The 259,847-nt window shown below is 41.4% G+C and overlaps 11 protein-coding genes and 2 long non-coding RNA genes across 15 annotated transcripts; 7 read left to right on the forward strand and 6 right to left on the reverse strand.

Annotated features, from left to right (window-relative positions):
• Positions 1–372: 372 nt before the first annotated feature.
• On the reverse strand, positions 373–37,185 carry LOC124255792 (voltage-gated hydrogen channel 1-like; the record flags this gene model as incomplete). Its single annotated transcript, XM_046689717.1, is given in 8 exon segments — positions 373–485; positions 805–856; positions 858–941; positions 3,670–3,723; positions 3,945–4,264; positions 9,746–9,870; positions 14,976–15,998; positions 37,133–37,185. Coding segments are annotated over 7 exon segments (903 nt in total), but the record flags the coding sequence as incomplete, so codon positions are not given.
• A 26,810-nt stretch (positions 37,186–63,995) lies between these two features.
• On the reverse strand, positions 63,996–80,005 carry LOC124255866 (MAM and LDL-receptor class A domain-containing protein 1-like). Its single transcript, XM_046689809.1, has 13 exons — positions 79,858–80,005; positions 79,179–79,319; positions 76,600–76,856; positions 74,736–74,817; positions 74,112–74,201; positions 73,862–74,002; positions 73,179–73,435; positions 71,526–71,604; positions 71,071–71,130; positions 69,994–70,134; positions 68,333–68,589; positions 67,930–67,998; positions 63,996–64,132 (listed from the first exon to the last, which is right to left on the reverse strand). The coding sequence occupies exons 1-13, from the start codon at positions 79,907–79,909 to the stop codon at positions 64,100–64,102; spliced, it is 1,659 nt and encodes a 552-aa protein (XP_046545765.1). The 5' UTR covers positions 79,910–80,005; the 3' UTR covers positions 63,996–64,099.
• Positions 80,006–85,070: 5,065 nt separating this feature from the next.
• Positions 85,071–90,568, forward strand: LOC124255844 (MAM and LDL-receptor class A domain-containing protein 1-like). Its single transcript, XM_046689788.1, has 7 exons — positions 85,071–85,310; positions 85,389–85,651; positions 86,059–86,140; positions 86,306–86,557; positions 87,623–87,882; positions 88,125–88,200; positions 88,845–90,568. The coding sequence occupies exons 1-7, from the start codon at positions 85,157–85,159 to the stop codon at positions 89,684–89,686; spliced, it is 1,929 nt and encodes a 642-aa protein (XP_046545744.1). The 5' UTR covers positions 85,071–85,156; the 3' UTR covers positions 89,687–90,568.
• A 989-nt stretch (positions 90,569–91,557) lies between these two features.
• On the forward strand, positions 91,558–97,521 carry LOC124255789 (ankyrin repeat family A protein 2-like). 2 transcript variants are annotated; one of them, XM_046689711.1, is made up of 8 exons: positions 91,558–91,674; positions 92,874–93,089; positions 93,821–93,913; positions 94,478–94,544; positions 95,356–95,421; positions 95,712–95,935; positions 96,222–96,369; positions 96,870–97,521. In XM_046689711.1, the coding sequence occupies exons 2-8, from the start codon at positions 93,057–93,059 to the stop codon at positions 96,920–96,922; spliced, it is 684 nt and encodes a 227-aa protein (XP_046545667.1). In that variant the 5' UTR covers positions 91,558–91,674; positions 92,874–93,056; the 3' UTR covers positions 96,923–97,521. The 2 variants fall into 2 exon arrangements, with proteins under 2 accessions (XP_046545667.1, XP_046545666.1); XM_046689710.1 differs by having other exon boundaries at positions 91,564–91,674; positions 92,884–93,089.
• LOC124255790 (katanin p60 ATPase-containing subunit A-like 2) lies at positions 97,169–137,781 on the reverse strand. The gene is made up of 16 exons (XM_046689712.1): positions 137,657–137,781; positions 135,165–135,235; positions 134,489–134,655; positions 133,470–133,478; positions 130,305–130,341; positions 129,677–129,971; positions 119,282–119,359; positions 118,290–118,367; positions 105,136–105,234; positions 104,599–104,662; positions 104,063–104,181; positions 103,089–103,186; positions 102,722–102,829; positions 101,618–101,789; positions 101,064–101,166; positions 97,169–99,481 (listed from the first exon to the last, which is right to left on the reverse strand). The coding sequence occupies exons 1-16, from the start codon at positions 137,708–137,710 to the stop codon at positions 99,348–99,350; spliced, it is 1,686 nt and encodes a 561-aa protein (XP_046545668.1). The 5' UTR covers positions 137,711–137,781; the 3' UTR covers positions 97,169–99,347.
• A 191-nt stretch (positions 137,782–137,972) lies between these two features.
• On the forward strand, positions 137,973–153,456 carry LOC124255832. Its single transcript, XM_046689770.1, has 2 exons — positions 137,973–138,058; positions 151,203–153,456. Exon 2 carries the CDS (start codon positions 151,254–151,256, stop codon positions 153,015–153,017), a length of 1,764 nt encoding a protein of 587 aa, XP_046545726.1. The 5' UTR covers positions 137,973–138,058; positions 151,203–151,253; the 3' UTR covers positions 153,018–153,456.
• A 2,346-nt stretch (positions 153,457–155,802) lies between these two features.
• LOC124255788 (somatostatin receptor type 2-like) lies at positions 155,803–157,826 on the forward strand. Its single transcript, XM_046689709.1, is given in 2 exon segments — positions 155,803–156,151; positions 156,466–157,826. A coding segment is annotated over 1 exon segment (1,014 nt). The 5' UTR covers positions 155,803–156,151; positions 156,466–156,488; the 3' UTR covers positions 157,503–157,826.
• A 6,419-nt stretch (positions 157,827–164,245) lies between these two features.
• Positions 164,246–166,463, forward strand: LOC124255780 (mas-related G-protein coupled receptor member B4-like). The gene is made up of 2 exons (XM_046689699.1): positions 164,246–164,498; positions 165,329–166,463. Exon 2 carries the CDS (start codon positions 165,401–165,403, stop codon positions 166,331–166,333), a length of 933 nt encoding a protein of 310 aa, XP_046545655.1. The 5' UTR covers positions 164,246–164,498; positions 165,329–165,400; the 3' UTR covers positions 166,334–166,463.
• Positions 166,464–167,168: 705 nt separating this feature from the next.
• Positions 167,169–198,241, reverse strand: LOC124255779 (calcium/calmodulin-dependent protein kinase type IV-like). Of its 2 annotated transcripts, none has more exons than XM_046689697.1 (12): positions 198,106–198,241; positions 192,556–192,634; positions 190,470–190,532; positions 187,425–187,507; positions 184,603–184,675; positions 181,051–181,089; positions 176,238–176,289; positions 174,182–174,256; positions 173,985–174,060; positions 173,574–173,691; positions 171,398–171,556; positions 167,169–168,858 (listed from the first exon to the last, which is right to left on the reverse strand). In XM_046689697.1, exons 1-12 carry the CDS (start codon positions 198,213–198,215, stop codon positions 168,688–168,690), a joined length of 1,098 nt encoding a protein of 365 aa, XP_046545653.1. In that variant the 5' UTR covers positions 198,216–198,241; the 3' UTR covers positions 167,169–168,687. The 2 variants fall into 2 exon arrangements, with proteins under 2 accessions (XP_046545653.1, XP_046545654.1); XM_046689698.1 differs by lacking the exon at positions 198,106–198,241 and adding an exon at positions 194,690–194,943.
• On the forward strand, positions 197,014–203,156 carry LOC124255778. Its single transcript, XM_046689696.1, has 2 exons — positions 197,014–197,532; positions 199,497–203,156. Exon 2 carries the CDS (start codon positions 199,607–199,609, stop codon positions 201,014–201,016), a length of 1,410 nt encoding a protein of 469 aa, XP_046545652.1. The 5' UTR covers positions 197,014–197,532; positions 199,497–199,606; the 3' UTR covers positions 201,017–203,156.
• A 7,630-nt stretch (positions 203,157–210,786) lies between these two features.
• On the forward strand, positions 210,787–217,006 carry LOC124255782. The gene is made up of 2 exons (XR_006892758.1): positions 210,787–211,183; positions 216,506–217,006. It is a non-coding gene; the product is annotated as an uncharacterized LOC124255782 (long non-coding RNA).
• Positions 217,007–222,960: 5,954 nt separating this feature from the next.
• Positions 222,961–243,148, reverse strand: LOC124255781. Its single transcript, XM_046689700.1, is given in 12 exon segments — positions 222,961–225,319; positions 226,378–226,648; positions 226,651–226,908; positions 227,083–227,211; positions 227,560–227,684; positions 227,982–228,698; positions 229,186–229,389; positions 231,070–231,176; positions 231,523–232,213; positions 232,468–232,588; positions 233,634–233,727; positions 243,041–243,148. Coding segments are annotated over 11 exon segments (4,455 nt in total). The 5' UTR covers positions 233,706–233,727; positions 243,041–243,148; the 3' UTR covers positions 222,961–223,559.
• Positions 243,149–251,557: 8,409 nt separating this feature from the next.
• LOC124255831 lies at positions 251,558–253,920 on the reverse strand. Its single transcript, XR_006892774.1, has 2 exons — positions 253,267–253,920; positions 251,558–252,030 (listed from the first exon to the last, which is right to left on the reverse strand). It is a non-coding gene; the product is annotated as an uncharacterized LOC124255831 (long non-coding RNA).
• Positions 253,921–259,847: the final 5,927 nt, after the last annotated feature.

Consider the following 259,847-nt stretch of genomic DNA (forward strand, 5'->3'; position numbering starts at 1 on the left):
ATAATCATCTAATTGGTTTTAATTTCATCTTGGGTGTCTGAGTCAAATTCAGTTTTTTAAGCAAGCTATGAAAGAGAAACTCCTGGTGAATCAGTTGACTAAATGCACTAATCAAGAAGCTGTTATCCTTGGGATCCTGTATAAATGGCACTGTTAATATTGTCATGCGAATATATTACCAAATATAGTCTAGCAAAGGGAACTCTCTTTTCCGCAATGTTCCTCCGACCTAGTTCATAGTGACCCCAATAGCTACTACTAATGACTTAAGTTACATTGTATGTCAAATATCCAATCTTCATTCATGTCTGGAGTCTTACGGCTAAGCCATCACGACAAGTCCCCAAAAGGCAAATCAATGAGTGAACTTACTTGTAGCGTATCGACCTGACGTCTCAGTTTCCCCACCTCCTCCTCCCTTGGCCTAGCTATCTTCTGTTCATTGATCTTCTTGTCTGCGTCCAGCTTCACAGACATTATAACACCTGTTGTCCAAATAGTTTATGTTTTATAATTCACAGCAAATCTCAAGGCAAGGGAATACAATCAGCGTGTGGATCATTGCGATACGTACGTGTCAAGGCTTCTTCTAGAGACATCCACGTATAGCAGTTATAGGCTTGACTTGGTGGTTATTACCCATTATTGGCCTAGTTGGCATTATTCTCAGCAGGAATCCCCTACACACAAGTGTAGTATTTGTCTGACAGGTCTCCTTAATATTCACATTTACTATGTCAACAATCACATTTGCCAATCTAGTTCAATCTACTGGAACACACGCCAAGAAGTATAACTGAATACCATTTATTATTCTTATTTATTCTCCGCTAACCTGAGGCAAAACCATGAGCCCCTGCCGCGTCTCGTGCTGCTGACGTCAGACACGAAGGAGAAAGCGTGTCCATCGAAAGGACTAGAACGATGATGGCATCGAACACCTGAAATTAACAAGCACATGTAGAGTTACTTGACTGTTGCGGCAAAATCCACATGCATTGGGACATCCGTTACGGCAACAACACACATTAGGACAGAGGTGGTTACATGTTACATGTTACGTGCGATGTCTATCATATAACTGATGAAGACAAGGCATGTACATTGGATGTGAACCGAGTTGGACAAAGGTTGTGGTTCAATAAGCTCGTATTTGTTTTAGATGAGAGCAGAAGTGATTTTACATTCTCGATATAATGTTTAAAGAAGATAACTGAACGAAATGATGTGTATAATAAGGTTTTGCTTTCAACACCGCTGTTTATAAAGTACACCCGTCTCTCCCTGACATGTGCCATTGTCCTGCTGGGGCGGAGCAATGGAAACGATACCTCCTTACCATAGAATCCAAAATGCAGCAGAGACATTCAAAGGTGTTTCTAAAGTACAGATATTTGACATGTCAACTATATTCTGGAAAATATTTTAAGAACGATGTAATGATCGTTACAGGCTCTGACCGACGGCGCATCAAAATTTTACCTTTTCATATATCATATATATCACAGAATGGCCATGAGTTGTACCACTAGACACTGACACTTTCCCAAAGCATAAACACTAAAACATTGGCATTCAAATGCCCACGACTCTATTCTGCAGGAATTCTGCAATATTTGACGACCAACGCTCTTGTAGTTGTATTGAGATTACGCGTGTACACCACGGACATGCTTCTCTCAACACAAAGAGATGTTCTAGTGTTGACAAAAGGGAAGAAGATACCCACTGTGCATGGTCCAATGGCTACTAGGTCAGCGTGACCCGCTGTTGCCAGGTTATGTCAAATAAGGACATATTACTGCATTTTGCCAAGAGACTGTCTCGTAATTTTAATGTCAAGTCCGCTTTCAATCGATACCATGCATCATGATGGTCGACCACCGCAACTCCAGTTTAATAGGTAGGAAAACCAGGTTCCTGTCTACCCGCTGCTGACATGATCAGGCCGAGACTACACTGAGTTTATGGCTTCAGGAAATCTGTGTTAATATGCGATAGAGAAAATGTCGACATGGCACGCGTGATCACTCGAGGTGTTGCTATCAAATCAGTGCTGATGGGGGAGATTCTGGAACAGACGCTGAGAACATGAAAGGCAAACTCCACACAGCTCTTGTTTCAGAAGCATAAACAATGAACCAAATAATTCAGATTTACAAGTGGGTAGGGTATCAAAATGTTGTTGCTATGCAGCATTGGTATTTCTTAAAGACCACCGTTAACTGCGCCCGTTTCAAATGCCTCATTGGTCAAGGTAACACAGGGGTTGAAGAACGTCCCTGGATATTTTGCCACATGTGGTATGTCGGTGCGGAGAACGAGAACAAAGTTGTCTTTGCATCTGCCTTGTGCAGCTGGTGCTAGCATGATAATAACTTAGGGCTACGAGGAATTATGGTTTATCTTTCCAAAGGAAGTAATGTGATGTCATCTGGCGAGCCCGACAGTAAGTCCCAAAGGAAAGATAAACTGTGATTCCTATTCGTCGGTTATTCTCATCCTTGCCAATCATCAAATTTACAACAGATGTCTCCATATCCAATCCTAAACACCTTGAAGATTTCTTTGTGTCTGTAAGCCCAAAACAAATACGTCCCCACACACCTGTCTCCACGACTGGATTGTGTAAGATAACTCGCTAATAGTAGCTTCCACGTTAGTACCTTAGTGTCACATACATTACAAATATAACAGCACGCTTAATTCAAGAAACATGTTGCATTTCACTCGTTACCTTTTAACAAATACATGTAAATATGTTGGTACGTGTCAACATCGGTGAGTGAGAGAACGTCGGTTGAAATGGGTCTCACGGGTTTGCATAAACTTACAACGTAAGCCAATTTTCGTTTTCATCAACAAGTCGAAACAAGACATGCTTCCCACAGGGTAATGGATGGATACGGACTATTTGTCGGTATTTATTCAGAATCCAGAGTTATGACATCTCTCATTCCATATAGGCGAGTAGATGAAACAACGAACGAATGAAAGGAGCAAAGAAAATAAAGACCGAGTTAGAAAGCCTGTAATTCCGGGAAGCATTACAGAATATTTACTACCTCTATCCTGCTTTCCTTATGGGTAAGAATATGTAAACATGCCTGTGTGTTAAACCGTCACCCTGTTACAGGAACATGTATGTAGTGCTAGTTCTGTCTGTACACTACACAAACTAACACTGTTGTGTTGCAAGGAAGATGGATCAGCCAGTCACCCATGGGAAAATCCACTTAATGTCTCTGAGACATTTTGTAAATAAATAGTTTGTTCAAAAATATGTCCGAAGTGAATAGTTTGTTGTCAGTGCTGAAAATATGAATAGTTTGAATTTTCCATATTAGTTTTTAATTTCAATATTTTCTTGAAATCAAACTATCAGAACAAATGAAACTACGATACAAATATATTGTTCTCACAAACTATTCACGCCCCTCCCTTACAAATCAAAATGATGCTACCTAATTTGCTGTGCAGAGTTTTGTCCCGTATACCCGTGATCATGGGCTCGAATCCCGGTTCGCCTGTCTCTGTTTCTTTGTCTGTCAACACAGAGCTGGCCTCTCCACATCAATCTCACAGCCCGTGGCATAAATGTTACACTGTTCAAACACACCAATTCATTCACTCACTACAAGTCATGCAAAGTAAGCTAGGAATACCTACCTCAGCTTTATGTTTCAATAAATGTGTTCCCTCAGCTATTATTTTACATATAACCTGAAAGTATAACCGCATTGTATTAGATCTGTCACTGAACATGGGAGGAAATGTTTCATATCTTCATTTAGAATAAAAAAGTAGGAGAAACCATGCTCCCATAAATAGAATTACATTTGTGACATCAGAAAAAGATAAAATGTTAAAATATAATCCGTTCGAAACGAGATGATGCCTTCAGTAACTGAAGCCACGTTGTCAAGACATGTAGATGCACCTACCTCCACTACAAATATAGCTAATATTGTCAAGCTAGCGTAATGGAGCGAATGTTCGACAATTTCTTTGTTACTGTGATGATGATGTTGATGGTGTACATGATGCTGAGTATCGTTGCTATTGATATAAAAATGATTGTCTGTTGCATTCGTGTCCTTTATGTGCACGTATTTGTCTCCAGAATGATGTTCAGTTGATCTTGTCATTCTCCGGGAAAGTCCGTGGTGTTCCGTCTCATTGTAGACGCCCATTTCGTACCAGGCTGCCGTGTGATTGGTATGTGTTGCATTGATATGAGTCTCAACTGGGCCATTGTCCGGAACTGAAAATATATGATATGATATTACTAAAGATACAATGTTTAGATATTGCTTTGGTAGAACTGGCAAAATGAGGAAGGGAGTTATGTCCTGGCTCCGTGCAGCTCACTCAATTAATAACTCAAATCAAATTTAAGTTCCCCCAGAATATCTCCACCATTTAGTCAACTTTCCTCGACCACGGACCTAAATATCTCTTACTCCTCATATTACACCACAAATTCTCCTCTCACTCCTGATCCATGCAAACAAACCACCTCTCACTCCTGATCCATGCAAACAAACCAACTCTCTCATCTGATCCATGCAAAACAAACCACCTCTGACTCCTAATATTGCCACTAAAACCACCTCATCCCTGATCCATGCAAACAAACCACCTCTCACTCCTGATCCATGCAAACAAACAACCTCTGACTCCTAATATTGCCACCAAACCACCTCTCACCCCTGATCCGTGCAAACAAACCACCTCTCACTCCTGATCCATGCAAACAAACCACCTCTGACTCCTGACTCCTAACCATTGCCTGATCCGTGCAAACAAACCAACTCTCACACCTGATCCGTGCAAACAAACCACCTCTCACACCTGATCCATGCAAACAAACCACCTCTCACTCCTGATCCATGAAAACAAACCACCTCTCACTCCTAATATTGCCACCAAACCACCTCTCACCCCTGATCCATGCAAACAAACCACCTCTGACTCAAAATATTGCCACCAAACCAACTCTCACACCTGATCCATGCAAACAAACCACCTCTCACTCCTAATATTGCCACCAAACCACCTCTCACCCCTGATCCATGCAAACAAACCACCTCTGACTCCTAATATTGCCACCAAACCACCTCTCAATTATGATCCATGCTACCAAACCACCTCTCACCCCTGATCCATGCAAACAAACCACCTCTCACTCCTGATCCATGCAAACAAAACACCTCTGACTCCTAATATTGCCACCAAACCAACTCTCACACCAGATCAATGCAAACAAACCACCTCTCACTCCTGATCCATGCAAACAAACCACCTCTCACTCCTAATATTGCCACCAAACCACCTCTCAATTATGATCCATTCTACCAAACCACCTCTCACTCCTGATCCATGTCACCAAACCACCTCTCACTCCTGATCCATGTCAGCAAACCACCTCTCACTCCTGATCCATGTCACCAAACCACCTCTCACACCTGATCCATGCAAACAAACCACCTCTCACACCTGATCCATGCAAACAAACCACCTCTCACTCCTGATCCATGCAAACAAACCACCTCTCACACCTGATCCATGCAAACAAACCACCTCTCACTCCTGATCCATGCAAACAAACCACCTCTCACTCCTGATCCATGCTACCAAACCACCTCTCACTCCTGATCCATGCAAACAAACGACCTCTCACTCCTGATGCATGCAAACAAACCACCTCTCACACCTATCCATGCAAACAAACCACCTCTCACTCCTGATCCATGCAAACAAACCACCTCTCACACCTGATCCATGCTACCAAACCACCTCTCACTCCTGATCCATGCAAACAAACGACCTCTCACTCCTGAGTGCATGCAAACAAACCACCTCTCACACCCTATCCATGCAAACAAACCACCTCTCACTCCTGATCCATGCAAGAGCAAATCCACCTCTCACACTCCTATCCATGCAAACAAACCACCTCTCACTCCTGATCCATGCTACCAAACCACCTCTCACTCCTGATCCATGCAAACAAACGACCTCTCACTCCTGATGCATGCTACCAAACCACCTCTCACTCCTGATCCATGCAAACAAACCACCTCTCACTCCTGATCCATGCAAACAAACCACCTCTCACTCCTGATCCATGCTACCAAACCACCTCTCACTCCTGATCCATGCAAACAAACGACCTCTCACTCCTGATGCATGCTACCAAACCACCTCTCACTCCTGATCCATGCAAACAAACCACCTCTCACACCTGATCCATGCAAACAAACCACCTCTCACCTCTCACACCCTATCCATGCAAACAAACCACCTCTCACACCTCATCCATTAAAGCAAACAAACCACCTCTCACACCTGATCCATGCTACCAAATCACCTCTCACTCCTGATGCATGCAAACAAACCACCTCTCACTCCTGATCCATGCAAACAAACCACCTCTCACTCCTAATATTGCCACCAAACCACCTCTCACCCCTGATCCATGCAAACAAACCACCTCTGACTCCTAATATTGCCACCAAACCACCTCTCAATTATGATCCATGCTACCAAACCACCTCTCACTCCTGATCCATGCAAACAAACCACCCCTGACTCCTAATATTGCCACCAAACCAACTCTCACACCTGATCAATGCAAACAAACCACCTCTCACTCCTGATCCATGCAAACAAACCACCTCTCACTCCTAATATTGCCACCAAACCAACTCTCACTCCTGATCCATGCAAACAAACCACCTCTCACTCCTGATCCATGCAAACAAACCAACTCTCACTCCTGATCCATGGAAACAAACCACCTCTGACTCCTAATATTGCCACTAAACCACCTCTCACCCCTGATCCATGCAAACAAACCACCTCTCACTCCTGATCCATGCAAACAAACCACCTCTCACACCTGATCCATGCTACCAAACCACCTCTCACTCCTGATCCATGTCACCAAACCACCTCTCACTCCTGATCCATGTCACCAAACCAACTCTCACACCTGATCCATGCAAACAAACCACCTCTCACTCCTGATCCATGCAAACAAACCACCTCTCACACCTGATCCATGCTACCAAACCAACTCTCACTCCTGATCCATGCAAACAAACGACCTCTCACTCCTGATGCATGCTACCAAACCACCTCTCAGTTATGATCCATGCACATCACGCTCCACTGATTACAAGCCATCCAACCACATCACCCTCCACTACAAGCCATCCAACCACCTCACGCTCCACTACAAGCCATCCAACCACCTCACGCTCCACTACAAGCCATCCAACCACATCACGCTCCACTACAAGCCATCCAACCACATCACGCTCCACTGATTACAAGCCATCCAACCACATCACGCTCCACTGATTACAAGCCATCCAACCACATCACGCTCCACTACAAGCCATCCAACCACATCACGCTCCACTGATTACAAGCCATCCAACCACATCACGCTCCACTGATTACAAGCCATCCAACCACCTCACGCTCCACTACAAGCCATCCAACCACATCACGCCCACTGATTACAAGCCATCCAACCACATCACGCTCCACTACAAGCCATCCAACCACCTCACGCTCCACTACAAGCCATCCAACCACATCACGCTCCACTGATTACAAGCCATCCAACCACATCACGCTCCACTACAAGCCATCCAACCACCTCACGCTCCACTACAAGCCATCCAACCACATCACGCTCCACTACAAGCCATCCAACCACATCACGCTCCACTGATTACAAGCCATCCAACCACATCACGCTCCACCACAAGCCATCCAACCACATCACGCTCCACTACAAGCCATCCAACCACCTCACGCTCCACTACAAGCCATCCAACCACATCACGCTCCACTACAAGCCATCCAACCACATCACGCTCCACTACAAGCCATCCAACCACATCACGCTCCACTACAAGCCATCCAACCACCTCACGCTCCACCACAAGCCATCCCACTTCTCATACCACCACAATGCTATCAAACCACCACATGCAATCAAAACAACTTCTCTCCTGTACTCCTTGTAAGTAATTAAGGATGTTGATGTGTATAGTCTTTGTAATAAGATATTCTTTAAGAGGCCCGAGACTATAGGGCTTTGTTTTGGGAGGGGCATGAAAGTCGATCGGTTTCACCCGCGGCAGGCAGTCTTGCAAAATACGTCTTGAGTGATGTGCGCCTGCCGTCTTTTATCACAAACAACAATTCTATCTACCCCTGTGTTCTGATGCTTCAGTCGAAGTTCAAAGAGGTTGTCAATGCGACAACAGTTTAATAACAAAGCATAGCTTCACAGTTATTCCAGAAATACATGTACTTTATTTACAAGATGTGTGCAGCTTGCAAGAATCAAATAGAGCTGTATTTTGATTAGTATTTTACGTAATCTGTTACCATGACAACGGTGTAACAGTAGCCGGCGTCAAGACTTCTTAGTCTATTTGATATAATTCTCCAGCTAGCTGAAGCGAAATCCTCCTCTCAGAGAGAAGGAGGTAAAATCCTTGGGGGTTAGTTTTGGTACCGTCTCAAGTCTTCTTTCGCTTTTGGTTCTAATAACAAACCAATCAAAAAACGTCGCATTTCCGATCTCTGCCAATTAGATTGCTCGTAGCTAAAAGCGACAGCAGAAATAACAGCACACTGTGACCTTGGTACATACAGTGGTCTAAGAGCAGTTTAGGAAATAAAGGTTTAGATAAGTTGGGATAATTTAGACAGAGAGAGAGAGAGAGAGAGAGAGTTATTGTTTTTGGTTTTGTTGTTCTAAAGGCCGTCAGCAACTGATATTCCGGTATTCGTAACATCAAACTTAGAAAGAGTTACATAATTAACTGAAATGTTGGTTTTCTGGAGAACCGATGCCAGCGTGTTTGTGTTCAACATCAAGTAGCTGCTAAGAGTATTCTTGTGAACGCCAACAAGTAATGTCTTTGACTGTCAGCACTGATCGGTTCTGCACGAGTCCAACATATGCTCATGCCAAGCAGTGCCCCATATCTTAGTGAAACTTACTGACGATGATCACAAGGTCTATCTTAGTGATTTGGGAAGCTTACTGACGATGATCACAAGGTCTATCTTAGTGATTTGGGAAACTAACTGACGATGATCACAAGGTCTATCTTAGTGATTTGGGAAACTTACTGACGAGGATCACAAGGTCTATCTTAGTGATTTGGGAAACTTACTGACGAGGATCACAAGGTCTATCTTAGTGATTTGGGAAATTTTACGGTGATCACAAGGTCTGTAGCAAGGATTGGGGCTGACGAAGAGGAGGTTGGGAAATTTGGGAAACTGACGAATGATCACAAGGTCTATTTTAGCAAGGATTTGGGAAATTTGACGATGATCACAAAGTCTGTAGAGAGGATTGGGAAATTTACTGACTATGATCACAATTTTACTAGCAAGGATTGGGAAACTTACTGACGATGATCACAAGGTTTCTAGCAAGGATTGGGAAACTTACTGACGATGATCACAAAGTTTCTAGCAAGGATTGGGCACTTACTGACGATGATCACAAAGTTTCTAGCAAGGATTGGAAAACTTACTGACGATGATCACAAGGTCTGTAGCAAGGATAAGGGAACTAAATGATTGTCAGGTACATTTCAATGCTTAGAGGAACGTAAAGCTATGATCTCTTGTCTATGCCAATGATTATGAGAAGTTACACAAATTGATCTCGAGATTTATGCCAATGACGAGGGGAACTTACTGACGATGATTTCGAGGTCTATAAGCATCTCGAAGACGACGATGAGGCTGTCCAGTACCACCAGGGCGATGATCACGTACTGCACTTTGTTCGTCTTCAGAAACTCGGCCAGTCTCTCTCGCCATCTGCAATTACATGGATTACTAGGAAGGAGCCACGATTACCCATTTGTTGTTACAGTGTATGGTAATTGTACACGGCTGGTCAATCAACACGATTACAACTCACGCCTAAAAAAAATTAAATAAATTTAACAGATGTTTGGAATACCATTACCAGCCTTTACTATAACCGATTTGGGTAAAGCAGACTTTTGTTATTCTGAATACTCCCGTGAAAATTATGATACAACAAAAGGGTTTAGAAGGAAAAATGGATACTATCGATAGCAGTTAAAACTAGCAAAACAGTATAAAGCACACAGAAATCGGACGTAATAAAGGCGTTCGATATATCTTGTTTTCCGACATCACAAGATAGATCTTGCATATAGACTTGTTGTTGATGGATATTTCACATCCACACATAAATTGTCCACAGCCTGTTGTGTACATAGGTCGCGGCTCGTACAGGCGCTATATTGTAAGGATGTCACAAATATCCTATTCACAAACATGCCATTCTCCACATCACTAAAACCACACATCATAAATAATTGTATCTGTAGGAAGTATTCACACAAATCCCTAAATCTACTGTGTACGTCGCATGCAAATCTAGTGGATATAAATTCATCACGGCGTAATGAAGGATTGAAGGATACTGTCTTTGACAGGTCATCGATTCCCTGGTCATCAGAGATTCCTGATGTTGAGTCGCAGCTTAAACCCCTCCTTTTCTGAAATAACATCTTGTCAGAGAGAATCAGCAGCAACAGGCATCCATCAGCTTCAGACGCGATATGATGGACAGCTGAGATCATCTTGCACAAGTGTGTTTGGCAAAGAGAAGCGCTGAAGATCAGTTACTGACGAAAGGCCAAATCACCTCAAAAGACTTACAAATACTTTCGTATGTTGTTGTGTTTCGGATTTAATAAAGGTCACACAGTGACCTCCCGTCCTACAGCCTCCTCTAATCTAACAGGCGGTATCCTTATCTTTTACAAAGAATGACCACCCGTCATACAGCGTCCACTAATCTAACATGCGGTTTCTTTATCTTCTACATAGAATGTTCTTCCGTCCTACTGCGTCCTCTAATCCAACAGGCAGATTCCTTATGTGCTACAAAGAATGTCGTCCGTATTACAGCGTCCTCTAATCCAACAGGCAGATTCCTTATGAGCTACAAAGAATGTCGTCCGTATTACAGCGTCCTCTAATCCAACAGGCAGATTCCTTATGTGCTACAAAGAATGTCGTCCGTATTACAGCGTCCTCTAATCCAACAGGCAGATTCCTTATGTGCTACAAAGAATGCCTTCCCGTCCTACAAGGTACAGACACTCACCTACCGCTCATCTCGGCTTTTCAGGACTCATGCAACATGTTTTCAAGGCCCATTCAAATTGTAGGGCAGTGCTGTACCACTGAATACGGTTGGGGTCAAAGGATGTCATGTAAGTGCTGCAGAGGTGAGACAAACCTTGCAAATGTTGACAAATTTACGGACATTCTGCGCTCGCTAACTAAGTGCACATACCTCTTGATAGCATTAAAAACACCACGTCAATTATGTACACGAGTTAATCGGGATCTTACTTATACTTTTCTATCTGTCAACGTAAAGTTCCAATCTGCAAACCTGTTTCACGTTGGCACCACCAGCTCAGAAGAAGTCTTACTCTGTTGACCTATACATTTTTCTTGTCACATGTTTAGATAAGTGTGTATATTGTTCTTTGAACGGTATCGATGTAAGTATTTTGCTTGTTTACCAATCCATATTTCCTTTGGACATAAAATATGTATAAACGAGATTTCTTTGGGCACAAAATACTTAATAGCTATGAGAAGTATATGAATGGGTCACTGAAAATCAGTGATGTCATCACGTGTTCGCTAAAAGGGTAAGCGTTTCCTGCCCTAAACGGTAGCACCCCCATCAACAGTTGGCAAGCAGATAGGTAAGTATAGTCTGACACCGCATTAATGTACTGCTGCCATGTGAAAGTGTCTGAAACCAACCAAACAATCCAGTAATCGATGGACCCGAAAATCTACACTACACCAGATTTTAAAAAAAAAATCAGGAGGAAAGCGCCGCTTCTTGGTATGCAGAGGATTACAAAACAGGAACATAACGTAATGTGGGAGTAGATGACGAGGCATTGACTTGTAGGGATGTTCCATGAATGAAATCTGCAGTACGTTTTAGTCCGGTAAACCCGGTGTAAACTTTCTCAAGAAGCGTTTTTAAAGGAAGCTGCAGACTATTTATGGCTGACATATAACAAGAGTAATCATACGCGTTAGAAATAGGGTTTCACAAACGCTGGACAATAGTTAACATGCAACATGGATATCCAGACACATTCACAGTAGAGTTTAACAAACTATAGGTTACATTTAGTTGGCACAGAAAAAAAACATCATTTCAATTATGTATAAACAAGTCCAATAAACTATTGTTATTTTACAATTTGTGTTGGCACCATTGCTTCTACCGCTATCCAGTTAAGAAAATAAAAACACACATTAAAGCCAGACCTGCCTTGTCATCACTGTGTTCTATTATCTACTGTTCGTGGTCGCTACAATGACATGTCATTTAACGGTAACTAGTGCAATGACTGGTATGACAATATGATGACAAATTAGCTGGTATTGCCCGTTCCCAAATCTCTATATAAGAGATTGCGTATCACTCAAGCATGTATTGTTGTCAGTTTTATTCTTTTTCCCATGTCTACAGTGACAACCCTAATTTCCGAATTTCAAAACTGTTCCCGCTGGCCAGTACGGCAGGGACAAGATCGGTTTACGTCTGAGGCCTTGTTTTCAGCATTTGCAACATGTCTACAGGAAATGTGTGTCGGACGTGAGACAAGATGTCAAACAAATACACATCTCAATCAGACTTTCAGAATGGTGACGAGAAAAGGAAAACTTACAACACACTCTCCTGAACGTGAGTGGTATTGAAGCAGCACTCAGAGGTGCCATCATGTAGGAATTTACTTACGTTGTTAAACACACGAGACACAATTGAGTCACGCCATATGCACAGACAATGATCCATTGGGAACAAGCAAAAGAGCAATAAAGAAGACCACTGAAACTCTCTGATGACACCAAGTGTTCTCAAAAAGGGTAATACTATACTTCTCCACCAGGACCTGCCACTCACACAATTTGCATAAGAAAATAAATGTTAGTTTATTGCCATACGACGTCGGCTTGTAAACAATCGAGTATGGACAAGATAATCTGACGTGTCCATTGACGCGATCCCCGTTTACTAATTTCGTTAAAATAAAGACAAACACGAAAGTAAATTGTTTTATGAGCTGGTCTCGACCATCTGGACGTGATAGGCAACATAGTAATGCAAAACAACCAGAATGAATGGTGCCGACCAACGGAACAGATAGAAACCATGAAAGTAACACAAACTACAAATGCTTCGAGTATCAAGATGAAATATCATCTTCCTGCATATTCAAGGTGGCATGCCACTCACAGGACAACTGTACACATTACAATGAGTGGAAACAAATAGAGATTCCTGAATATACCCGCTCAAGCAAACACCATCTTCTATTTTCTTTCTCGGTCGATAAGTTAAGGCTATTCCCTTATAAACTCATATTTAAGAAAAGCAAGATTTATGGATGTCAACTTCTTTATTGCGAATAACACGAAGTTTCGGAGAGTATGCTTGCCCCTTCACCAGGTGAACGGTAGGGAGTAAGAGTGAGTGAGTTTAGTTTTACTCCGCACTCAGCAATATTCCAGCTATATGGCAGCGGTCTGTAAATAATCGAGTCTGGACCAGACAATTCAGTGATCCAGCAATTGGGAACCGATGACATGTGTCAACCAATTGCAAGCCAGCGAGCCTGACCACCCGATCCCGTTAGTCGCCTCTTACGACAATGAAAATCAGCTTGAATATCTCAATTTTTGCAAAAATCGTTTCTGTATCTATAGACTGCAATGTTTTCTACCTTAATATCAATTTATGACCATTTCGGGTGTTATTTGCAAGAACCCGACATCTCGGAATGTTGAGGTCTCGCCAGTATTTGAACATACTTTCTACATTTCCAGCGTTCGGTACGTTTTGGCCCTTCATACAAGGATGAAAAAAACCAGCTTGAATATCTCAATTTTTGTAAAATCGTGTATGTATCTATAGACTGCAATGTTTTCTAACTAAATATCAATTTATGACCATTTCGGGTAGTATTTGCAAAAACCAGACAGCTCGGAATGTAGGTGTCTCGCCAGTAATTTAAACATACTTTCTACATTACCAGCGTTTGGTACGTTTTGGCCCGGGATACGAGCTGGGTTACGGCAGATTTATTCTAACCCGGACCTTCACGGGTCGGTAGGGAGTAAGAGGGGGATATATATACGTACATTGGGGGACTACAAAGAAAACATATTTAACAATATTGAAGGAGCAAGCATATACCTGATGAAGGAGCAAGCATATACCTGATGAAGGAGCAAGCATATACCTGATGAAGGAGCAAGCATACACTCCGAAACGTCGTGTTATTCACAATAAGGAAGTTGACATCCATAAATCTTGCTTTTCTTATGCATTCCACTTCTAAATGCCCTTCAAAGAATTAAACTCATATTTGTTTCGAAAGCTGGGGCTTTTGTGTTTCTGACAAATGTAGCCCAAGTAAGAGGCAACAGTTCTCTCGTGTCATACATATATTTATGACTGAAACATTCACTAAAACAAGGATATATATAATTCTATCTACCATTCATGTTTTACCCAATGGCATTTAATGACCTCTATTGTGTGTGAATCCTTCACAAGGCGATGATTTATCACGATCAATCATATCTTCAAATCTACGTGAATAGAAAGCATGACTATGCTCCTACGTAGGACTCATCTATCAATAAACCTGAACTTCTTGTCGGAAATCAATACTCCCTTTAGTTGTGTTGTATTCTGACACGAACAATGTTGGGAAGACTAAACTACATGACACCGATGTGTCATTCTGTATTCAACACACTCCTCAAACAGACATAAGCAACTGATACGCAGATATATTTGTTTTCTATAACAATGTGTACTTTGTGAGTGTACTCACGGTATTTGAGGTTCGTGTGAGGCGTCCTCCGCCTCCTCTATTGTATGAAGTGAGATCTTCTCAGAGACATCCGCGTCTGCCATGTCTGAAGAAACAAACCTATGTCGTCTGCTCCGTGGTTTGAAAAGTCTGTCGATCAGAGAAAGGCCACACATTTGCAATTCAACTCAGGCAGGCGGCCAGAGACAAGAACTCGCCCCGCTCATGGAAATCACAGCAGAGGTGTAACATCGCACGGTCGCTGTCCGCTTCATCGAATACCCAATTTCTAGTTTTACACACAGGCTATTGCTAGAGCACGAAGTATAAGCTGCATATGACAATAAGTCGTTGGTTTTGTGTGGCTGACACAAATTGTTGTCAAGATTAGTGAGTACAGGCTTAATCCATCAACACATCTGGAATATCCACATTTCAATGAAACAGATTCTCAGCTTCATGCATCTTCAACTCATATCAGTTTTTGAATCCTCTAAGCATAGGATCATCTTATATTCCGACTTTTTTCCAATGGAAACAATGGCACGGAATTCCATAAAGCTTGAAACACAACTACACCCTGCGGATGACTGTAGAACAAAGTTCACATCGTACCGGAGAGCAATGCGCTTATCGTACAAATTTGGACACAATTCCAAGGAATATTTTATTTATGATATGTCATTTTAAAATTCTTTTCTCTCGGAGCGGCCACGTGTTTGATGCTGCACGTGCTGGAAGGAAACTGTCTGTTATATTTTAAAAGCTGTGACTCATGGATCTGAGGAGATTATTTCCAAATCGAATACATTTCTCATATGCCATTGTGAATTACAAGCTTAAGTTAGATGGCCTGCTGATATTGTCTGAAGACGTGACTTCGGTCGATGTCAGGCCCAACGAGTGACGTCTATTCTGTTACACCGTTCTTCATGTAATACAGACGCCTCAATCTCCAGTATGTTATCCACAGACTACATCATCATGTCCACAGAGGGGTCCTTGTCGGGTCTCCTCACACAGCTGATGTCTGGTTTCTTCAAACTAAAACAATAATAAACACATGAAGTAAATGTTTACACGTACATAAAAATTATGCAGGTGCATCATTCTATGATGCCATCAAGCAGTATGTGAATATGAGCGCCATCGTCGCTATTTTATTTCGCAAGCATGAGCTGCATCAGTACTAGAAAGGTAATACTTGACCAACAGGTATCGGTACTTGTGAAGTCGTTCCTGGTGATCGAACCATGAGTATGGTCCTACGGGGTTGGTAGTAATCAGTCATTAAGGGACTATACTTCAGTAGATATGTCGGATGCTTACGTGAAGGATTTTGTCGCTTATATTTATTCACTCAATCCCTCTACAAAACTGTGACATCATGTCACGATTTTGGATAGAATGTGACATTAAATGTGAATTTGGTTGCTGTCGGTTTTCTTGTTCCATTTCCATAGTAAGTACACCCGTACTGATTCTGGTGGATATTCTTGGCATTCAAGGTAATTCAAATATATACTGAACCTCAGAACTACCCCATCACATATCCGTCGGCAGTAGGTTAATGTCGGGTTCTTGAGTAGATCCACGCACTACAGCGAAAACCTCGTTTTTCAAATGTTAAGGCGTTAAAAATAATATGTTGCTCTGTGTCATAACAACAATTCACCTGATAGAGATATTGCATGATGAGGACTGATGTAATGCACTTCACCGAACATTAGTAAGTGAAGAGCTAGATGGAATATGTTTGTTTACACAGTGTAGCGCAAACCCTTGTCTGGTTACACTTGCTTTATAGTAGTGCTTACTTTTCCGGTCACATGGCCAAGTGGATAGAAAGTCTGCTACAGTCTGTTTGGCTCAAAATCGTACCGATGAATTGCAATCTAACTCGAAAACTACTAAACATATAGTACTCAATGAAACACTGATCATAATCAAAACATCAGACCAACTCTGTGGGGATTTATTCTCAGAATTTATGTCCTAAAAATAATAAAAGTTGGTTAACAAACTATCATTAAAATGTTGACCCAGTTCACTATTTGTTACGAGGGGGGGGGGATTTGCAAAGAGAGGAACAGCCAGGTGTGCTAAAAAGGATGGAGACGGCACAGCACAGGTTAATGAATCAATGACTTTGTCGGCACTTGTGCACGGGCCTCGCGTACACCTGGCTGTTCCTCCCTTTGCAGTCCTCCCTCGTAACAAATTGTTAACTGTGTCAAAATTTTAATGATAGTTCGATAAACAACTTTTGTATTTTTAGGTCATAAATTCTGCAAAAAAAATCACAGAGTTGGTCTGATGTTATGATTATGATTACTGTTTCAATGAGTATTCTATGTTTAGTTGTTTTCGAGTTAGATTGCAATTCATCGGTCCGATTTTGAGCCAAACGGACTATAGGAAAACGAAACTTAGGTAATTCGATTCCTTGGCTTCGTCATACAAAATGAGGTTAAAGATGTTGTACTTACCGTTTCTTTATACCTGCCGTTAACCATCAATGAAATAAAACAACGACCGGGCGGATCGTGATTAGTACAATGTGTCTGAATGGGATATTCATTCCTTATGGTATCTCACTGAGTCTGAAATATAATGCGCGGTCGATTTGGAAATAGCTGCATCATGGATACTATCTCTATATATCTTAGACAAAAACTAGCTGATAACAGAATCAGATGCTAATTGTGGTAAGAACCTGGGTATGTTATAGCTTGACCCGCCATACATGAAGGTGTCCAGTGGAAAATACGCAGCTTAATAACGGTGTAAGAATCTACAACGAAACGTCGCTCTATGCAATAAATCATTCATAAAGTTGTATGCTTCATTTTTGACCCAGCAACTTCTAGAATGCCGATCAAACAATTAGTCCCTGGTGATTACCACAACCCCATCGTACAGGTGTTGACAGTGTTGCTGGTATGTGCTGCATAGACACACAGAACTCCCCCTCGCTTCCTTAAGAGAAACTGTATTCATTACATGAGGTAGACAACAATAACACATTACAGTTATACCACGACTGTTATCGTGAGACACCAATATACCAGTAAGACATTACAGTTATACCACAACCGTTATCGTGAGACACCAACATACCAGTAAGACATTACAGTTATACCACGACTGTTATCGTGAGACACCAAGATACCAGTAAGACATTACAGTTATACCACAACCGTTATCGTGAGACACCAAGATACCAATAAGACATTACAGTTATACCACAACTGTTATCGTGAGACACCAAGATACCAAACAAGACATTACAGTTATACCACGACTGTTATCGTGAGACACCAAGATACCAATAAGACATTACAGTTATACCACGACTGTTATCGTGAGACACCAAGATACCAAAGTAAGACATTACAGTTATACCACGAGTGTTATCGTGAGACACCAAGATACCAAGTAAGACATTACAGTTATACCACAACCTGTTATCGTGAGACACCAAGATACCAATAAGACATTACGAGTTATACCACAACTGTTATCGTGAGACACCAAGATACCAAGTAAGACATTACGGTTATACCACAACTGTTATCGTGAGACTCCAAGATACAAATAAGACATTATAGTTATTATACACGACTGTTATTGTGAAACACCAAGAAACCAAGTAAGACATTATAGTTATACAACGACTGTTATCGTGAGACTCCAAGATACCAAACAAGACATTACAGTTATACAACGACTATTGTCGTGAAACACCAAGATACCGGTAAGACATTACAGTTATACAACGACTGTTATCGTGAGACATCAAGAAACCAAGTAAGACATTACAGTTATACCACAACTGTTATTGTGAGACACCAAGATACCAATAAGACATTACAGTTATACCACGACTGTTATTGTGAGACACCAAGATACCAGTAAGACATTACAGTTATACCACAACTGTTATCGTGAGACACCAAGATACCAATAAGATATTACAGTTATACCACAACTGTTATCGTGAGACACCAAGATACCAGTAAGACATTACAGTTATACCACGATTGTTATCGTGAGACACCAAGATACCAATAAGACATTACAGTTATACCACAGCTATTATCGTGAGACACCAAGATACCGGTAAGACATTACAGTTATACCACGAGTGTTATCGTGAGACACCAAGATACCAATAAGACATTACAGTTATACAACGACTGTTATCGTGAAACTCCAAGAAACCAAACAAGACATTATAGTTATACAACGACTGTTATTGTGAAACACCAAGAAACCAAACAAGACATTATGGTTATAGTTGAAACTACAAGACACGACTGTTATTGTGAAACACCAAGAAACCAAACAAGACATTACAGTTATACCACGACTGTTATTGTGAGACACCAAGAAACCAACAAGACATTACAGTTATACAACGACTGTTATCGTGAAACTCAAAGAAACCAAGATACCAACAACGACATTACAGTTATACAACGACTGTTATCGTGAAAGACCAAGAAACCAAGTAAGACATTACAGTTATACAACGACTGTTATTGTGAGACACCAAGATACCAAACAAGACATTACAGTTATACCACGACTGTTATCGTGAGACACCAAGATACCAATAAGACATTACAGTTATACCACAACTGTTATCGTGAGACACCAAGATACCAGTAAGACATTACAGTTATACCACGACTGTTATCGTGAGACACCAAGATACCAATAAGACATTACAGTTATACCACGACTGTTATCGTGAGACACCAAGATACCAGTAAAGACATTACAGTTATACCACGACCGTTATCGTGAGACACCAAGATACCAATAAGACATTACAGTTATACCACGACTGTTATCGTGAGACACCAAGATACCAGTAAGACATTACAGTTATACCACAGCTACTATTGTGACGCACCAAGATACCAATAAGACATAACAGTTATACCACGAGTGTTATCGTTAGACACCAAGATACCAATAAGGCATTACAGTTATACAACGACTGTTATTGTGAAACTCCAAGAAACCAAACAAGACTTTATAGTTATACAACGACTGTTATTGTGAAACTCCAAGAAACCAAAGAAGACATTATGGTTATACAACGACTGTTATCGTGAAACTCCAAGAAACCAAACAAGACATTATGGTTATACAACGACTGTTATCGTGAAACTCCAAGAAACCAAACAAGACATTATGGTTATATAACGACTGTTATTGTGAAACTCCAAGAAACCAAATAGGACAATATAGTTATACAACGACTGTTATTGTGAAACTCCAAGAAACCAAACAAGACATTATGGTTATACCACGACTGTTATTGTTATTGTGAAACACCAAGATTGTGAAAACCAACAAGACATTACAGTTATACAACGACTGTTATTGTGAAACTCAAGAAACCAAACAAGACATTATAGTTATACAACGACTGTTATTGTGAAACTCCAAGAAACCAAACAAGACATTACTGGTTATACCACGACTGTTATTGTGAAACTCCAAGAAACCAAACAAGGACATTACAGTTATACAACGACTGTTATTGTGAAACTCCAAGAAACCAAACAAGACATTATAGTTATACAACGACTGTTATTGTGAAACTCCAAGAAACCAAACAAGACATTACAGTTATACAACGACTGTTATTGTGAAACTCCAAGAAACCAACCACAAGACATTATGGTTATACAACGACTGTTATTGTGAAACTCCAAGAAACCAAACAAGACATTACAGTTATACAACGACTGTTATTGAGAGACTCCAAGAAACCAAACAAGACATTATAGTTATACAACGACTGTTATTGTGAAACTCCAAGAAACCAAACAAGACATTACAGTTATACAACGACTGTTATTGTGAAACTCCAAGAAACCAAACAAGACATTATAGTTATACAACGACTGTTATTGTGAAACTCCAAGAAACCAAACAAGACATTACAGTTATACAACGACTGTTATTGTGAAACTCCAAGAAACCAAATAAGACATTATAGTTATACATACGACTGTTATGTGAGACTCCAAGATACCAAACAAGACATTACAGTTATACCACGACTGTTATTGTGAGACTCCAAGAAACCAAACAAGACATTATGGTTATACAACGACTGTTATTGTGAAACTCCAAGAAACGTGAGGACAATATAGTTATACAACGACTGTTATTGTGAAACTCCAAGAAACCAAACAAGACATTATGGTTATACAACGACTGTTATTGTGAAACTCCAAGAAACCAAACAAGACATTACAGTTATACAACGACTGTTATTGTGAAAAACCAACAAATGGTTAAACAAGACATTATGGTTATACAACGACTGTTATTGTGAAACTCCAAGAAACCAAGTAAGACATTACAGTTTATACAACGACTGTTATCATGTGAAACTCCAAGATACCAAACAAGACATTACAGTTATACCACAACTGTTATTGTGAGACACCAAGATACCAAATAAGACATTACAGTTATACCACAACTGTTATTGTGAGACACCAAGATACCAATAAGACATTACATATTACAGTTATACCACGACTGTTATCGTGAGACACCAAGATACCAATAAGACATTACAGTTATACCACAGCTACTATTGTGAGGCACCAAGATACCAATAAGACATTACATATTACAGTTATACCACGACTGTTATCGTGAGACACCAAGATACCAGTAAGACATTACAGTTATACCACACTGTTATTGTGAAACCAAGAAACCAATAAGACATAACAGTTATACCAACGAGTGTTATCGTTAGAAACTCCAAGATACCAATAAGGCATTACAGTTATACAACGACTGTTATTGTGAAACTCCAAGAAACCAAACAAGACATTATAGTTATACAACGACTGTTATTGTGAAACTCCAAGAAACCAAACAAGACATTATGGTTATACAACGACTGTTATTGTGATAACTCCAAGAAACCAAGAAACCAAACAAGACATTACGAGTTATACAACGACTGTTATTCGTGAGAAACTCAAGAAACCAAACAAGACATTATAGTTATACAACGACTGTTATTGTGAAACTCCAAGAAACCAAATAAGACATTATAGTTATACAACGACTGTTATTGTGAAACTCCAAGAAACCAAACAAGACATTACAGTTATACAACGACTGTTATTGTGAAACTCCAAGAAACCAAACAAGACATTATAGTTATACAACGACTGTTATTGTGAAACTCCAAGAAACCAAACAAGACATTATGGTTATACAACGACTGTTATTGTGAAACTCCAAGAAACCAAAATAAGACATTACAGTTATACAACGACTGTTATCGTGAAACTCCAAGAAACCAAACAAGACATTATGGTTATACCACGACTGTTATTGTGAAACTCCAAGAAACCAAATAAGACATTATAGTTATACAACGACTGTTATTGTGAAACTCCAAGAAACCAAACAAGACATTATGGTTATACCACGACTGTTATTATTGTGAAACGACAAGAAACCAAACAAGACATTATGGTTATACAACGACTGTTATTGTGAAACTCCAAGAAACCAAACAAGACATTATAGTTATACCACGATGTTATTGAGAGACTCCAAGACACCAAACAAGACATTATGGTTATACAACGACTGTTATTGTGAAACTCCAAGAAACCAAACAAGACATTATGGTTATACAACGACTGTTATTGTGAAACTCCAAGAAACCAAACAAGACATTACAGTTATACAACGACTGTTATTGTGAAACTCCAAGAAACCAAACAAGACATTATAGTTATACAACGACTGTTATTGTGAAACTCCAAGAAACCAAACAAGACATTACAGTTATACAACGACTGTTATTGTGAAACTCCAAGAAACCAAACAAGACATTATAGTTATACAACGACTGTTATTGAAACTCCAAGAGACATTATAGTTATACAACGACAAGAAACCAAGAAACCAAACAAGACATTACAGTTATACAACGACTGTTATTGTGAAACTCCAAGAAACCAAACAAGACATTATATATACAACGACTGTTATTGTACTCCAAGAAACCAAACGACTGTTATCGTGATTGCATCAAGAAACCAAATAAGACATTACAGTTATACAACGACTGTTATTGTGAAACTCCAAGAAACCAAATAAGACATTACAGTTATACAACGACTGTTATTGTGAAACATCAAGAAACCAAACAAGACATTATAGTTATACAACGACTGTTATTGTGAAACTCCAAGAAACCAAACAAGACATTATGGTTATACAACGACTTTTATTGTGAAACTCCAAGAAACCAAACCAGACATTACAGTTATACAACGACTGTTATCGTGAAACTCCAAGAAACCAAACAAGACATTATAGTTATACAACGACTGTTATTGTGAAACTCCAAGAAACCAAACAAGACATTACAGTTATACAACGACTGTTATTGTGAAACTCCAAGAAACCAAAGAAGACATTATGGTTATACCACGATTGTTATTGTGAAACTCGAAGAAACCAAACAAGACATTATGGTTATACCAACGACTGTTATTGTGAAACTCCAAGAAACCAAACAGGACAATATAGTTATACAACGACTGTTATTGTGAAACTCCAAGAAACCAAACAAGACATTATGGTTATACAACGACTTTTATTGTGAAACTCCAAGAAACCAAACCAGACATTACAGTTATACAACGACTGTTTTTGTGAAACTCCAAGAAACCAAACAAGACTTTATAGTTATACAACGACTGTTATTGTGAAACTCCAAGAAACCAAATAAGACATTACAGTTATACCACAACTCTTATTGTGAGACACCAAGATACCAATAAAACATTACATATTACAGTTATACCACAACTGTTATCGTGAGGCACCAAGATACCAATAAGATATTACAGTTATTCCACAGCTACTATTGTGAGGCACGGAGATACCAATAAGACATTACATATTACAGTTATACCACGACAGTCATCGTGAGACACCAAGATACCAGTAAGACATTACAGTTATACCACAGCTACTATTGTGACGCACCAAGATACCAATAAGACATAACAGTTATACCACGAGTGTTATCGTTAGACACCAAGATACCAATAAGGCATTACAGTTATACAACGACTGTTATTGAGAAACTCCAAGAAACCAAACAAGACTTAATAGTTATACAACGACTGTTATTGTGAAACTCCAAGAAACCAAACAAGACATTATGGTTATACAACGACTGTTATTGTGAAACTCCAAGAAACCAAACAAGACATTATGGTTATACAACGACTGTTATCGTGAAACTCCAAGAAACCAAACAAGACATTATGGTTATACAACGACTGTTATCGTGAAACTCCAAGAAACCAAACAAGACATTACGGTTATATAACGACTGTTATTGTGAAACTCCAAGAAACCAAATAGGACAATATAGTTATACAACGACTGTTATTGTGAAACTCCAAGAAACCAAACAAGACATTATGGTTATACCACGATTGTTATTGTGAAACTCCAAGAAACCAAACAAGACATTATGGTTATCAAACGACTGTTATTGTGAAACTCCAAGAAACCAAACAGGACAATATAGTTATACAACGACTGTTATTGTGAAACTCCAAGAAACCAAACAAGACATTATGGTTATACAACGACTTTTATTGTGAAACTCCAAGAAACCAAACCAGACATTACAGTTATACAACGACTGTTTTTGTGAAACTCCAAGAAACCAAACAAGACATTATAGTTATACAACGACTGTTATTGTGAAACTCCAAGAAACCAAACAAGACATTACAGTTATACAACGACTGTTATCGTGAAACTCCAAGAAACCAAAGAAGACATTATGGTTATATAACGACTGTTATCGTGAAACTCCAAGAAACCAAACAAGACATTATGGTTATACAACGACTGTTATCGTGAAACTCCAAGAAACCAAACAAGACATTATAGTTATACAACGACTGTTATTGTGAAACTCCAAGAAACCAAACAAGACATTATAGTTATACAACGACTGTTATTGTGAAACTCCAAGAAACCAAACAGGACAATATAGTTATACAACGACTGTTATTGTGAAACTCCAAGAAACCAAACAAGACATTATGGTTATACAACGACTGTTATTGTGAAACTCCAAGAAACCAAACAAGACATTATGGTTATACAACGACTGTTATTGTGAAACTCCAAGAAACCAAACAAGACATTATAGTTATACAACGACTGTTATTGTGAAACTCCAAGAAACCAAACAAGACATTATGGTTATACCACGACTGTTATTGTGAGAGACACCAAGAAACCAAACAAGACATTACAGTTATACAACGACTGTTATTGTGAAACTCCAAGAAACCAAACAAGACATTATAGTTATACAACGACTGTTATTGTGAAACTCCAAGAAACCAAACAAGACATTATGGTTATACCACGACTGTTATTGTGAAACTCCAAGAAACCAAACAAGACATTATAGTTATACCACGATTGTTATTGTGAAACTCCAAGAAACCAAACAAGACATTATGGTTTTACAACGACTGTTATTGTGAAACTCCAAGAAACCAAACAAGACATTATGGTTATACCACGATTGTTATTGTGAAACTCAAAGAAACCAAACAAGACATTATGGTTATACAACGACTGTTATTGTGAAACTCCAAGAAACCAAACAGGACAATATACTTTAGACTAACAACTAGTCTCTGAAATGAACATATTTTACTGAAAAAAGTTCATAGTAAAAACAAAATATATATAATGAAAAGGAGCCCTGAGACTTTCTTCATTTTCAGAGACTAAACAAATCTGCAGAGGGATAATTTCTTGGAATTTCACAACATGTACAAAGATTCTTATCACCCACTACTGCTTTAATTGTGTGTGACAGGAATATTTACTGCCCCCACTGCCTCCCAGTCCTACTGCCAGTGGTGTGGGCCAATTTGGGGTAATGAGTATCAAGTGTCGCCAAATCTATTTTGAGAGCAAGCAGGGATACCAGCTAAGGGTAGCATCTCTTGATATTCCTATGGCTGGACAACTGGATCTCAAAAAAAAAAATCCAAAGTTATTTATATTCTCGAAAATCCAAAGGTTGTGTCTGCACTATATGTGGAAGTTTAATGGATGTTGCATATATATATATAGTGTAACAAGCAGAAAAAGTCATCAATATCCCCCGCAATGGCAAAATACTCTTCATGTATATATCAGTTAGTTATGACTATGTCAAATGTTTTGGTGTGTATATAGCAGTGAGTGAGTGAGTTTAGTTTTATGCCACACTCAGCAATATTCCAGCTGTCTGTAAATAATAGAATCTGGACAAGATAATCCAGTGATCAACAGCATGAGCATCAATCTACACGAATGGGATGCAATGATATGTGTCAACAAAGTCTGTGACTATATTACAAAGTGGAAGGAGAGTATTGAAAGGTTTTTAAGTTTTGCTCCGGAAAAGAGCACTACCACCAATTTCAATCTATGTCAAACTTGTTGCCATGGAAACACAAAATAGTTTTATTCAGAAATCCAAAACTACCAAAAGGCACCAGTATATCACCAGACCTATCTATGTGCCAAATCTGGGTCTAAACCCCAAAAGGCACATCTATGGATCATACTTGACATATGTTCCAAGTTTGATGAAGCTTGCATGTATAGTTTGGGAGATCTGCTCTGGACAAGATGACATCCTCATAGTCACAGCCTAAGTCATGTTTCCATGGAAACAGCAAAAAAATATAATTCATATCTGGGTCTAACCATCAAATGGCACATTTATGGATCATGTTTGATAGGTGTACCAAGTTTAGCATGTGTACCAAGTCCCGTTTCCATGGAACCGCAAAAAATAGAATTCATATCTGGGTCTAACCATCACATGGCACATTTATGGATCATGCTTGATATGTGTACCAAGTTTGATGAAGCTAGCATGTATAATTTAGGAGATTTGCTTCGGACAAGATGACATTCTCATAGACACAGCCTAAGTCATGTTTCCATGGAAACAACACATTCATATCTGGGTCTAACCCAGGGATCATGGTCGACATGTGTACCAAGTTTGGTTAAGCTATCACAAATAGTTTAGGAGATAAGCTTCGGACAAAGCGTGACGGACGCAGGGACGGACGGAACTCGTTTCTATATTGCGGGGGATAACAATATGTCATCAGATCCCCATGACAATGTCTTTTCAAAGTTTATGGGTAAAGTCACAAATGCCTACATCGTTGAGGTACACTGCTTTGAGCCTAATGATTTATATTTCTCTGTTTGTCTCTTCATCATGCAAATCAAGGATGACACAACAATAACAGTAGCATGGCTTGTATTTTCTACTGACTTGTCTGAATAGGGAGAATTTCGAAAGTCAGTGATTTTCCACTCCTGGGTGGAGAACGAAACAACACATCTTCACCACTTAAGTACTTTTCAATCATTGTATTCTGATTTGGATGAATGCTATGTATATTTAGTAATTTACTTTCATCCTCATAAAAGTTCCAATTCATTTTTACCCTGAGATGGAAAACTGTTCGAAATGATCCCCTCTCCTCGCCAGTGTAAAATGAAACAGTTAAAGAAAATACTCAGATTTTATAAGTCATCAGGTCTCATATGTAATCACACATGTTGTTTGTCTGGAGTGAGAGGACAGGCAGAAGCAGGAGGTCTTGGCTCAGTGTGGGGTCTTGGGGAGTGGTGGGGGAGGCTCCCCATGAGTTAATATTAAACACTAGTGACAGCTAGAGATCAACTGATAATTACAAGCCATATTCTGGCTTGTGAATTCAGCAGATTGGTACAGACCCTGAAGCTGAGGAAATCTAGACTTGCCACATTTTCTAGACTTGCGTGGGCTTTCTTGATATGTTTGCTTCAGGGTCTGTACGAGACAAGAAACCAAACAAGACATTATGGTTATACCACAACTGTTATTGTGAAACTCCAAGAAACAAAACAGGACAATATAGTTATACAACGACTGTTATTGTGAAACTCCAAGAAACCAAACAAGACATTATGGTTATACCACGATTGTTATTGTGAAACTCCAAGAAACCAAACAAGACATTATGGTTATACCACAACTGTTATTGTGAAACTCCAAGAAACAAAACAGGACAATATAGTTATACAACGACTGTTATTGTGAAACTCCAAGAAACCAAACAAGACATTATGGTTATACAACGACTTTTATTGTGAAACTCCAAGAAACCAAACCAGACATTACAGTTATACAACGACTGTTTTTGTGAAACTCCAAGAAACCAAACAAGACTTTATAGTTATACAACGACTGTTATTGTGAAACTCCAAGAAACAAAACAAGACATTACAGTTATACAACGACTGTTATCGTGAAACTCCAAGAAACCAAAGAAGACATTATGGTTATATAACGACTGTTATTGTGAAACTCCAAGAAACCAAACAGGACAATATAGTTATACAACGACTGTTATTGTGTGACTCCCAGAAACCAAACTAGACATTATGGATATACAACGACTGTTATTGAAAGACTCCAAGAAACCAAACAAGACATTATGGTTATACAACGACTGTTATCGTGAAACTCCAAGAAACCAAACAGGACAATATAGTTATACAACGACTGTTATTGTGAAACTCCAAGAAACCAAACAAGACATTTTGGTTATACCACGTCTGTTATTGAGAGACACCACCAACAACAAAGACGTTACTGCTATAAAACAACTGTTATTGTGAAACTCCAAGAAACCAAACTAGACATTATGGTTTTACAACGACTGTTATTGTGAAACTCCAAGAAACCAAACAAGACATTATGGTTATACCACGACTGTTATTGAGAGACTCCAAGAAATCAAACAAGACATTATAGTTATACCACGATTGTTATTGTGAAACTCCAAGAAACCAAACAAGACATTATGGTTTTACAACGACTGTTATTGTGAAACTCCAAGAAACCAAACAAGACATTATGGTTATGCAACGACTGTTATCGTGAAACTCCAAGACACCAAAGAAGACATTATGGTTATACCACGACTGTTATTGAGAGACACCAACAACAACAAAGACGTCACTGCTATAAAACGAGTGTCATTGAGAGACACTAACAAACCAAACAAGACGTTACTGCTATAAAACGAGTGTCATTGAGAGACACTAACAAACCAAACAAGACGTTACTGCTATAAAACGAGTGTCATTGAGAGACACTAACAAACCAAACAAGACGTTACTGCTATAAAACGATTGTCATTGAGAGACACTAACAAACCAAACAAGACGTTACTGCTATAAAACGATTGTCATTGAGAGACACTAACAAACCAAACAAGACGTTACTGCTATAAAACGAGTGTCATTGAGAGACACTAACAAACCAAACAAGACATTACTGCTATAAAACGAGTGTCATTGAGAGACACTAACAAACCAAACAAGACGTTACTGCTATAAAACGAGTGTCATTGAGAGACACTAACAAACCAAACAAGATGTTACTGCTAGACCACGAGGGTTATGCTCGACCTTCCAGTTGTAACCCATAGTTCCCTACCCACGTGTACCTGATATTTGATAGTATCCTCGTCCTGGCAGACACGTCGCTGTAGGACATCCATTACAGGAAACACGACAGCCCTTCCACAACACTCATGACCGTTTAACATTTCCATCAGACAAATCAATATGTTGTGACTATGTCTTCAATGTCTATGATATTGAGAGAGAGAGAGAGAGAGAGAGAGAGAGAGAGAGAGAGAGAGAGAGAGAGAGAGAGAGAGAGAGAGAGAGAGAGAGAGAGAGAGATGTTTATCTACGTACAACATAAACGTGAAGCAAAGCAAACAGTAACACGAACCAGAATCCTGTGATTTTATTTCCTAGTTTCCAAACCCCCTCCTCTCCCCCGCCCCTACGCATAGATGATAGCGGCATGAGAGGGTTCCATTATTTCTTCATTAGCTATAAACATCTTCCTACCTCGCATTTGTCGTGTCATTGTACCCCAGTTACGTTGATCGAGTCGCGTGATTGGGTTGTCCCGACTGTACTGACCGCCTTCATACAGCTGAAGAATTGCTGAGTGTGGCGTAAAACAACAAATAAACACAGCCCAAAAAAGATTTAGCAGAAATATTTGTGTAACGTTGCTTAATTGTTATGATAGATCAGCACGAATATTTCCATCGATTTTTCAGTGGTACGTCTAAAGCATTTGATAGCGTTTGACGTAAGGGTTTATTATACAATTTAAAATATAAGTAATATGTTATGAATTATTACCAAAAGGTAAGATATGGTTCAAACATAGATGAAACTTACGCATACGTAGATGATACTTAATTTTGCGCATTAAAGATTAATCATCTAGCATCTAGTATCGCACTGTCGACTTGGTAGCCATATTTCCTCCATATATTTAATCGATAATAGTTCCCGGTTAGTTTTATGTAACCTCTGGTTTAACTTATAATGGCCGATTTGGTTGACTTTCAGCCTTGATGTGTCTTTAGTGAAGCATATCAGGACATTCACTGAAGTCACTCTTCATTTCAATTTGTCGAATTTGTGTTGAATGAATTTCTTTGAGTATGTTTTTCATTTTAACGCTGATATATTGAAATGATTTTAGTTGTAAAAGTACAGAAAAGACCAGATGAAAAGAAACCATATGCATATAATATATTATTGTATAAACTCAATCCAGCGTTTGTTTAAAGATATCTAACTATACTAGGGTCCTGGCTTCTCAACACACTATCACGCTCCCGGTAACGATTTTGATTTGTTTATCTATGAAAGTGATGAAAGTCTTTTCTGCATGGATGCAAGTATAATCTACGTAGAATATAACTACAATTTCACTAAAAGAGATGGAGAGACTGAGGGGGAGAAAGTGAACAGTGCGGAAATATGTCTGCGCTTCGCCTGCGACAGCCGACATTAACCAGCAAAACATGTTTTCTTCTGCATGATGCAACATACTAAGTAACTATTGTTTGTCGTAGAAGTATTTCATAAGTTTAATTTTTACAATTTTTAATTAACAGTTTACTTTAATATTTGGTCTATTTGAATTAGTGTTCTGGAAAGTAAATGGGAGATATAGGTAATAGAATTCAAAGCATATACATTTCTGGGTTTGTTTGTTTGTTTTTAAAAAAACAAAACAAATTTGAAGCATGTCACTACGGAAGCGTAGTAGTGCCACGGTGAAAAAAAAATGTGTCACTATCCCTATAGTAAGACTAAATAGGACTGAATAACTCCTACGTAGGAGATAGTATCTCCTACGTAGGAGTTATTAAGTCCTATTTAGACTTACTATCTCCTACATTGTACTTAATATATCCTTTTTAAGGTTCGGATTATGAGGTATGGTTATTAAGTTGAGAATGTTTGGCTATGCAGGACGTTAGGTAGTAGAAATGTGAGTCAGTGAATATTCATGACACTAACACAGTGTTACTATACAGTGTTACTGTGCGTGTATTACGTTAGGGTGACGTGGACCCTGTTCTAATTGCAGTTATGGAGGTTTGGGAATGGTTATGTTGAATCTATCATACATACATCTATTCACACACACACACACACACACACAGAGAGAGAGGTAGGTGGGGATTGGGGTGAGGTTCTGATATGAAACTCGGGTTATAACACGACCTCCGCAAGTTGTTGCTTGTCTTCAGATGGGGCTAGGTAGGATCGGATGCAACGCTCGTTTGCGGCTCGTTTTTTTCGTAATCGTTTACAGGTTGACTTGACTGGGGTGGAAAAGTGTTGAGTGCGGCGTAACACAATACGAAATTAAAAAAGGCAAAGGATTGTCATTATAGTTATTTTTATAATTATAAGGGGATACGTACACATAGATTGCCACCGATAGTCTAAGACACGTCTGTACACGCAGATTATGATTCATGTGCAACGACCTCTGAAATATCCAACCCATAATAGTAAAGTGTAACAAAGTGCAACATACAACAGTGAACTAACTGCAACGCGTAATAGTAGAGCAAACTGAACGCAAGGCAGTAAAGTATATCAGTCGGTCCAACACACTCCTGTGCAACAATTAGTTGAACACATGACTCTAATAGTGAAGGAAACAGTAGACTCTAATAGTAAATGAAACACATGATAGTAGACTCTAACAGTAAATAAAACACATAACTGTAGATTCTAATAGTGAATGAAACGAATGACTATAGACTCTAACAATGACTGAAACAGTGAAACAGGAGATTGTGTGCGTGTCTGGGGATTTAAGTCGACCGTTTCAGGTTAATGTATATATGCGTATATCGATTATCTCCTACAGGAGATATTAAGTACTACGCATGGGATACTAAGTCCTACGTGGGAGATACTAAGTTCTACGTAGGAGATACTAAGTCCTACGTAGGAGATACTATGTCCTACGTAGGAGATACTAAGTCCTACATAGGAGATATTATGTCCTACCTAGGAGATAATAAGTCCTACGTAGAAGATACTAAGTCCTACTAGGAGATATAAAGTACTACGTAGGATATACCAAGTCCTACGTAGGAGAGAAAGTCCTACGTAAGTCCTACGTAGGAGATACTATGTCCTACCTAGGAGATAATAAGTCCTACGTAGAAGATACTAAGTCCTACGTAGGAGATATTAAGTACTACGTACGGATATACCAAGTCCTACGTAGGAGATGGTAAGTCCTACGTAGGAGATAATAAGTCCTACGTAGAAGATACTAAGTCCTACGTAGGAGATATTAAGTACTACGTAGGATATACCAAGTCCTACGTAGGAGATACTATGTCCTACGTAGGAGATAGGATGTTCTACGTAGGAGATACTAAGTCCTACATAGAAGATACTAAGTCCTACGTAGGAGATATTAAGTACTACATAGGATATACCAAGTCCTACGTAGGAGATGGTAAGTCCTACGTAGGAGATAATAAGTACTACGTAGGATATACCAAGTCCTACGTAGGAGATAGTATGTTCTACGTAGGAGATACTAAGTCCTACGTAGGAGATACTATGTCCTACGTAGGAGATAGGATGTTCTACGTAGGAGATACTAAGTCCTACGTAGGAGATACTATGTCCTACGTAGGAGATACTAAGTCCTACGTAGGAGATACTATGTCCTACGTAGGATATATTAAGTACTACGTAGGAGATAGTAAGGCCAAAAACATTTTTCACCGTGGCCCTACTGCGATATGTTAGTTGTTCCGTTATTATGTTAAAGCACTGACATATGTACTTTTTGTTAGAAGTTTACCGCAGTTATTGGAGGTGCCAACGACATGTGGTCTTAATAAGGTACTACGCGCGTTTTACTGTAGAGATGCCGTGTTTGTCCAATTGAGTTTACAAAACATGTAATCACTTGATAGTCAAACAAGGGGGCAGGTGTAAACGAGGCAATGTCGAGCAGCCATGTAGCTGAACAAATCTAGTTATGATAGAGTCCACCACCAACTGCTCACTAATAGATAGCTACGAATCCCACTATCAACAATGTCGTTCTACAGTCCGATGCTCATGCTGCACCTTCCGTTACAACCTCCGTCAAATTACAGATCTAAGATCTTCATTATGGTCATATTCCCCATAACTAGTTACACTAAACACAACCACATCTCAGATATAAGCTGTTGTGACCGAGACTGATAAACCCATATTGCCCAGTGCAGCGAAGTTTTTCTCTCGCGGGGTAGTATCTCTCCACCCCTTGATCTGTTTGATTCACGATTCAGCAGTTGCTGAGGAACAATGAAGACATACCTTTATGGAGGCGACGTTTCAGTATAGATACTTATACCGTGGTCAAGCAAGAGACTCCACCTCGATCTTCTCATCTGAAGATCCAGTTTTATGAACCTACTGCTGATTGCAGTGTCATAATTAATAAGGGGCTATTACGATCAATCATCCTGCATGAGATTTTAATCCAATGTATCATTGACGTCTTGAGCCCTGTGACGAACCTCTGATCCACTCAACATACTTCTAGGGAAATAGTGACGATGAAAATGTAAGAATGAAAGTGCCCACCCCAAAAGTGTATCGTTTATAACATGGCCAGTATGACGAAAACTAAATTTATTATCTGCCAAAAGGTCTGTATCAGTTTGGGATAAATTCGAATAAACTGGACTTGGACTTATATAACTGATTGCGGGCTCTGCATTGAAGCTTGAGAACGTTCTCTCAAAGGCGGACGGGGGAATGGTTGATATCCCCTGTAAATACTGTTCTTCACATTACAGGACAAAGTCGATGTATTATATGAAGCGTAACTCGTGAAGCTAAACGATGATGGGGAAACAGCACAAGAACGGACAGAAATAACGTTCCAGGATCAGTGACACTGAACATTAACAGCAGTGCCCCCTCTGGTTAGAGCAGTACTACCGTGGGTTAAATGAGATGACCTTGAACAACAGTACTACCGTCGGTTAAACAAGATGACCTCGAACAGCAGTACTACCGTTGGTTAAACAAGTTGACCTTGAACAGCAGTACTACCGTTGGTTAAACAAGTTGACCTCGAACAGCAGTACTACCGTTGGTTAAACAAGTTGACCATGAACAGCAGTACTACCGTTGGTTAAACAAGTTGACCTTGAACAGCAGTACTACCGTTGGTTAAACAAGTTGACCATGAACAGCAGTACTACCGTTGGTTAAACAAGTTGACCTTGAACAGCAGTACTACCGTTGGTTAAACAAGTTGACCATGAACAGCAGCACTACCGTTGGTTAAACAAGTTGACTTTGAACAGCAGTACTACCGTTGGTTAAACAAATTGACCTTGAACAGCAGTACTACCGTTGGTTAAACAAGTTGACCTTGAACAGCAGTACTACCGTTGGTTAAACAAGATGACTTTGAACAGCAGTACTACCGTTGGTTAAACAAGTTGACCATGAACAGCAGTACTGCCGTTGGTTAAACAAGTTGACCATGAACAGCAGTACTACCGTTGGTTAAACAAGTTGACCTTGAACAGCAGTACTACCGTTGGTTAAACAAGTTGACCTTGAACAGCAGTACTACCGTTGGTTAAACAAGTTGACTAACAGCAGCAGTACACAGTACAGCCGTTGGTTAAAGGTGATAAATGAAAATTCAGGTTGTGCAGCAGCAGCAGACAATATATCAAATCGCCATACAAAACGTATTCTAATGCTCAAAATCTGGCAAATTTGACAAGAAGTTAAACTTCAGCTTCCTTTATGATGGTTAATTTGATATTGTTCAATACTGGGCAAATTGGTAGTAACTTTCACTGATTTGCCCGCCGGAGCTGGAAGCAAAAGAGACCAATGAAAACGCCTCACACCTTTCATCTTAAGACCAATGGGCTAAGATTCAGTCCACATTCCAACTGACACCGTTCCCTGTCTGTCAGTCAGGTCCAGCCTTTAGTGTCTTCATTTCACAACTTCTGGGTTACGACTGAGCATGATCTGTCAACGAACATTTCAAGAACGGCATGCGACTTTTCTCCACTGTTGTTTGATCAGTGTTACAACATTAATGTCGTAATTAAGCTCAAAGTGTTTATATTGTGGTTGACATGTAGAAGGCATCTCCAAATGTCAATCCTCGGTGACTGTACAGTATCAGATGCCCTTCCCTATCTAGACATTTACCTCTGTTTTATGTGGACATTTGACTTACGTTAATGTGTGTTTGTGACGGGTCTACGGGAGGAACAGGATACGCCCCATCTGTTTCCCAGCACCTATTATTATGACTCTTTGACAGAGTTTCATTAAAAACATGCTTATGCTATAGTCGGAATCGTATTATGGATTCTCCAGCAGAAATTCCGTATATATTTTGAAAAAAGTTTTGCTGCATTTTCTATCCTACATCGAATAATAAACTGTACCCTCTTTAACTCATGTGTCATTTGTATCTGCCAGATGAGTTGACGGGCCCCACAGGCAGCCCTGGCAGCCCCATTATGCACACTATGACATTCCACTAGTTTGCTGAAAAGCAGTTCAACAGTTGCAATTCAGTTTCATTTCTTTTGTCAGCATTGAGAGAGTTACAACTCATAGATGCTGAATGTCACTGGTGTAATGTTGCACTGAGATTGGCAGATATGCATTACAGCTGACTGTGTAATGAACAAGATCGGCGTTACACTGGTTGTGTGTTTCATGTCGATTTCTCCTGGCAAATGACACGTTACACGACAGGTTTCTCAGATTGTTATGTGCACTGTGAAATTGACTCGACATTATGTCAGCACGATGAATGCTTTGTTTCACTTACAAACTGACATGTATCGACAGGACTGATTACAAGGAATTTTCAACTGCCGTCATTTGTATCATACGCTGATTTGCTCAGTGTCCAACATGATGAATTCATCAATCGAAAAAGAGACGTGTATACCGTGAGAATTTGAAGATATAATTCTTTATATCATGTACTAATATCTGAATTACCGTGAGAGTATGATATTATGCCTCTGCACAGCTTGTTCTAATGTTGAATTATCGTACCCGTATGATATATTGTATCTTTGTATAGCATATGCTAATGATTGAATTGTCGTTCTGGAATGCTAATTATACGCTGTGTAGTATCAGTTGTACATGTACTTTAATTGCTGTTCGCTTATGAAAGTTTAACTGACATAATAACACCATACTCTAACGATTGCTATTGACGTAAAGTTCACTACATGATAAACAAGTTATTCTATATTCGTTCAGTCTTCACAGGTTTCCACATTTCCCCGTCCAGTACAATTATCATGAAACAACCTACCTTGACCGTATGATGTTTTTATCGGGTAGTTTTAGAGCAGGTAAGTGAGTGTAGTTTTATACTATTACATGACGGCCTGTTGGCCAGGTAAACCAGGAAGTGCCAAACCACGTGAGCAGCGCACTGCAATTACTCCTACCCATTGCAGTTATGTAACATCATAATGAGTGACACTACATAGGGTTTAATTCCGGTGTTAACCTGCAGGACACATTTGGCTACAGTAACCAACATCATGGGTTGTTAGCAACATGTAAACTATGGAGTTGACGAGTAGGTGATTCAACACGTAGGTAGACATTCTATGCACTTTACTTACCTTGACGTAACAGTACTGTGCCTGATAGCTGTAAACCCGTATCTAATCTGTCTGGTCCGCCAGATGTCCCTAACCCACTGACACACCTGTACTGATATACCGACTCAACGCTCCGTCATAGGCGGGTGCAATCTCCTCAGACCACGTCTTCCTACACGGGCTAGGGTTGCCTGATGACGCTGGAATGGCGACCGCGCTGTTATCATGTGACAACTTGACGACGTCTTGTCGGGTGTAATGAAATGGGTAGTTTATCTTAAGGTGCGTTTGCACCGGTCGAATGTGTATCTTACTTTTTCTGACTCGCAGATTTCTAATGTAGTTCTATTCAACTCTTTTAAAAAATGAAAACTTTTTCTCATAATACACAACTACTGCTTGGTATCTCAGTAATCTTATCTTCAAAAATTAATACATTTGCTAAGTCAGTAAAGTTTGGCATAAATATACAACATTTCAAACATGAAGGGAACATGCGGTATCAAATTCATTTCTTTCTTCAGTGTACATGGAAACAATTCTTTTTTACACAAAAAACTCACATTGTTTACAAACTGTTGCAGGGTTGCAGGGTGATTTAAGACATGATCAAATTTAACAACCGTTCTGTTAATTTTAGATTACACAAAAAACACATTAAATGTTTTGCTCTTCAGTTTACATGTTCTTGAACTACCCGGGGAATGAAACTCATTGTTTATTGAACTGAACTATGTTAGCGTATGTGAATTGTACATAAAGGCCGCGAAAAGTGTATATATACTGTGCTTAACAAAACCTGGGACATATGGACTGGCGCACATTGACGGCCAGAAGGGCGCACATGCCCGCCAGCAGACTGCTGGTTCTGTAACCCGCCATGAGAACTCTGCTCGATAGACGTCATCATCAACTGCAGTTTCAGCAGCAATCATCTCCTCGGTCCTAGTTGATTACTGAGGAGTGCAACACTCCATGATGTGTCGAAAGCTTGGCAAATATAACACACTGAGCATGCTGTGTTGTAAAGACTAACATCTGTCTCAAATATAACACAGTCTCTGAGCATCTAGTCTCTGAAATGTGCTGACTAACATCTAGTCTCTGAAATGTGCTGACTAACATCTAGTCTCTGAAATGTGCTGACTAACATCTAGTCTCTGAAATGTGCTGACTAACATCTAGTCTCTGAAATGTGCTGACTAACATCTAGTCTCTGAAATGTGCTGACTAACATCTAGTCTCTGAAATGTGCTGACTAACATCTAGTCTCTGAAATGTGCTGACTGACATCTAGTCTCTGAAATGTGCTGACTAACATCTAGTCTAGTCTCTGAAATGTGCTGAAATGTGCTGACTAACATCTAGTCTCTGAAATGTGCTGACTAACATCTAGTCTCTGAAATGTGCTGACTAACATCTAGTCTCTGAAATGTGCTGACTAACATCTAGTCTCTGAAATGTGCTGACTAACATCTAGTCTCTGAAATGTGCTGACTAACATCTAGTCTCTGAAATGTGCTGACTAACATCTAGTCTCTGAAATGTGCTGACTAACATCTAGTCTCTGAAATGTGCTGACTAACATCTAGTCTCTGAAATGTGCTGACTAACATCTAGTCTCTGAAATGTGCTGACTAACATCTAGTCTCTGAAATGTGCTGACTAACATCTAGTCTCTGAAATGTGCTGACTAACAATGTGCTGACTAGTCTCTGAAATGTGCTGACTAACATCTAGTCTCTGAAATGTGCTGACTAACATCTACATCTAGTCTCTCTGAAATGTGCTGACTAACATCTAGTCTCTGAAATGTGCTGACTAACATCTAGTCTCTGAAATGTGCTGACTAACATCTAGTCTCTGAAATGTGCTGACTAACATCTAGTCTCTGAAATGTGCTGACTAACATCTAGTCTCTGAAATGTGCTGACTAACATCTAGTCTCTGAAATGTGCTGACTAACATCTAGTCTCTGAAATGTGCTGACTAACATCTAGTCTCTGAAATGTGCTGACTAACATCTAGTCTCTGAAATGTGCTGACTAACATCTAGTCTCTGAAATGTGCTGACTAACATCTAGTCTCTGAAATGTGCTGACTAACATCTAGTCTCTGAAATGTGCTGACTAACATCTAGTCTCTGAAATGTGCTGACTAACAACATCTAGTCTCTGAAATGTGCTGACTAACATCTAGTCTCTGAAATGTGCTGACTGACATCTAGTCTCTGAAATGTGCTGACATCTAGTCTCTGAAATGAACATATTTTACAGAAAGGAAATGTTCCTAAATAATAATTATAAAAAATAATGAAAAGGAGTAGACACTTTCTTCATTTTCAGACCTAAACTGTGGTAATTCAGACTTTCCACATAAGCAAGACTCGCATTGGCTCTCTTGGAGATATTTGTTTAAGGGTCTGTTTGACAGACTAGTACTGGTATGATAAGAAATGCAGTCGTCTGTTCGCTGTGTGAGATGGGGTTGTAGACATGCCATCTGTGTGAGATGGGGTTTAAGCCATGCCATCTGTGTGAGATGGGATTGAGGCCATGCCATCTGTGTGAGTTGGGGTTGTAGACATGCCATCTGTGTGAGATGGGATTGAGGCCATGACATCTGTGTGAGATGGGGTTGTAGACATGCCATCTGTGTGAGATGGGGTTGTAGCCATGACATTTGTGAGATGGGGTTGTAGCCATGACAGATGTGTGAGATGGGGTTGATGGGGTTGTAGACATGTCATCTGTGTGAGAAGGGGTTGTAGCCATGCCATCTGTGTGAGATGAGATGGGATTAAAGCCATGCCATCTGTGTGAGATGGGATTAAGCCAGCCATCCATGACATCTGTGTGAGATGGGGTTGTAGCCATGACATCTGTGTGAGATGGGATTGAGGCCATGTCATCTGTGTGTGAGATGTTGAGGCCATGACATCTGTGTGAGATGGGGTTGTAGACATGCCATCTGTGTGAGATGGGGTTGTAGCCATGTCATCTGTGTGAGATGGGGTTGTAGCCATGTCATCTGTGTGAGAAGGGCTTGTAGCCATGCCATCTGTGTGAGATGGGATTAAAGCCATGCCATCTGTGTGAGATGGGGTTTAAGCCATGCCATCTGTGTGAGATGGGGTTGTAGACATGCCATCTGTGTGAGATGGGATTGTAGCCATGACATCTGTGTGAGATGGGGTTGTAGCCATGACATCTGTGTGAGATGGGATTGAGGCCATGTCATCTGTGTGAGAAGGGGTTGTAGCCATGTCATCTGTGTGAGATGGGGTTTAAGCCATGCCATCTGTGTGAGATGGGGTTGTAGCCATGTCATCTGTGTGAGATGGGGTTGTAGCCATGTCATCTGTGTGAGATGGGGTTGTAGCCGTGACATCTGTGTGAGATGGGGTGGTAGCCATGCCATCTGTGTGAGATGGGGTTGTAGCCATGCCATCTGTGTGAGATTGGGTGGTAGCCATGCCATCTGTGTGAGATGGGGTTGTAGCCATGTCATCTGTGTGAGATGGCGTTGAGGCCATGCCATCTGTGTGAGATGGGGTTGTAGCCATGTCATCTGTGTGAGATGGGGTTGTAGCCATTTCATCTGTGTGAGATTGGGTGGTAGCCATGCCATCTGTGTGAGGTGGGGTTGTAGCCATGTCATCTGTGTGAGATGGGGTTGTAGCCATGCCATCTGTGTGAGATGGGGTTGTAGCCATGTCATCTGTGTGAGACTGGGTGGTAGCCATGCCATCTGTGTGAGATGGGGTTGTAGCCATGTCATCTGTGTGAGATGGGGTTGTAGCCATGTCATCTGTGTGAGATGGGGTTGTAGCCATGTCATCTGTGTGAGATGGGGTTGTAGCCATGTCATCTGTGTGAGATGGGGTTGTAGCCATGCCATCTGTGTGAGATGGGGTTGTAGCCATGTCATCTGTGTGAGATGGGGTTGTAGCCATGACATTTGTGTGAGATGGGGATGTAGCCATGCCATCTGTGTGAGATGGGGTTTAAGCCATGGCATCTGTGTGAGATGGGGTTGTAGCCATGACAACTGTGTGAGATGGGGTTGTGGCCATGAGATCTGTGTGAGATGGGATTGTGGCCATGCGATCTGTGCGAGATGGGATTGTAGCCATGACATCTGTGTGATATGGGGTTGTAGCCATGACATCTGTGTGAGATGGGGTTGTTGCCATGACATCAGTATCACCGACCCAGACTGGGTTTGCCTTACTCTGGTGGATAACCAAGGTCATCCATGGTTAGAGTTTGTTGGGGCTTACATGAGAAACAAAGTACAGTTATAATAGTGTCCCATCTTGCGTACTCTGCACACTGAAGATATGAAATCTGACAAAGTTCTAAAGAAAAACGCTTCCTGATTTGAAAAGCAAAGGTCAAATTGCATTCTACAAAAATGGTAACCTGATCACGAAACCAGGTAATCCTGACAACTCGAGACCGGACAGGACGCGCAGATATGCCCATGCTACTAGACAAGAGACTTCAGCGTCTGCGTCTGCGTCTGCGTCAGCGTCTACACCGGGTCCGGAGTCAGGACATCGGCCTGGAGACCCCCCCCCCCTTTCTCATCGTCTGCTGACTGCATCGTCCCCATGGATGGGAGCTTAGGAGTCGGGCCGGCCCAGAACGACGACCTACAGCATAGCATACAGCAGGTTACTACGTTACAGTTACAGTATTAACTTTAGAGTCTTAACGTGGAATATAGAGGGTTTTCTGTCAAATGTCGATAACCCAGATTTTATTGCTTATATACAAAACTCTGTCTGGTAGAAACATTTCTGGATAATTTAACAGCAATAACTCAGTTCTCTGCTTACGACATGTACATATCTAAAGCACATAGAATAGCAAAGGCTGGAGGTGATCGTTTTGGTGACACACTCTAGCTAGTAAATGCCAACAAATTCCCCTAGATATAGACAATGTTGTCTGTATCAAACCAGATAAAGTACAGTTGGCAACAATAAAGATGTCCTTGTATTTGCAACATATGTTCCACCTATCGGCTCGACGTCTTATGTCGCAACTGACGCCAAAGATACCGATAGACCACATGGATCATTGATGTGACGTCATCATCTGCGGAGATTTGAACGCTCGTGTAGGTGGGCGTAACAACCCACCAGAGACATTCGACCATCATGGTCTAGACGAGGCTTTGTTCCCAGAAAAACTGTCTGTGGCAGTAAATGAGAGACAACCATGCAACTGTTTTGTAAACACATTTGGTCGTAAACTGATTGACTCATGCGTTTGTTATAATTTGTATATTTTTAACGGCAGAACCCCTAGTGACAATACAGGAGAGTTTACCTATATATCGCAGCAAGGTTGTAGTGTAGTTGACTACTTTATTGGCACTGCTGATTTATTTTATATGCATCGTGATTTTATAGGAGATTCTAGAGTCGAATCTAAACATATGCCTGTGATTGTTTGTGTTGATGTCGTAGGAGCTCCTATCCATGAAGTCGCGGCTGATATATCTCCTAAGCCCATATCGCATAACGAAGGTAGCTTTACCTACAAGTGGAATGATATGGCTTCAGAATTGTATATATCCCTTAGTAACTGATGTTCCTCATTACAGGATATGATTAATGGAGTTGCCGATAACCTTAATAAGAGTTTAGATATGTTTGTGAAAGCTGTTCTTTCCGCATCTGAATGTATAAATAAATCCTTTAAAAGTGGGTCAGTTGGTATTAGTAGTGGGTTTTATTATTTGAAATGTAAAAAAGACGGTTAAGACGTCATAAATCACATGACAGTAAACGTGCCTACTGCAAGATGAGATACAATTATAAAAATGTTTATCGAATATCAAAGTATGATTACCAGAATAGAAAAAGAAAGAATCTTAAAGACACCGTTAATAATTCCTCTAGAGTTTGGAAGGAGTTGAGGAATATATCAAGCCCTGACAACAGAAGTTCTAACATCAAACTTGATAGTTGGCTGGAGCATTGTAAGGATGTATTCAAAAGCATAGACTTACCGGCTACTAAACTGATGCATCTGTCCAAGATGATATACTACTTGATGATCTTGATGCATATATTCTGGAATCACCTATAACTGACTTAGAAATTCATGTCGTAATCCAGCATGTAAAGGATGGTAACTATGAAATGTTAAGAATCAGTCATTATCCCGTTGTGGAGAATGTTATTTGACAGGTTGTTCAATGATGCTTTATCCCCCGACCAGTGGTCAAAGGCAACTATCACCCCTCTTCATAAAAAGGGTGATAAAAAGGAATATCTATACTTTGCATTTGTACAATTTACGTATACTTAACGTAAGACTGACGAATTGGGCTATTCTAAGAGACCAACCCAGGCTGTTTTTAGAAACGGGTATTCAGCAGTAGATCACATTTTCAACTTTTTTGAAGAAGAAAAAGAAGTTATATGCTGCATTTGTCGACTTCTGACAGGCCTGATTCGATCGACCGTAAAATATGTCTTTATGCATCTGGCTTAAAGGAGAATACGAGGGAATTGCAATAGTTTGCTGGGTGAAAGATAAAGTCATCAGAAACATATACCCAAATTTTCAATTAAAAATATGCATATTTATGTTTTAATCGCGAAAACAGTTTCTGTTATCTGAGCTTCGGCCATTATGCATATTCCGCTGGAACTCACGTGACCTCAAATGTGCCTAGAGTCCGCCATATTGCCAAAGACCAAGCGCTACAGTAATACAAATCGTGTTGTTTCTGTCGTTTTTGTAAATGGTACGATGGTGTATTCCGTTGCCTGGCCAGCTTCAAGCTAACCAATGGCGATATGACGGGTGGCTTCACTTAGACGTGGCATTTTGTTTTCGTCAATAATACTCCAAATACAGTGAATAATCGACAGACAGCGATCAACCTTTTATACCCATCATTGAGACTATCTGATCCCCAACTTTCACGTGCATTACATTGTGAATTGTGTATTCTGTGACACTACGCGCCGAAATTGAAAATCATGCTGTTAAATACGGGTAATTTACGGATGGTGCGTTTTGTTGTGATGTTTCAAAACATAAACACCATAGGACTCATAAACAGAGCAAAACCTTTTGAAAAATGAATCACGTTTAAATTCATTGCTACATGAAATTGCTTTTTTCATGATGCGTTTTTTGGGGGGAGAGTATATTACGTTAGTATTCTCCTTTAAGTGGAAAGATGCTTAGAGCACTGACAAGTATTCATAGCTCTGTTAAAGACTGAGTAAAATGTAATATTTTCACAGACGTTTTGAATGTCCAATAAGAATAAGGCAGGGATGTCCACTCCTTTTCTCGTTCTTTATAAATATATTATCATTTGAAATAACACAACACAGAAAAGTTTGGTTTCCAGATATGCTCGACATTTAATTATTGTTATTGCTGATGATGTGATTTTAGTTTCTGATGTTACTAGCAATTCTAGAATCAGATGCAGACACGTGGGGATTGACAGTTAATCTAGAGAAAACTCAGATTGTTGTATTTAGAAGACGTGGGTCCTTATATAGAAGAAGTGAGAAATGGGTTTTTTAAGGTGAACGTGTTTTCTGTTAATCAATCAAAACTTTATTTCATTACAAAGACTATCGAGCCCGTATACATACAGTTTCATACATACAATACAATTTACACACACACACACACACACACACACACACACACACACACACACACACACACAGAGGTTAATATGGATAAAGTAGATAAAAGGTATGATGTGATAGTACAAAAGTATAATAGTGTATAATATTATCATTCTTTTAATAGCTTACATCTTCGCTCATAAGAGTGCATTTTCAAACTATGTACGTTATTTGTCATAAGTAGTTTCTTAAAGTTAGACATATTCGTTTTGAAGTCACTTGGTAAATATTACGACGTAAATCATCATATCTAGGACAAATGAAAGTAAAATGGTATTCGTCTTCTACACCTCCGTAACAGATAGGACCTTAATAATGTAGCTATAAATTTAACTAAATAATTACGTAATTGATGTTCTGCAATTTCAGTATTTTTCAGGGTTTAATAAGCTTTTGAATTCTCCATACAAAACATAACGTGTGCTTTAGTCAAGATCAGATCTCCTGTTTTGTTTAAAACATTCATTAAACGCGTTTTAAAGATTCTGATAAACGTACACGATTTCCAACAGTTTGTGACAGCCAAACAAAATCAAAATCCATAAGAAAAGAGCAAAAAGCGAATTTTTCAAGCCAGTGTCTCATAGCCAAAGTTATCGAGATTAAGTAACATTTCATAAGCTTTCTTTGGAATGCGATCTTTATGCATTGTTGTTATCTTAATCCAGTAGTTAAGACAACGAACAGCTGCATTTACAAAAAATAGGGAAACGGCCAAATTCACCACACACTATAGCATTAGGTGTCTGAGATCCAAGCCAAGCCAAAGGATGGATTTTATCGATACATTCATATTTTTATATCCCCCTAATTCTGAAGGGTATAACAGGATAGATTATATTTGACTATCAAATAACGCACAGATTTTTCTAAGGTTACCATTTAATTCCATTAATGTTTTTTTTACCATGTAGGGAGAGATCGGATAATGATTTGCCCAGACTAACATTACACGTAAATAGAAAACCGAGATACTTATACATGTATATCTATTTACTATCTTTGAGTTATTACCTTTTTAAGTTCCTTGCATCAGTACTTTTAAGTCTACCTCCCCTCCTGAAACCAATATCAGATTTATTATTATGGGATATTTATATAGCACGCATATCCACGCAACTAGCACATGGTCAAGGCGTTGGAGTGTTCTCTTCATCAACGGATGTCTTTTTTCTGGCTTTCTTTTAACCAACTCAACTCCCTGGGGAGTATTCAACTCATGCCGCCTGTTAGGCGCAGCGAGTTATCACACAACCTCACTCTCACAAGGTACCGATTTGCAGCTAGGTGGACTGGTACACATAGTCACAGTATTTATCAAGGTTAACGTTTAAACCCTTCTTATCTGAATACAATGCTAAAATATTTTATTGGTTTTAAGACCACAGTTAGTATCTGAAGCTGAAATAACATCATCAGCGAAAAGAAGCATCAAAATTTCTATCATATCCAGAAATAACTGGATTCCATGTTTTCCATTTTGAGCAATTTCTATAGAAAGCTCATTTATGAACCAAGAGAAGAGTATTCGAGAGTTGGAGTAGTCTGATAAATGTTTTAGCAGTTGATTCATATAGATATCTAGGTATTACTTTTTCATCTTCTTGTAAATTCAATAAATGTATATTAGATTTATCATCTCGGGGTAAAAGTGCACTTCTAGAAGTATTACATCACTTATATATATTGAACAAAGTTGACTATCCTGTATTTTTCAAAACATTTGATACTCAAATTCAACCAATTCTTTTGAAGGTGTCGAAGTGTGGGGTAATAATATATTGTATATGATTGAAAATGTACATTTGCGCTACCTGCAATGACGACGGGTAGACGTGTTTAACGACATGGGAGTAAATATCGAACTCTGGAGAGTGCGTATTGGTTTGAATGTACAACCCAGAAAGGTAAAAGGACAATGCTTGCATGGTCTGAAACTTTCAAATGGATTCTGTGCAAGACAGCTACAAGTTCTACTATATATCGGAGTTTTATTGATCATGAGCGGCAATGTGGAAAGCAATCCGGGGCCACGAGGGACACGTCAGAGTCGACTCACACAGTCGAGCGCGGGTGTAACTGTGGAGACGACAGAGCAGAGCGAGCAGGACATCACCTCTATCCTACATGCTATACGTAATGACTTACAGCTGCTACACAGTAAGTTCGACAAATTTGAAAAATCACTGGAAGACATTAAATTTGACCAAAATGAGATGTGGAAAATAGTGGATAAACTTGAAGCAGAAAATAGATTAATGACTTCCAAACTTGAAAAATTAGAAGCCCAGTCCAGAAGGGATAATTTGATATTTTTTGGAATAAAGGACAATGTGGACGAAAAATGGAAAGAAAGTGAGGTGAAAATCAGAAACTTTCTTGCTGGTGAACTTAACATGTGTGACAGTGACGTGGCAAATGTGGGAATTGAAAGGGCACACCGGTTAAATACAAAACGTTCCCCCCGGCCTATCATAGTAAATTGTCTTCCTTTAAGTGTAGAGAAAACATTCTCGAGGCAGCTAGAACATGTCTTAAGGGAAACAAGACATTTCGTGTATCCCCTGACTTTACCGAGTCTGTGGGACAGGCGAGGAAAGTTTTAGGAGAGTATGTCAAAGACTATCGTAGTAGAGGAGATGATTGCTACATTTCATATGATAAACTGATCATTAATGGCTCTGTGTTTAAATACGACTGGTCTGAGAAGACTATAGTGGAAATCGGGAAAAGACACCACCCCTGTCCTCCGAGAGCCGGCTCCCACCCTACAGCTCCGATGCGAGTTCCCCCAGGACAGGGGACAGCACCGACATGAACAGACGACACAGAAACGCAGACCCGCCCCGAGATGCGCGTGAGAGACTCAGCTCACAGCGGGACTCAGACAGATAGGAGGATGGTCGAGGCCATACACATTTACAAGCTACGTACAATGATAATCTTAACATTGATGAACAAAGTAATGAAACTCATACCCTAATTCCTCTATCTTTCTTGTCTTGGAATATTAATGGGTTATATTCTAAAATCTATAGCCTCAATTTTCTAAATGATTATGATGTCTTTGCACTCATCGAAACGTGGGCAAAAAATGCTACCGATTTTGAACACATTTTTCCAGATCATATGTGCCATCAATGTGTACGGGAGCGGCTGCACCAAGTGGGTAGATACAGCGGAGGTATCGCTGTTTACATCAGGAAGTCAGTGTCAACACTATTCACCCGCATCCACAGTGAGTGGACAGACTGCGTGTTCTTCCTGACTGATGTACCCACCCAGTGTAACATCCTTGGCTTTGTGTACGTGCAAGATGCTACAACTACAGCAGCTAACTCTTGTGATTGTACGGGTATTGAACTTTTAGAGGACAAGTTACTTTGTCTTAATAGAGAATACTCTACAGCTATATTTACACTTCTCGGTGATATGAACTCTCGTATTGGTAGAGAGCAGTGCTTTATCGAAAATGATAATGTTTCTTATCTTCCAATTGATGCACAGGATTATGACTCTGACAGTTTTGATATATTAAGAAATTCACGACACAATGTTGTTAACACTCAGGGGGAACAACTTTTGGATATGTGTAGAAATATGAAAATACATGTTCTAAATGGGAGATCAGGTTTTGATAAACAAGGTGATTATACTTTCATAGGCAGCCAAGGAAATAGCGTGGTTGACTACTGTATTGTGCCTACAGAAATATATCATCATTTTATTAATTTCAAAATACTAACAAAAACGGACTCGGATCACCTCCCACTAGTTGTTGACATGACAAGACCACGTGACCCCACACGAGCGCGTGCAGCATGCGTTCAGTCTCACACCGTTCATCAGATACACAGGTACACGTGGCGAACAGAACATAGGGGTAAGTTCTCCGATATATTAAAGCAATCCCTTCCTTATTTCTCCCAACTATTTGATGATAGTATACATGTTAGTGTAGACTCTGCTCTAGAATCCATCCAGACTTTGTTTAGATATTGTTTTACACATGTAGACAAAAATGTTACTACACAGCATTTACAATCAACACCAAACAGAAGTAACAACCAGCCCAGATGGTTTGATGAAGACTGTGAGAGATCGAAACGACATAAATATGCACTCCTTGATACATTTAGAGTTACAAACGACCCAGCACATTGCAAGCAATACCTCGATGCTAAAAAGAATTTAAGCCCTATGTAAACAGAAAAAAACTACTTTTGAAAACAATATAGCGGAGGAAATTGTAAACGCAGCAAAAGGTAAATCATGCAAAGAGTTCTGGAAGTCAATCAAGAAGTATTGTAACGCTGCCAGCATACAAACAAACATCACTCCAGATAACTGGTACAAGCACTTTAGTAACCTCTTTGATCCTCGAACAGATTGCACACAGTTTGATATACATGTACCAACATTTCTTAAAAACCATGATGTTGTTAATTGTGAACAATGTAGAGACTGTGACGATATCTTGGGTGACGAGATCTCAAATGATGAAATCTTGAATGCAGTTAAGAATCTGAAAACTGGTAAATCTCCCGGGGCTGATGGTATTCCGACGGAGGCCATTAAGGAAACTTGTTTGATATTATTACCTTTCTATAAACGTCTTTTCAACGAGATTTTCAACACTGGTAATTTTCCAGATTCTTGGAACCTTGGTCTTATCGTTCCGTTAGATAAAGCTGGGGATAGAGAGGATCCCAATAACTACAGGGTATTGCTCTACTTGATATAATTAGCAAAGTATTCACAAGTATTCTAGATACACGTATAAAACTTTGGGCTTCAACACACGATATCATTTTCGAGTCGCAAGCAGGGTTTAGAGAAGACTACAGTACTATTGACCAAATATTTGTTCTAAATTCGATTATCCACAAGTACATAAGGAAAAAACGTGGACAATTTTACTGTATTTTTGTTGATTTTAAAAAAGCTTTCGATACCGTTGACAGATACAAGCTCCTATATATACTTCTCAACAATGGTCTACATGGTAAAATTAGCACTATTTTACGTTCAATGTATACTCATGCAAAAGCCGCTGTTAGATGTACGAAGTACAGTATGACTGAAATATTTAACCCAGTGACTGGAGTACGACAAGGTTGTATCTTATCTCCACTCCTATTTATTATGTACATTGATGAACTAGTTAACGACATCATAAACAGCGACTATAGTGGCGCTTTTATTGATGAGACTATAAATGCACTGTCAATTCTTCTGTTTGCGGATGATGTTGCTATATTTGGAGACAGCGTTGTGAACCTACAGGAAAAGATAGATATGTTAGAACAGTATTGTACGAAATGGGGATTGTCAATAAATACAAATAAGACAAAGGTCATAGTTTTTAAAAAAGGTGGTAGAATAGCAGAAAGAGAAAAATGGTCAATTGGAACAGAGAAACTAGAAACTGTCTCCTATTATAAGTATCTGGGATTAACGTTATCTTGTAGAAATGTATTCACAAAAGCTTGTGGTGTTTTGTGTAAGCAAGCAGAGAAAGCCTTATTTCCTATTAAGAAATTCATGTACAGATATAAAACAATTCCGTTCGACATATTTTTCAAAATCGTTGAGTGTAAAATCCAACCTATATTATTATATGGAGCAGAAATTTGGGGAACTGTTATCCGCCATGGAATAGAAAAAGTACATTCAAAATTTTGTAAAAACGTTCTAAACGTTGGCTATCGCACACCGAACAAGGCAGTTTTAGCAGAATGTGGGAGATACCCTTTACATGTAAATTATATGACACGAGTTGTTTCGTTCTGGATACGTCTGCTTCGGCAACCAGACACACGTTACCCACCTCGCTCGTATGATATGTTGAAACGTTTAGACGACAATGGAGATATTAACTGGGCTTCGGCAGTACGATCAATATTATTTCAACATGGCTTTGCTTATGTATGGATATATCAAAATGTTGGAAACTGGGAATTGTTTTTAAATCTTTTCAAACAACGCTGTAAAGACATGTACTATCAAGAATGGACACAAGATATGAGAAACTCAAAACCACTGCATATGTATTCTGCCTTTAAATCTGATCTTGTTCCGGAATTGTATTTGATCGCACTCTCTTACATCTGCGCAGATGCGGCTCCACCAATTTAAAAATAGTTTCGTATAGAAGATCTAAAGACAATGACATTAGTGTAGCTATGTGCGATTATTGTAAAAATGTACCAGAAGATGAGTATCATGTGTTAATGAAATGTCCTTTATATGCAGCGGTAAGAACTCACTACATACCAAGTATCTATATTATGAACCCAAATAAACAAAACTTTGTACATCTTCTAAATACTAAGAACCATAACATAATACTCCCTCTAGCAAATTTTGTAAACAAAATCATGTCCATGCGTTCTGTAAAAATTTAATCTAAGTTGTCATTTTGTACTATTGGCCTCATGGCCACATTTATGAAATAAACCTGTCTGTCTGTCTGTCTGAAAATGTACATTTAACTGCATGTAAGAAATGTTTAAATGTTGGTCCTCAAATACCAAATGTAATTGTTTTCATATGGTTTTGGTTATGTTTGGTTATTTCAAAGTGTCGGTAATGAATTCCAGTTTCTTCATATGTTTAAAAGAGTTGCAGTTGGCATTTATATACAGGCATGGAATAGTACAATTGAAAAAGGTTCCAGGTATAAGCTGTCCAGAAAATATAAAGCCGTTTAGAAACAGAAAAATATTTAACTTTATTAACAAAAAGAAAAGACATAGAAATATCCTTAGTAGGATCAGAGCTGGAATTTTAAAATTAAAGGTTAATGAGGAACGGTGGTTGGAAGTTGATTTTAATCAACATATTAGCCCCATATGTAATAAGGGAATTGAAGATGAACTTCATTTTATACTTATATGTGAATGCTATAATAATCTAAGAAACTGTTATTTACCACAAAGGACAAGGACAAACCGTCTATCTATAAATTTTATCAATTGTTATCTTCTACATCGACGGAATAATTAAATAATCATTGTAAATATTTATGTTTGAGCTTTGGGCTAAGGCAGCGGCGGGTTAATGGATAATATATTTCATCATGCCCCTTATGTTAAATAATATGTGTTTATAATGTACCTATGCTATATTCATCATTGTAATAATTATTTGCATCTTTGTATATGGGCCGAAGGCCTTCATACGAAATAAAAGACTTGACATTCTGACAACACATGGTTGTTTACTATCTTGTGCAGCTGTGTGATATGTGGCCAGGTTTGCTGCAAGTTACATCAGAAACCTGCCCTCATACTTGGCTGCAGTGAGTTTTCACGTTCAGAGCGCCATTCACCCGTGCTTGCAATTTACATCGGTACAACATGCCATTACACCGTGCATCGTCCTAGGCAGACACAGCTGTACGCATGGTATTTTAAGTAGATGAGACATGTAACACACCGAGTATCGTGTGGAGAATATCTTACATGAAGGCAGGCCATGCGTGGGTATTGCTTTGGTCCTTTGTTTGTACATGGTAACGACGGATAATATGCTCATGTTGCTTCGAGTGAGTGAGGGAGTTTAGTTTTACGCCGCACTCAGCAATATTCCAGCTATATGGTAGCGGTCCGTAAATAATCGAGTCTGTACCAGACAATCCAGTGATCAACAGCATGAGCATCGAACTACGCAATTGGGAACCGATAACATGTGTCAACCAAGCCAGCGAGCCTGACCACCCGATCCCGTTAGTCGCCTCTTGCGTCATGTGGCTTCGAACACAATGGATCTGGGAAAGCTATGGGAATCGCCTCAGCATATATAATTACCTCCCCTGAAACCACTAGATGTATGGCAGGATTTTTGACAGTGCAATGTTAAAAGGAACACCCAATATAGAAATAATATCCATGATGGAAACAGTAGGCGAATAATCATTAAGACTGACAATGAGACATATAGGGACGCTGCGTCAATGTGCTACTGTGCTGGGTGATTGTTTGACATTTGCAGACTACAAATAGCAACAGACAGGTAATGAAATCTGTATGGTGATATTAAACACTTTAGGCGATCTCCAAGCGATGCGGTGTTTAATTATAACCACTTGGAGGGTCGTCTCTTCACTGGACTTGGCTGTGATCTCATTGCAAGACCTGGGCCTGATGGATTTCGCCATCATCCCTCAATACATTTCAACAGCTCCACGAAACCTTCATATCAGTGTCATATCAGGAGGCCATGACATTTCTGAGTTAAATTGGGTCTACTCCGACAGAGTGAATGTAGACGGCTATTTTCCGTTTGATGCATCTTGCCATACTATCTGAATGACGATTGAAGAAAACCTTAAAGGCAATACCGAAAAACTGTCATTAATGTCATACGAAAGTAACGTGCATTTGTGTTTTTCTCTTTTGTTCATACCTTGTGTTCTAAAACTGTATGCTTATTGGTTCTTCTAATGATTCTTGAGCGACTGTGCAGGAAAATACGTCCTTCTTTCGTAATATAGAGTTTCTGTGAAGATCAGGACACGCTGACATTGATCACAATTGCGTACTTGTGCGAATCTGTGTCTACTGCAGAAGCATATTTTCTAAAGTACATATGGTATACATTGTACACTTCCGGTGATGCAACACAGTGCGAATGGCGACGAAAAAGGTTCACAACAGTTACTATGCTAGACAGATCACTTTTCCAGCATTGTACAGATTATTTTATATATTTCAGATATATTTCCTAGAAACTAAGTATACAGACTCAAACATCCATACCAGGGAATACTGTCAGTAATACGACGGCCACGATGTTAATTTTACCTTAATGCCAGTTTAAGTAGTCCCTGTAGAATAAAGTAAAGTTCATTTTTAATTTAAAAATAGACGCTTTGGCTCTTTCATTTAATTGTCCCGGTAACGAAATGTCCAAGAACAGCCGGTGAAAATATGGCATAACCATCAGAGCCAGCACTTCTTGAACCTTGTTCCGTAATTTGACCAAGAGATCAAGCACAACAAGCACCGAATCGGTACGTGACGGTCATAGCTCTCACTTCTCATATGATAAGAAACTCGGAAGGCTTAGTAAGTTAATCAACGAAATCTCTAACATCACTGGTCAATGTGCAATAAAACTGACGATAACTGGCTCTCTCTGGCACTAGTTCCTGCCTTGAATCCTGTGAACAAAATGGCAAGGACAAAATAAAACTGTTCGGGAAACATTATCGTAAACTGTTCACCGAGGTCAATAACAGCATCAATCACAAGGAGATTCAGCTGCTGCCGTATTGGGAGATTCAGGCACGACATGCCGCAATCCATGCACGTCTCTGCGTGACGCCATTTTCCTTATGAGCTACTTTGGCTATTTGCTGCTCTAAAGAGCGTTTTCTGAGAATTACCGACAAATATGAGTCATTAACATCCGTTTTGTTTTAACCAAGTACTGCCCATGGATTTCTTTGCCCACATATTAGGTAGGCCTACTACTTTTATAAAACTTTTATGATTATTTAACCTACGTGTTATTGATTCCATATTCACAATTGGTTCTTTTGACATGACCATTTTGTTGATAAGACATTCTCTCCATTTAAGTAGTTACAATAGGCTGTGATTGTTTGAACAATATTTTTAAAGTGAGGCCAACATTAAATAGTTATTAGCAATGTATGTGCAATAAATTGTACATCACCTCTGTACTAAGCCTGACCATCCAATCCACTGTTAAAATCACCGTCGTTCATATGGTGGATGATTTACTTCACAGTTTGTTTATTTGTAACCGTCACCAACTAACCTACAGTCGTAAGAGTAATCACACAGTCACCCACCCATGTCCCCACCCACTGCCCACGCACACCTCTTCCTCGTGAATATATCGAACAACACTCTATAATCATCTGGTAACATCCATGTCGAACATATAAAAACGTTGAAGTGAAATAAGGAATTATCCTTGCAGGTTCGTTCCACGTCACCATAGTTCACAAGATTTAATCACGCAAGTTGCCCAAGCTACTTATTTTTATCCGATGTTATACTGTATTATGCATGTAGCTGTGTTATATGCTTAAGTCGGTGGGCCTAATTTTGGTTGCTCAGTAATTCAGTACTGTTCTTTACAATCCAACCTCACAAATCAGCAAGTGTTCCTCTTCCCTTGCCACAGAAGCTGACGCATTTGAAATCGATACAGCTTTAATCTAATGAACAAAGTCGTGTTTAACAACGGATTTTGGAGTAATTACCTGAAGTTTCGGGGCCCATCGAGGTAGCTATGAATCAGACTTTGTGGTAATGTGATTGCGAGATCAGTCCCTTTCATGGGCACATGCATTAACTACCGGTAGAAGTCAGCCGTAAGATGTTTCGGCCTTTGTTCTGGTAATGAGCTAATTTATCTGCCTTAAGTGGTATATACTTCAAGAGGACGAAATGGAACCAATATGTATGTTCATGGTGATCTTTAATCTAACGCGTAATGGTCTGTAGTACGACTTTGTGAAACATTTCGAACACTTCTCATTCTCGTTGGATATGGTCTTGTAAACTAATATCTAGATGATATTACATATGCATGACCTAATGATGCGTGATAATATCAGCTGGATAAAGTCTCGTATGTGGTTGTGATGATATGGAAATATGATGATCCCAGTAATGTAAAATGCATTCCCTAAAAGATATCAACTGTGTTCCCACGTTTCGCTACATGTAGGATCTTATTGGAAAGGTATCGATAAATGTGCACATTTCGTCGTGTATTTCCAATATGGACAAATTCACTGTAACGAGTTTGCCCATGTGTCTATCTTTGACCGCTCTCTCTCGAGAGAGAGAGCGTCATTTTGATGAATTTGCTTATGTGCAATATCGGAAGTATGTTCTCGTGAAGAATGTACCAATATACGTTTGTCCAGTGTAAAGTGGGTCTCCTTGTGGAATATATGCTCAGGTACCTTTGGTGTCTATACCGGAAGTGTCTCCTCGTAAAAATATGCCTACGTTATTTTGTGTGTTTAGTATGAAATGTGTCCCCTCACAAAAAATGCAACCATCTGACTCTGTCATATCCAATATAGAGAAAGTCAATGTGAAAAAGTTCGCCACGTATCTGTGTCTGTATAATAGGAGGTGTGTCTCATTTTGGAAACTATTGTCATGAACCTTTTTATGTCCATCATCAGATGAGACTATTTGTGAAGAATGTGTCCATGTACATGTGTGTGTTCACAATTAGGCCTGTTTCTGTGTGAAGAATATGTCCATGTTCACAACTAGGCCTGTTTCTGTGATTGTCCATGTACTAGGCCTGTTTCTGTGTGAAGAATATGTCCATGTACGATTGTCTGTTCACAATTAGGCCTGTTTCTGTGTGAAGAATATGTTTCTGTGTAGGCCTGTTTCTGTGTGAAGAATATGTCCATGTACATTGTGTGTTCAATTAGGCCTGTTTCTGTAATTAGGCGATTGTCTGTTTCTGTTTCTGTGAAGAATATGTCCATGTACGATTGTCTGTTCACAATTAGGCCTGTTTTCTGTTTCTGTGTGAAGAATATGTCCATGTACATGTGTGTCTGTTCAATTAGGCCTGTTTCTGTGTGAAGAATATGTCCATTACGATTGTCTGCCTGTTTCTGTGTGAAGAATATGTCCATGTAGGCCTGTTTCTGTGTGAAGAATATGTCCATGTACGATTGTCTGTTCACAATTAGGCCTGTTTCTGTGTAAAGAATATGTGTGTACGAAGTTCAAGAATATGTCCATGTACGATTGTCTGTTCACAATTAGGCTTGTTTCTGGGTGAAGAATATGTCCATGTACATGTGTGTGTTCACAATTAGGCCTGTTTCTGTGTGAAGAATATGTCCATGTACGATTGTCTGTTCACAATTAGGCCTGTTTCTGTGTGAAGAATATGTCCATGTACGATTGTCTGTTCACAATTCTCACCACGATAGTTACAAATCTGTTAATGCGGCGTTAAGCAATATTCAGTCACTCACTGTTGGAAACATAGCTCCATATAGACTTCTCCGTCCTAGACCTGCGTGTCTAATATGCCTGATGGCATGTATATTTTGACTGGTATATGTGTGTCCTTGTGAAGAACATGCCCATACACATTTGTCCTTTGTACTGACATTTTGCTCGTCCTTTGTACTGACATTGTGCTCGTCCTTTGTACTGACATTGTGCTGGTCCTTTGTACTGACATTGTGCTCGTCCTTTGTACTGACATTGTGCTCGTCCTTTGTACTGACATTGTGAGCATTACAGCCACGTGCCTTCCTGCTGTCCAGTGTGAGTAACATTGTGACAGTCACGTACCTTCCTGCTGTCCAGTATGAGGAGTAACATTGTGACAGTCACGTACCTTGGTGCTGTCCAGTATGGTGAGTGACATTGTGACAGTCACGCACCTTCCTGCTGTCCAGTATGAGGAGTGACATTGTGACAGTCACGCACCTTGGTGCTGTCCAGTATGGTGAGTGACATTGTGACAGTCACGTACCTTCCTGCTGCCGAGTATGAGGAGTGACATTGTGACAGTCACGTACCTTCCTGCTGTCCAGTATGAGGAGTGACATTGTGACAGTCACGTACCTTCCTGCTGTCCAGTATGGGGAGTGACATTGTGACAGTCACGCACCTTCCTGCTGTCCAGTATGGGGAGTGACATTGTGACATTCACGTACCTTCCTGCTGTCCAGTATGAGGAGTGACATTGTGACAGTCACGTACCTTCCTGCTGTCCAGTATGAGGAGTGACATTGTGACAGTCACGCACCTTCCTGCTGTCCAGTATGGGGAGTGACATTGTGACATTCACGTACCTTCCTGCTGTCCGGTATGAGGAGTGACATTGTGACATTCACGTACCTTCCTGCTGTCCAGTATGAGGAGTGACATTGTGACATTCACGCACCTTCCTGCTGTCCATTTTGAGGAGTGACATTGTGACAGTCACGTACCTCCCTGCTGTCCAGTATGAGGAGTGACATTGTGACAGTCACGTACCTTCCTGCTCTCCAGTATGGGGAAGAGAAGAATGTCTTTATAGTTTGAATTATAGTTGGCATTTTTGCTTTTTGAACAATTTGGCCATGAACCTCTGTCTAGCATGAGGTGTGTCACATTTTGAACAGAGAGCTACTTATCCATGTATTCAGTGAGGGTATGTTTGGTGATGATACATATTAGGCAAAAATACTGACATTTTAACTCACACACTGATACATGTCCCCATGTTGATGCATTGATTTCAGGAATATATCGTTGTTGTGTTACTGTCGCTAGCCCTTACGTCAGGGGGCAAACCTGGCGAAGCGCGTGACGCTGTCGATAGTTCAACTGATTATGAGATGATGACGAAGGCCGAACATGATTTTAATCGTCTTTCCATTTCATTCCTCATATTCAGTATTTGTTTAAGATGAGATATCCAATTACACATAGCCACAGATGTCTATATTCTGCACGTAAAAGTCATTTATGCTATCTTTCTGGCTGAAATGAAACTATGACATTTTATAAATCCAGAGTCGGGCGCAAGAATTTAGCATTTCGATTTATGGCTGCGGGTTGCCATTTAGGAGCAATGCCCTATGTCAGTGGTACAACAGGTACCATATTTTAATATTTCATGTTGTGCATACTGTGTTATTATGCGAGAAGAATATCGATTGTATCAATTGTTCCCCCTCAATATCGAATAACGATAAAACGATGACACACTTACCTTGTCTCTGGTCGTTCTCGTAAGCCAATATATCTGTTATGAGCACGTTCCAACAATCTAATAAATTCCCAAACTATCACACGTCTTCACTCGTTGCCAGAATACGTCTCAATTTGTCTATCTCGTCCAACCAAATATTGTCGTCTGCTTCGAGAGCCCCCAAAGAAAACTGTCAAAGGAAGCAGACGACATCTGACGAAGGCAGGGCTGCACTATGCGATCGATCGTGGAATGAAAACACTACTTTCCGTGACATGACGTAAACAGCAGGCTATATTGCGCATGTAGTTCTTGGGGAATAACGAAATTTAACAAGGGCACCCGTGCAAGGGAAAATATTCTCCAACACGGAGAAGAGTATGGCCTAATAAGCATGTGACTGGACAACTTCCACTCAGGTAGGAAGGCCAGCGACAGGAAGCCTGTCTTGTCGTTTATTAACACCAGTTGATGAACGTGATCATCTGGATTGCGATCAGTGGCTATAAAGGAATTCTCCGATGTTCTCCGTCTATTGTTTACAAGGATAGCCCTTACGAAATGATTTCCATTAAAGGTGTCGCTTCCTAAACAGCTTTCATAGCACAAGTTGCAAACTAAACCCCAACAGTACGCCCTCAGCTATTAACCAATTATCACTATCCAAAGAGTGTCGTTAAGTTTCCCCAGTCAAGACTTCTTCCCAAGACAGCGCCATGATTGTTGTATATTAAATGACCACCAGTATTTTTAGATCTGCGCGCGTATAATTTCCATTAAATCAGTTAAATTTGTTCACGTATTCTGTTCACTCTCATATTTTGGATTGCAAGAAAGTATTCAGGTACAAAACGCTTGGATTTGATTTTATTTATATCTTGTTTAAGGCCGAAATAACCCAAGCTATATACCGATGGCATGTCAATAATCAGGTTTAGGCCAGGCATACCTCATAGTTTATAAGAAACGTCCATCGCCGGCCAACGAAGACACACAATCAACCTAAATAACTGCGCTTGACTTCCTGATTCATTTAGTTATATCATACTACATGGGCCTATTGGGAAATCACTCACCGTCTTAACACTTTTGTATAAAATGTATACAATGGGTGTTTATGCAGAAAACTCCAGAAATCCTCCATGTTAGTTTGCATATAGTACATATACAGTCATCAATACCAGGCCTGGTATTTTTCTCCATGGTATATTAATGAAATAAACATCCTCTGTTTTACATGCGGGGCTGGGTTTTCCGTAGATGTAACCCTTTTGAACTGAATTTGGAAACGAAAGTACCGGTAATGCAACCCTGCAGTGCAAACACAGTATGTTTACCTTCGTTCTGCCCTGACAACATTACTAGATAACTCTTTGAAGCTTGCATGTGTGTGTGTGTGTGTGTGTGAGAGAGAGAGAGAGAGAGAGAGAGAGAGAGAGAGAGAGAGAGAGAGAGAGAGAGAGAGAGAGAGAGAGAGAGAGAGAGAGAGAAATTGAGAAATGAAGTTCTATCATGAAGAACCTCTTTAGTATTCAATCAATCCCCCTACATCCCGAACTGATAGGCCTCTATTAACGATTAAGAGAGGTACGAGGGTGGAGGATGGCGGGCTGTGTTGTTAGACATGATCCTTCTAGTAAGGCAGTCACGATGCCTTGTCCACTAAACATCTAGTACTCCAGAATAGGAAAGGGCTGGGGCAGCAAAAGTATTTGTGGCTTAGATCTAGCACATGTCATTATCAATATCGTATAAATATTTTTCCTACAAGAAGTACCTTACGCGGTGACGAGGTCGTCAGATCAGCTGCTTCAATCAGGGGTGATCATCATGATTTGAAACCGCTGACTGACGTCTAAGAACCGATTAATCTGCAATGGCTATTTACCATACAAGGTATGCTAGTATTTGACAATGTTAAATGATTCGTGAACACTTCATCGCTTTTACAATTATAAAGGCGATGATATGTTGTGCAGACATTCGTTATTCATACGTCAGAGAATCCGTTGATAAAAGGTTCGAATCCCAGACTCAATACCCGTATGCATGCACCAAACCCGTGCCTGTCTCTAAAGTTATTGACGACTAAGACTTTACCACATTACCACGTGCAATCCTCCAACATTAAGCAGGCACTGTTACCGTCGGGTGTGGCGCAGAACGATGTATATGTATGGCTGAAGGTCGTCTTGACATTCTCCTTCCTAATCACTTCCGGTGTTTTACAGGGGATGAAGATGGGATAACGTTTTGAAACCTTTTGTCTTGCTTGCCATCAACCGTCACATGAAAGGATTGTTAATTTAGAATCTATTTCAGTTTTCGTAAAGTCTGAGTATGTGTTACACAGGACAATAAAGCCTGACCGCGGGGTCTGCTATTACAAGGTTCTCTGGTTTCTGATAAAAGCGGGATTCAGTTTCAAACAGAGTTGTTTTATGAAAGTTATACGTTGTCTACGCTTTTTTGCTGATTTCGTCTTTTGTTGTGAAATCTCATGCAAGAGATTATTACGTCTAGATTTATCGGGTTCTATCATAGAATGAGCAGGACAAATTGGACGCACACATACATAAATTCATACTTACACACACATGCGTACGTACTTATATACACACATACATACATACAATATAAAAACTGGTAGATATATAAAGAAACCAAAAAACTCAAGATTGTGTGAAATGTGTTCTGTAATTATGTAGAAAATGAGTACCACTTTTTACTGATTTGTACTGTCTATGATGATCTACGTAACGTTTTATCCCTGTCGATGTGTTCACCCATCCAACCTTGTGTAAATTTAATCGACTGATGAGTAATGCTACTCCTCTTGTTTTAAGAAATCTTGCCATGTTTATCTTCTATGCCTAATAATCGTTGTCGCTGCAGCTTGAAGGCTGCCAATGTATAACGTTGTACCATGGGCCGATGCAGGCCTACATTTACACAAATAAAGACTATACATACATACATACATACATACATACATACATACATACATACATACATACATACATACATACATACATACATACATACATACATACATACATACATACATACATACATACATACATACATACATACATACATACATACATACATACATACATACATACATACATACATACATACGCGGGCATGCAGAGTCATAACTGAGAAAGTATTCTAAAACATGTGTTTGTATCTCGCACACACAACGTGGACAAGAGTGCTGTCATACCAATAATGACATCTTTGCCAACAGGATTGCTTTACCTGTCTTTCTAAAAGTTATTACTAACACAAACGTTCACATTTGGCAACATGTTTGACCCAAGCCCAATCAGCACCCAAGTTTGGTCGTTCGCCACCTCTTTGTATGGGTAGCGTGGGCTCTGAAGTTTAACAAAGGCAGAAAGCGATGGAGTCTACCCAGCCCTCTGATGAGTTGGATGAGAACATATATTTGGAAATTAAAATGAAGTTTGGCCATTTCGACCAGCACATCTTTCAACAAGAGCTTTTGACTATTAACAGTGAGAATGCAAAAGACATCAACTATATACGAGAACGCCTGTACGACCATGGAAAGGACAATTCTCACTCGTTTCCTGTTGGTCAAGTAGTACGGAGAAGATTAAATAACGCAAACACAAAGTCTATCCAGAAAAAGTACTCGCAAGACGCATACTACACGTTTCACTTCATTATAGGAGAAATTCCTGAATATGTTCTACAGACTAAAGTGTTTAGCGAAACAAGCGCACGGCCAAGTGACAACTCCACATCCAGATTATGAGCAGATGACACGGCAAATGAGAGCGATGACAACACCGGGGATGAAGACAGCCAGGGCAGTAAAATTAACAGAAGAAGGTTGCAAGAAACAGAAGATGCAGTAAAAGATTCAGGTACTCCATATTTAGTCCTCAGTCACCTAATGCAGCTATCGCAATGCATATCTAAATAGCTGGCATTATGTCAGAGGTATTCTGAATCCTGGAAAAACAGCTTCCGTAAATCAAGGCACAGCGAACGTCTGAATGGAAGCACAGTGATTGGAAATCAACACCCTCAACGAACAACTTGTGGGATCGGAAAACACACGAGCGGAGGCAAGACGGAATTAAAGCTTCAAAATCAGGAAATCAGTTCGTGCAAAGATGAATAAATGAACTTGAACATGAACTCTTGCGATGAAACTACTCTATAAATTCTAATCTCAAGGCAGCAATAAATAAACTTGAGGACACATCCTGCAAAGTGAAGTCCTCTTATGCAGAGGCTGAAAACTCCACCACAGCATGCCCTGCACCTGACAATGTCACCAAATCCTGAAAACAGAAGGCATATGTGTGTCCATGGAAAACGAAAATGTTTCATCACGGATTCTTTGAAGCGACAGCGTGAATATCATGTGCACAGGGAATACATGTACCAGTACGTCACAGCAACAGCCACGACCGTCAAGTTTTAGAATCAAAGACTTAATTGTTTTTGCTTTTTGTTGTTTTTTTCTGGGTTTTTTTTGTTTGTTTGTTGTTGTTTTTTGTGTTTGTTTGTTTGTTGTTGTTGGGGGGGGGTTGTTTGGTTTTAATTTTTTGGGTGGTGGTGTTGGGGTCATTCACATTTTACATGCTTCTCCGTAAAAAAATCATCATCACCCCCCCTTACCAACTACTTCTGGCATATGCGAACTATGGGGCGATTACTACCCGACCTGTCGCAGCCATACTACTCTGAAAGTTTTGATGATCATTTCAAGTCACATAAGCAAAAGGCCCAAGACAACCAAAGATAATAAGGATGATCTAACTGTAACAGATGAAAAGCTGTACAAAACTATAGATCCTGGAGAAATCTCACTACAAATACGCAGTCTGTGTAAGAATAAAAGTCTAGGAACAGATAACGTTTGCAATGTAAATTTGTTGTCTGAAAGCAGTAGCCTTCTCGAGAAATTTACCATTCTGTAGAACATTATTCTCCAAACGGGATATCTCCCAAAGACCTATACACTTGGAATGGCAATCTCTATATATAAAGGAATAACAGACAATCAGATCCAAAATACTATACAGTGATTACTTTAACATCATTTAATTATGGGAAATTCCTGGAAAAAGTCATTTTTAATAGGTTTGAACAATGGTGAAAGATAAACTATCAATTCTTTCCAGACCCTCTACGATTTGGATTTCGTAAAGAACGTGGTGCTGTGATGTCTGTCTTGACAGACATTACATGAATATATTACACATTATATATCTAGAAAATCACCGTCTTCGTAGAAGAGCCACGAGGAGAGCACCCGTCCTTGTCCGACACCTTGTTCAACTTAAAGACTATGTGACAGTTCACCACGGTAGGTGACATACGTAGAGCTATTGCTGTAACTTTGAGAAGATTCCACATCTTCCGATCAAAGCCTAGGTCATATAGCTTTACAAAGAGGCCAAAATATTAATATGAATATTACATACAATTCAGCAATAACACTAGGTATATATATATTATATTTTATTTCTGTATAACAAAACATATATTCAAAACACAATCATAGCACAAAGTTCCAACATGTCCAGCTTCAGTGTTGTCTGAAATTTGTGTCACCCAACAATTGGGTCCGGGTTGTCATCTGTCTGAAACATGAAGACAAGTATAAGTACCACAATGAGTGACTAAGACTTAGTTAGTTAATATAAGTACCACAATGAGTGACTCTATGACTTAGTTAGTTAATATAAGTACCACAATGAGTGACTCTATGACTGAGTTAGTTAGTATAAGTTCCACAATGAGTGACTCTATGAATGAGTTAGTTAATATAAGTACCACAATGAGTGACTCTATGAACGAGTTAGTTAGTATAAGTTCCACAATGAGTGACTCTATGAATGAGTTAGTACGTTGTAGTTGAGTGTAAAACCACTTGGAAACACAGCAGTACTGATGTTTCACTGCATGCCAGCGTCATGCCTGACTGACCTAGGTAATATAATCGGGGATATTTAAAGCCCAAATCAACAGTTAATTGTGGCCCTTAGAGCACTCAGTATCCTAGTAGTACATATCAATTAGCCTTAACCAGTAACGACAGTGTAGCCGCTTCGTGTCAGGCTTGTGAAATGTCGTGTATAGCTGTGATGTAAAGTGATGTGTACGCATCAATGGATTACACTCATCATGGTTCCCAGTCTCAAGAGGACTAAAACAGGGCTGTTTACTCTCTCCCATTTTATTTAATCTACTTGTTAATGATCTGATTGTTCTCCTTAGTAACAGTGGACACGGCGTGACAGTTGATGACTACACCGTGCCATGCCTAGCTTACGGTGACGACTTATGTCTGATCGCGGAGACTGAAGAAAGGCTGAACCAACTGTTACATTTACTAGATGGATGGTGCATGTCAAACAGACTGAGTATAAACCTGCAGAACTCTATCCCACGTACAACAGCTACTTTCTTTTTGTCCAGTGGACCACTTGAAGCCGTCTCTGGTGACAGAGCACATGGACTATAACGCAAAGGCTAAGAATGCAGCGAAATTCGCCGGCAGAGAACTGGGTCTCCTCATAGCGAAATCGAAATCCATGGGAGGTATGCCATTCAAGACCTACATCAAGCTTTATGATAGTATGGTGTGGTCAACACTTGATTGTGGTAGTCCAATATGGGGGACACATAACGTGTCAGCTGTTGCTGCTGTTCATCATCGAGCTTAAAGATTCTTTCTCGGACTGGGTAAATATGCACCAAATGTTGCCGTTAATGGGGACACAGGTTGGATTCCGTCCATAGTAAGACAATGGACGAGTGTTACAATGGTGTAGACTTAAAAATATGCAAAATAGGCTGAATAGTATAATTTTTGTTTGGGCCGAACAAAATGCGCAATCTGCAAACAACTGGAACCGAAGAGTATCTAAGAAATTAACTTCCCTGGGTTTTCAAGAGGTATTGCTATGTAACAGTCATATACAGAAACGTAGCTTCTGTTCTATGGTCCAGGAACGTCTTACTAATGATTATATCAGTCAGTGGAAAGTTGATCTCACGTCAGAACGGCGACGTCAAGGGAGTAGCAAGCTAAGGCTCTATAACAAGTTCACGTCAGTGTATACTGCGAAAACATACCTACTGAGACAAATGCCTAAATCTTATAGATCTGCACTATCCAAGTTTCGCTGTGGCGTTGCCCCTATCAGGATTGAAACAGGGAGATATGAGAAGATTCCACGTGAAAACCGTACTTGTTTCCACTGTAAAGATGTTGTTGAAGACGAGGCACACGTCATTCTTCACTGTCCTTTATATAATGATATCAGATCTGACCTCCTGAATATATGTAATGGTAAATTTCCTGGCTCTATTAATATGCCGGATATAGATAAACTGGCCACCATTCTACACGTCAGTGATATTTGTTTTGTTGCAGCCAATACCTGCCAAGGAATTTTATTGAAGCGTCGTCAGACGATATATGTATAAACCTTTGATCTTTTTACTGTATTATTAAACCGTTTTATAGTCTCCCATAACTCCTTAGAGGAGTGGTGCTGTTTTTATGTGTGTATATTCCTTCCATGAAAAGATGTAAAAGTAGAGAGACTGAAATAAACTTTTGTCTGTCAGTCTGTGAGTGCCGGTCAGAAATAGGTGGGGATTTCTACACATAGCCGTAAGCATCAGGATACCTTTTCTTCACACTAGCTCCAGCGAGTAAATGTCTGTGGAAGATTACTTGCTGATGATTCGAATTGCTGCTGTACGTACGAGTTAATAAGTTGTGGATTAAATTTCCACTCAGATATTCCACGCTGACATTAGACTCACTTGAGGGTTCTGATGGGGGTTAAAAGTCCCTTGTCAGTACATTTTAGGGCCGTTATTCAGTAGTCATTATTCTAAGCGTTTAGTGAAACACTTAGACAGGGGGCACATTCTTATTTCTGGGATCTACTCACATACCAGCTTTAGGGCAGTAACAATAGTAAGTAGAGCTTGAATTAATGCTTAGTATTTCTAGTGACATTTCAAGTGATTATTTTGGATTAACACTGGACTCATCTTACATTTACTTTAGACATTTTACCTTTTGCGGTAAATAGTATCCCCATCAAGACCCTCTCAGTTGTTTCATTTTAGCGATGGCAGAATACCCGCTTTTGGTTTTCATTACTATTTTAGAAACAAACCTAACGTCAACACTACGGACATGGGTAGGGGGTGGACTCGATATTACCTGAAACCATCACCCAGGGTCTGGGACATGGAGTTTGGTCATTCGTTTCAAACTTTAGGGTTTTCTTTTACGTGTCAGTTGTTTTTTTAAAATGATTTTTTTCGCAAATTATTTTATCATTATGCCATGTTGTTGATATTGCCAACCAAACATTGACGTTGGTTTATAATATTGCATTTTGATTCGTACGTTGGGCTTAGTTGCCCAGCCAATAGAATAGGCAAACAGAAATCAAGGGTAGGTAATTTGAGATTGCGAGACGGTAATGGGTCGAGGACTTAGTGCAGGTACACCGCAGATATATATACCTGCCCTGGAGATACAGAGGTAGAGAGGATGCTTTACTTGCATCAACTGGCATGTTTCAAATAACGATGAAAACACTGTGGAATTCATTCCACTATCAGTATTTGTTTGAAAGTTCTGTGAGAAGTTGTTACACACGAAACAGTCGAAAGCTGCTAGTTTGGGTCAATATACCGTCAGTATCCCGCTATGGAATGTTATCATTCCACACCACAACAAGGAATTCAGTCTTGTATAGTCTTGGGATTTGATGATAGGTTTCAAAGGAAGTCTTTCCGCGTTCTGTATGTTCCATTGTAAGCCAGAGTTTGCAGAAATTGGTGTTCCTAGATTGGGTCAGGTGGGTCAGTCGTCTAAGGCGGATGCATTCGCTGTGCAGAATTGCGCCTGAAACCAACGACTGTGGATTCGAATCCCGGTTCTAGGTTTGTCAGCACCATACCTGTGTTTGTTGGTTTCACATTCAGTAAATGTCTAGAAACTGCACCTCTTTGAGATTTTGATTGGTATTAAAACTTAACTCGCAGTGACTGTAATGTCGTTAAGAGCGGAATTAAACCCAGCTGCCTAACTGACTATGTCAAGATTTGTTTTGACTAATAAAAATTATATTTAACAGAAAAACATAGAAAGTTCGGCAGTAGCAAGGGGTATAACTACAAAACATATCATTATACAAGTACTAGTTGGTCCACTGTGCCTCGCCACTGATTATAGAGTTTTGCCAGTCCCCACATCCACAGTTATTTCTGCAGACATATGATAGCTCACTGTCTAGCTAGTCGAAATTGTTGGGAGAAATACAATGCAAATCTCACGAATAGACTCGTATTCTATTGCCTTGTTTAATGTTCCGGCTGAAGAACACGATTAGAAATGACATACCTTTAGTGTGACGTCATCAATGGCGAGGTCGCTCCCGTAGTGATGAAGAGCCGTTGCCGATATTGTCAGCTAGAATGAGATAGAGGATCTCGTGTTTCAAATTTTCATTAAATGTCGACGCGGGTACATGATCCTCAGTTTCTACGTTTATGTAAAACGACGGCTAGGAAGTTCGGAGGAAATGGCAGTTACAGCAAGTTGGATTAAAACCATTCAGACACCACTCGTTTGTGTCATTACTCAAGTTATGTCTTACCTTTTTTAACAATCTTGACATGTCACTCACATTAGTCATCTTATCTTTTCTGGTGAGTCAAGGCAGTGGGTGATATTTTCGTAATCAGCCCAGAAGAGTGTAACACCCCATGCTATGCGTGCACATGCAGCTGCTCAGATGACTTACTCTGTATGTTCCCAGGGGCAGTGCTACTTGCCCCTCTAACCACTGTGGCCCCTGCCTCCCAGCTAGTCTCCACAGCGTGGTCACAGTGCCGTCAGCCGTCAGCTTCTGGACACGCAGAGATCCAATGTTGGCTCCATTCATGTAATACCAAAAGGTCAAGGACGACGTTGTTTTGATATCGAGGTCATGTGTTACGAGGACAGCAGTCGCAGTACTATTCTCGACGAGGCGACCGTCAAGGAACATGAAGTAGCCATCTACAATGTTAGAAGTCATCATCTCATCAACAGTTCAGTCTGTCGAGTTATTCTGTAACGCCAGTAATTTCCCACCTACATAACGGCGGTGAACGTCTGGACCAGAAAATCCAGTGATTTACATCATGAACTTCGATCTGCGCAGCTGAGATACGATGGCAGGCATCAACCGAGTGAGTGAACCTGACCACTCGATTCCGTTAGTCGCTATTTACGACAAGCACGGCATGCTGAAAAACAATTCTATGCCGGATCTTCACGGGTCCAGTAATACTATGTGGAAAAAGTGCTTGGTTGAGTAGATGTAGTCTGTTAGGATAATACTAAACAGAGACCGTTCTGTCACGTCAGTGCTGCAAAAAATGTTTCACTGCAGTGATATCACCATGAAAATGTGGTTTCATTTCAGAGTTGATGTATCGGATTATCTTGCATGTACGTTAGTACCGACATATCACAGTGGATTAATAAACACACCCTGTCGGGCTGATCAGTGTCTTTCCCATTAGCGATCAGAATCAGGCCCGACTGGTAACAACTTGGAGTTACCTCCCTTAGTGCTGGTTATGGGCGTCTGTTCGGCAGGCTTCCCCTGACAACGTCTCCCGAACAAGGAGAAGATGTACTGATGTTATGGGCGTCTGTTCGGCATGCTTCCCCCTGACAACGTCTCCCGAACAAGGAGAAGATGTACTGATTCTGATGTTATGGGCGTCTCCTGTTCGGCATGCTTCCCCTTACAACGTCTCCCGAACAAGGAGAAGATGTACTGATGTTATGGGCGTCTGTTCGGCATGCTTCCCCCTGACAACGTCTCCCGAACAAGGAGAAGATGTACTGATGTTATGGGCGTCTGTTCGGCATGCTTCCACCTGACAACGTCTCCCGAACAAGGAGAAGATGTACTGATGTTATGGGCGTCTGTTCGGCATGTTAACGTCTCCCGAACAAGGGAAGCGTCTGATGTTATGGGCGTCTGTTCGGCATGCTTCCACCTGACAACGTCTCCCGAACAAGGAGAAGATGTACTGATGTTATGGGCGTCTGTTCGGCATGCTTCCACCTGACAACGTCTCCCGAACAAGGAGAAGATGTACTGATGTTATGGGCGTCTGTTCGGTATGCTTCCACCTGACAACGTCTCCCGAACAAGGAGAAGATGTACTGAGTTATGCTTCCACCTGACAACGTCTCCCGAACAAGGAGAAGATGTACTGATGTTATGCCATATGATCAAAGGGTACGGCATTTCATAACAAAATCATCATATGGTAGTTTTCACATGATACCCGATATTAACTCACGACCCAAATTTCAGCCCTATGGGCTACGTCTCTCACTCTCAGGCTGATGGGTCGTATCAATCAAAACTGCCATACAGTAACTTCTAAATATTATACTCACGTGCAGTGGTATGATCGGTGGTTGGTCCAGAGACAAAGTCTGGGGTCGCACCCGTCCATCTAGTCCAATCCAGGTTGTCTCCCTTGTATTGCGACCATCCGCACATATCAGTCTCGAACGAGCACGTGATGGGCTTGGGTGCTGGAACATACATTGAGCCTGTCACACTGTCTTCGAATGATTCATCCGAAAAGTCGTAGTGGTACCAAAGAGTGTGGTAGTGAGGGGAAAAAATTCCAAACATTGGAACATGAACATAGACCCCAAGTTTGGGTACATCAATGTATACAATATATGTAGTAAAACGTTACACAACACGTCGTTTAACAATGTAATGGAACATATTCCGGTGGGATACCTGGTTCGACAACGATCATCCACATGAAGTGCGGGCTGTATTTTAGTGGTCTATTATGTAAGAGGTCACTCCCTTGTACGGCAGGTAGCGCAAACCGGTATAAAACTTTTGGGGTCGCGTAATCTAACAAGCACAACCACCAGTTCAGAACGTTCACAAATTAGAGAAATATATCACGATGAATGCCAGAAATGAAATAATGTTTGGTTCCGGGAATGAATTGGGTTGTATCTTAGAGTAACATTTGCTGTAAATTGGAGGGTGTAGACCAATATTTGGAGATGGTTTAAGTTAGTACAATCTTACTGACTGACTGACTGACTTTGGTTTTACGCCGCTTTTTGCAATATTCCAGCAATATCACGGCGGGGGACACCAGAAATGGGCTTCACTCATTGTACCCATGTGGGGATTCGAACCCGGGTCTTCGGCGTGACATGCCAACGCTTTAACCACTAGACTACCCCACCGCCCCTAGTACAATCTTAACATCGAAGAAGAAGAGGAAGTGTTACAAAACAAACCACTAACTCCAATGCCTTCATTATATTACCACATTAACCATAGTTTAGGAATGGTTGGATATACTTTGTTCAAAGCAGAATAACAACCTATGATTTGGGGGATGGTGCTTAACTCTTCTCGTGGTCTCTATAGTGAGATGTTTCATGCTTGAAGTGTCACCGTGGATAGGTTAATTACTAGTATTTCCAAGATACCTGTTGTTGGTGGTGTTGGAGTTGTTGTTGTCGGCGTTGGTGTTGTTGTCATGGGAAACACTGCAACACCCGAACAAAATGTTAGAACTCTTTCGTTTTCACATGGCAGAGAGGCGCTAATTCAACAACTACCACTTGCCATCTAGTGTAAATACCTTCAGACGATGCCGTTGTAATTATTTGGTTTAATAACCTATTCAGCTTTTTCTAAACTTTATCTGTTTAGGAGATCAGTCTTTTATTGAATATTTTGTTCAAGATATGTTTGTAATTAAACGATGTTGTCCTATCACACATGCCTTATAATACACACTTTGACCTCTGCATTTAATCTTATTACGTTGGCAACTGGGTCATATAAGTGCATAAATCATTATGCGTGTTTATTACCGGTTGTGAGTTATAGAATACAGCAGTTTAAGCCATGGCAATTTTGTATCTGTGTTGATTCTTACCTTCAAACACAGAGGCTACGATATCGTCGATTGCAATGTCGCTACCGTAGTGCAGCTTGGCCGTTGCCTCAATCACGATCTGGCACCAGAAACACACACGACCATATAGTAAAATACTTGCTGGCGAGAATGTAGGAAGACTTCGTTTCATACAGACACATGAATTACAAATAAACCAGACTGTGTACCATAAAAATATACTCAAAGGCAAAAGTTATTGTGATTAACTTAAAGTTAATATTGCAAGAAGATCATTCCAAAATAGGATTGGAAATTGCACATTAAAAACTTTTCTAGCGCACACATGCTCAATGAGGTCACAGTGAGAGAACGGTCAAATGGAATTCACACAGCCAATGTATGCATGTCCACCATGAGCACTGATGCATGTTGGACACCTGCACCTCATAGAACAAATCAAACTTCACAAGAAGTCCCATATCCATGGAAGCACCTGGCAGAGTTCCTGAAGCGTGACTGGGGGATTTGGCCAACGTCTCAACCTCCTCATTTCATCAAAGATGCGTTCGATAGGGAGAGATCTGGGGATTTAGCGGGCCAGGGAAGGACGTTAACATTGTGCTGCGCCAAGAACTGCTGAACCACCCTGGCGACATGAGGTCTGGCGTTGTCCTGCTGGAAGATCATTCCTGGAACATTCTTTTGGAGAAACAGTATGACGACTAGATTACCAATTTCGTCTCTGTACCTGAGACCCGTTAAATATCCATTAATGACAAGCAAAGGTGTACGTCCAGCACTCGTTATCCTACCCCATCCTAACCATCACACCGCCAAAACGGTCGGCCTCAAGGACACAGTTCCTAACATAACGCTCACCACGACGCCGGTAAACTCGGGTTCGGTAATCAGCGCGGTGCAATCTGGACTCGTCAGTGAAGGGAATATGTCTCCACTCACGCGCCCTCCGCCGCAGATGCTGTCTGCGTCACTGCAGTCGTAGACGTTGGTGACGTAATGTCAACATTTTGCGTCTGGCAGGACGTCTAGCACGTATCCCGTGTGCAGCAGAAGCCGGCGAATAGTCCTTGGGGATATTCTCTTGACAACAAGAACTGTTCAGGCTGTCAGTGCGGCTGGTTAGAATCTTTGGCGCAGATGGGTGGTTCGAATCCGACGGCGTGGTTACTAGTGGGCGGCCAGTCGGGGACGGTCTGCAATGACGGTGTTTTGTTGATAACGTCTCCACAAGCGGCATGTGTTTTCCTGTGCACGTTAAACTGTTGTGCAGCGTTGCACCGAAATGTTCCGGTTTCAAGCATTCCAGTGACTCGCCATCTTTCATTTTCAGTTAGCCGTGGTATAGAGATTCTTCAAAATTTGTGTTTTTCGGACCCGTCGACGTCTAAACAATGAAGTGAGTGACAATGATTCGAGGTCTAGAGCTACAATTTTTAAAAGGTACGTTTAATGCCTTTTTCCACGGACTTATTTAAAGCACGAAAAGCACATTCAAAACAGAAACTAGCGACAGGGCCCTGTTTGCGTTATGGATTAAGTGTATTATAAAGAATATTAAACTGCCTTATAAAGAAAAATATTATTTATATAAACAAATGTGTTGATCACACACCTTTTGCCTTTGAGTATATAATACATGATTGTGTTCTCACATAGACAATACGCACTCACCCTAAACCTGCCGGGCTGAATGTTGACATGCCCCTGATGCCAGTCGGGCCCCTGTCTGCCACTGACGGAAAACAGCTCTGACGTGAGGTGGTCAAGCCCTAGACGGAGAACCTTGAGTGTGCCAATGCCTGCGCCGTTCATGTGATACCAAAAGGTCATGTTGGAGGGGCTGTAGGCCTCTATGAAGGGCGTGGTCAGGCGAGTGTACTCCCCCGGGTGGCTGGAGTCTGCTCCACGCATGTACACGTAGTAGCCACCTGTGTGGAATGGGGGAGATCCGTGAATTCGTAGTTGAATATTCCAGCATAAAGATGTCAGTCTGCTATAGGAAATATGTCTGGACAGGGAAATCCAGTGTTTGAATTCATGAGCATTGACACATGCGATGCTGATAAATGACGACAAGCACAGCCGGGGACCTATACGGGGATTTCACAGTTAACATTGATCATAGCCTCACAGCATATCAACACAGGAAGGGAATCACTGATGCTAATGGTAACCAACACACCACGTATGCCCCAAATTATAGTTGATATACATATTGTACATGATAAAATAAGGTTTTCATTTCAGTGAGGCCCAAAGAATTACAATAGCATTTATACAAAATGTTCGACACAGCAAGACGGGGGGATAAGATTATCAGCAAAGGTATGTTATTACGTTCAATTAGTACTCACTTCCGGTGGTGTGGTCTCCTAAAGGTCCGGATGAACGGTCGTCAGACAAACCCTTGGTTCGCCTCCAATCAAAATTGTCCACGTTGTCTTGAGCCCAAACACACATGTCCTTCTCGAATGCACAAGAGAGTCCTATTTTTGCTTCAGAAAAAAATAACTATTTTGTAAGATTAGTTGTGAAGTATGTTTGTCTGTCTGTGCATTCAAAGTAATGGTTTCAGTATGACAAAACTTTATGTGCCCAACTTACGTCTTGGTGTTGTTGAAGGTGTGGGGGTAGGTGTAGTGGTCGTAGTAGTTGTTGTAGTGGTAGTGCTAGGCCTTGTGATACCTGTCACTTCTGAAATTCATTAATGCATTTATACAAAAATATCAATTGTTTCTTTCTTGTTTTCACAAGTAGAACTGCAACTTCTCAAAGTCGTAGTAAACGTTAAGACAAGGGCTCCATTGCACGAAGCCCTGTATTAAATACCTTAGAATTATCTACACTCTATTATTGCCTTGTGGAAGATAGATCTTATCTAAACATTCTTCTTTATTTGAAGTCCATGGCGACCAATTGGACGTGTATATACGATTTGCGACAGACCGACTTCCCCATTAAGGAAATACATGAGATCGATAACTGATGCCAATCATTGAAATATGTGGACTGTAGAGTATCCACAGAAGAGTACAGGCTGTCCACCAGATATCATCCATTATAATGGCATTTACATCTAAACAGAGGTGAATTGGCAAATATATCTGATACAAGACACTTTCTTGAAAACTATTTTAGCATATTATGTACAAGGAACAGAAGACAGTGTTCATGTTGTACAGAGGTGACACAACCTGATATAAACATATGAAGAGCTCAGCCACTCGCCTGGGGGTTCATGAGTGACGTGAATGTCGTCAACGGCGATGTCGCTGCCAATATGAAGCCGCGCTGATGCTTCCAACTCTACCTGAAAATAACAAATGCATATTATATTTCAAACTGTATGCTGATGTCAACAGTTTTACATTGCCCCATTAAGTATTGCGAAATAGTTATTTGTTACACTTCAGTCAACTATTATAAAGGTAGTTTACATTATTATATCACATTACCAAAAGCGTATAGTTTCATCTGTTCTGAATAATTTGTGTACTGCATATAAAGTATCATTAAATATGATATATACATATCCGGGACATATACAAACTAACATGTTTTCGCTACGAAACACACACACACACACACCACACCCCACCCACCCACCCCATACGTCCGCAAAATGGCCCATGGATCATACGATTTCCCGTGCACTTTGGTAGGGGTCATTCATGATGTTTCACACTTCCGTGAAAAGCTTTAGTATTGTTGATCTTCTTTATCCTCGGGGCGGTGGGGTAGCCCAGTGGTTAAAGCGTTCGCTCGTCCCGCCGAAGACCCGGGTTCGATTCCCCACGTGGGTACAATGTGTGAAGACCATGTCTTGTGTCCCCTGCCGTGATATTGCTGGAATATTGCAAAAAGCGGCGTAAAACCCAGCTCACTCACTCACTCACTCACTCTTTATCCGCAATAACAGGTAACCCTTCAATACAGTATTTATTATCAGTGGTAGAATTCAGCGAGAGGTAGCCACGTTGTTGAATGTCTCTCTCCCTGTGATTCGCCTACTTTGTAACGAGTTGTTGCAGACACAACATTTTAATGATCAGTACCGAAGTCCAGCATCACAAGTTCAGGAGCCAGTCATCGGAAACTAGGCTTAGCAATGGACGCCAATCACCTCGCTGTTCACTGACGCCAGGCCACCGAGGGTCAAGTTACTGAGCATTATCTCGGCGTGTTGTACCACGTGAACAAATTGACACGTTCTATTCAGTGGTGTTTAGATCGTAAAAAAATTACAACAGCCGATGGTGTCAGATGAGTAATGATTCACAATCGACATTCACAATTCACTATGTGTCGACGTGTCAAGCGGAAATCACGCTAACGTCAACGTAAGGCAATATGACAGACTTGGAGATGGTACTGTAATCATATCGGGAGGGATCACGATGAATGCCAGACCTCCACTGCATATTATCCATGGAAGTCCTTTGACGGTATTACCGAAACTTCGGAACGGTGCCATTAGTCGTGCACCGGGCTGCTTAACAGTTCGTCTGAACATCACCAGAATACAATGGTCCGTCATGAATCCTGAATTTCCCCCAACTGAGCACGTATTAGATATGATCGGAGACGTGTACGCCAACATCATAGGCTTTTTGTCATGTTAAGTGCAGCAGTGGGAATGGGCAAGACGTCCTCCACCTTGGGACATTGATTCCGACCATGCCACACCCTACGAACGACTGTCTGACCAGTGCCGGGACAAATTACTGCAAACATCATCTCAAACGTTCATATTGTGACCACAAATGTGTCGTTCTGTTGATTGTCAAGTTATAATTAGTCCTTCATGTTACTTACCACTCCTTTCCATCACTCGATACCTCTTTGTATATCTCTAACCACGTGATAATTTCGAATATCCCCCCAACTTATTTTGAGAGTATATATTATGAGTGATATTCAACACTCATTTGACGAGATTCCTGTAATATGACGGCGTCGGAGGGAAGGACATCTTGTTGTTGGTTATGGACGCATTCCACACATGGTGGACACTCGGACACTGGTTACTTGGCTGGCAATAGAATGGTCATTATGATGGTAATTTAGGATTAAGGTATCTTGTCATGCCTACCTCATACAGGCCAGGGGGAATTTTGACTTGGGCCTGCTTCCATTCGTTGCCTTGACGACCAGACAGCCGCCACAGAAGAAAGCGTCCGCCGCTTGCAGGCAGCATCGACATTGACAACGTCCCTATTCCGTTACCGTTCATGTGGTACCAGAACGTGAGGGTTATAACAGACGTTACTCTTAGGAAGGGGCTGACGAGAGTGGCATGTGCGTTGGCGTCACGGGCGTCCTCGCCTCGGATATACACATACTGTCCTCCTGTGGACGGGGATATATACATGAGACAGTCAAAGTCCGAGAAAGGCAAATATAGTGTGCATGAGTTAGTGAACCTAGTCAACTGTATCACATCATAATCTCTGTACAAATGGATAATTATTGTGCAATCAGAAAGTGCTGGAAAAAGTTTCCTTTTCAATTATACGATCAGACAAGCTGAGAGGGTAGAGCTGACCAACGGTCCGTTCAGTTAGTGTTGGATTACATAAGCAGCTTCAGCACTGCAATAGCTGGATGTGCACTTCAGTCAGCAACCAAACATCAACGACAGGCTAGGAACATGTAGCACTAGCATTACCAGTACTGGATTATGTAGGTACCTCTAATAACGGTAGACAGAGACAGACAGGTATATAATCATAGAAATAAAGATATACATGTATCAGCATTTATATCATGGTCTTGAACCTACTATACCAATGTCTTGAAAAAAACATACCATAACAGACGACTGACAAAAACCTACACATATGATCTTACTCAATTAAATGGAATGTAACGAAAACCAAGCATGAGAGTTCAGAGAAACAAATACATCCTGGCTTTGAGGACCAGCGACGAGTTTTGCTCAACTGCCCTGGCCCTAGGAATAAGTCTGTCAAAACTTTCTACAGGTTCCTATTGTTTCAGTGAAACTTCCATCGACAGTAGCTTCCAGTTTAATCATAGTTGCTTGCTTCTATGATTATTATTTCGTTTCACGTACATATTAAACAAGATATGCATTTCTTCTCTATGGTGTCATGCAAGCGCGATATAATCAGCTCAAACACTCATCGTGAACTTTGGCGTTATCTCTTTGTCCCGTATCGGCATGATCTCACAAACAGCAGCTCGCCACCGTTACATAAAGATGACTGTGGTCATTCGATACTGGTCACACTTTTTATCCGACCAATCAGAACGGCTCTTATGAGATCACGAAATTGAGTCCGAATGTGCGTTCGTTGAGGTTTGATATTTTGGAATCCTGCAACCTGAAAAAGGTTCACAAGTGGCATTCCGAACAGCGGTTACAATGTGTACAACTGATTCAAGTCCGACTTTCCATAGTCCGTGGTAGGTATAGCCATACTATCTCAGACATCTATGACATTTCAAAATTTTCTTTTGTACAATTTTATAATTTAGTTTTCAAGAAGTTGTAATTTGGAAATTAATGCAGTAACGCTCGAGAAAATCTGCTTTCTGACAGGCTAATGTTGAATCCCTGTTCGTCATTGCATTGATCGGTCGCCTAGCTTAAGGGGCATTAAGGGTTGCATCATGGCAAACGTTGCAGTCAATACGCAGTTCAGTCCTAATGGTAGAGATGTTCAGAACGTGTTGGACATGGGGTACAGGCTCAGCATTAGGTTTTGAAAGGGTCTGACTGTTCACTGGAAGTCCCGCGGACAGACATGTCGAGCTAACGTCAACACCAAATACGACATCGTCATAACGTGCAGAAATCAGCATAGCCGTAAAGCAGATCAGATTCAGATAAAGATCGAGATCGATGAATTCCTTGCAATCTGAGAACAGCAGTAAGACGATCCCAAGATTCTCTTAGATCCATCTATCGAACAGGTAATTGATATGTTTTGTCATGAATAGAAATGATAAACAGATCTGCAGTTGTTTCTGTATATTTCACAGTCGACATGTGTACATGTGCTCCAGACCTTCCCAACACCCAACCCTTCACTGTCACCACCTCCTGGGTTGATGGTTCCCAGGATCACAACATGTGGAACCACTACACCGCCAACACCCACGAATAGAAGTGGCATCGTATAGCCTGGTAATAGAGGGTTCGCACCCCAACATCTGCGAAATCATTGGCTTTCTGAAGACCGAGCAAAGCAACACTGCAACAATGATTGTCATCAGAACAGGCGGCAATTCTCGACCCAGAAAGAAGACATACAGGCAATTAGATAATGCCCTTGACAGGTATTAGCTTCAGTTTGAAGGTAGCAACAAAACTGCACCTAACTGGGTATTAATGTGAAGATATAAATGAAAATGTTTCAAAATACATGTTAAATGTAGAAATCATTGAATAAAAAGTGATAATAATTGAAATGGATTTCAACATTTTGTGTGACATAGTAACGCGGATATCAATAACAGTCTATACCCCGTATTGTTTTGTTTAGGGATCAATGCGCCCGTTCCAGTAACGACTCTCCTCACATCTTTGCGAAGCAGAAGCGAAAGCCAGCGTTACGATGTATTGAATGAGATTGGGGTTTGATCATATCTTGCCACGTGACAGCCTCCTCTGTATATGTCATGTCTGTGGCCCAAATCACTTACTGCCAGATGTGTGGTCTTGTTTTGGACCGGAAGTGGCATCTGAGGTGGCTCCTTTCCCAATCCTCCAATCTAGTTGGTCGCTCCAGCTCTGCTTCCAGCCACAGTAACCGTGATCAAAGTTGCAAGACAGAGCTGTGACATCTACAACATCAGCATGGCACTCTAGTATTGTCACAACAACATCGCCAAGTGTTGAACTAACACAACTGAGTAACGCCTACGTTTGTTGTTATGCCACAGTGCCGAGTGATGCTACAGTAAGACGCATGTGAGTTGGGTTAATGTATTCATGTTTATCTATTATCAAAGGACCTTTGCAAAGTCTATTTTGATTTGAATTAATAATTACCAAATTACGTCTACTGTGAACACTAACTGTCGGGTTTTCAAACGACATGTAATGGGGACCATTCTGGACCAATGATTGAAAGCATGAGCAAAGATGGAAGATATCCGATGATAGACAATGAACCATGTCACAGCCTCTGACCATCGGATCTCCTGTCGTCGGTTTATATGCATGCAAGTGGAACCACTTCTAGCCGGAAACTACACATGTCCATCTTGATTAACCCGAACTTAGTTGAATTAAGAGGTGAAGCAAAAGAGTTTAATTGTTACTCTAGAAGCCTACCTGATTATCCCGATAACAGGTGAGGTTACCAAGAAGTCAACCTACCTACTATGAACCATAATAGGAACAAAGAAACTGTGACACCGTACAAAGTCATGACTCTTGACAGAATATCCCAAGTAGCAGTAATATACACAAGGAGCAGACACTAACTGTGTACAAGTAGTATTCAGTCTGGATTAGACAAGATAGCCAGTTGTCGACCACTGTCGATCAAAGTTTACTAGATAAACTATAGTCCTGATACAAACCCCTACTGCCCCGTATGTTTAACATTGACTAGGCCCGTATATATACAGGACGCCTGTATTGTGATATAAAAGGGATGTTAAGTTGCTTGTGGTCAGAATGTTTTACTGCGATATGTTTACGTCACATATGGAAGTCTGATAAATGTTTACCACGTTTAAGATGAATGTAACATTGAGGATCAAGGTCAACCAATTTGAAGTATTTGAAGTCTTTGTCATTTACAACCCTTCACAGCTGACAATGACTTGCAACCTTTGACCCAATCAATACTGGATTAAATAACAAAGGAAGAATTTGGCATATTGTATAAGGCATTGGTGGCCCATCAAATTCAATTTCTCATCTTGAAATGCGTCCCCTGGCTGGCTGTTTGTCTCGAGAGTGACGTTCTTCCGTTTTCCGGTTGTTATTGAACTTGGGTGTCACGCGTGTTCCACAATTGCATTTTGTAGCAAATCCATCAATATTTCTGAAGAGTACCATCTCAATCCCACTCGAGGTATTTTGGAGGGCACGACACCTCACTAACGTGCTTACAACAATCATGTGGAGGCCTTGTTTGCACAACACCTCAATAACATACTTCAGATAGTCATGTAAGTACCTTACTTCCATACCATCACACTATCATACTTCAGATAGTCATGTATGTACCTTACTTCCATACCATCACACTATCATACTTCAGATAGTCATGTATGTACCTTCCTTCCATACCATCACACTATCATATTTCAGATAATCATGTATGTACCTTCCTTCCACAACATCACACAATCATACTTCGGATAATCATGTATGTACCTTCCTTCCACAACATCACACTATCATACTTCAGACAATCATGTATGTACCTTCCTTCCACAACATCACACTATCATACTTCAGACAATCATGTATGTACCGTACTTCCATACCATCACACTATCATACTTCAGACAGTCATGTATGTACCTTACTTCCATAACATCACACTATCATACTTCAGATAGTCATGTATGTACCTTCCTTCCATACCATCACACTATCAAACTTCAGACAGTCATGTATGTACCTTACTTCCATAACATCACACTATCATACTTCAGACAGTCATGTATGTACCTTCCCTCCATAAAATCACACTATCATACTTCAGACAGTCATGTATGTACCTTACTTCCATAACATCACACTATCATACTTCAGATAGTCGTGGCTCTACCTTACTTCCATAACATCACACTACCATACTTTAGATAATCATGTATGTACCTTCCTTCCATAACATCACACTATCCTACTTTAGACAATCATGTATGTACCTTACTTCCATAACATCACACTATCATACTTCAGATAGTCATGTATGTACCTTACTTCCATAACATTACACTATCATACGTCAGATAATCATGTATGTACCTTACTTCCATACCATCACACTATCATACTTCATATAGTCATGTATGTACCTTCTTTCCACAACATCACACTATCATACTTCATATAGGCATGTATGTACCTTACTTCCATAACATCACACTATCATACGTCAGATAACCATGTATGTACCTTACTTCCATACCATCACACTATCATACTTCATATAGTCATGTATGTACCTTCCTTCCACAACATCACACTATCATACTTCATATAGTCATGTATGTACCTTACTTCCATAACATCACACTATCATACCTCAGACAGCCATGTATGTACCTTCCTTCCATAACATCACACTATCATACTTCGGATAATCATGTATGTACCTTGCTTCCACAACATCACACTATCATACTTCAGACAATCATGTATGTACCTTCCTTCCATAACATCACACTATCATACTTCAGACAGTCATGTATGTTCCTTCCATAACATCACACTATCATACTTCAGATAGTCATGTATGTACCTTCCTTCCATAACATCACACTATCATACTTCAGACAGTCATGTATGTACCTTCCCTCCATAACATCACACTATCATACTTCAGATAATCATGTATGTACCTTCCTTCCATAACATCACACTAACATACTTCAGAAAAATCATGTATGTACCTTACTTCCATAACATCACACTATCATACTTCAGATAATCATGTATGTACCTTCCTTCCATAACATCACACTATCATACTTCAGACAGTCATGTATGTACCTTCCTTCCATAACATCACACTATCATACTTCAGATAATCATGTATGTACCTTACTTCCATAACATCACACTATCATACGTCAGATAATCATGTATGTACCTTCTTTCCATAACATCACGCTATCATACTTCAGACAGTCGTTGCTCTACCTTCCTTCCATAACATCACACTATCATACTTCAGACAGTCGTTGCTCTACCTTCCTTCCATAACATCACACTATCATACTTCAGAGAATCATGTATGTACCTTCCTTCCACAACATCACACTATCATACTTCAGACAGTCGTTGCTCTACCTTATTTCCATAACATCACACTGTCATACTTCAGACAGTCATGTATGTACCTTACTTCCATAACATCACACTATCATACTTTAGACAGTCGTGGCTCTACCTTATTTCCATAACATCACACTATCATACTTCAGACAGTCATGGCTGTTCCTTCCTTGCATGACATCTCACTAACATATGTCATGTGTCCATTGTGCCTTCACCATTGTTGACGTATGCATACATTGTGCCCTCACCATTGTTGATGTATGCATACATTGTGCCCTCACCATTGTTGATGTATGCATACATTGTGCCCTCACCATTGTTGATGTATGCATACATTGTGCCCTCACCATTGTTGATGTATGCATACATTGTGCCCTCACCATTGTTGATGTATGCATACATTGTGCCCTCACCATTGTTGATGTATGCATACATTGTGCCCTCACCATTGTTGATGTATGCATACATTGTGCCCTCACCATTGTTGATGTATGCATACATTGTGCCCTCACCATTGTTGATGTATGCATACATTGTGCCTTCACCATTGTTGATGTATGCATACATTGTGCCCTCACCATTGTTGATGTATGCATACATTGTGCCCTCACCATTGTTGATGTATGCATACATTGTGCCTTCACCATTGTTGATGTATGCATACATTGTGCCCTCACCATTGTTGATGTATGCATACATTGTGCCTTCACCATTGTTGATGTATGCATACATTGTGCCCTCACCATTGTTGATGTATGCATACATTGTGCCCTCACCATTGTTGATGTATGCATACATTGTGCCCCTCACCATTGTTGATGTATGCATACATTGTGCCTTCACCATTGTTGATGTATGCATACATTGTGCCCTCATCATTGTTGATGTATGCATACATTGTGCCTTCACCATTGTTGATGTATGCATACATTGTGCCTTCACCATTGTTGATGTATGCATACATTGTGCCCTCACCATTGTTGATGTATGCATACATTGTGCCCTCACCATTGTTGATGTATGCATACATTGTGCCCTCACCATTGTTGATGTATGCATACATTGTGCAGTCCTATGCCTCACTAGTTCTCCCGGCCCATTAACATGGGCCTCCTTTCACGAAGGTTACTAAGGTAACCTTAGTGCAATGTTAAAGAATGGGAGTAAAGGTTAACCTTAGTAAGGGTTGCTTCGTGAAAGGAGACCATGATCTCTGCACTGTACAGTGTGCAGCTTATCACAGCAGGGAGGGATGACATGACACATGCCGGTACTTCTGTGTGAACCTATCTTGAATGGTGACTTGAAGTACAAAGGAGTGCATCGCAGGTCATCCGACGATTGATAAGAGATAAAACAATCGTGACCCTGATATGGTGAGTTGCATGACCTGATAAGCGTGTTACGACCCACATGGGCAGTTATCACTGGTCATTCACTGGCATGATGACCCACGTGGTGCTAGTTCTGCTCGGCTTGTGGACGACGATTGTGGGTACGTCTTTAACATAACCGTACTTTGTATGGACGGTAATATTACGATTCCTACCTTTTCTGAAGAATTTAATTTGCATTACTTATTTATTCCTCCGCATATTGATTTCCTGTGTGGTGATTTAAATTAAAGTATTCTAAAAGAACTCTGTAAAGTGGACGAATAATTAATCATCAAATTCCAAATATGTTTCACGGTACATGCACACTTAATTACACTTCCCCATCACTTACAATAGGAGTGAACAATACGAGGAGACATATTACGGCAACCCTGCCGTATGTCCTGAATACCCTTCTGCACCACTCGCTGGTTCAGGTATCATGGGATTCAGTCTATTTATTCTCAGTACTACAACTTCGTATGTGACACGGCAGTTTTACCTATGGCCGCTTGTACGTTTACGTAACATACCAATTTACGTTTTGGCAGTTCCGGAGAAACATTTCTTCTTCCAACATTACTCACCGAATCTGACAAATCCAGTTTCGGTATATCAACTGATATCTTCATATCGACATGAAAATATCAATCCTTTCTGCAATTATTGATTACACAATTTCCAAAACAGCATCTATGTCAACAATATGACATTTCAATGAATTGTAAATACAGAATATTTGTATTATTCGTCAAATAGTGTTTACCTCATGGACTCGGGTGACAAAACTGATATTTAGATTAAATGCGTGCGATAATGTTATCTTTCTTAGATGATGAGATAAGATGCACATTCAGTTCGCAAAGAAAAGAGAAATGTTCTTAATATGATGTATTTTCTGAATAGTTTTCATAATTTTACTCGGACAACTATACTGGGATCTAACAACTAATGCCTCTCCATTAAAGTATCGAATATGTTTTTTGAATAAGTATTGTACTTCATCGCGAGAATTAAATACAAGACATACTGCATGCGTCAGATCTATACGTTATAAGTAGTATACACGTATTGCACAATGTCGTTTTAAGCAAAAACACCATGATATTATTCACAATACACTTTCTTAAATGGAAAATAATATTTATAGGGTTTTTTCCGTTTTGCATTGTATTCAGTTTGTATATTTATGTTAAACTCATACCAAACTATAATACCATAACTTTCGACAATCACCGGAAAGAAAGCAATTGTTCTAAAGACTGCACGTGTTTCTGATGACAGGTGCTGCGCAGTGCCTCATCAGTTGTGACTTTGAAGACGGTCTTTGCGGTTGGTCAGATTTGTCCAACTCGAGCTATGACTGGACGAGACACTCTGGTCCAACGGCAGATTTCACATCTGGACCTGGCAATGACCATACATTCAAAGGTAGGATATTACAACGCCACTTAAGGCTTCCGGGAACATAAGGCTAACAATGATGTTGCACCAGCCTTATACTTGCAGATGTGGCTGGCCACTACGTGTATACGAATGGCGACAGAGCAGCCAGGTCTTCAGTGGCACAACTAAGAAGTAATACAGTCACCCTTACATCCAGTGTGAACTTAACCTTTTGGTACCACATGAACGGTAACGGTATAGGCAATGTGTCATTAATCAGAGAGGACAACGATACTGACGACGGCATTGTTTTATGGTCACGTCATGGCCGCCAGGGTTTAAACTGGCTGGAGTCCCACGTCACTCTAGACCCAGGGACATTTCAGGTAAGACCCAGTATAGGCCACATTTTTATAGTGTCTTACATTCCTTTTCCTGATGAATTAATGCTGAGATTGTTATGGCTCACAATTGTCTCATAGTACAATGAACGTATGGATAACCAAAACATGTATTTGTTATATAGACGACAATTATATTCATTAGCATTTTTATGGTAATGGCCTACTTTACAAAACGACTTTGAAACAAAGATGGCATTAAAACAATAGTAAGGAGAATTAATTCAACCTGCCACTATAACTGTGATTAAAGGAAGCGATAAAGTGATATTTCATTGCAACTTTTTTCAATAACGGGAAATGGCTCAACTTAAGAACAGTACCTCTCTAGTGATTCAATAGGCGTTTCTTATGGCAGTGTATCTACACAAGTGAACTCTTTCACCTCGCAGTTGCAGTTTGAGTCGACTGTATCCCACCCCTACGGCAGCGATATAGCGCTGGACGATATCAGGCTTTGGTCAGAACCACATGGTAAGATTGATTTGGCCTCCATTCTTCCACTTATCTATTAGTCAAGACACCATTCAAATAAACTTCATTTATCTCACATTTCTTTGTCTACATAGTACACTCTTCTTGTCATAGCAAGGATGCAACACTGGATTATTCTATGTTGAACTGATTCACTGCCTCTAGTTACTAGGACAAGACCACCGCCAACGTCAACGATAGAAACTACACTGACGTCAGCGCAGGGAACGTCCACGACGACGGCGTGGAACTGCAACGTACAGAGCCCTGCTGGGGTGCTGATGTCGGGGTCGTGTGACTTCGAGACTAACGGGACATGCGGCTATACGTCCTCTGGGGGCCCGCTACAGTGGGGGCTAACACAGGGGAGGAAAGGTTACTTACATGTAATACCAGGCGACCATGGCACCGGAACAGGTACTGCAACTCACATGCAAAATATACCTGTTTAGTTTAGCCTCTCAAATCTCAGTACAAATGTCACGTCTGCTACGTCAGTGAACCTTACCGCCTACGGTGACGTAGTTCCAGCAGCGTCCTCAGCCGTGGCGGTCTCCACAGGTCTAGGTTCGAATCCCACCTTCAACCCGATAACGATCATTGGATATCACCATTCGTGATCCTGCCTTAAGCTGATATGCTATGATGCTACACGTTCAGAACGGCATTAAAAGTGGTCCTCTACCATGTCAGTATAGCACAGAGACAGAACCAGCATAGTGGACAGATTTGGGTGCACTTTCGTGTTGTCCTTTTTTTATAGGTTTCTTCATGCGGTAGCGTTAAAATGCAGGATGTAATATGTCTTTCAGCATATTCACCATTAGAGGCGTATTTGTTAAGTAGTTCGACATGCAATGGCCCAGTGCCATTGGAGACTTAACGGATTGGAGTGACCTCGACTGCACACGCATGCTACATTTAAGAAGGTCACCCTCCGTGTTTTATAGTTTGCGAGATTAGAATTAAGAGATAAGCCTACTGTCATTTGAAATTCGAGACAGTCTGACCGTAAATTACTTACGTCGTATTTCAATCAGCAGTTCCGATTTGGATCTGTGTTCACCATTAACATGAAGGTTTATTGGTAAAAGTAGACCGCCAGTTTAGCGAGTCGGCACTGCACAACACGTCTGAGAGACCACTCATTGTTTTGACCGATGATTGTGTCCCTGACACTGTTACTAGTATCTGACCTACATATTGTATGTGTTCAGAAGTAGATCATGTCGTATAAGCTGTTGTTGTGACATCGAACGTACACAAGTCTAATGGGTTATCGATAACCATTATTGTATGCCTCAATCTTTTCATACGCAATCTTTTTTGTTACTTTTTTTATTACTGAACTGAAGTAGATGCCTGATTTTAATCCCTTTTGTCCAATCAGAATCAAGTTTTAGTCGTTGCTATGGTAGAACGTTATCTATAACATATATATTACATGACTTAATTCAACAGACTCTATATTCTTCTCAAAAGGTCATTATATGTACCTTGCCACTGAAAACATCTCAAGCAGATCCGGGGATATGGCTAAGTTAACGTCGCCAGCCCTCGAGCTGAACACATCTGCCTGTCTTCAGTTCGCCTATATTATAACATCCGGGGACCCCATCACCCTCACCGTCTACGCAGAGACGTCAGGACAACAGCGTCTAGTAGCTTCGATCACAACTCATGGAATGACGTCTTGGAGAGTGAGAGAAAATGTCACTCTGTGTGCTGATACATCAACTAAGGTACTGAATAAAGCTAATTCATGAACACGAGATTGCACCGTAGCTATACATAAAACACGTAAATAATATTGAAATGAAAGCAACTTGTAGGTGTTGAGTTTAAAACATGATGTTTCCCACATTGTGAGATTGTAGCAAATTGGAAATAAGTGCTGTTACAGACATCTAATTTAGAATACTACACAAATAATGGCGCTGAAACCAAATCATGGATAAACGTTTCACGTGTGCTTCTGTTTCAGATTGTCTTCGAGAGTACAAAGAAAAGCTATGCATCTTTCATAGGTTTAGATGACATCAACGTTATAAGTGGTGATTGTGAGTTCATTTCAGAGTATGTCTTGAAAAATGACAAGCAAATTGACTTTGTACACCTCCTACTCCATTACCCAGTGCTTCGTTAGATTACAGTCCCGTTATAATACATACCAAGGATCCATTCGCCATGATAGTGACGTCAACAACACCATGATTTCGTTAACACTAATGTAGTGCATGATTACTCGCACTCTGCAACAATCAAAATGCCTCCACTTCAACACAGATCTGCTTCCTTAATCACGGCATATTATATGATTGCCGGTGTAGATAAACTTTCACCTGAAAAAGATGCTTTCTGAGTACTTTTGCGAGATGACTTTAAGGTTATATTTGAGAATATTCGCAAAACATCCTGCAAGAATAGTATAAATTGAATGTTTTAACAGGACTCCAAGCAAAGGTGTGGCGGCGAATTGGTGCAGGGAATTATCTTCATAGAATAGATAATAAATACCCTCGATTATCGAGGATGTATACAATGCTGTGCATTTTGCGTGATTAAGTTCGAATCTGTTTCCGCTAATAACCGAAGTTTGTTTTACCCTTTTGTTTCTCTTCACCTAAGCTAATATTCCTTGCATTCAATACGTTAAGTAGTTCTGTGACTATCCATCTAATTCCCACGTTGTATCTCTAAATAGGTAACGGCAGCTACAGCCATACTACCAGTCACCAGTCAACACTCGTAACATCCACACCTTCCTCAGACAGCACATCGAGCTCTCCCACGTCCACTGCCCACACAAACTTTACTCCAACAGAGGGTGGTCAAACAGTTGTCCCCACTTCTAGCTCGGTGTCCTCATCAACTGCCTCGACGAAGGGTCAAACAAGTGTCTCGCTAACAACTCCATCTTCATCTCCATTGCGCCAGTCGTCTTCCACCAAACTGACAGGACACAGTTTTCCATACACTGAAGAAACGTCCCCTGAGACAACCCACGCTTCTGCTCAACAATCAGAAAGGTCTTCTTCACCAGCAAGCTATTCAGTATCAGTGGAAGTAGCAGGGTCAGTGTCAGACAGTTCCTCCCTAGCAAACCCCTCCACAGAAGGAAACTCTGCAACAACGGAGGAAACTGTTATCTCTGACACCCATACGACGTCGTGTCAAGATAACAGCACTACTATTCCTGAGGCGAAATCAACAATAACTGTACTATCCGCTGCATCTGAAACCTCCAACAACAATAAAGGTTCTAGTGCTCAGACATCTCCATCAGTGACATCCAGGACACGTCTCCCCAGAACGACTACTCCTTTTCTCAAAAAGCACGGGCAGTCGTCCCAAGGTGGACTATCATACGATAACAAAGTTGTGGTCATCGTTGTGGCATGTGGTGCGCTCGTAATCGCTGCTGTTAGCATCACGGTGTGGAGACTGCGTGCAAGGCGAAAGTTGCATCTTTCTGACATTCCGAGTACTTTAGACAGCAACATTGAGCTGCAAGCAAAGGTATACATACACAATACACATATGTAGAACCAGTTGCTTCTTCTCTGAACGTGTTCTTGCTAATGGAAGATCACCCCTTCGGACTGCTTATAGTCAAGAGGACTATTGGTGATTAATGGATAAAGACATTTGTTTGTTGCCTTTTCACCAGTATTTTGGTTGTATCACAGCCACCTGTAAATAGCCGAGTCGGGACCAGGCAAACCAGTGGTTAATAGTATGAGCAACGCCCCACGTTGCAGGTGTACACTGAGAGGAGCAGGCAGCCAAGTCACCGAGCTGGACCTCTATTTGGTCGCCTCTTTCGGGAACTATATGTTACTGGGGACATTTCTAACATGGACCCCCAGGTTACCGGGGTTAGATATTCCCTGGGGTACTAATAACCTCTATGTGTGGGTGGTTCGCTTGGCACAGCTGCACCATTGAAAGCTGTGTGCGAAATAGTAACCAAAGTTTGCTAGCCAGTCGGGCTAGCTATGCCTGAAAGTTACTAGCCCACAAATAATTCACTAGCCCGAAATTTGAAAGTAGAAACTAAGTGAAAGATTACACAAATAGATGAGAATAAGATATTGTCGTCATGACACGGGTTTCATCATTAAGCTGCCAATATGATGAACATGTTTATCAGGCCATAATCCTGCATGATTTAAAAGTGTATTATGACTTAACAAGTCGGAGAGAGTGATATATTTACAAAATGACCCCATGAAAATCCACTAGCCAGTCGGGGCAGTGACTGTTGAGATTTGAGACTGGATGTTTTCTAGCCACGGGCTATTTCGCACAATGATTGAAAGTATTGTAATTTATATTATTTCATGTCAGTTAATCTCGACACAGCTGTTTTCTTTGTTTGCTGTGTGTTGTGTGAAGATCAATCAAATAAAGAGCACCTTAAGAATGTCACGTGTTTTGTGTACAAGTCGGATGTCAGATATACAATGTACATGCATCACTGAACCGCAATGGTTTCATTTCTAGGCTTTCTTTTTAATTCTCACTTTAATTCCGAATGAAACACCCGTGAAGATCCGGGTAAGAATATTGATCTTCAGTAACCCATGCTTGTCGTAAGAGGCAACTAACGGGATCGGGTGGTCAGGCTCGCTAACTTGGTTGACACATGTCATCGGTTCCCAATTGCATAGATCAAAGCTCATGCTATTGATCACTGGATTGTCTGGTCCAGACTCAATTATTTACAGACCGCCGCCATATAGCTGGAATATTGCTGAGTGCGGCGTAAAACTAAACTCACTCACTCATTCCGAATTAAACGGTTCACTCCCATTTATGAGTACTAAACGAAATGGGGTAGAACGGGTAAAATAATGGACTACTCCATCTTTTAGTCTGCCCATTCATACAGTCTTATGAGAGATGTTGTTACGTTCGATGTATTATTTGTTCTTACATTCTTTTTTCTTATTTCCACAACAATCACAGAGAATACCTTACCAATAAACATGTTTTGATATTCCCAACGCCAACTTTCACTGTTAAAGAAAGTCTGAAATGTTAGCTTGCCTCGAGAATCGTGATTGTGGGGTTATCACCATTTGATCCTATTTTAATGATGAGTGTTTGAAAATAAGAAAACTCATTACATTCCAAGCTAAAAAAACCCATGGCCTTACTTTGGCATAAAATTGAAAACAAATAAGGAAATCCCCAAATTATCAAACATTTTAAACTAGGTTATCAAACTTAGTGGACCCCATTTTCCTGGTGAACTCACAACATGTGCTTCGCTTTCGTTGATATCATTAAGCTCTCTCGTGTTCCAAAAGCACGAAAAAACTAAACGGTTACCGTCCGCACATTATCAGTACTGCGGCTAACGATGTTGTTTTTTAGCGGGCAGCAGTTTAAAACATGTATGAGTAGTCTCCCTTCGTTTATCGCTGCTAACTTACGAAAACAAGAGTCGAAACAAGTCACTTGTTATTTTCGTCACAGTGAGTGAAGACATGCGGCTGTGCATGTGCTGAAGCCTCTTATTGTAGCCTGTAGGTAACAATTTTGGTGCCCAAACGCATGTCAGTTAAGAATACGAATCTGCCTTCTATATATCATTTATATTGACATGTCGCACTTTGAAGTAAATAAACTCGTATTCCAGCCAAGGCCTACATCAAGCACACCTTGGTATAGTGCAAAGTCGTCTAGTTATATGCTGGACTAACTTCACGAGAATAACTTTTATGTAATGCTTATGACTAGATATTTATCCGATTTTTTACAATGAACGCGTTTGACACTTTCCAGTTGGGTCGCATATCACCATTCAAAAGGTAGTGCCGACTGTCTCTTGCGACCATTGCTACATTGTCCCATATTTAGGGCGTCCTATGTTCAGCGATGGCATTTTACATAACAAATGCACACTGCCCTGCTTCATGAAAAGTCAGAACTTCCATATGCTTGCTCACTGTGAGCAGAAGGAAAATGGGTATGAACAAATCTCAGTTTGGTTCAGAAACACTTTACAAGATGCACACAATATCCACATTTACTGACCTCTGTCCACTTCACAAATGTGATCGTGTCAGTGTACTGTAAAACATCAGGAGAGAATTTGCAGTGTGCACAACAAAAAATGTCATTGTCAATCACACTGTCAATGAAAGTGTCATAAGGCAGGAATGTAGGTGTAGGCGTGACTTTGGCAATGGTTGGATCTCATCTCGTTGGCTTTGTGGTTGTTGGATGAATTATCTTTTCCCATAGATGTGTCCACTGACTGATGTTACTGACTTGTTTTCTTTTAAGCTGATTCTGTTTGCCTACTATCTTCGGTTTGTCCTGAATCTCTGTGGTTTTGTCAGTTATGGTCTGGTCAGTTATTGCTTTCTCACCAATGATTTTACTTAATTGGTGCCTTGCTTTGAAAGTTTTCACATGCATTAAGACTTCCCCACCCCAAGATTCCAGAAAATCTTGTGCAGCAGAATCAGTGTTGTCAACAATCACATTTCCTGCCTATCAGTTGGGAACGCTTAATGTTACAGACTTTACAGCATATCAGTGCTGAAACATTAAGTGTATCTCATAGCAGTGACACAGTGATTGTGTAGTTCACTCCTGCAGTTGCTTAGCTCGTTGTAAGGGTATTCATTTATTTCAGTGCATTCCATACTTGTAAACGATGGACACTTTGTATTGGCTTTATATCGAATGATTTAAACACCTTTAAATCAATTCTTAGTCCTATCCAGGAGAATGGAATCAGAAACAGCCTCTACTTCAAAAGTTCAAGACTACAGTGAAAAGAAGCGTGAAAAAACGTCACCAGAGAGAAGTTGGAGAGTTATCTCCCCCTTGAAGAGACTGCCATCCCAGCCTGGCAACATGAGGTTATTTTCACCTGTTGATAGTGATCAGGAGCTCAATGACCTGGAAGTTGAAAATGCTTTTGGAGATGGTAAGTGTAACTAATCATTACCATTCTCGAATTTATGATTTTCCATGACACACTTTCAGTAACAACATTTACACACACATACAAATTGAGACATCTCTTAAGACATATCGGGGCGGTGGGGTAGCCTAGTGGTTAAAGCATTCGCTCCTCACGCCGAAGGCCCAGGTTCGATTCCCCACATTGGTACAACGTGCAAAGCCCATTTGTGGTGTCCAATTGCTGGAATATTGCTAAAACTAAAAGCGGCGTAAAACCCAACTCACTCACTCTTAAGACATATTTATTCATCAATATTTGGTATCAAGATATATTTGTGGTGTCAGAAATAACAAGATTTAAGCCTAGTGGGTTCCATCGAAGAACTTTGTTTTGGCTCATACATTGTTTTTTTTGCTTTCAAATAAGTATATATTTTGAGGTCCCTCTAATTTTGGAGATATATGTATTGTTTGGTTTCGAAATGTCACATGTGATTGCACACCCTCAGCATATGTACCAACATGTAGGATGGGTATGATGATACCAGTTACAAGATAATGGTAATTGAGTTTTAGTCCCCTTCAAATTCTGTTGAATTTAAATATGACAATGCTACTAACAAGGGGAGGTATGAATCAAGCATACTTTCCATTAACAGAAACTTCTATTATGTTTCTTCTATGGTCAGTCTGAAATAACTATGATTTTAAACATTTCTTCATGCTGATTGTTTTCCTGTATTTTGTTTGCAGGAGGGGGAACCTGACTCAAGCCAGTCACTCTTGTCACCATCCAAAGCAAGAAGATATGAGACTCCAGGCAAACTCAACCTATCACCTTTCAGGGTACGTCAATACAAGAAAGTATTTTAAAGTATACCTTATCACTGTTTACCTATGCTCCCAGCACATGTATATGTAGGTCAAACATGCAGGGCGGTGAGGTAGCCTAGTGGTTAAAGCCTTCACTCGTCACGCCGAAGGCTCAGATTCAATTCCCCATATGTGTACAATGTGTGAAGCCCATTTCTGGTGCCCCTGATGTTGCTGGAATATTGCTAAAAGCGGCATAAAACCATACTCACTCACTAAAAGTCAAGGATATCCTACTTGAAGTGTTTTATGAGGCAGACATTTTAAGCTTAGCATGATTGCTTCATGTTTGAGTGATACTGATCTTGCTGGTTGTGAGCTATTGTAAGGGTGGATCTTGGCTGTGGATGAGCCTCTAGCTAGCTACTTGTGCTCCCTACCAACTGAAAGTGTAGTTACTAGCTTGCAAAATGCTCCTGCAAGAGTCCTTTGTCAGTTGACTACTGGAGGAAATAACACAAAAGAGATAATTGGAGTTCCTTCAAGTGTAGATGACAGTACAGCCAATGATTAATGACTGTTTTTGACATTTTGCAGCCTTCAACAGTGATGACCAACCTCCATCGTGGCAATGTACAGACTATGACACCATCCATTGTTGAACGTAAACCCCAGTATATTTACCATCTAATTTAAACGAGAAATTCTGTAATCCCTTAGTATATCTCTAACGTTAGACAAACAGACAGGGATTAGAAGCTAGAGCCAAGTTGCATCATCTGGCAGTACATAGTAATAGTGAATTTGAATAAATAGAACGAAAAAAGTGACAATCTACGCTATGAAGTACTTAAGTAGTTGATCCAAACTGTAGCTTGAATACCTAGTATGAAGCTGTAAACAAGTCTCAGAGATGCCAACCCCAAAGTGTTGCAAGTGGCAAGGATTAAAATTAGTAGTTCGACCATAAAATTAGTAGTCATCTAAATACTTAAAATCAAGAGTGAAGCTTTAATTTCACATACCGGTTCGTATAATCGAACGGAAAGAACGGTCACGTGATTAAATCATTCTGATAGGATCATTTTCCACCGGTACACAATAAGTGGGTCAGATCGCAAAGGCATTGAAATCAGCTTCACATTTCTGATAAGACAATTTTCCAAAAAATTACGTTTGTTACTTGCAATGATTCCAGTTGAAATATATCATTAAATTTGATGAATGGAAGGTAAGTGAAATCCGAAAATGTATTTAATCGATGAAAATATATGTTTTTGTCTATATATCCGAATTTTAATTAATTTTCTTCAAATTTAGTAGAATTTCTAGTGCAATCGTATTGGCGTAGTTTGAGGCTACAATTCGTAGCGAGTACGATAAAACCGTAGAGGTTGGCATCTCTGCAAGTCTGTTGCCAACGACTAAAGCGAGGAGAAATGTATTGATTATCAAACAATACATGCATGTTCCAGACATGAGTATCCACCAGATGTCAGCCCAGGGGGAGCTGGTTATGCTGCAGCAGGAAATTCAGGAGGGTAAGTGAGGCTGACACATGAGTAAATATCCTGTATTAACCCATCGTTTTGGAAAGTCTGGCATATCAGTTGGAGGTTTGGAGTTCAATAATGTTTCAGATCATGTTTAAAGTCATTTTGAGGGCCAAAGCTAATGTCATTGGGAGAGAATGCTCTTATTTATGTTTGGTATCTGGTTTCTAATGATGATAATGGAAAGTACAATGTTGATTTGTTTGACCGTGATAATACTCCATGCCCACTTGGGTTGGTCTATGTTCCTTTGTGAGATTTTGCTGCTGGTACTGCAGGCTCGGACATCAACAAGCTGGATGAACAGGGACTGACCGCGCTACACTGGGCTTGTGCCAATGGTCAGATGCCAACCATGGAGTTTCTTGTACAGAGTGGAGCAGACATCAACCTGTCTGGCAACCATGGGGAGAATGCCCTTCTACTGTCTAGTTGCTATGGTTACAAGGAGATCGTGAAGTATTTACTTCAGCTTGGCATGGATGTCAACTGTACAGATGAGGTATGTCACTTGAAGGGAATCTGTGTTGGAAGAGGTGACATCATAATTGGGCATTTGGTATGATTCCCAAAGTGGGTGTCCTCCCATACCCTCTCAGTCACTGCCAGCCTTTTCACTAGGTTGTATGTTTGTTCAAATCTTGAAGTCATTAATTTCCATCTGCATTATGATAAAAAAAATTCTCTCGTAAATTTGAAGCATTTATGAGCCCTGGAACAAACTATGAATTGCTAGTGTGAGACCTCAGCTACCTGTTTCCCACCTGTGCTTGACGACTGTGTTTTAGAGTGGCAGCACTGCTCTGATGTATGCAGCCTACAACAACCATCCCGCCTGTATCACGGCCCTGCTGGAGTACGGGGCAGACATTACCGCCACCAATGAGGACATGTTGACAGCCTTCGATCTCACTATTGGACAGGATCACAAGCTAGGTTTGTGCAGTTCATTCAGCTGGGTTGTCAGATTTTCTTCATGTCTTGAGGTCTGTTCCTGCTGTATAACAATTGGTTGTATATAATCAAATCTAGACCAAAGAAATTAGTGATTGACATCAAGAACATCTCACACCATTTGGGTAAAGTGACACTCATTTAACCAAGCATCAAGTTTGACCATCTATTTAGTTGCCTCATACAACATTCATTGGATGCTGGGGACCAATGCTAACTCAGCATTCAGATGACTAGAGGCATTGAATGTACCATTCTATGGCATTAGTTGGACTACACAGTAGTAACCATGGAAACGATTGAGAGCACAGTTAAAGAAGGCCTGAGTAATCTATTCAGTTGAAAACTAAAAGACCCTTTTCATAAATATATGTAGTTTCTAATCAGTATTTATGACCAAGTTAGAGTGTAGAGGTAAATTCCAGCAGTACATGATGTTACACTGTGCTCTACCACCACTAGTTCTATCCTCTCTCCTTCAGCTCAACACGCCATAGAGAAGCACATGCTCTCAATGTTCGAAGGACTGACGTGACAACATATGAGGTGGATACTACACCCTAGCCCTTCCATGCATGTGACTGTGTCCTCCAGTGACTGGCTTGATGATGCCTGGCTTGACGATGCCCGGGCCTACCCCCAGGTACTGGGGCTGTTAGTGCTACACGTATCTTGGCAGAACACAAGAACTGTCTTCGTCATGTTTATTCATGACGGGACTCTGTCAGACAAGATGAAGTGTTAGAAGAGCAAGTTGAACACTAAAAATAACACACAACCGTTTCTGTGTCAAAATGATTTACTGAAATGAAGTCCTGTAAATGTAAACAGATGTATGTAACAATGGAATGTTTCACATGTAAAATTATGAAGGACACAGTGAGCTGACAACCTCCACACAGTAACCAGAAACTTTGTCTCAAAGAGAGTGGCAACATAATAGCTGACACATGAACAAATACTCTACATCTGTTATGCCAGCAGACCTTTTCAGAATGAAACGAAACTCCTTCAAACCAAAATTAATAGATTTTCAGTTTTCATACTTTGATGAAACTAGTAGCTTCAAAATCAACAATTTTTAATATATCCTGTATTTTAAGTATGCTTTAGATTAAAAATGTTTTGTTTTCAGTAAGCTGTCTTCCATACTTAGTTGCAAACACTGTGAAACAGTCTCATCCTACCGTAGCTATGGACACTGCATTAACTGTGAAATAAGAGCTTCTGTTTCAACTGGAATGGCTGCATCATGAAAACGCTGCTGTACCAGGTCGGACTCTGTACTTACCAACCAAAGAAAGAGGGGAACACACACAATTGTCTTTGTAAAACAAATTCCAACATAAACAGTTTATCTTTTAAGCATAAACACAACTGGAACAACACTGTCCACCACCTTGCACATATTGTAATGTCGGCACCAACTGCAGGGTTCAGTCGATGATATTGAGCACAGCAACATACCACACAAAATATCACATTTGGCTTATGCTTGCACACAATCCCTTCAACCAATGTAAATGCTTAAATTTTTAAATTTATACATATTTCAAAGCTAAACGTCAGACTTTAAATAAGACAACATGCTTTCCTTTTGTAATAGAAACATGAGGTGTACATCATATTTGTCAGGTTAGACATTGTATACCAGCAGCTATAATACAACCTCACGTTAAGAAATGCTAGATGACCCTGACCATATGATCCAAATTGAAGCACATCTGCAGGGCATGTGTGGTCTCTCCTTTTGTAAATCTTGCAATAACAGAAACAAGAAGAAGACATGGTCATCAGTATCCCCTACCACAGTGTTCTGTTCCTATTTTGACGACTATTCATTCTTCCTACAAATAGCGATACATAATGACTACTGACAGGATTACTGGTATGTCAGCAAAGAGAAGATCACAGGGTCATGCCCCGTTAAAAGTTGTAACACGGTTCCTGTTTTTTAACTCCACCATGATATTCATGTCCTGAAAACACATACCATTTGGTTTTCCTATCTATAAAGGTTACTGAGAAAATCCTGTTTGGGATAATGATAAAATTCCACTTGCAAAAATCAACCATGTTATGACTGCTTGCTGTAACAATCCCTATGACCTCCTCTTTCAGAGAACATACAGGTTTCAGTCCTCCAAACAAAAGATTCTGAAGGCTTATGTCTCACCATGTCACTATCAGACAGACAACTTGTGAAGAGTTTATTTGTAAACATAATGGTTTCATCCTCAAGAGTCACACAATAACATGAACTATGAAAATATATGACAAAAGTTCCACATGCTGAGATTTACAAATGATTTAGTGAACATGATCATTCCTCAAGGAACTTTGTAACACTGTGCTATAAGTTGGACGGTATACACACATTTCTTCAGGAGTAACACAATAGGAAATTAGAAATGTATTTTGCATTTCAGGACGGACATGTTCAGGACGGGTTATTTCGTATCAAGGACATATTCTTTCTTAAACTCAGGAAACTACAGTGAGACCCTGTTTGTCTGGACCATGTTCTGGAAAACCTTCCCTCCTCACATCTTCAACCATGATTCAATCATCGGAATGTTTGTTGAGCCTAACAATATTACTAGGACAGATACAATTGGTTCTAAAAGGGTTTCACTCATAGTTTGATTAAACTCTGTATTCCTTCACAGGTGGGAATATAATACATAAATCGCCTGCTCTTAGGGTTCTCAATCATGCACCATTTGCAAACAGTCTATTCAGTGGAATCACTTGGTGTGGTGTGAGGCAGCAGATATCTTGGTGTTAAAGTCCGACCATTGTTTGATGGACATCACAGATGTGGCGCTCCATGTATGACTAGCCAGCTCAACCACACACAAATAGTCTTTGTTACACAAAAATGTACTGAACATGTTATGTTGTCCATGTCATATCACAGTTGGATAGCCTAGAGGGAGCAAGTACTACGATCCACTTCATCATACAGATTCAAATTCCTTCTGCCATGAAAGGAACTTCCCCTTGAGATGTTTAGCGGAGGGCTTGGTGCGTTCTAGTGCAGTCAGGACGTCCCTGGTCAGGATCTTGTCGATATGGACATGTAGCTCCTGGCCTGAAACAATATTTATATACATTTACCATAAGCCATACATCAGAATATAAACAAAATGTGATTCTATATGTAATAGTGAGTGAGTGAGTGAGTTTGGTTTTACGCCGCTTTTAGCAATATTCCAGCAATATCACGGCGGGGGACACCAGAAATGGGCTTCACACATTTTGCCCATGTTCTATATGTAACAATACTCAATGACAGGGGCAACTGTACTGGGTGGATTATTATATTGCAATTTTCTCAGATATACCTTATATTATCATTATTATACTAAGATTTGGATAGCGTCAATATCCACCTCAGCTGCTCAAAGGCGCTTTGATTTTCTCTTGATCACTGGATATCAAACTCAAACGGCACATTGGATTATCAATCTCAACTCCCTGGGGATCATACAACTCAAGCAGCCACTCGGCGCACCGAGGTTATGTGGCTTTCCCATCCTTACGAGATACCCTTTCACAGCTGGGTGGACTGGGACACATAGTCACAGTACTTTGTCCAAGTTTTACTGCACATTGCTGTACCCGCAACTAGGTGTTTGCACGTATTCATGTATACAACATGCTTCTCATTAGTTGTTTTGTTCAATACAGTTAGGTATATTCAACATAGATACTGGATAAAAATAGGTCCCTGTAACCAGTAACTTCTTCAAGTGACATTTTCACTGACAAAATAGAAATGTCCTGACACCTTGTAATAATAATAATAATAGGCCATTTATATAGCGCGCCTTTCCACGTCGCAGGGATATGCTCAAAGCGCTTCCTGAGCTCAAGTTAAAACTATCTACAGTTGGCAGGTACGGATGATTGGAAGTCACTTGTAGCGGAGAAATAGATGAGTCTTTAGTCGTGTTTTGAATGTACTTAGGGAAGGAGATGATTTTAACTCGATAGGGAGAGAGTTCCACAGAGAAGTTGCTGCATATGAATAGGTTCTTGAGCCAAATGATTTGAGATTGTAGCTCGGGACAGCAAGTAACAGTTGTTGTGATGAGCGCAGAGTTCTTTCTGGAGAGTAATGTGTCAGAAGGTCTTGAAGGTAGGAAGGTCCTGAGTTGTAGAAAGACTGGTAGGTGAGGCAGAGAATCTTGAAGTCAATCCTTTCACGAATACGGAGCCAGTGTAGAGAGTTTAGAATGGGAGAGATGTGACAGCAAGTACTGGTGAGAGTGATGATGCGTGCAGCTTTGTTCTGGATTTTCTGAAGACGATGGAGTTGAGAGGAAGAGATGCCAAACAGTAAACTGTTGCAGTAATCCAGGCGGCATAAAATCAGTGTCCGCACAAGGGTGGCAGTGGCTTCTTTTGTTAGGACTTTGCGGATGCTGCCGATGTTCTTCAGATGGTAGTGGCAGGTCTTTACTAGATGAAAAGGCCACATAAAGTCTTATGTCACCAGCTGAATACACCCACTCTGACACAGACATACTGAAAGAGGCCCTGAATACACTATTCTCTCATTAGTCACTTGGCACTTATACAAGGAACAATTCTTTAAAAAGAATCAGTGAGAAAATAATAAACTTTAACCATAATGATCACCCTGATGGTGGTGAATCTAAAGACAGCACCTTCTGTGTGGTTGTCGAGAGCTGCAAATATCTTCCTGACAGGCCTCATAGCTGCCTCTTTACACAGCAGCTTGATATCTGACCCCGAATATCCTTCAGTCATCTGAAAACATTGGCAGTTCTCATATAACATTTACAAAACTACATGGATACATTGTTATATTTCCACTGAAAAAACACCAAACATTCAAGCCATGTTATCCAAAGAAGCTTCATCCTTATACTTCACACTGCTGCAAGGTACATTGTAAGCAATGACACATCATGGACTCCATCACTATATTCAGAACTGGGCCTTGATTATTTAAACGTTCATAGCCCTAAGAATGAACTTTTATTCATAGTCAATGTGTTAAGAATGGGCTTAAGAAGTTTGTAGGGCTACGAACATTTCGAATATCTAAGCCCTGGATTCAAGGTGCGATATGGATATGAAACCTAAAAGTTAAGAACTTCTTATTAAGGTTAACACATTCATATGCTCAAAGGAAAATTAAATTAGATTATAACATGGTTAAATTAGCAAGGAAATCATGAACAGCATGATGGCTCACGTTTGCTAATTGATCATAGTCTAGATCCGACAATATCTCCACTCCTGAACTATCCTTGGGTACAACTACAGGTGGGAGATGATGCTTGAACATGGCTCTCCTGGCTTCTGTTGTGGGTAGGTCCACTATGATCCGCTTCTCCAACCTCCGCAACATGGCATGATCCAACTCCCTACACACATAAATATCATTCTCAGTTTCAAACAATTAACCAAGTACACAAATGAAGTAAAGGAGACGGCTCAAAAATTGCACAGAACGTCAGCTGTAGTTTCATATAGTGTCAGCTTGAAGTGAGAGGGAAATCCATGTCAGATTTGCTTACTTACAAGTTTGGCGCTGACAAACTAAGAATCACAATCAGAACAAATGCTATTATCCAAAAGAACACCACTCTGGACAGCAAATTGATGTGCCTAAACACATTACCCATCCCTGCCTCAAGCAGCAGCGGATATATCCCCTCATAATTTCCTTTATCAGTTAAACTACTGCTGGATACAAATCAACATGCAAGAAACAATAATGGATTTACACTGAAGAATTTACAGTGACCATGTGAGTGCGTGAGTGAGTTTAGTTTTACGCCGCACTCAGCAATATTCCAGCTATAGTGTGGCGGTCAGTAAATAATCGAGTCTGGACCAGACAATCCAGTGATCAACAGCATGAGCATTGATCTGCGCAATTGGGAACCAATCAACCAAGTCAGCGAGCCTGACCACCCAATCCCGTTAGTCGCCTCTTACGACAAGCATGGGTTACTGAAGATCAAAATTCTAACCCAGACTTTCACGGGTCACAGTGACCATGACTAAATCACAGATTAGCTATAAATAAAAAAAACACTCCACCTGAATTACTTAACTCCTTATACATGTTATATTTGATCGCACCTCAATTTAAACTAAGGATTCCAGACTGAAAGTAGAAACCTGCGGTGTTTCCACGGTAGCACAATCTGGTATTCCAAATAATATACTGTTTTTAGTTTTTGATCTGATAATTCTGTATCCTATCTTTCAGACATACCCTACCACCCAGTAATGATACATTGAAAAACTTATATTAAATAACGACTGAGAAGAGGGATGCTGTTTGTACCATGGTAAGTTGGATGCAGCCAGAAGAAAGACAAGATCATCTGTCTTGGCCAGTCCATCCATCTGCACAAGTAGCTCTGTCTTCATCCTTCTGCTGCCCTCATGCTCACTGAAACACAGCAGCCTCATACAGCTGGAGAATACTGCAGCACTTACTGGCATATGCACGGGAAAGAACAACTTGGGCCTGATGACATACAATGCCAAGGTATGCTTAGTGATGTTATATCTCTAAGTATGGAACAGTATTTCTTACAACTAGGGTGGAACAGATACTTTCTAGTTTGTGGCCATTAATGACTGTATACAGAGTTCTAGTAGAAATGGGAATGGCAAGAGACCCTTTCTGTCTCCTCCCATCTACTCACCTTCCCCCGCCCTGTGATCCCCGCTGACTCATGAGTGACTCCAGTTCATCCAGGAATATTGTTGATGGTGCATGGAACCTGGCCAGCTCAAACAACACCTGCAACAGAGACCCAATACACAACAATATATCTCACAAAGTAACATTTGGATTCATGGTCAAATATACATACTGATTTTTGTACCAATAATAACAAGTGGCAATGTCCACAACCACTAAAGAAGTATGAAATGTTTATAACATATTTACTAGTTTTTACAAGATTCCTGAAATGACTGGTGTCTGCATAATCAACCAATGTCGACATAATTGAAGACATTGGGTGCAATGTCTTATGAGATATCGAGTTTACACAAGTTTGAAAAGTGGTCAAAGTGTCGTGGTGACCTTGAAAATAAGGTCAAGGTCACCTAAATCAATTGGTGTCTGCATAATCCCCCAATGTAGGCTGTCACCTAATTTGAAGACATTGGGTACAACAGTGCATAGGATATTCAGTTGACAAGAGTTTGAAAAGTGGTCAGTGTTGTGGTGACCTTGAAAATAAGGTCAAGCTCACCCAAATTGACTGGTGTCTGCATAATCCCGCAATGTAGGCTGTCACCAAATTTATAGACAGGAGACATCGCGTTAACAAAATCGGGACATACAGACGTACGGACGCCTGTCTCCCGTTCCACGCCACGGTGGGGGACAACAAAAGCTTCAGTGAGTGAGCTTAGAGTTACACTGCTCACAGCAATATTCTAGCTATATGGCAGTGGTCTGTAAATAATCGAGTCTGGACTAAACAATCCAGTGATCAACAGCATGAGCATCAACCTACGAAATTGGGATACGATGACATGTGTGAACCAAGTCAGAGAGCCTGACCACCCGATCCCGTTAGTCGCCTCTTACGACAAGCATGGGTTAGTGAAGATCAATTCTAACACGGATCTTCACAGCTAACAAAAGCTTGATATTACCACTAACCTTGACTAGCTTTTCTGAGTCTCCTCTCCACTTGCTGACTATGCTAGAGGCAGATATGTTAAAGAAGGTTGTGTTGCATTCTGTAGCTACAGCCTTGGCCAGCAGAGTCTTGCCTGTTCCTGCACAACACATGATACCTGCAGTTTCCACTATCACAATATACAGATTGTGTACAGATTTCAGCTTCATGGGTCAACATGCCAAGATAAAAAGTTTTAAAATTTACTCAAACATTTTGTGTATTGAACTGTATCCCTTCATGAAATCAATTCATTATTTGTGATCACCAGAAATCGAATATTTATGAATTTTCAAAACGGACTGTTTTTATTTTAATTTGGGTGTTATTTATCGAAGCAAGACGTGCAAAGTGGTATATATCCAATCCAGGCAGGATAATATTCACCACCCTTATTCATATGTTGAATCTAACAGTGATATGATCACTGCAACCCTAATAAAAATCATAAACGTAATGCATTTTGCTGGAGCCTACAAGGTAAGATAGTGTGTTATCTAGCAGGGTTAAAATGTACCTGGAGGCCCATACAGCAGTAGTCCCTTCCACGGAGACAGAATTCCTCGGAATAACTGGGGATACTGAAAGATACAGAAGATGATGTCAGATTACAGCTATGCACCACAGTACCATACGAAAACTGTATTCACTCAAAACTACTCAAACAACCAACTTGCTGTAAAATATTTTGTCACTTTCTTTTTACTAAACACATAACAGCAATCATGTATAAGAAAATACATTGTACAACAAGCCGTCTCTAACATACGGAGAAGACTTTGGCTTAGAATAAATCATATCTTTACTTTGGAGACCACACAGAGCCTAAAATCACCATATTACTTATGACAATGGTAACAATGGCTGCTAATGTTAAAGTAGAACACCATAATGCTAATAAACACTATAGACATTTAGAATAAATCATATCTTTATTTTGGAGACCACACAGCGCCTAAAATCACCATATTACTTATGACAGTCGTAACAATGGCTGCTAATGTTAAAGTAGAACATACCCATAATGCTAATAAACACTATAGACATTTCTTACCCTGATGGGATAAACAACGGCTTCTTTAACAAGTCGCTTTGCCTCATCTAAACCTATAATGTCATCCCACTTAACATTGGGATTCTGCAGGTATATGTCCTGCAAACAGATCGAAGAAAGTCATTAAAAGTATGGCAAACATTGATATTGATACTTAAGTATGAAGGCATCTAAAGCAATGTTCTCTGTATTTCATTTATTTAGTAAGAATAGATTTATCTCAGTATAAAATAAACTGTGATTGTGGACAAAGCTACATAGGTGAAACATTGCGACCCATCAACGCCCGAGTCAAAGAACATTGCACCTCTGTTACTAATTTCGACAGCAAATCATCCATCTCTGACCACATCAAAGCAAACCCCAATCATCAAACAGAGTGGTTTGACATCACCATTTTTGCCAACAACCAAACTGACTTCACTGAACGCAAGCTCACCGAAGCCATTCACATTAAACGCCATAAGCCCACCATCAACCGTGACAAAGGATACTTCATTCCATCCACTTATGATGCACTCCTCCACCAAGACCAATCTATTGCATAAACATCTCACCTATTGTATAAACATCTCCTTCATTGTAACTACTCCTGTATTTGTACATCTCTGGCTTCCATGCACTACCCTTTGTGTACTCACTGGCTTCATCAGATTACTGCTTAACCAGTTATGACAATTATGTTGTTTTCTTTGTCAAGTATGTTGTCTCATTGTTATATTTAGTATATATATATACATCTCCTTCACTTCATGTATCACTCTTGCTTGACAACGGTACAAGAATATGTATCAAAACGTCGCACTCACAAAATAAAGAAGTTGTTATCCGTAAAGATTTGTACATTGTACCCTACATAGCCTCCCAGAGGCTTCAGGGGTGTGTGTGGGGACGACTTCCCCTGCTTATAACCTGTGCTAGTTCTCTCATCTCACTGCTGTACCCAATATAGCCTCCCAGAGGCTTCAGGTGTGTGTGTGGAGATGACTTACCCTGCTTATAACCTGTGCTAGTTCTCTCATCTCACTGCTGTACCCAATATAGCCTCCCAGAGGCTTCAGGGGTGTGTGTGGGGACGACTTCCCCTGCTTATAACCTGTGCTAGTTCTCTCATCTCACTGCTGTACCCTACATAGCCTCCCAGAGGCTTCAGGTGTGTGTGTGGAGATGACTTACCCTGCTTATAACCTGTGCTAGTTCTCTCATCTCACTGCTGTACCCAATATAGCCTCCCAGAGGCTTCAGGTGTGTGTGTGGAGATGACTTACCCTGCTTATAACCTGTGCCAGTTCTCTCATCTCACTGCTGTACCCTACATTTCCTCCCAGAGGCTTCAGGGGTGTGTGTGGGGACGACTTACCCTGCTTATAACCTGTGCTAGTTCTCTCATCTCACTGCTGTACCCAATATAGCCTCCCAGAGGCTTCAGGTGTGTGTGTGGGGACGACTTACCCTGCTTATAACCTGTGCTAGTTCTCTCATCTCACTGCTGTACCCAATATAGCCTCCCAGAGGCTTCAGGTGTGAGTGTGGGGACGACTTACCCTGCTTATAACCTGTGCCAGTTCTCTCATCTCACTGCTGTACTACCCTACATAGCCTCCCAGAGGCTTCAGGGGTGTGTGTGGGGACGACTTACCCTGCTTATAACCTGTGCTAGTTCTCTCATCTCACTGCTGTACCCAATATAGCCTCCCAGAGGCTTCAGGGGTGTGTGTGGAGATGACTTACCCTGCTTATAACCTGTGCCAGTTCTCTCATCTCACTGCTGTACCCTACATAGCCTCCCAGAGGCTTCAGGGGTGTGTGTGGGGATGACTTACCCTGCTTATAACCTGTGCTAGTTCTCTCATCTCACTGCTGTACCCTACATAGCCTCCCAGAGGCTTCAGGTGTGTGTGTGTGGAGATGACTTACCCTGCTTATAACCTGTGCTAGTTCTCTCATCTCACTGCTGTACCCAATATAGCCTCCCAGAGGCTTCAGGGGTGTGTGTGGAGATGACTTACCCTGCTTATAACCTGTGCTAGTTCTCTCATCTCACTGCTGTACCCTACATAGCCTCCCAGAGGCTTCAGGGGTGTGTGTGGAGATGACTTACCCTGCTTATAACCTGTGCTAGTTCTCTCATCTCACTGCTGTACCCAATATAGCCTCCCAGAGGCTTCAGGTGTGTGTGTGGAGATGACTTACCCTGCTTATAACCTGTGCCAGTTCTCTCATCTCACTGCTGTACCCAATATAGCCTCCCAGAGGCTTCAGGGGTGTGTGTGGAGATGACTTACCCTGCTTATAACCTGTGCCAGTTCTCTCATCTCACTGCTGTACCCTACATTGCCTCCCAGAGGCTTCAGGGGTGTGTGTGGAGATGACTTACCCTGCTTATAACCTGTGCTAGTTCTCTCATCTCACTGCTGTACCCAACATAGCCTCCCAGAGGCTTCAGGTGTGTGTGGGGACGACTTACCCTGCTTATAACCTGTGCTAGTTCTCTCATCTCACTGCTGTACCCAATATAGCCTCCCAGAGGCTTCAGGGTGTGTGTGGGGATGACTTACCCTGCTTATAACCTGTGCTAGTTCTCTCATCTCACTGCTGTACCCAATATAGCCTCCCAGAGGCTTCAGGTGTGTGTGTGGAGATGACTTACCCTGCTTATAACCTGTGCTAGTTCTCTCATCTCACTGCTGTACCCAATATAGCCTCCCAGAGGCTTCAGGTGTGTGTGGGGACGACTTACCCTGCTTATAACCTGTGCTAGTTCTCTCATCTCACTGCTGTACCCTACATAGCCTCCCAGAGGCTTCAGGTGTGTGTGGGGACGACTTACCCTGCTTATAACCTGTGCTAGTTCTCTCATCTCACTGCTGTACTCCAATATAGCCTCCCAGAGGCTTCAGGGGTGTGTGTGGGGACGACTTACCCTGCTTATAACCTGTGCTAGTTCTCTCATCTCACTGCTGTACCCTACATAGCCTCCCAGAGGCTTCAGGGGTGTGTGTGGGGACGACTTACCCTGCTTATAACCTGTGCTAGTTCTCTCATCTCACTGCTGTACCCTACATAGCCTCCCAGAGGCTTCAGGGGTGTGTGTGTGGAGATGACTTACCCTGCTTATAACCTGTGCTAGTTCTCTCATCTCACTGCTGTACCCAACATAGCCTCCCAGAGGCTTCAGGGGGTGTGTGTGGAGATGACTTACCCTGCTTATAACCTGTGCTAGTTCTCTCATCTCACTGCTGTACCCTACATAGCCTCCCAGAGGCTTCAGGGGTGTGTGTGGAGATGACTTACCCTGCTTATAACCTGTGCCAGTTCTCTCATCTCACTGCTGTAGTTACATAGCCTCCCAGAGGCTTCAGGTGTGTGTGTGGAGATGACTTACCCTGCTTATAACCTGTGCTAGTTCTCTCATCTCACTGCTGTACCCAATATAGCCTCCCAGAGGCTTCAGGTGTGTGTGTGGAGATGACTTACCCTGCTTATAACCTGTGCCAGTTCTCTCATCTCACTGCTGTACTCCAATATAGCCTCCCAGAGGCTTCAGGGGTGTGTGTGGAGATGACTTACCCTGCTTATAACCTGTGCCAGTTCTCTCATCTCACTGCTGTACCCTACATTGCCTCCCAGAGGCTTCAGGGGTGTGTGTGGAGATGACTTACCCTGCTTATAACCTGTGCTAGTTCTCTCATCTCACTGCTGTACCCTACTACATAGCCTCCCAGAGGCTTCAGGTGTGTGTGTGGAGATGACTTACCCTGCTTATAACCTGTGCTAGTTCTCTCATCTCACTGCTGTACCCAACATAGCCTCCCAGAGGCTTCAGGGTGTGTGTGGGGATGACTTACCCTGCTTATAACCTGTGCTAGTTCTCTCATCTCACTGTTGTACCCAATATAGCCTCCCAGAGGCTTCAGGGGTGTGTGTGGAGATGACTTACCCTGCTTATAACCTGTGCCAGTTCTCTCATCTCACTGCTGTACCCAATATAGCCTCCCAGAGGCTTCAGGTGTGTGTGTGGGGACGACTTACCCTGCTTATAACCTGTGCTAGTTCTCTCATCTCACTGCTGTACCCTACATAGCCTCCCAGAGGCTTCAGTGTGTGTGGGACGACTTACCCTGCTTATAACCTGTGCTAGTTCTCTCATCTCACTGCTGTACCCAATATAGCCTCCCAGAGGCTTCAGGTGTGTGTGGGAGATGACTTACCCTGCTTATAACCTGTGCCAGTTCTCTCATCTCACTGCTGTACCCAATATAGCCTCCCAGAGGCTTCAGGTGTGTGTGGGGACGACTTACCCTGCTTATAACCTGTGCTAGTTCTCTCATCTCACTGCTGTACTCTCAATATAGCCTCCCAGAGGCTTCAGGTGTGTGTGTGGAGATGACTTACCCTGCTTATAACCTGTGCTAGTTCTCTCATCTCACTGCTGTACCCAATATAGCCTCCCAGAGGCTTCAGGTGTGTGTGTGGAGATGACTTACCCTGCTTATAACCTGTGCTAGTTCTCTCATCTCACTGCTGTACCCAATATAGCCTCCCAGAGGCTTCAGGGGTGTGTGTGGAGATGACTTACCCTGCTTATAACCTGTGCCAGTTCTCTCATCTCACTGCTGTACCCTACATAGCCTCCCAGAGGCTTCAGGTGTGTGTGGGGACGACTTACCCTGCTTATAACCTGTGCTAGTTCTCTCATCTCACTGCTGTACCCAATATAGCCTCCCAGAGGCTTCAGGGTGTGTGTGTGGAGATGACTTACCCTGCTTATAACCTGTGCCAGTTCTCTCATCTCACTGCTGTACCCAATATAGCCTCCCAGAGGCTTCAGGGGTGTGTGTGGAGATGACTTACCCTGCTTATAACCTGTGCTAGTTCTCTCATCTCACTGCTGTACCCAATATAGCCTCCCAGAGGCTTCAGGTGTGTGTGTGGGATGACTTACCCTGCTTATAACCTGTGCTAGTTCTCTCATCTCACTGCTGTACTCCAATATAGCCTCCCAGAGGCTTCAGTGTGTGTGGAGATGACTTACCCCTGCTTATAACCTGTGCTGGAGAGCTTCTATAACCTGTGCTAGTTCTCTCTCTCATCTCACTGCTGTACCCTACATAGCCTCCCAGAGGCTTCAGGTGTGTGTGGGGACGACTTACCCTGCTTATAACCTGTGCTAGTTCTCTCATCTCACTGCTGTACCCAATATAGCCTCCCAGAGGCTTCAGGGTGTGTGTGTGTGGAGATGACTTACCCTGCTTATAACCTGTGCCAGTTCTCTCATCTCACTGCTGTACCCAATATAGCCTCCCAGAGGCTTCAGGTGTGTGTGTGGAGATGACTTACCCTGCTTATAACCTGTGCTAGTTCTCTCATCTCACTGCTGTACCTAATATAGCCTCCCAGAGGCTTCAGGGTGTGTGTGGGAGATGACTTACCCTGCTTATAACCTGTGCTAGTTCTCTCATCTCACTGCTGTACCCTACATAGCCTCCCAGAGGCTTCAGGGGTGTGTGTGGAGATGACTTACCCTGCTTATAACCTGTGCCAGTTCTCTCATCTCACTGCTGTACCCTACATAGCCTCCCAGAGGCTTCAGGTGTGTGTGGGGACGACTTACCCTGCTTATAACCTGTGCTAGTTCTCTCATCTCACTGCTGTACCCAATATAGCCTCCCAGAGGCTTCAGGGTGTGTGTGGAGATGACTTACCCTGCTTATAACCTGTGCCAGTTCTCTCATCTCACTGCTGTACCCAATATAGCCTCCCAGAGGCTTCAGGTGTGTGTGTGGAGATGACTTACCCTGCTTATAACCTGTGCTAGTTCTCTCATCTCACTGCTGTACCCAATATAGCCTCCCAGAGGCTTCAGGGGTGTGTGTGTGTGGAGATGACTTACCCTGCTTATAACCTGTGCTAGTTCTCTCATCTCACTGCTGTACCCAATATAGCCTCCCAGAGGCTTCAGGTGTGTGTGTGGAGATGACTTACCCTGCTTATAACCTGTGCTAGTTCTCTCATCTCACTGCTGTACCCAATATAGCCTCCCAGAGGCTTCAGGGTGTGTGTGTGGAGATGACTTACCCTGCTTATAACCTGTGCTAGTTCTCTCATCTCACTGCTGTATGACCTTACATAGCCTCCCAGAGGCTTCAGGGTGTGTGTGGAGATGACTTACCCTGCTTATAACCTGTGCTAGTTCTCTCATCTCACTGCTGTACCCTACATAGCCTCCCAGAGGCTTCAGGTGTGTGTGTGGAGATGACTTACCCTGCTTATAACCTGTGCTAGTTCTCTCATCTCACTGCTGTACCCAATATAGCCTCCCAGAGGCTTCAGGTGTGTGTGTGGAGATGACTTACCCTGCTTATAACCTGTGCCAGTTCTCTCATCTCACTGCTGTACCCAATATAGCCTCCCAGAGGCTTCAGGTGTGTGTGTGGAGATGACTTACCCTGCTTATAACCTGTGCTAGTTCTCTCATCTCACTGCTGTACCCTACATAGCCTCCCAGAGGCTTCAGGTGTGTGTGTGGAGATGACTTACCCTGCTTATAACCTGTGCTAGTTCTCTCATCTCACTGCTGTACCCAATATAGCCTCCCAGAGGCTTCAGGGGTGTGTGTGGAGATGACTTACCCTGCTTATAACCTGTGCCAGTTCTCTCATCTCACTGCTGTACCCTACATAGCCTCCCAGAGGCTTCAGGTGTGTGTGGGGACGACTTACCCTGCTTATAACCTGTGCTAGTTCTCTCATCTCACTGCTGTACCCTACATACATAGCCTCCCAGAGGCTTCAGGGGTGTGTGTGTGGAGATGACTTACCCTGCTTATAACCTGTGCTAGTTCTCTCATCTCACTGCTGTACCCAATATAGCCTCCCAGAGGCTTCAGGTGTGTGTGGGGACGACTTACCCTGCTTATAACCTGTGCTAGTTCTCTCATCTCACTGCTGTACCCAACATAGCCTCCCAGAGGCTTCAGGGTGTGTGTGTGGAGATGACTTACCCTGCTTATAACCTGTGCTAGTTCTCTCATCTCACTGCTGTACCCAATATAGCCTCCCAGAGGCTTCAGGTGTGTGTGTGGAGATGACTTACCCTGCTTATAACCTGTGCTAGTTCTCTCATCTCACTGCTGTACCCTACATAGCCTCCCAGAGGCTTCAGGGGTGTGTGTGGAGATGACTTACCCTGCTTATAACCTGTGCCAGTTCTCTCATCTCACTGCTGTACCCTACATAGCCTCCCAGAGGCTTCAGGGTGTGTGTGGAGATGACTTACCCTGCTTATAACCTGTGCTAGTTCTCTCATCTCACTGCTGTACCCAATATAGCCTCCCAGAGGCTTCAGGTGTGTGTGTGGAGATGACTTACCCTGCTTATAACCTGTGCTAGTTCTCTCATCTCACTGCTGTACCCAATATAGCCTCCCAGAGGCTTCAGGGGTGTGTGTGTGGAGATGACTTACCCTGCTTATAACCTGTGCTAGTTCTCTCATCTCACTGCTGTACCCTACATTGCCTCCCAGAGGCTTCAGGGGTGTGTGTGGAGATGACTTACCCTGCTTATAACCTGTGCTAGTTCTCTCATCTCACTGCTGTACTCCCTACATAGCCTCCCAGAGGCTTCAGGGTGTGTGTGGGGATGACTTACCCTGCTTATAACCTGTGCTAGTTCTCTCATCTCACTGCTGTACCCAATATAGCCTCCCAGAGGCTTCAGGGTGTGTGTGGGGATGACTTACCCTGCTTATAACCTGTGCTAGTTCTCTCATCTCACTGCTGTACCCAATATAGCCTCCCAGAGGCTTCAGGGTGTGTGTGTGGAGATGACTTACCCTGCTTATAACCTGTGCCAGTTCTCTCATCTCACTGCTGTAACCCAATATAGCCTCCCAGAGGCTTCAGGTGTGTGTGTGGAGATGACTTACCCTGCTTATAACCTGTGCCAGTTCTCTCATCTCACTGCTGTACCCTACATAGCCTCCCAGAGGCTTCAGGGTGTGTGTGGGGACGACTTACCCTGCTTATAACCTGTGCTAGTTCTCTCATCTCACTGCTGTACCCAATATAGCCTCCCAGAGGCTTCAGGGGTGTGTGTGGAGATGACTTACCCTGCTTATAACCTGTGCTAGTTCTCTCATCTCACTGCTGTACCCTACATAGCCTCCCAGAGGCTTCAGGGTGTGTGTGTGGAGATGACTTACCCTGCTTATAACCTGTGCTAGTTCTCTCATCTCACTGCTGTACCCTACATAGCCTCCCAGAGGCTTCAGGTGTGTGTGGGGACGACTTACCCTGCTTATAACCTGTGCTAGTTCTCTCATCTCACTGCTGTACCCAATATAGCCTCCCAGAGGCTTCAGGGGTGTGTGTGGAGATGACTTACCCTGCTTATAACCTGTGCCAGTTCTCTCATCTCACTGCTGTAACCAATATAGCCTCCCAGAGGCTTCAGGTGTGTGTGTGGGGACGACTTACCCTGCTTATAACCTGTGCCAGTTCTCTCATCTCACTGCTGTACCCTACTACATAGCCTCCCAGAGGCTTCAGGGTGTGTGTGGGGACGACTTACCCTGCTTATAACCTGTGCTAGTTCTCTCATCTCACTGCTGTACCCAATATAGCCTCCCAGAGGCTTCAGGGGTGTGTGTGGAGATGACTTACCCTGCTTATAACCTGTGCCAGTTCTCTCATCTCACTGCTGTACCCAATATAGCCTCCCAGAGGCTTCAGGTGTGTGTGGGGACGACTTACCCTGCTTATAACCTGTGCTAGTTCTCTCATCTCACTGCTGTACCCAATATAGCCTCCCAGAGGCTTCAGGGTGTGTGTGTGGAGATGACTTACCCTGCTTATAACCTGTGCTAGTTCTCTCATCTCACTGCTGTACCCAATATAGCCTCCCAGAGGCTTCAGGTGTGTGTGTGGAGATGACTTACCCTGCTTATAACCTGTGCTAGTTCTCTCATCTCACTGCTGTACCCTACATAGCCTCCCAGAGGCTTCAGGTGTGTGTGTGGAGATGACTTACCCTGCTTATAACCTGTGCCAGTTCTCTCATCTCACTGCTGTACCCTACATAGCCTCCCAGAGGCTTCAGGTGTGTGTGGGGACGACTTACCCTGCTTATAACCTGTGCTAGTTCTCTCATCTCACTGCTGTACCCAATATAGCCTCCCAGAGGCTTCAGGGTGTGTGTGGAGATGACTTACCCTGCTTATAACCTGTGCCAGTTCTCTCATCTCACTGCTGTACCCTACATAGCCTCCCAGAGGCTTCAGGTGTGTGTGGGGACGACTTACCCTGCTTATAACCTGTGCTAGTTCTCTCATCTCACTGCTGTACCCTACATAGCCTCCCAGAGGCTTCAGGGTGTGTGTGGAGATGACTTACCCTGCTTATAACCTGTGCTAGTTCTCTCATCTCACTGCTGTACCCAATATAGCCTCCCAGAGGCTTCAGGTGTGTGTGTGGGGATGACTTACCCTGCTTATAACCTGTGCTAGTTCTCTCATCTCACTGCTGTACCCAATATAGCCTCCCAGAGGCTTCAGGTGTGTGTGTGGAGATGACTTACCCTGCTTATAACCTGTGCTAGTTCTCTCATCTCACTGCTGTACCCAATATAGCCTCCCAGAGGCTTCAGGTGTGTGTGTGGAGATGACTTACCCTGCTTATAACCTGTGCTAGTTCTCTCATCTCACTGCTGTACCCTACATAGCCTCCCAGAGGCTTCAGGGGTGTGTGTGGAGATGACTTACCCTGCTTATAACCTGTGCCAGTTCTCTCATCTCACTGCTGTACCCTACATAGCCTCCCAGAGGCTTCAGGGGTGTGTGTGGAGATGACTTACCCTGCTTATAACCTGTGCTAGTTCTCTCATCTCACTGCTGTACCCAATATAGCCTCCCAGAGGCTTCAGGTGTGTGTGTGGAGATGACTTACCCTGCTTATAACCTGTGCCAGTTCTCTCATCTCACTGCTGTACCCAATATAGCCTCCCAGAGGCTTCAGGGGTGTGTGTGGAGATGACTTACCCTGCTTATAACCTGTGCTAGTTCTCTCATCTCACTGCTGTACCCTACATAGCCTCCCAGAGGCTTCAGGGGTGTGTGTGTGGAGATGACTTACCCTGCTTATAACCTGTGCTAGTTCTCTCATCTCACTGCTGTACCCAATATAGCCTCCCAGAGGCTTCAGGTGTGTGTGGGGACGACTTACCCTGCTTATAACCGGTGCTAGTTCTCTCATCTCACTGCTGTACCCAATATAGCCTCCCAGAGGCTTCAGGTGTGTGTGGGGACGACTTACCCTGCTTATAACCTGTGCTAGTTCTCTCATCTCACTGCTGTACCCAATATAGCCTCCCAGAGGCTTCAGGGGTGTGTGTGGAGATGACTTACCCTGCTTATAACCTGTGCCAGTTCTCTCATCTCACTGCTGTAACCAATATAGCCTCCCAGAGGCTTCAGGTGTGTGTGTGGGGACGACTTACCCTGCTTATAACCTGTGCCAGTTCTCTCATCTCACTGCTGTACCCTACATAGCCTCCCAGAGGCTTCAGGGGTGTGTGGGGACGACTTACCCTGCTTATAACCTGTGCTAGTTCTCTCATCTCACTGCTGTACCCAATATAGCCTCCCAGAGGCTTCAGGGGTGTGTGTGGAGATGACTTACCCTGCTTATAACCTGTGCCAGTTCTCTCATCTCACTGCTGTACCCTACATAGCCTCCCAGAGGCTTCAGGTGTGTGTGGGGACGACTTACCCTGCTTATAACCTGTGCTAGTTCTCTCATCTCACTGCTGTACCCTACATAGCCTCCCAGAGGCTTCAGGGTGTGTGTGTGGAGATGACTTACCCTGCTTATAACCTGTGCTAGTTCTCTCATCTCACTGCTGTACCCTACATAGCCTCCCAGAGGCTTCAGGGGTGTGTGTGGAGATGACTTACCCTGCTTATAACCGGTGCTAGTTCTCTCATCTCACTGCTGTACCCAATATAGCCTCCCAGAGGCTTCAGGTGTGTGTGGGGACGACTTACCCTGCTTGTAACCTGTGCTAGTTCTCTCATCTCACTGCTGTACCCAATATAGCCTCCCAGAGGCTTCAGGTGTGTGTGTGGAGATGACTTACCCTGCTTATAACCTGTGCTAGTTCTCTCATCTCACTGCTGTACCCAATATAGCCTCCCAGAGGCTTCAGGTGTGTGTGTGGAGATGACTTACCCTGCTTATAACCTGTGCTAGTTCTCTCATCTCACTGCTGTACCCTACATTGCCTCCCAGAGGCTTCAGGTGTGTGTGGGGACGACTTACCCTGCTTATAACCTGTGCTAGTTCTCTCATCTCACTGCTGTACCCAATATAGCCTCCCAGAGGCTTCAGGGGTGTGTGGGGACGACTTACCCTGCTTATAACCTGTGCTAGTTCTCTCATCTCACTGCTGTACCCTACATAGCCTCCCAGAGGCTTCAGGGGTGTGTGGGGACGACTTACCCTGCTTATAACCTGTGCTAGTTCTCTCATCTCACTGCTGTACCCTACATAGCCTCCCAGAGGCTTCAGGTGTGTGTGTGTGGAGATGACTTACCCTGCTTATAACCTGTGCTAGTTCTCTCATTTCACTGCTGTACCCAATATAGCCTCCCAGAGGCTTCAGGGGTGTGTGTGGAGATGACTTACCCTGCTTATAACCTGTGCTAGTTCTCTCATCTCACTGCTGTGCTAGTTCCTACATAGCCTCCCAGAGGCTTCAGGGGTGTGTGTGTGGAGATGACTTACCCTGCTTATAACCTGTGCCAGTTCTCTCATCTCACTGCTGTACCCTACATAGCCTCCCAGAGGCTTCAGGGGTGTGTGTGGAGATGACTTACCCTGCTTATAACCTGTGCTAGTTCTCTCATCTCACTGCTGTACCCAATATAGCCTCCCAGAGGCTTCAGGGTGTGTGTGTGTGGAGATGACTTACCCTGCTTATAACCTGTGCCAGTTCTCTCATCTCACTGCTGTACCCAATATAGCCTCCCAGAGGCTTCAGGGGTGTGTGTGGAGATGACTTACCCTGCTTATAACCTGTGCCAGTTCTCTCATCTCACTGCTGTACCCTACATTGCCTCCCAGAGGCTTCAGGGGTGTGTGTGGAGATGACTTACCCTGCTTATAACCTGTGCTAGTTCTCTCATCTCACTGCTGTACCCTACATAGCCTCCCAGAGGCTTCAGGTGTGTGTGTGGGGACGACTTACCCTGCTTATAACCTGTGCTAGTTCTCTCATCTCACTGCTGTACCCAATATAGCCTCCCAGAGGCTTCAGGTGTGTGTGGGGACGACTTACCCTGCTTATAACCTGTGCTAGTTCTCTCATCTCACTGCTGTACCCAATATAGCCTCCCAGAGGCTTCAGGTGTGTGTGTGGAGATGACTTACCCTGCTTATAACCTGTGCTAGTTCTCTCATCTCACTGCTGTACCCAATATAGCCTCCCAGAGGCTTCAGGTGTGTGTGGGGACGACTTACCCTGCTTATAACCTGTGCTAGTTCTCTCATCTCACTGCTGTACCCTACATTGCCTCCCAGAGGCTTCAGGTGTGTGTGGGGACGACTTACCCTGCTTATAACCGGTGCTAGTTCTCTCATCTCACTGCTGTACCCAATATAGCCTCCCAGAGGCTTCAGGTGTGTGTGTGGGGACGACTTACCCTGCTTATAACCTGTGCTAGTTCTCTCATCTCACTGCTGTACCCTACATAGCCTCCCAGAGGCTTCAGGGGTGTGTGTGGAGATGACTTACCCTGCTTATAACCTGTGCTAGTTCTCTCATCTCACTGCTGTACCCTACATAGCCTCCCAGAGGCTTTAGGGGTGTGTGTGGAGACGACTTACCCTGCTTATAACCTGTGCTAGTTCTCTCATCTCACTGCTGTACCCAATATAGCCTCCCAGAGGCTTCAGGGGTGTGTGTGGAGATGACTTACCCTGCTTATAACCTGTGCCAGTTCTCTCATCACACTGCTGTACCCAATATAGCCTCCCAGAGGCTTCAGGGGTGTGTGGGGACGACTTACCCTGCTTATAACCTGTGCTAGTTCTCTCATCTCACTGCTGTACCCTACATAGCCTCCCAGAGGCTTCAGGGGTGTGTGTGGAGATGACTTACCCTGCTTATAACCTGTGCTAGTTCTCTCATCTCACTGCTGTACCCTACATAGCCTCCCAGAGGCTTCATCAGCCGGTCCTGGAAACAAAGATACAATTACAAACAATATCGATGTACTTTGGGTCAAATTATGAAAAATGCAGATGTGATAATCAAAGTAACTGTCAGCATCCATCTAACATAAACATATGAATTCTCCTCTCTTATATTGTAAACAAATCATTCTGCAACAAGAGGGGAAGGGTCAAGTCTGTTATATACAGTCAAATCCTGATGAGTCGAATGCCGGTGTCTCGAATATTATGCATAACTCGAAGTACCTGTCGGTCCCAACCATTCCCTTATATAGTTGTCATCATTTGAATACCGGTTACACGAATTCGTCTCATAAATACACACACTGACTCGAGAAGGAAATTTGGTCCCATGAGATTCAAACAGTAATCTTGTATACATAAGCCGAAGTCAGTCAATGAGAAGTTGATTGGTGTAGCAAACTGATCCAATTAACAAACCAGCGCGGCTCACACCTTTCCGCCATTGACGGCTGAGTTCAAAAGGCAGACTAGTGGTTTTACGGAAATCACTGTCTGTGCTAATCAGACTGGAACTGATAAGGTGTCCCTATTAGTGATAGGGAAATCATTAGATAAACAAATGCTTAGGCGAAAGAAATAGGACTGGATCATCTTTTTTTCTACCCTCATATACATACCTATGTCTCGAATACATCGATAAGTCGAATTTATTACTTGGTCCCCAGCGATTCGGCTCATCGGGATTTGACTGTATTTGGTTTTGAAATTGACATATTAAGAAAAGAGTCTTCATATACCATGTACCTAAAGTGAATTTTTAAGGTATTTGAGCATGAACCTTCATCAGTGTCACTGAATGCATTATCTCAGGGTCACCAAACCTGAACACAACAATGATTACAAAATAAATAATCAAGATAACATCGTATCATTTTAGTCTTATCGTGCACTTACATTTGAATCAATCCCCTCTTCAACATTGAGCTTTGTAGCATCATTTATCATAGATCGAATATCAATGATTTGTCCTCCCTGAATAAAAAGAACAATGATACACCGGAATAAAATTTAATACGACAAACTCGTCAAAATTTCAACTACATGAAATGGGTTGTAAATAAGTGAGTCTGGTCCAGACAATCCAGTGATAAATATTGTGAGAAACAATCCATGTCATTTGTGTACAATGTCAAGCAAACAAACACCTCATCTGTGTACAATGTCAAGCAAACAACCACATCATCTGTGTACAATGTCAAGAAAACAACCACGTCATCTGTGTACAATGTCAAGCAAACAACCACGTCATCTGTGTACAATGTCAAGCAAACAACCACGTCATCTGTGTACAATGTCAAGCAAACAACCACGTCATCTGTGTACAATGTCAAGCAAACAATCCATGTCATCTGTGTACAATGTCAAGCAAACAATCCATGTCATCTGTGTACAATGTCAAGCAAACAACCACGTCATCTGTGTACAATGTCAAGCAAACAATCCATGTCATTTGTGTACAATGTCAAGCAAACAACCACATCATCTGTGTACAATGTCAAGCAAACAATCCATGTCATCTGTGTACAATGTCAAGCAAACAATCCAGGTCATCTGTGTACAATGTCAAGCAAACAACCACGTCATTTGTGTACAATGTCAAGCAAACAACCACGTCATCTGTGTACAATGTCAAGCAAACAATCCATGTCATCTGTGTACAATGTCAAGCAAACAACCACGTCATCTGTGTACAATGTCAAGCAAACAATCCATGTCATTTGTGTACAATGTCAAGCAAACAACCACGTCATCTGTGTACAATGTCAAGCAAACAACCACGTCATCTGTGTACAATGTCAAGCAAACAACCACTTCATCTGTGTACAATGTCAAGCAAACAACCACGTCATCTGTGTACAATGTCAAGCAAACAACCACTTCATCTGTGTACAATGTCAAGCAAACAAACACGTCATCTGTGTACAATGTCAAGCAAACAACCACTTCATCTGTGTACAATGTCAAGCAAACAACCACGTCATCTGTGTACAATGTCAAGCAAACAACCACGTCATCTGTGTACAATGTCAAGCAAACAACCACTTCATCTGTGTACAATGTCAAGCAAACAACCACGTCATCTGTGTACAATGTCAAGCAAACAACCACTTCATCTGTGTACAATGTCAAGCAAACAATCCATGTCATTTACATGTGTACAAAGCCAAGTAATCTACCATGTCACTGTTCCTGATATCTGTCTTTAATTGATCAAATATGGACCAGACAATTCAATGACTGATATCACGAGCATCAACCTACACAATTGGGAAATCAATCAAGAAACCAAACCTGAAAGCTTGAATGTTGTATTAACCTATATACAGACGCATGCCAGTTATATTCAGACACTTTTCCAAGATGGTGACTTTGTTTACATTCCACTCAAATTTTGAACAGGAGATAAATACTTGATGCCTAGCTCTGATATTTTGTCAAATGGCCTTACACATTAAGTACTTCTCTGATCCTCCTTGGAATGTTCTCGCACAGACTTTGAATGTACTCTACAGACAGTGATTGCCAGGCACTGCAAAGTTCGTCAAAAAGTTCATCAGTTGAGATATCCTGATTGCAATTTTCTAGTGATCCACTTTCAGCCAAATATCCTCAATTTTATTTACATCAGGTGATTGTGCCGGCCAATCCAGCAACTTGATATCATATTCTTGCATGAAGGTTTTGGTAAGGAGAGCTGGATGAATGGGCACATTGACATCTTGGAAAATTTGTAAATTTTAACTATAAATTGTATATTTATATACTTATCCTATCTCACGACTTGCACCTCTCTCTCTTCATTCAACCATGAGTGGAAACGAATTAAAACTTTGCTCCAGGCCTACCTTGTCCCTGTCCCCGTGCTGTGCGTGCCTTCCTGCCTCAGTCATGCTCACTAGTCCGTGACAGCACGAGGCATGCGCAGTCCTCACCCACGTGATCACCTCACATACTCATTCTCGATCTTGGAGCCATAAAAGGACAAAACCGGAACGGTGGTAATCTAGGTAGTGGGGAGGTAGGGTGGGACTTTATCGCGTGAGATAGGATAAGTATATAAATATACAATTTATAGTTAAAATTTACAAATTTTTAAACTTATCCTATCTCACGACTTGCACTTATCCCACGGTAGGAAGGTGGGTCATAGATTACCCGAAGTTCAAGCAATAACAGCTAGGCGTTATGCTAAAACAACCGTAGGAAGCAACTACAAGGCAGGCCAATAACTACCAAAGTTACTACGTGTGAGGGTTAGTTCGAACCCATTGACTTACTAAGCACAAGTGCTCCCAGGGACAGGGATTCCCGAGCAATGTGGTGTTCAGTCACTACCTTCACAAAGTCAAAGGACGCAGCTTAGCAAGTGTAATCAGTCGCATCGCCATGATTTCCAAGGTACCCCCGTAATAAAAGTCTAACGACTAGTATCAGGCCAGCCCCTGCTTCGAAACAACCCTCACAGACACCGTCCCGAGGAGGGTGAAAGGGTAATTGAATCGGAAAACTCACAATTTTAACGTTCAGTACCACAACATCATCTTATGGCTTCCACTACTTACCACAGTAAGATCACATAGATGTGTATAGGTACTTAGGAGCAGGAACGCTACGAAGTGTAACACTTCGGGAATGACTCACTTCACTGACTTAATTACTCCGTGGAGCAGAGGACAGTAAGTGAGGTGGCGACTCTCCAGAGTCTCAAAACAAATGAGAGGAGAAATCTAAATCCCGGAAGAAACAAAGACGCAAATCAGAAATAAGTTTCAGATTTATTCAGATTGTACACAAGCAGAAAACGATCGCGACTTGGGATCAACTGCACAAATGGGATCCATATAGCATCGTAGCACCAGGAAGTTCATTATCTGCGATGTTGTGCCGCTGACAACTGCTGGGCAAGGATGAGTGGTCCAAACTGATGAAGGCCTTGAAAATCCGTCACCGACACATCTCTGAGGTAATGAGACGAAAATACAGTGTCAGATCGCCAAAACAACCCTCCATTATGGCAGTTAACGAGCAGTTGCTATGCAACGCCATAGTAGAAGCCAATGCCCTGGTTTCATGAGGGTTGGATGCCGTAGGTGGTGGCAAACCGGCAAAAGTGTAGGCTCGTAGTATTGTAGCTCGTAGCCAATATGAGAGTGCAGCGAGAGACTTCGCCTTGGAAGCAGTAGACAAGGGTATAAACAGTCTCTTACGCATGAAACAGCGGCGCCTGCGCGATGCTTTTAAGGAAAATGCGAAGTGCTCTAACTGGACAGAGAGACAGATCTTCGACATCTTCTGGACCCAATATAGTAGACAAAGGCGGGATTGTAAAAAGACGATCAGGTTGACCCGGCAACTGTTTTTTTGTGACAAAATCCCAGCGTAATCCCCAAAATACCTTGCCATGTCTACCCTGTTAAAAACGGACACGGTTGACATCTAGAGCATGAAGTTCTGATATTCGTGCCGCCGTGGCCAAGGCAATCAGAAAAAAGGTCTTGAACGAAACCTGTTCAAAATCCTTGTCCTGTAAGGGTTCATAATGCTCGGACGCTAAGTGGGCGAAGGACCACGGATAAGTCCCAAGCTGGTGGACGAAATTTCCTGGATTGGTCGGCTAGCTTAAAAGATCGAAGCAAGTACTGCAGTTCCAGTACCGTCGAAACCTTCGTACCAGAAGTCGTGGCTAAGACCGAATTAATAGCCGCCAAGTAGGTGGCTAAAGTGGAACCCTTGAGTTTCCTTGTAGCCCGTAAGTGTTGTAAATATTCCGCAACAACCTGGGGCGAAGCAGTAGTAGGGGAAGCGATCCCTCTGACCCGACAATAACATTCAAATTTCTTCCACTTATCATCATACAAAGAACGTGTAGACTGCAGTGATAGCAGTAATAGCTGAGGCCACTCTGTGAGAATAACCTTTGGCTATTAGTGCTTTCTGCAAATGTGCCATACGTGAAGATTGAACGTCTGTGCTGACTCGTGATAGTAGGTCGTCCCGCACGGGAAGAGGAATGCTGCTTCGACTGGCTAGACTTTTTAGGGCGACGAACCAGCTCCCGCCGGCCAAAAGGGCGCTACCAAAAGCAGTTGTACTTTGTTGGTTAACAGAACTTTCTGAATGACCTTGTGAAGTAGAGCCGGAGGCGGAAATGCATATGCGTTGAGACCTTCCCCTGGGAATGGCCAAGGCATCGTGATCCCAAGCTAGTGGATCTGGAATTGGAGACACAAATCTCGGCAGTTGGGAGTTGAACCGAGTGGCAAACAGGTCGACACTTGGTCGATGGAGCGGGTAAATTATCATCCGAAAAATCTTGGGCAGGAGTTGCCACTCTGTGGGCGACAGGCAACTGGAATGAGACAGAGCGTCGGCAATCACGTTCTTTGTTCCAGGGATGTGCCTGGCTCTTGCTACGATGTTGAGAGAATCTATCAGAAGATAAAATCGAAACGTCCACTGTAGAAGTGCTGCTGAACCCGTCGACCCTAGGTGATTGATGTACCACACTACCGTCGAGTTGTCGGACTGTATCAGCAAGTGAGACATCTTGAGAAGAGACGCCCAGTGCTGAATTGCCAGTAATACTGCTTTGAACTCCAGAATGTTTATGTGGAGTGACTTGTCTTCGGACGACCACTGCCCTGCCACTTGATGCTGAAAGAAGTGGGCGCCCCAACCTTCGAGAGAAGCGTCCACAAACAACTGATGGGTTGGACTGAAGGGCACCAAAGAAACGCCATCGCAAACATTCTGTACGTTGAGCCACCAACGCAGAATTGGACGTAGTTCCCTGGGTAACCGAATCAACTCCTGAGGGTTGTTGGTTTGAAGATGAGGTCGCAGAAATAACTGAAGCGGGCGAAGCTGCAGCTGACCTCTGTAAGTCAGAGCCTGAGCTGACGTTAAGACGCCCAGCAACTCCTGCCACTGGCGTAGAGTTCTGGGGTGATCCAAGGCTAGCGGAACCAGACGCTGAATTTTGGTCCACCTGTCCTGGGGAACAAACAACATGGCTTGTTCTGTATCGAAGACTGCTCCTATGAACTGAAGTCTGCGAGTCGGTGTTCACTCCGACTTCTCGTAATTGAAGAGCCACCCTAACTGTTTGAGCAGCTTGATGGTGAACTCCCGATGGATTTGAAGAACGATTGGATCCTGTTGTGCCTGGATACAATCGTCGATATAGCTTTCGAAGGTCACTCCCCGAGAGTGAAGGAAACTGCTGATGGGTTTGGTCACCCGAGTAAAAAGCCACAGGGCCGTAGAGATTCCAAATGGAAGGACTTTCCATTGGAAGTGATGGCCCTCGAAGGTGAACCTCAGATACTTCCGATGATCTGGGTGAATCGGAATGTGAAGGTATGCGTATTGAAGATCGAGGGATATGATGAAATCCCCTTTCTTCAGAATTGAGCGTAGAAGACTGACTGATATCATTCGAAAGTGAGGTGGCTGTTGAAGGAAACGAGCGTTGAATGTCTTCATATTGAAGATGAGATGCAACTTGCTGGAGTTTTTCTTTGGCACAAGAAAAATCGGGGAGTAAAACCCTGGAGTTATGCACACCGGATCGAGGCGTTCTATCGCATGTTTCTCCAGCAAAGTTGAGATTGTGGACGAAAGGACTGCAGCTTGATCCTGAGGATACATTCGCTGGAAAGGTTGAATGGTTCCCCGACAACAGGCATTCGATAGCCGTGAATGAGAGTCATTGTGACAAATGGATCTCCTAGAAACTCCCAGTTGGGAGCAAACAGACCTAACCTCCCGCCTACAGGGGAATCGAACACCGGAACCGCCGGAACCGGCAGAACCAATCCGAGCTCTGATTTCCGTGAGTCACTGTTTGGAATTTTTATTTCCAGTTGCAGCGTCGGGTCGAATGGGGCGACGTGAACCACGAAAAGGCTTCCTGCCCCTGCCTCGTGCTTGAGAAGACGCCTTGCCTTTCATACAGTCACGAAGGTCTGGGTTGGAAGGGGTAAAGTGTGGGGTTTGACGATGCCGCATAGAGTCTTGAAGTTGAATTTTTTGCAACTCCAACAAATCTACAGATACTTGAAATTGGTTAAGACGGTCCACCTTGGATGCGACTTCTGCAATAGACCCACTGAACACCGTATCCCCCGACCATGGTTGATGAAACAAATCAGCCTTGAATCTATCTTCCCATGAGGATAAATTCAAAGGGCTCCGACGTCGTATGGCAAGTAGATAGCCAAAGAAATGAGACAGTTGCCCCAAGACCACCTGGAATTGGTCCAAAATCAGAGCCATACTTCCCCTAATGTACGCGTCCTGGTCCATATAGGCATGATTGACAGCCGCCGCCACAGCGTCAACAGCCGAAATGATGCAGCTAATGGAAGGGATAGAATGCCGAACCGTAGTATCTAAGTGAGCCAATCCCCTGTCTTCCACAAAAAACGGCGAACTGGAACGCTTGCCACAGACCATGGAAATGTCATCATCAACTGACGGTGCCGCTGACCAAAGTTGAACACCATGAGTATGTGCCGTCGATGGTCGGAACCTTGGAGCAGACAAACCATCCTTCGTCCTTCTAAGCTTGTTGAAAGCCACATCACGAGAAGAAGGTAATTGTTGAAGACATGGACGCAAAGGAAGTGTGATACTGGAAATATCTCTATTAGTCACGGCATAAGACGTGGCCAAATCATCTGGAGATTTACTAAGAGGTAGCTGAAGTTTTTCAACTTTCCAGGCTAGCACGTGAGCCGGTTCAACAACATCAAAACTGCCATCAGGAGTGGACATGTCCGACTGCCCAGGTGAAGGTAAAGGAGTCTGAGACCGAGTCCGATCCCTCGAATCCACAGAACGATTATTGCTAGGTATGGCAGACGATTGTTGAACATGTGAGGACGAACGACACTGATTCCAAGCCGATGTAATGGCACGAAGCATGGTGTCTAAATCCGGCGCTGGAGAGGAATCAAGTGCAGGATTCCAAGCCTCAGCAATAACCTGTGACCGAGGCAAAGTAGAAGTGGTATGGCGTGAAGGTGAACGCTGATCCACTGAAGCATAACGCTGCCTAGCAGGTGAAACCACCCGCACAGAACGACGTTGATTAGGGGTACTATCATGTAAAGGCACTGACCGCAAGTGCTCACTAACCCTAGACTGACTAGACGGGATATTCTGATTCACCTGAGGTGAATGAGACCGACTTCTAGAATCCCTCTGACGAAAAGACACCATACGGCTAGGTGAACCGGATTGAAAAGGCGAACCACTTCGACTAGGTGAGCCTGCAGACTACGGGAATCAAAACGCTGTGGTGAATTGATTCAACTATGAGATGGTGAGTCGAACTGAGACACATGTTGAGGTGAATTGAGTCGGGAATGTGAACCTGTTCATCCTGGTGAACCCATTCGATTACGTGAATCACTTCGGTCAGGTGAACCCATTCGATTACATGAATCAGTTCGGTCAGGTGAACCCATTCGAGTAAGTGAAACAGTTCGGTCAGGTGAACCCATTCGATTATGTGAAGCAGTTCAGTCAGGTGAACCCATTCGATCACGTGAAGCAGTTCGGTCAGGTGAACCCATTCGAGTACGTGAATCAGTTCGGTCAGGTGAACCCATTCGATCACGTGAATCAGTTCGGTCAGGTGAACCCATTCGATCACGTGAATCAGTTCGGTCAGGTGAACCCATTCGATTACGGTCTGGTGAGCCGGCTCGGCAGGGTGAACCGGCTCGGCAAAGTGAGCCGGCTCGGGAATGTGAACCGGTTCTTCCTGGTGAACCCGTTGGATTACGTGAATCAGTTCGGTCAGGTGAGCTGGTTCGGCTGAGTGAACTCAATCGACCTTTGGCTGCACGGCTAGGTGGTGAAACGAATCGCGGTGGGTATCGGTTGGGACTGGTACATTGGAAGGACGACAAGAGCTCGAGCGTGAACGAGATCTAGAACGACTCCTCCCAGCAGTAGAAGAACGCATTCGAACCTTCGCACCAGATGGTGACTCAACTCATGTAGGTGAATTGTTTCGGTGGGATGAAACCGTAGGAATAGGAGAACGGTTACGTTCCAATGATGAATGCTTGAACTTAGAAGTTCTCGAAGTCTGTGAACGTTCCGAAGAAACGGATCTACGAGATAAGGTAGATCGCAGGTCTTGCGTAGAGGAAATATCAGTCATTACCACCCTTGCATGCCCATGAGAACTTAAACTAGGTGAGGGAAGCGCCCTAAAAAGCCTTTTAACGTTCTCAGACAAATAGGAATCCGACGAAGCGTCCATAAAATCCTCGTCAAGAGAGACGGGCGATTTAGAACGGTGAGCAGGGAGGGTGGGGCGATCTAAACATTGTTTCTTAGCGGGAGATGGACCAAACCCCGCAGAAGCATTCCTAGCCCTATCTGCCAAACGTCTGGCACAAACATGTTTGTAAGAATTAAAAGCCTCATTAGACAGTCCTGAACACTTAGGACAACGTGTGTCCCAATCACAACAACCCACACAATCAACACATGACGTGTGTGGGTCCCAAGCTGAAAAGACTTTATTACAACGGGCGCAAAACTTTCGTTTACTGGCTTGAACAGGCTTATCCATTTTGAGCAATTCTCAGACGAAAACATTTCCATGTCCACTCTGTGGAGCAACAAGAAAGAGAATGAGTATGTGAGGTGATCACTTGGGTGAGGACTTCACATGCCTCGTGCTTTCACGGACTAGTGACCATGGCTGAGGCAGGAAGGCAGGCACAGCACGGGGACAGGGACAAGGTAGGCCTGGAGCAAAGTTTTAAGTCGTTTCCACTCATGGACGAATGAAGAGAGAGAGGTGCAAGTCGTGAGATAGGATAAGTTTAAAAATAAAGTCATTTCCAGGAAAATGCCTGGCTACAATAGGCCACGAGTTGGAATTGACAATGTCAACATATTTAACTGCATTAATGTTACCATCCACAGCCACAAGCGTTCCTACACCGTAAAATGTAAACCCCAGATCATAACTTTGACCTTACGTCCAGTTGGTGGACATACACATTCTGGCCTATACTTTTTGTCATGCTTTTCTCCACAAATAAATTCTTTTATTTTCACCAATTGAGAAAATAACAGTTCGCCAAAAGTTCTCAACAGTTGTGTTTCTCATTTTACGACACCAAATTCTCTGTTTTTTCGATTTACGTCTTTCACCACCATTTTCTTTTTTGCAATGCATCTAAAATAACCATTTGTTTGCAAAACATGTTGTACAGTTCATGTGGACACAGACACTGCTTTACCAGTGTTAAATTCACTTGTAATGTCCTTCAAAGTCTTTCTACGATTCTTTTTTGTGATCTGCAAAATAGCGGCACAATCCCAGTCATCCAGTAATTTTTCTCTTTGGACAACCACGATGATTTATGACTGAGCCTGTCGTTTGAAACTTCTTCAAAATAGATTGAACAGTAGGCCTGGCTATGTCTAATAATTCACCAATTTTCCAAAAACACTTGATGCATTCTGATATAATTTTACAATACTTTCCTTCACGCCACTTGCTAATTCTTGCTTTTTTGCCCCATTGACTAAACGTGGATGTGTAGTCAATGTAAACAAGCAGACGACACTTCCACAGGATCACGTGACAAAGTTTGTGTCAAGGGAGATAATCTCAAAGAGGGTCATTTCTACTGGTGCTGTAACGCTTTTTTACGGGTGCCTCAATGATTACCAATACAACACGTCACGCTATGGAACCCAGAAGTGTCCGAATATACTTGGCACAAGTCTGTACATGTACAGATATGAAAATAGAATGTGACATAACTTTTTTAAGTTTCCAACATCTGAACTGCTCTGTAATCTTCAACAAGTTTAATTCATGTCCAAGATATTTTTATGGATTAAACTTCTTTATAATTTCCCTCGATGCGTTTGAGACCATTCCAGGTCCCTTCATCCAGATCACCTGATGAAGGGACCTGGAATGGTCTCGAAACGTGATGAAGGGACCTGGAATGGTCTCGAAACGTCGTGAGGAAAATTATGAAGAAGTTTAATCCATAAAAATATCTTGGACATCAATGTACAACTTCTAAATGCCACTGAAAGACATCAAGTTTAATTCAGGTGAGCTAAAAATTCAAATTAACTTTGCTGATAAATTTGAACTCTGTTGTTCTGTAAACCACACTACAATAACATTTAACTTCTTTCAGAGGCATTGTCCATATAATACTGGTTCTCTAGAAGACAGCATCCCTAACTTTTCACACACAAGAATCATAGCTTCAAGGAACAAAGTCACCTCACCTTCCCTCTCTGAAATGCCTTATGCGGACTCTCAACTGGTGTATTGTCATGGGAAGTCATGCCTGTCACTGTGAGCCCTTGTAAGGCCAACCCTGCTATGTCTCCATTAGCACATGCCCCATTACTGTGTGGATGGCCATTTTGTGCTATTGCAGCTGATGGTGGTTTCCGTGTACCAGACACAGTCCTCCTGGTCTTGGCTGACTGAGGACGGTTGGAGCCTGATGCTTGGGGTGGGCTGGGTTGACGCTGTCCCTGAGGGATCTTTGGTAAAGATGGGGTTGTGGATTTCACACTGAAACATACCACTCTGAAGTTGTAACATGTTTGACAATCTGATGATAATACATAATCTTTCAGCACATAGCATTCAGTTGTCTGAAATGTACATGGCCTCTAGTCAAAATCCCTTGTTAAATATATCTTGGTCTTGAAAACAAAGTTCATAACCATTCATATATTGGGACTAAAACCTACTGATAGGTATCTAAAGATGTGTTTGGCACAGAAAAAAACTTAAACTTGATAGGTCATATTAGCACAGAAGAAGCTATCTGTCTCAGACATGTTACATCCTGGATTCATGAAAAGGTCAGATGTTCTGGTTGAATAATGATGTGATTATTACCTGTTTGCACGATTAAGCTTTCCTCTTCTTTCTCCAGCTAGATGAAAGAAAAGCGCACACTTCAATGTCAATAGGTAAAGTGAACAGACATCAAGGAAAAACGGAATTTCTTCTGGGTCAATTTAGTTTTCAGTTAACCAGTTTATCTTTATATTTAATGTCCAAAACCATACCCATGTCAAACAGTTGTATCTGTCAGCATGGTGGGGCAACACTACTGACTGTAGTATTTAACTGTTTAACACTAGATGTGTACAAGCTTTAATGAACAAAATACCGGGATACACTGTGAAAGAGTAATAACAGACATTCTGCTCCAGAAATCCCATACAACCAGCTAGTGCTCCATCAAACACTGTCATTACACATGTTCCCTGAGTTACAAAGATGTATTTTATTGTGTAACATTTAGACCTATCTCGTATTCATGGAAAACTCTCCACATGGTAACTTAGAGATCAGGGTTGTACTGTCAGCAAGGATAAATATTCATACAAGCAAGGGAGTGAAATATACGTCAGCAGTGTTCCAACCATACCACAATGGCCTGTTAAACATGGGTTGAAATCATCTCTGTACCATGTAAACCAATGACTGACAGTACTGGCAACGATCCAAAACACTATTGCCACCGCATTAGTGTTCACACACAACCTGACCACCTGCTAACATACTTTTTGAAGGCTGTTATGACAAGAAGACTGACAAGCATGAGGTACGAGGGCCCTGTTCTGACTCTGGATCCTCATCAAAATCACATTCCCATGGGTTGTTGGTTGGTTGGGTTGTAGCTTAATGCCGCACTCAGCTTAATGCCGCATATTCCAGCTATATGGCAGTGGTCTGTAAATAATCGGGTCGGGACCTGACAATCCAATGATCAACAGCATGAGCATCAATCTACGCAATTGGTGCTCATGATGTTGATCACTGGATTGTCTGGTCATCCCGATTCCGTTTATCACCTGAGACTCTTATGACAAGCATGGCTGAAGACCAATTTTGAACCCAGATCTTCATGGATCCTATCTAATTTTATTTGTATATCTGTTGCTGTATGATGCAAGGCAGGGCCTGATGATCAACACCACAGTCTGTGAAAGATGTCTTTATTACAAGTATTTTTTAAGGTTTAAGGATTAAATATCTTCCAAAATGGGCATGTATTCATGGCCTAATGATAAATGCTGAAGCAATGTGTGCTGAATGCTCTTGAGTGTCAAGTGTAGAGTTGTGACGATATATCGTTGTATCAATTATTGTGATACTTTTTCTGACAATAAATATATCGATACTTTTTTCTGTATCGTGATATGTATCGTTGACCTTTAAATTGTGAATTTTCACCAGAAATTGACGGTTATGTCAAAATTTACACTGTTTCTTGTTATCAAGATACACTTTTTAAAGAAAATAACTAAAGATAGCATATCGTGATATGCATCGTATCAAATCATATCGTTCTATGATATCGCGATACGTATCGGATCGTAAAATTTCTGTATCGTCACACCTCTAGTCAAGTGCACTAAAACATGTGAAGGCCAATCTTTGTGATAGCATTGATAATGGGATATTGCATATGGGGATAAAAATATCTCTATATCGAGTATATTCCACATTGTCACCTCCATCATCTAGTATATCTTTTGTGTCTCCTCTATCATCGAGTATATTTCACATTGTCACCTCCATCATCTAGTATACTTCTTGTGTCTTCTCTATCATCGAGTATATTTCACATTGTCACCTCCATCATCTAGTATATTTCTTGTGTCTCCTCTATCATCTAGTATATTTCAGGTGTCACCTTCATCATGTATTTTAGCACGACATTGTGTGATACTTAATTCTCATTGGCTGAGAGCTCATGAAAACCGTACTTAAATGGCAGTTTAAGGACCGTTGATTAAAGTGACCGATTCACCGCGTATGAATACATTGAACTCGTTGACCCTTTTGTTTGTAAACAAACATGTCGGACATCGGCGATTTCTACCTCGGCAGCCTCTGTGATGTTTTTGAAGTAAAAAGCAAATGGTTTGAAGAAGAATTATACCATCAACTTGTATATTTCAGATGCCTCTTCTACCATCAAGCATATTTCAGATGCCTCCTTTATCATATAGTATATTTCTTGTGTTTTCTCTATCTTCTAGTATATTTCACGTGTCACCTTCATCATCTAGTATATGTATTGTGTCACATTCAACATCTGGTATATTTATGTGTCGATTCATCATAGCTTATATTTCAGGTGTCACTCTCATTATCTAGTATATTTCAAGTGCAACCTCCATCATCTGGTGTATTTCATGTGCAACCTCCATCATCTAGTGTATTTCAAGTGCAACCTCATCATCTGGTGTATTTCATGTGCAAACTTCATCATCTAGTGTATTTCAAGTGCAACCTCCATCATCTAGTGTATTTCATGTGCAACCTCCATCATCTGGTGTATTTCAAGTGCAACCTCCATCATCTAGTGTATTTCATGTGCAACCTCCATCATCTAGTGTATTTCATGTGCAACCTCCATCATCTAGTGTATTTCATGTGCAACCTCCATCATCTAGTGTATTTCAAGTGCAACCTCATCATCTAGTGTATTTCATGTGCAAACTTCATCATCTAGTGTATTTCATGTGCAACCTCCATCATCTGGTGTATTTCAAGTGCAACCTCATCATCTAGTGTATTTCATGTGCAACCTCCATCATCTGGTGTATTTCATGTGCAACCTCAATGATCTAGTGTATTTCATGTGCAACCTAAATGATCTAGTGTATTTCATGTGCAACCTCAATGATCTAAGTATATATCAGGCATCACCTCCATCTAGTATATTTCATGCCATCTCAGTTGTGTAGCATATTTTCTCTTTGTTTCCTGCATGTATCATATGTGTTAAGAACAATCAACAAAAACAACAAAATCACATGCCCAGTGAATCACATGCATCAACAGTGTTAGCTATTGTTCACCTCAAACTTTACCATGCTAGCTCCTTCACAACTCTTCCTTTACTGTATTAATACCATGCAAATTCCTGCAAGATTTTGTGAACAGTGAACAAGCTGATTATATCATGTTCTATGAGAAGCGGATCACAACAACCATGCTGGGTGAAATATACAAAAAGCAACGTGCAACTGACAACTCTACCTTGGTAGCCTGTGAGGAAGGAAGAAACAAACAAAGTGAGAACATGGGGAGACAAGCATGCAAATAATGATGTTGGGTCAACTATCACAGTACAGCAAACATGCACTGTAGTTCACCTCACAATATTGTATGGCTACTTGAACACTACATACTGATAATACTGAGAATTTTCTGATCTTAAACAATGTGTTTACTTTTGAACGTGAACGGAATCACTCAGAACATTATCTCTAACACATGTAGTGGAAAGCACAAAAACATCTGCTCTTAATCAACTTGAATACATGGTTGTTTGGTCCAAGTGAACAAACCTTAGTAAAAGATCAACATCTCATGGCAAGTGTTATTCAGTGTGTGCAGTAACATGTACTTATCAAACGATGTGCCAAGAGGGAGATACAATATGAAAGAGTGACTTTCTCCTCTAACTTCACTTCCTTCATTTGCGTTGATCATTTTTATACAGTTACATCTTGCAAAGGAAAAAATAATGTTGAACACATTTACTAGCCCAAATAATGACAAACCGAAAGGATACCCCTAAAAAAAAGGCTACATTAACAGATAAAGTCTGAAATTCTACCATGTCTACTAGCCCTCACATTAGTTTGACATAATATGAACAGACCGCAAGGTTCCATCCCTTTAACAGAGAATATGATTTGTATCGATTCCTGATAACGTATATTATTAAAACAGACATTCTGAATAACTGAACAAATTTTCTGTGTCCTTACATGATTAACTACACAATTTAACCATGTAACCAGCAAGGAAACTGTTCTAGCTTCCTTAAGTTCCTATGACAATATGAGTGTGGACATGGTCTAACTGACTGCTACCAATATAGGGCTTCAACGAGTCCATCCCTGAAGGATGATCATTAAGCTCAGTTGCTGCCAGTATCCACATGATGTAAGTTGTAACTGTCTATCAAGCAGTTCAAAGGATACATGACGTAGGGCAGTTAGCTAATGCTCAAAATGCAAAATCTCCACCATAGTCATTTTGTAACTTACCACTTTGGGTGAGCTTTTTTGTCACCTTGGGATATCTGGCAAACTTGACAAAGTAGTAGGACTCATACTCCATAAGTATAGTCTCCAGATCAATATTGTCACACACTTCATATCGGCTCAGATCAATGTTTGTTTCCTTCCCTAGTGACTGGGCAGACTCCAAATATCTGTAAATCAATGCTGGAGAATCCATATCAATAACACCTACCATCAAAGAAATCATTCCAACCAATCATATTGATATTGTCGTGTAATATTATGTATCAATACCACTACATCATTGTCAGAAAACATGCGTTTTGGCATAAGTTTTTAGTTTGATTTGTACCTGTAACCCTACAGACTAAAACAAGCTGATCTTACTACACCAAAGGAAATTTTACTTTACTTGGACCAGTGGCTAAAATCAGAAACAGTATCCATACAGTTTGCCTTCCTAGCTGCACTGAAAAAATGCAGGTTTGGGGACTCTTTTTATAATCCAGGGATTGACCTTTATCTTGTAATGAACATCTTCTATATTTAAATTTTGGAAAAAAGGAACCATGCATCAAACTTCATATTTCAGCTGAGAACAGCCTTCCTTTAACGGATGACAGGAAAATATACAGCATTATATAACATTCACTATGATCTAAGTTTTCAATCACAGTGGCATTTATCCAAGGTATCTTACCCTTCTTCAGACAGGTAATGCAGGACAAGGATGAGCAGATTCTTCTTCCTTGTATCAGTTTTTACTTCATCCTACAAATGAATATCATCAGTAATTAGAGCACGCATGCCATCAGCATCACTGGGATGATTAGGTCCTACAAGATTACCATTAACCAAATCAGAGCAGAAAATAAGAACTGAAAATGATACCATGTGTTATACACTACCCCTAACTAAAATCAAAACATGTAGAAGAATGTCGAAATGCTTAACATGTTTAACACAACTCCCTAACCTTAAAATACACATGTATCAATTTTGGGTTTCAAATAGGTTCATATTCTATAATGTTTTAAACAGTGATATACAGTGTGGCCTGCACAATCTCATCAAAAGAGACTTGAGAAAGAAAGCTGACAACATTAACTCCACCAAAGACCTTCAGCGCGATATCAGTGGTGATCTAGGAATCACTTCTCAAGCGTACATTCAGAACCTCTATAGGTAAATTCCACATTGGATTCTGATAGTCTATATCTCCAAAGGATATATTGCCAAGTATTAGGTTAGTGGATTTAATATTTGACCTTCAGCGAGCAAGTATGACAAGTGCAAATATACTTCCAGGTTCGTGACGTCACACAGATGTTTGCTAACTTATGGCACATCAATGTATATCCTATGGATATTTTTCAGATCTGGTGGAGTCATAGACAGAATGTGAAAACAAATAGGATACTGCTTCATAATTCAGTGACTATAAGTGCCTTCTGGCATCTAATATTCTGAATCCTTTGTTCATAAAAAGTTGGGGGAAAACTAAAATCATTGGTGGTTCAATTTGGGAAAGGAAAGGCCATTCTACATGTGTTAGATAGCTAAAGGTATCACAATTGTTTTGATAATAGCAAAGAAATTATGTTGGTCACACTGCATATAAATGCATACCCCATCCCTACGATAAACTGCAATCACATATTTGAATATATTTCTTGATTTCTTTCAACCATTAACTTAAAACAAAATACAAACAGATCTTGTCAAAAAATATAAACTCATGAATATCTGTTTTCCCCAAATACTTGAATGGTAGTCAGACATGTCAACAAAATTTTCCAGGAAAACTCACTGCCTAGTTTTGTGATGCTGATAGAAGTAGGTTCCACTCAGTCTCTACACAATCATACATTCCAATACAATATAAAACCAGAAACCCACTTCACATAAATGAAATAGTAAATAATGGAGACATAACACTTTTAAGGAAAACAACTTCATAACTGGAACTTGCTCTTTCATCAAGTGAACACTTTCATCAGGCTACCAATATGTAATGTCTCTATTACTTCATCCATTGTAACCACAGAAAAACACCCATCAATATGAGAGAATTTATAAACATTTGCAGTTGAAGGGTCTTAATTCGGGTTCATAATCAATTACAGATGAAGAAAGAAGGCATGACATAATATTGTGGTACACTTTGAACAACATGAAACAACATTGAAATAAAACTGTGAGACTATATTCAAGCCATTACCCATCACTAGTTTTATGTTAAAGTTATGAGAACCAGTTTACATACCAAACACCCATCAATATGAGAGAATTTATAAACATTTGCAGTTGAAGGGTCTTAATTCGGGTTCATAATCAATTACAGATGAAGAAAGAAGGCATGACATAATATTGTGGTACACTTTGAACAACATGAAACAACATTGAAATAAAACTGTGAGACTATATTCAAGCCATTACCCATCACTAGTTTTATGTTAAAGTTATGAGAACCAGTTTACATACCATAAGTGAGAGGGTTGTTTTTATATCTGAAAGCACAGACCATGCTCGTGGTCTGGCAGTCATGCGAATGAGTGACCCCCTCTCAGGCTATTCACTTCAGTAGTACTACTTCTTTAAACGTGAATCCAAAATGTGAAAGTGACAGAAAGCAGTATTCCTTTTGACCAAATATTTGATACACATTTCAACAGCTGCAGCTGATAAACAAATTAATTATAACAATAAAATAATAGTATCTTAACGCTACTAACAATGTAATATCTTCTTTGATGGGCATTTAGAAGCTGAGTTGATGAAGAATGATGGCAATTTTTATGGATATACAACTTCTTTTATTCTGTGAAGGGCGACGTTTCGACATAGATTCTAATGTCCTTGTCAAGTAAGTGACAATGTAATAGTGAAACTCCCACGGACGTTATTTACTGCATAGTTACTGCAATGTTTTACACGACGATGCCCATGTTTATATCGCTAAAACCTGGTCTTTTACAACAGATTTCGTAACCTTTTTTCTTAAAAATATAAGATGTAGATCATAAAAGATTACCATGACTATATCCTGAGTAATGTCACGGTGAAATATAACATAAATATCATTTGATTTTATTCGTGCATTTACTTTATCAGCTGATCGTGATTTTTTTCAAAACTAATGTATCATTAGACAACACCGACGAAAGAGCAGCATGAACATCAGACACTCACTGCTTCTCTAGCCTGATTAGCAGTCCGAATGGCTTGATAACTCAGCTCTGACATATCGCATTCCGGCAAACTATCAAAAATGTCTTATAGATGATGAGGGCTGCTCGTCGCGAAGCTATACAAACATGGCCGCCGGCGAGATCTCGCGAGTGCGTTTCGCGAGATTTGTGTTATACTTTATGTTATTTTTCTTAACAAGGGATGCATTAGAAATATTGATACACCGGTCTGCAATATGATGATAATTATACTCAAGGGGATATCGAATAAACTTATAAAGAAAATTATTACGGTTGATACTGAAACTGAGATTTGATGCGCACCTGCGAAGCGAAGCATCAGTACAACAGATATAAATATTGCTCGCTCAGTTACGATTAGCTTTTCTTTATTATTTTATGAGTAAGTATGTGTAGCTGTATTATTTGACGTTTTCATTACTTTCCAAAGTGTATTCTTCAAGTTTGTTCTATAAATCCTGATAAACTGACCAGAATACTGACAGAACGTGTGACAAGAAAATTGGTTTTCATGAAAATTTGAAATAGTATACCCATTTATGCGAACAGACGCGAAAATGTATATGAAGAACAAAAATAGTACCCTATTGATTGAACATACTTTCTGTATTTTACAAGAATGTAGTTTTTATTTAAATGACAAAAGCAGATGATGTTATTTTTTTTTAAGATTTAAGGGTCTGTCTTTGTTGGCTCTTGGATTCATATTAAAATATCCAACCTTTCTAGTGACATAATGGCCCAAGGATTATTATTGACTTTGCAAGTAACTGCTAGACATACTTTTTGAGAACTGTTCAAAATGTAGTCTGGGTTCTTTAATACTAGTACATCATGACTTGGTTGATAGCATGTCAGTGTAAACCAATAACATGGATTGTTGTTTATTATGTCAATCAGGGACAATGGGGTAGCATAGTGGTTAAAGCATTTTCTTGAATAGGTATGTTTTCTTGTATGTGTGAAGCCCATTTCTGGTGACCCCTGCTGTGATCTTGCCGAAATAATGCTAAAAGCAGCGTAAAACTGAACTCAGTCACTCATTATGTCAATCACAGGATTATCTGATCCAGATTCAATTTATAAACAAACCCCAGTTATTTGGCTGGAATATTGCCAAGAGCAGCTGTAACAATCATACCATCAAGCTTATCTCGAATATCGTGGATAAGGGTTTAACACAAGGGTGGGAAAAGTTTGGGTAGCTAATGGTACAATATAGAGCCATAGACAAATCACAACATAAAATATCAGTTTTTTGTCATTTTGATTAAACCTCTCTGATTAACACTGCAGATACTCTACAATAATCAAAATTAAATTCAAACATTTTTATCATGTACATTGTTAGAACTATATTATTAGCTTGAAAATGAAGGGGTGCTTGCCATAATCCCAATGTAATATTTTACAAATTCTGGGAATCACTAGATTGAAATACTAAAGCATCAAACCTCATGTACTGCTTGCTTTCAAACGGTTATAATTAATCCATTCAAGTTCAATGAAAAAGGCAGGGCACAACAGAAATGGAATATGTATGACCTCAATGCCCTCTAACCTCGCACCTAATTCCACTGAAATTATTTTAAAGCATGAATGTATTGGCCTTTACTGTACTGAAGTTGTGAATGTGTAAAAATTAACAAAATTAAATGTGAAAGTTACCGTTTCAGGTTAATAAAATGTTCTTTCATTGCAATTGCTGCTTATATTTCATCAGTAAAATGACTAAATCATGGGTGCACATGGGATGCAAAATACATAGCCTTTCCCTTAAATAAAAGATTTGGCTGTAGTGGACATAATATATTTTGGAAAAATGCAATAAGAAAAGATTCATGCAGATTTTTCTTTTCTGACAAATATTGACTTGCTTGCACTTAACATGTTTTGAGTTAGCTTTATGGTGTCTAATGTAGAGCATAGTTCCTTGTTTAGAAAAATTGTTTCAATGGTTCCAGGGTTATGGACCAACCTAAACATACATGGCTTGACATTCTGCATATCCAACTTATGAAATCTTAAATAGCTTGCATGTTGCTGGCATTTATTATTACATGTTTGTCTGTATGTCCGTACATATAACCAAGAGGATCCTCCACATCCCATTTGGCCATGCTCCCTTTCACCTGTTGGATCACAGACATTCACAGTGGTCTATAGTTTGACTGGTAGTTGTAGAATGTAAAGCTATGCCACATTTGCAGTTGAAGTTGAATTTGTTTTGTGGGTGAATCCATAACCCTGAGTCCATGTCAGTGTCCCTTATGTTAGAAGTGACATCAGCCCAAGGACAAACCTCATCTACCTTTGACTTTCCGCTGGTCAGTGCAGCAGCAGGGATATGTCTGCCCTTGTTTAATTACCTAAGGCTATCAGTGGGTGCTGGTTCATGGTTATGGTAAGCAGTTTGATATTCCATATATTTTATTGCTAGCATGATCATGTATTAACATTTTCATACCTTTCAGTATCCTGTCTCTCAAGGTAACTAAGTGTTGACACAAATTTAGGCAGTTAACTCATAAATGCACTGAGGCACAATGTCTGCCTAGTTCTTTGACAATACTATTGAAAACCATAAAGAAACTCCATTGTGAAGCAAACATATTTATTTCTTTACACATCTGTATGGACCACTGAATATCCTTTAGCATCATGTAAGATGTGTTAGACATTTACTGTCACAGTTTCACTCTATTGACCAGTGTCCAGACCAGTGTCATTGTCTTTTCCAGAACTATGCAGATATTGTCTTAAGGCTGGGTAGTGGTTTATCTGATTTGATCAGAAATTTAGTTAACTTGACCATAAGATCAATTGAGTTGAGCTTATATCATGATGTGTATAGACTGTACCCATGCTCTCATGTGTAACAATACAGCTGTAATATGTTCTTCATGTATGTGCCAGTCAAGCTGGTCTGTCTTAATATCTTTGAACCGCATTATTTTCCTTTCCACCCAACTCTGTCTCTAATGCAAAAGCCCTAAATGAACCATGTCTAGATTTTCCTCAGAATCTGCCAACTTTCAGTGGCTCCTTTGCAATTTCAGTAGAGTTAATTGTTTCTATGCAAGTTGTACTGCTGGATGAAATATACTGATGGATGATATGCTGAGAGTATTTTGGTGTTTCTATCCAAGTTGTACTGCTGGATGAAATATACTGATGGATGATATGCTGAGAGTATTTTGGTGTTTCTATCCAAGTTGTACTGCTGGATGAAATATACTGATGGATGATATGCTTAGAGTATTTTGGTGTTTCTATTCAAGTTGTACTGCTGGATGAAATATACTGATGGATGATATGCTAAGAGTATTTTGGTGTTTCTATCCAAGTTGTACTGATGGATGAAATATACTGATGGATGATATGCTTAGAGTATTTTGGTGTTTCTATCCAAGTTGTACTGCTGGATGAAATATACTGATGGATGATATGCTAAGAGTATTTTGGTGTTTCTATCCAAGTTGTACTGCTGGATGAAATATACTGATGGATGATATGCTTAGAGTATTTTGGTGTTTCTATCCAAGTTGTACTGCTGGATTAAATATACTGATGGATGATATGCTGAGAGTATTTTGGTGTTTCTATTCAAGTTGTACTGCTGGATGAAATATACTGATGGATGATATGCTTAGAGTATTTTGGTGTTTCTATCCAAGTTGTACTGCTGGATGAAATATACTGATGGATGATATGCTTAGAGTATTTTGGTGTTTCTATCCAAGTTGTACTGCTGGATGAAATATACTGATGGATGATATGCTTAGAGTATTTTGGTGTTTCTATCCAAGTTGTACTGCTGGATGAAATATACTGATGGATGATATGCTTGAGAGTATTTTGGTGTTTCTATCAAGTTGTACTGCTGGATGAAATATACTGATGGATGATATGCTTAGAGTATTTTGGTGTTTCTATCCAAGTTGTACTGCTGGATTAAATATACTGATGGATGATATGCTGAGAGTATTTTGGTGTTTGTGGTATTGTCAGCACCATACCAGTGCTCACAGATTTCACCATCACAACTTTGGCGTTCTTCCCACCATGCGAATCCCCACATGGGTACAATGTTTGAAGCCCATTTCTGGTGTCCCCGCCATGATGTTGCTGGAATATTGCTAAAAGCGGCGTAAAACCAAAACTCAGTCAGGCAGTCTTCCCACCATGCCCTGAAATGCTTTTCAAAATGGTGTTGAACTTATAATATGTAAGCTTATGTTTGTTACAGTAATTCTTTTGCTTCATCTTCATCCTTGTGTGACATTTTGAGTCATGGGGAACATTTTCAGAGCTTTGTTGCTATATATTTCCCAAAGGTAGTTACAGCTGATTTTTCTTGAATGCAGTCTCAATGAAATCAGATCTTTACTTCCATTTAATGCCTCTTTACATGAAGAGGCGGTGGGGTAGCCTAATGGTTAAAGCGTCAGACCAGGTTCGATTCCCCACATGGGTACAATGTGTGAAGCCCATTTCTGATATCCCCCGCCGTGATATTGCTGGAATATTGCTAAAAGCGACATAAAGCCATACTCACTCAATCACTCACTCACTCACTCTTCACGTGACAATCTCAAAAGCCATCCACCAAATCTAAATGAAGAATGTATGTGTGTTTTTAAAATTCAAATTCGGCTTATAAAAAGTCCTGTGAAAAGTTTCAGTGCAATACATACCTTGTGAGGAAACCTTGAAAAGAATAAAGGATCACTTTGAATTTCATGTGTTCCCGTATTCGTTTCCATGAGTATATAAATATTGAATTTGTGCGTTGTTTAACCAATCAAATGCTGTCTTTCTAAATAGTAGGGTTGTTATGATTCACTCAAATATTTGGTGAATTGAACTGTAACCATTTATGTTTTGAGTTTGTTATTCATGATCATTAGAATCAAATATTCAAGAATTTTTTTAAATGAGTGTTTTACATTAATTTGAGTGGGGTTTTTTTTTATCAAAAAAGACATATGCAAAAAATGAATGTATCCAAGCTAGGCAGGATAATAGCCAAGACTGTGTGTCTACTTTGAAAGTAATCTGGTTATTGATCATTGTCATGATATGTTAACACTCTCAACATGTTTTTACACGTCAAAGAGGTTTTTATCCCCCGCAACGCGTTTTGTGGGGGGTATTAAAATGGACTCCGTACATGGATCTGGTGGTGTACTGGTGCCTTTTAGTAGTTTTGGAATTCTGAATTAAATATTTTTGGCGTTTCCATGGCAACAAGTTCGACTTTGACTGAAATTAGTGGTAGTGCTCTTTTCCGGAGCAGAACTCTAAAACCGTTCAATGTTTCTTCACCAAACTTGGCACATAGATTGGTCTGGTGGTGTGCTGGTGCCTTTTGGTAGTTTTGGAATTCTGAATTAAATATTTTTGGCGTTTCCATGGCAACAAGTTCGACTTTGACTGAAATTAGTGGTAGTGCTCTTTTCCGGAGCAGAACTCTAAAACCGTTCAATGTTTCTTCACCAAACTTGGCACATAGATTGGTCTGGTGGTGTGCTGGTGCCTTTTGGTAGTTTTGAAATTCTGAATACAATAAGTTTGACTTAGCCTGAAATTGGTGATAGTGCTGCTTTCTGGATTAGAACTTTAAGAACCTTTCAATACTCTCCTTCCACTTTTCTATATACACACCTACATATTTGACATAATCATAACTCGTAGACATAATCATGAAAAGTATTTTGCCATTGCGGGGGATATTGATGACTTTGTCTTCTTGTTGGTTATTGTTTCACTTAAGCTATTGAATAATATATCAAGTGCTGATTTGTTATTGTCTTCATTACCCAACATTCATATTCATACCCAATATTCATCATATGTTTCAAATTCACCTCATATGCGATTCATTGTTGTCCAACTGAAGAGCTATATTTTTTATGGTTTCAAAATTTCACAGAACACAATGTTCCTTTGATGATATATTGTATAGGTGCAGATCCAGTTTTGCTAAGAAACATCAGTATGTATAAAATAATCACAGCATTGAAAGTTTCTGGAAATAGAAATCACACATGATGCTCTGAATGTTTCACTCATGTTTATTGAGAACAGTGGAGGCACTGTCAGATCTTCATCCTCAGAGCTATTATGTCAGAGAAGGGGAAAACAGATATGGTGTTAATGAGATTATATTAAATATATGGAACAACTTGTCAATAATCTCACTCACTTGCAAAATAATTAGGAGGGAATGAGATTATATTAAACATATGGAACGACTTGTTAATAATCTCACTTGCTTTCAAAATAATTTTGAGGGGCGATTCCCCACATGGGTACAATATGCAGTGTGCAAAATAGACACTGGCCCGCTAGCCCGTCACTAGTAATCGATTTGGGCCAATAACTATCCACAGTCACTGGCCCGACTGACTAGTGAATTTTCATGGGATCATTTTGTAAATATATCACTCTCTCAGACTTGTTAAGTTATAATACACTTTTAAATCATGCAAGATTATGACCTGATGAAAATGTTCATCATATTAGCAGCTTAGTGATGAAAACCTTGTTGACATTCAAATTTCCGGGCTAGTGAATTATTTTGTGGGTTAGTAACTTTCATGCATGGCTAGCCCGACTGGCTATCAAAATTTCAGAACTATTTCGCACACTGACAATATGTGAAGTCCATTTCTGGTGTCCCCAGGAGCGATATAGCTGGAATATTGCTAAAAGCGGCATAAAACCATACTCACTCACTTAAAACAACTACGTACCTTCCTACACAGTGTCATCACCAATCAACTCATTTGCAAGATGGGTGTTGCTATGAAGTTTGTTTTGACTATCATACACTGATTTCAATGAGGACTGACAGTATTTACCAAACCCTTATGTTATGTATTGAAGATCCTTAAGGCAAATGTTTTGATATTGTTGTGACTGATCTTCAATGTTAAGCCCAAGGTTGCAGTTGATATCTAAACTGCCTACTGAGTTTGATCCTCCACTGGCTGGTCATCCTGTCAAAGGAGATACAGTAGGACTGGTCGGCCAGGAGATTCATACATTGTCAAAGGAGATACAGTAGGGCTGGCCAGCTGGGAATTCATACATTGTCAAAGGAAATACAGTAGGACTGGTCGGCTAGGAGTTTCATACATTGTGAAAGGAGATACAGTAGGACTGGTCGGCTAGGAGTTTCATACATTGTCAAAGGAGATACAGTAGGACTGGTCAGATGGGAGTTTCATACATTGTCAAAGGAGATACAGTAGGACTGGTCGGCTGGGAGTTTCATACGTTATCAAAGGAGATACAGTAGGACTGGTCGGCTGGGAGTTTCATACATTGTCAAGGGAGATATAGTAGATCTGGTCGGCTGGGAGTTTCATACATTATCAAAGGAGATACAGTAGGACTGGTCGGCTGGGAGTTTCATACATTGTGAAAGGAGATATAGTAGGACTGGTCGGCTAGGAGTTTCATAAATTGTCAAAGGAGATACAGTAGGACTGGTCGGCTGGGAGTTTCATACATTGTGAAAGGAGATACAGTAGGACTGGTCGGCTAGGAGTTTCATACGTTATCAAAGGAGATATAGTAGGACTGGTCGGCTGGGAGTTTCATACATTGTCAAAGGAGATATAGTAGGACTGGTCGGCTGGGAGTTTCATACATTGTCAAAGGAGATACAGTAGGACTGGTCAGCTAGGAGTTTCATACGTTATCAAAGGAGATACAGTAGGACTGGTCGGCTGGGAGTTTCATACATTGTGAAAGGAGATACAGTAGGACTGGTCGGCTAGGAGTTTCATACATTATCAAAGGAGATATAGTAGGACTGGTCGGCTGGGAGTTTCATACATTGTCAAAGGAGATATAGTTGGACTGGTCGGCTGGGAGTTTCATACATTGTCAAAGGAGATACAGTAGGACTGGTCGGCTGGGAGTTTCATACATTGTCAAAGGAGATACAGTAGGACTGGTCGGCTAGGAGTTTCATACATTGTCAAAGGAGATACAGTAGGACTGGTTGGCTGGGAGTTTCATACATTGTCAAAGGAGATATAGTAGGACTGGTCGGCTGGGAGTTTCATACATTGTCAAAGGAGATACAGTAGGACTGGTTGGCTGGGAGTTTCATACATTGTGAAAGGAGATACAGTAGGACTGGTTGGCTGGGAGTTTCATACATTGTCAAAGGAGATACAGTAGGACTGGTCGGCTGGGAGTTTCATACATTGTCAAGGAGATATAGTAGGACTGGTCAGCTGGGAGTTTCATACATTGTGAAAGGAGATACAGTAGGACTGGTCGGCTGGGAGTTTCATACATTGTCAAAGGAGATACAGTAGGACTGGTCGGCTGGGAGTTTCATACATTGTCAAAGGAGATACAGTAGGACTGGTCGGCTGGGAGTTTCATACATTATCAAAGGAGATATAGTAGGACTGGTCGGCTGGGAGTTTCATACATTGTCAAAGGAGATATAGTAGGACTGGTCGGCTGGGAGTTTCATACATTGTCAAAGGAGATACAGTAGGACTGGTCGGCTGGGAGTTTCATACATTGTCAAAGGAGATACAGTAGGACTGGTTGGCTGGGAGTTTCATACATTGGACTGTGAAAGGAGACTGTAGATCAGTGGCTGGGAGTTTCATACATTGTCAAAGGAGATATAGTAGGACTGGTCGGCTGGGAGTTTCATACATTGTCAAAGGAGATACAGTAGGACTGGTCGGCTGGGAGTTTCATACATTGTCAAGGAGATATAGTTGGACTGGTCAGCTGGGAGTTTCATACATTGTGAAAGGAGATACAGTAGGACTGGTCGGCTGGGAGTTTCATACATTGTCAAAGGAGATATAGTTGGACTGGTCGGCTGGGAGTTTCATACATTGTCAAAGGAGATATAGTAGGACTGGTCGGCTGGGAGTTTCATACATTGTCAAAGGAGATATAGTAGGACTGGTCGGCTGGGAGTTTCATACATTGTCAAAGGAGATACAGTAGGACTGGTTGGCTGGGAGTTTCATACATTGTCAAAGGAGATACAGTAGGACTGGTTGGCTGGGAGTTTCATACATTGTGAAAGGAGATACAGTAGGACTGGTCGGCTGGGAGTTTCATACATTGTCAAAGGAGATATAGTTGGACTGGTCGGCTGGGAGTTTCATACATTGTCAAAGGAGATACAGTAGGACTGGTCAAAGGGCTGGGAGTTTCATACATTGTAGGAGATGTCAACTGAGATACAGTAGGACTGGTCGGCTAGAGGACTTCATAGGAGTTTCACATTATCAAAGGAGATACAGTAGGACTGGTTGGCTGGGAGTTTCATACATTGTGTACAGTAGGCTGGGAGTTTCATACATGTCAAAGGAGATATAGTAGGACTGGTCGGCTGGGAGTTTCATACATTGTCAAAGGAGATACAGTAGGACTGGATACAGTAGGACTGAGCTGGGAGTTTCATACATTGTGAAAGGAGATACAGTAGGACTGGTTGGCTGGGAGTTTCATACATTGTCAAAAGGATATAGTAGGACTGGTTGGCTGGGAGTTTCATACATTGTCAAAGGAGATATAGTTGGACTGGTCAGCTGGGAGTTTCATACATTGTCAAAGGAGATACAGTAGGACTGGTCGGCTGGGAGTTTCATACATTGTCAAAGGAGATACAGTAGGACTGGTCGGCTGGGAGTTTCATACATTGTCAAAGGAGATATAGTTGGACTGGTCGGCTGGGAGTTTCATACATTGTCAAAGGAGATACAGTAGGACTGGTTGGCTGGGAGTTTCATACATTGTCAAAGGAGATATAGTAGGACTGGTCGGCTGGGAGTTTCATCAAAGGACATTGTCAAAGGAGATACAGTAGGACTGGTTGGCTGGGAGTTTCATACATTGTCAAAGGAGATACAGTAGGACTGGTTGGCTGGGAGTTTCATACATTGTGAAAGGAGATATAGTAGGACTGGTCGGCTGGGAGTTTCATACATTGTCAAAGGAGATATAGTAGGACTGGTCGGCTGGGAGTTTCATACATTGTCAAAGGAGATACAGTAGGACTGGTCGGCTGGGAGTTTCATACATTGTCAAAGGAGATATAGTTGGACTGGTTGGCTGGGAGTTTCATACATTGTGAAAGGAGATACAGTAGGACTGGTCGGCTGGGAGTTTCATACATTGTCAAAGGAGATATAGTTGGACTGGTCGGCTGGGAGTTTCATACATTGTCAAAGGAGATACAGTAGGACTGGTCGGCTGGGAGTTTCATACATTGTCAAAGGAGATATAGTAGGACTGGTCGGCTGGGAGTTTCATACATTGTCAAAGGAGATACAGTAGGACTGGTTGGCTGGGAGTTTCATACATTGTCAAAGGAGATACAGTAGGACTGGTTGGCTGGGAGTTTCATACATTGTCAAAGGAGATATAGTAGGACTGGTCGGCTGGGAGTTTCATACATTGTCAAAGGAGATATAGTAGGACTGGTCGGCTGGGAGTTTCATACATTGTCAAAGGAGATACAGTAGGACTGGTTGGCTGGGAGTTTCATACATTGTCAAAGGAGATATAGTAGGACTGGTCATAGCTGGGAGTTTCATACATTGTCAAAGGAGATACAGTAGGACTGGTCGGCTGGGAGTTTCATACATTGTCAAAGGAGATACAGTAGGACTGGTCGGCTGGGAGTTTCATACATTGTCAAAGGAGATATAGTAGGACTGGTTGGCTGGGAGTTTCATACATTGTCAAAGGAGATACAGTAGGACTGGTTGGCTGGGAGTTTCATACATTGTCAAAGGAGATATAGTAGGACTGGTCGGCTGGGAGTTTCATACATTGTCAAAGGAGATACAGTAGGACTGGTTGGCTGGGAGTTTCATACATTGTGAAAGGAGATACAGTAGGACTGGTTGGCTGGGAGTTTCATACATTGTCAGAGGAGATACAGTAGGACTGGTCGGCTGGGAGTTTCATACATTGTCAAAGGAGATACAGTAGGACTGGTCGGCTGGGAGTTTCATACATTGTCAGAGGAGATACAGTAGGACTGGTTGGCTGGGAGTTTCATACATTGTCAAAGGAGATACAGTAGGACTGGTTGGCTGGGAGTTTTCATACATTGTCAAGGAGATATAGTTGGACTGGCCAGCTGGGAGTTTCATACATTGTGAAAGGAGATACAGTAGGACTGGTTGGCAGATGGGAGTTTCATACATTATCAAAGGAGATATAGTAGGACTAGGACTGTCGGCTGGGAGTTTCATACATTATCAAAGGAGATACAGTAGGACTGGTCGGCTGGGAGTTTCATACATTGTCAAAGGGAGAAGTTGGACTGGTCGGCTGGGAGTTTCATACATTATCAAAGGAGATACAGTAGGACTGGTCGGCTGGGAGTTTCATACATTGTCAAAGGAGATATAGTAGGACTGGTCGGGTTGGGGCTGGGAGTTTCATACATTGTCAAAGGAGATATAGTAGGACTGGTCGGCTAGGAGTTTCATACATTGTCAAAGGAGATACAGTAGGACTGGTCAGCTGGGAGTTTCATACATTGTCAAAGGAGATATAGTAGGACTGGTCGGCTGGGAGTTTCATACATTGTCAAAGGAGATACAGTAGGACTGGTCAGATGGGAGTTTCATACATTGTCAAAGGAGATATAGTAGGACTGGTCGGCTGGGAGTTTCATACATTGTCAAAGGAGATACAGTAGGACTGGTCGGCTAGGAGTTTCATACATTATCAAAGGAGATACAGTAGGACTGGTCGGCTGGGAGTTTCATACATTGTCAAAGGAGATACAGTAGCACTGGTTGGCTGGGAGTTTCATACATTGTCAAAGGAGATATAGTAGGACTGGTTGGCTGGGAGTTTCATACATTGTCAAAGGAGATATAGTAGGACTGGTCGGCTGGGAGTTTCATACATTGTGAAAGGAGATACAGCAGGACTGGTCGGCTAGGAGTTTCATACATTATCAAAGGAGATACAGTAGGACTGGTTGGCTGGGAGTTTCATACATTGTGAAAGGAGATACAGTAGGACTGGTTGGCTGGGAGTTTCATACATTGTGAAAGGAGATATAGTAGGACTGGTCGGCTGGGAGTTTCATACATTGTCAAAGGAGATACAGTAGGACTGGTCAGATGGGAGTTTCATACATTATCAAAGGAGATATAGTAGGACTGGTCGGCTGGGAGTTTCATACATTGTCAAAGGAGATATAGTAGGACTGGTCGGCTGGGAGTTTCATAAATTGTCAAAGGAGATATAGTAGGACTGGTCGGCTGGGAGTTTCATACATTGTCAAAGGAGATATAGTAGGACTGGTCGGCTGGGAGTTTCATACATTGTCAAAGGAGATATAGTTGGACTGGTCGGCTGGGAGTTTCATACATTGTCAAAGGAGATACAGTATGACTGGTCGGCTAGGAGTTTCATACGTTATCAAAGGAGATACAGTAGGACTGGTCGGCTAGGAGTTTCATACATTATCAAAGGAGATACAGTAGGACTGGTTGCTTCGGAGTTTCATACATTGTCAAAGGAGAGACAGTAGGACTGGTTGGCTGGGAGTTTCATACATTGTGAAAGGAGATATAGTAGGACTGGTCGGCTAGGAGTTTCATACATTGTCAAAGGAGATATAGTAGGACTGGTCGGCTAGGAGTTTCATACATTGTCAAAGGAGATACAGTAGGACTGGTCGGCTGGGAGTTTCATACATTGTCAGAGGAGATACAGTAGGACTGGTCAGATGGGAGTTTCATACATTGTCAAAGGAGATAGAGTAGGACTGGTCAGCTGGGAGTTTCATACATTGTCAAAGGAGATACAGTAGGACTGGTCGGCTGGGAGTTTCATACATTGTCAAAGGAGATACAGTAGGACTGGTCGGCTGGGAGTTTCATACATTGTCAAAGGAGATACAGTAGGACTGGTCGGCTAGGAGTTTCATACATTGTCAAAGGAGATACAGTAGGACTGGTCGGCTGGGAGTTTCATACATTGTCAAAGGAGATACAGTAGGACTGGTCAGATGGGAGTTTCATACATTGTCAAAGGAGATACAGTAGGACTGGTCGGCTGGGAGTTTCTTACATTGTCAAAGGAGATACAGTAGGACTGGTCGGCTGGGAGTTTCATACCTTGTCAAAGGAGATAGAGTAGGACTGGTTGGCTGGGAGTTTCATACATTGTCAAAGGAGGGTCTCCATGTTAAAACTTCACATGGTTTGTGGTGGACTAGCAATATGACTGTAAGATGTCTGGACCAACACAAGCAGTCATACACATACTTGCATGCACATTGATATGTAAGTGCAGTTATCTTGAACATGACACTAAAACCCATTTCACTTTACCTTTAATCATTGGTATGAAGTTTGGACTATCTTTGTTTTTCAGTGTATGATGATTTCTTTCAAGAGTCGCAACTTGCAAAATTAAAACACTCATGGCACCTTTGAATAATAGAGTTTTTCCACCAATGTGATAGAGAATTATTTTTATGAACTTTTTTGCAGGGGCAGTTACATGGAAGACGTAGGTGTTTCCTGTGCCCAAGTCTGAAGGGAATGATGGAAAATGTACCCACATCACAAGAAGGCACCTTAGCCCAGGATTTGCCCTATGTTGTGCAGTCCTGTTCAATGAGGCACTCCAAAGGCCAAGCCAGTGGCAGGCAGGAAGGCAGCACTGAAGCCAGTGGGGATGGAACTTCCTTGAATATGAATATTTCCGAAGCTGAACCCCCTTTGAAAAAGGCCAGATACTGTGACGTAATAGAGGGGTTTAACCGTGCCACTCATACTCAAGAAATGCCAAGTGGTGAGAAATTTCTAAGAGGGGGAGTCCGAGTCCCGAAAGCTGGTGTGGGTGGTGTAGAAAACTCTTCTGGCTCAAGATGTACTTTAGAGCCACTTAAACTTCAACATACAGAATCTGATGTGGTCATGGTAAACTGTACTAGTGATAAAACAGTAACTGCGGGTGATGATATGGGTAATCAAGAACTTGCAAGGACTCCTCTGTCAGGGCTCTGTCATAGTTCCTCAATGATTGCTCAACAATCTGACCATGGGGATTCTTCCATGTCATATCCTAATGGAAGTGGGAGCACTGATACCACTGATGTTTCAGATGATGACATTACAGATGCATCCAACCTGGTCTTGTCAGTTATCAAGACTAAGGTAGATATTCAAACAATGAAGTTGTGTTTGCAGCATAATGCAGAGTCACGTTCCAACCGCCTTTCAACAGCTGCTCCATCAGTTCAAGGGGCAGTAACTGATGCCTGCTCATCGGTAGATGGCAGTTTAAATTTAGGAAGTCTAGATATACAACCATCTACCTCTTCTGGATCTATCTCAGGACACTGTATCAATAGTATGGCAGATGTAGAGGAGCCTTCTGCTGGAGCATCCCAAGGTCAGTCAGGACAGAGTCTAGTACCTAGAAGAAGTCCACAGAGTAGAAACACCTGTATTTGTAACAATGTTCATTGTCGCATGTGTAATGTGCGGAGACAAGCCCAACTTTTCAATCCACCAAATGTTCCTGATAGTCCAGATCAAGGTGCAGGTCACCTTGAACATTGGCAAGACCAACACACAGCCAAGGCTATTGTTGATAATGCCATAAACAGAACTATTGAAGAAATGGTCATAGCTCCAGATCCACCAAATGTCCATCTGAGAAGAGCAGATTTTGAAAATGAAGGTGTTCTTCTAGCTATCAGAGATCAAGGTCTATCTGTCAGAAATCAGCAACCTATTCAGACTTTGCATGATCGACTAGAACCTGTTATCAATCAGCTAACTCAAGCCTCTGAACTTGTCTTTGCTAGGAATATTGAACAGTCTAGAACAACCCCAACAATCGAGCGACAATCAGAAGATACATCATACCAGAATTCTGTTGTGCACACTCACACAACACCAGAATCCTCTTCTCCACTTGGTTCTGCATTAGATACAGATGAAGACTGTCAGCATGATTATAATGGAAGCTGTAACTCAGATGTTGAGTTTAGAGCATCAGTTGAGGGAAAGCAGGAGTCTTCTGTTTCCAATCTAATCAATGCTGACACTGTGGCATATGGTCCCGGAGCTGAGAAGAACAACATTATCAGTGAGAAACATTCCCATGTTACATCTATAGCCAAGGATTCCAAAGAAGATGCTGGTTGTATTCAGATGGACCAAGTGAGTGTTGAGGCTGATGTCCCCTGTGAATTGTTTGGGGAGATGTCTTCAAATGGAACTGTCATTGATTTTGCTGTAGATGCTGCTATTGCCACATCTGGTTTGAAAGCGAAACAGAATGAAAGCATTTGATATGAAAATGTTTTGATTTACTACACATGTTTCCTGCATGACATGTACTCTGATTACAGCACTTGTTTGACTTAGATTCGATTCAGTCACTGCCTTCAACAAAACCAACTTGACCTTGGATTGCTTGATGTTTATTGAATAACTTCAGTTAGGAATTGTGTCTGAAGATGCCTCATGTGACTTTGTGTGTATATTTGATTCTAGAAATATTTTGATGCTATATTGATCTCTCATACTGTCAAAGTCTCAATACTTACACACTGGATATAGTGCCTTTAGTGATGTTACCAAAGTTTTGTAAGGTTGCTTTTGAGAGGTTTCAAGTTGCTGGTAGAAAGTATCTGTGCCTATGTCAACATATGCATGGTCTTAACGTCCAACTTTGTTATTTGTATGCTCACAAATTGTGTGTTTATTGACATTAAAATATGCAGGAAGATGTTGGTGTGATGTTTTATGTATGTGTCAGAGATGACACATAGGACATGTTCAAATCATTACCAGGAAGTAGATGGACTTCAAAATGGAAACTGCTGTTTCTAAAGGAGGTTGTGCGGTCAGTATGTCCCCTTCATCTTGTGCTGTTCTTTGCTGTTCTCATCTTTGAAGTTTTTACTGTCACAGTGATGTCGCCACATGCTAACACTGTCATGTTAGAAATTAATACACGTACTTTAATTGAAACGTGATAACTTTTTAGCTTGGAATGTACTACTAGAATAAGCATGTGCCTTATGGTAAATGTCCGATAACCCTTTTCACTACATATTTAGATGACTAAAGAGATTAATCTGATTAGCATGTATGAAATTTCAAATTTTACTTATTTTCTGAAAATAGAATCTTCAACATGGTGATGTCAGCATCAAATAAGTGTACAGCCCTAACCCTGCACAGCATGGCGTCAGGGGAGTGAGGAAGGGGTTATTTTCACAGCAAGCCTGAAATATGAAACCCTGAATGAAACTTTTAACCCATTCACATGCTTGTTTCTATGGAAACGCACCTGACTGATAAAGTGGAAAATTCAAATCTGGATTTTAAAAAGAGAAATATATTTTTAAAATGTATGTTTTGTAGACTGTCTGCATCCATACATTTTACCATGAGCCTCAATAACATACTTCTTTACACTATGGCTTAATTTCATCATGAACAGCAAGTCAATTGTGTAACATTTCATGGAATGTACTGGAATACTGCATTGCTTTGCATCGAATGACAGCTTTGACAAGGCAAGAAGGCCACACTCCATCTGTGTATAGGTTTGAACCCAGGCCTTTAAGCAATCAATAACAAATACACACTATGAAGACTATCCCTTTTTTGTCAAACCCCACGAACCATCGACTGAACCACCTCTGGATCTGAAGTCATGTTCCTAAAAGCAAACCAACTAAGGTAGTTGGGGAAACGCAAATAATGATAAATCATGTCTAAAAACAGAAATTTAAGAAAGATGTGTGATCACGCATGGGCGGATCGACTGTGTGTGTGTGCGTGTGCGTGTGCGCAGGGGTGCTACATGTCATTATTTTATCTTCATGGTTTGGTTACAATGTTTAATTATTGTTCTGCCACTATGGAACGAAGAAGGTTATCAGAGGGCAAGAGATGTCTACGTATTGGTATGCATAACTCCGACAATTGGTTGGTAAATGAATGTCCACTACACAGTTGTCAGTCGTTTGGTCAGAAAATACAGGGAAACCAATGAGATGAAGGATCGCCAACGTTCTGGACGGCCCAGGGTGACGTCAGATCGTGAAGACAATGCACTAGTGAGGCTCACAAGAAGACGGCAACCATTCGCCACAAACACTGTTGTGAAGAGCCACTGGCCAGTATTTCGCAGAGTCGCTACGAGTGATCACCAACAAGCACGTTTGGTCTAATGATAGCCGAGTAATTTTTCATGTAACAGGTGGATGCTTGAGAGCTTGGTGTTAGTGAAACACAGCATTTGCAGCAAAAATCATTAAATCAACGTTTGCCTTTGGTGAAGGTTCCGTTCTGGTGTTAGGATGTGTCTCCCCTGACTGTAAACTTGATATGGTAACAATGAGTGGGAATTTGACGGGTGTTTCAGTATCTCCAGGAAGTGCTGGATCCAGTTGTGCACCATTTTGATAATCATACTCTTGCTACAATTGTAGACCTGTAGCTATGGATAACAACGCTAGGCCAACCCCTTCTTGTGCAGTGACACCTTTCCTTCAGAATATAAACCATGCTTGCCACAAAAGACGACTATGCTTGTCGTAAGAGATCGGGTGGTCAGGCTCGCTGACTTGGTTGACACATGTCATCGGTTCCCAGTTGCGTAGATCGATGCTCATGCTGTTGATCACTGGATTGTCTGGTCCAGACTCGATTATTTACAGACCGCCGCCATATAGCTGGACTATTGCTGAGTGCGGCGTAAAACTAAACTCACTCACTCACTCCTTCAGAATAATGCAGTGACTCACCTTCCGTGGCCCGCCATGAGTCCAGACCTGAACCACCTTGAGCACATATTTGACTTTATTGGGCGACAGATACAAGCACGTGAACCACTTCTCTAGCTCAAACCTTGTAACATGTATCATTTTGAGCCAAAACAAATGATTTGTGTATTGTGCCATATCCATCATGAAAACGTTGAACGAAACTGTCCTTTTGGTTTTTCTTGTAGTCAAGACATGATCTTACAGCAATGTGAATGTAGTGGTGTTGGAACGACGGTGGTTTATTGACAGAGGTCGCCGACAGTGTGGATTGTTGCCTATACTCACTGGTTTGTCTGGTCCAGGTCCAATTATTACAGGTTACATATCAAACAACTGTGCTGGGAAGTTTATTTGAAAGTCTTTCTTCTGAATTCACCTGGTAACTACTATAACTATTATACACGTGCTGAATACAATGCCATTGAATATCCATATCCTGTTTGATTCATTTGCCATAGTCAAACATTGTTTCTTTTCCGGCAATTCACGATAAATGAGGAAGGAAAACAGTGCTTACTCGATAAACAGTCAGAAACTATAGAGAGGGTACTGTGAATTGTGCCACCGGACGAAGATCGAGGCGATTGCTTATACCTTTAACAACGGAGTTCAGTTGTGACCACAGACACGTCTGCCATACATGTAAGTACGCTGATGTGTCCAGCATTAAGAATACCAGATCAGAACAGGGCCGGGTCATCCCATGCTTGTTGAGAGTCTATGAACTATGTGGTTTTACTCGGCGCTTTGACTGATCCTTCTCCATTTCGTGATAACACAATGAAGTTATGATAAACTGGATAATAACGGATGGACACTGATTTGTTGCATTTTCTTGTTATATCGTTCGGATTGAAAGCTTACCACTAATAATGACAAGTGTCACTTTCAGGACTTGTGTCAGTGAAACATATTTATAGTGCATTTTTTCACTGATAGATGACACTGTTTTGCAGAGGTGTGGAGGAAAGCTGCTACCATGACCAACCACACTCCGCCCGATGTTCACCCTGAGCCCGTCGGTCACTACATCCACTGGCCAATACTGCTGTATTTCATTGTGATCTTCATTTGTGGCTTGTCCGGGAACACGCTGATACTCTACGCATATCGTTACCGAATGAAAGAAACTATATTTGGCTTCTTTGTTCAAATACTTGCAACTGTTGACATGACAACGGTTGTGATATCACTTCCTTGCTCGTTTGTGTTCCGATATTTCTCTGTAACTTTGGACTTAGCACCGATGTGCAAGTTTCTTATATTCATGAATCACTTGAACGCCCTCGTGTCAGGCCTTCTGTTGTCAGTCATCGCCTTCCAGCGCTACAGGAAAGTATGCCACCCACACGGTAAACAAATAACAAAGGCCCTGGCTTGGAAACTGTGCCTCGCTGGGATGTGTCTGGCATTTTGTCTAAGTCTTCCGATCATATTTATCGTTTGAGTGTCCAAGAGTCCTACTGTAGTTGGTAACGAAACCTACGGTGTGCCAACCTGTGACTACGAAGATCACCGAAAACAGAAAGGAGAGTCCATAGTATACGCTGTGCTTGTGGACGCGGAGTTTGCTGGAATTGCTGTCTTTCTCGTCGTAGTCTACTCCCTGATTGGAAAAGCCTTATACAAAAGGATGAGAGCAAACGACAATGGAATTAACTCTGAAAACACCTATCACGTAAAGAAAACTACCAAAGTGTTTTTCATGTTAACAGTCGTGTTTTTGGTGTCAGTGTTACCCCTAATGATGATATCCACGATCTTTAGTGTATTCCCTGACCCTCCAAACTTCTCGGAGATTACACTCACCTTGTTCGACTTCGGAGTGTACCTCCCTCATGTCAACTGTGTCGCCAACCCTGTGATTTACAGCTTCACATCCAAACAGTTTCGCGCTGAATGTCTGTCTCTGTGTCCTATGTGTCGGAAGCGCCATTCCAAGACCCAGGGTGGGGCTTCGTCCGATTCCAGAACAGCAACCACATCCTTGTAGCAACAGGACAACAGACACACCCTTGCAGTATCCAGGACAACAGCTACATCTTTGACAGTGTGGTTAGAATTGGTCTGTAGCACTCCATGCTTGTCGTAAGAGGCGACCAAGGTGGTCAAGTTTCGTTGATTTGGTTGGCACTTGTCATCGTACCTCAATTGGGTAAATCGTGATGTTGATCTTCATTGTTGATTCAGGCATCATTTGGATTGGGTTCTCAAGCACAGTGACGTGGTTGTTTGCTTGACATTGTACACAGATGACGTGTTTGTTTGCTTGACATTGTACACAGATGACGTGTTTGTTTGCTTGACATTGTACACAGATGACGTGTTTGTTTGCTTGACATTGTACACAGATGACGTGTTTGTTTGCTTGACATTGTACACAGATGACGTGGTTGTTTGCTTGACGACGTGGTTGTTTGATTGACATTGTACACAGATGACGTGGTTGACATTGTTTGCTTAACATTGTACACAGATGACGTGGTTGTTTGCTTGACATTGTACACAGATGACGTGTTTGTTTGCTTGACATTGTACACAGATGACGTGGTTGTTTGCTTGACCACGTGACGTGGTTGTTTGCTTGACATTGAACACAGATAACGTGTTTGTTTGCTTGACATTGTACAGAGATGACGTTGATTGTTTCTCACAATATCCATCACTGGATTGTCTGGACCAGACTCACGTATTTACACCCCATTTCATGTAGTTGAAAGTTTGACGAGTTTGTTGCGAACTATGAAGCAAACAAAATTTCTATTTTAATTTTTGTTCCAGTGTATTATTGTTTTGTTTATATTCAGGGAGGACACATAATGTATTTTCGATCTATGTTGAAAATTAAACCACATCCTTGTAGCATCCGGGACAGCATCCTTGTTGTGATGTGGTCTTGCAGATTGTATTCAGTGTGTTATCTCCAGTCCGCGAAAAAAACGATAACAGTTCTGTCATTCTGTTCATTCCAAGTAGTGTTCTCCTGCTTAACATTTCATCTTACTTCTAATATGCAATTTAGAGACTAGTTTTACTTACTTTTAAAACCGTTGTTTTCTTTAATGCTTACTGTATACATTTATATTCACTGCATAACATCCGTTATACAGACAGGGAGACTGTAGTTTTGTAGAGATGATCGTTATAGCTTGTGAAGTTTGTTGTGAATTTTCTCAACATCTGGGCGACTTGCGTGTCTCAAACACCGATGAAGCATCCTGCCGATTGACTGTATGATGTAGCCTTTTAGATGTGTTTCAATAAACTTAACTTCAATTATTGAAAGTATTTCGTTTTTAGATATTTGCATCGCTCAGGGCACGAGTTGTGTGCGCCAGCCACACCAGGATTCTATAATCCACATTCAGATGATGCACCATGATAGGACTGTGTTCACACAGTGCATCAGGGACACTCAAAATGAAGACTGCAATAACAATTAATATTTATTATCTAAAGTCTCCTTTGTTAATAACACCGACAGTTGTTGAAACATATTCGCCAGTGATCAACTGGGTATATTGAATTTATGCTTGATACAATCGAAATAGGAGAGACTTGAATTCATTATCAGCGAGGCATCATTACCACGCATATTTGTCATGGCTGTCACAGCTAGGTACATGTCAAGTAAAACATTCCATGAGATGCCATCAATCCCCCTATGTAGACAAATAAAAGAGCTAGTGTGATGTATGCCCTGTGTATACGGGGCTTCGTTCTCATGAGGTACCGCCATTCCAGTCGCGCGGGCAGAAAGAATAGCCAATAGCGGCGTGATTTGGGGAGTATTTTGTGCCAGCGGTCGATCTCAGTTGATTGTCGTCCAGGGGAATCTTGCTGCTATATACATCAGGTTTGACCATTCATGCAGCTATATGGTCCTGAACTGACATTGCAACATGACAACGCCACGCTCTTTACTGCAGTTCTGACGAGCATTATCTTAGTAGGGACGAGTATAGTACGGTGTTGTTGTCATGGATTGGCGTTCCCGAACGAAAACGTTTGGGATGAGCTGGGAGACGAATGCGACAGCAGATGAATCAACATTGCTGGCACTTGGACAATCACATGTTGACCAATGTCGTGTTGCCGAAACGGCTGCTGCAGGAGGTCATACTCGTTAGTGACAGTTGTATCTGTGTGAAGTTCGCGTTCGGGAGTCATGGAACGTCATGCAATATTTGTCCAATCAAATGATGCTGTGCAGCACAATTCACATATCACCGTGTGTATTGTTACCCGGATGATAGCAGTATGATACACATCTTTTTCTATTGTTGGATTCAATTTAACAAGTGTCAAGTTTATGATTAAGTTATATCCTTGATGACATTATATCGCGAACACTATATCGAAACCCAAAACGTCGTGTGCATGAGTATGACATTTATGTACAAGGAAATACAGAGCAAAACATCAACAACTGAAGGCAACAAGCTGGCCTATAGCTCACTTCCTTCTTGACGTACAAACATGGCACTTTCAATGGGATTTGATAAATTGAATTTGAAAGCTTGACAAAACAAAAAGAATTTCTATTGTTTGAGGACGAATTAGAAGGAAGTATCTCCTAGTGTAACATACAACAAAGGGGGATGTTATAAGGGGAACCTCATTTGACTTTGCCATTCTTGGTTGCGTTGAACTTTAACATGGATGATAAGTTTCAATTTATTTTGTGCACATGTTCATGATATGATCTTTTGTTCTAGTGATTGCATCAAATATGATTGTTTGCCTTGATGGCCTGGCGCCGACTGCTGGGTTGTTACGGATCGATGACAAGATGTCGACTGATAGCTTGTTACTGACCGATTGCTCGTTACCGACTGATGGCTAGTTGCCGACTGATGACTAGACGGTGACGGATTGCTTGTAACTGACTGATGGTTAGACACCGACTGATGGCTAGACGGTGACACATTGCTTGTAACTGACTGATGGCTAGTTGCCGACTGATGGCTAGACGGTGACGGATTGCTTGTAACTGACTGGTGGTTAGACAATGATTGATGGCTAAATGGTGACGGATTGCTTGTAACTGACTGGTGGTTAGACAATGATTGATGGCTAGATGGTGACACATTGCTTGTAACTGACTGATGGTTAGACACCGACTGATGGCTAGATGGTGACGGATTGCTTGTAACTGACTGATAGTTAGATGGTGACGGATTGCTTGTAACTGACTGATGGTTAGACACCGACTGATGGCTAGATGGTGACGGATTGCTTGTAACTGACTGATAGTTAGATGGTGACGGATTGCTTGTAACTGACTGATGGTTAGACACCGACTGATGGCTAGATGGTGACGGATTGCTTGTAACTGACTGATGGCTAGATGGTGACGGATTGCTTGTAACTGACTGATGGTTAGACACCGACTGATGGCTAGATGGTGACGGATTGCTTGTAACTGACTGGTGGTTAGACACCGACTGATGGCTAGATGGTGACGGATTGCTTGTAACTGACTGGTGGTTAGACAATGATTGATGGCTAAATGGTGACGGATTGCTTGTAACTGACTGATGGTTAGACACCGACTGATGGCTAGATGGTGACGGATTGCTTGTAACTGACTGATAGTTAGATGGTGACGGATTGCTTGTAACTGACTGATGGTTAGACACCGACTGATGGCTAGATGGTGACGGATTGCTGGTAACTGACTGATAGTTAGATGGTGACGGATTGCTTGTAACTGACTGATGGTTAGACACCGACTGATGGCTAGATGGTGACAGATTGCTTGTAACTGACTGATGGCTAGATGGTGACGGATTGCTTGTAACTGACTGATGGTTAGACACCGACTGATGGCTAGATGGTGACGGATTGCTTGTAACTGACTGATAGTTAGATGGTGACGGATTGCTTGTAACTGACTGATGGTTAGACACCGACTGATGGCTAGATGGTGACGGATTGCTTGTAACTGACTGATAGTTAGATGGTGACGGATTGCTTGTAACTGACTGATGGTTAGACACCGACTGATGGCTAGATGGTGACGGATTGCTTGTAACTGACTGATAGTTAGATGGTGACGGATTGCTTGTAACTGACTGATGGTTAGATGGTGACGGATTGCTTGTAACTGACTGATGGTTAGACACCGACTGATGGCTAAATGGTGACGGATTGCTTGTAACTGATTGATGGCTACGACTGATGGCTAGACGCCGACTGGTGAAGTGTTGCTGACTGATGGCTAGACGCCAACTGATGGATATTTGCTGACAGACGGCTAGACGCCAACTGATGGCTACACGCCGACTGGTGAATTGTTGCCGACTGATGGTTAGGCGCCGACTGTTGAGTTGTTGCCGACTGATGGCTAGATGGTGACGGATTGCTTGTAACTGACTGATTGCTTGCTACCGACTCATGGCTAGACGCGGATTGATGGATAGTTGCCTACTGGCGCCGACTGGTGAGTTGTTGGCGACTGATGGCTTGACGCCGACTGACAGCTTGCAGCTCGTCGCCAAGATAAGGACTTGTGCTGTAAGGAATTGTGTAATTTGTGATATAGCTGTACCATTTACGCTTACATTCGGTTATGTAGACTGCACTGTGGTTGCATTGCATATATACTGAACCACAAAAGAAACGTCGCGTTTCAAAACCAAATGCAAATTTTGTTCTTACAAGGTGGTGTTTATATTATAATTAACGGTTTTGTTAACATGTTTTTCAATTCAAATTGACAGTTATTACCAACATCAGTGTGTTTTCTGATGAAAAAGCATATCGACCAAACGCACCGAAAAAAGGCAGACATGTGAAAAGTTTCATGACATTCGTGAAAATGAAAATGCACGTGCATATTGTGACAACCATACCAATGAAAGCGAGTCCCAAACTCGCCTGAAATCATTTTTGTTTTGACACAATCACCATGCCACGACTTACGTGAGATCAGACTAATTAAGTCTTGGGACGACTGCAAGTTGGCCAGACTGCACGGAGGGTACACATATACTTGAACGTATTTTTTTACCACCAATTCCAGATTTTCACAGAAAATCTGAGCTTTCCAGACCTAGTCGTTACAGAGGACATGTGAAAAAAAAATATATACTGTAAGCCATTAAAAACGCAATTTGACATTCATACTTTCTTTACTCACACCAATTTCAACATATATAAACCTAACTGGCAGATATGTTTTAAGTGAACATCTGTGAATAATTTCATCTGAAAATGTCCAGTCAACAACAACACCAGTGACGCAACAACGACATCAAACAAAGGAGGGGTCACTTGCAGTCAATATCGTGTGTGTCCACCGTGCGCTGCAAGACATGCTCGCAGTCTTTGGGGCATTGAAAGACACACATTTCTCAGGAACAGCTGTTGGATGGTCTGCAGCCTCTGATGGTCTGTGGTCTGATCATGACACCACCCCCTCCAAAACGATCATGTTCAAGGACACAGTTTGGATTCATCTGACAAAATGACATCTGGCCATGTCCTGTTGCCAAGATTGGCCCCATTTGCTGCCCATCGCTGTCTGGCAAGTCTGTGGCGATGCAATAAGGTTGGACCACGGTACGGGTCACGACACCGGATGTTGAAGGCAGCGAGGCGTCCTTGCACCTTTTGGGCGCTGAAATGACGTTGACTTGTCCCAATTGTCGTCCTTGCCTAATCATCAGCTGTTTGGGACCGATTTCGAAAGTGTGAAACTCGGATATTGCGGTTTTGTCGAGCTGTTATCACAGGTGGTGCACCAGGTCGCGGACGATCAGCAACACTTCCGGTAGCCCGAAAACGTTGTCTGAGTCGACTTACAGTGGATGGATGCACATTAAAGTGCCTGGCAATCATCACATCTGAAGCACCTTGGCTGACCATACCGATAACCGGATTCCTTTCGTCTTGTGTCAAGTGTGGCATTTTCTCGAAGTGATTGAGTTCCACAATTCCTTGTGCTTTTACAGGGCCTGGGTGCAGGTAATGCATGTGCACAACGTGTTTCATGAATGTGGTTGTGTTTACGAGAAATGTCAAAGGTTCAGTTTTAAGTATCAAAGTTCATGTGAGAGGAATGCTCCGGGACTCGAACTCGAAATGAGCCAGAATAACAGCCTTTTATCCCTACATCCTCTGTATCGCAGGCAAAAATCTTCAATAGAACTTTTGTGAGTTTCAGGACAACAAATACCAATTGCGTTTTAATGGCTTACAGTATATAAACCTAAATGATGGACAGAAGACGGAAAACTCGTGTCACCACTTAGGCTCACTTGCCTGTCATTAAGGTATCGCAGATCGCTGACAACAGTAAGTGTGAGGCCACGTACCAGACGAGATGGACACGTCTGTTTGGGAAGATCAAGCTGTCTCTGCTGGCTTACGTCTCATTAGGTTAACTGACCGAGTTGGATTTTATGCTGCTTTCATAAATATTCTAGCAATAACCAGGGACACCAGAAATTGGCTTCACACTTTGCACCAGTGTATGGAATCGAACCCGGGCCTTCGGCGTGACGAGCGAACACTTTAACCACTGGGCTACCTCACCGCCCCCATTGGGTTAAAACGTGAATCCAACATGTTATTCCATGTACGTATTGTTTTGTACGGTTTCAGTGTCTTAATAAGGAAACCCTGCCAGTTTGGTTGTATTAACTGAGTGTATCTGTCACTTGTATATTAGTTCAACTCTTTGTTCGTTTATTCATCTAATCACAATAAATTCACTGGCACGTTGGGCCGAGCGGTCACTACAGCAGGCGCAGGTGTATAGTTGTCAACAACCAGCTTATGAAACTGTCAACTGACACGATATGGACCTATTGACATTTTCCACGCACGAAATAGGACAGGGAAATATTATCTACAAGGGTACAGCAGTGTCACTGTTTTCCTCTTCCAAACATAATTCGCTGCTGATAATCAGTTTGCAATCAGTAATACCGTCCTGCCAAGGGAAGAGATACCACTTGTCAGGGGAACCCTTCCCAAACAGGTAACTTCAAATATGCTCCTAAAATGAATTTACCGCGAGATAAAGTACTATCGGTTATGCGTTAATAGATGTTAATAGATCCATTTTATCGGTAACGATTGCCAAAGGTGATTCTTTTATTGTATATTTCCATGTAAGACAGACATTTATAAAATTCATATCTTAAATTCAATTCAGAGCTCCAGATTAGATTTAGCTCATGTGGGTACTGTACCCACTGTATTTTTTTAGGGTGGGTATTATGAATGTTGAGTGGGTATTTCATTTTCCGTTACCCACTGCTTTCAAATATGTGCGTATTTCAGTCATTTTACTCACCTAAGTATTACGTCATTGAGTAAGTTTACTAAGCAGGTATGTTCTGCTTTATGTCATACCTAATCAAAACCAATTTAAATAAAATGGAAATGATTTCATAAAAAATCACTCATCCTATACTGACAGTACAACACATGTCCTATACTAACAGTACAACTTGATAGCAATCGATGTCTTTTTCATTACGCAAGCGATTTTTATAAATATATTCCGTGCGCATTCGTTTTAAACTTTTTGCGTATCTAACATTTTAAATGCGTAATAAGTACGCAACAATTATTTTTCAATGCGTAATTGGAAATTTTCTATGCGTATTTTACCCGGATACGCAGCTTATCTGGGCCTCTGATTAACTCAATTTTGCAGAAAACGGGAACTGAAACCCACGCCACAGGTTTTTCTTCTTCCCTTACAATTACATCATGTGCTTCTCTGTATCTAGAGGGGTGGGGTGGGGTGGGGGGTAAGTGTCATCTGAAGATACATACAGTGCTCTTTACACTTCAATGCAGCATTCAAGACGACCTGGACCAGACAAGTCAGTATACTTGTACTGTCTCTAAATCGACAGACGGACCAGCAGTATGGGAAATGATACCGCCGTCTGCGACCTGCCAGCGTCCCGGCTAGGGATGGGGAGTCTTCACTGGCCAGTTCTCCTCTACACCCTGGTCCTCTTTGTTGTGGGCGTCACCGGAAACAGCTTGGTCTTCTTTATCTACCATTGTCATTTGAAGAAAAATGTATTTGGATCATTTGTCCAGATACTAGCCGTATTGGACATGGTCATTGTGTTTGTCTGTCTACCATGTACTTTCTTGCTGCGTTTTGCTTACGACATCGACATCGTTGATGCTTCCGTACTTTGTAAGACACAGACGTTCGCCAAGCACTTCAGCGCAGCCATGATGGGCGTGGTGCTCTCAGCCATTGCCTACCAGAGATATCAGAAGGCTTGCAAACCACTTGGATATCACATGACGAGGTACTTTGTCCTGAAACTATGTGTCAGTGGGATTTGCTTTTCATTAATAACCAGCACTCCCATAATATATCTGATCGGAAAGACAACAACCATTGTTAAAAAAGAAAATGAATACTATTGCGTACCCACTTGCAATTTTTCAAGAAAACATTGGTTTCCCTTGGCCTATGCAATATTCGTGGATGTCGAATTCATTGCATTTACAATGTTCTTGGTCGTTACTTATTTCAAGATTTGGAAAAGCCTAGGTAAAAGTTTTGCTCAAACTGGATCAAGAAGAGTATCAACCAGAGTATTCTTTGTATCAGCAATCATTTACATCGTTTCAGGACTGCCCATCATGGCCATTGCAACATGGTTCAGTGTTCACGAAAACTTGCATACATTTTCGCCCATTCTCTTGACAGCGTTTGACATTGGCCTCTACCTCCCGTATGTTAACTGTGTTGCCCACACAGCCATTTACAGCATGGCGTCCAGCTTGTTCCGTGTGGAGTGTCGTGCACTATGTCAGTGTACACAACCTCAATAAATCATCATTGATAACGATTACATCAGCTGTCAGTTCATGTTCATACTTGGTTACATTATATTTCAACTATACACGTGGTTTGTGTATTGCATATGCTCTTAACACTGACTGAAGTTCTAATTCTAAACTTCTTAAGGTTTCATTTCTTTCATTGAACATCACATTCACCAGGTTTGCGTTAGTACTTCATTCAACATTATTACATCCTGTTTCATGTGGCAGGAATGCCCTGCAGGTGCCAGAGAACCTTTCAACTCACAGCCTGGCTCCCAGTGTCCAGCTCACAAGAGGAGACATATTCTGCATGCATATCTTCCCTGCCATCACTCACAATTGTTAAAAAACGAGTTAGTCATACTTGTGTGCTGCCTCTTAAAAAGAAATATTTATATCACAAAAAACTGTATAAATCACATGATTGTAAAGTTCCTACATCCAACAACATAACTGATCTAATCCCCCACACACAGACCATCTGGACACACATCTTGGGTACTTTCCAAGGGTGCTGAAACCCCAATGATTCTATAACAAATTCAAAGAGTGGTGTTTTAGTTAAGGTACACAGCAATTGTTTGTTTGATGCTTTCTAGCTCAGTCAACCATATTCCTGAAATATGGTGATGGTCAGGTCTTGACCTGACAATCCAGTGATTAAGATCATGAGCATCCATCAATGCAAATTGGATACAATGATATGCATCAACCAAGTAAGCAAGCCTGATCCCATTATTCACCACACACTGAAGGGGAATATATCGGTACTTCTGCTGGTGACCTGGAATATCTGGAAGCCTGAACTGCAAACTGACATAAAAGCTACTACAAACTGACATGGAAATAAATACTTTAAAAACATTTATACCACTGTTTGCATAAGTGCATATATGTCCATACAAATGTATTCTGTATTTATTACAAAATATATCACAATTAAAACAATGGCTTCTCTCACGATATCATTGACTGAAAAAATTATGGAAATCTACATTTAATAGTTTTCCATTCATTTACCATATAAAACCTATCTCAGATTCTATATCACTATCATATAATAACACAACCCAGCAGTAAACCAACACTAAATTACACAACCATATATAAAATATATGCTGAGAAACACAGTAACATCAGGATGCATTATATGGAAACAGTACCAGGGAAGCAGTGTTATAGAAATTCCAGGCTTAGCCCTGTGACCACACATGGTTAAATGCCAGTGCATCATGCTATAATGCTCCTGTGGTGAAGACATGTAAGGTAGGAGAAAACATTCCTATCTCAACCTGGGAAACTCTGGTTTAAGTTTGAAGAATATTTATGAAATACTTTAGATGGAACATCGCCCAAATAGTTTTGTGTAGCTGGTAATATGACTACTATATTGGGTAGGTTTAACAGGCAAGATATCCTTGTGGCAGGTGCCATATCAAACAGCCGGCCACAAGGCAAGGCCAGGCAAGGTAGCCCTGTGGCAGGTGCCATATCAAACAGCCGGCCACAAGGCAAGGCCAGGCAAGGTAGTCATGTGGCAGGTGCCACATCAAACAGCCAGCTGCAACATTGAGCTCTTGAAAATCACAAAATTTGCAAAAACGCCACAAACTCTTGGATTATTTTGTTTTCCCAAAACATACAGATACAATTATGTACAACAATTTTGTACTACTCGATATGAATGAACCACTTTCATATAAAAGTATAGTTACATGGCAGTTATTATCACACGAAGATAACATAGTAGTGCAGTGATTTCAGGAGACACAGAATATGCATCACATGCTGTTTAGGAAGACCTGTCACTTATAAAGGCAGTTAAATACAATAATGGCTCACAACTAGTAAACAATATTTAAATATATCTGTGAATGATATACCTGGACAAAATCCTGAGATACAAAACACTGTAACAAATCAACAGAACATCAATAAACTGGCATTGTCTTCTGAAAGATTTCTTACATAAACTGAAACAAACAAAGGAACAAATCTGAAACAATGCTTTCCAATACACATTTCTGGATGTGAGTTTGGTCAACTATGTAAACCTGAATGTGTGAAATAGTTACCAACAAATAGTCCAACATCACAAACAAGCTCCTCCTTTTAACTTCTCAGTAGTATGAGGAGCAGCAGCATTAATGGAGGTCAGCATGTATTTAAAAATCTCCTTCAATACCATGTGTTGCAAATCACCATTTCATCATCTAAGATCATTTTCATAATATCACAGATACTCCATTGGTCAAAGAAAACTTGAAGATAAAATCCATACAGTTGTTCTGTAGCTGGCTAGTTAGTAGCCAATGAATGTCACTGTCTTGTGATTGGTCGACTGATTACCAATCAGGGCTTTAGCTTGCAGCAGCTGTGAGCTCAGTTTGTCCACCGATTGGTTCAGATTGTTCACCAGCCTGTTCCATAATTGGGAATGTTCCTGTAACATTGGCTAGGCCTGGACCATCAAATATATTCTGGATATTTCTGGTTGCTCTGGCAACAGCTACGACAGCTTCTGTTGCAGTCTGAAACAATCATTTGAAGCATGTAAGCATCTCAGCATGAATCTGAAGTTATTAAATAGATGGTTCAGAAAGACAGAAGGCCACCAGAAAGACACATAGTCTACTGACAAGGAAGACACATAGTCTACAGATACACACAGGACACATAGTGTTCATTCTAGGCAGCGCCCTTGAGCCATTCGCGCACTGAAAGTTCATATTGCACACTTTAAAAATACTGGCGGGCCGCGTGGGCGCACTCAAGATATTAAACATAAATCTGAAATGCATTACGAGTTTGTTTTCAAGCGTCAACACAAGCAAAATTCAAAACGCAGGCTTAGTTTAACTGTAACAAAATGCGCTACCTTCTCTCACTGAAGCGAGCTGTTATTGTTTTGAATGCCAAAAACTCTGCACATCACTTTCAAGCTGTTTCAAACGGACAGTGCGAAGCCTACAAATCGGTGTTATGAGAAAATCTGATGCGCTTTGTAAAACAGATTCCGATTGGTCGGTTTCTTTGAGTGATCCAGTCACGTTGCATGTAGCAGTTTTATACTTTTGTTGCCATGGGGACACACCAGCTGTCAAATGCTGATGTCAATCGAAAATTCATTCCTTTTTTGCCCAAAAGCAAAAACTTTGTCATGATGGCGATACAGAGAGCACAACCAACCGCGGCGATGATAACCTAAAAGAGGATGGGTCTGAGGAGAAATGCCAGGGCGATGTATCATGTCCACAGGTTTTTCAAAATACGTGTTTGCAGCTTTACCCATGGGTATCGTTCGACAAAGAGGCAAATCACATGTGATGTACGGTGTGTATTACCCATCCCAAAAATAATGTGTTTACAGGGAATGGCACAGACAATTATCGGACCAGTAAGTGAACTCAAATTAGTAACTAATTAGTAGTGTATGTCTAACAAGTCACAGCAATTTGACATGACCCACACTATTTTCTAAATGGCCCACCTAACTGTGGGCTGGTGGGCCATGGGCCGTCTTTTTATCAAGGCTAGAATGAACACTGGACACATGGTCTACAGACAAGGAAGACACATAGTCTACAGATACACACGGGACACATGGTCTACAGATACACACAGGACACATGGTCTACAGATACACACAGAAGACATGGTCTACAGATACACACAGTCTACAGATACACACAGGACACATGGTCTACAGATACACACAGGACACATGGTCTACAGATACACACAGAAGACATGGTCTCCAGATACACACAGGACACATGGTCTACAGATACACACAGGACACATGGTCTCCAGATACACACAGGAGACATGGTCTCCAGATACACACAGGACACATGGTCTACAGATACACACAGGACACATGGTCTACAGATACACACAGGACACATGGTCTACAGATACACACAGGACACATGGTCTCCAGATACACATGGGACACATGGTCTACAGATACACACAGAAGACATGGTCTCCAGATACACACAGGACATATGGTCTACAGATCCCTGAGGACACATGGTCTACAGATACACACAGGAGACATGGTCTACAGTCAAGGACACATGGTCTACAGATACACACAGGACACAGTGTCTACAGATACACACAGGACACATGGTCTCCAGATACACACAGGACACATGGTCTACAGATACACACAGGACACATGGTCTACAGATACACACAGGACACATGGGACACATGGTCTACAGATACACACAGGACACATGGTCTACAGATACACACAGGACACATGGTCTACAGATACACACAGGACACATGGTCTACAGATACACACAGGACACATGGTCTACAGATCCCCACAGGACACATGGTCTACAGATACACACAGGACACATGGTCTACAGACAAAGAGGACACATAGTCAACAGATACACACAGGACACATGGTCTACAGATACACACAGGACACATGGTCTACAGACAAAGAGGACACATAGTCAACAGATACACACAGGACACATGGTCTACAGATACACACAGGACACATGGTCTACAGATACACACAGGACACATGGTCTACAGATACACACAGGAGACATGGTCTACAGATACACACAGAAGACATGGTCTACAGATACACACAGAAGACATGGTCTCCAGATACACACGGGACACATGGTCTACAGATACATATAGGACACATGGTCTACAGTCAAGGAGGACACAGTGTCTACAGATACACACAGGACACATGGTCTCCAGATACACACAGGACATGGTCTACAGATACACACAGAAGACATGGTCTCCAGATACACACAGGACACATGGTCTACAGATACACACAGGACATGGTCTACAGATACACACAGAAGACATGGTTTCCAGATACACACAGGACACATGGTCTACAGATACACACAGGACACATGGTCTACAGATACACACAGGACACATTGTCTACAGAGACACACATGGCACATGGTCTACAGATACACACAGGACACATGGTCTACAGATACACACAGGACACATGGTCTACAGACACACTGTTTAAATGCACCTGAGAGATGCACACAAGTCTACCTTGAGTTTCCTCCTGGCATTGAACTCCTTGATGTTGTCAAAGGTGGACTCCATGTGGTGGATGCGATTGGCCTTGCCCATCACCCATGGATGTCTAAGAGCGTTTGCAGCAGTCACCCGCTTCTTGGGGTCTAAGGTCAGCATACTTCGTACAAGGTCCTTCAGTAAATGAACATGTCAGATTCTCATAATCACAACTCCCTTGGGTAAATTCAGAGCACCATTTGTCCAGATACTCTTACATTATGTATTTCAAGTTCAGGTGGATGACAGTATGAAGTGCACTTTATTACCATGCAATGAAGATGTGGAGAACCTAATCACTACTGTTTCAGCCTGGATGCCTTAAACATTGCAGGCAAATACGTATTAAGTGACAAGTATGAGTCTTGAATGGCAGGGATTTAGGGCAATATATTATATACCTGGCATCATTAATGAAGGGTCAAACTATGGGTAACACTATTTCTTAAAAGTTGCAAAATCTTGTTTGAAAAATTGTTTGAAATATATACAACTGAATGTTTTACAAACTTTTTTAACAGTATGGAAAAACACATCAGGCCTTTGAAATGTCATTATTACATTCTTTAATGTCCGATACATTCTGTTACAAATGGCACATGTTTTATTCAAATTATCAATATAGAAATCCACCTGCTACTCAATGTCAATGATTTGACGTGCAAAGCGCGCACTATGCATGGAGTCAGGTACCTGTTTGAAATCGCAGCTTAAAGTGAGACGTTTTTTTACACTTGCTGAAAGGGGCCAGGCTATAGGGCTATTGGAATCTGGGCAAACTCAGCGGCAGGTTGCTGTCCGCTTTAATGTGAGTCAGAGTGCTATTAGTAGACTGTGGCAGAGATATCAAGCTAATGGGTCGGTGGAATATGCACGTCGACCACAGGTCGCCCGAGAGTCACAACAGTCCAAGATGATAGGTACATGATTAACACTGCGTTACGTGACAGATTCCTCAATGCAACGTTTAAGGGCAGCCGGACTCTGCTGTAGGCGACCTGCAGTTCGTCCTCTATTAACACCATGTCACGTTTGAGATGGAGTAGACATCATGGCCGCTGGAATCAACGTCAATAGTCTTGTGTGCTCTTCTCAGATGAAAGCAGATTCAGTTTGTCCTTCAATGATGGTCGGCAGAGGATTTATCGTCGCAATGGAGAGCAAATCACAGATGCAACTGTGGCCACACATAACAGATTTGGCGGGGGGTTCGGTCATGGGATTCTCCACTGCATATGGTCGGCAGTAATCTTACCAGACAGTGTTATCGGGACGAGATTCTGGCTCCTATAGCAGTACCATTCCTGCAAGCTCTGCATGGCTTTCATGGTTGACCCTCTTTGTGCAAGACAACAACACTAGGCATCATAGGGACAGGATTGTCATGGAATTCCTTAAAGGCAGCAGTATGTAGAGCGGATGGAGAAGCCAGTCTGCTCATCAGACCTCAACCCAATTGAGCATGCCTGAGATGAACTCAGTTGACGTGTGTTAACACGTCACCCAGCACCAGTGGATCTCCCAGGACTCTGCAGAGCTCTAGTAGAGGAATGGAATGTGATTCCACAAGCTTTCTTATGAACTGGATAAGGTGAGGTGAGGTGAAATTGGGTTTTACGTCGTGCTTGAGAATATTTCGCTCACATGACGACTATGAACTTGATAAGGAGCATGACAACAAGGTGCACCTGTGTCTTGGACGCGCGAGGAGGGTACACAAGATATTGAATGACCGAGTGTTTCATGTTTGTCATTTTCATTTTGGGGGTTGGTCTATGTAACAACTGATGTTTGCTAGTGCTGTTTGAACTTTTTGTCTGTATGTCACAATGTGTCATGCTTGTCAACACATTTAACATTATGATGACACTCTTAGTTCTATTATGTCTGAGAAACTTTACGTTACCTGAGATATATATATATATATATATATATATATATATATATATATATATATATATATATATATATATATATCATTTGACCCGTTATTAATGACGCCTACTATATATCTGTGAAAAGGTTCAATGTGGTTTCAGTACTGTCACTAGAAGATATCCAGTTCTACCTCAAATCTCCACATAATTGTTTCATTGGAGGAACTGTGAAAAGCTAGAGAGTGGATGAATAGTCCAGAGTTAGACAGGTTTACCTTAGCGTTCTCTGACACTTCGTCCCACCAGGGAGAGTCGAACTGGTAATCTGCCTTAATGATACGCTTGTACATCAGGCGGTCGGTGTCAGCGCTGAACGGCTCATAGCCACACAAACTGAGGGGCAGCAAGGGCAGCATTAGTCAGGTAGGCACTCCTCAACATCATCATCACAACAATCAGCAGGAATAAAACGGAGTGACTTTATCATCTTACAAACATCATTATTTAGAAAACATTGGCAAAGGTAAAAATCCTATTAACCATTTTAACATCTTAAAATACTGGTCAGACAAGACTTACAGTATGTGACAGGAATGAAAGCAGTTTCTAGCATGTTGAGGTAAACTACAGTGGAGCTACTACATTCTACCTGATGAGCATACCATATGTTATAAGACAGGACTTACAGTATATATGTGATGACTCCAACACTCCACATGTCAATAGCTTTGGTGTACTTCTTTCCACTTAGAACCTCTGGAGCTGGAATATATAGAAACCTCTGCAAATATCTAAATATTCTTGTAGTTTCTTGCATCTTGCTGTTGGTACACAGTGACAATATCAGTGCGAGTCAGTACAGCGTGAAAATAACAAATCTTACCACAATATCCTGGTGTGCCACAAACTGTTGTCATTGTAACTTCTTGTCCTATTATCTTTGACAGCCCAAAATCAGCTGAAATAAAATATATAACATTTTTATGATATGTCATGTAGCTTCAGAGAAAGAGTCTTCATTAATTCTTTTGAAAAAAGTTGTCTAACATTGTTCATCATCCTGCTGGATATGTTTACAAGTAATGGAGACACCTTCTGCATGACACTAATGACCTAAAAGCCAACTGTATCCGCTCTCTGGACTAATGACAAAAGCCTACTGTATCCGCTCTCTGGACTAATGACAAAAGCCTACTGTATCCGCTCTCTGGACTAATGACATAACAGCCTACTGTATCCGCTCTCTGGACTAATGACAAAAGCCTACTGTATCCGCTCTCTGGACTAATGACATAACAGCCTACTGTATCCACACTCTGGACTAATGACATAACAGCCTACTGTATCCGCTCTCTGGACTAATGACATAACAGCCTACTGTATCCACACTCTGGACTAATGACATAAGAGTCTACTGTATCCGCTCTGGACTAATGACATTACAGCCTACAGACATAACAGCCTACTGTATCCACACTCTGGACTAATGACATAACAGCCTACTGTATCCACACTCTGGACTAATGACATAACAGCCTACTGTATCCACACTCTGGACTAATGACATAACAGCCTACTGTATCCACACTCTGGACTAATGACATAACAGCCTACTGACTAATGACATCCACATCCACACTCTGGACTAATGACATAACAGCCTACTGTATCCGCTCTCTGGACTAATGACATAAAAGCCTACTGTATCCACACTCTAGACTAATGACATAACAGCCTACTGTATCCGCTCTCTGGACTAATGACATAACAGCCTACTGTATCCACACTCTGGACTAATGACATAACAGCCTACTGTATCCGCTCTCTGGACTAATGACATAGCAGCCTACTGTATCCACACTCTGGACTAATGACATAAGAGTCTACTGTATCCGCTCTCTGGACTAATGACATAACAGCCTACTGTATCCACACTCTGGACTAATGACATAAGAGTCTACTGTATCCGCTCTCTGGACTAATGACATAACAGCCTACTGTATCCACACTCTGGACTAATGACATAAAAGTCTACTGTACCCACACTCTGGACTAATGACATAACAGCCTACTGTATCCACGCTCTGGACTAATGACATAACAGCCTACTGTATCCGCTCTCTGGACTAATGACATAACAGCCTATAGCTTTCTGTATCCACAATTTCATTAGATTAATTAACATTATTTAACATAACATCAGAAAATAACATGCATGTTAAATCATTGACCTATTGTTAACTGTATACATTCAATAGTGGAACATTTTCAGATACGTTTGTCACGTTACAATACACATCAACATGAACAGTCCTTCATGTGGTGCACTGCCTGCTGACATCATCCAGTAAAACCATGTCAGTATTCAGACATAGGGGTGCTTCTGTTGGCAGTGTATTTCAACCAGTCATTAATGAGGTTGATAACTACCAGTACATACTTGGGTTGTAGTGGTTCCGTGCCTTTTGTAACAACTATTTTAGAGCCATGGACAATGAAAAGTAACCAAGGTCAGCCAATTTCAGCAAAGTCCAAATTCAGGGGGAGAGATACTCTCTCTGAATACGTTACTGAGGAGATATTTGTAACCAACATCAAAATAGATTTGAATCTTGTTAACTTAGTTTGTTGAGAAATAGATTACTTTAACAGTTGCACATGCAAATGGGGTATGATCTTCAAAGGATCCAATTTCCCATGGTAAAATAGAGATCAACTTTGTGTTTTAAATAGGAGGTATCCTAACTTTAGCTGAAATACTTGGTTCCCGTTGAAATACTAGGAACTAGGCTACAGGAGCACTACCTCTAACTTCTGTAGTGTAGAATTATCTCCAGACTATATCCACCCCATGTTTATCAGTGTATGTAGGAAGCTTATTAAATCACCAATGCTTTAGGCATGTTCACTAACAGACAGAACCAAAAGTTGCAACTTGCCTATTTTCAGCTTCGATTCAGGTTCCAAGTTTTCATACAACATGTTTTCTGGCTGAAAATAGAAACATGAGCGTCACATGTACATTCACAGACTAATGAAGTTTTCCTGAGTCACATTTCACAAGCTATCATCCTTTATACAACATTACTTGCGAAGCCAATAATGTGACTTCGAAAATTGTCACTTGTGTAAAAAACAGATCATAATAGCTGGTTGGCCCTTTCAATTGACCTTTGTAATTACTGAATGAACATTGAGTGATCTTCAATCTTGATAAGCCCTGGGGAAGTTCCCTACCTTTCCCACTGTCCCTTCCACATTTCCCCTTGGAAGGTTTGATACCCTTCCACATTCCCCATAGGGTGGCTCTATACCCTCCCACATTTCCCCTTGGAAGGTTTGATACCCTTCCACATTTCCCATAGGGAGGCACTATACCCTCCCACTGTCCCTTCCACATATCCCACAGAGAGGCTCTATACCCTCCCGCTGTCCCTTCCACATATCCCATAGGGTGGCTCTCCTGTCCCTTCCACATATCCCATAGGGTGGCTCTCTGCTGTCCTTCCACACCCTCCTCCCCACTGTCCCTTCCACATATCCCATAGGGGTGGGCTCTATACCTCCCCACTGTCCTTCCACATATCCCATAGGGGCTTCTATACCCTCCCCACTGTCCCTTCCACATTTCCCATAGGGTGGCTCTCTATACCCTCCCTGCTGTCCCTTCCACTCCCATAGGGTGGCTCTTCTATACCCTCCCACTGTCCTTCCACATACTCCCATAAGGTGGCTCACTGTCCCTTCCTTCCACATATCCCATAGGTGGTCCCCACTGTCTTCCTATACCCTCCCACTGTCCCTTCCACATCCCCATCCCATAGGGTGGCTCTATACTCCTCCCCTCCCCACTGTCCCTTCCACATATCCCATAGGGTGGCTCTATATACCTCCCTGCTGTCCCTTCCACATACTTCCCATAGTGAGGCTCTATGTACCCTCCTACTGTCTCTCCTTCCACATATCCCCATAGGGTGGCTCTATACCCTCCCCACTGTCCTTCCACATATCCCTCCCGGTGGCCTCTATACCTCTCCCATTGTCCTTCCATATCCATAGGGTGGCTCTATATACCTCCCGCTGTCCCTTCCACATATCCTATAGGGTGGCTTCTATACCCTCCCACTGTCCCCTCCACATATCCATAGGTGGCTCTATACCCCTCCCACTGTCCCTTTCCACATATCCCATAGGGTGGTTTCTATACCTCCCCTGGCTGTCCCTTCCACATATCCCATAGGGTGGCTCTATACCCTCCCCACTGTCCCTTCCAATATATCCCATAGGGTGGCTCTCTATACCCTCCCGCTGTCCCTTCCACATATCCCATAGGGTGGCTCTATACCCTCCCCACTGTCCCTTCCACATATCCCATAGGGTGGCTCTATACCCTCCCGCTGTCCCTTCCACATATCCCATAGGGTGGCTCTATACCCTCCCCAGCTGTCCCTTCCACATATCCCATAGGGAGGCTCTATACCCCTCCCCGCTGTCCCTTCCCACATATCCCATAGGTGGCTCTCTATATTCTCCCCCGCTGTCCCTTCCACATATCCCATAGGGTGGCTCTATACCCTCCCCGCTGTCCCTTCCACATATCCCATAGGGTGGGGTGGTGTCTATCCACCCTCCCATAGGGGTGGCTCGATTCCTGTCCCTTCCACATATCCCATAGGGTGGCTCTATATCCCATTCCTCCCACTGTCCCTTCCATATATCCCATAGGGTGGCTCTATACCCTCCCCACTGTCCCTTCCACATATATCCCATAGGGTGGCTCTATACCTCTCCTGCTGTCCTTCCACATATCCCATAGGTGGCTCTCTCCCCCACTGTCCCTCATATCCCACAGGGTGGCTGTCCCTTCCACACATATCCCATAGGGTGGCTCTATACCCTCCCCCACTGTCCCTTCCACATATCCCATAGGGTGGCTCTCTATACCCTCCCACTGTCCTTCCACATATCCCATAGGGGTGGCTCTATACCCTCCCACTGTCCCTTCCACATATCCCATAGGGAGGCTCCTATTTGTCCACTGTCCCTTCCATATCCCTATAGGGTGGCTATACCTATACATTCCTCCCGCTGTCCCTTCCACATATCCCATAGGGTGGCTCTATACCCTCCCCACTGTCCCTTCCACATATCCCATAGGGTGGCTCTATACCCTCCCGCTGTCCCTTCCACATATCCCCAGGGTGGCTCTCTATACCCCCTCCCCGCTGTCCCTACGTTGTCCTTCCACATATCCCATAGGGTGGCTCTATACCCTCCCCACTGTCCCTTCCATATCCCATAGGGTGGCTCTATAATCCTCCTGGCTGTCCCTTTCACATATCCCATAGGGAGGCTCTATACCTCCTCCACTGTCCCTTCCACATATCCCATAGGGGTGGCCTACTTCTATACTTTCCTCCCCACTGTCCCTTTCCACATATCCCATAGGGTGGTTTCTATTTCCCCTCACAGAGAGGCCCTGTCCCTTCCACATATCCCATAGGTGGCTCTCATATACTCCTCCCACTGTCCCTTCCATCCCACAGAGAGGCTCTATACCCTCTCCACTGTCCCCTTTCACATATCCCATAGGAGAGGCTCTATACTGTCCTCCCCACTGTCCCTTCCACATGTCCCATAGGGTGGCTCTCAGTGTCCTCCATTTACCAGGCTGTCCCTTCCTCACATCACATATCCCACAGGGTGGCTCTATACCCTCCCCACTGTCCCTTCCATATCCCCATAGGGTCACACCTCTTTCACATGGCTCACACTGTCCCTTCCACATGTTCTCCCACATATGTCCTTCCCTCCCACAGGTGGCTCTATACCCATCCTATCCCACAGAGAGGCTCTATACCCTCCACTGTCCCTTTCACACATCCCCACAGAGGCTTCTACTGTACCCTCACATGCTCCTGTCCCTTCCACATCCCACTCCCACAGGGAGGCTCTATACCCTCCACTGTCCCTTCCATATGTCCCTTCCAAATTCCCACAGGGAGGCTCTCACTGTATACCTCTCTATACCCTCCACTGTCCCTTCCACATATCCCACAGGGAGGCTCTATACCCTCCCACTGTCCATTTCACATATCCCACAGAGAGGCTCTATACCCTCCACTGTCCCTTCCATATTTCCCACAGGGAGGCTCTATACCCTCCCACTGTCCCTTCCACATATTTCCCACAGGGAGGCTCTCTATACCCTCCACTGTCCCCTTCAGGGGAGGCTCATGTCCCTTTCACATATCCCACAGGGAGGCTCTATACCCCCTCCACTGTCCCTTTCACATATCCCACAGGGAGGCTCTATACCCTCCACTGTCCCTTTCACATATCCCACAGGGAGGCTCTATACCCTCCCACTGTCCCTTTCACATATCCCACAGGGAGGCTCTATACCCATCCACTGTCCCTTCTTCACATATCCCACAGAGAGGCTCTATACCCCCTCCACTGTCCCCTTTCACATATCCCACAGAGAGGCTCTCTATACCTCCACTGTCCTTTCACATATCCCACAGAGAGGCTCTATACCCGCCCACTGTCCCTTTCACATATCCCACAGAGAGGCTCTATACCCTCCACTGCTCCTTTCACATATCCCACAGAGAGGCTCTATACCCTCCACTGCCCCTTTCACATATCCCACAGAGAGGCTCTATACCCTCCACTGTCCCCCTTTCACATATCCCACAGAGAGGCTCTATACCCTCCACTGCCCCTTTCACATATCCCACAGAGGCTCTATACTATTTCCCCTCTTTCACTGTCCTGTCCCCTTTCACATATCCCACAGGGAGGCTCTATACCCTCCACTGTCCCATATTCCCCACTGGGCTGAGGAGGCTCTATACCCTCCACTGCCCCTTTTCACAGGAGGCTCTATACCCTCCCACTGTCCCTTCCACATCCACACTGTCCCTTTGGACAATTCACATATCCCACAGAGAGGCTCTATAACACCCTCCCCACAGGGAGCCATCCACTGTCCCACATTATTGTCCACAGAGAGGCTCCATCCATTTTCTATACCCTCCACTGTCCTCTTCCATATTTCCCACAGGGAGGCTCTATACCACTGTCCCCCTTCACATATCCCACAGGGAGGCTCTATACCTCCACTGTCCCTCTCCATATCCCACAGAGAGGCTCTATACCAACCCACTGTCCCCTTTCACATATCCCACAGGGAGGCTCTATACCCTCCCACTGTCCCTTCCACATATTCCACAGGAGGCTCTATACTCCTACCCCTGTCCCTTCCATATCCCCACAGGGAGGCTCTATACCATCCACTGTCCTATATTTCCCACAGGGAGGCTCTATATCCTCCAACTGTCCCTACCACATATCCCACAGAGAGGCTCTATACCCTCCCACTGTCCCTACCACATATCCCACAGAGAGGCTCTATACCCTCCCACTGTCCCTTCCACATACCCCACAGGGAGGCTCTATACCATCCACTGTCCTATATTTCCCACAGGGAGGCTCTATACCCTCCCACTGACCCTTCCACATATCCCACAGAGAGGCTCTATACCCTCCCACTGTCCCTTCCACATATCCCAAAGGGAGGCTCTATACCATCCACTGTCCTATATTTCCCACAGGGAGGCTCTATACCCTCCCACTGTCCCTTCCACATTCCCCTTAAGAATGCTCTGCCGTCTACGCTCAAACTAGCCCTTTCACATACGTGTAGTAGAATAACAGATTATAGATAATCAAACCACTCTGACATACCTTCAAGTCTCGGTGTACCACATCGTTTTCATGCAAGTACTGAAAGAGAAAAGAGAAATATGTTACTGAGAAAATAATCTTTTCCTTCAGTGGAACAACTGCTCCCACGCCAACCCACCTGAGGTTACTGTTTTCATGGCCCCACAAAATACATGTATCATTGTAACAGAAAACCAGGATCTGTATCGTAAATGGTCATTCCCTACATAATGTTCAGATTAATAACGTATTTGAAAACAATAGACCGCTGTCAATTTGGCATGTCTCCACTATGTAAGGATATATCCCACAAGTGATGACACACAATATACACTTTGTATTAACATTAAGCCATGGTGCTCCCTAGTGAAGAAGTATACACTTTGTATTTAACATTAAGCCATGGTGCTCCCAAGTAATGAGGCACAGTATACACTTTTTATTAACATTAAGCCATGGTGCTCCCTAGTGAAGAAGTATACACTTTGTATTTAACATTAAGCCATGGTGCTCCCAAGTAATGAGGCACAGTATACACTTTTTATTAACATTAAGCCATGGTGCTCCCTAGTGAAGAAGTATACACTTTGTATTTAACATTAAGCCATGGTGCTCCCAAGTAATGAGGCACAGTATACACTTTTTATTAACATTAAGCCATGGTGCTCCCAAGTAATGAGGCACAGTATACACTTTGTATTTAACATTAAGCCATGGTGCTCCCAAGTAATGAGGCACAGTATACACTTTGTATTAACATTAAGCCATGGTGCTCCCAAGTAATGAGGCACAGTATACACTTTGTATTTAACATTAAGCCATGGTGGTGAGGCACTACAGTATTTGTATTTAACATTAAGCCATGGTGCTCCCAAGTAATGAGGCACAGTATACACTTTGTATTTAACATTAAGCCATGGTGCTCCCAAGTAATGAGGCACAGTATACACTTTGTATTTAACATTAAGCCATGGTGCTCCCAAGTAATGAGGCACAGTATACACTTTGTATTTAACATTAAGCCATGGTGTCTCCCAAAGTAATGAGGCACAGTATACACTTTGTATTTAACATTAAGCCATGGTGCTCCCAAGTAATGAGGCACAGTATACACTTTGTATTTAACATTAAGCCATGGTGCTCCCAAGTAATGAGGGCACAGTATACACTTTGTATTTAACATTAAGCCATGGTGCTCCCAAGTAATGAGGCACAGTATACACTTTGTATTTAACATTAAGCCATGGTGCTCCCAAGTAATGAGGCACAGTATACACTTTGTATTTAACATTAAGCCATGGTGCTCCCCAAGTAATGAGGCACAGTATACACTTTGTATTAACATTAAGCCATGGTGCTCCTAAGTAATGAGGCACAGTATACACTTTGTATTAACATTAAGCCATGGTGCTCCCAAGTAATGAGGCACAGTATACACTTTGTATTTAACATTAAGCCATGGTGCTCCCAAGTAATGAGGCACACATTATACACTTTGTGTATTTAACATTAAGCCATGGTGCTCCCAAGTAATGAGGCACAGTATACACTTTGTATTTAACATTAAAGCCATGGTGTCTCCCCAAGTAATGAGGCACAGTATACACTTTGTATTTAACATTGGGCCATGGTGCTCCCAAGTAATGAGGGCAAGTATACACTTTGTATTTAACATTAAGCCATGGTGCTCCCTAGTGATGAGGCACAGTATACACTTTGTATTTAACATTGCCATGGTCAAGCAATGAGGCACAGTATACACTTTTGTATTAACATTGGGCCATGGTGCCCCCCAAGTAATGAGTTACAGAAGCATACACTTTGCATTTAACATTAATACATGGTGCTCCCAAGTAATGAGGCACAGTATACACTTTGTATTAACATTAAGCCATGGTGCTCCCAAGTAATGAGGCACAGTATACACTTTGTATTAACATTAAGCCATGGTGCTCCCAAGTAATGAGGCACAGTATACACTTTGTATTTAACATTAAGCCATGGTGCTCCCAAGTAATGAGGCACAGTATACACTTTGTATTTAACATTAAGCCATGGTGCTCCCAAGTAATGAGGCACAGTATACACTTTGTATTTAACATTAAGCCATGGTGCTCCCAAGTAATGAGGCACAGTATACACTTTGTATTTAACATTAAGCCATGGTGCTCCAAGTAATGAGGCACAGTAATTTTGAGTGCTCCCAAGCAATGAGGCACAGCATACACTTTGTATTAACATTAAGCCATGGTGCTCCCAAGTAATGAGGCACAGTATACACTTTGTATTTAACATTAAGCCATGGTGCTCCCAAGTAATGAGGCACAGTATACACTTTGTATTTAACATTAAGCCATGGTGCTCCCAAGTAATGAGGCACAGTATACACTTTGTATTTAACATTAAGCCATGGTGCTCCCAAGTAATGAGGCACAGTATACACTTTGTATTAACATTAAGCCATGGTGCTCCCAAGTAATGAGGCACAGTATACACTTTGTATTAACATTAAGCCATGGTGCTCCCAAGTAATGAGGCACAGTATACACTTTGTATTTAACATTAAGCCATGGTGCTCCCAAGTAATGAGGCACAGTATACACTTTGTATTTAACATTAAGCCATGGTGCTCCCAAGTAATGAGGCACAGTATACACTTTGTATTAACATTAAGCCATGGTGCTCCCAAGTAATGAGTGCACAGTATACACTTTGTATTAACATTGCCATGGTGCTCCCCAAGTAATGAGGCACAGTATACACTTTGTATTAACATTAAGCCATGGTGCTCCCCAAGTAATGAGGCACAGTATACACTTTGTATTAACATTAAGCCACATGGTGCTCCCAAGTAATGAGGCACAGTATACACTTTGTATTAACATTAAGCCATGGTGCTCCCAATGAGGCACATGACACACAGTATACACTTTGTATTAACATTAAGCCATGGTGCCCCCAGTGATGAGGCACAGTATACACTTTGTATTTAACATTAAGCCATGGTGCTCCCAAGTAATGACACACAGTATACACTTTGTATTTAACATTAAAAGCCATGGTGCTCCCAAGCTAATGAGGCACAGTATACACTTTGTATTTAACATTAAGCCATGGTGCTCCCAAGTAATGAGGCACAGTATACACTTTGTATTTAACATTAAGCCATGGTGCTCCCAACTAATGAGGCACAGTATACACTTTGTATTTAACATTAAGCCATGGTGCTCCCCAGTGATGACACACAGTATACACTTTGTATTAACATTTAACCATGATGCTCCCTTGTGAAGAAGTATACACTTTGTATTTAACATTAAGCCATGGTGCTCCCCAGTGATGACACACAGTATACACTTTGTATTAACATTAAGCCATGGTGCTCCCCAGTGATGACACACAATATACCCTTTGTATTTAACATTAAGCCATGGTGCTCTCAAGTAATGAGGTACAGTATACACTTTGTATTGAACTATAAGCCATGGTGCTCCCTAGTGAAGAAGTATACACTTTGTATTGAACTATAAGCCATGGTGCTCCCCAGTGATAACACACAGTATACAAACTTACAGCAACGGCAGTCAACATGTCCTTTACTGCCTTAGCTGCTTCCTTCTCACTGTAGAAGCCTCGGGCCACAATTCTGAAACATCATAACAGCAGTCATTTTCTTGCAGATTTTTACATTTACTTCTGAATGAAAGACAATCAACTACAGTGTAAAACAAAACCAGCACATGGTATCAACGTATTGTGCAAATAAAATATCATAAAATTAACCAAACATCTTTCTATGCACTCTTTCTTTAGAGTGTAAAACTAGCATCTAACAGGCGATGAACTCAGGTCTGTAAGAGGATTCACTGAGGTAGAGCCGATGATTCACTCGGGTCTAGATGGGGATTCACTGAGGTAGAGCACATGATTCACTCGGGTCTAGATGGGGATTCACTGAGGTAGAGCAGATGATTCACTCGGGCCTAGATGGGGATTCACTGAGGTAGAGCACATGATTCACTCGGGTCTAGATGGGGATTCACTGAGGTAGAGCAGATGATTCACTCGGGCCTAGATGGGGATTCACTGAGGTAGAGCAGATGATTCACTCGGGTCTAGATGGGGATTCACTGAGGTAGAGCAGATGATTCACCGGGTCTAGATGGGGATTCACTGAGGTAGAGCAGATGATTCACTCGGGTCTAGATGGGGATTCACTGAGGTAGAGCAGATGATTCACTCGGGTCTAGATGGGGATTCACTGAGGTAGAGCAGATGATTCACTCGGGTCTAGATGGGGATTCACTGAGGTAGAGCAGATGATTCACTCGGGTCTAGATGGGGATTCACTGAGGTAGAGCAGATGATTCACTCGGGTCTAGATGGGGATTCACTGAGGTAGAGCAGATGATTCACTCGGGTCTAGATGGGGATTCACTGAGGTAGAGCAGATGATTCACTCGGGTCTAGATGGGGATTCACTGAGGTAGAGCAGATGATTCACTCTGGGCCTAGATGGGGATTCACTGAGGTAGAGCAGATGATTCACTCTGGGTCTAGATGGGGATTCACTGAGGTAGAGCAGATGATTCACTCACGGGTCTAGATGGGGATTCACTGAGGTAGAGCAGATGATTCACTCGTAGAGGTCTAGATGGGGATTCACTGAGGTAGCAGAGATGATTCACCTGGGGTCTAGATGGGGATTCACTGAGGTAGAGCAGATGATTCACTCGGGTCTAGATGGGGATTCACTGAGGTAGAGCAGATGATTCACTCGGGTCTAGATGGGGATTCACTGAGGTAGAGCAGATGATTCACTCGGGTCTAGATGGGGATTCACTGAGGTAGAGCAGATGATTCACTCGGGTCTAGATGGGGATTCACTGAGGTAGAGCAGATGATTCACTCGGGTCTAGATGGGGATTCACTGAGGTAGAGCAGATGATTCACTGGGTCTAGATAGGGATTCACTGAGGGGATTCACTGAGGTAGAGCAGATGATTCACTCGGGTCTAGATGGGGATTCACTGAGGTAGAGCAGATGATTCACTCGGGTCTAGATGGGGATTCACTGAGGTAGAGCAGATGATTCACTCACTAGAGTCTAGGGCCTAGATGGGGATTCACTGAGGTAGAGTAGAGCAGATGATTCACTCGGGCCTAGATGGGGATTCACTGAGGTAGAGCAGATGATTCACTCGGCCTAGATGGGGATTCACTGAGGTAGAGCAGATGATTCACTCCTGGTCTAGATGGGGATTCACTGAGGTAGAGCAGATGATTCACTCGGGTCTAGATGGGGATTCACTGAGGTAGAGCAGATGATTCACTCTGGGTCTAGATGGGGATTCACTGAGGTAGAGCAGATGATTCACTCGGGTCTAGATGGGGATTCTGACTGAGGTAGAGCAGATGATTCACTGAGGTCGGTCTAGATGGGGATTCACTGAGGTAGAGCAGATGATCACTCATTCACTGAGGTAGGCACTAGATGGGGATTCACTGAGGTAGAGCAGATGATTCACTCGGGTCTAGATGGGGATTCACTGAGGTAGAGCAGATGATTCACTCGGGCCTAGATGGGGATTCACTGAGGTAGAGCAGATGATTCACTGAAAGGTAGAGCAGGTCTAGATGGGGATTCACTGAGGTAGAGCAGATGATTCATTCGGGTCTAGATAGGGATTCACTGAGGTAGAGCAGATGATTCACTCGGGTCTAGATGGGGATTCACTGAGGTAGAGCAGATGATTCACTCCTAGATAGGGTCTAGATCGAGGGGATTCACTGAGGTAAACACATGAGCAGATGATTCTAGAGCAGATCCGGTCTAGATGGGGATTCACTGAGGTAGAGCAGATGATTCACTCGGGTCTAGATGGGGATTCACTGAGGTAGAGCAGATGATTCACTCGGGTCTAGATGGGGATTCACTGAGGTAGAGCAGATGATTCACTCGGGTCTAGATGGGGATTCACTGAGGTAGAGCAGATGATTCACTTCCGGGTCTAGATGGGGATTCACTGAGGTAGAGCAGATGATCACTCGGGTCTAGATAGGGATTCACTGAGGTAGAGCAGATGATTCACTCGGGTCTAGGGGATTCACTGAGGTAGAGCAGATGATTCACTCGGGTCTAGATGGGGATTCACTGAGGTAGAGCAGATGATTCACTCGGGTCTAGATGGGGATTCACTGAGGTAGAGCAGATGATTCACTCGGGTCTAGATGGGGATTCACTACATTACTCCCATTCAGCCAGGGACCTACTTTAAGGTCCAGCATGGATTATGGAGCTCTCTAGCATGGATCTACTAACATCTTGGCTGGATTTACATCAATCCTGGAGGTAATGGTCAGACAACTGGACCCCACCAGGTGAGTAGGATTACCTGTCAAACAGTTCCCCGCCAGTCACCAGCTCCAGCACTAGTGTAATGTCTCTGGGTGTCTCGAAGATCTCTTTCAGTCTAATCTGCAGAGACAACACATACACCTCTACAGTATCATACAGGGTATGGTAGTTTCAGTAGTTTCAGTAAAAAGCAACATTCAATCAGAGTGAAAAAAGGTTTAACTGCCAAAACTATCTGGCACACATAACTATTCAAACTCACCTTTAATTTCTCAAGCAACTCAGCAAGAATTAATTCTGAATGTATTTCAAAGGACCAGCATGAAGGAAAATCTACTGGTTCTGTCTCTACCTGATACAAAAGCTGGTATTAAAATTTATATATTTTATTGTTGAGTTTACAGGTTATCTATCGATTTATCACTGACCCTGATTTCACCTTTTTCCATATTATCGGTCCTAAGGAAACAGAGACTAACGTATACAAGGCTCCAGATAAGATGTATCTGCGTAAAATACACATGGACAATTCAGATATATGCATAAATAGTCAAATCAAGTAGTGAAAAATAAGCACAACTTTCTCAGATTATACGAATCAGATTTAGTTTACATGCGTGAACCAAACATTGTTTCAGTCCTACACATTCGATCTTAAGATCTCAAATAGTGTTGGTTGTCTGTATTGAAGCAAAGATTTCGAGTTTTTTTTCAAATGATCTCCGTTAATATTTCTAAACGATGTTCAGGGCACGATTTGTTTAAAAGCTAGCCCTTAAACAGCGTTACTATCACAACATGTAAGGTCCATATTATTAATAATACAGCTTTAGGGCTATTGTTGATTACGTGATGGCCTTAAACCAGCGTCGGAAAACATTTAATTCCCAATAACTCAACGTGCACTGTCATATATTTCCTGTCATCTGCAGTAAGAATGGCTAACCAAAAGAAACTCGTCGAGTTTTTTTAAAGGAAAACTGCTTCAATTAGCAAGGAAAAGTTAGTGTCTGACATTATCAACGATTTAATTGACAATGTAGCTAAAATCTGTATTAAGAATAAACACGATGGGAATAGGTTTCAATGTCAAAACAAGTTCTGGTTGGATTAGTCAAACTTCTCATGGTTGCATGTGGTTATAAATCAGTGTATGAGTGTAGACCAAAAACAAGTTGAAAAAAAAGCTGCTAAGTGTTATGTGTTTCTGTGAAAATGACAAAAGCATGCAACCTGTGACATACTCCTCCGTTTATTTATATTTGGTATTTTACTCCTCAATTTTAAGTTAGAGGAGTGAAATACCCCTGAGTCAAACTAATTATCTGGAGCCCAGCATACAGTCCCAGAAATAAATTGCTCTAGATTTGAGTAGAGTTGTTTGTATTTATTCTCTAGGGTCTTAGAGACAGCCTAGGGGGCAGACTCCAACTAAATCACTGTCGGAAATAGTAAAAAACTGCTTTTTCACATTTATATCTACAATTTGTGCAGTTAAAATATGAAAGTGTGAAATATCTGTTAAACTAAGTTAGGCTAACTACAGTCTCAGTGGTAGGGAGATAGGAAACGTTAAAAAAAGGACTTCACTGAGGAGAGACTGGTGCAGAAATGAGCAATATGGTCCAAAGCAACTTATTTGGAACAGACCATGGCTTTATGCAAATTAGTGTGCGGTGATATTGTATTACAAAGGACATTTTTTAAATGCCAATTTTGAAATTAGACTTAGATTCATTATAAACAATAGCTTGCATAAAAAATAATAACTTTAATACTGAAACTATTAAGGATGTAGCTACCATGGAGTCTCACTATCATTATAACCACAAACAGGTAGGAGAGGTCGTCTCATGCCAAGTGAGGTGGCGGTCCCTTGTCATACCTGGCTGAGCGACCTAATTGCCATCTATAGTCTGATCTATTGTTTTCAGCAGCTATTCATATTTTTTCTCTTTTTTGCCTGATTTTACAAGTAAACATGCTTTTCTGGATATCCTTTTACGCATCCCACTAAACGCCAAGTTAGGCCGATGTGGGTTATTTCAACATATTATTATTATTATTATTATCATTTATTTATTTTATTATAGGATATTTATATAGCGCACATATCCACGCACTAGTGCATGCTCAAGGCGCTGGTATTTTTTCCCTCGATCACTGGATGTCAATCTAAACGGCACATCGCATTATCAATCTCAACTCCCTGGGGAGTATAATATGCTATTTGCAATTGTATAAATTTTAGGGATACAGAGTAACAGCCTAAAAACAGGGTTTTTTCTATTTCCGAAAGTACTTTAGTGTTGAACACTGAGATGACACACTAGACTCCAGCTAGTGGACCAGCGTCAGTAGGACATAGAATATTGCCAAATTTCTCTGTTGCTCTAAGTACCTGGAATTCCTTGTTTTTTAACCTATACTTGTCCATTTGTACAATTCAGAATGCCTTTGGACAAGGACTGAGAAAAAAGTACTTTTCTATAGAGATTAGCTTCTGAGTTGAAACAGCTAAGAGCAGAGGTACAGATAAGCTGCGTATCTGCGTAAATTACGCAATTGTTTTTGGGAAAACTCAATTCCTATTAAGTCTATTGCGTACAAGTACGCTTGATTTTTTGTAAATACTCAATAAATGTGATCTTACATGCGTACACACAAAAATGTCAAATCTTAGCTTGGGTACCGGTGGATAGATAAAATAACTGAGGTATATTGAGAGGTTCTATTTCAGGACATGAACATGACAACTTGCAGTCTTTCTTATCATTTTTCATATTACAGATGAAACATAAATAACAAACACTAACATTTAAACTTTATTATATTTTTAAAATTAATGGAAAATGGCAAAATACCCAATTGAGTTTGAGTGAGGAGAGTACAATTTACTTGGCTGCTCAAAGAAAAATAAGGATACCCAATTGAGATGAACACAAGCGAGTACATAACTCAATGACCCAAAAAGTTATCTGTAGCTCTGTAAGAGGCTAGATCTAATGGGATGTTGTCTGGGGGTGATATGGCAGGTTTCAGTATGAAGGACACATTTGTCAACCATGGCTACTTTACTTACAATATTGGGATGATTTAACTTCAACAGGATTCCTATCTCTGTGCGCACAACTTTTTTTTCAACCTGTAAAACAAATATAGTATTAACTTCAAGGACACAACATATGTATTTGTTACAACATTGGAAAGCACAGGTCTAGTCAGTACCAAACGTTATTACAAGATATCAGGTATAATTCTAAGCATGTTGGTAGCAATGCCTTTCACCAGCCCAGCATACTAATTACTGTGACAAGCTGGACAGTAATGCGAGTCATGTTAAAAAGTCATGTTAGTGATGTGAGATTTAACACTGTGTCAAGTTCAATAGCAATGTGAGTCATGTTACATAGTAATGTGAGTCATGTAACATAGCAATGTGAGTCATGTTAGATAGCAATGTGAGTCATGTTACATAGCAATGTGAGTCATGTTAGATAGCAATGTGTCATGTTATATAGCAATGTGAGCCATGTGATATAGCAATGTGAGTCATGTTATATAGCAATGAGTCATGTTATATAGCAATGTGAGTCATGTATATAGCAACGTGAGTCATGTTACATAGCAAAGTGAGTCATGTTGCATAGCAATGTGACTCATGTTACATAGCAATGTAAGACATGTTACATAGCAATGTGAGTTACTGTAAACGTAGTATATTTCGCGCAGGTTTTATTTTCTCGCTTTTCGCGCAAAACATTTTTAGCGAAAATTTATACACATGAATAAACCTGTCATTCATTCAGTCTAGCCACTCTCGCCCCTGAGTTACCATAACACATCAAGTTTGAAGACAGAAATCTACGGGAATCTTAAAATGACGACTGATAGTAGCATAAAGAATCAAACTTAACTGTCGCTGTAATGGATTTCCCAAAACATAATTAAATAGTGAGCCAAATCCCATCGCGAATTAGTGAAAACAGCAATGTGTGTTGTGGCGCCATGGAAATTGGTCACATGACAGATGTTTGATACAAAACAGATTAACGAAGCGACTTCGGAAAGAAATAATACAGCAGTATTTTATTTATTCATTTAGATACAAGCGTATCATCATGAAGCGAATAGTCACTAACACTCAATCATCTCATTCACAACAACCCGGCTTGTTTGAAATCACAAAGAGCTTCATTTACAGTATAAGTTAATTAGTCAGATCGTCAGAATTCGGAACATAATATTGATGTGTTTTTCATCTCTTCCGGGAGTAAACGGGTTACTGTGTACTAGTATATCGCACAGATAGGGATTTCCTGTGAGTAAGTAATAAATGCCGCCTGACAGGTTCAGCCACTCTGTTTGTTTTCACTGCTATTAGTGGCGGCCAAAGAGACAGCTGGCAGTTCCGGCAATTACTGATTGCGCGAATAATTGACCGCGCGATGTAGTCTAAACAGTCAATTCCGCGAAAATTGCACCACGCGAAAATAAGTACGTTTACAGTATGTTATATAGCAATGTGAGTCATGTTAGATAGCAATGTGAGTCATGTTAGATAGCAATGTGAGTCATGTTAGATAGGAATGTGAGTCATGTTAGATAGAAATGTGAGTCATGTTCTATAGCAATGTGAGTCATGTTCTATAGCAATGTGTGTCAAGTTCAATAGCAATGAGTCATGTTATATAGCAATGTGAGTCATGTCAGATAACAATGTGAGTTATGTTATATAGCAATGTGAGTCACATTACATTGCAATGTGAGTCATGTTATACACCATTGTGTCTTGTTAGTTAGCAATGTGTCAGGTTGGATAGCAATGTGAGTCATGTTATAAAGTATTGTGTTTTACTGAACAGCAATGTGTGTCAAGGTTGATTAGGGTGCTATTTTAGCTATGGTTTGTTGTTAATTATGTGGAACCTCAGAGATATAGCTAAATGTGGTCTGGGGGCAACATTCATAAAAAACATAGGATAATATCAACTGCTTTCAGTCTTGTCTGACAACCACTCTCCTCAACGGTGAGAGCATTCCTGAGCATGAATCTGGAGATGCTAAAAAAACGCCTGATTTGATTGACTGCTTTAGTTTCGAATCCGAGATAAATCCATGGACAATAATGGATAATTCATAATGGATAATGGATATTTCATACTTACATGTTTTTTTATTATTTTGGCTGCCCATGGAACACCAGTACCCTTGTGTTCACACTTGTGCACAAATGATGTAGCACCCCTGGAAAAATGCATGGCAAATTGATAGAGTCAGAGAAGCCATGTAGCTCACCTGTATTTATATGCCACCACAAACAAAATGTAAAATAACTTGAGAGCAGGATCTAAGATTCCACATAATTTCTCTGATGCACCTCTATGTATGTATATCCGATTAGTGAACTATTGTTTGTACTTGTATATGTCGTATAGCGAACATCTGGTGTCCCCCGCCGTGATATTGCTGGAATATTGCTAAAAGTGGCGTAAAAAACATACATTTATATCTAATAGTACAAATTATGTGCATATTTTTCAAATGTTCTACTGTTTTCACTAGCTGAAATGTGAGCCATTTTGCTTACAAATGGACAACTGAAAATGGGAAACTGATGAAATGAAAGTAAAGATGCAATGCCAAAAATTACAGCAAAATACATTTCAGACGTATAGGTCAATATTTTGTGTGTCCACCATGTTGGGCGATACATGCATGGCACCAAGATGTCATACTGCTGATAATATGCATATAGCTGCCACTGGTATTTCCCACCTTTCTGCTTGATCAGCTACCCCAAGCTGGTGAACACGGTCTGCCTGTAAAACAGTGGCTCCACCTATGACATGACCAGGGGCGGTGGGGTAGCCTAATGGTCAAAGCATCCGCTCGTCACGCTGGAGACCCAGGTTAGATTCTCCACATGGGTACAATGTGTGAAGCCCGTATCTGGTGTCTCCCGCCGTGATGTTGCTGTAATATTGCTAACAGCGGCATAACACCATACTCACTCATGACATGACCCAGGATTTAGTGGACCAATATCTATGCCTTCACTTCTGAGATAATCAGTGATGACCAAAACAAGATGTGTTGTGGCACTGTAAGTTCAAGTTCCTGATATGCAGAATATTGATGCAGAATCACCGTCAACAAGTAACGTTCACAACACAGAATATTTCACATAGAATTTTCCTCAGTTATCACATAACATGTGATGTCATATATTTTGCCTCAAAAGGATTTTTATGATCACTGCTGTAAGTAGTCATTCTAAAATTAGACTTTCACTTTGCCATTGAATTTGGATTTCACATGTCTAATACAAAGCTGACATGTTCTTCCCAGATAGCATTCAGACGTTGGCCAAACACTGGCAATGGTTTTGCTAACATTGCCAACGTTGGGCCAACATCCGAATGGTATCTGGGTTGTTCTTCTTTCTTAGTTATGCTGCAACTATGTGTAATCACAAAGCAGCTTTAGTTGGAAATTTCTACCTTCTCAGTTTTGTACCTTTCTTTTATCTATCATAAGCATCACTAACAGTCAAGTGTGCCATGCCAAACATTGTGTGCAATGCAAAGTTATCACTTTGTACATCAGTACACCATGTACGAGATACTGATAAATAGGTCTCACACAAATGTTGAGAAATATACTTGTACATTGTGTTTCTCCAAATTATGAACACCTTTATCTGTGAAACAGTGTAAATAGTAAGCTGAGACATACAATGCAATGAAAATTAGGATGTTTACAGTGAAATATAGAAGCAGCTGTTCGAGTAATGCAAATATTTTTAAGTTTTAATATTTGATAAGACCAGCTACACGAATGTGCCTGATATTCCACTGAGTGTAAAACTGAGTGTAAAAATAGCAGACCATTGAGAGAATCCCGCGAGGCTACTGCCTTGATAGAACACCTAAAGTGTATCATGTACAAGTAACAATACCTGTATGACACATGGAACTTCCAAGCAGACCATGGTTTTCATTTACACTGAATCTTAGCTACACATAGCGGGATGTTTATAGTGCTTAGCATAACCAGTGCTTGTACCTATTCAATATTCAGTAAAAGCTAGACATTGCTCTGCATATTTACATGCATAGAGGTGTGAAATACACGGGGCCACACGTGATTGTTACGAGTCTGTAGTACTACACATGTAGCTCGATGAGTGGCATGTCATACTGACACTGAATATGTTATCTTGTAACTTGCAGTAAAAAAATCAATCCAATGACAACACAACAAACTCGGGTCGAAGAAAGCTCAATCTGGTTCACTTACCTCCCCAATTCCTTGCCCACGTTATAGAACGAGTCAAAAGATTCGTTCTTAATGCTTTCATTCACCCAAAATTCTTCTCTCTTTCCTATCGGCATCTTGATTTGTTTACAAGCTAGTGTGTGTGCTCGCTGCCCAGGTCCGTTGCTACACTAAACCGCCATGTCCAAACGTTGCGATGTGACGTCACAGAGGTCAGAGGGCGCGCACCTGCTTCCCTGTGTTGAGGTCAGGTCAACTTCACGCGGGCGGGTAATTCGAATGTTATTTTTATACGGAAGGTGTTTTAAAGCGTCTAACTGAAATGTTATGCTTAGTGGCTTCTATACAGTTCTATACATAATCACTATATGTTTAGGGTAACTATGGTGTTAGTTAAATGACTTAATAATAGAGTGTATTTGAATGCATAAATGAAGGAACATTTGTAGATGTTTTCCGGCATTACTTGCCTTGCACGACGTTGTGCACAACAGAGAACTATATCTGAAGCCGTGAATCCATGTTACTCATGTATTCATGTTACTGAATTCATAAGTAATCCTCGTGGTTCAGTTTATATGTGTCGATCTGTGTGTTATTTTCAGTATTATTTTCAACATCATTTATCTGGTTAAGTGAAACGTGACTCACGTGACTATTGGCGCGGACACATTTCAACCAGCACCGAGTTTCCTGTGGTGTTCATTGCAGCATATATTATATTTTATTTATTTTATATATATTGCCAGTTTAACGTTTCGCAAACCAAATAATGGATTAATATCTAGATATAATAACATATCTCCCCCGCTAATGTTTGTAAAGGAAACAACTTCAAAGAGGTTAGTATAGGCGTGGAATTAACCCGGTAACTTGACATTCGTTTTCATTTCTGGTCATTTCGTTTTGCCGAAAAATTCATGTCATTCTTAAAAACAATCTGTCTTCTAAAATATTTTTTTCACATCTACCACAAACGCAACTGGCTAATTAGCATGTATGGATAATTCGACTCTGCCTAACAGTAACATGGCTAACACTAAATAAATAATTGAGGCTAAATTATGGCCAGAGGGTTGATTTTACAGATTTTCAGGAAGCTGTTTTTCTAGCATTCGAACGAGAGAGAGCATTTGATATGAACTAATTTTCTTGTACAATACTTGCTGAATGAGTGAGTGATTAGGGCTTCACGTCGTCTTAACAATATTCCAGTTACATCACGGCAAGTCAAGCTAATTGTGGGAGGGAAGCCTGAAGTGATGCATATGCAGGGGCGGATACAGGAGGGGGAAGGGGGAGTTCATTTTCACCCGTTTTAACGAGCGTTTTAATAGTATTCAATAAAAATGGGGGGGGGGAACCCTGCACACAAACCCACCTACACCCACGCCCACGCCCACGCCCACGCCCACGCCCACGCCCACGCCCACGCCCACGCCCACGCCCTACTGGACCCGCCTATTATAACATAGTCCTTCTTCCAGAGTCTTGCGATTAAAATTAAGAAAGGAGTCCAAGTCAAGTCCAGAATATTTGCTCGAGTCTAGATTGCCCGTAATTAAGAATGGTTCCCTGGCTCCTTTTGCATTCTGTCTTTGGAAGATATATATTTTTAAGACAACTTTATTTCTAGGACTAAATGTCTGTCTGGCGGTTACCACTCTGGTGAACCCACGTGCACAGGTATAGTTCTGACAAACCTAGAAACATAACCGAACTCGTTGTCATTGGTTTCTCGCGTGTCAGAGGGACGCAGGTCTGCAGTGAACTGCGGCGACTGTTAGCCGACTGGGGAACCCGTTTTCAAAATAATTAAGGAAAAGAGGCCTGGCTCCCGTAACAATCTGACCATGCCATTAAAATATACCAGAAAGGAAACCATGTTTTGGGGAGTAAATCGTCAAACATTTACTCCGAAGTTATATTATTGTTATTTTTTCAGCGGATCCGTGAACCAAATAAATAGAAATAAATAAATCCAACGCCTAAAAATGTACTGGTAATTAAAATACAGCAAGCGTAAAGTACCACCAAATGGATTCAAATACATATTCGAAAAACTCTGTTATAAATACATATGAAGAAAATGTCATAAGCATTAGAAAAAAACTACACATTTAACTAGACAGGTCTGTTTTATGAGAGAACATATACCGTATAACTAGATAAACAGTCTCTAGATTGGCCTTACATGGCTGAAATTAAGGCATCGTAATGTTGCCTCACTGTATCTTTGTAAAAATAACTTAGTCACCTAGGTGCGGGAACATTTACTGGTAAATTATGAAGGCATCACTCAATACTTTTGTAATGACGTGGTCACATATGCGCTATTTTAGTGTCACGCATGTACAGTACATGTCTACGGTTTATCCTCGTTTTGCCACCACCCTGAAAAGGAGTAACAGCTGCTGTGTTTATACAAGCCCATGGGTCATGTCAAAGTTACTCACAGCAGCAAGTGAGTGAACTGAACTCAGGCTTAATGAGCATCCACGATAATGTTAACAGTGTTCATTATATCTACGAAAACTAACTTGTGAGTAACATGGAGTACATGGAGTATTGTTCCGGTCATATGATCGCGTACATGTACAAGAGGCACTCCCCTTTACTCGGGGCTATTGATGCATGTCGAGTTGACCTACAACTCGTGGGGACGGTGGGATTTCCCAGACAACCTACGACGTAAAATGCTGGAATATTGTCTCTATCCAACAAGACATGTAACAAAGACACAGGGCAATATTATCACATAATGTATATTCTACAATGTAAAGTGTAAATAGTGCAGATGAATATGTGAACCTTGCCTCAGTCCTCGGAATTACAAGGTCGACATGAAGACATTCACAGTGAAGGTAAGTGGGCACGGTTTATTCGCAGTAGATCATTAGTAACGACTGTTCTGTATCATCTCATAACCGTTTGAAAACCACATGAAATGAAACGTTATGTAGACTGATAACTGTTTCTGCGTGAATCATTTCAGTTGAACAACGACTGGCACGTGACGGAGGCACAAACTGATTCACATTGTAAGTGTCGTTCGTCCTGGACTGACTGACTGAGTTTGGTTTTACGCCGCTTTTAGCAATATTCAAGTAATATCACGGCGGGGGACACCAGAAATGGGCGTCACTCATTGTACCTATGTGGGGATTCGAACCCGGGTCTTCGGCGTGACGAGCCAACGCTTTAACCACTAGACGTACCCCACCGCCCCCGTTCATCCTGAAGATAACCTAGGTGAAGATGCTCGCGTGCCAAAGATTCTTGTGTTAGAATCCATGATTATCGAATCCTGGCGCGGCAAAGAGAAGCAGCCACAACATGGAATTACTCGTGGTACTCAGACAGTGCCTTCTGAGCAACTGTTGTATTAAGATAATAATTATTGTTGACGCCATTATGATAATGATAATAATAATCACCAGTCCTTCTGTCTGTATGTACGTTTATATTTTATACACCTGGAAATGATTTCAGCCAGACCAATGGTGATTGCGAGTAGATCGATAGACACGCATGTAGATGTAAACATGGTTACTTCCGGGGACGTGTAAGCGAAGCCGAGGCTGTTCTACATAAAATCGTAGATCAGCTGACACATAGTTACTGCCGCTTGGCAGTCCACGGGCCAGTCAGATATTACAACATTCAGATAAAATGGTATATACGTCTATATCCATGATGTTTTGTGTGCGTGGGATTTATGAAGGGATGTAGTAAATGTTACGACGACTTATATGTGATATAGATCACGTAGATTGAAACCGCACGAGAGAGTATGAATACCCACATCATATGACCACCACGTAACCAGAAGAGGGTATCAATACCTACTTCATGTGTAAATATATTATATAAATATATAATATACATTATATCTCACGTCACCATATAGCCAGGAGAGTGTATCAAATATACCTAATTCACATGTAAATACATTATATATCTCACGTCACCATATAGCCAGGAAAGTGTATCAATACCTACTTCACATGTAAAAACATTATATATCTCACGTCACCATAAAGCCAGAAGAGTGTACCAATACCTACTTCACATGTAAATACATTATTTATCTCACGTCACCATATAGCCAGGAGAGGGTATCAATACCTACTTCACATGTAAAAACATTATATATCTCACGTCACCATATATAGCCAGAAGAGTGTACCAATACCTACTTCACATGTAAATACATTATATGTCTGACGTCACCATATAGCCAGGAGAGGGTATCAATACCTACTTCACATGTAAATACATTACATATCTCACGTCACCATATAGCCAGGAGAGTGTATCAATACCCACTTCACGTGTAAATACATTAAATATCTCACGTCACCATATAGCCAGGAGAGGGTATCAATACCTAATTCACATGTAAATACATGATATATCTCACGTCACCATATAGCCAGGAGAGGGTATCAATACCTATTTCACATGTAAATACATGATATAACTCACGTCACCATGTACATGTAATCAGGAGAGTGCATGAGTACCTACTTCACGTGTAAATACATTATATCACATGGCACATTGACGTATCTGACACGGATCTGACTCGTGAACAATAACCACCTCTTTGTATCAGAGTGTTCTCCCATCTAAGTGGGTTTTGAGAGATGACTTGATTCTTCTTCATAAGAACTGGTCATCACTGAGCGGAGACATCCATTACTCCCCGCATCAGCAAATGAAACAGTCCTTATAAGTCCTCAATAGATACATTTCCTTGTGTTGAAATTCAACTTTGTTGTTATTTGCAACAAGTTGTAACTATCCCACCTCTTCTATTTTTCAGACATCTCCAAAGGCAGTGGTCGATGTGCGAAGCATGGAGAAAGGCCAACACCATTAGAGGATATGTAGATATATGGTTAATACCTTTGCTGGCTACGTTTAAAAGACAAGATGGCACGAAGAGTCATGAATGAACTAGAGAAACGGGCACTTCAACAGCTCACTTGTGATTTTGTCGAGAGACTCGATCCAAAATACCACGTAATTGACTTTCTGTATTCCAAAGAACAGTTGACGCAGCTTGAGTACGAGGAGTTGTTCGAGATAACCAACAGAGCAATACAATGCCGGACCCTGCTCGCCATGGTCAGAAGGAAGTGTTCAATGGAGGTGTTCATGAGCTCGCTGTGTCTCAACAATGACTATACGTTCCTTGCAGACAAAATACAGGAAGTGCTATGTCAGCTGGAGAGGGAGCAGGCAGCACACGGAAGATGTAGTAGGCCTCAGAAAAGGAGGAGAACTTATCAACTCTGTGATGTTGAAGAAGATGAGGATGAAGTTAACCAAGAAGACAACACGCCATCCTATAAGAATATCTGTCCAATGTGCAAATGTCCGGCAAGAATTAACACCATGACGAAAAAGAAGAGGATTCTCACAAAAATGCAGCAACATTTAAAGTTTCTTTGTATGGAGGGAAACTCAACAGATCACGAAACTTTCCTTGGAAAACTGGGCTCCAAATGGAAGAAAGATGCAGACGTCCAGTTCATCATCCTGGACGCTCGGGCGCGAACCATGAGGGTTTCTAGTTCAGACGTGTCGGGTGACACTGACTCCTTCAAAGAAATGGAGTCCTTAATTCCGTATACTTCCGACCCAACATCCTCAAGCATGATTTTCCTGGCTCGTAAAGCGTCACTGTTTGACGTGAAAGGACGAGCTGAAGATGGCTTCACCGTTTTAGGATATGCCAAAACTCACGCCGATCGGGTTGTCCCATGCAGGGATACCGGTCTAGTCATTTACATGGAAATCAACCTTCTGCTGAAAGAATATGAACTTAAGCCGACCGAGGAAACGAAAAATCAGATAATAGAAAGAATAAAGGAAGCAATTGAAGTTCACTTCAGTCAAGAGGAAGACGATGTGAAAGAGGATTGTTCTAGAATGCTGTATGTGAAGTTGGCCTGTTTTTATCTAGGAATTGGGCTTATGGGAAACAAGATCGCTGATATCAGGACTACAGTGAGCGATATCAAGACCGCCGAATGCGTTCTAGATCGTGTTGAATCGAAATGGGAGAACATGGATGCCAGGAGAAAGATGTTCTTCTATTTAGCTAAAGCCGTCTTGAGTCAAGAGACGGGACAGATGGAGAGAGCACTACATTTTGGAGAAATCGCAAAACAGATGGGTGAAAGAGGAAAGTTTGAACGCGAACTAAAACACATTGACCCTTTGACTCGAGACCTGGCTATTGAATATGATCGGATGTTGTCTATGAGAGGTGAGGAGATTATTCGGGAGTTCCATGATCTGAGTAATGATGGGGAAACTGCCAGAGACATCCCATAGCCTTCATCGTTAATGTCGTGTGGATATTGGTATTTCCCGGAATCTTTCCAACTGATCCTTTCTAAATTGAGATTATCCAACATTAATGATTTGTTAACTGTGACATATTTCTATTTAGTGTGAACAATTGTAATTGTAAACTGGAGTATCATATGAGGGAGCAATCAGTCACTGTACGAGCGATGCTGGTGTTTATATTTCGAAGTGATTGGAAGTGGTGCCAAAATATGTCGTGCTGAGCGGACAGAGATTCGGAAGTATGGAAGTGACCATCACCGTGATTGCCGCGGATGCCGTGCCAAATTGTTAAAGAAATTGCCACGGCAGCCACGGTACTAGTGAGAAACCTGGTAGACCGTATTACAACGGGGGGAACGCAACAAAACGTGACATCACGTAATATAGGCCGTAACAAAACTTGTAGACTGTCCGTAGTGGGTTCGCAGTGGGACGGTAGGCATGTGTATTCCCCGGCATCTCATGATCTTTCAAGTTGTCACGTTCGGCCACGTTTGTTTGGCTTTTTGCCACGGTTGTTTCACCCTTGCTGCCCTTTTTGTCCCGGTTCTCACGACAGGCTTGGTTGTATGGTTGTCGATTCGTCTCGTTCTATCACGGAGCATTCAGGCGTGTGACGGTTTACAGGGCAGGCGAGATACGGCACATTGCGTTCTCTGGCATTCCGTCTCAGCAGCTGATGATCGCCTTCTTGCTGACGCAAGGGCTCGATGTATGCCCTCAGCAAACATACAAACACAAAATCTTCTTCATCTTGGGGATTTTATGCTGCTCTTGTGACTCAGGATACAATGCCTGTCATTGCTTGGGAGGCCTTTTTTATACCGTGGGCACAAACGTGGCCCAAAGCTGGCCGGTGTCCACGTTTCGTCGGTAGAAAGTCTTGACAGAACGCGTAAAATGTGTCAAAACCTTGATCAAAACGTGGTAACATGAGGGAACCCATCAGGACGCGACAGGCAGGGAGGAAACGTAGTGGCATCCGTAGTGGACTGCGGGCAGAACCGTAGTGCGCCTTTGTGCTTTCGAGACTCAGCAGCCTGTTTTTCCCAACGGCCCATCACGGATACCGTGACAGACCGTGAGAAAACTTAGCATGGCCTAACAAAACTTGTCTTTGGAGAAAAAAATGACCCAAATCCCACGGCGCACTACGTTTCGGGGAAACGGGGTTGCGTTGCCGCCGGGGACATAGTGTAACCCTAGCATTAGGTGAATGAATACATTTGAACCAATCATTTTTAGTTTTAAATTAAATGGAAAGTGCAAGGGTGAAGTTGGCAGAAAGAAATATATAGTGTTTGGTTATAAACACTTGATAAATATGTATTTAGGAACATTCTTCGTTACGATTACTCAACGATATTTTACATCCCTTCTTGGATTCGTGTACAAATTATACATACTCCATGAGCTTACTCTGTTTGAGATGTTTCGTGTGCAATATCTGTACTGGCATTGGTGCACAGTGCATGTGCCTTTTCCAAGAAATGAACTAAAACTGAGCCTATCTCTAACATGGCTCTATTCGCGTTGCATATTGAAAGAAATGAGCGATATGATCGTAAAGTGTAGAAGCTGTGCGTTAGCCGAGTGATGGAAATGCTTGCCCGCTACACGGAAGGCCAGCGTGGATTTCCTCTATAACTGAAGCCCATTTTCTGCAGTTCTTGCCTTGATACTAAGTTTGAACAAACTCAGTAAATGCACGATGTTGTTACTGGATATTCATTGTATGGTTTCACCAATGGCCGCCGTCACATGGCCGGAGAAGTGCTGTCCAGCGTCAGGCAATCAATATACTCTTCTTTCTTCAAGCAAACTGTGTGATGGGTCGGACATGTTTACTCTTCTCGAACAAAGGTGTCATCAAGGCTTTCAATGATCCAGTCATATATATTCATCAATGTGTTGTATTTTGAGAAACCATGGGGCTGTTTTGGCTTTATGGTCCTGGCTGATTATTTCCTTGGACGGAGTTCATAGTTTTACATATAGAATATTTATGTATTATTGTATTACGTGTTATCATTCCTCATTCTGTCGTTACTGTGTTTTACTACATGTATTTTGATATTTGTATATTTGACCGATTTAATTCTGTATAAAAAAATTCTCGACATTTGGTTTGTTAAGTGTTTTAATTTGGAATGCTAATTAACTCTGTCAAAGAGTATCTGTTGGTTGAAGAAGGGAGATCCGCGTAGTTTTCAAGGATACACGTATAAACCTAAATTACATCCTTACTCCTAGATGTACATCTAGTCTCTGAACTGACCACATTTTACAGAAAAAAGTTCTTAGATGTCATTTAATAAAACAAAAACGAGCCAACAGAGTTCCTTCATTTGCATAACTCGATCGTGATCTAGACTACGGTATTGGATATACCTGTGTCAGGACCGGTATGGCAGACTTCCCAACTTCAATAATTTGACAAAACATTATTGTGTTCCAAATATTTCAAAATGATATTCCAGAAGTATTTTCAATGTATACATACTATGTGAGCCAGTGTGTACAGTAACCTATGCATATTAAAGCATACGTCAATAGGAAGCGGTTAAAAAACTAGATGTGAAAGTCATGATCATTGTATAGCTTGGCACTCTTACATCTCCCATAATGAATGTTCTCTGGGACGTTATCTCATTACCATATAAATAGATAGTATTGTCATTTTCTTTCGTTCTTGCAATAATATGGCATCCAGACCTGTTTCAAGTTTAGTATATACATGTCATGCGTACATTATGTAATTACGCTGCATCATGCTCCTGAGAAAACACATATCACCATCATATGAACATCATAGTTACAGTGATTACGTACTGTAGGCTATCGACACATTGTAGATTTACATATCCAGGTCCACATAAGTCATTATTGAGCTTCTAAGATTCATGGCATGGATGCAAAGCTAGTGAAAGGTAAACTTACACAGTATAGGATGGACATAGTATTTTCATTGTGTGTATTTATGTCTAAGATAATTACATACTTTACAAATTAACAGAAAAGGGTATTCGTTTTTCGACAAGACTCGTGTTGCAGTTTTTCATCTCGTAGGATATTATGATAATGTAATATCATTATATTGTGGAGGAGAACTGCAACTTAACGGGAGAGTGCAACGACATTTATCAATACTGATACTTTGAAGATATGGTTAGACACCAAAATTCAATTTTAAATATTGAAAATACACACATTTTGGGACTATTAACTTCTGAATACTACTCTTGTTCGTGTATATATGTTAATCTCGATTAAAGATGTAAATATCTTTGTATACGAAACTGCTTGTTTTTCCCTAAATAGCGTAGCTCAAGCCAAATGTATATGAGGTATTTTTAACCTCGGATACTCAATTAACCATTTACAGTTCATAACTCTTTCTTGGGTAACGACATCTAGACATAGATTTTACCTTACTGTAAACAGTGACTTGTATGATGAAATGTACAATGGATATCGCCTCTTACGACATGATCAAGTGCCGAAGACCTAAAAATTGTTTGCACGTTTGCACGCTAAGATAAGGATTTTTTTTCTTTAGATTTATACTCAAAGGCTCACGTTATTGTGACACAAATGCAACAAACAGAATCAGTGTTACACCTTTACTACCGCGAATGAAATGTTATTACATGAAAAGACAAATATTTGAAGATATGGTAATCAGAACAGCCCTCCTGGCGTATGTAAAAGAGCCACAACAGAAGAGGGGGTTCACAAGCATGTTCACATGGTCAGTAGCGAGAGTGTCCGCCTTGTGCATTGATGCAGATCTGGCACCCTCGCCTCATCCAGGCCACTAAACGGCAATGAACGCCCTGGAGGAGATCCCTGAAACATTGGATTCCGATGACGTCGCAACATCGTGCCATTTAATTCCAGACGTGGAATGACAAGTCAGGGGATCTTACGAGCCAGAGAAGCACTTTAACTTTGTTCTGATTATTCCATCCTTTTCCAACATCACAACTTTAGTTTTATGTATGTTTGCAGTAAGTAAATATCTATGGCAATATTTTTAAAGAACATCTAGAGGTTTCTGTTGATCAACTACAGTATCAACAAACAAAATGACATGTATACAGTACTAGAAGTACCAGGGGAAGCTCTGGGTGGATCTGAATGCCTGGTTAACATCATGGTTCTGGTAGAGCCAAGTCATTTATGAACCAAAACCAACTAAAACACAACTTTGACTCCAACATTATACGGAAAAAATCTGAAAGTTCACTTGTATATTTAACGCAGGAGATAACATCTTTATAGATTGAACATGTTTATGCATCTTTGGTGGGCACCGTGGTCGACAAGGCAAATCTCCAGATGGGAAATCTATGAAAGGTGTGTACAAGTTACCTTTCTTTTTAGAGTTCTTGTATGGCAGAATGCAGTATAAAAATATTGTCAGTAGTAGAGAAGCGGGTATGGGTCGGGTATGGAATAAGTTTTATCTTGTGACTCATCCCAAAACTGCAGTCTCTCAGTTACTACTGTAGTATAGACTGTGCTATGAGTATTGTTATACCTCTGTCGTTGGCTGGTATGTCAGTATCACCTTTGTGGAGAGGGTAACAAATAGTGAGTAACTGAGTATAGTTTTACGCCGCACTCAGCAATATTCCAGCTATATGGCGGCGGTCTGTTAATAATCGAGTCTGGACCAGACAATCCAGTGATCACTGATCAACAGCATGAGCATCGATCTGCGCAATTGGGAACCGATGACATGTGTCAACCAAGTCTGATCACTTGATCCCGTTAGTCGCCTCTTACGACAAGCATGGGTTACTGAAGATCAATATTCTAACCCGCAACTTCACGGTTAGGAGGGTAACAATAACCCCATGTCACCATATAGAGGGGAAGAGTGCCGAATGGAACATTGTTATAAAGGATATCGTCAGTATTACACATAATACACCCTGGGCATATTTAAACATGTCAGCTGTTTGTTTACGTCCACCAGCTGATTTACCACTTTTCAAAGAATTTATTGACTTATTAGCCTTCTTTAGGAGTGCGGGAGAATCAAGGATGCAAGATGACAAACCAGTGTGTACACTACTGACATGTAGTTCCCATATATGTATTTTGATTTCCTAGGCGCACAGTTTCGTATGTGGTTAGTGTAATCTTCCTAATACGAGGATTGACTGTGTATTTCTTTCGTTGCATTGAGGTATGAAACTAAAACCAATGTGCAAACTGTATGAATCCGCGTAGCAGATTCTTACAAAAGATTTGCACATTGGTTTTGAGTTTCATGTGCCTCCGCAATACAAAAGTTTGCACATTGGTTTTTGTTTCATACTCAATGCAACAAAGAAATACACAGTCAATCCTTATAATTAAATTCAACAACAAATACTATAGGCTTTCAACAATATTTTATTTAAACACAATCAAATTCATCGAAACAGATATCTTTGTTACCACCGATTTACGGATTAACATTTTCGGTGTAAGAATTCGGTAATGGCGTGACATGACTCAGGTGACTCATTTACATAAAATGACACGCCTACCAAACCATTAGCCAATCAGCATAGAGCACCCCCAAACAGCTGTCAATCAACCAAGCTAACATCGGGGTTGCGAATCAGAGCGGAACAAGACAACGTGACGCATGCCGGTAACGGCAAAGTTTCAAGTTCAAACATTTGAATTATTACCAGCGAACTGAAAGACACAGTTTGAAAAGTGAGAATTGGAAATGAAGCCCGATGACATGAAGTTAGTGGAACTGAGATTGTTAGTGGCAGCAGTATTTGCGCAAGTGGAAAGGGGCTGTGATGTGACTGGGATTGCGATGCCATGAACTGATGTTCCAACGTGCGCATGCTCTTGTCGAGGCGTTACAATGGCGGAAAGCGTCTCGCTAATTCTTAGTTTTTGAGTAGTCGTTGTGTGGCGACTATAACTACGCACGGAACTTTCATTCCTATGGCCACTCATAAACATTATGTGACGAAGTTCAAAGCCAGCGTCACTCATGGCTTGGATTGCTGTGGCGCGAAGGCAATGAGCAGTGTATGACTGACTACATTGGGCATTGCGACATAAGTCAGACATGAAACGAGTGAACTGGTATTTTTTGACTGGGGTTGCTGTATACCAAATGTTGTGTGCGTCTGGAGAACTAAGTGCATCTTTATTACAGTGCGAAAAAAGTGATCCGGCATTTGGGTCACTTTTGTCAAGGAGCTGGCGAAGTGCATTGACGGGACATTGGTTTATATCATTCGTCGCGTACATTCGTTTGTCGCTTTGCGCTTCATCGCTGCTGAGACCACCCTGGATGTTTTTTTGTTTCGTTTCGTGGGACAGTGTGACATATTCAACATTGCTATCATCTACCGCAAATTCAAAGGATGTGGGCGTAAGCTGCTGGTGAAATTCAAGACCACGACTTACAAAATGGATGGCCAAGTCGTACCATACTTTGTACCGGAGGATAACAGGATTGGATGCCGAATGCAGATAAGTGCTAATTTTCATCAGATCACTTGTTTCAATGATTGATTTATGTTGTGTGGGACGTGACAAGCCATGTTGTACATTGTACTTTAATTTGGCATCAAGCATATCATTTGCAGACTTAAACTGCTTATCTCTTACAATGTCAATATCTCTCCCGATATCATTTAAGTGTCTTTTCAGGGCAGAACGAACATTTTTTTAAAGTGTTCTTGTGATACTCGGCAGCATGTGCAGCCGGCATATTTTCACATCTTGTTTCCTGGTTTTTAGGCTGTGCCTCAGTGTAGAAAAATCTCAACTTTGTGTTAAGTTCCTCTGGTGTAATTGTTGAAAAATCCACAGTCCTCCCCTCGCTCTCGAACGACCAATCTAAATAAACAGAACGAAAACAATATCTAGAAACCTGACTATGACAGACCCAACTATGTAAACTTTGAACTAGGTAACTCTATAGCAAATCATTTTTCTCGGTTAGATCTACATAACTTAATCTCATTCTGATAATTGTTCCATTTTTTAAAAATACAACTTTGTGCTGATGAACGGTCTTTCGTTTTGAGAAAATATACGTAGGATGGAATTTGAAAATAATATTTATATGAATTGTGTATATCTATCTTGGAATAGTTTAACACCCCATTTTGTGTTTCTTTTTGTGGATGTTGATTGTCTGTAGTCGTCCATTCGAAGTAAATCATTATTTGATAAACGTTTGAAACGATGTGTTTGGGATGGCTTATCATCGACTTGCATTGCACTAGTCATCTCGTGATTTGCCGATGTTTTTGTAGATCTGGTTGATGCTGTTATCTCTAACAAAGTTTCAATTTCTTCCAGGTCTAAATCATCCGGAAAATCAATGTTATCCGTGCTAAGAGTTGCAACGTTTCCGGTAGATTGATCTTCGAAAATCGACTCAAAATTCCCCAGATCGAAACTTCCGTACTTGGAATCGGCCATCTTGTTGGAATGTAAACAAGACAAGTTGCAGACGACCGTTCGCTGACTGCACGTGGTAACCACAGTAACCAGTCAAATAATGTATTATGACAAACACTTTTTTATTAAATAAACACTTTATTAACGTTCACGGATAATTTTGAGTTGTTTGTTTATGTTAACCACAATGTATCACTTCAATGTTTATCCAAAGTTCATTAAGGTACCCGAGTGCAAGGGAATTCCCTCGCTGTGTAAAGGTATTCCCCGACATTCCTCAGGTCCGAAAGTAGTCCGGTTCGGTGGGCGTGGCTTATTTTTTTAGATTCATTGGGAAATGAAATCAAAAGAAATGTTCCCAGTTAACCAATCAGATTGCCAGAATTTTAATGAACACAATAAAAATTTAATTATTCTTCCACAAACGCAGGGGAAGTACCTTTCTAATTTACGACTAAAAATTTGGGAGATATATCGGAGTCAATCAATGTGGATATGATAATAATGAATGTCTTGAGAATGCATCACCACTTTTATTTCCTTATGACCATAGTTGTTTGTACAGTAATCGTTCTTGAAAGAAGACTGGTGTATGACGTGAAATTTGCATGTGTACGATTTTCATGTTCCTAAAAAAACGGCTAGAAACAAACACTAACAACTGTGTGATGCAAAGGTCTACAGCGATTTATCGATCTTCTTGAAAACCGTCAATATCAAGAATGACACCCCATGCACGTGTATGGGGCTATAGCGTTGTGTTTAGGTGTGGTAATAAAGAGAAATGGTGTTGTCTTTGAAAAGTTTGTTAACGCTTATACTTCCTATCCAAATCGAAAGTTCAGGTTCCCCTACCTTTTGTTTTAAGAGTAAAGATAATTTTCATCATGTACGAACATGTTTTGCAATTGCAAGCACCTTATAATAATCCACATGTAAATTCAGAAAACGAACCTATCGTTAGGGCACCGCGGAATATTTTAACACCCATTGTGATGTTTGGGGATCTTTTGTGAAGACATGCGAGGGATAGCCCAGCGGATAAGTGATCAAATTGTGCACATTGTGTTACAAGCATGGAATTTGGCATGATTGCTATTTTCGTCATAACTTTAAAAAAAATTCTCCAGTTCTCATAAGTCATATATCAAATTGTTGGAAATTCATAGCTCTTCTATAATGTGTATGGTGTCTATCTTCTGACCAGTGGAACAGATGTCCACATCATCTATATTTGTCCTATTTGAACATTACTGCATTCTATAATGTTTACAGTGTCTATCTTCTGACCAGTGGAACATTACTGCATTCTATAATGTGTATGGTGTCAGAAGACTGCATTCTATAATGTGTATGGTGTCTATCTTCTGACCAGTGGAACATTACTGCATTCTATAATGTGTATGGTGTCAGAAGACTGCATTCTATAATGTGTATGGTGTCAGAAGACTGCATTCTATAATGTGTATGGTATCTATCTTCTAACCAGTGGAACATTACTGCATTCTGTAATGTTTATAGTGTCTATATTCTGACCAGTGGAACATTACTGCATTCTGTAATGTTTATAGTGTCTATATTCTGACCAGTGGAACATTACTGCATTCTATAATGTGTATGGGGTCTATATTCTGACCAGTGGAACATTACTGCATTCTATAATGTGTATGGGGTCTATATTCTGACCAGTGGAACATTACTGCATTCCATATCGTGTATGGGGCCTATTTTCTAACCAGTGAAACATTACTGTTTTTCTATAATGTCCATGGAGTCTTTATTCGTCTTATTTGCACATTACTGCATTCTATAATGCCTATGGGGTCTATGTTATGACCAATGAAATATTCCTTCTATGTATGTAATGTCTATTTCATCTGTCTTCATCCTAATTCAACATTACCAATGTCTTCAGTCCAATACAAAATAACAACCATTTATAATGTATATGAGGTTAATTTTCAGTCCAATAAAACATTCCTGTTTTCATAGTTGTGGGGGCTATGTTAAGCCCATTTAAGCATTACTACATTGTCACCTTCTTTGATAGAACTTGTATTCATCCGCGCTTGTAAGAGACGATCCTGTCGGCAGACTATTAACCTATGTGATCCATGTCATCGAATCCCAATCGCATAGATAGATAGATAGACTGCCATCACATTTGAAGGTAATTTTCTCTCCGTCCTTTTCATAAGGATTCGTTCAGCTTATATTGATTGTACCGTAACCACTGCAGCACAGTGACAGCATATGCTTTGATCACATGTCGCTAGAAGTGTTCATATTCAAATGAGAAGCAGTGCGCACGAACAAGTGTCACCTGGTCACCCAGTTCCGCCCAATACTGAATATTAATGCTTCTAGGTACACAGTGTGTTTAAGGGTTCAACATTCGTTAAGTCTCAAATCAAGTGTTTGGCAACGCCCGAATAACTGCATTCAGTGCTTGACTGCTCAACATCCTTGCTGCCCTAAAGCATTTATATCTTTTATCACCCAACCTGTACACAGCATCAAGCTGTCACTCAGTGTATCCGGGTTTGGTCCAGGTACGAAGCACGTCAACATCACTGGTGATAGTTCCTGGTTGTACAATGATATCACCAGTGTACGATCAGAGCAACGTCACATTTGGTGAACCTCTGTTTACGTTGCTCAGCGGTGTTTGAGCAGGAATCAGGAACACGCAACCGTAATTCCGCTGGTCATGTAAGTATGTACCACTGAAAAAACATGACCTATGAACTTTCTGCTGTATTAATACCTGCACATACACAGAACACAGCATGATATTAATGGCTAAGAAGCAATGCAATATCTAGTATCATCTAGTTTCACCAACAAAGGTTTGTCAAAATGTTCGGGATCATCAATATGGTTATTAGTAATTAGTTCAGTTGTGGTGTTCAGAAGTCGGACACAAGCATTGTCTTAAAATGTTCTATACGAACAACAGTACACGACGTACTCGTCCGCGTCTCCCCACAGTGTGAAGAACGAATTGTCTCTGCGACATGGTATAGATGGTATCACAGAGGCAATGTCTGTTAGAACTGTTACCGATAATTCCTGATTCCGGAATGTTTTTACTTTAATGGATAAAAAAACCTGGTATACCGGTACGGAATATTATTTAACAATCACTTTTAGAATAAAGTTAGACAATTGAAAATGAGATTATGTTTAGTTTGACCACCGTGTGTTTTTAGGACAAAACAAGTCGTCAAATGAAGTGCCTGAGGAATACATTTGCGTTCTATGTCATATTTATAGTGCATTGTTCAAGAAGTAATCGGAATAAACGGATGAAAATACTCACTGCAGCGTTGATTTAGACTGTCATAATTTATGTTTACTAATATTTTCATTTTTGAAACATATATCCATATTTTGCAGACATTTTCTCTTACAATAACTTTGACAATATTTGGGGATATTAACCTTTCGAAACAAAATTCACAATAGTCAACCATTGTAGATATAACAAGAGAGACTGTGGCCATGTATGCCCATATTTTGGGTGAATATTGCTTAACGACGCACAAGCAATTTTGCAACTATTCGCGGCGAGCCTGGTTTTGTTATTATCTTATGACAAATCATTATTACAGCTGTGGACAATAAAAACTTAAACGCTTTCAATATTTTTTATAAAACAGATTATTGTATCATCAAGTTAACATACCTAAGACTGGATAATCGCGGAAGAGAAGCTCTTGCCTATATACAGGCAGACAGATTTTAGTCAGCAATATTGGCCCACTGGCCCATGTGACAATTGTTGTCACGTAATAAGAAAATAGAAAAAATAAATTTAAACACCGTTTGAATTTTTTGTTGAAAATACACACTTTAGAAATATGGCTATTGCTTTAACGATAAATCTTTTGTGTGAATTCAATAAATTTAACATTTGGGATTCACATACATGTTTGCCATTGAGGAATGGTAAATATTTTATTCTCAAATCACTGTATTCTGGACATTGGAGTAAAATGTGAAACTCATCCTGATCTTGTCCACAATGGTTTACATAAAGTATGCTGTGTTTCAGATCCTTGTTTCGTTTGGTTGCTTTCACATTCAAATTATGTAGAGAAATTCGGAATTTACAAAATATCTGCAGTAACGTCTTATCATGAAACAAGCATGTAATATAACGCTTGAGGGTAAAATCCTAATTTTACAAAAACTATAATTACTAAGAAAATGTGAAGCTTGTATATTGCCTTGCCAATTCTGGCCATAAATATCCACTAATCTTTGCTTAAACACATACAAAAACAAGTTTTCATCTCCAACATTTTTGTATAACCATACATGTGAATACCCACAGGCAAACAATAAAAGACCGATATCTGAAACCCAGTTCATTTTATCTCTATCTTCCAGTCCTTTTAACATTTTATAACATTGAAGTGGATATCTGTTTACACCCATTCTGTCCACTAGACTACGGGGGTAGACGCTCTGTCCACTAGACCACGGAGGCAGACTCTGTCCCCTAGTCCACGGAGGCAGACTCTCTGTCCACTAGATCACGGAGGCAGACGCTCTGTCCACTAGACCACGGAGGCAGACTCTGTCCACTAGACTACGGAGGCAGACTCTCTGTCCACTAGACCACGGAGGCAGACTCTCTGTCCACTAGACCACGGAGGCAGACTCTCTGTCCACTAGTACCACGGAGGCAGACTCTCTGTCCACTGTCCACTAGATCACGGAGGCAGACTCTCTGTCCACTACACGGAGGCAGACTCTCTGTCCACGGAGGCAGACTCTCTCTGTCCACGGAGGCAGACTCTCTAGTCCACGGAGGCAGACTCTCTGTCCACTAGTCCACGGAGGCAGAGTCTCTGTCCACTAGTCCACGGAGGCAGAGTCTCTGTCCACTAGTCCACGGAGGCAGACGCTCTGTCTACTAGTCCACGGAGGCAGACTCTCTGTCCACTAGACCACGGAGGCAGAGGATAGAGCACCTGCTCGGAGAAACAAAATACAATAAGAACACCAATTTCACCATCCCACAACCTCTGGTTAGAGACATATTCCACAATATATTGTTTAAATATCGTTAACTGCATAAGCTTCTACGTACAATATTGTAATCAGATCGTCGAACAATTAGGGGAGAAAATACGGAAGTCAACTGCGATTCCCTTTGCACAGTTTAAAGTAAACTGGGCAGTTTTTAAGGTGTTTATTAGTGAAATATGATCAGGGTTAAATGAGGGGCTAGTATCTTAAAAATTATATGATACGCCTTAACAACTTCCGGAAACAACAAGGAAAAAGCACAATAAATTACAATCACATTAACTAATACCACTAAAATAGGGGTAAGTATATTCCAACAGTATCATATCAGTGTGTAATTATTGCCTCAGTCACACTGCCTTCGATAGTCACCCTTCCTCTGATCTTAACAAGATTTGCACCCCCGGAAAACGTATATCGAATCCACATTAAATGTTTTACATGTGCACGCTCCTCAATCGGTCGTATCCGTGGCGGTGTGTTATTTAATGAGTGTCCATATTTGATTAACAATATCCTTGGTGGTGCGCATGATGTTCTGTTAACGTTCAGTCAGTAGGTATTGTATCTTGGTAGTCTATGTAGTCTACCAGGTGTTGAGATAATGTGGAATGTGTACATGTTTGATGAATCATATCCGTGGTGTCCACATGGTATTGAAGTAATGTACGTGTGGAATGTGTACATGTTTGATGAATAATGTCCGTTATGTCCACATGGTATTGAAGTAATGTACATGTGGAATGTGTACATGTTTGATGAATCATATCAGTTATGTCCACATGGTACTGAGGTAATGTACGTGTGGAATGTGTACATATTTGATGAATCATATCAGTTATGTCCACATGGTATTGAAGTAATGTACATGTGGAATGTGTACATGTTTGATGAATCATATCAGTTATGTCCACATGGTATTGAAGTAATGTACATGTGGAATGTGTACATGTTTGATGAATCATATCCGTGGTGTCCACATGGTATTGAGGTAATGTACATGTGGAATGTGTACATGTTTGATGAATCATATCCGTGGTGTCCACATGGTATTGAGGTAATGTACATGTGGAATGTGTACATGTTTGATGAATCATATCAGTTATGTCCACATGGTACTGAGGTAATGTACGTGTGGAATGTGTACATGTTTGATGAATCATATCAGTTATGTCCACATGGTATTGAAGTAATGTACATGTGGAATGTGTACATGTTTGATGAATCATATCAGTTATGTCCACATGGTACTGAGGTAATGTACGTGTGGAATGTGTACATGTTTGATGAATCATATCAGTTATGTCCACATGGTATTGAAGTAATGTACATGTGGAATGTGTACATGTTTGATGAATCATATCAGTTATGTCCACATGGTATTGAAGTAATGTACATGTGGAATGTGTACATGTTTGATGAATCATATCAGTTATGTCCACATGGTATTGAAGTAATGTACATGTGGAATGTGTACATGTTTGATGAATCATATCCGTGGTGTCCACATGGTATTGAGGTAATGTACGCGTGGAATGTGTACATGTTTGATGAATCATATCCGTGGTGTCCACATGGTATTGAGGTAATGTACATGTGGAATGTGTACATGTTTGATGAATCATATCAGTTATGTCCACATGGTACTGAGGTAATGTACGTGTGGAATGTGTACATGTTTGATGAATCATATCCGTGGTGTCCACATGGTATTGAGGTAATGTACGCGTGGAATGTGTACATGTTTGATGAATCATATCAGTTATGTCCACATGGTATTGAAGTAATGTACATGTGGAATGTGTACATGTTTGATGAATCATATCAGTTATGTCCACATGGTATTGAAGTAATGTACATGTGGAATGTGTACATGTTTGATGAATCATATCAGTTATGTCCACATGGTATTGAAGTAATGTACATGTGGAATGTGTACATGTTTGATGAATCATATCAGTTATGTCCACATGGTATTGAAGTAATGTACATGTGGAATGTGTACATGTTTGATGAATCATATCCGTGGTGTCCACATGGTATTGAGGTAATGTACGCGTGGAATGTGTACATGTTTGATGAATCATATCCGTGGTGTCCACATGGTATTGAGGTAATGTACATGTGGAATGTGTACATGTTTGATGAATCATATCAGTTATGTCCACATGGTACTGAGGTAATGTACGTGTGGAATGTGTACATGTTTGATGAATCATATCAGTTATGTCCACATGGTATTGAAGTAATGTACATGTGGAATGTGTACATGTTTGATGAATCATATCAGTTTGGTCCACATGGTATTGAAGTAATGTACATGTGGAATGTGTACATGTTTGATGAATCATATCAGTTATGTCCACATGGTATTGAAGTAATGTACATATGTGAGTAGCTGTGGTGTCCACATGGTATTGAAGTAATGTACATATTTGAGTAGCTGTGGTGTCCACATGGTATTGAAGTAATGTACATATTTGAGTAGCTGTGGTGTCCACATGGTATTGAAGTAATGTACATATTTGAGTAGCTGTGGTGTCCACATGGTATTGAAGTAATGTACATATTTGAGTAGCTGTGGTGTCCACATGGTATTGAAGTAATGTACATATTTGAGTAGCTGTGGTGTCCACATGGTATTGAAGTAATGTACATATTTGAGTAGCTGTGGTGTCCACATGGTATTGAGGTAATGTACATATTTGAGTAGCTGTGGTGTCCACATGGTATTATATAAATAATGTACATATTTGAGTAGCTGTGCTGTCCACATGGTATTGAAGTAATGTACATATGTGAGTGGTTGTGGTTGCCACATAGTATTGAGGTAATGTACATATTTGAGTAGCTGTGGTGTAGTTGGTGTCTGTCGCTGTGTCAGTTGTCTTCATGGAAAATATAGCCATGCTTTGATCTCGAGATGAAATGTTATTTTATACTGTGATATTTCGGCTTGTTATCACTTCATATCATAAGTTTATATACTTCCAGAATCTGAGGCATGAATCCAGATGCGGAAACATTCAAGTCCTCTGATATGTACTATGTGGACATGGGCGGATCCAAACTACGGACAACGGCGTTGAAGTATGGAATGTCACAATCAACACAGAGTGCCAACTTGGATGACATGTCATTAATGCCCGTGGAAATATTGAACTTTGATTTGATGTCATGTAACAGGAACCAACAGGGCTGCTCCAACATCCATCATGACTTCTGTGTCATCATTGCATTTTGTATCTTCATGGTGATTGGTTTGTATCAGGTATATGTTTCTGTGAATCTGTGATACGAGAACAAAAGCGAAGAGAAGTGAAGAGATATGGAGCGTATGTGAACGGTAGCTGATACTGCTGGAACAGACTGATACCCAGTGAACAGATGATGGTACTAGCTGAATAGACAATGATACTAGTTGAATAGTGGCTTGTTCAACACTAACTGATACATGCATGCAGATGATATGCGAATATATACAGAATATTGTGTCAAGACAATTCCAGATATTGCACTGAAATGAAACAGATAAATTGTAATTCTGCCGGAAACATTTATAATTATTCAGACATACATCTTTCCCTTCTCCAAACAGACGTTAGAACAGCCATACAAGACATGTCTGAAAAAGTACAATCTGTGGGTGATGTGACTTGGAGTAAAAGTTGGAGGAATGTCTAGTGCAAGCATCCATGCGTCTGTCAATGCAAGACCACTTGAATATTTTGCTGTCACTAGTTGTTGTTAATTTCATTTCCGCAAATATTGTAAGTTCGCTTTCCTTTGAAGACATTAGTGGGATCTCAATGACAACAGAAATGTGATACAGCATGAAGATACTGATTAACCTCTATACCATTAACGCCATGGGAATATGGGGGGACGATGTGGACAGCATGAAGATACTGATTAATCTCTATACCATTAACGCCATGGGAATATGGGGGGACGATGTGGACAGCATGAAGATACTGATTAACCTCTATACCATTAACGCCATGGGAATATGGGGGGACGATGTGGACAGCATTAAAGATACTGATTAACCTCTATACCATTAACGCCAAAGGGAATATGGGGGGACGATGTGGACAGCACGAAGATACTGATTAACCTCTATACCATTAACGCCATGGGAATATGGGGGGACGATGTGGACAGCATGAAGATACTGATTAATCTCTATACCATTAACGCAATGGGAATATGGGGGGACGATGTGGACAGCATGAAGATACTGATTAACCTCTATACCATTAACGCCATGGGAATATGGGGGGACGATGTGGACAGCACTACTGAAATCGTTTTAGTTGTAATGAAACTACTCGATAAACTGCTAGGCAACAAACTTGCCGATTCAGTGGGTAACAGAAATAAGTAACAAAACCCTCGCTGGAGTAGCCAGATATTGCAGTCATATTCAGATATCGACACGACTTGTACCTTTCACTCTAAACACAGGATTATATATAATTAATGAGTTATTGTTCGTATGAGAAATTAGATCTCAAGACATTATGTTATTAAGAAATGTGTTTGTGTTAAATGAAAAGCTAGAAGCTATCCAATCCCCATCATTACCGAATGTCACAAAACTTTCCACCCTAAGCAGTAACAATTTTGACTTGAAACATTAGGTGACATCCGACCTCACCAATATCTGTCTTCAACCATCTTTGATCCCTGCTGTTGTGTAATACGGTCCTGTGCCTCACGGTGCCATAAACACAAGTAATGCGGCAGCGTAGCCTAAAACAGCAAGTCGTACACTAAGAGCTCCCTTGACAGAAGGGCATCAATTCCAAATTTATGTTTTGCAAGCAACTCCACAATTTAGCTCTGTTTACAGAATTTACGTCATTTTTAACATCACCAAAGGCCCACACGTGCGTTTGCTGTAGAATAACATCTCTTAAAGTCTGCATGCGAAGTGAATAGGTCAAAATTCGAACATACTTTTCTAAATTCTGATTATGTTTTCGGATGAGTGTTTCCACGTTTGACCACTGTGTTAATCTCTTACTGACAATAGAAGTACATGTTCAAGAAGAATTACATTTCTTTTATTGCATAATGCACTAATAATAGATTTCAACCGTTTCAACAGGATAGAAGGAAAAACATATGTATTAAAAACTCTATTGAATCACTCAGCCTGTGAGGTCACAATTCGGGTTATGAGAATGTGCGCATTTCAGCTGTAACATAATGGTGCAGGTGTCTGGCTGATTAAGAGGGGGTCGTCTCCTAACATAGTAAGAATAAAATACACCAGGGTTCACCCAAATTAGATGCGTTAATACATATCCTGTATTAGATGTACTTCACTTTACCTTCATTTTTATGACAATATTTGCATACAAATAACAAACTGGCGAGGTGTATATATTAACCTGTATATATCTAAGTGTTCAAATGTCTCCATGTGCATTCTTACTCTCATATGGCACGTCAATAAAAGCGGCAAAAGCCTTCCATCACATTAAATACCATACAATAAAACGTTTTGAAAGCTTTGCGTTTTGAATGAACCAACGTTGCGGAAAAGCCCCATTACGCTCTTTAAAGAATACATAAAAAAGGTATGCTCTATTGATATCTTAAGGTAGAAATGTTGATATTAAAGGCTGGGGGAGCTTGCATGTTGCTCGACATAAAGGGAAAGTTGAAGTCACTTATTTTTGAAAGCTACTGGACAAACCATTTCAAATGTAATTGAAAGAACATCACTGTCAAATAGAATAAGTTTAATCAATAAAAACCTACCTTTTGAATAGCAGAAAGAATTTCGCCCCGACATGACAACAGCAATATATGACCTGATAAAAATATGCCAAAATGTTCACTTTTTGACATACAGGTGCACAGTGTACATTCAAAAGATAAAACTGAAACGTGGACCATTTTGAAAGTTATTTTTTCTCTTCAGGTTTTATATTAAAATATGACCAGAAACCTGTGACGTATGACGAATAGTGGCTGTTCTTTGGTGTTGCCGACTTTACAAGTCGACTCTGTGTATAGTAGTAGTAGAAGCTATTGACGGTTTTAGTAGTTTAGTTTATTGTGTAGTAGATGTTGTTTTTGTAGTAGTTATGTTGTTGAGGTTCATGAAGTAAAAGTAGTAGGTTGTGGTGGTGGTTTAATTACTGCAGTATTGATAGTTTTTTTTGTGCATTAGGAGTAGAGACTGTCTATTTGACACTGATTAAAGTGAGTTACATAACCACTAACATCACTCACCAGATTCCTCCTCCACCCAAACATTAACCAGCTCTGTACATACATCTTGTGTTTTTTTAAACAAAATGAATTATCTCGACTTAGTTGCTTACAAAATGTGTTATGTCAATCTGTTGTATATATATATATGTGTTGCCTCATACAATAAAACAATAAAATGAACCGAATCATTTCGATAAAACTTCTACCCCATCAGAATATTTGAAGATTATTCGGGAACTGTTCTGTGAATGAACTGTCAGTACAAGAAATACTTTACATGAGTATGTTCTTAGCCTTCAAGTAAACTTTATTTTATCAAAGCAGTCTCCGGCAAATGTTTAGAAGTGTGTGACAGACCAACAGACACACGATTATCACATGTGCTTCAAGACACACCAATTACCATGGCAAAAAAAGACAAAAAGAATAATTTTAGGTTTAATCAAATCACAATTTAATCTGAAGGGCAGAAACAAAACTGTTCTGATATGACACCATATAACAGAAACAAGGTACAAATGCTACATGAAATGGTATGTTACCTGTTGAATATCACACAGTGGTACACACAAAAATAGCAATGTGTAAATCTTAAAACATTTTGTAGCATTTTATCTCCACAAGATTACATATTGGCCACAAATATCATATTTGGCATTTCTTGCAATATACATATGACAGTTCTGAAACTGTGTCATCATTTCTGTTTAAATGAAGGAATAGAAACCACATAACACTATGTCCACATTTAGAGACAGAGAGACCAACAATGAATAAACAATGCTGGAACAACAATATCACAACGTGATTCTGCAGGGAACAGAAAGTTCTATCACTGAAATAGTAAGTTATGTATAAGTCAGCTGTGTTACATTGTCTGCAGCAATTTGGCTACCATTTAAATGCACAGAAAGACATATTGACATACATTGGCTTTAAATGTACATTGCGTGCTGGTTAATCATTACTTTGAGTGACATTTGGTTAATCGTTATTGAAATGTGGCTAAAACAAATCACTGCCATGAGCATGAAGACAAAAATCCAAACAAATGGATTCACTAATTAGACTATCATAATAATAAATTAAGGGTGGCAAAAATGTAAACATGCTATATATGTTCTTTCACCACAAGAACCATTAACATATGACAATCATATTTCAAAAGAATTTTTTTTAACAATGTTTCTATTTTTAAACAACTCAAAGGGTCAAGGAAATTCACATCAACATCATGGCATAAATGCTAAACACCTTCCAACATGAACAGGCTTCAGTAACGTCCCATATGTATTGTTAGACAAATAATGTGATGAAAGCTGTGGATCCATCACCATGTTCCCATCACCTAGGGGATTAAGCCACATTATTAGCCACTGTTGAAAAACGTACATGGAGAATATGATTCACAAAGTGTTGCCGACGTGACTTTAGAAATCTTCACCCTACCCTACTCAAACCCCACCTTGATTTTGGGAGTGCAAATATATGACCATCACAGTGAGGTGTCAATTACTGCTTTACAAGAGATGTTTGGTTACACTACAGGTCTTAACTCCCTCATATTCTGCATTCACACTGTGCCTCTCTAGGACAATAAGGCTAGAGCAACAACTATAGTATATACTGTACCATGCATATTGGCACACATGGGTTGGACCAAGTCCTGTACCATGCATACTGTAACAGAAGGGTGGTCCAACTCCTGTACCATGCATACTGTAATAGAAGGGTGGTCCAACTCCTGTACCATGCATACTGTCACACAAGGGTTGGTCCAACTCCTGTACCATGCATACTGTCACACAAGGGTTGGACCAAGTCCTGTGCCATGCATACTGTCACACAAGGGTTGGACCAACTCCTGTACCATGCATACTGTCACACAAGGATTGGACCAACTCCTGTACCATGCATACTGTCACACAAGGGTTGGACCAACTCCTGTACCATGCATACTGTCACACAAGGGTTGGACCAAGTCCTGTGCCATGCATACTGTCACACAAGGGTTGGACCAACTCCTGTACCATGCATACTGTCACACAAGGGTTGGACCAACTCCTGTACCATGCATACTGTCACACAAGGGTTGGACCAACTCCTGTACCATGCATACTGTCACACAAGGGTTGGACCAAGTCCTGTATCATGCATACTGTCACACAAGGGTTGGACCAACTCCGCTACTGTGATGCATACTGTCACACAAGGGTTGGACCAACTCCTGTACCATGCATACTGTAACAGAAGGGTGGTCCAACTCCTCTACTGTGATGCATACTGTCACACAAGGGTTGGACCAACTCCTCTACTGTGATGCATACTGTCACACAAGGCTTGGACCAAGTCCTGTACCATGCATACTGTCACACAAGGGTTGGACCAACTCCTCTACTGTGATGCATACTGTCACACAAGGGTTGGACCAACTCCGCTACTGTGATGCATACTGTCACACAAGGGTTGGACCAACTCCTGTACTGTGATGCATACTGTCGCACATGGGTTGGACCAACTCCTGTACCATGCATACTGTCACACAAGGGTTGGAACAACTCCTGTACCATGCATACTGTCACACAAGGGTTGGAGCAACTCCTGTACCATGCATACTGTCACAAAAGGGTTGGAGCAACTCCTGTACCATGCATACTGTCACACAAGGGTTGGAGCAACTCCTGTACCGTACATACTGTCACACAAGGGTTGGAGCAACTCCTGTACCATGCATACTGTCACACAAGGGTTGGACCAACTCCTGTACCGTACATACTGTCACACAAGGGTTGGACCAACTAGTGTGCCATGCATACTGTCACAAAAGGGTTGGAGCAACTCCTGTACCATGCATACTGTCACACAAGGGTTGGACCAAGTCCTGTGCCATGCATACTGTCACACAAGGGTTGGACCAACTCCTGTACCATACATACTGTCACACAAGGGTTGGACCAACTCTTGTACCATGCATACTGTCACACAAGGGTTGGAGCAACTCCTGTACCATGCATACTGTCACACAAGGGTTGGACCAACTCCTGTACCATGCATACTGTAACAGAAGGGTGGTCCAACTCCTCTACTGTGATGCATAATGTCAAACAAGGGTTGGATCAACTCCTCTACTGTGATGCATACTGTGACATTTCATGAGAAAACATCTGCCACATTTGGGCCATAGTTCTGCTATTGAAAAAAAGAAGTCATACAATATCTTGCACCTGGAATCACACTGGTATTAGATTTTAATTTTATCCAAAAGCACAAAGGAAACAATATAAAAAGCACACCATCAATACACATATATATATATATATATATAGTCTTTTGTGTTCTCTTGTGAAATACAACTTTTAATTACTTTTTCAGTAACGAATGCATTTTTCACAGCAGCAACAGCACAAGCTAAATATGATATCTACTCCATTGGACCAAACAAAGCTCTGGTACTTGAAACACATCTGAATCATATTAATATCAAACACCCATAAAATATTTTAAAAACCAAACAGAATCATTCTTGTTAAATCAAGACTTTAAAATAAAACCAAGCAAACTATTTTTGATAAAATCAAATTTTATGCAAAAAGCATGGTGAGTGAAACAAACCAATTAGCACGTATAATAAGTTAATCACGTGACAATTATCTGTGAGCTCAAATAGGTAACTGAAAACAAAATTAGAGACACCCAACTTATCTATCACAACATGTCATTATCACATTTTGGTTTAGCACGACAGCCGCAAAATTAGGACAGTAGGTATATCCATGTTCACAATATCCAAATACATTATCTCTACTACAACATATCATCAAAGATCATATCGGGCATCATAATCTCCATATCTATCATCATGATAATAAGATCTAACATCATCAACTTCATCATCATCATGATCATCATCATAATAATCATTGCGCTGACCCTGACTTCTCCCTTTTGCTCTTTGGAAATACCAGGAATTGGGTTCAGTGTGGTGATAGTCTTGTTCCTCTGCTCGGACAAACAGCCATGCAGCTCTTGGATCAGGTTGGCCACTGTGATGCATCGGCTCAGCAAATGTGTGAGTAGGAATATACTTGTCCTCTGACCTCTCTACTTCTCGGTCTGCTGCCCTGTCAAACATCCAGTCTGACTTGTGCTCAGCCTTTCTCTGGTGCAATCTGTTTTTCATCATGGCGTCATACCATTCTCCATCCTTGTCAAACAGCTTTTGTCTCTCTTGTCGCCACTCCTTTCTCATCTCTTCCCTGTCCCTGGCCCTTTGTTCATACCATTCTGTCTCATTATGGGACTCTTCCTCCACAATCATCTTCTCCTTTTCATAGTTGTAAGCCTGACCTGCTGCAAGATTTTTTTCTTTAATCTTTCTCTTCAGTTTCTTAACATGCTCCAATTTCCCACGTTTTGTCTTAAACGTACCTTTTTTGTTGCTGGACGGACCCCATTCAAACTGCCACCCATAGATCTTACCCTTGCAGACCGGATTGCGGGATGGAATCAAACTGTGAAGACGGTCATGCCACCAGGCTGACTGACAAATGATCCATTGTACATCAGACCTCTCCAGCCACTTGTATATATCCCAGTCTGTCTGGAAACGGATGAAAAAGTCGCATATATCCTGGAGATTACCCCGAGTCATTTCTAGATGCCTCTCCTCACTCATCTGCTGCATCATTGTCTTGAGGTGCTTGAACTGCTTCCTCATCTTCTGCCTCAAGGAATTGGTCTCCTGTCTGTTGTGTCCTTCCTTGTACATCTTACTGTGTTCCTCCACTGTTTCTCGATGCCTCTTCCGTGACTGCTCCCTGTCTTGCTGGTTCTGCTGTCCATGTCGTTTCTGAGATTGACGCCACTTGCCAGACTCTCTCTTATTTTGACTGCTCTTGAATCCATGTCTCATTTCATCTTTGGGAGTTTTTTTTGAGTTTTTGCTTGCTTCATTCCTTTTTCTCTTCTCCTGCTTCTTAAACCACTTGGTTGCCTTCTGTTTTATCTTATTATGAACATGATCACTGAACTTCTTGACTCTCTCTGTAATCTTACTAGCAACCTTGGACAAAGCTGGCTCATGTTTCTTCCACAGTTCTTCTGACAAATTCTTAACTTGATTCCAGGTTTCCTTGATTTGCTGGCTCATGTTTGACATGGAGCTCTGAGTCCGATTGAGGATTTCCTTTACACTGTCTGACCACTTCCTTTGGGCATTCTGAGGGCCCTCCTTCATGCTGCCCTCCTCCTCTTGATTCCTGGACCCAGTAAACTCGGACCATATATTCTGAAACTCAGTTAAGAATGCTTCCTTGACATCTTCCACTGACAGCATCAGTTTAGTTACATTGAGGAACTCCTTGATGGATGTGGTGTTCATAGAGTTGTTCAATTGTTGGGTGAAGAGCCTCATGCATGTGAGGAAGTTGATGGAGATGTTACATGTAGTGTGAGCATGTTTGTCCTTCACATTGAGGTACAGTCTCTGCCAGGTGTCTGCTTGCTTTTGAGACCAGGATAACTCTGCCCTCAGCTGCTGGATCTCTTCCTCTGACATAGGCAGCTCTAGAGCCTTTTCTAGAAGAAACAAAAGACATTTGTCAAGTCAAGTCGATTTATGTTATCTCCAAGCTTATTCTACCTGAATATGATTACAACATAAATCTGATGTTTTACATCATGATATTAAATAGGTCTGTTTTCATCCTCTTTCCACACATTATGGTCAATGAGCAGTATTTCACTAATGTCACTGAGTTTAGCATGTTTAGGTTATGATTTTCAGTAGGATGGAGGCCATCTTTGCAAGGTCAGAACTGTAAATATACATGTGAAACTGGATAATTACATCTGCTCCAGAAACAGACTCTACCCTCAATTGAACTTGTTGCCTTACAAAATCAAAAGATTTCAATGATGAATATTCCAAAATATCAAACCACCAACTGAGATGTGAGTTATCATGATTTTGCCCTGGAACCATTTGAACAAACTAGTAAACTAATCCCATGCTACATTAGAACGAGAACAAGCTTTTGCAAACATTAACCATCTAAATAAGAGTGGCATCAGCCAAACAGAAAGCAGCTTTCTCAAGCTTTATGGCACTAATTTCAAAGTGGAGTATTGGAATGGAAGTGGATAATAGGAATCTGGAATGATTTCAATGGATGTTAAAGTTCACCAAAGGAAAAGTGAGGTCAACAGTTGATGTCAGCAATATGACTAAAAGGGATATTATATTCTATACTGTTGGAAACAAAGATGCATAATATACCAGAAGAGATGTGTCATTAGATGTAGATGGAATACATCACATATGTCCCTCTGGTGAATACTGGCTATGACATAACAGAGAGAAGTTATTTAAAGGAATTATAAACCACCAGTTATCACTGAGTATAATTCTAAGAAAACTACCTCTGTTATATCAGGAACTATTCCCTCCTACCTTCCCAATTCACCTTGCATCAAGTCAGCGGAAAATTATTACAAAGTTGCATCAAACTTGAAGATAGGGTTCGCAACACAACATATTAGAAAAGTTGGTAGTGAAGAGAAGATCTGTTGAAAGTCTGAAATAACAAATCAATGCGTTCAAATCAATCTGGCATCATCTGCCTTGAGAAACTCACCATTGATGTCATCCTGTGTTGGCTGTACAATCCAGTCATCTTCTTCAGTCACACCCTGCACCCTTGGGAGCTCGCTGTGTACATTCCCAGGGTGAGACTTGTACCGCAACCGACCTATCTCAGCCCTCATGTCTGCATTCTCCTGTTCCAACAAGTTGATACGCGCTTTCAGATCTGTCACATGACCATGACCTTCAGTGAGACATGTTGCTGACGTCACTTCCGACAGCTCTTCCATGGACTCATAGCTATCATCTTCCACACTGACAGTCACATCAGCATCATTGTTGGCCTGAAGGAGATTACGCAGACGCTGAATCTCGGCCTTGAGATCATCATTTTCAACTTCCAGAAGGATCGCCTGTTCTTCAACTCCTCAATGACCCTCTCACTTTCCATTGCCTTCTGATCTGGTAGGACTGTTTTGTACTGCATGGCAGCAAGTCTAGATGTCAGCTCAGCATTGTCATGCTGCAGTTGGTTCACCTCATTCTTCAAATCTATGCTGGTTTGTCGGAGATCTTTCTTGATCTATCAAAGAGGTGAGTAGAGTTTAATGTCATTCTAGGTTCTCATCGATATATTATATCATAAACTTGTTGCGTATCATTAGCTACATTTGCTTTCGAAAAATATGATCAGATAATTCGCCAAATATCATTTTAACAAAGTGTGATATACCATCTTGTACCAAAGTATAGTCACCTCTTCATTCTTCACCTCTTCTGATATCTTGGTGATCATCTCCTTCTCCAAGATGGTCAGCTGATCTCTCAGCTCACTGTTGGTTTTTACTTGCTTTGCAATCAGCTGATGTCTCAGTTTTGTCTCCTCCTACAAAGTTATATTCTGTTTGTCACAACTGGGAGACAATGCATCAGAAAGCATTCCAACAAAATTCTGTATGCTTGTAAAGACATGATTCCCTATGCACAGAACCACTTTCTTCTGATGAACATTTTTAAAACTGAAATTCCTGGCTTTTGTACCTAGTCAAACACAACAACATACTTCACATGCAGGCAGTCACATCTGAATAAGAAGTTACTAAATGCTTCTAACGTAACAGTCCCCTCTCCCTATGACAATCCAGGTGCTACTGTACTGTACTGATGACAGATGACTATCCATCACCCCTATTGTCAGACAGAGGCATATCGATGCACCCTCCTCATTCTGTACCTGTCTCATGTCCTCAGTGTACATCTTCTGTTTTTGACATTGGAACAGGTCCTGCTTCAGGACAGACAGATGATGCTCATGGGCCATGTTCTTCTCATGTTGAAGGTAATGCTCCCTCACTGACCCTGAAACAGCCAAGACACTGTACCAGCAATTGTAATAGAAGAACAACACAAAGATCTAGTATTGTGTCCTTTGGCACACTGATGAAAACATTGACAAGGGTAACATCACTTTCCTACATTGTACTGTGGGGTTAATGATGTACAATCGATACATAAAAAAAGTGTAATAATGTAATGTGTTTGACATGGTAACCAGGGCCACACAGCTAATGAGAAACTGTTTTGTTTCCACATGTAATTATCACACAGAATTAAAGACATCTTCTTAACCAGAAGTAAAAGGATCATGGCAAATACCTATTGAGTGTCCAATCCCGATGCCAATCGCTAGTAGAACTACCATGATGACCATGATGTCCAGAGTCCAGTTGAGACGCTTGTTGGGCTTGTGGATATATTGCCTTGCAACATTGCCAGCAACCAATGGGATATCCCCGATATCATCAAAAGGCTGGTCATCATCCTCATTTTGCTGTACAGAGTTTTGATCACTTTGATCACTTTCAACCCGATCATCAATGCTATGCCCTGACACTGACTCAGTATCCCCATCACCATCTTCATCATCATCTTCAACAACAGGTGCTACTACTACAGGGGGCAGGACAAGAGCTGGTGGGTCAGCCACCACTGGTTGAGCCAGCAGAGGAGGGTCCTGCATTTGTGGATCCTGCATATGGGGGTCCTGCATAGGTGGGTCCTGCATTTGTGGATCCTCCATAGGGGGGTCCAGCACATGGGGGTCCTGCATTTGTGGATCCTGCATAGGGGGGTCCAGCACATGGGGGTCCTGCATTTGTGGATCCTGCATAAGGGGGTCCAGAACATGGGGGTCCTGCATTTGTGGATCCTGCATAGGGGGGTCCAGCACATGGGGGTCCTGCATTTGTGGATCCTGCATAGGGGGGTCCAAACTTGATGGATGCAGCCTGGGGTGGTCCATTACCGGTTGATCATACACAGCAGGTTGTAGCAAGTGCAAGTCCAGTATACTAGGATCTTGGACAGCTTGTACTGTGAAGATATCAAACATCTAACATGTTTCATACAGAGATGTTTTTGAAATGCCATTTCCAGTCAAATCACTTCTACTATAGTCTGATATTTGTAGTGAGTTAGTGAGTATGGTTTTCAATGCTTTTACCAATATTCTAGCAATATCATGGTGGGGGACACCAGAAATGGGCTTCACACATTGTACCCATGTGGGGAATTAAACCCGGGTCTTCAGGATGATGAGCGAAGACTGTAACCACTAGGCTGCCCCACTGCCCCCTGATATTTGTAAGTTACTACCTTCAGAATAAACATTTTATAGACTTTGTAGTATTTTCTCCTATAGAAACATGTTGTACTAGAAAATAACAACACGGGCCATACAAAAATTGACGATCAAAAGTGAAAAAATATATGTAACATATATGAGTCATAAACAGGGTGAATTGGAATTATAAACATTGCTTATCATTTTGAAAACAAGCAATAATAATATGTTATGTACCTGGTTCGATTTGCTGAGGCAGGAAACGGAAGCCTAAACTCACAGATGACACAGACTCTGCCATGATGTCTACAGCTGGTACAGCTGCCTCCATTTCTGCTGCAGTAGGGGCAGTTAACTGCTCCCGAGACACCTCATCTCCTTCCGTATCAGAATTACATGACGAACCAGATGACAGGGCATCAAGACACACAAAATCTGAATCTGAAAAAAAAAAGTACACCAATAGAATAAAACATTAGCAATGTTAGACATTAAGATTTAAATAATATACTAAGCAGCAAAAGAAACGTCAGTTTGGAATTTTCCTTCGCAGAAACGGATAACTGTAAACTCATTTAATGTTTTGAGTGTATATTTTTGACAACATCTCCAATTTACCTGAGCAAAGACATTGGAACCCAGGAATTGGTCTCAAAACCGCAACCTGATCTCGGAGATGGTACGGCGTTTTCCATGTTTTTCATGCAACTCATCCTGCACGTGCTGTTCACAAGGACCAGCCCTATAAAATGCACCCCAAACCTGGTTGAAACATTCACATTACAACGTCAGCAGGATGCCGCGACTCACGACAGCTCAGAGGAACCAGGTGCTAGGAAGACTTGAAGCTGGCCACTCTGCACAAGCCGTTGCCAATCACTTCCAGGTCAATGTTCGGACCATCTACAGGCTGCAGCAACGTTTCTGGGCCACCAACACCACAAATGATCGCCCCCGTATTGGCAGACCAAGGGTGACCACAAGACGACAAGACCGCCATGTTGTGCAACAGAATGTACAGAATCCCTTCATGGAGCCATCCGAAACAGCATGCCAGACAGTGGGAACACATGGAAGACCAATCAGTACTGATACAGTACGCCCACGTCTTAACAGCGGGGACCTCCACTGCCGTAGACCTTACCGTGGACCTATTCTCACCCCTCGTCATCGGCGTGAACGTCTACAGTTTGCCCTACAACACCAAAAGTGGCGATACAGGCAATGGAGAACTGTTCTGTTCACAGATGAGAGTCGGTACTGCGTATCAACTGCAGATGGCAGGACAAGAATATGGCGACGACGTGGCCAGCGTTACTCAGACCAATGTGTCATGGAAAGAGATTCATGGGGAGGTGCAAGCATCATGGTATGGGTTGGAATAGGCCTGAACCAGAGAGTGGGTCCTGTGGTGTTCCAGAACCTTGGTTCAGGGAGAGGAGGTGGCATCACAGAGGTGCGATACATCGACCAAACGCTCAGACCCCACGTCATACCACATTTCGCACGTCACCGGAACAACATTTTCCAGCATGGTAATGCCCGGGCCCATACTGCCAGAGCTACACAGGACTTCCTACAGCAGAACAGTCTCAACATTATGCGATGGCCAGCCCTTAGTCCTGATTTAAACCCAATTGAACATCTTTGGGATGAAATGCAGAGGAGACTGAATAATGTCATACCAAGGCCGAACACAGCCGATTTATTGCGCCAGGCTTTTCTCAGAGTGTGGTTCCAGGTGCCAATGGCCTTCATCAATTGATTGGTGCACTCCATGCATAGACGCTGTACTGCAGTTATTGCCGCTCATGGTGGTCACACTAGATATTGAAGTCAAGAGTCTGAATGGACTGCAAACGTTCACGTAATGTCTTGAAATTCTGCTGAGTTATTCATTGATGTGTCAAGATATTGTACACAAAAAGTGTTTTTGATCTGCTTATTATGTCAATTTCTGTAATGATTTGATTACAGTGCCTATCTAATTTTGTATTCGTACTGACGGTTTTTTTGCTGCTGAGGATATATTAAATTTACCTGGAACTTAAAAATGAAAAACTGGAAAGAATCTTAAGTTCCACATCAAATGTTAAATGTTAATACAGAATACAGTCCTACCGCTAGAGTCACTGGACGTGTCGGACTTGTTGGTGATGTCCAGACTTGCAGCCAAACTCGCGAGGTCAGCACCAGGTGGCGCTACAATCACACGCCCATCACCCAATCTGTGGACACAATACTGACACATTACCTTCACAACTGAATGCAAATAGAAATGAAAAAATCCAATGGTTTTATGGGGTTGGTGGGGTAGCCTAGTGGTTAAAGCATCCACCCATCATGCTGAAGACCCAGGTTCGATTCCCCACATGGGTACAACGTGTGAAGCCCATTTCTGGTGTCCCCTGCCATGATATTGCTTGAATATTGCTAAAAGCGGTTTAAAACCATACTCAGTCACTCACTCACACCAATGGTTTTATGCATGCTCTGCTATTCTTCAGATGCATTTAAATGATCACACACTTTTACATTTTTCAACAGCTGAATACACAACAGTCTCCATCACACCTGATAGTGTGACATCCTTCATCTGATGAGTTGTCCAATGGATACTTGAGCCACTGTGTATCTTCTCCATCAGCTCCCTCATCACCATCCTTAGCAGCTTCATCACTGTGCTTTCCTCTAGCTGCAGTATATACAACATCATCAGCACCTGTGGTCCTGAAACCCGAGAGCGTGGAGACAACAGGAGACTGATCAGCCTTGAGAATCTCAGCATCTGGAACCACCTCTACACCAACATCAGCCTCGGAGTGTTGGCAACTCAGAACCAAACTGTCACACCCTGAACTCTTCATGGAATCAGTGGACAGAGAAATGACCCCATCATCAGAAGCTTCAGCACCATCATCAGCACCAGGATGTGAAGAATCAGCAGAAGCAGCAAGTCCTGGGACTTGTGCTAGGGAAGACAGGGAAGACAATATATTGATGTTGGATGGCAACAAAACATCATGAGAAGGCTCTGGATTCTTTCCATTGTCCTCCTCTTCATCCTCTGATATAATATCAGTAGACTCATCTCCAGTGGAGGCTGCACTGGCTGTTAGTGAGGCACCAAGAAGACCTTCTGCCTGAGCTGGATCTCCCATCTCCTGCCTGGCTTTGTCAGCTAGGGGCCAAGAGTCCTTCATAGCTTCAACCTTGTCTATCTCATCTAGGGAGCTCTGTAGCAGGGCCGACATCTCCGATGAGGCTGAATTCAGAATGACAGAGCTCACATGTTTATTAGGTTTGGTGATAGCCCTCCAACACAACAACTATCATGAAAGTAGTAAGCTCAACAGCAACCTACCACATCATCCCTATTATCACCTTCTGTAACCTTAAAGAGTTTGTTTTTTTAAATCTCACACCAAATCGGCAAGGAATAGTGGTGTCTTAACAAATGTTCAGAATCTAAAGCAGATGTTTTATTCCAATGTGTACACCAGTGTATGAACAAATTACCGATGCTCTTAGGTTGTGAGTCCGTCTCTGTGGAAGGAGATCGGTGTCTTCCAAAGACCACACCCTCATGAGTGACGTTAACAAACTCATCACTGGAACTACTGCTAGATGTCTCCTCTGCCTGTGGTACAAAAATAACATAAAACACTGATATTAGCATCCGTCAACTGATTGATCAATTCTGGTAAGCCATTGAGCAGTGAACAGAGCATACAACCAGTTTGCATGTTAGAGAATTGGTTAAAAAATTAATCACTGAGAACAATGCAGTGGACACAAGGGCCCATACCTGCATGACCTGTGACTGTTCAAATCTACCTGGTTGTGTCCACCTACCCCAATGTTCTCTTCACTAGACACAAGGGCCAACACCTGCATGACCTCTGACTGTTCAAATCTACCTAGCTGTGTCTACCTACCCCAATGTTCCCTTCACTAGACACAAGGGCCAACACCTGCATGACCCCTGACTGTTCAAATCTACCTGGCTGTGTCCACGTACTCCAATGTTCCCTTCACTAGACACAAGGGCCAACACCTGCATGACCCCTGACTGTTCAAATCTACCTGGCTGTGTCCACCTACTCCAATGTTCCCTTCACTAGACACAGGGGCCAACACCTGCATGACCTGTGACTGTTCAAATCTACCTAGCTGTGTCCACCTACCCCAATGTTCCCTTCACTAGACACAAGGGCCAACACCTGCATGACCTCTGACTGTTCAAATCTACCTAGCTGTGTCCACCTACCCCACTGTTCCCTTCACTAGACACAAGGGCCAACACCTGCATGACCTCTGACTGTTCAAATCTACCTAGCTGTGTCTACCTACCCCAATGTTCCCTTCACTAGACACAAGGGCCAACACCTGCATGACCTCTGACTGTTCAAATCTACCTAGCTGTGTCCACCTACCCCAATGTTCCCTTCACTAGACACAAGGGCCAACACCTGCATGACCTCTGACTGTTCAAATCTACCTAGCTGTGTCCACCTACCTCAATGTTCCCCTCACTAGACACAAGGGCCAACACCTGCATGACCTCTGACTGTTCAAATCTACCTAGCTGTGTCCACCTACCCCAATGTTCCCTTCACTAGACACAAGGGCCAACACCTGCATGACCTCTGACTGTTCAAATCTACCTAGCTGTGTCCACCTACCTCAATGTTCCCCTCACTGGACACAAGGGCCCAATCTGCAAGTGCTTCTCTCTCGCTGTTGTCACGAGACATTCCACTTTATTATACCATCAATCTGAAAACATAAAGATTGAATACTGAGTGGATAATGTAGACTTATGTGGAAGTTTATGTAGAGATACATTCAAGTTTAACCATACCAAATCTTAGGAAGAAGGACATGGTTGATATAGCAGTCTCTTCTTATTGTGTCATCAACACAACAGAATGGTTAAACTAACGTTAATATGATTTATTTTTGAGGGCCTGGGTGTTTAACTTTATTGCATTTGCCCCATTTGCGATTGAATTGCACCATTCCAGTCCCTGATAGTGTCTTCAATGCACCTTTCAATCATGTTTCATTGTGCATATAGCACAAGTCCAAAATGATCCCTGCTCACATTACACAGCACCAACTCAATTAGAATAAGATCAGTTATGGTAGAACTCAAAATCTGTGAGTTTACTGCCAGCTTGTTGACAAAAATGTAACTCATATAACAAATATAGGACTGACTGACTGACTGAGTTTAGTTTTACGCCGCTTTTAGCAATATTCCAGCAATATCACGGCGGGGGACACCAGAAATGGGCTTAACACATTGTGCCCATGTGGGGAATCGAACCCCGGTCTTCGGCATGACGAGCCAACGCTTTAACCACTAGGCTACCCCACCGCCCCAACAAATATAGGAAATCTTATGAACACATGTGAATGTTGCTGAGTCTGCGGTTGCTTTGGACAGGTGCCTAATGAGTAATATTGACTCCACACATAATGTACAGGTTGTCCATATATAATCTTCATGATACAGTGTCGTACAAGGAACAAGTGTGGATAAACACTTATCAATTACTTCTTAGTCAGTCAAGAAAACAAACGGCATCACTTATCAGCATGATCAGCTGTCCATCGAAGCAATCTGATCCATGTGTGTGATTACCCTGATTTCCCTGAGACATGAATAGTTAGCATCACCATCAATATACCAGCAAACTATCATCATGATCATCACCTGCAGTCAATTTACTTCAATCATATACAATGATGAACAAACCCCCCTGCAACAAGAACTACTTTAACTTTATCCTGTTTGTTACATACCACTAAATACAGTCTCTAAATAGCAGCAGCACATTGGTGAAATCTGCAGTTGTGAGAAGCCTACCGTAATCCATTATTAATTAATCCAGGCCATGCAACCTGACCGTACCTAAATCACCTGACACAGAAAAACTATCACCTGGCGAAATATGCTTATGCTGACAAAGTCGATATTCATTCCAAGAATAAGAAGCTCTTGCAACCATTATGATGCATATCATTTGTCGTAACACCTCATCAACATCTTAATGAGAATCAAATGAAGTTACCTTTCTGATTGTTTCTGATCTTAAAAGTTATAGCACATATTTGCATGAACAATCACTGTAATTATTTCTGTGAAATAATGGTACATAATATTACAATATTCCATGTTTACAGGTATGTCTATCTGTACATAGATTAAAAATATTATATGATTTGTAGCAGAGATGTAGAAGTGCACTGTAAATCCTACAACTCTACATTTCCTATGTGACACATCTGTAGTATGTGTAGCAGGGACACACACCTTATCAATGCCTTATATATCTTATCTATATTTTCTATACTGGCAGCTATAAGCCCAAGTACAAGTACATATAAATTTTCACAGAAGGCAAGCACATATGTGACAATTATTGATTTGGCAAGACAAATTCATAACTAAATAGTCAGGGCTGTTCTGATTTATTACCAACATTTATATATACCAAATTCTTATCACAGTTTTACAGTGTTATATAATGACACTATTACTGTTACAGTAAATATGTCACTATATTACGAATATCTTAAAAGCCAAATCAAACAATGCCCTGATTGGATTAAACAAGAAACTGATTACGCTAATGAGGAGGAGATACAGTAACATCAGATTTGAAACACCCTGGTTACTTTTGAACTATATAATGATAAACACAACAAAGACAAACTCTGGAAAAATATTGATGTTGTGTTAAGCTTCCGTAGATGCCTACCAATCAAGTGGAGCTGCTATTGATCAGTGAGTGCTGGGTGTCAGGGGCAACCAAGATCAACCGTAGCCAATCTACAGGAGCACCTCAACACATCAGCTCATCTTCAAATCAACACCAGCAAGCTTATTCCAGTGAAGATTGTCTTTCTCTTTATTGAACATTCTCATAATGTTAATACTATGCCGAAGCTATTTATTCACACTAATATCATGTTATATATTTCACATCACTTTATAACTCTTATAATTATGGGCTCATAATCACTGATTATGCTCATTGTATTTATGGTAACCATATTTTCATAATTATATTTATGTTAATACATGTACCATTTGCTTTTCAGCAAATACATTTGACAAAGCAACTTTACAGATTAAAAATACAAAACATACTTAAGTGCATTCTTTAATAATGACAATGAACTGACCCAAGTTTAATACAAAGTGAAGGAATAGCATAAAAACACACACTGAGAAACGACAGGCTAAATCCTCCCCAGAGTGAAATGCTTCTGGGGTTACACTGGCTTTCACCCTGTCTAGAAGCATTTTTATTCGTATTACAGACTTTTCTGTCCGGCCCTTTCGTTTGATTACTGTGTCCACAAGTCAGGTCAACTTATGCCCTATTAGCATGATAAGTGAAAATTGGGTTAGAACTGGTCTTCATTAACCCATGCTTGTAGTAAGAGGCAACTTATAAACAGGATCAGGTAGTCAGGCTTGCTGACTTGGTTGATGCATGTCATTAAATCCCAAATACGTAGATCCATGTTCATGATAACAATCACTGAAATGTCTGGTGACACCTCAACCTGTGTGTCAGACATGCTGTAACATAGTCCACTGCTGACACCTCAACCTGTGTCAGACATGCTGTAACATAGTCCACTGGTGACAGTCTTCAAGTCCACTGGTGACACCTCAACCTGTGTCAGACATGCTGTAACATAGTCCACTGGTGACACCTCAACCTGTGTCAGACATGCTGTAACATAGTCCACTGGTGACACCTCAACCTGTGTCAGACATGCTGTAACATAGTCCACTGGTGACAGTCTTCAACCGGTGTCAGACATGCTGTAACATAGTCCACTGGTGACACCTCAACCTGTGTCAGACATGCTGTAATATAGTCCACTGGTGACACCTCAACCTGTGTCAGACATGCTGTAATATAGTCCACTGGTGACACAGACTCAACCTGTGTCAGACATGCTGTAACATAGTCCACTGGTGACACCTCAACCTGTGTCAGACATGCTGTAATATAGTCCACTGGTGACACCTCAACCTGTGTCAGACATGCTGTAATATAGTCCACTGGTGACACCTCAACCTGTGTCAGACATGCTGTAATATAGTCCACTGGTGACACCTCAACCTGTGTCAGACATGCTGTAATATAGTCCACTGGTGACACCTCAACCTGTGTCAGACATGCTGTAATATAGTCCACTGGTGACACCTCAACCTGTGTCAGACATGCTGTAATATAGTCCACTGGTGACACCTCAACCATGTGTCAGACATGCTGTAAATATAGTCCACTGGTGACACCTCAACCTGTGTCAGACATGCTGTAATATAGTCCACTGGTGACACCTCAACCTGTGTCAGACATGCTGTAATATAGTCCACTGGTGACACCTCAACCTGTGTCAGACATGCTGTAATATAGTCCACTGGTGACACCTCAACCTGTGTCAGACATGCATACCTGTGTCAACCAGACATGCTGTAATATAGTCCACTGGTGACACCTCAACCTGTGTCAGACATGCTGTAACATAGTCCACTGGTGACACCTCAACCTGTGTCAGACATGCTGTAATATAGTCCACTGGTGACACCTCAACCTGTGTCAGACATGCTGTAACATAGTCCACTGGTGACACCTCAACCTGTGTCAGACATGCTGTAATATAGTCCACTGGTGACACCTCAACCTGTGTCAGACATGCTGTAATATAGTCCACTGGTGACACCTCAACCTGTGTCAGACATGCTGTAATATAGTCCACTGCTGACACCTCAACCTGTGTCAGACATGCTGTAATATAGTCCACTGCTGACACCTCAACCTGTGTCAGACATGCTGTAACATAGTCCACTGGTGACAGTCTTCAACCGGTGTCAGACATGCTGTAACATAGTCCACTGGTGACACATCAACCTGTGTCAGACATGCTGTAATATAGTCCACTGGTGACACCTCAACCTGTGTCAGACATGCTGTAATATAGTCCACTGGTGACACATCAACCTGTGTCAGACATGCTGTAACATGCTGTAACCTATAGTCAGACACCTCAACCTGTGTCAGACATGCACATAGTGCTGACACCTCAACCTGTGTCAGACATGCTGTAATATAGTCCACTGGTGACACCTCAACCTGTGTCAGACATGCTGTAATATAGTCCACTGGTGACACCTCAACCTGTGTCAGACATGCTGTAATATAGTCCACTGGTGACACCTCAACCTGTGTCAGACATGCTGTAACATAGTCCACTGGTGACACCTCAACCTGTGTCAGACATGCTGTAACATAGTCCACTGGTGAAAGTCTTCAACCTGTGTCAGACATGCTGTAACATAGTCCACTGGTGACACCTCAACCTGTGTGACACGCTGTATTATAGTCCACTGGTGACACCTCAACCTGTGTCAGACATGCTGTAATATAGTCCACTGGTGACACCTCAACCTGTGTCAGACATGCTGTATTATAGTCCACTGGTGACACCTCAACCTGTGTCAGACATGCTGTAATATAGTCCACTGCTGACACCTCAACCTGTGTCAGACATGCTGTAACATAGTCCACTGGTGACACCTCAACCTGTGTCAGACATGCTGTAATATAGTCCACTGGTGACACCTCAACCTGTGTCAGACATGCTGTAACATAGTCCACTGGTGACACCTCAACCTGTGTCACACATGCTGTAATATAGTCCACTGGTGACACCTCAACCTGTGTCAGACATGCTGTAACATAGTCCACTGGTGACACCTCAACCTGTGTCAGACATGCTGTAATATAGTCCACTGCTGACACCTCAACCTGTGTCAGACATGCTGTAACATAGTCCACTGGTGACAGTCTTCAACCGGTGTCAGACATGCTGTAACATAGTCCACTGGTGACACATCAACCTGTGTCAGACATGCTGTAATATAGTCCACTGGTGACACCTCAACCTGTGTCAGACATGCTGTAATATAGTCCACTGGTGACACATCAACCTGTGTCAGACATGCTGTAATATAGTCCACTGCTGACACCTCAACCGGTGTCAGACATGCTGTAACATAGTCCACTGGTGACACCTCAACCTGTGTCAGACATGCTGTAATATAGTCCACTGCTGACACCTCAACCTGTGTCAGACATGCTGTAACATAGTCCACTGGTGACACCTCAACCTGTGTCAGACATGCTGTAACATAGTCCACTGGTGAAAGTCTTCAACCGGTGTCAGACATGCTGTAACATAGTCCACTGGTGACACCTCAGTCTGTGTGACACGCTGTATTATAGTCCACTGGTGACACCTCAACCTGTGTCAGACATGCTGTAATATAGTCCACTGGTGACACCTCAACCTGTGTCAGACATGCTGTATTATAGTCCACTGGTGACACCTCAACCTGTGTCAGACATGCTGTAATATAGTCCACTGCTGACACCTCAACCTGTGTCAGACATGCTGTAACATAGTCCACTGGTGACACCTCAACCTGTGTCAGACATGCTGTAATATAGTCCACTGGTGACACCTCAACCTGTGTCAGACATGCTGTAACATAGTCCACTGGTGACACCTCAACCTGTGTCACACATGCTGTAATATAGTCCACTGGTGACACCTCAACCTGCGTCAGACATGCTGTAACATAGTCCACTGGTGACACCTCAACCTGTGTCAGACATGCTGTAATATAGTCCACTGCTGACACCTCAACCTGTGTCAGACATGCTGTAACATAGTCCACTGGTGACAGTCTTCAACTGGTGTCAGACATGCTGTAACATAGTCCACTGGTGACACATCAACCTGTGTCAGACATGCTGTAATATAGTCCACTGGTGACACCTCAACCTGTGTCAGACATGCTGTAACATAGTGCACTGGTGACACCTCAACCTGTGTCAGACATGCTGTAACATAGTCCACTGCTGACACCTCAACCTGTGTCAGACATGCTGTAACATAGTCCACTGGTGACAGTCTTCAACCGGTGTCAGACATGCTGTAACATAGTCCACTGGTGACACCTCAACCTGTGTCAGACATGCTGTAACATAGTCCACTGGTGACACCTCAACCTGTGTCAGACATGCTGTAATATAGTCCACTGCTGACACCTCAACCTGTGTCAGACATGCTGTAACATAGTCCACTGGTGACACCTCAACCTGTGTCAGACATGCTGTAACATAGTCCACTGGTGACACCTCAACCTGTGTCAGACATGCTGTAACATAGTCCACTGGTGACACCTCAACCTGTGTCAGACATGCTGTAATATAGTCCACTGGTGACACCTCAACCTGTGTCAGACATGCTGTAACATAGTCCACTGGTGACACCTCAACCTGTGTCAGACATGCTGTAACATAGTCTACTGGTGACAGTCTTCAACCGGTGTCAGACATGCTGTAACATAGTCCACTGGTGACACCTCAACCTGTGTCAGACATGCTGTAATATAGTCCACTGGTGACACCTCAATCTGTGTGACAAGCTGTAATACAGTCCACTGGCCAACTAATAGGAGTTACCAAACAAGTTCTTTGTTTAAATTGTAATTGTTTCAGTGAAGGCGAAAGATGTGTGACACTTAAAGTATCTCTCTCCTGGTTATGTTGAGTGTGACTGTGGGGTGTCACAGCTCCATGTTTGAACAGAATAAAGTGTTTCGAGGACACCACATGGGGGATCTGTATCATCAAGTCCCTGGAGACCATGATAAACTCATGTCGCGGGTGTGACATTTAGCACTGACGACACTGCACTATGTCGATTCAGGAAGTATTCAGGCACACGAGTCATGCTTTGCTACTACATGTGGTAAACTCCACCCAACAATGAGGAATGACAGCATTGCAATCCAGACACTGACATATAATATATACATGTGATAAAGTGGATAAAACACTAACAATACAAATACAAGGCAAGCACCTAAGAAAACATTTGAGCAATAAAAAGTCTTGTTTATTCAAATTCTGACAAAATTGCCTATACTAAGGGATTGAGAGTGTAATTACATACGTTTATGTTCATAAAAGAGACATAATGACAAGATGAAACAGTTGAACTGCCATAGGGCTGGTCACATCCAAGTCTGTTACTCCCAGCTGGTTTAGACTAGAGGGGAGATTCAGCCAACACCTGAATGACCACACACATGGCCACCAGGAATAGGCTTGTCTCATTAGTCTGTTGCCTCAAGATAACTCATGCACAGGCTGTTCCCACAGGCCATGACGAACATGTTCCCAGCCAAGCCCAGTTTGATTCCTGTATTTGTAGCAATCTGTCATTAGCATAGCTAAAAGTAGCTTCACCTGTATCAAAGAATCCTCATCCCCAGAATTACTGAGCATGTTGAAAGACAGAAAAAGAACACATGTGTCAAATAAGATGCCAACTCTCATACTTAACAACATGCTCAAAGCAAATGATCTATTGGTACACAAAGTATCTACTGGCCACCTACCAGAATCTTAATGTTTTTCACACTATTTCTGCAATACTTCTAAAAGAATATGTCATGTGTATTGCAGTTTCGACTATGATCAGCAACAATATGTGTAAGGTAACCATTCAAACCTCTTTAGTTACACAAATTACATGTGACGTCCTATATTCTCTGGGACCATAAGTGACCTGATTCACATATGTTAATGACTATCAGTTTGTTGTCTGTCAGTATAAGCAAGTCAAGACATAACCAGATCACATACATGTACATAATTTCCCCTTGCAATACCCTCTGTATTGACAGAGTGTCATACAAAAGATGTAACATATATAGAGAATCTCACCCAAGTGTCTTCTGATATCAATTATATCAACATCATGATAAAGTTACAAATATCCGAGGCTTGCCGAGGATATTTTTACTTTTATCAACGAGTGTTGATATATTTGATATCAGAAGACACGAGGGTGAGATTCTATTTATCATCCAAAATCACTCTTCATTAATTTTCAATGAAAAATGTACATGTCTGAACATGGTACTGCCATTAGACTTGCAGTGCATCGATGTCATAGTATTGTGACGTCATCAAGTACATGACGTCATAGCATTGTCACGGCATTGTACAAAATCTACTGTCAAAACGATATCTCCTAGGAGATATCGTTTGATCTCACACAAGCGATATCTCCTGTGGAACACAGTTTTGGATGATAAATCTACTGCTCCTCTGTGTAAATGTAATGAATTGACGGTACTGTTGGTATCATATGCAGCTGATGCCAAAGAGTTAAAAACAATAGGTTGAAAACAGAACATGACAACACAAGCAAGAAGTATGAATATTTGAACAGAAAGGATGACATATTTGACATTGAGAATATTACTGGTAAATTAATTGTGCCTGTTCAAGTGCTCATTCCAGGTTGGTGCAGGAGAGGAAATTGACATCTTGCCATATTTCTTCCTCAATGAGAATAACCTTCAAGTAATTGACAAGTTTAAAGAAACAGGTCACTGGTCAAGAATTGATGTGGATAGCTACCCCGCTTGAACTGATAGAACAATTCTTGCCATCTTTGTGTTGTATATAATATCTAGTAACATAACAAAAACAGATATAACTGTTCAAGAAACAACACATTTCTGCTAAACAAAGCTGCATGTGCAACAGCTTGCGTTGGTTGCCCTCAATCACGAACCAACTCGTGCGTTCAATCGAGGAATGTTGTATTATTCATAGTAACGAGTTCACACAAGAACAACACACACTGTGACTCAGGTGAATGTAGTTCTTGTTCTAATTTAACGTGTAACTGTAAGTGAATTTCGGATTGACAATGTCACAGTGCTATGAACCATGTACTCTGGGTAATGGCTATGATGACAGTATTTAGTTTGTTCCAAGGTTACACAGCTGCATCTAACTGCGACGGTAGATAGCGCATTATGGACTGTATACACAAAACATTGAAAGCAAAGTGACATTGACTTAGGCAGTCACAGTATATGCATAGTGCCACGACAGTACACAAAGCCTTGTCACCAGGTAGTTAGAACAATGAACGGCGCCAATGAAAACTGAACAAGATTTTGATTTACCTTATTCAGTCGGTTGGTAACAAGGCAGTTCCCTTGACAAAATAAGACTGACAGCTAGCCTAGATCAAAACAACAACATTCGCTCCAGAGCTAATTTATAAGTTAGTTTCGCATCCGCTTCGTCACACCAATTTATCTTGCTGTGAATATTTTAGCAGAAATTTAAATGCATAGATATATAACAGTTCCTAAAATGTTGCAAACCTCCATATTTTAATATTATGTGACGAAGTTAATACGAAACTTGTGACCAACTTAAAGTCTCAATCCATTCGTGAATCACTTCTATCTTTATCAACCAATCACGTGCCTTGACGAAACCAATCACAGATGAACCCATCAGCGGTCTTAAGTGAAGTAGCACAAGTTTCTGATGTAATAAATGAGAAGTACACGTGTTCACTCTACATCAACTATCGTCATAAGATTTACACTTCCGTTGGATAAGAAAATATGTAAATTAGACGACTATAAAAGTCATCCATTTTTTCTACAATATTATAAATGAGCAACTGACGCCAAATTTTACACTCGCCAATAGGCTACACATGGAACAGCTGCGCAAAATGTGACACTGTGCAGATTACAATGATATTAATGATGAAATAATATGGAAGTATACAGACAGATGAAATCAACAGATGACAACGAAAGGGTTGTGTGGAAATATTGTGACAAGAGTAGAATCATGTTATCAATGACGGAAACATAAAACTAGCCTTGGCCTACTACATAAATCGTTTTTATCTTTATTATAAAGTGCCATTTTGGCTTGGCATTCAGAAGGTGATTTCCACAGAAGAAATCGTTGCCGTTTTTAGCCTGCATTCCAGATAATGAACACCATTCCATGATTCAACGTATGTACTAATATGTTTTCATATATTGGTGAGAGCAAATCCCGATCAATGCCTTTCATGATTCTCATCGGAGTCAGATTTGTTTCTAATATCATTATGCATTACTGTCAGTATTTGTTGGTATACTTTGCGGCGACTCGCTCTTTTAGATTCATGTATGTGATTTTGTACTCTCTGTCATATCACAGCATAACAGTGAGGATCCGGACTAGAAGTGATCTTCAGTAACTCATGCTTGTCGCAAAAGGCGACTAACGGGATCGGGTGGTCAGGCTCGCTACATGGTTGACACATGTCATTGTATCCCAATTGCGTAGATCGATGTTCATGATGTTGATCACTTGGTTGTCTGGTCCAGACCCGATTATTTAGAGACTGCCACCATAGCTGGAATATTGCTGAGTGCACACCACAGCATGTCCAATACTCGCAACTCACATGAGGGGTTTATACATGACTATGGAAGTCTTGATTCGTGGGGATAAATCATTTGGATAAGAGTGAGCAAGTGCTTTACGCCGGCTTTAGCAATATTCCAGCAATATCACGGGGGGGAAGCGCAAATTAAAGAAACGGGCTCCATACATTATATACCCATGTGGGGAATCGAATCCCCGGGCCTTCGGCGTGACGAGCGCAGGCTTTGACCACTAGGCTGCCCCACTGCCCATTTGGATAAGAAGTGATATCAATAGTACTGTCGAATCTTTACGCCTATGTACGTTTGGTATAGAGACAATGACTGGGCAACGCAATTGTTTCAGTAAAACAGATGACAGAATAAACACTCTTTTGTTTGGATTTTCCTTAAAGGTCACATAAACCCTAGGGGGGTACAAATACATAAATCACTAACTGGCATCGTTATAAATGAAACCCCGTCATTAAAACTACTCATTTCGACCTTTAATTGACTTAAATCGACCTTTTTGACAACAGTGCACAATTCTCACCCGCGAACGAAATTTCAACCAATCAGAGCGGCGCGTCTCTGTGACGTCATATGAGGAATAGCTTTGAGGGCCGATGCAGAATTCATCAACATTTTAGGGGGTAAATTATCTTGTTTACAGGCTTGTATAAACCTGAAATCGTGACAATTGTTGTGGAAAGTGAAAGCTATATGTTCTCACAATCTACTGTCATTTAATTTTGTCTCCTGCTTTGCCTAGTTTCCGAGTTACAACTTGTTTTCATAGACGATTCTGTCAAAATCGATTGGTGTCGTTAGGCCCTATTTGTATAATGACTGATCTAAATTGATCCCATTTCTGTGTTTTTACCTCGATATTTAATCATGTCATGTAAACATCTGTTTGTCTGCGTAAAAACAACGTGAGTAGTTATGTATGTGTCGCTATCCGGTAATTTTGAATGGGGAATCCTATGTTAAATTTTTCGATAAAAAGAGGTACCCCAATTAGCGAGCTCTGCCGCGGCGAGCGACAGTCGCCCACTAATTAAACACCTCGCCGCGTAGGGTAAACACCAGTCCCGGGAAGCTAGCGAGAAAAGTACACAGACATCGAGTCGAAAGTAAACAATATACGTACTCGCGAGAACCATAAAACATACAGACATACAAACACCGAACTCATTGTATATTTCGCGATGGATACGAAACAATATCAGTGGGTTATTGTCGCCAAGCCACCACAACGGTATAGAGCGCATTTCGACGACGAAGTCGTGTTGGGATGTAGTCAACGTTGGTATTATTCAAAAGGAGAGTGTGTGCGCCATCTGGAAGAGAAGCTGCGATATCGACCCGTGGACATTCCGGACTCATGGGGAAGCCCGTGCACATTTATATATTCTCGGACAGCGTACAATCACCGTAGTCCTTACATCATAGCGGACAGGAAATGAACTTACCAACAGAAGTGGACGAAATAGACTCTGAGAGAGTAACGGCATATTTGGAATACTATCTATCGTGCGCCTATGCCTTAGTGGTATGGAAATTCATAAAAAAGTATGAGAGGGAGACAGAGCACGATTTCGATACATTTTTTCTTACGTCTATGAAAGCGATTGACGAAGACGCGGTTATTCTGAAGTGGCGTCAGTACGTGGATGGTGATCCGTATCTACGAGTCATCTCTCCATTATATTTTCTGAAATATCAATGTAGAGACTACCGAGACACCAGTATCAAAACCGACCAGTGGATGAACCATATCAAACGCACGGTTAAACGTTGGTGTGTGAAAGTATAATCATGCAGGTTGATTATCATCAGGAATACTACGATCCCAGGAAACCAGGCGCTTTCGCGGGTGAACAAAAATTTTATGCCGCTCTGAAGCATCGTAACCCTAATGTCTCTTCTCATAGCGTACGAAGATGGATGAGAACGCAAGACGCCTACAACCTACATCGTTTACCAAAGAAACGATTTTCAAGAAATAAAGTCATCGTGGGAGGAATGTACGTACAAGCAGACGGAGACTTATGCGACGTTTCTAGGTTAGCGCAAGGCAACGATGGAATTAAATATATTCTCACCGTAATCGACTGCTTTTCGAGGTATGTCTGGGTCCGACCTATGGTAAATAAAGAATCAAACACGACTGCCAAAGCGATGAGGGAACTATTGTCATCCATGGAGAAACCGCCATACAGTCTAAGAACGGACAAAGGAAAGGAATTTAATAATCAAACACTGCGACGGATTTACACTCCATTTAACGTCAAACATTTTGTTACGCAAAACTCAGACATTAAAGCGAACTACGCCGAACGTTTCATTCGTACTTTGAGATCTATGATGTATAGATTCCTCACGTACAAGCATACCCATAGGTACATCGACGTATTACAAGACCTTGTTTATAATTACAACCATCGCCCGCACAGGAGCCTGAGAGGAAGAGCACCCGTGGAAGTGAAACCATCAAACGAAGCTAGCATATGGTTGGATATATACGCGGACAAAGCGAATATCAAACCTCTACGAAACAGCAACTTTGCATTTAAAGTAGGAGACCACGTCAGAGCATCATTGGTCAAGAGAACGTTCGAGAAGGAATACGAACAGAAATGGTCGGAAGAAGTGTTTAGGATACGTCAGCGACAACTCAGAGACAATATACACGTATATTGGATAGAAGACCTTCAATCCGATCCCATTAAAGGATCCTTTTATCAAAACGAGTTGCAGAAATATCCTCACGATCCCAACGAAGTGAATTGGCGTGTTGAACAAATACTCAAAACGAAATACGTCGGTAAGAAAGGAAGTAAGAAAAGGACCAAACGTGTTTTAGTGAAGTGGTTGGGATATCCAAAGAAATTCAATTCATGGATCGACGCTGACCAAATCAAGAACGTACACGTATTGAAAGAATGACGTCAACAACGGAATGGATTGTGACTAAGAGCGACGATAGCGTCGAGTATTTTCCTGAAAATAAACCTTATAAATTTTCAGTGCACCTGAAACAACCACTCAGACTGAACGGACATTGGACCATATCACTACGAGAAGTATACGCCAGAAGGAAGAACGCCAATAAGAAAAGAGATGTTTTGAATGGAATGTTGTATATATTCTGTTCCATTTGCGAACCGATCATAGTACACGGTCAACGTCAACCTCTGTTGAGACGAGTGCAACAGTCAACAGCATCGACGTGGAAGGCTACGTTCTCCGATCCCTACGACATCGGCGTGAGAGTGATTAACGATACCGTGGAGCGGTTGGATGTTTATATAACGGACGCCTGGGGCAATCCAGCCACTTTTCTGACGGACATTTCGTCTATCACTCTGCAGTTGAGACCATATCCTTTAACATTTTAGTGTTATGGATGTCGACGACGCACTACCAAACGCAGCAGACAGGATGTATGTTCCGAATGCAAACACGTGGAAGAAATATTACGGCGATGTAGCGCACGGGAAAATAAACCCTATTTTCACCAAAACAATAACTCCAGAAACAATGTCACGACTATGTCACCAGTATCCGCATCAAATCCGATGATCATCAACTCACCATGTGACATGTCATCTCTCCCGAAGGCGCGTGTCGAACGAGTGGTAGACGTCGCAAGGGATATAAACCTCGTGAGTCCGGTAGAACAGGCAGTAGAACAAGCCAAGTCGGAGATCGAACACAACCCAGACATCGTCTCCAAGGTAGCTATAAACGAAGGTATGATGATTAAAATAAGAGGTCGCAAGCACGGAGGAGGCAGTTGGAAGAAGACCCTTACGAAAGGCGGACGTACGAACAAAATCCGCGCAAGAAGAAACGAAGAAAGCTCCGAGCAGAAAAACGGGAAGACGAGGAAAATATCCACATACGGGAAAAAAGCGAAAACAGGGAAATCGCTCTCATACAGAGATATATTTAGCTAATTATGTCTACCATATTCTCTTCAGAGTCCGGATTTTTCAGCGAAACCCAACCACCAGAACTGGATCTATTTAGTCTACCCCGACGCAAACGGCAGTAGAAAGGACGTATCTACAAGACTGTCGCCCTATTTCTCCCCTGTCCGGATCAGCTCCTATCGAATTTCACATTAGCGGACAAAACAGTCTAGATTACATAGATCTCAGGCGCTCGTCCTTGTACGTCAAATGTCACGTGACCAAAGCAGACGGGACCAACCTGACCCTCGGGGACGAATGCTCTCCGGTCAATCTTTTTCTGCACTCACTATTCTCTCAAGTGGACGTCTGGCTACAGGGACGCCTCATCAATTCCACAAACAATCATTATCCGTACAAAGCTATCATTAAAACGTTGTTAAATACAAACGAAGTCGACGCCAATTCAAGCTGACATCGCAACTATTCGTCAAGGACACGGCAGAAAGCATGGACGTTACAAAGCCAAACTCGACTAACAGAGGAATGTTCGAAAGACACAAGCTTATATCGGAGAGTAAGAGTTTCGACATGGAAGGTCCTATTATGCACGATCTCTTTCAGCTGAGACGCTACATCATGAACCAGATCGACGTGCAAGTGAAACTATACAGATCCCCTCCGAGCTTTCTCTTGATGGCCACCAAACCGGATGAAAATTACACGGTACACATAGACGACATCGTCCTTCGCATCATGAGAGTCGAGGTGAACCCCGGCGTCATATACGGACACAACACCGCTCTTTCTACGACAACGGCTAAGTATTTTTACCCTCGCACGGAAGTGAAAATGATGTCCATACCCAGAGGTCAAGTGGCGTTCACGTACGATAATATCTTTCAAGGCGTGCGACCCAATAAGGTGGTCGTAGGCTTCGTACCTTCCAACGCAGTAGCTGGAGATTATAGTCGAAATCCCTTCAACTTCGCCAACTACGATCTATCTCAGATAGCGCTCTACTGCGACGGTCGAAACGTCGGAGAATCGGGACCTATGAAACTTCAATTCGACAAAACGCGAGGTCAAAACATGATGATGGCATTCGCTAATCTCTTCCGGTTCAACGGGTGTTGGACGGCTGACGGAGGAGGTATCGATTCACAAAGCAGCGTCTATCTAGATAGGACGGATTTCGACGGGGGGATACGCCCTATACGTCTTCCCATTGGAACCCGTCTTCGGACGAAGCCACGAACAATCCTATCTAAATCTACAAAAACAAGGCAACCTCCGCCTGGAAGCTCAATTCGCGACTGCTCTTCCGGAAACGGTCACGTGTATCGTGTACGCGGAATTCGGGGGTGGATTTCAGGTCGATAAAACCAGGAATGTCATAGTGCGATAGAGAGAATGAACAGACAGAAGGAATGTTATGTATACCGATATATACCGAGGCATTAGCTGTATTGTCTCACTACTGTGTCTACCATTAAACCGTGTGCAGCAACGACGATATGACGAGTACCGCGCGAGACAGAGGCGTCGTACGCGGTACTACAGATGATGACGTTGAAGTGACGTCGACGACCTTACCTCTACTCGCCCCGACCACTATTTTCATTAGCGGTGCTACGCAAGCGGGGAAGTCAACCTTCACCAAGAGATTGATAGAAAATGTTGACGCCATGTTCGAAAGAAAAGTAACGAAAATACTCTATTGTTATTCCGTGTGGCAAGATATCTACGACTCATTGGAAAGAAATGCCCGAGAAAATGCACATCATCCGCTCTTAGAATTCCACAAAGGATTACCATGCGAAGAGAGTGTAAATGAATGGGCGAATTCTACTGAACACAAACTAATGATAGCCGACGATCTGATCGACCAAGCATCACGTGACCCGACAATGTGTAAAGTCTATACGACTCTCGGGCACCATAAAGACATAACGGTGTGTCTTCTCAGCCAAACACTCTCCCTCCGTCGCGTATGGAAAGTACGCCAGGACCATATCTTTAAATTCTCATTACATCGTACTATTTAAAATAGACGCGATACCTCTCAAATATCAACGATTGGACGACAGATCCTACCCGGGAAGGTGAAGTTTTTTCTGGATGCGTATGAAAAGGCAACGAGTAAACCGTTTGGGTATTTGATCATAGATCTGTCACCGAGAGGCGACCCGCGCTACCAGCTCAGAACCAACATATTCCCGGGTGAGGTGTTGACGGTATACGAAGCGTCCTGATAATCACCATGTCCCATCCGTTATCATCGGCGAGCGCGTTTCTGCATTTTATCAAAGATGCGCCGACGGACAGACAGCGGAAGTCGATACTGAACCTGATGACCAATGAGCAAATGGACGTACTGAGCGAAGTGTGTGTAAACATCTTATGCGGAAACATCCCAATTCCGCCCTATCTTAAGGAGAAGCTCAGACGCAAGAAAAGTCAGTTGAGAAAGATCGCCGACAGGAGAATAGGACGCTCTACCACCAAACGCCTCCTGTTACAAATCAGACATTTGTTGCCATTAATAATTAGTCTATTGAAGCTTAGATCCGAATCTGCACTCGAAGACGACGCATCAGAACAAGACGGGCACTATGGCACAGGAGATGGTTCTGATTCCGAAGGAGAAATATGAACGAAGCGCTCAACGAGCGATGCGTCCATCTGCATGAGGAAAGAGCGAAAGATAACAACGTACGAGTGGATGACAATGACAACTCAACGCCATCAAGTCATTACGACGAGACTACAACGGAACAACAGCAAACTGGGAAAAAACGCAAACTCCCCGCATGTCAATCGACTATGTATTACCACCCAAAAGCGAAAAGAATGAAGACTCATAGCACCAGCTACCCCAATAGCGTTGGTCATCAACACTGGATACGATATTGAAGGAATACTACACCACGAGCCGAACGGATACATTTTATCAGTGACTATCCTCGCATGTATCACGAATCGACTGTGCTAATACAGTTTGTAAATAGCTCCGTGTACAATCGTAGCGCTACTTCTCTATTTGTGTATATGAGTGGTGTACATAACTTACTATATATTCTGTTTGACCTAACTATGTATCCGTATTTAAGACGTGTATACTTCTCTTTTCCATTGATTGTATACTACTAATGAACAATATCAAGTATCACGAATCCACTGTACGAATAGTGTTTGTAAATAGGACGATGTGAAATCGTGGCGTTACTTCTCTATTTGTATATGTACATAGTGGTATACATATTCTGTTTGAGGTATCCATGTATCCGTAGTTAAGACGTATAGATAGATAAAATAAAACTCATAAACACAAAAGTACATAATAGTTGTATTTTATTTATATAGATATATAGATATACACCAACACCAAGGATATATGTATAAATATATATGAATCCACATTTCTGACCAGACCAACACGTGAGATTACAGATCAACATTATCTGGAAACGGGTTTCAAAGTCAAACATAACGGTCGAGTCGTCACTCCGTCAGACATCACCATTCGTTTCGCGTAGAAATACGACAGTCCCGAGCGCCTTTGCTGATATGTATACATGGTATTATTTCTACTTCTGAAACCGGTATTGACAATCGATCTCGACATTCCATCGCGCAACACGGACCGATAGAGATTCATTAGGTCGTGAACCTTTCTCTTGTTCAACAACGGTAGAACGGTTTCCTGGACACGAGCAGTTGAGCCGCCTCTCTCACGTCGTGATCTGATTTGTGTCGCTTCACTACCACGCTGTACGTGGGTTTGATGTCCCCGATCTTCTCAAACAGCTGTAAATAAAGAAACATAATAATTAAAAAAAAAAAAAAATTTGTGCAATCATCCAATGTTCCTTTAACACGTGCCTAAGAGATAATTGCTCTGATAGAAATGAACAATTGCTGCGAGCGAGCGTTTGTGTTTCATATACCGTTAAATAAGCTAATATATATATATATATATATATATATATATATATATATATAATACATCTTAAGTTCTCCCCTACCCATGCCCGCGCGTGCACACACACGCACGCATCACACACACACACACACACACACACACACACACACACACACACACACACACACACACACACACACACACACACACACACACACACATTAAATGGAGAGAAAAGTTAATATATAATTGTTACGTCCTTACCCTTTCTCGCAACATTTTCCGGGAAGCCCGGGTTTCTCGAGCGTTTGTGACTATAACCGCAAAACTATTGTCTCTCTAATGTTCACGCCAACCACGCTCTCCCCGTGCGCGCGCGCACGCACACACACACACACACACACACACACACGACACATCGTGGAAACATAGTGAAAATAGTGACATTTCATATACCGTTAAATAAAGCTACAATATAATTAACACATCTTAAGTTTTCCCCCTACGCATGCCCACGCGCGCACGTGCACACACACACACACACGCGCACACACACACACACACACACACACACACACGATCCAATGTTTCTTTAACACGTGCCTAAGAGATAATTGCTCTGATAAAAATGAAAAATTGCTGCAAGCGAGCGTTTGTGTTTCATATACCGTTAAATAAAGCTAATATATAATACATCTTAAGTTTTTCCCCTACCCATGCCCGCGCGTGCACACACACGCACGCATTTCACGCACGCATTACACACACACACACACACACGCACACACACACACACACACACACACACACACACACACACACACACACACGCATTAAATGGAGAGAAAAGTTAATATATAATTGTTACGTCTTAAGTTGTCCTTAACATAGGAAAATAGTGACATTTCATATACCGTTAAATAAAGCTACAATATAATTAATACATCTTAAGTTTTCCCCTTACGCATGCCCATGCGCGCGCGCGCGCGCACGCACGCACGCACGCACACACACACACACACACACGATCCAATGTTCCTTTAACACGTGCCTCGCGCGGATTAAATGTAGAGAAAAGTTCACACACACACACATATTGTTACATGTTAAGTTGTATCTACCTTTCTCGCGACTTTTTCCGGGAAGCGCAGGTTTCTCGATGATGCAAATGTATATTTTTGGATGTAGATGATACCTCCATCGATCTTGATTGAAATCTTTCTGGAGATAGTGTCCTTTAAAGTGACATAGGGCACGTTTGGGTTGCCGAACTCGTCGTAGTCATCGTCGCTGTCATCGCTTAACAGGATAACATCGCTTTCGGTTTCGCTGGTAGCGTCATCGTCGAGGTCTGTTCTCTGTTTTTGAGTAAGATTACTCAGCGCGTAGACATCGTCATCATCATCATCATCGTCATCACAGATCACGATATCAGTATCTTGTGAGGAGCATTCGGGTTCGTTCTTCCAGCTCACCGCTGGTCGCTTTTTCGTTTTCTTCGAAGAAGAACTCGATTCAGCTACTTGGGGTGCCTTACGTTTCAAGTTCTACAGTTTGGTTGTTCTGTTCATACTATAAGACCGCGTGTATGTCTAATTAATTAACAGCGGTCGCATTAAAATACTTTTAGCTACGTGTCTATATCGGACGTCTGTGTACTTTTCTCGCTAGCTTCCCGGGACAGGTGTTTACCCTACGCGGCGAGGTGTTTAATTAGTGGGCGACGGTCGCTCGCCGCGGCAGAGCTCGCTAATTGGGGTACCTCTTTTTATCGAAAAATTTAACAAAGGAATCCGCATTCAAAATTACCGGATAGCGACACATACATAACTACTAACGTGCTCCGTTCAAAGGATTAACCGGCAATACATTGATTGATTGCCCATTATTGGCTAACAAAATTACTGTTTTTTAAAGAAAGGCGGACATTATGCAATTAGTTACCAGGTGTGCTATCTTGGGTGACCAATGAGACTATACACCAATACCTGAAAAGATTGATCACTTTTTCGTATATTAAACTGTTAAAAGACACATCATTTGGAACAGTTTTGTGGATATTGATGGATACATTCCTCGAACAAGGTAATGGCCTGATATTGTTCCTATAACTTTAATCTGTTTTAATTTTAATATTTGCATTTTGTTTTTATTCATTTGTCGTAGCATTCAACAGAATCATTGTTTTCGCCGTGAAGTGTAATGGGACAGACAACATACACTAGGGTGTGTGTGCGGATTATGATTCACATTGGCAAACTATAAAATGTCTAGCTATTACAGTTCTGTTATAAATTCACTATAAGTATCAGCAGATCGTCTGCTTTTTATTTAGTTTCAAAATGCATACAAGTATGATCACAAACTAATTAGGATTATAAGACCAAATATAAAGACGCACATTGACTAGTATCTACATACTGGTGAGTGGACATTAACCATGTGAATGTAGCAAGAAATTTATCGCGCAGTATTGTAACTTCGACCCCCACCTCGCTTCCGTGGAAGAAATCGTTATGTTATAAGTTGTGTCATGCAAAATCCGTTTGGTTATGATTCCAATACATATTTAACTACGAGTAGAAAGTAGTTTTGATTTTCTAACTTGATGAAAACAAACTATAATCTCATTAATTCTAACAGACTTTACGATTTTCAAAAAATGGCGGCGCCCTGTCGGGAACATCCGCCAGTCTGAGGATAAATGCTATTTAGATTTGTTTTCACCGAGTTACAAAATCAAAACTACTTTCTACTGGTAGTAAAATATTTATTTTATTGATGGCCAATAGGATTTTGCATGACATAGCGTATAACATAACAATTTCTCTCCTGGCAGCGAGGTGGGTGTCAATATAATACTACATACAATATTATTGTTACTTCGACCACAACCTCACTTCCGAGGAAGAAATCGTTATGTTACAAGTTGTGTCATGGAAAATCTTTATGGTCATCAATCATATACATATTTTACTACAACTAGTAAGTAGTTTTGATTCTTTAACTTCCGTGAAGCGATCTGAACACAAGTAAGATATCGTTTCAGGCTTCCACAACGCTCGCTTCGCACTCACAAACATAACCCATTTAGCACGAACTGCGGGGTCCTGTGGGAATCTGTGCATGGTGACACCATCGCCCGACCCCCTAGGAGCAATTGACGACAAAGCAACGATTCGACATGTCGTCGTTGATGTCGAGAAATCATCAAAATGATGAGCATGTTACACACTTTCTATACAACTAACTGAAAATCGTTCCTCATATGACGTCACTGCAGTGCTCTGGCGACAGAGTTACGTAACCTGTCTGTGGTTTCGTTGGCGGGCGAGAGAGAAGCAGGCGACTTTTGGCCACTTTTAATCGCTCGGTATTAATTAACCACAAGTTTTTAAAGAATAAATTTGGTGTTCCGCATAAGACTAACCACAAATCTTTCATATGTAATAGTTAAAAGAGTAACAAAAAACAAAGTTTAGTGGTTCTTTAACTGTTAAAGGATGATGATGCTGAAAGTCACCGACCCTGTGTCCCCGTTGAACTGATTACACCATTGGGAATGAACTAATAATATTGTTCACACTGTTATCATAGTATTTGACTTTACAACTTGTTTGTGTGATCAATTATACACATACAATCAAATTCATCAAAATGCGTTCTTGTGGGCGTGGCTATCATGTTCTCTCTCCATTCAGCTTGAGGGCCTGGATACGAGTTATTACCTTCCGTCCCTTAAGTAGACTATTTGTTCATATCTTTTCCCTTAGAGGGAAATCATTGGCTTCATCGGCAGCAAACGGAAGAGAGCACAACCATTGATTCGTGATGACCTGTAATGTCCCCGAGTGCACCTATGGCTAAGTCTATATGCAAACAACTGCTTAAATAATGAGATGAGACGTTTAATTTTAACTCACCCACTCTTCGCTCAAGCAGATTTAACAGAAAGTTCTGTGCATGTATGGCTAGAAACAATTATTGTCAATTCTTGAAACAGACAACACCAACCTATCGAACACGATGTCGACAGAGTCAAGTATTCGTGCAATCTTTCAAAGAATTCCATTTGTTAAAGACAGTTGTTTTCGACACACGGACATGCCTTTAATACAGCGACAACTATGAGAAGTCGAAAGTCAACCAGATCAACCCCAAGAAAGGCCAATCAACTTCATAAAGGTCATGAACTTCAGGTTATAACACAAAGGACGTGTTTATTGTATGCACGGTATGTACCCATCTGATGTCACCGTCACAAGGGACCATGTGTTAACCTCAAACCTCACTGACAGGAACATGGATTTATTGCCCCGTCTCATGGAAGTGTACTGATCATGTAGTGGTACTGCTGAAGCTAGAGAACTGATCATGTAGTGGTACAGCTGAAGCTAGTGTACTGATCATGTAGTGGTACAGCTGAAGCTAGTGTACTGATCATGTAGTGGTACAGCTGAAGCTAGAGAACTGATCATTTAGTGGTACAGCTGAAGCTAGTGAACTGATCATGTAGTGGTACTGTTGAAGCTAGAGAACTGATCATGTAGTGGTACAGCTGAAGCTAGAGAACTGATCATGTAGTGGTACTGTTGAAGCTAGAGAACTGATCATGTAGTGGTACAGCTGAAGCTAGTGTACTGATCATGTAGTGGTACAGCTGAAGCTAGAGAACTGATCATGTAGTGGTACAGCTGAAGCTAGAGAACTGATCATGTAGTGGTACAGCTGAAGCTAGAGAACTGATCATTTAGTGGTACAGCTGAAGCTAGTGAACTGATCATGTAGTGGTACAGCTGAAGCTAGATGAACTGATCATGTAGTGGTACAGCTGAAGCTAGAGAACTGATCATTTAGTGGTACAGCTGAAGCTAGTGTACTGATCATGTAGTGGTACAGCTGAAGCTAGAGAACTGATCATGTAGTGGTACAGCTGAAGCTAGTGAACTGATCATGTAGTGGTACTGTTGAAGCTAGAGAACTGATCATGTAGTGGTACAGCTGAAGCTAGTGAACTGATCATGTAGTGGTACTGTTGAAGCTAGAGAACTGATCATGTAGTGGTACAGCTGAAGCTAGAGAACTGATCATTTAGTGGTACAGCTGAAGCTAGTGAACTGATCATTTAGTGGTACTGTTGAAGCTAGAGAACTGATCATGTAGTGGTACAGCTGAAGCTAGAGAACTGATCATGTAGTGGTACAGCTGAAGCTAGTGAACTGATCATTTAGTGGTACTGCTGAAGCTAGTGTACTGATCATTTAGTGGTACTGCTGAAGCTAGAGAACTGATCATGTAGTGGTACAGCTGAAGCTAGTGAACTGATCATGTAGTGGTACTGTTGAAACTAGAGAACTGATCATGTAGTGGTACAGCTGAAGCTAGTGAACTGATCATGTAGTGGTACTGTTGAAGCTAGAGAACTGATCATGTAGTGGTACAGCTGAAGCTAGAGAACTGATCATTTAGTGGTACAGCTGAAGCTAGAGAACTGATCATGTAGTGGTACTGTTGAAGCTAGAGAACTGATCATGTAGTGGTACAGCTGAAGCTAGAGAACTGATCATGTAGTGGTACAGCTGAAGCAAGTGTACTGATCATGTAGTGGTACAGCTGAAGCAAGTGTACTGATCATGTAGTGGTACTGTTGAAGCTAGAGAACTGATCATGTAGTGGTACAGCTGAAGCTAGAGAACTGATCATGTAGTGGTACAGCTGAAGCTAGAGAACTGATCATGTAGTGGTACAGCTGAAGCTAGTGAACTGATCATGTAGTGGTACTGCTGAAGCTAGAGAACTGATCATGTAGTGGTACTGTTGAAGCTAGAGAACTGATAATGTAGTGGTACAGCTGAAGCTAGTGAACTGATCATTTAGTGGTACTGTTGAAGCTAGAGAACTGATCATGTAGTGGTACAGCTGAAGCTAGAGAACTGATCATGTAGTGGTACTGTTGAAGCTAGAGAACTGATCATGTAGTGGTACAGCTGAAGCTAGAGAACTGATCATGTAGTGGTACTGTTGAAGCTAGAGAACTGATCATGTAGTGGTACAGCTGAAGCTAGTGTACTGACCATGTAGTGGTACAGCTGAAGCTAGAGAACTGATCATGTAGTGGTACAGCTGAAGCTAGAGAACTGATCATGTAGTGGTACAGCTGAAGCTAGAGAACTGATCATTTAGTGGTACAGCTGAAGCTAGTGTACTGATCATGTACTGGTACAGCTTAAAGCTAGTGTACTGATCATTTAGTGGTACTGCTGAAGCTAGAGAACTGATCATTTAGTGGTACAGCTGAAGCTAGTGTACTGATCATTTAGTGGTACTGTTGAAGCTAGAGAACTGATCATGTAGTGGTACAGCTGAAGCTAGTGAACTGATCATGTAGTGGTACTGTTGAAACTAGAGAACTGATCATGTAGTGGTACAGCTGAAGCTAGTGAACTGATCATGTAGTGGTACTGTTGAAGCTAGAGAACTGATCATGTAGTGGTACAGCTGAAGCTAGAGAACTGATCATTTAGTGGTACAGCTGAAGCTAGTGAACTGATCATTTAGTGGTACTGTTGAAGCTAGAGAACTGATCATGTAGTGGTACAGCTGAAGCTAGAGAACTGATAATGTAGTGGTACAGCTGAAGCTAGTGAACTGATCATTTAGTGGTACTGTTGAAGCTAGAGAACTGATCATTTAGTGGTACTGTTGAAGCTAGAGAACTGATCATGTAGTGGTACTGTTGAAGCTAGAGAACTGATCATGTAGTGAACTGATCATGTAGTGGTACAGCTGAAGCTAGAGAACTGATCATGTAGTGGTACAGCTGAAGCAAGTGTACTGATCATGTAGTGGTACAGCTGAAGCAAGTGTACTGATCATGTAGTGGTACTGTTGAAGCTAGAGAACTGATCATGTAGTGGTACAGCTGAAGCTAGAGAACTGATCATGTAGTGGTACAGCTGAAGCAAGTGTACTGATCATGTAGTGGTACAGCTGAAGCTAGAGAACTGATCATGTAGTGGTACAGCTGAAGCTAGAGAACTGATCATTTAGTGGTACAGCTGAAGCTAGTGTACTGATCATTTAGTGGTACAGCTGAAGCTAGTGCACTGATCATGCAGTGGTACAGCTGAGGCTTGTGTACTCATCTTGTAGTGGTACAGCTGAAGCTAGAGAACTGATCATGTAGTGGTACTGCTGAAGCTAGTATACCGATCATTTAGTGGTACAGCTGAAGCAAGTGTACTGATCATGTAGTGGTACAGCTGAAGCTAGTGTACTGATCATGTAGTGGTACAGCTGAAGCTAGTGTACTGATCATGTAGTGGTACAGCTGAAGCAAGTATACCGATCATGTAGTGGTACAGCTGAAGCTAGTGTACTGATCATTTAGTTAGTGTACTGATCATTTAGTGGTACAGCTGAAGCTAGTGTACTGATCATGCAGTGGTACAGCTGAGGCTTGTCTACTCATCTTGTAGTGGTACAGCTGAAGCTAGAGAACTGATCATGTACTGGTACAGCTGAAGCAAGTATACCGATCATGTAGTGGTACAGCTGAAACTTGTGTACTGATCATTTAGCACTGATTGGCACTGATCAAAGGGACACAGCCCTTGAGCAGAATTGCATCCAATTGCCTCATAGTTTGGTTTGGGGCTCTTGAATTTGAACCTAATGTCACTGATGAGCTGGCCATAACCGA

Source organism: Haliotis rubra, unplaced genomic scaffold (assembly GCF_003918875.1).
Source record: "Haliotis rubra isolate DU_JTF1 unplaced genomic scaffold, ASM391887v1 Scf61, whole genome shotgun sequence".
NCBI lineage: Eukaryota > Metazoa > Mollusca > Gastropoda > Lepetellida > Haliotidae > Haliotis > Haliotis rubra.

Bases quoted from the DNA above. Each gene is read 5' to 3' on its own strand.
- LOC124255866 (XM_046689809.1), bottom strand. From the start codon at position 79,909: ATGACTTTGTACGGTGTCACAGTTTCTTTGTTCCTATTATGGTTCATA. The intron at 70,135-71,070 runs GTATCTTGGAAA...TGTATGTTCCAG, and splicing joins TCCAACACCACCAACAACAG to CACCCAAGCCCATCACGTGC. The intron at 64,133-67,929 runs GTATGTCATTTC...TTCATGTTTCAG, and splicing joins TTGATGACGTCACACTAAAG to ACAGATGACAACCCGGACCC.
- LOC124255844 (XM_046689788.1), top strand. From the start codon at position 85,157: ATGACAGGTGCTGCGCAGTGCCTCATCAGTTGTGACTTTGAAGACGGT. The intron at 86,141-86,305 runs GTAAGATTGATT...CACTGCCTCTAG, and splicing joins GCTTTGGTCAGAACCACATG to TTACTAGGACAAGACCACCG. The intron at 86,558-87,622 runs GTACTGCAACTC...TCTTCTCAAAAG, and splicing joins CGACCATGGCACCGGAACAG to GTCATTATATGTACCTTGCC.
- LOC124255789 (XM_046689711.1), top strand. From the start codon at position 93,057: ATGACCTGGAAGTTGAAAATGCTTTTGGAGATG. The intron at 94,545-95,355 runs GTAAACCCCAGT...TGCATGTTCCAG, and splicing joins GACACCATCCATTGTTGAAC to ACATGAGTATCCACCAGATG. The intron at 95,422-95,711 runs GTAAGTGAGGCT...CTGGTACTGCAG, and splicing joins GCAGCAGGAAATTCAGGAGG to GCTCGGACATCAACAAGCTG.
- LOC124255790 (XM_046689712.1), bottom strand. From the start codon at position 137,710: ATGTCAGAGCTGAGTTATCAAGCCATTCGGACTGCTAATCAGGCTAGA. The intron at 134,656-135,164 runs GTAAGATACCTT...ATTGATTTACAG, and splicing joins CATTACCTGTCTGAAGAAGG to ATATTTGGAGTCTGCCCAGT. The intron at 102,830-103,088 runs GTGAGTAGATGG...GCTGTGTTTCAG, and splicing joins GGATCACAGGGCGGGGGAAG to TGAGCATGAGGGCAGCAGAA.
- LOC124255832 (XM_046689770.1), top strand. From the start codon at position 151,254: ATGATGGAAAATGTACCCACATCACAAGAAGGCACCTTAGCCCAGGAT.
- LOC124255780 (XM_046689699.1), top strand. From the start codon at position 165,401: ATGGGAAATGATACCGCCGTCTGCGACCTGCCAGCGTCCCGGCTAGGG.
- LOC124255779 (XM_046689697.1), bottom strand. From the start codon at position 198,215: ATGTTTACATCTACATGCGTGTCTATCGATCTACTCGCAATCACCATT. The intron at 184,676-187,424 runs GTAATCCTACTC...ATGATGTTTCAG, and splicing joins GGCGGGGAACTGTTTGACAG to AATTGTGGCCCGAGGCTTCT. The intron at 173,692-173,984 runs GTAAGTCCTGTC...GCTGCCCCTCAG, and splicing joins GGAGTCATCACATATATACT to TTTGTGTGGCTATGAGCCGT.
- LOC124255778 (XM_046689696.1), top strand. From the start codon at position 199,607: ATGGCACGAAGAGTCATGAATGAACTAGAGAAACGGGCACTTCAACAG.